Below are 254,482 nucleotides of genomic sequence, written 5' to 3' on the forward strand. Positions count from 1 at the left end.
GGGCAGAGGAGGAGCTGCTGCCCAGCGTGACCCTGCTGTGCCTGGCACCAGCAAACGTGGCCAGGGCTTCTCTTTGCAGGGCAAAAATGGCACTCAGGAAGAACGTGAGATTAATTCCTGAATCAGGGTGTATTCCTCGTGGTTTGAGGGTGATGAGGAAGGTCTTGAGGTCTTGTTCAGCTCACTTGTGGTTTCCTTGCTTTTCTCCTCCTTGCTGCAATGAACTAAACCTTACAGAAGTGGGCACTTGCCAGCTATGACTTTAGACTTTCCAGGCTTTTCTGTGGGTTAAAAAAGAAATTAGGATCCTAATTTTTGCCTGCTGTGCATTACCTTCCACAACTGTGTTATTCCCGGGATTTGATTCTGATTCTGTTCCATCTCATCTGAGATGAATGGGTTTAATCAGAATCTCTTAAACCCCCTTCATTCAATGGCAGCCCTTTATAAGATGCTGAGAAAGATACCAGAGTCTTCCCTGGCAAGGCAAGAGGCTAAATGAAGGGAAGAGTTTTAGCCTCTGACTGGATTCTAACAATGGAGCTCTGAGCGTTTATAAGATTTTCCAGTCATAGCCTCATTTGGCCTCTGTAAATGGAAGCTGGGCTAGAAAATACAATCTATCTGTTTGCTCTGAAATGTGCTTATTGATTCCAGCAGTTGGGCTGCAATTGTTCTCACAAATCAGCTAATTGAGGTCCTTAATGAAAGGTGACTTAAGCAGCAGTAAATTTTGCATTTGCCTCCCCGTGGACAGCAGCTGACCCAGGCTGGGGTTCCCTGTGAGCCAAACACCATCCCTCAAGCACATTGGAGCAGGGAGTGGAAATGGTGAGGTTTAGCAGGGTGCTGAGCTCTCCTCCTCCCCTTGCAGGGTGTTTGTGAGGCCGGGCTGGGCTCACTGTCTGTGCCAGGGAGTGCTCTACCCCCTGGCAGGGCTCAGCCCTGGGTGCCAAGCACTGCAGCCAGGGCTGTCAGCTCTCAGCCGTGTCCTTCCTCCCGTGGTGGAGCAGGGCATCCTGGAGAGGGTCTGGGGACAGGAGCACACCTGCAAGTGCTCCTTGTTCCTTCATTCCTGACCAGCCCTGCGAGTGCTCCTTGTTCCTTCATTCCTGAGCTCAGGGCTCCTGCCTTTGGCCATTGCAGAAGGACCCAGCATCTCTTCCTTCTCCAGTTCACCTGTGAGGTTTCCTGCCTTCATTTTGCAGCTTTCACTGGGAGGAGGGGACTCTAAAGTTCATCTACAGGTTCGAAAAATTAACATGCTTTCTCCTCTGAACTTTCAAAATCCAGCTAAAGCTTTTAGCTGATTATCTCAAGTCTCTTCTCTCTAATGACTTTCCAGTTTATTGATGTTGCACAAAAATCATGGATAACCCTCTCTATTAGATATAATTATCAATGACTATTGAGCTTGGGAAATGATTCTGTTAATTTTGTCTTTAGTCTTCTATTTCCTGTCAGAGATGTGAAATGGAAGCCTGCAATTCTCTCGTAATTACTGCGTCTTGTTGATTTCTCTTCCCATTTTTTAAAGATAAGCTTGTGCTTAAGTATGAGCTTTTGAAAGAGGGAAGTAAAAAGTCTCCCTTAAAGTGTGGCTGTGATTTGAATGCAAAAATGTCACTGACTAAGGGAAACCCTGATTTTTGATTGAAAATTCACCACTGATTAAGTAATTTTGTTTCTCTTGATTAGATTTTGAGATTGTCTCTGCATCTCATCCTCACAAGGATGAGCTCTTGTTCAAGTGGAGCTACACAGATCAGACTGATCATGTCCCACGCTTAGCTGCTCTGGATCCTTTGTTAACACTTCTCAGCTGATTAGAGAGAAGCCATTAATACGTGGGGACACGGAGAGACCCCGTGGGGTGTCCTGAGGCTGCCAGTGTCTCCCAGCCCTGCCAGCTGCAGCCACCATCAGCCCTGCTGCACCGCGTGGATGGAGGGGAGGAACCTCCCTGTGGCTCTTTAGGGTCCCCAAAATAGCTTTAAGGCATTTATTTTTCACAGAGAGGGTCGCTCTGTTGTGGAGGCTCTCATGGTACAGTGTTACTGGGGCAGCCACCCACTGTCTGTGCCCCAGATTTTGTCTGCTCAGAGCTGGGTATTTTGTCCTAGAAATTTGCAGTCCAGTCTGTCTTCTCCCTAACCAGTAGTTACCTACAGTTTAATTCTTTAATTTCCTAGGATCAAAGAGTAATATGGGTTGAAAGGGATCTCTGGCTTTTATTGCAGTCTGAAGAGAGCGCGTTGTTTCCTTTCATCCTCAGCACAGCACATTGTTCGTGCTCTCAAATACAAAAGTTTCAGCTCACCCAGCTGGGAAAGTAGGTCTGGATCTCCGTGCTGGGTGTGCTGCCCTGCCTGTCCTGGTGCCTCCTGCTCCCTGTTCCCAGGGACAGGGACACAGGGACAGCCCAGCCTCACTCTGATGTTTCCACCCATCCCCATTCCTCCAGAAACTCATTAAATCCAGGTAACTCTGAACCAGAGCAAAGTGATTTCTGTCTGGACTGCACCGCCAGTTTAGCAGAGGTGTGAAAGGTAAAATGATTAAATAGTTTATTGTAGAGAAATCTCTCTAACTAGAAACTTAAAAAAAAATCCAATATATGTTCACTGATTTGATCAACTTCGTAGGCATAACTTCTCCCAATCATGCACTGCATTCCTAAGAGAGAGGACATGGATTTTTTGACATCAGTTTTTTCCGTGGCTCATTATAGCTGCAATATTTTGTGTAGGTGTTTAGAACAGAGGACTGGGAGTACCATCCCTGCAGTATTTCAGACATGTACTGGCTGAACAGTGCAGCTGTAGCTCTCTGTGTGAGAGCTAAGGGAGATTGTTTCTGTATTAAAAGAACATGTATTATTTTGCATATTATTTTTGATTTTTATAGACATATTGGTGTTCCTAATGGAGGTCTGACTGCTCTTAGGACTGGGTAACCAACTTTTGGTGGCAGTGGGGGTCTTTTCACCCACTTCCTTTGACTATAATTCCTCCTGGAGTGGCAGCAGTGTCCTGTCTCTGCAGGCACAGCATCGTCCCTGGAGTGTAAATGTGCTGCTCATTGTGCTCTGCAGCCCACTGGTGTTCGAGCCACATCTCCTGTCATTTGGGTTCTTTTCTCAGAAAGGAAAATAAGGTTTTCACAGCTTTTTTCTCCATTTCAAAATACCATTTTTTAAAGCTAAAACTAGTTGCCAAATTCTATTTTGATCGCGGGGTTTATTTTTAAACTGGAGATCAGTACATTCAGGAATCACAATTACGTGAAGCTAATGCTGATAATGCTGCTCTGCAGTTTGCCCACAGCCCTTCTCCATGTGGTGTTTATGCTGTGGTGTCTGGCAGCAGTGACAGCAGCAGGGTGAGCCTGGAGGGCACGAGGGCTGCGTGTCAGGGGCTGCAGGGAGCCAGGACTGGGGGAACGCTGCCCCAGCAGCCTGGAGGGGCTGCCAGGGCCCGGGCACGCTGCAGGGTGCTGTGCCCCCTGCGTGAGAGCAGGGCCAGCAGAGGGGACACGGGGCCAGCAGCACAGCCCCTCTCCCCGGGCTGCTGGCACAGCCCAGCCCTGGGCTCCTGCTGGCACCCCTCTGGGCACAGCTCCTGGCAGCTCTTCTCTCCACCACGCACGGTGAGGCTGAAGCTTGGAGCAGGGGCTGCTGCAGGGCTCTGGCAGGGCTGGGGCTCAGGCTGTGCATGGAGCTGAGTTTTCCTTTGGCATTTCCCCCTCTCACTCCAAACAGTGACACGGGAACGGGCAAGGAGCTGCCTGCAGAGCTCTGGCAGGGCTGGGGGCTCAGGCTTTGCAGTGGGTCAGTTCTCCACTGGCATTTCCCCCTCCCACTCCAAACAGTGACACGGGAACGGGCAAGGAGCTGCCTGCAGAGCTCTGACAGGGCTGGGGGCTCAGGCTGTGCATGGAGCTGAGTTTTCCTTTGGCATTTCCCCCTCTCACTCCAAACAGTGACACGGGAACGGGCAAGGAGCTGCCTGCAGAGCTCTGGCAGGGCTGAGGGCTCAGGCTGTGCATGGAGCTGAGTTTTCCTTTGGCATTTCCCCCTCCTATTCCAAACAGTGACACAGGCGCGTGCAAGGAGCTGGCTGCAGAGCTGTGGCAGGGCTGGGGCTCAGGCTTTTCATGGAGCTGAGTTTTCCTTTGGCACTTCCCCCTCTCACTCCAAAGAGCCGCACAGGAGCGTGTGAGCAGCTGGCTGGCTGCGGGTGGCACACGGTGGCCCTGCAGGACGCAGCAGCCCTGGCTCTGGGTGTGCCTGCTCCATCTGCACAGGAGGCACTCAGCCCTGCCATTGCCAGGAGGCTGCAGGAGAGGAGTTTTTAACACGGAGCCTGGCTCATCTCCACCAGTGCAGGAGGGGCAGAGCTCCCTGTCTGTGGCAGGTCTGAGCTGTGCCCTCTGCTGCAGCCATAGCCCCTGGTTTCTGTATTAAAGGAACTGCCTGGTTCCTGCCCGGGCAGAGGAGGCAGCCCTGGCTCCAGTGCTGGCTGCAGCTGAGCCAGCACTGAGCTCTCTCTGGCACCACAGAGGGCAGCCAGGGCCGGGTCCCAGCTCCTTCATCCTGCCATACAGGAATTCCTGGAAGCAGAGAAGGCACAGGCCCGACAGAAAGCCCTGAACCCTCTGGTGCTCCAGCAGCAAGGTGAGCAGGAGCTCCTCTCTGCCCTGTCCTGTGGGTGGAGGCTCGAGGGCCCAGGATGGTCTGCAAGGGTCACACAGGGACAGCAGGACTGGAGCTGCCAGGCTCAGCTTGCAAAGTTCGACTTTCTTCAGGTTTTATTTTTGTTTGGTCTTGATTTTGGGGGTTTTCTTTTCTTTATTTTAATGCAGACTAGGTGATTCAGGAACGGTTTGGATGCATTTAATTCTAAACTCTCAAGATGCTCACCAAGGGGCTTTTCTCATGACCAGTCCCAAATCCCAAGGCTGCTCTCAATTCCCTGCTTTGCTGGGTTTTGCTGCCCTGTCCCAGGCACAATTTAGCAAAGGAACAATCCTGTTCTGATTATGTACCAAAATGCCAAAGCAAACAAAAGTGCAATCACAAAGGTGGATTATGAGTTGTTTCTCCTTAGCTGAGAGAAGAATGCTTTTTGTCCATGCATTTCAAGGCACGCTATTGTTCATGAGCAATTTAAAAGAGAAATATTTGATACTGCAGGGGAGTTGGTAATGACTTAATCAAAGGCAAAAATGCCTCTTTGCTCCAGTTGAATGTTCACATAGTTTAGTTCTTATTAGCATCGATTTTCCCCAAATATTTAGCTCTGATTTATGAAAGGCAACATAATGAATTTTGGCAATAAGCAAGAATATTGAGCAAGAAGACAGAGCATTCCACTCCCAAGCGTGGCAGTGCAGGAGTGCTCGGGCAGCTCTGGAAGGGCTCTGCCTTGGCTCTCCCTTCCTCTGCATGGCATGGAGAGCTCCCTGAGCAGTCAGGAGAAGCGAGGGGCCCCGGGGGGAGCAGACACAGACCCCTCTGCAGACCCCCGTGCCCTGGGGAGGAGCTGGGGCTGCTGGCACGGCCGGGTTTGTGGCAGGTGAGGGACGAGCTGAGCTGCCAGCAGTGATGTTTCCATCTGAACCAGCTGGGAGCCTCTGACATTCTCAATTACGGCGCGTCTGCACTCACTCTTTGCCATTGAAATGCAGTTTGCAGGCAGGGCCCCTAAGGTCTGCTCTGGGACACGCCAAAATCTCATTGCCAAAGCTGTGGGAGCAGGTGGCATTTGCAGTGCTAATAGAGAAGGATCAGGGGGAAAACAAAAAAAAAGCCTAAACTTTCTTCATCCCTTTCAAGCAGTGACTCAGTCACCAGCCCTTCCCACAGCTCTTCACTGATGTTCTAATTGCAGACCAGTACCAGCTTAGGCTGCCTAAAAATAAACACACATTTTCATTTAATTAGGTGGACTGTCTGCCTCATTGCTGTGAAAATTATACAGAAGAAAATATTTACTTACAGGGTTTTCCTAAGTATGATCTCTCAGCTGTCCCAAACAGGTAGGTAGTGAATCTGTACAGAAATATATTAAACTACAAAAGACAATGTGAGAGTGAATTTGGGGTCCATGTCTGAAGGATTTGCAAGGATAGCTCTTGACTGCACTATTTGAATGTGAACTGGGAAGTGACTTCTTATCTTTGTGGATAGTGGAATTTCAGGATGTAAATCACAGGCCAAAAATCAAAAAAAAGGAGCTATATTTGATAAGCAAACAGGTCACTGAATATTTTTCCCAGCTGAAAGGTTTTGGGCTCGGTGATGCTGGTGGGTCCCTTCCAGTTTAGGTTATTCTATATTTAATGTTGTTGGCCAAACCAGAGAAGCTCAGGTAGCTCTTATTTCAGCTTTATGATGAACTATCCCAATAATTGTGTTTGACAGTCAACAATCGATAGAGACCCCTGTAAGTCATTGATGACACAGATTGTCTGTCTGTGCTTAGTGCCAGTCCAGCTGTCTGGATCCAGCTGCTGGAGGCTGTTCAGGCAGGAGCTGTGCCTGGAGCCCAGCCTGCCCAGCAGCAGGAAATGCTGCCAGGGGACAGTGGTGCCACTGCCCCCGTCCCTGAGCCACCTCTGCTGGCTCAGGACAGGCAGCCCTGTGTGGATGGAAGCCCTGAATTCCTCTGTGGGAATTACAGACCAGAGCCTCAGGTAATGCTGCCCCTGAGTGCTCAGAAATCATGGAACTGGCTAAAAATGATGCCTTTACTTTTTAATGTGAGAAGGAAAGGCTGCTGCTCTCCTTCATCTTACTACAATTAATTCTTCTGCAGAACTTTATTAATAATAAATATTTTTATGTAAAAGAAAGAAAAAGCAGGAACATTCTTGGGGCGTATCCCTGTGTCAGGTTCTAGTGTGTAAATTGCCAAATCCTCCTGAGATTTGCATTAAAAAGCACAGGTTTGGCTATCCTAAGTGCTCGATACTGCCCGTGTGTTGCTGTGTGCAGCTCAGTCAGGCAGCAGCCACAGGGAAGCTTTGAGCGGGGGTTTCAGGGGGGGAAGGCTCTGCCCTCCCCTGCAGCACCCCGGGGCAGTGGGGTGCACCCCTCGTTGCTGACCCCGTGCTCCCTCACCTTTTGGGGTGTCCGTGCTGAGGCTGGCCCCGTGTCCTGCTCCTCTTCCCCCTCTTCTGCCCTGCCCAGGCTGTGGAGCCGGAGGGAAGGGCAGCATCCCCAAGGGAAGGAAGGGCAGCATCCCCCCGAGGGAAGGAAGGGCAGCATTCCCCCGAGGGAAGGAAGGGCAGCATTCCCCCGAGGGAAGGAAAGGCAGCATTCCCTGGAGGGAAGGAAAGGCAGCATTCCCTGGAGGGAAGGAAGGGCAGCATCCCCGAGGGAAGGAAGGGCAGCATCCCCCCGAGGGAAGGAAGGGCAGCATCCCCCCGAGGGAAGGAAGGGCAGCATCCCCCCGAGGGAAGGAAGGGCAGCATCCCCCCGAGGGAAGGAAGGGCAGCATCCCCCCGAGGGAAGGAAGGGCAGCATCCCCCGAGGGAAGGAAGGGCAGCATTCCCCCGAGGGAAGGAAGGGCAGGATCCCCGAGGGAAGGAAGGGCAGCATTCCCCCGAGGGAAGGAAGGGCAGGATCCCCGAGGGAAGGAAGGGCAGCATTCCCTGGAGGGAAGGAAGGGCAGCATCCCCGAGGGAAGGAAGGGCAGCATCCCCGAGGGAAGGAAGGGCAGAGTGCCCCGAGGGAAGGAAGGGCAGCATTCCCTGGAGGGAAGGAAGGGCAGCATCCCCGAGGGAAGGAAGGGCAGCATCCCCGAGGGAAGGAAGGGCAGAGTGCCCCGAGGGAAGGAAGGGCAGCATTCCCTGGAGGGAAGGAAGGGCAGCATTCCCTGGAGGGAAGGAAGGGCAGGATCCCCGAGGGAAGGAAGGGCAGAGTGCCCCGAGGGAAGGAAGGGCAGCATCCCCGAGGGAAGGAAGGGCAGAGTGCCCCGGGGGAAGGAAGGGCAGCATCCCCCCGAGGGAAGGAAGGGCAGCATCCCCCCGAGGGAAGGAAGGGCAGCATCCCCGAGGGAAGGGAACCCCGCCGGCCCCGGCTCCAGCCGCCCCCTGCCCTCCGGGCGCTCCCTCGGAGCCCAGGCCCGGGCGGGCCGGAGGGAGCAGCCTCCCCTCCCCTCTCCTCCTCCTCCTCCTCCCCTCCTCTCCCCTGCCGTGTCGCTGCCGGCGCGGAGCTGCTGTGTCAGCGAGCTTTGATCTCGGGCGGGTTTCCCCGCGCTATTTTTAGGTGCAGCGGGGATAACCGAGGGATGTCGGGTCTGATGCAGACGGAAAGCAGCTCCAGATGCAGATTTTCCCCGGGGGCAGAGGAGAAGAGCAGAAGGAGGCCAGCGCGGCAGTCCTCCAGCAGCATTCCCCCCCTTCTGCTCGCACAGGGATGGGTCGCCAGGCCCTGAGGCTGGGCAGGGATGCTCCCCAAACACAGAATTCACCGCGGAGCTGGTGGTTTCCTTGTCGGCTTTTGTGTAACTCACGGCTCTGCCGCAGCCCAGTCAGGACCTGCAGTTAAATTAATCTTTGCAGCACAGTGATATGTTTGTTTGCTAAAAGCCATCCTTTGATCTAAAATAATCGCAGCAGCTCTCGCTTTCCCTGCTTTAAACACGTGTGGAGGTCTCAGATTGCTCGGTTTTGGTCATACCAGCTCCTGCTTTTTGTTCCATCTCCAGAACCGAAGCAAAGCAACGAACAGACACGAGCCCGGCCTTTCCCCCCAGGGCAGGAGTGTGAGTGTCCGCAGCTTTGCACTCAGCTGCGGAACAGCAGGCGTGAAAACGTGTTTGCAGGGAAGAAGCGCTTCCGAAGGGTGTTTTCCCTTCCTCCTGCCGCCGCTGTTGCTGGGGAAACCAGCGCGGTGCCCGGAGAGAGCGAGAGAGGGAGAGAGCGGCTCCGACCCGGCGCGGCTCTCTGTGTGTCTCTGTCTCTCTCTCTGACCCCGGAGCGGCTCGCTATCTCTCTGTCTCTATATCTCTGTCTCTCTCCCTCTCTGTCTGTCTCTCCCTCTCTCTCTCCCTCCCTCTCTCTCTCTGACCTGGAACGGCTCTCTGTCTCTGTCTCTCCATCCCTCTGTCTCTCCATCCCTCTGTCTCTCTCTGTCTCTTCATCCCTCTGTCTCTCTGTCTCTGCATCCCTCTGTCTCTCTCTCTCTCCATCCCCCTCTGTCTCCATCTCTCTGTCTGTCCGTCCGTCCCTCTGTCTGACCCGGCGCTGTTCTCTCCGCAGCCGGGGCAGTGCGGGCTCAGCCCCAGCGCATCCCGGGCTCTCTGCCCCGGTCTCTCTGTCCCCCGGGCTCTCTCTGTCCCCCGGCTCTCTGTCCCCCGGCTCTCTCTGTCCCCCGGTCACTCTGTCCCCGGTCTCTCTCTGTCCCCGGGCTCTCTCTGTCCCCCGGTCTCTCTGTCCCGGCTCTCTCTGTCCCCCGGCTCTCTCTCTCCCCCGGCTCTCTCTGTCCCCCGGGCTCTCTCTGTCCCGGGGCTCTCTCTGTCCCCCGGGCTCTCTCTGTCCCCCGGGCTCTCCCGTGGCCCTGCTCCGAGCGGGCCCGGGCCGGGATTCCGGCGGTGCTGCCAGCAGCGAGGGCCGGGGGAATCCCCAGGGAACCCCCAAGCTGCAAACGTGCTGAGGCTGATGGAGAAACCCCCATCAGCTTCAGCTGGGCTTGCTAACTCCTGCTCGTCCATAAATATTCACAGGGACTAAGGAGTGCTCTTACCCTGCTCCCTCATCCCCGTTTGCATCTTCTGGAGTGGAGCTCAGTTCTGCCCAGTGTGAGCTCTGGAACCCACAACGGGCATGTGTTTATTTTTTGCTGTTGTGCCCATGGTGCCTGTAGTTAGAGGATGCTTTCCATGGCCAAATGCAGTGTTGTGTTGGCTCAAATCCAGGCACTAAGATACCCAAGCTCATAAATCACAAACCATGAGGTCAGACAAATACAACAAAAAGTCAGAAGCTTAAAAATAAGAAAACTAGGGTCTACTTATGTATTTTCATGCATTTACTAGAGTTTTGTTCAGTTTTTCTCCTCTGTTTGGAGAACCAGAATTTCAGCAGTGACTTCAGTGTTTCTGGTTTTCATGCTTTCTTTTTATCCAATTTGGGGAGGGGGGATCCAGGAATGTGGCGAGCCTGCAGGACAGCAGCGAGCACAGCAGCACTGGCAGCAGCCAGAAATCAAGCTCAGCAGGGCTGGTTTGGCTCCTGATCTTGGCAAGCCTTGGGAAAAGGAGCCCTGTCTGGAAATCTTCCCTGCTCAGGTTTGTGGGCAGCCTGTGATGCACAGATGTTTCCACATCTGCATCTGGGAGCAGAGCCCTGGTGTTACAGATGCTGAGGTTTGAGGCAGGCACTGCCAGCTGGGCACTTGCAGGTTTTCAAACTCCACCTCAGCACCTTCTCCCCCCTTTTCCTTCCCAGCACTGGGCTACCACCCACTTCTCCAGACTGTTAACCCAGCAGCTGAAACAAACAAATCCTTGGTTAGAAAAATCTCCAAACTCGGTGTCTCTTTAGCTACCAAACATGTTTTAAACATATCAACAGTTAAACATCCTTTCCTCCCTGCCCCACCCACCTCACCTGAGAAATCTTTCCAACCCTTTTTCAGAACCCGAAATGCCACTCCCTCAGCATCCCCAGAGCACTTTTCTCTCTCCAGGGATCTCTCCGTGGGCCGTGGTTAATCCCAGTGCCCCTCTGCAGTGAGACATTCCCTTTGTTCCATTCCCCTCCTGCAGGCTCTCCTTTCTGCAGGAATCCCTCTGGTTTGATGCTCTCAGCCCGTTCCTGTGAGTCCGGGCTCTCCAGGAGCACAGGGAGAGAACAGAGCTGGGGGCTGAGCACCTCATCCTCTGCCCACCCGCAGGGGCACCAGGCCTGGCACTGCCTGAGCCGTGTCTGGGAAGGTCCATGGGCTGGGGGAGCTGCCGAGCCCCTGCCTGAGCAATTCCTCTGCTGCAGCTCAGCTCCCCTGCCACACGCCAGGAGAGCCAGGGACACGGAGCCAGGGCAGAGGGGAGTGCCCTGAGCTCCAGCAGTGCAGGAGCACTTCAAGCCTGCTCCCAGCCAGCGCTGGGTTTTCACTACAGGAGCTTGGATTTAGGGGGGGACTGAATCCTGAACCCCATTTCCTGGGGAGTTCTGAATTCTGCAAGTAGGTCACCTCCTTTAGACTTGGCAAGTCTAAACAATAACTCTTATCTCTCCTCTCTTTGATGTCAGATGTCACAAAGTTGTTCCCTGCCATCCACATTTCATACCTTCAATTCCTGCCAAACTCAGCTGAGCACAGAAGCTGCTGGAGGAGGAGACATTTCCAGGTCCCACCTGTGTTTGAGGCCGAGCTCTGTCCCAGGGTGACCTGTCCCAAGGGCTGCCAGGACAGGCTGGAGGGGCCCTGGCGGCACCCAGAGCTCATCCTGGGCTGCAGCTGGAGTGCACAAAGCTCAGACCTGCCAGCCCTCTGCCTGCCAAAGAAACCACAATCCAGGGCATGCCAGGCGTGGGGACAGGCTCAGCAGGGCCAGGCCACGTCCAATGCTGGACACGAGCTGTGCCAGGCCAGGGGAGTGACCAGGGCCACCACAGAGCCAGGGCAGCCCCTGTCACCTCCTGTCAGCCCTGTGCCCCCAGGACAGTCCCTGTCCCCTCTCCCAGCCCTGTGCCCCCAGGACAGTCCCTGTCACCTCCTGTCAGCCCTGTGCCCCCAGGACAGTCCCTATTCCCTTCTCCCAGCCCTGTGCCCCCAGGACAGTCCCTGTCACCTCCTGTCAGCCCTGTGCCCTCAGGACAGTCCCTGTCCCCTGTCCCCTCTCCCAGCCCTGTGCCCCCAGGACAGTCCCTGTCACCTCCTGTCAGCCCTGTGCCCCCAGGACAGTCCCTGTCCCCTGTCCCCTCTCCCAGCCCTGTGCCCTCAGGACAGTCCCTGTCCCCTGTCCCCTCTCCCAGCCCTGTGCCCCCAGGACAGTCCCTGTCACCTCCTGTCAGCCCTGTGCCCCCAGGACAGTCCCTGTCCCCTGTCCCCTCTCCCAGCCCTGTGCCCTCAGCCAGGCTCAGGCACTGCAGTTTCACGAGGAGCCTTGCACAGACCTCGCCCTGATTACGGAGTCATCCCAGTGATGTTGTAAATTATGGGTGAGTTTTATATAATTCTTTTGCTACGTGTTGTTATAGCATGTAAAGTTTTGTCTTTGGAGTTGCAGTGAATTATGTAAGATCTTTGTTTTGCGTTTGTCAGGATAACTTGAACCAGTGCACATTTAACAAAGACTGTCAGAGGGTCTGTCCTGCCCACAGCTGTGGCAATACAGAAGAACTCCATCAGCTTTGTTAAATTCCCAGTAAGTTATAAAGGCCAACAGGCAAGTTTCTGTGACAGTGCTCAAAGCCAAGCATGCAAGGAGTAGGAAACGTCTCATCCTAGTGCAGCACCACTGCTGGGCTCCAGGGATGGCTCACTGTGGGATCGAGTGCTGCTTTTCCCATGGGCCTGTGTCCGTGTGGAGCGCTGTGCCTGATGCAGATCAGGGGGCAGCAATTCACAAATCTGTTTCTTTATGTCCTCCAGCGTGTGGCCCCAGCCCCTGCTGGCTGTATCCTGCTCGTGCTCACTGTAAAGATGAAATGTTCTTTCACTTGGTGTTTGGGGTGTTTTTCTGTGACACTCATTACTCCAGCCATGTTTGTTTATTCTGCGTGCAAACCATTAATTAATTTGTCTCTGTGCAGCCCAGCGAGGCAGGGGAGAAACATTATCACTTTATAGATAAGGAGCAGAGGCACAGACAGATTCAGTCAGGAATGTCAATTAATCTGGGGTGTTCAACCTCAGATGCTCAAGAGCTGATAGTCCCCGTGCCCCTGGGACTTGTTTGCTGCCTTTGGAGATGCCGTGGGCACTGCCAGGGCAGGACTGCAGAGGCAGCTGCTGCCTGGTCAAACAGGTGCCCCAAAGCACTTCCCAGGGCACCAGACACAGACAGCAGCCGGGGGAAGCCACAGAAGCCCAGAAGGGGCTGTAAAGATCCTGTGGCCCAGCCCTGCCCGGCAGGGACCCCTCCCCTGCCCCAGCAGGGCTGCAGGAGAGCACAGGCAGCCCCAGCTGCACAGCCCATGCTGAGCTCTCCAGCCTCTGGGCTTGCTTCAGCTTTGCATTTGCCAGCTCCCAGCCCATAAATGAGACCTGAGGATGGCTATGGAAACTTTCACTTGCCAAATTCCAAGAGTATTTATATCACTTAATCGATAATTTGCATTGATTTATTTGCACTAAGTAACTCCTTGAGGTCTGGGTAATAGATAAGGGTGTGCATGGTGCTGTACAAACACATCATAAATAAATGCAGCTTGCAAATCAATTGCAAGGTATTAATGATTAATCTTCTCATAGTAGAATAATGTGATGTCTTTCCATTATTGATCTTAAAAAAAAAATCTGACCTAAGAGGTTTCAGTCATTTATTTGAGGAAGGCTGCCCTTTAAGCCAGACCTTACACTTTTTAAAAGGTCACAGGGTTTAAATATCATGTTTCCTTACAGAGCAGCACTCCCTGAGGGGTTTGGCAGCACCTTCAGAACATATCATGGTCAGATGAGCCATGGGGCCAGGGCTGGGCTCCTGCATTTCCCTGTCCCACCCTGGCTGCAGGTAAGAATGCACAGAGCTGCGGTGGTTACCCCAGCCTGGTGCATTAACACAGCTGAGGGCAGCCTGGGCAGGGCTGGCTGTGCCAGGGCAGCCTGGGCAGGGCTGGCTGAGCAGGGACAGCCTGGGCAGGGCTGGCTGAGCAGGGACAGCCTGGGCAGGGCTGGCTGTGCCAGGACAGCTTGGGCAGGGCTGGCTGTGCCAGGGCAGCCTGGGCAGGGCTGGCTGAGCAGGGACAGCCTGGGCAGGGCTGGCTGTGCCAGGACAGCCTGGGCAGGGCTGGCTGTGCCAGGACAGCCTGGGCAGGGCTGGCTGAGCAGGGCCCAGGGGCTGCACAGCCCCCTCGTGCCCCTGCACACTGAGGGACCCTGCAGAAAGGCTCCAGGGGCTGTGGGGGCTCGGGGATCACCCAGGCAGGGAGGGCATGGGCTGGCAGGAGCAGCACCCATAACCCTGACTGCTCTGTGGTTTCCTTGGCTCTCTGCTCTGCTCAGTCCACCCCAATTATGGGAATGAGATCTGCTGATTGAAACTCCCCAGAAAAATCTCATTATGTTATCTAATGCAAAACCTTTGGGGTTAATGCAAAATAATTTCAGCAGCTCTGTGGCAGGTGGGTTCTCAAGTGTTGCCACTACTTCCAAATGCATTAATTGTTCTTTTAAATTAAGAAAGTAAAAAAAAACAACAACAAAAAACCAAAAATAAAACCCCACACCTTTAAACAACAACGAAAGTTCTGCTTTTGTTTAACAAGAAAAGAAGTTTAATTTTTAAAGATCACTCTATATTATTAACTTGCTTAATTATCAGAAGGAATGGTTGGATGAGCAGACAATTAAAACAAGGGGAAACTCAGAAGGAAAAGTGCATCACTGTATTAGAGAGACAATGGGGGAAAGTAGAACCATTTCAAGTACCATTTGAAGGAAACCATTTGGGAAGAAAACAGGATTAATTAAGTTTTGAACCAGTTGATTTTGTTATCTAAAAATATTTCCTAGATTAACACCGTTACACACTCATGCATGAGGTAATGTCTGAGTTCTCCAGCAGCAGAGTGAAATGTGGGTGCAGATAAAGGCTCTCAAAGCAGCAGGGAGCCCTGAGGCGCTGAGCTCAGACCTGGGCTCTCTCTGCTCTCCTGTCCTGCAGCTCTGGGCTGGCCTCAGTGCAGGCACTGCTCCCTTCCCTTCCCTTCCCTTCCCTTCCCTTCCCTTCCCTTCCCTTCCCTTCCCTTCCCTTCCCTTCCCTTCCCTTCCCTTCCCTTCCCTTCCCTTCCCTTCCCTTCCCTTCCCTTCCCTTCCCTTCCCTTCCCTTCCCTTCCCTTCCCTTCCCTTCCCTTCCCTTCCCTTCCCTTCCCTTCCCTTCCCTTCCCTTCCCTTCCCTTCCCTTCCCTTCCCTTCCCTTCCCTTCCCTTCCCTTCCCTTCCCTTCCCTTCCCTTCCCTTCCCTTCCCTTCCCTTCCCAGCAGTGATGGGACCCCTGAGCCTCTGCCAGGAGCAGCTGAGGTGACACCAGGCAGGGCTGAGAAACCCCGGGGCAGGGAGATTCACCCTGCCCCAGCTGCTGAATTAAGATGAGACAGGCCAAACATCACCGGGGAAAAAAAATTAGGCCTACGAGTGCTTGAAAGTAATTTTCCATACGTGGTAATAAAGAGTCTTAAATTTCAAATCATTAATAATGATCTTTGAAGGGAACCCTGTAAGTTGTCTCCTAATTCCTGATGAAATAGAATAATTTATTACATCAATTTCTCTGATTAATGTCAAATGCGTTTCAAATTTGGGTTTTCCTTTAATATTTAACTTTCCCTTGCGAGGAGCTGCAGAAGGTGACTGAGTGCCCCACAGTGAGGTGGTGTGTCCTCAAAGCAGGGTGAGATCTGCTGGAGCTGGCCAGCGATAGAAGCACGGAACAGCAGCAAAGCCAGCCTGTTTCAGGAGCTGACAGGCATGGACCAGGGCCTCAGCTCTGCTCACCCTGCCTGGGGAGAGAGTGTCTTAAACACTTATTCTGTGAAGTGGAGATTTTTTGTTGTCAAGGACATTTCCCCAAAAATTTCTGAAAAAGGCCAAAGCTGGAGTCACTCAGGATAAATTGCATGGCAGGTCTTTTCCCTAAGAAATGAATTTATTTTAAACAGGCTTTCCACTGTACATATATGTCATTTTTGCAGAGGCAAAGTCAGACAAAGCCATGGTGGTTTTAGTGCTGGTGTTACATCAGGAGGAGACCGAGCTGCAGAGTTTAGAGCAGCCATTCCCGAGCTGGGAAAACTCATCTCCCTTTGTTCCTTCTTGCAGCAAGCTGAGGCACAGGGAACTGGAGCACCCATCTCTGGGGCTGGCACCCAAGGTGCCCCTCGCTGGTTCAGGGGCACAGGGACAGGAGAGTGTGAGTCCAGAAGGGTCCCTGTGCCAGGGGAAGCTGAGCCATGCTGGGCAGACAGCCCTTCCAGTACCTGCAGTGACAAAAACCAGAGCCCAGACAGCAGAGTTTGCTTAAGAGAGAATTATTTATTGGAGGATAGGAGGTTGTTACGTACAGATTCTGTCCTGCAAAAGTCTCCTGGTCAAGGATACGTCAGGGGGACATGAACCCATGGGGCTGGCCCTGCAGAGATACTCAGACACAGCACAGCCCTGCCAGGCCTGGCTGCACGCTGGGCTCAGCTGGGAGGGCAGGGTACCTCAGCATCCCTGGGCTGGGCACAGCTCCTCATCCCTGGATTGTCACAGCTCCTCATCCCTGGATTGGCACAGCTCCTCATCCCTGGATTGTCACACCTCCTGCACCCCTGGGTTGGCACAGCTCCTCATCCCAGGACTGTCACAGCTCCTCATCCCTGGGCTGTCACAGCTCCTCATCCCAGGACTGTCACAGCTCCTCATCCCTGGATTGGCACAGCTCCTGCATGCCCAGGAGAGGGGCAGCAGGGGCCCTGCCCCTCCCTGGGCAGTCCCCAGGCTGGCAGTGATCTGGCTCCCACCGTGCCAGCAGGGCTGAGCAGGAGCCTGCAGAGACACAGCCATGCTGAGGTGGCATGGGCAAACTCCAGCTGAGCAGGGAAAGAAGTGAGAGAGGTCTGTGTGGCACAGAGAGGAGCTGTCCCCTCTCTGCTCAGCCCCAACCAGGCCAGGAGCACCCAGCTGTGCCAGGGGCTCCCAGTGCCCCAGGCTGCTGCCTGCAGGGCTGCCCTGCTCCTGCCCTGCAGCTGGAGTGCTCTGCCCAGCCCCGAGGGCTCTGCAGGTGGAGCCGGCTGTGTCAGAAGCTGCTGGGAGGGAGGCAGGGGCTGGCAGCTCCTGGCAGCCCTGCTGGAGGGGCAGGCACAGCAGCAGGGGCAGCTGAAAGGCATCCCAGCCCTGGCAGTGCCAGGGGCAGGAGCCCGTCCTGCAGGTGCTCAGAGCTCCCAGGAGCTCAGGGCTGGAGCCACAGCAGCCCCTGGGCCTCTCCTGACTGCGGCTGTGCCCTGCCTGCACTGCCCCTGCCTGGGGCACAGCACAGCAGCCTGACCAGTGCCCCCAGCTTTGACTGACAGACATCCACACTGACCTTCTCCAGCATTTGGCAGGTTTCTCAAAGGACGGGATTAGCCAGGAGAAAATCTAACTTCCTAATTTATGGGTGCTGAAATCAGTATTCTGGAGTCTGATTCCTCAGTCTGGTCCTCTGATGAAGCACACTCTTGTCTTAACTTTGCTGGCTGGGGCAGAATATTACCTTCACTCTGTGAAGTCACTGAACTCTAACTTTCTTTATTAAATCCAAATTGTGGCTCCAGAGCCTCCATGTAAAACCCACTCTGCTCATAGATACATAACCTTTTGTCTGCTACCAGCACTCCAGCAGGATTATTCCCCTTTCAGTCCTCAGTATCTGAAGGAAAAAATATTGTTGGACCCGTTTTGTCAGAAATGTAAGGTAATTGGCACAAACATCTGTTTCTGGCTCATCCATCACCACATCTCTGTCCTCTTCTCCAGCCAGGAGCAGCCTGTGTTTGCTGGGTGGACCAGAAAGCTTTGGAGCAGGAGATGTGGCAGTGAATGCTCACAGCACAGGGCTGGGTCAGACTGCGGGCTCAGAGCAGGACTGAAGAGAAGAAATTCCCTCTGACTGCAGGAGAGCTGCAGGCCTGAGGTACTGGGGATGGGGAGGAACAGGGCTGCTGGAGCCACGAAGCAAAGCAGCAGAGCTCCAGTTACCTCTAGGGTGGGAGACACCCAGAACTAGCTGGGCTGCAAATGTGCCTGTTCAAAACCAGGCTTTGTGTTCCTAAGGCTCCTTGCCTGGAACATGTGCCTGCAGGAGTTTGATGTTTGGGGATGGGAGGGGCAAGAAAATATTCCCCAATTTAGTTGAAGGGAAGAGATGATCCAGACCCACTGAGTTATCAAAACCTCTGGAGCAATCATGACCACATCTTCAGTTTTTAAAAGTTTTTTAAGGATTTCTGCAGCCCTGGATGTGCTCCCACTTTTGAAAGGGGTGAGCTGGGAAGCCTGGCCCCTCTAAGAGCAGGCCAGAGCTCTTCACTTGCTGTTTGCCATGAAACAACAAACCTGGAGGTTTGATCTGAAACAATCTCCTTCCCTCCTCTCCCAGCCCTGACCTTAAAGCTGGTTTTATTCCAGCTCGCTCAGGTGGGAGGAACACGGAGCAGACAACAGAATATCTCATTTTCATTTCAGCCTAACATTTAGGGGTAGATTTTTGCCTCCATCTCCATTATTGTCTTCCAGAACTGGTTCTTCAGCCACCCAAGATGAAAACTTGTCCCTGCTAGGACTTCTTGGAACACCTTGACGAGTGCAGCTCACCTGTCAGAGCTGCCTGGATGCTGCAGATGAGCAAAGGTTTCCTGGGAAGTTTTCTCCAGAGAGAAAAGGCAGGAGAGAGGGATCTTCTCCCTCCAGAGTAAAGGTATGAGCATCCCCAGGAGTGCTGAGCATCCCCCAGGAGTGCTGAGCCTCCCCAGGAGTGCTGAGCCTCCCCAGGAGTGCTGAGCCTCCCCAGGAGTGCTGAGCCTTCCCCAGGAGTGCTGAGCATCCCCAGGAGTGCTGAGCCATCCCCAGGAGTGCTGAGCATCCCCAGGAGTGCTGAGCCTCCCCCAGGAGTGCTGAGCCTCCCCCAGGAGTGCTGAGCATCCCCAGGAGTGCTGAGCCTCCCCAGGAGTGCTGAGCCTCCCCAGGAGTGCTGAGCCTTCCCCAGGAGTGCTGAGCATCCCCAGGAGTGCTGAGCCATCCCCAGGAGTGCTGAGCATCCCCAGGAGTGCTGAGCCTCCCCCAGGAGTGCTGAGCCTCCCCCAGGAGTGCTGAGCCTCCCCAGGAGTGCTGAGCCATCCCCAGGAGTGCTGAGCCTCCCCCAGGAGTGCTGAGCCTCCCCAGGAGTGCTGAGCATCCCCAGGAGTGCTGAGCCATCCCCAGGAGTGCTGAGCCTTCCCCAGGAGTGCTGAGCATCCCCAGGAGTGCTGAGCCTCCCCAGGAGTGCTGAGCCATCCCCAGGAGTGCTGAGCCATCCCCAGGAGTGCTGAGCATCCCCAGGAGTGCTGAGCATCCCCCAGGAGTGCTGAGCATCCCCCAGGAGTGCTGAGCATCCCCAGGAGTGCTGAGCCTCCCCAGGAGTGCTGAGCCATCCCCAGGAGTGCTGAGCATCCCCAGGAGTGCTGAGCATCCCCCAGGAGTGCTGAGCATCCCCAGGAGTGCTGAGCCTCCCCAGGAGTGCTGAGCCTCCATCCAGCAGAGCTGCCAGAGCTCAGGGGGCACACAGGGAGCAGGGGTGGCCAGGGCACAGAGGGGCAGCTCCGGGGCCAGCAGCTCAGCATGGCACAGCATGGCACAGCATGGCACAGCCCAGCTCAGCCCAGCCCAGCCCAGCTGAGCCCAGCTGAGCCCAGGGCTCACCCCAGGCCTGGGGACACCCGAGGCTGTGTTTGAGTATCTCAGCTGGGCACGCAGGACCAGCTCTGACAGTGCCCAAAAGCAAAGAAGGTTTGAATTCTGTATGAATGGCGTTACAGGGAATGACTGTCACACAGAGAGATTCTGAACATTAGTTACAAAGAATTTTGAACGTTTTGTAACTTCATAATTTAATTGCCAACCCTTTTCCCTTCAAACGAACCGTGGATGTACAGCATACAATCAAACAAGCTTTTTTAAAAAGTACATCTTAATATAAATAGTTTATTCAGTGCATGGTTGTGTATACAACAAATAATAAACAACTTTTTTGTACCAGGCAGAAAGCTGCCTGTACAGAACTAATTCAGTTTTGGAGCACAGAATCCAACGATGATTAATGCACAAAATCTGACACATCATGCAACTCTATGCCAATATTCCAACTTTCTCCCATGCAACAGACATGATGACCTAAATGGAAACCTAACTACATTTTTAAACAATTGTTTCCAATAGCATGTATAAGTATATGTTGTTTAGGGGTAACCTGTCCTAACGCTTCCTCCTACACAATATTCACGTGCCCGTTACAGTGAAAGGACTTTTACAAATAAGACGTTTCTTATAAAAAAATTAAGTCACCTTAATTCCACAGTTTCTGTCTTTAGAAAAGAAGCCACAACGATAGTTTAACATGACACACAAAATGGAATTAAGAGAAATCTACACTGGAGGATAATTTTATCCCTTTCTGTTAACTTCCACTTGGGATAACAAAACAACTCAATTCCTACAGACTGGGGTTAGCACAAGAACTTTACCAGAAACTACAAATCTATAAAAATTTATATTTCATTGTGTTTAAAACCACAAGAACACTGTTTGCTTGAGCCTGAGACACCAACTCTCAGTTCCAACCCTGAATTTTGAATTATTTTTTTAAAGACATAGCTTTAAAGACCCATTGGAGTTCAGAAATCAAAAAGTTGCACTATTCCAAATTAAAGGATACATTTTTTTATCAAGCCTTAGATATAAAACGGTAAGCCAAGGAAACAACAGAGTTTACGTATTTGTTTTTCGTTTGCCCCTATAAAACATACAAGCATTAAAATTTCCTTTGAAGAGCAAAAGTGGTCTTTTTCTGAGTTGGAAAGCAAATTCTTATCAGCAGTGAATGCTGTGAAATGTTTTAGTTTCGTTTTCCACAAAGCATAGGAGAGAGAGAGAAAAAGAGAAAGAAAAAGTGAGAGAGAGAAAGAGCTGGACATTTCTTCTCGGAGGTTTCCCGCAGCTGTGTCTGCTGCTGTCCTTGCCTTGCCTGGCTGTGCCCAAGCACACTCTACATGCCTGGGGGTTATCCTCTGCCAACAGAAGATCTAATGGCTGATAACGGGTGACCTATGGAGCTCGGTGCCTCGTCCTGGGCAACTGAAGGTTTGGATGAAAGACTGAGAGTAAGAATTCAACTGCATCCCGAGGTAAGGTTCTGTTAGAGAGCACTTGGCTGGCCTCAACCTGGCTACGTTGACTCGTTTTGGCTCATGGATTTACCCCCATTTAGCACTCCTGAAACGCTTCTGCTCTTTGTTGGGGTCCCACTTCCAGACCTGGAGAACTCTGTGAGATCGTGGAGGGAAGGCTCTTTGTACATGGCCACTGCAAGGCAAGAGAGAGCAGAACGTCAGCACGGCTGGGGCTGGGGCAGGGGCCAGCCCCGGCACTGGGACTGCTCAGCCAGCACCCTGCCATGGGAGGAGAGACCAACACCCAGGGCACGGAGCCCCCTTCCACTCCAAACACTCCCTGAGAGCCTCTCCAGTGCACTGGCATTTTACAGGAGGGGAAGACCACTCCTCCCTGTCCCAGGGCACTGACACAGCCCTGCAGGACACACCCAAGCTGACCCAAACCAGCACTTCCTAGGAACAGAGAAGAAGCCCTGGCAGGAGTTGTGATTTAACTGGTGGGACTCTGCTGAGATGAACACCACGGTACAGAACGTGACACTCCTGTTATATAAGCAGCTGGACAGGTCAAAATGTATGCACAGGAATTAAACACAACGCAGTATCAGTTCAGATAAATGGAGCAAACCCAGGCAATTACCTTTTAAGGGTTTTGGAAGAAAGTGTGCTGCAGGTTTATTCTTCTTCACGTGGTTTCCTTTCATTATTTCTCCTTCCTTGTTAAGACCCAAATACCAACCCCGGCCCGACTGCTGCTGTCTGTAGATCATTGAGGAGTATGTCACATAGTAGTTTTCAAATACTGATTCTTTGAACTTGCATTCAGGTGTAAAATGCTCCTGTAAGAAAGCAACAGATCAATACATACAGGGCCAAATCCCACATCAGTTAATGAAAAAGCATCAACATCCAGCACTTTCTGAACGGGCAGAAGTCATCCCTCTCATCCTCAACCATCCAGTTATGAAACGTGGGTCCTAAAAGCATTAACAAAGGAGTAACACAATTTGAAACCTGTGAAATGATGCTGTGAGCAGCTCTAAGTAGAATGTAATAAGATCTTTGTGAACAATGAGCAGAAAGTCAGAGGATTTATTGATTGATGCAGCCAAGGGATTCAGGCAGACCCGGAGCTGTTCACCCTGGGAGCAGCTGTGGTGCAGCCCTGCAGGCAGGAGGAGCCCACAGAGTGCTCTGTGCACTGACTGCTGCCCTCAGCTGTGCAAGGATGAGGGCAGAGCCGTGATGCCAGCAGTAAATGGTTGTCTCTCCCTAACCCTGACAGCCCTGGCTCCTTCGGCCTCGGACCCCCACAAGTCCTGCAACGTCTCACCTATGGACTCTAGAACATGCAGGAGGAAGGGTCTGGCCTGGCCATGCAGATGTTAACACCTCAGTGGTGCCTCAGTCTGCAGCACACAGCAGCCAGATGTTTGCTGGCCTTCCCCAGCTGCAGGGGAGCTGCCCTCGAGCTCACAGGACCCTGCAGAGCATGGCAGAAAGGAGGAAAAATTGTGCTTGGATAATGATTGTAATTTTGATTTTAAAATATCACAGGAAATTAAATGGCTCAGGAGCTGAAGATATTCTTATCTAGTTTCTAAAATATTCTCATGTGAGAAAAGGATGGCATTAGGAAAAAAAAGAACCCACCATTCTGCATTTTCTGCACATCTTTTGCCATTTTGTCTTTACAAGAGAAAGAAAAAAGCTCCCATTCTCTGACTGGCATTTGCTTCAACAAAGAATGTGAAGCAAGCAATTTTCTTCTTTTTTTCCTCTAAGCTAATTGGTTGTTATTTAGTTAATTGACAATTGGTTTCAATTGCTGTCAAATAGGGACAGTCATTGCATTTTTGTAAGATTTCTGCATAAAAGCCTTCCCTCACTGTTCTCTGCCCAGCACCAGCCATGGTAACAAAGACTATTGCAAGGGTATCATCCAATTAGAGCAAAATGGAAAACTACAGTGCTCCCACTGGCAGATTACGGTTTATGTACAGTAATTTGGAGCTGTTTTGGGTACAAAAGGCTCGCTTGTACACAGCAGCAGAGGGTCAGACTGCAAACAGAACCCGAGCATCTGCTCTGGAGCTCTCAGGGAGCAGCAGCCCAGAGTCCCTGACACGGACGGCACAGAAGGAAAGACCCAGAACCCCTCCGTCACTCCTGCTTTCCCCTCAGCTCTCCTGGAAGTGCTGTGCTCCTCTGAGTTTGCTGCTGAGCCCATGCCCAGCCTGGCAGTGCCCTGCAGGTGCAGCCCAGGCACCCCAGAGCCCCCCAGGGAAATCAATCCCTCCTGGAAATCCCTCCTGGAGCACCCAGGCACCCCAGGGAAATGCATCCCCCCTGGAAATCCTCCTGGAGCACCCCGGGATCCCGCAGGAGCTGCAGGGCTGGATCCTCCCCACAAACACAAAGTCACCTGTCCATACCAGGCTCAGTTAGGACACATTCCTCATTCCCTGCAGGTACTGGGCACTAAGGCAGAGCCCCTGGTCCCCTGGGCTGGCAGGGACCCGTGCCCCTTTCTGCTGGCTGCAGCTCTGCGAGGGGCACTGGCACCCCCCTGGCAAAGCTGCAGCCCCTGGGCAGCTCTGCCTGGCCCTGCACAGCCAGCAGCTGGGGCTCTGGGGGAGGACACAGCATGGGGCACTGCAGGACAGGGCAAGCAGCTGCAGGGTGGCCACTGTGTCACCTCTGCTGGCAAATTCTCCATCAATACCCTGAGCAAGAGCTCCAGTCAGCAGAGGCTGTGCCCCAGTCAGCACCAACGCTTCCCAGCTCACAGCCAATGCTATGGCAGATTTACAAGCACAAGTGTTGGTTATTCCAAGGCCAGGTTTCTCCTGTCTCTCAGCTGTCCTTCCAGTCCATCCTTGCAATGAAAACAATGCAAATGAGTTCTGGAGAGTCCAGCGTTATGGAAACATTATTACACAAAACCGATGAAAAGAATTCTTTCTGTGAAACACTATTTCCATCTCTGCTTTCCTCAAAAGTCACTGATGATGGCACCTAAATGAGAATAAACTGCAGTCACTCAAGCCCCTCACACAGGCACCCCTAACACTGACTGAATGAATGAATGAATCAATAAAAGGGAAAAGACAGTGCTGGAGTCACTGTGGTCATGACTCAGCCATGCTCAAGGAAGCAGGAAGATGAACTGTCAGGGCTGCTCCTTGGTTTGGAGCTGATCAGCTGAACTGCTGAGAGGCTCCTTCATGAACAAATCTGTAGCTGCATTGAACATGTGAAGAATAATTAAAAAATAATAATTTGGTGTATGATAATATGGTAAAAAGGCCTCATGGCATTTTTTATGCACTCAGAGTAGCTGTATTTCCAGGCAGCTGACTAGATTATCTCTAAAATAATTCAGGCTACATTACAGAATGCCAAGCCTGAAAGCTAAAACATCATAAAAGCCAATCTGGAATTCCTCCTGCTGTATGTGCAGAAGACATATCTGAAGCCAAACCCCCTGGAATTATCAGCCATCACACCCACCTAGCCTGCAGGACTGCATGTTAATTATCATTATTTAATTATTGTTCATAAAATGACTCTGAGCAGGGATTCAGGCTCCCAGAGCCGACAAGGGGAACCTGTGGGTGAGGAAGGTGCTCAGAGCCCCTGCTGGGATGGCTGATGCTCAGGGCACAGGGCAGGAGGAGTTTGCTCTCTGCCATTCACTGCATTCTGAATGGGCACTGGGGAGAGCACCAGCAGGGGCCACCACCAAATTCTTCAAGCCTCGAGGTCAGGACTGGGTTTGCTCAATGTTTCTTCTCACCACAGGTGGAATATCCTGCAGCAGGATATTAGAACAATCCCAGGTTGTTCAAATATTGTTCTGGGATTGCTCAGTCCCAGACAGAACAAACCCTACAGCAGTTTATTAGAACAATTACAGATTTTGTTCAGATGGACTTAGTGCTAGAGGCATGAGTAAACAGCAAGAAAAGAATATTTAACTTTGAAAAGTATTCAAGAAAAGTATTGTGTACTTGGGAAACTTGGAGAATGTTCTTATATATTGAGCATGTAATTATATTCCTTGTGATCAATGACTATGTCTGTGTACAGGATTTATCCTTTATTTTCTCCACTTAATGAAAATTGGATTTTTTTCCCTCCATATCCCAATTTCTTTCAGAACTATAATGTAGCCCAGGATTCCATTTTATAATCATGAATTTTTGAAGGAGCCTCGTTAAGGCTCCAGAGTAGTGATTTTCTGCACCAGTGAGCCTGCCTTTTTTTATTAACAGAGATTGATTTTCTCCATGCTGGCATGTGAGGTTCCAGGGTGTATCCTGTGCACCATCACCCTGCAATGTGCAGGGCTGTCAGCAGCACAGGATGGGAATATTTCAGCTTTCACGTTACCAGGAGTAACAGCTTTGGATCCCCCGTGCGAGGAGCCTGAAGAGCTGGGATTTCCTGAGCCCCAGGAGCCTTTTGCTGCAGCAGTGGGAAAGGACAGTTACCTCAGAGCAATGCATTTTCATCAGAGGTAGCACATTTCCAGTCCCACAGTGCTTGAGTTCCCCTGTGTGAGGAGTGCTGGTGATGTCAGGGGAGCAGCTCTGCTCCTGCACAGGTCCTGCTCTGGCCATGGCATTGCCACTGTACCAAACACAGCAAAGACACTTTTCCAGAAAGCCCTGGGGCTTTTGAGGGCTGCTGGCTCAGCTCAGGGAGCAGCACCACTTTGGCCATGCCCTTGCAGTGAGTTTTCACAGACTCTGCAGGCAGCCTCAGGAGGGCTGGGAGCTGAACTACCTGCTACAGACAAACTGCCAGCTGGACTGGGGAACAATTCCCTGGAGTTCACTTCCAGGTATGTGTACTGGCCATACAACCAGGGAAGGAAGGAAATTAGATCAAAAATTATATAGAGAACAGACACTGGATTTATTCAGGAAAACAACTTAATGACAGGAGTGAGAGGGAGGCAAAGCTTTCTGGAGAGTGATCCCAAACAGCTCCACAGAATGGATTTTCCTTATTGCTAGTGCAATGAACAGGAGTTTGTCAAGTGAAACACAAACTGTCAGTGGTGTGTAAAATTATTTAGTGCAAAGCTTGTGAAGGGTACAATGGAGCCCAAGGAAGCAGCTGGATAACCAGGATCTCCAGAGAAAGATTTCAGGTTGTCACTACGTTTTCTTTGAATCCATGAGAAAAGCACTGAAAAGAGCCCCTAATGATTCCCTTGACATCATTCCTTTGCACAGGAAACCAAATGCACAAATTCAGGGGAAAACACCCACAGTGAACCGAAGTAGAAAACATTAATTACAAAAACAGAGATTCAGAGGTGTGAATTTTGTTCATTACTCTTTTTCTACCCTTAGCAGTGACTCAGTTGAGCAAGTCTCCATCTTTGCCCAGGTTTTTAGAGGCCTTTAGGCCCATCAATAACCAGCTATTTAAAGCTGGCTGCGTCACCTCCGCGCGCTCTGCCCGTCAGGATGTGCAGCCTGGTGACCCCAGGGAAAGCACTCGGAGGCTGTAAACAAGGCTGGAATGTGACTGAGGCAGGAACTATGCATAATCATGTTACTGCTCCCCTGTCTTCTGGTGATGCTTCACTTCACAGCTGTGTTCATTAACCAAAGCGTTCCTTAACTGGGGCAGGAGAACTAAGATACAATACACAGAGAAGGGAGGCACTCTTCTGGTTACTGCAGAGGAAATGAATCCTGCTGGAAAACCACCTGCAATGGGGCTTAAAACTTCTGCAAGATGCCCAGGAGTCCAGCTCAGAGATGTCAAACACAGGTCCCTGTCCTAACCCATCCCACCAAGTTTTGACATACAATGTACTTGGGATGAAGAAGGACAGAAGACCCACTTCACCCCAAATTCTTCTCTTGGACAGAAGACCCACTTCACCCCAAATTCTTCTCTTGGACAGAAGACCCACTTCACCCCAAATTCTTCTCTTAGACAGAAGACCTGCTTTACCCCAAATTCTTCTCTTGGACAGAAGATCCACTTTACCCTAAATTCTTCTCTTCTGCATCATGCTTACCTTGATGATGCTGGAAGCACTGTAGAGGGAAACCTCTGCCACTACCTGAATGATTACCTGAATGATCAAGTCTTATTTTAACAGATGCCAGTGCTTGCACCCACCCTGTTTTAGTTTCTGCAGCTGCAGGAGGAGCGCTCAGGTCCCTGGAGCAGCGCAGGCAGCTGCAGCAGGTGCTCTGTGTGCAGGTATCAGTGTGCAACAAACAGCCCGAGCCCACTGGGGCTGAGCATCACTCCAGCAGCCTTGGGGCTGTGCCAGCTGCTGAATCGTGCTCCCTCTGAAAACTACCAGAGAGCTCCCTTTCCCTCTCAGCAGGCTCTCAGCTCTCCCCAGAGCAGCCAATCCTTTTCATAATTTTCCTAAGCTCATTATCTCTGTTCCCTGCCACAGTGGCTTCCACAGGTGAATCCAGCACTGTGGAAAACATATTTAAAATGTGTCTGCTGTTGTTTTTTATCATAAGCACACTTCTTGTCTTTTTTTTTTTAAGCTTTCTACTCTCAGCTTTTAATTTTGGAAAACAGCACATAAAAGTACTCTGTGCCATTCATTACCCCACATCTCTCCATCGTGCCTCTGCTTATTCATCTCTTGTCTTAAATAAGCAGGCCTAATCTTTTTAAATCTCTTCTCATATGAAAGTTTCTCAGTGCCTTTAATCATTTTCATTACCCTTCACTGAATTATTTCTTTTTTTCCCTCTATCATCTCCAGAACTGAAACACAACATTTAAGAAGAGGCTGCACCATTGAGTTGCATAACAGAGGTAAGGTATTTTCAGACATTTGTCTTATGACAAAGTAAAATGGACTTTGTTGCTCAACCTCACTATTGAAAAGTTCTCTGTCTTTTCAGTTGTGTCTCTGATAAATATAGTCCAATTTTATGGTATTTCTGACCCTCTGATTAGTCAGTGTACCCAAGCTTAAATATTAAAGGAAGGGAGAAAGATGCAAAAAGCAGCTTGAACAGCTTTCTTCCCCAGAACTAGAGCAGAGAGCCCCAAAGATGCTAAGCAACCTACTTTATAACAAATCCATTATTACACACAGAACCTGCCAGACACTGCAATCAGATTTCTAGCAGTTATAATTGACATCAAATCCTGGTATTGCCAAATCTCTCCAGCACAGCTGTTGAGCAGAATGTCTTCAACTTAAGGGTATCATTTAAGTGTGTGCCTTTTAAAAATAACAGACCTAAGTTGAAAAAAAATCCCTTTAAAGTGTGAGGATCATCTCCTGCTCTCAGTCACAGACAGCCCTTCATGCCCTTGTTCCAAGGGCCATGCTCTGAGCCCACTGGCACTGCCTGGACATGGCCAGTGGCACCTGAGGGAGCAGAGAGCCAGAGCCCCAGCATAGCATGGTATGGCATGGCACAGTGCAGCCCAGCCCAGCCCAGCCCAGCCCAGCCCAGCCCAGCCCAGCAGAGCCCCAGCATAGCATGGTATGGCATGGCACAGTGCAGCCCAGCCCAGCCCAGCCCAGCCCAGCCCAGCCCAGCAGAGCCCCAGCATAGCATGGTATGGCATGGCACAGTGCAGTACAGCCCAGCCCAGCCCAGCCCAGCCCAGCAGAGCCCAGCCCAGCAGAGCCCAGCCCAGCAGAGCCCCAGCATAGCATGGTATGGCATGGCACAGTGCAGTACAGCCCAGCCCAGCCCAGCCCAGCCCAGCAGAGCCCAGCCCAGCAGAGCCCAGCCCAGCAGAGCCCCAGCATAGCATGGTATGGCATGGCACAGTGCAGCCCAGCCCAGCCCAGCCCAGCCCAGCAGAGCCCCAGCATAGCATGGTATGGCATGGCACAGTGCAGTACAGCCCAGCCCAGCCCAGCCCAGCCCAGCCTGGCTGGGGAGATGGAAGAGATCTCCTCTGGACTGACACCCCTGACTTCATGCACATTCATTTCAAAGGGCTGGAAAACAATGATCTAATCAGTGTTTGCAGCAAGCTCTACATCTCTCTGTTTAATTACAAGCAGGACATGACCCCTCCTGCAGTGGAAGCTCCTAAGTTCTGTGGAAAATCAAGAAAGCACACAGGGCTTTTTCTGTTCTGGGGAGGAGCAGCTGAATGGACAGGCTCAGAGCAAGGGGCAGTGCTGCTAGCAGGGGATGCTGGCTGTGCCAGCCTGCAGTCTGGCTGTGCCCGTGCAGCTGCTCAGTCCAGGGCACAGGGATCCCCTCTGCTCCCCGAGTGCCATCCTGTGCTGCCATGGCACAGCCTGCAGCACAGCCTGCGCTCTGCCCGGCCTCCCCAGCTCCAGCAGCTCTGCTGACGCTGGACAAGGATGGGGTCTGCACCAGAGGAAGAGCTCAGCTGCTGCTGAACGAGCTCTTTTTGTGCACACCAGCAATTGCCTCTGCTCGGTGACTGCGAGAGGCTGCGAGTGGAAGATAAATGCCAGCAGGAGCTGCAGAGCAGGATAATGCCACACTGCATCACACAGGCTCCTGCTGCTGTCAGCTGCACGGGCACAGCCAGCCCTGCCCTCTGCCCGTGGTGCCATCCTGGTGCTGTGGCTCAGCACGCCTGGGTGCTCAGCACAGCTCTGTCCCTCCTGTGGCAGCCCCAGCCCTGTGCTGTCCCCACGCTGCCCTGGGCACTGCCTGTGCTGCAGCTGCTGCCTCAGAGGAGCCTCCCCTGCAGCAGCACTGCCAAACCTATTTTGGGAACCCCCTGGACAGCTTTGTAAAGAAATACGTGCAGCAGAGCTTTTGGACTGGGATTATATACTAAAACATAACACCAAACTAACAGGCCTATTAATTAATATTAGCCTATTAATATTAGGCTTTTATTCTGAAGCATTGCATTGCAAGCATAATTGTTAATACGGATAATGTCAGTGTTGGGAAACTTAAGCAGGATATCACACTCAACATAAGCAGTGACTCCTTCAGAACCTGATCCAAAAGGTATTGTAACCAAGGCAAATATTACCCGTGCCTTTCCTGCATTTTGGTTAGCTCCTAATGTTCAGGTAGCCTGCAAAGACACACAGACATCTTGCTTTAAGAAACCCAAGATATTTGCTATTTGTCACTATTAATTCAGCTCATGTAATACAAAGTGGAAATGTAAAAACTGAGCTTCATAACAATAATGTGAATGCAAGGAACTGGTTAGCTCCATCCTGACCAAAGCAGCACCTCTGTCTGACCAAATGGGAATGAGACCTTTTCAAATGAGCTTGATTTACTGAAACTGCTCCTTCATGCGTGCCATGGGTGGATGTTTTTCAAACCTCAGCAGGCTGGCAGTGCCAGGGCATTGCTGGCAGCCAAGCCCTGCTTCATGCTGCTCCTTGGAATGTGTGCCCCCTCCTTGATGCTATTGCCCACATGGTGCTAAGGGCACCTCAGAGGGATGTCTGTCCTCTGTCCAGCAGCTCACTGTGAGATCTGAGAGACTTCACATGGCAAAACCTTCAGTAACAAGGTAATAAAGGCTTATGCAGGAGAGATGAGATACAAGAGTGGCCCTTTACTTGAGAGCTGATGCTGACTGGTGGAACACATTCCCTGCAGCAGGTGAAGGCCCCACCTACAAAGGAACACAGAACACAGCCTAAATCTCTCTCTGTAAATCACATGTACATGTCTTGTAAGCAATTTAAGTTTGGGGGAAGTTTTCCAGCACTTGTGTGTCCTCTTAACACGCCTCCACTCCAGCGAGCCAGAGAAGCCAAGAAACAGCCCTGACCTTCCAAGAGACAGCTGAGCACACAGATAAGCTCACAAAGCTCTGGCTTCTTTCTGCCACAGCGACAGGCACTTTGCAAAGGCCTGTCACTTGGCTGCTTTATGACTCCCTGCTGCCCCTGGGCTGTGTAAAAGATTACTCTGGAGCCAGACTTTTGGGAGACACCATGCTGCTGTTGTCTAAGCAGCAGAGGAGAAACAGGTCCCTGGTAAAACACTTGCAAACCTAATTTGAACTTGGAAGACACCCAAATGTCTCTGGGAGGTGCAATTTAAAACCCTAACCTAAGATAGCCTGGACTGCAATCACGGATTTCTGGGAATGCTGTGACACTTGCTCCAACACTGCAGAGATCTGTATTATAACCTTTCCACAGGGGAGCTGTTCTGAGTTCTCTTACAGTGAAAAAATTAGAAAAACACCAAATTCAAACATAGGTATGACCACTAAATGACTTGGACATGTACTCCAGCAAGTCTCTCAGGCTTCCTGAGAATCTGAGTCAAAGAACCCTTTCCATCTCCATCCCCATCCCCTGATAGTGCTGCCTGTTGAAGAGACAGGGAGCTCCCTGAAAGGATTTAGGAGGGTTTGAGTGAAATCTTTGTCCCTGAATCACACAAAAAGGTGAATGATGTGAGCACTTTGATTTGAGAACTAAAGCCTGTGTCTCTGCCTCAGAAAGTTTGAAGCACAGCTGAAACAAAGAACTGGCAGGAGATTACCAGATGCTGGGTACTGTGCCACAAGGAGGAATCTGAGAGCCAGGCCCAGGTTTACATTGAAAACTACTGCTGTATTTTTCTTGAGGTATCTGAAGGGCCTGGGATCAGCTCTGCCTCTGAGCTGTGGGTCCCTGTGTGCAGTCACAGCTGCTGCAGCAGCCAGGGTGAGCAGGGTGAAACCAGCCTGCAGTACAAGGGTGTCCATCACAAAAGGTGATCATCTTTCCCCTTCCCCAGTGCCTGATCTCCCATTCCACTGCCAGGGATCACTTCACTGATCCCTGCCCAGCCACGGGTGCCCAGAGGGAGCAGCTCTCGTGTTCACAGCAACACCACCCAAAATGATCATCTTAGCAGGGGCTCCTGCACTTCCATTACAGTGCAGTGCTCTTAGAATTAGTCCTAGGTGGCTTTGCCGAGGATTAATTTGGTCTACAAACTAATTACTTTCTTTCTGCAGGTTATAACAGTTTGTCTGCTGGTCTCTTGTCTTTTTAAGCTCCTGCTGGTGAGATTCAGCTCTTCACTTCACTGTCTCCCACCACTGGATGCCTGTTACCAAAATCAGCTGCTGGCAGAGCTGCAAACACAACCAGGAAAGCCCGGAATGCAAACTGGAAAATGATGAGGAAGAAAAAGATTCATTTCTTTCCTGAGATTTTGCAAAGCCGTTACCTGTTTTTGAATGGCATTTCCAATTCAACACTGGGAACTGCTAAAGCATTTACATAAGAATGCAAAAATGCACACATTATCACTGCAGGAAGCACTTAAAATTTAAGATAATTATATAGTATGGAAACCATTTCAAAGGACTCAAACAAAATAACAACTAATTCTAGAGAGTCACCCTTTAAGATGATTATTACTCTGCATTGCCACTGATCTCCCACTAAAAAAATCCTTCTTTACAATTATATACACATTATAAATTCCTACTTTGTTCTTCCACCACCAAGCTCCTACAGCTGCCACTGACAAATCTGCATTCTCTGAGAGCTTATCTAGACAACCGAAATCTCACCCTGGGAACAGAGGTGAAACATGGCACACACAGGGTCGGGGCCACGCTCCCTTCCCGGCTGTGCAGCACAGGAGCATTCCTGGCAGGAGCCTGCCCTTCCCTGCCGTGCCATGAGCAGCAGAATCCCCCGCTGGGTCAGCAGCAAGGGGGATCCCCAAGAGCCTGGGAGCCCCTGGGCCCTCATCCCCTGGACCCGGCTGCTGCTCCTCATCTGGGCAAGGTAACAGGGAGCAGGAGGAAAGCATTCTGTCAGCTGCTGTCCCACCGAAAGATCCCATTTCAGCTGCAGAAAGCTGGCGTGGGAAGGGAGGAGCACGCCGGTGAGGTGGAGCTGCCTCTCTCCACCTCCTGCTCCCACTCCCCATGTCGCTCTGCCTCCTGCCCCACTGCTGCCGTTCTCTTGTCTTTTCCACAAGTGTCCCAGGGAAAAAAAAATAAAACAGTCTGCCTAGCTCTATTGCTCAAAGCAAACGCATCTGGGGAAAAACTTATCTGCCAAAGCCTAATATGTTTTTATTGGATATCTGCTAAGAGAGATTTACAGAAGCTCATGCCAAAGTCAAACTACTTTTTTTTTCCCCACAGCAAGGGCAAAAGTACAAACTGAACTCAGAGCAAATGAAATTTTCTTGTCTCAGCTATTATGGAGACTTAACAAAGTCCCACACCAAGTCTCAGACTTAATGGACAAGAGAAAGTGTTTTCTGAGTCTAATTATTGGAAATAACTGCAGTGAAAATAGCTGGAACTTTCCCACAAACTTCAGCCTGAGAAAGAAAACACATACATTTAAAATCTTGTATTTGGACAAAGTCCAGAGTAAATTAAGACAGTATCTGGTAATGGGAGGTACAGGCAGCCCATGAATAGGTGTGTGCTGCTGCAGGTTTTCCACACAACTGTCTCAAACCAACCAAAGCACTGGAGCTCACTGCTGTCACCTCTCAGTGTTGCAAAAAGACAGAAGAGCTGTGCCCAGGGATGGTGTGGGTGTGATCTGTGGTCAGCACCTGCTGACCTTTCAGGGCTCAGGGACAGCCTGGGAGCTGAGCACTCCAGAAGCAGCAGAGCACTCACTGCAACACCCAGCTCTGCACTCAGCAGTGACTGCACCTGGGGAAGCCATGAATGGCTGCACTCATTGTGACAACGAGCACTACTAAATAATAATCACATTTCCACATTGAAGTGTGCATCCAGAAAACAGTTTTGAAGAGATTCACCTTCCCTGCTCCCAGCAGCTGCAGCCAGTGTGATGCAAGAATCCCAAGGATTGAATTATTTCTGCAGACAGGAAAATGATTTATATATTTTTAAATAAATAATGTGATTTATGTAAAAAAGGCTTATAACCTAAGAATTGAATTATGTATAGAGTAGTTCATCATTGGGGTTTTAATATGACACCTCTAAAATATGCATACAGGTCAGTGATTTACTAATAACCTACTCTTACAACACAGGCACACAGAGATGCAAAGCACAACAGGCTTAAACTCCTTAAACCCCCAATTTCCATTCTCACTGCTATATAAAAATAAAGAAGTATTTAAATTAAGTTGGTTTTATTATCCCTTTTTAAGTCTTAATCCATCACTGGGCTACCTTCTACCACAGCACATAAATAAATCAGCCTTTCATTGCCAGAGACCTTTACAATACTGTTGTTGTTCATTTACTTTTAGTTTTCTAGGTATGCTGGTCATATCCCAAGCATGCAAAAAGGATCTACTTGCCCTAAGAAACTGCCCTAAGATCAAAAAATAAATATGATAAAGATGAAAAAACATTCATCAGAGGCAGCAGGAAATGAGGGCAGCAGTGATGTCATGCTCAGAGTGAGTTTGAGAAGGAAATCCCTGGAGCTGGAGTGCACCCCAGAGCCAGAGCAGCTCGGCCCTGGGAGTGAGCTCCTGGCAGTGTGCAGTGCTCCAGGAACGTCCTGCTGCCTCCTCAGCACGCCTGGCTGCCCGTGTCTGTCCTGGCTGCCTGTGTCTGTCCTGGCTGCCAGCAGCACCTCCCAGCGCTCAGATGTTGTTCCCTCACGAGCACTTTCACCAGGAAGGAAATGAAAACCCAGCTCTTCCACGTCCTGCCCAAGGCCAACGAGGAATTTATTGCCCAGCATGGATGAAAACCCCAGAACACCTCTTGCACCACTGGTGGTTTTAGTACAGATTTTGCTGTCTCTGCTGACTCCACTGAGCTCTCAGCAATTGAGGGCAGGGTGAGTCTGGAGGCTCCTGACCTGTTTGTTCTTAAACCTGTAAAGTGCCCTGAGACAGCCCCAGTACCTGCACTCTCCTTACCCCTCGTGCTACTTTGCCAAAGCTGTATCTTGTCTCTTTCTGCACAGCAGAAGGGAGCTGGGTGCACCAGCAGCAAGGTGCTCCCCGGGCTCAGAAACCAGTGAGGCACCCTGCACGAGGAAGCTCCTCCATGGCCTGGAAAGGAGTCCTGGAGTGCTGGGGGGAAAGCAGAGGGAGGAGCTGCTGCTGAGCACTGCTCCAGTAAAACACGGCATCACCAGTTGCCCGCTGCACCAGTTACAGGCTGTAGCTACAAGTAAGTCAAGTACTTTATTTGTGTAATTACAAGGAACTGATCCCTGGGGGTCATACAAATAATTCAGTATACTAGCTAAAAATGAGCTTTCTGAGAACATTTACACTACTATAATCTGATGGGATGCAGAATTCTGGAAAATAAATGCCAAAGGGGATGAAAAAACAGCTAAAGCTCATTTATTTTTTAAATCAGATTAATATTAGCTCTTTTTTTGGTGTGTATTTGCTCAGCTTTAAGGAATAGCCTCTCTGCTTCTTTGTTGCTATTTGTTTTTCTTGGGCAATGTATCCCAACCTGAGGAACTGTAAGGGAGGCTCAGCACCAGTGCCAAGGAGTGAAAGGCAGGTATAATAAAGCCACACTGCACGCTACATGTGGGAGGCTCCTCTGTCCATCAGCCCTTCCAGGAGCTTCTGAAAAATAACCCCTGATATTAAACTGATCACCTTGTGTCAAATGGCAGAGTGACAGCAGAGAAAATTTACCTGGGTAATAACTCAGCCATAGAGGTACGTACAGGAGGAGGAAATGAGGCTGCTGCAGACACAGCAATAACACCGTGAGGCAAAATCCAATATTGGAAGAGATAAAAGTTTTCCATCCCAATATTCCTCTGTGACAAGTAAGAAAGAGTATGCATAAGAACAAGGGGAAAAGATGAAAGATAGCAGCAGAACAGGCCTTTGAGAGGGGAGCTACAGGTAATGAATGTCTGCACAGAGAGCAGGTGAGGAGAGGGGCAGGGCTGGGGGCTCAGTACCCTGCTCAGCCCTGTTCAGCCCTACTTAGCTCAGCTTGGCTCAGCTCAGCTCAGCTCAGCTCAGCTCGGCCCGGCTCAGCTCAGCCCTGCTCAGCTCAGCTCAGCTCAGCCCAGCCCAGCCCAGCCCAGCCCAGCTCAGCTCAGCTCAGCCCTGCCCAGCTCAGCTCAGCCCTGCCCAGCTCAGCTCAGCCCAGCCCAGCTCGGCTCAGCCCAGCCCAGCTCGGCTCAGCCCAGCTCAGCCCAGCTCAGCCCTGCCCAGCCCTGCCCAGCTCGGCTCGGCTCAGCCCTGCAGGGACCCCTTCCCAGGGCTGCTCCCACCCCACCCCACCCCAGCAGGCTGGCAGGGCCAGGCAGGGCTGGGCTGGCAGGGCTGGCAGGCGAGCCAGGAACAGAATGCGTGCCACTGGCATGTTTCCTAACAGCCCTGACAGATCTTAATAAGCAAGCTATTCTCCAGCTTTGATTTGAGGTGTATATAATTAGGTAATGTGGGTGTTGAGTGATAAAACCCACAAGAAATACACAAATTAGAAGCACAGATTTTTTTGAAACCATGGCCTGTTTCAGACTAAGTGGCATGACCTATTTTTTATTGTATTATTATATTTGGAAAATAAAAGGAAAACTTTTCTGTTTCATCTCTTCTTCAGCATAGGAAAGATTGGGGACAAATGATACTGCTCTTTCAAGTTCTCCTCTTTCAAAACTTAAGAACCTTTATTTGTCATTTGATTTCTTTTACTTTCTTTTACTTTTTTATTTTCTTTTTCTTTTTCTGGCTTCTTCCTAGAAGATATGAGATCTATCTAGATTTTCCAGTAATCACTTTCAGTTAAGTATTTCTCTATTCCAGACTTGAGTAAGACCAGGGAAAGCCAGAAATATTCCAGGACTGTTGACCAAAAGCAAGAACTGACAATGGATTTCAAGAATGTCCTTTTGAAGGGAACACAGCTGCTCAAAACAAAAGGACCCTCTCTGAATTTTTGGGCAGGATCTTTCCATGGGTCTGAAGGTGAAGTATCCAGTACAACTTTCTGCACAGCCTCAGGAATTCCTGCTCCTCACTGTCACCACTAATGGGCTGAGCAGGGGATCAATACAGCAACTGCACAAAATACATATTTCTGTCTATCTCAGGAACTGAATCAATTCCTTTTAAAATAAGGTAGATTATCTTAATTAAATTTATAACTTGAAGGCCTTTGGTGTGCAGGACAATGTCTTGTTCCAGTATCTTCACCATCTTTCATGCAGACCTCCAGTGGGCACCAACTCATGAATTGCCTTTTTTAGAGCACGTTATCATCCCTCCATCATGGGAATGTTATGTAATGGCCCATCCTTATCTCTGCTGCCTGCTGTGGACAAAGCCCAGCGTTATTATTTCCCCAAAATCCACCCAGCAGGGCTGAGCAGGGCTGTTCCTGAGCCACTATCAAACACACATCTCCCATAGCTCCTGTCCTGCAGTCCCAGAGCTCTGGGCAGCCCCTCCTGCCCTGCCCCTCTGTGCCATCCCCAGCTGGGCACAGCCTGCCCTGAGCCCTCCTCAGGCTTCTCCCCAAAACTCACTCACCTCTTTCTGCATCATGGCAAGCTACAGCCGATAAAAACAAACTTATCCCATAGGAAACACCAGACTACAAAACCTGTCCTTATTTCACATCAGGATGAAACACACCAAAACCCTGTATCTTTTCACAACACAAAATATTAGAAATCATCTTCTGATACTCTTTAAATGCTACATTTAGGCTATTATACAACTAAAGACTGAAATTGCCATTTTGAAATGGGATTTTTTTAGTCATAATAGTAGTATTTTCATGGACTTTTCTCAGAAATTTTAGAAATGAAAACTTGTAGCTTTTCTTCTGGATCCACCCATCTATCTCCCAGCTTTCTCTCCTGAAACCTACCTTCCTGAAGTCTTTGTTTATCCTTATGCATGAACAGCCCTGTTCTGCAGATGGCTTCATACAGCACCTCACCCAGAGCATCCCTGATCCTGGCTCCCCAAAGATCTCAGAGCTGTCATCCATTCAAATTCATAATAGCAGTGATTAATAGGAATAAGAATATAAAGCCAGCAGCAACAGGAGCTTAGTGGGAATGCTATACTTTTAAATGAAAGCTGATTAGACTCAGCTGTTCCTTCTGCCTAACACTGAGCTGTAATACTTCTTGATTCCATCTGCTTTACTGCCTGGCCTCTTGTAGGGAAAAGATCATTTTTATTTTTATGACTGGGAAGACAAAGGATCAGCATTTTTAGTGACCCTCGAAGCTGTAAGGACTCAGGAACAGGCATCGTTACCAAGAATCTGCCCAAAATTTCCCTTTATATTTCACTGCCTTTTGACTTAACATGCAATTGCAGGTGTGGAGAAGCTGGTGAGTCCCCATGTCCCTCTGCTGACTCATCTCCAGACCCAGAATTGAAACCTGCACAGCATCTGCCCAGGTGAGCTCTGCCCTGGCCGTGCCTTCTCCTGGTCCCACCCAGAAGGTTGCAAATGTGCCCAGAGGCTCAGTGTGAGAACTGCAGCCCCTTCTGGCTGTCACCAGGGTAAACAAGGACAGATTCCCAGAGTGACTTCTGAAGAGGCTGACCTGGAAGTGCACAGGCTTTGTCTGAGACACAGGAGAACGTTCCTCACAGGAAAGCACTTTGAAAGAGGTCGTAACTTAGCCCTTATCACTTCTTGATGGAAAAAAGAAAATGCTTTTACCAGTTAATGGCTCAGAAAAGTGCATGACTGGTTACTGTAACCACAACAACATATTCAAACGCAGTGAGACAGAAAAGGAAGTGCTCGATAAGCATATGTTGTTTTTAATAAAGAATGACTTAGTGCTAAGTGGACCACACGGTTTCCAAGGCTGCTCAGCAAAAGCAGAACATGGGGGGACCCAACACCCTCGGGATGCCTCCCTGTGCCCCACCCAGGCACCTCCTCAGCATCACCCTGCCCTTCTCTCTGCTGGGCATCCCAGCCCAGCCTGCAGAGCAGGGCTGGTACCCCCATCCACCCTCCCCATCCACAGCACCCACCCAGCCCCAGCCCCAGGCTGCACCAAACTCCGGGCTGGATGAACTCCCTGCGTCCTCAGGACTAAGGCAATTTGGTCAGAACTGAGGCCTGGAAAGCTGATTTTGTTCTGGCCTTGCATTAACTGATCATTTATTACACGTGCTGTCAATATTCAGAGCTCTGAGAGCTCCAAGTGCAGATGGACTGGCAGGAATTTACTGTGTGCAGCGGCTCAGATGAGACTGGAGGAGAAGTGCCACCATCCAGGTGGCTTTCTGAGAACAAGCACCATGAATCAGCCAGCAGCACTGAGATATCCTTCCTGTGAAACCCAAAAGGGAGGGAGGCTGGCCCTCGCTGCACACGCTGCTTCCCCTGCTCGCCGTGAGCCAGGCAGCAGCATGTCCATGACACACACCACAATACCTGCCTGCCACGAGGGCCACCCTGAGCAGGGCCTAAAACTACCTGCTTGCCAGCTGAAACAACCAAAATGCCCCTTGTTTCCACAGCAAAACCTTCCCAGAGCCTGCTCACCGCCCCTCGCTCTGCCACCACAGAGAAGCGTCCATCAGGCAGCCCTGAGCACCCCCAGGCTGGCTGCCATGTGCAAGGACCTTCCTCCAGCTGCATTTCAGCCTCCCACCTTGAAAACCTGGGGAAGGTTACCCCCAGCTGCACAGCATAGGCAGGAAGCAACATCTAGAGTCAAAATCAGCTGCCATGGCAGGTGAAACCAAACAAAACTGAGCCAAGGAACCACCGAGCCAGGGCAAGGCTGCTGGCTCTGCTTCAGCAACCTGGCTACACTCGTCCCTGCAGGGAAACCTGGCTACACTCGTCCCTGCAGGGAAACCTGGCTGCACTCGTCCCTGCAGGGAAACCTGGCTGCATTCATCCCTGCAGGGAAACCTGGCTACACTCGTCCCTGCAGGGAAACCTGGCTACACTCGTCCCTGCAGGGAAACCTGGCTACACTCGTCCCTGCAGGGAAACCTGGCTACACTCGTCCCTGCAGGGAAACCTGGCTACACTCGTCCCTGCAGGGAAACCTGGCTACACTCGTCCCTGCAGGGAAACCTGGCTGCACTCGTCCCTGCAGGGGAAATGCATTTTGCTCCTTCCTGGGAGCGGCTGGGAGAAACAGAAAGCTCAGGCAAAGGTTTGAGTGGGAATGGGATTGCAGTTCCAGTGATGGTTACTACGGAGCAAACGGGCTGAAAATGAACTGCAGAACTCAATCAGCAACAAACAGGAGTGGGATGAAATTCACAGAGAAAATACGCTGCCCCATTTAAACAAGCAAATTAGCATTATTAAATTACCACCTTCCTTAGCTGGGCTGGTGTAACATCCACCAGTGCCAACCCCAAACGGGTGCCCCAGCAGGGAAGTAGGCATGTGGTGAAGGCTGAGCATCCCTGAGCACTCATCCCACTGAGAAATGCTAATGCAATGTTTCCACTTAACCCCAGTACTTGGACCCCAATTCTGGGAAGGCACAAAGGCAACTGCTGCTTTCACAAAATCGAGCCTCTGATAAGATGCTGCAGGTTCCACACCATTTCCTGAAAGGGAGATAAGGACAGACTTGGGACAACTCACATCCTGAGCAATGGTGACTCGGAAAATCAGCTCTGGGTACAAAAAGCACTTTCAGGTAAACTCATCTGCTGATATGGAAAAGTAATTCTAGCACAGAGATGAAAACTATTTGAAAGTCTCATAAAAACAATCTGCCCAAAATGCCCTTAGAACTTCACATTGAGTGTAGCATCTCTGTCGTCCCTGCTCTCAGGGCTGGACTTGCACAGCTCAATAGGCCAGAGCAAAGGCAGACAGGGGCACTCTGGGCTCTGAGAACACCACTGCTTCTGCAGGCTGCAGGAACATCACTTCTGTGGCCATCCAAGGAGCAGGGAGATGTCCCCCAGGCCGGCAGCACTGGGGCTGGCTCTGCTGGCCCAGGGTGCAGCACAGGCTGGCTCTGACATCCTGACATGCTCTGACTGCTCATCCCCACTTGCCTCCTTCCATCCCTCTGCCTCACCCAGCCCAGGGCTGTGCAGAGCTCTGGAACAGGGCAGCCCTGGAGACACAGAGCTCCTCCAGGGCAAGCTTCAGCCAGGAGAAGCTGGTCCTGGGCACTCTGGGGCACCTCGAGCTGGCCTGGCTCTGCGGCTGCTCCTTCCCAACAGAGAAAAATAAGAGGAACTTTCCTTAAGGCTTTAAAACTTTTTTATCACAAGCTGCAAGTGTTGAGATAAAAATCACCAAAGAAACCCAAATGCTCAGCTGCCATGAGCTAGCCCTTGGTAAAACTGCTCTAAATGGGTCGTTTCCATCAAGTGTGACTCGGCTCAGGGGGAAGGTCTGACTGAGTACCTAATTTAGGCTGGAGGAAACAGCCTCTGTGCTAACCCTCTACTCTCATATTTCACACCACTTGACAATCTCAGATATTTTTCACTCATGCTAATGCTTTTCTTCTCGATGTAAAAAAATTTCAGGACAATTTTAACACGTACCTTGAAATCCTCTTCAAGCTGAAACAAATCTGAGAGGTGTGCATTTCCCCACAAAACAGCCCCAAAATGTCTGCTGTTACTTCTACAGCTGAGGTGAACTTAGAAACTTCAGGGAACGTCTTTGTTAAGCTTGGCAGGAAAAAGAAATCAAGCAGGATGAACTATGGTGAAAATCATCTGCCACCAGCAGCTCCCAGAGACAGCAGAGAACGAGAAACCCCACAGGGGGTCAAACACAAACCCACAACACCCCACAGAGGGTCAAACGTGACCCCACAAACCCCACAGGGGGTCAAACATGACCCCACAAACCCCACAGGGGGCCAAACACAAACCCACAAAACCCCACAGAGGGTCAGATGTGACCCCACAAAACCCCACAGAGGGTCAAACGTGACCCCACAAAACCCCACAGAGGGTCAAACACAACCCCACGAAGCCCCACAGAGGGTCAGATGTGACCCCACAAAGCCCCACAGAGGGTCAAACGTGACCCCACAAACCCCACAGGGGGTCAAACACTCCCTCTTGGCTCTGCCACGCAGCTGCAGAGGATTCTGCCACTGACCTCGAGCCCCGGGGTGCTGTGTTGGAAAGGAGAACTCTCACTCAAAATGAACCACTCAGCTTCAGGTAAAGGAATGAATTCATTACTGAAAGTCAGCTAAAAGGTTTGCAAGGGGATTTTTCTTTTGGTGGGAGAAAACAATACAATGGCCGTGCTGACACAGATTGGTATAAATGGTGGTGTAAAATTTCCTGTGCAAAACTGTATTCCAGACCAGAAGGAAAAGGATACACATGTACACAGGAGAAAACACACAGCTGTGGAGAAAATTTACTTCCTCAGAGGGAAATTATTGCATGTTCTAAGAAGATGAAGACAGAAGATGCAGCCCAGCTGAATCCTCATGAGGAATGTCTGCATTCGCCTGGCTCAGCCCTGCACAGCTCTGTGTGCCAGGGGTCCAGCACTCACACCTTCCTCAGCATTCATCAATGCTTTCCCAACACTTCTCTTTTTGAGTCATTTTCTACATGAAGAAAGATTTAAATTAATACCTTGCCCATGTGTACTTAATTAAGAATAATCCACTCAGATGTGATGGATGGCTGTCTGATCTGGAATATACTTGCTCTACCATATTTCATACTATCCTGCTTGCTTTCTTTCCCTATTTCTGTTCTTTATTAATTCATTCTCTCTCTCTGACTTTCCCCTTTAGTAATTCTCTGCTTGGTTTCCAGCCTTATTTTTATCAGTGGATTTTTCCATGACTGCATTCTTGGCCCCTTGAAGAGAATAACAAAAGCTGTGTCCCACCCCAGTCAGGCTCAGACCTTGCACACCCTCCCTAGCAAGCAGCACACTTTTTGCCCACTTTCTCATATTTTTTTAACAAGCTGGCTTTCAGATGAACACCACAGTGCTTAAATGCTACAGCTCCTCGTTGGCAGAGATGATCACATTCCTGAGCAGTTCATCCAAAGGCTTTGCAAAGGCAATTCAAGCACATCCTTTTACCTGGGACTGTTATTTCCCAGAGGCAAACACTGCTGCTAATTTAAACAGAGCTCATGTACCCATGTGCTCTGCTGTGAATGGCTAAGGATCACTGGGGCTTACACTACACAGACTGCCTACTTATGGAAATGTTAAATTACCCAAAATGCATATGAGTTGAGTTGAATATGTATGCCCACCACCCCCACTTCAGATTGAAAATTGCTTTTTTTGTAACCAATGCCTATTTCGAGCAGAGTGTTTGGAAAAGAAAAGCCCTCCCAAGCCAGGGTGTCCTCTGAAGCAAGTGGGAGAAGAAACAGGTTTTAAACCCACTCCTTTTGTTCCAAACTGTGGAATTTGTTTTGTTACTTTTATAGCCACACACTTGCCATTGGCTCCAGAGGCTTGGAAGCAGGCTTGTAGGGATGCTGGGAGCAGGAGGGAGGGGCTGAGGGAGGTAAATCTGTCCTTTCTGCTGGCAAGAGAGGGATGGAATCATTCTAGAGAGGGGGGGAAAGGAGAATGGAATAAATAAACCACTGAGAAGAGTGCATTGAAAGAGGGGAAGTGACAAGCAGAAGGGAAACGAGAAGTCAGCTGCAGTGAGGACCAGCAGGCTGGTCCTGAAATGCAAGCAGTGAGGGAAAGAGGGGAGCACCAAGTGCAGCCTCTGGTGTCCCCCTGGCAGGGCAGGCAGCTCTTTGGGAGGCAGAACTCTGCCCTGCTTGGGAACTCTGCCCTGTTTGGGGAACCCTGACCTGTTTGGGAGGCAGAACTCTGCCCCCTTTGGGGAACTCTGCCCTGTTTGGGGAACCCAGCCCTGCCAGAGAAGAGTTGGGGTGGGCCCAAAGGTCACCCAGCCCCACTGCTGGCAGGGCAGAGTGCCTCCAGAAACCCAGGGGTGTCCAAGGAAGGTGCAGGCAAGGGCCAGGAGCAGCCCCTGGGATGTGCCCCTGGGCCAGGCCAGGGTCCTGCCCTGGGGCAGCAGCAGAGCCCAGCTCACCTCTGGTGCCCCTGCAGGGCTCCACCTGCTCTCCCAGCCTTAACAGGACCCCACAGCTTGGCACACTTAGTGTCTCCTTTAAACTGGCTTCAGGCTTCCTCCTGAGCTAATGAGGAACCATTCTGAGCTGCTCCTTTAGGAGAGGGCCCTTCTTCAAAGCCCCTCCAGGTGCCATGTGCCAACGGCAGCACACCCAGGTTCCCTCCTCAGATCTCACTTCTCTGCACCAGGGACTGCTCCTGGGAGCTGCTTCAAAGTCTGAAGTGTCAGCATCAGAAAGAAAAGAGGTGTGTGGGTGTGAAGTTACTAAATGCAAAACCGTCAACCTCCTTTCATTTACAACCCTGAATATGCATGCATGCAAAAATGTAGGGCTTATATTAAAGTTTTTACTCTGGAGCAGAAAATATCAAGAAGAAAAGAGACTAAAATATAAGGCTGTGCAGGTCAGAATTGTTTCTCAGCTAGTCTTTTCTTTTTCATCACTAATGGTTTCTGTTAATAAACCCTGCCCTACCTTAAGTGAGATTGTCTTTGACCATCTCAGGGAAGGGCACTGGCAGCAGACAGACACCTTTTGTTGGTGACTGGTCAACGATAGCAGATAGATTTTTTTGGTCTCTGACCCAAATAAAAGCTGTGTGGAGAATTGTCTAGGGACAGCCTGAGCACCTGCAAGGCCCAGGGAATTTCCCCTTCCAGGTTACCCAACAGGTGTTTTGGGTAAGAGTAGAGATGTTTGGAGTTGGCCTCACAGTAGCAAATGGCTCCAGAGGCATCAGCCTAATGACAGCCTCATTTTACCAACATTGCTTGAGTCAGTAAAACCCTACAGAGTGAATAATTGCTGTATCTAAAAGGAAAGGCCACAACTATCACAAGTACCCACATTAACTCCAGTTGTTTCATAAGAGAAGCAACTGTTGTTTAGAAGACTGTCAGAGGAAAAAGAAACTTGTCTTCTTTTACTGTCAGTGCTGTGATAACAAAATGAAGGGCTGCAAGTGCAGAGGGTTTGCTTTGGGTGGCAAATGAAGCTTCATCAGATGATTCATGGCCCAGCCAGGATGACTGTACTCATCTTCTTCTCCCCTAAGAGCACAAAAGGAGGTTGATTTCCTTAGTACAGATATTCCCAAGCCACTGGCAGATCAAGACTGCCTCCCTCTCAGGAAATTCCAGATGCTCAGGAGTTCCTCATGGGGAAATGGCCCCTAAAGACAGCCCTGGAGGACTTGGTGTAGAGCTGGAGCACAATCAGGGCCTTCCTCTGCCTCAGAGCAGTGCTGCTCAGCCAGAGAAATCACCAGTGCCTCATGGATCAGGAATGTTCTCTGCCTGCCATGGCTGCTGGACAGAATTTTGTGAAGAAAAGATTTTGTTTAGTTTTAAGAGCTACAGGTTGTCTATAGTAAATGCTTGCCCTTCTGGTACTGTTCCTACAAGTATAATTAAAGGAAATATAAACAGTTAGTGCATCACTTAGTACAGGTGTTTTCTGGCATCTCACAGATTAGAAATGCAAATCTGGGAAACAATTAACTAATGTGGTAGGAATCGACAATTTGCATAAAGCTCTTCCAGGGCTTTCCTACCCAGCTGCAATAATTTCCCCAAGAGGAAGCCCAGGAAGCCTGTGCTGAGCTCTGCAGCCGTGGTGCCAGCTAGGCCAGTGCCCAGAGCACCCAGCAAGGCTGGCTTCACACGGGGCCACCCCGGCTTAGCTCAAGCAGGACTTTGGGAGTGACTGAACTCTGGGGAGTGCTGCTGGCACAGCCACGGCTCTGCCCTGCCCGTGCCCGGGTGTGCAGAGCCTGCCTGCCGGGCTGGGCCTGGCTAAGCCGAGCCTGGCCGAGCTGAGCCTGGCTGAGCCGAGCCTGGCTGAGCCGAGCCTGGCCGAGCTGAGCCTGGCCCTGCTGAGCCTGGCTGAGCCGAGCCTGGCTGAGCCGAGCCTGGCTGAGCTGAGCCTGGCCCTGCTGAGCCTGGCTGAGCCGAGCCTGGCCGAGCCGAGCCTGGCCGAGCCCTGCTGCAGCCTCTGCCCCCCTGCAGCACCAGGGGTCCCGCAGAGCCCCAGCAGGTGCAGCTCCAAGGGCAGGGTTTGTGAGCAGAAGCACTCCTGGCACACCTGGGCTGCTCCACATCAGCCCAGCTCCTGCCTGGGGCTGCAGCCAGGCAAGGCTCCAAGCCCGGGGCTCCAGGCTGGCCCAGGCAGAGCCAGCCCTGGGCACCAGGCTCGGGCACCAGGCTCGGGCACCAGGGCTCTGCTGCCCCGCCTGCTCCTGCGGCTGCTCCAGGCCCTGCCGCCTGACTCCAGGCTCTTTTTTGGTCATGAAGTTTCTCAGGTCTCTCAAACGTTCTGTTCATTTCTTAATGACACAGAAATCTCATATCGTAAATCAATGACTGTCTTGTCCAGATCCTGAAAATTTTACTCCGATAAATTAATTCTCCCTCTGGCTGGCAGTCAAAGAAACTGCATGAGTAAGAATTACTTACATGAGAAAGGGTTTGCAATATCAAGCCCATTAAACTCTTAGTTTATCAGGTGAAGGGAACAGATCTGCACTTCAAACTGTGTCTATTTCACGTATTAGAATTTCTTATGGTTTTTGTTCTGTTTCAGATCATTCACTTATTTACTCTGAGCTTACTGAGCCTTCTGTCAGTGTCAATATGGCTCAGCTGGCAGCAGATGCTCTGCTAGCTCTGAGCACACTGGTGTGAAGCAACAAGAACAGAATGAGAATTGATGGGAACTTCTGCCTGAAACCCGAGCTGAAACCTTTGTATTTATGAAACTCTGCTTCCAATTCATGTACCAGCTCCACCAGCCATCCTCACTTTAAAAATCCTGTATTCCAGTTTAGCTGGAGGACACGAGCACTGGCAGGGTGAGGAGCAGCCCACTCTTTGCAGCTCCCTAAACCCATTTTGCTAAAACAGCAGCTCCTGGAGCTGCCATTCGAGGAGACGTGCTCACAAATCTTTAGAAGTTTGCCCACTCACAGTCAGCTCAACTGCAACGTCCCACCAATAGCTGGGCTCAAGAGGAACACTGCTATCTCATGACAGGATTTTTTAACATCTGAAAGTGCTCTGGGGATGAGGATGGAGGGTCTAAATTGATCCCTTATTTCTGTGCACTCAAAGTAATCAGTGTAAGGCAAGGGGGAGACTGCTTGCTAAAGCAGACAGCGGCTTGTGCTGTGATTCTGAACCCAGCTCTCTGATTTTTAGATACCTCCTGAGGCTTTAAATAAACAGAACTGCACTTCACCAATTATCATGCCTGTTTTGCTTAGCTCCCCAGAGGATTCCATTTTAGAAGAACCACACTGCTCAATATTCAGAGCTGTTTGGGTAGAATTACAGAAATGAAAAACAATGTGATGGCACCTGTAGCATCAGCAGAATGTAAAATATGAAAGGCCTTATCAGCTCAACTATTCAGACCGTCCCATTTGCTGGTAAAAGCTATTATGTAGGCATTATATCCAAAGACTCCCTAATCCATTTGTACTTTTGGATTCCTTTGTCAATCCTAGATTGCCTAATGAAAGCAGTTCAGTATAGAAATTCAAGTTTCTTAATACCATTCTTATTCAAGAGACTTTTTCCTTTCCCAGACCCTTTTTATATTTCCCATCCAGGAGCCCAGCAGGTCAAACTCCAAGAACGACCTTATGGAAAAGTTACTTTCTGAAAGCAAGGCTTCAAGGGCATAATGTCAATATAACAACTTTTCCATTTCCTTTGCTCCTGAGGAGGTACACAGAAGGTTTCTCCTGCTTTCCAGGACTCGAACAGGGAGCTCTGGTTCCAGCACACAGGAGTCATGCCAAGAGGATGGAATTCAGACTGGGACTGAAGTGACAGAGTTTCCTTTGGAAACCTCCTCCAGTTGTGCTGCAGCTCTCAAAAGCAACCACAGAACTCTGAATCTTGGGCTTAAGGGCTCCTTTTCCTCCCCCACTGACTCCCCATCACTATTTCTCAGTAGTCTTTTCAAAAGAAGCCTTTTGGCTGACAATGTGAGCCAAAACTCTTCATAGTTGAGCTGGATTCTCACTTTTTGCACCTCACCCCTTGCAATAAAAGTTCTGCAAGGAAAAGATGCTTTTAGTAGGCTTGCTAAAAGATGTAAACGGCCAGGAGCAGTAAACATTTCTCTGGAGGCTGCCAAGTAGAACAGAAGTGAATGCAGCTCCTCTTAGCACTGCTGTGACTGCAGGGCAACAGAAAGATAAAAAGACACAAAGTGTTTAATAAATCTGCTCCCAATACCCCCACATGGCAGATCAGTTGCTGATGACAGCCTGGATTGATGGACAGCCCTTCTGGGGAGCTGGGCTGCCCTTTACCTCCTTTTAGCACAAGAACTGCTGAATTTCGTTTGTCCTGGCACTGCTGGACACCAGAGCTCCGAGGGCTGTCCTGCAGCACAGGCACTCCAGGAGCAGCACATCCCCACCTCCTCACACAGCTTTTCCTGCCATTCTCACCCTGCTCCCCCTCTGCACCCTCCCCATCCAACTGTGAGCACGTTGAACACTCTGGGGACTTCTCATCGGAGCAGGACCAGCCTCCTGAAAAGCAGCCCCCAACCCCAACATCAGCAGCAGCACTGAGCAGCCAGGACACCTTTCTCAGCTCCCTGGCTAGCTGCAGGTGTCCCTGGGAGAGCAGGGAAAGGGATCCTGCCTCCCTCTGCACCCTGCCCTGGCCTCTGCTGGGGGGGCACCCCAGGTACCAACACAACACCACTGCACTTGACAGCATCCTCCCTTCAGGAATTTACCTACGTGGGGCTGGGAGCCACACGATGATGGGATCCCATGGCAAGGAACAACGAGCTGCGTGGAGAACACTTCTGTCAGTTTAATAACTGTGATGAGCCTGCCATTGCAGTGCCATCCTGGGTTAGCTCCTACTCTACTCTGAGTTTGTTTTCCAGTGCCAGCCCACTCCTGCTGGTTTGGGAGCCCTGGGAGCCTGTCTGACTGCTGCACCCTGGTTAGATGTTCACCCTCAGCAGGCTGAGCCACGGTGCCGGCAGCTCCAGGCAGGGGCTCTGCTGAGTCACTGTGACAAGAGCTGCTCATTAGCTCAGCCTGCAGCACCAGAGGGAGGGGAAGCCCTTCTGGGCTTCCCAGAGCAGGCAGACAGCTTTTTAGAAGGAAAGGCAGGTGCAGGAAAGAAACCAAGGTTTCATAATAGTGTTTTCTCTTAATTAAGTCACATTCTAAAGAAACAGAGTCAGTTTGGAATGTGATCTTGCTTCTGAACTTGACGCAGATCAGGAAAAATAATCAACACCTCAAAAATCCACACAAATACTAGCACAGCTATTTTCCCAGCGAACTGAGCCCAGCCCTCCAAGAAGCAGGCTCACATGCCTGGTGTGCATGGACCCCTACACCCCTCAGGTACCTACACTGCTGGTCCTGAGGTGCGGCACCTCCAGCACTGGGGAGAGAACAGCAGCACTCTTCTCCTTGGCTCTGCTGGGTCCCAGCAAGCTGAGCTGTCCTCTGGTGATCTGAGCACACAAACCCAGTGGATCCAGGGCTGGCAGTGCTCCCCTCCACTCTGCAGCTCCAGCCCTTGTCTGCTCACCACTCTGCCTGCCCCACCTGCTTTGTGAGTGACAGTGAGGAGCTGGGAATAGCCTGGGAGCCCTGGAGCTCAGGATTCCTTGTTTGCTGGTCCAGGGCCAAAACCCCTTGTTCAAAGAGATCAGTGTGATCCAAGGTGCAAAGCTCTCAGACTTGAGTCCAACTCCAAATTCTGCCAAGAGTTTTTTTTTGTCATCATGGCAGTTTTGTGTCACTGTGACCTCAGTGAGCAGTGCAATGGACTGAAAAACTGGGTGTTAGGAGCCACATCGCCATTTCAGCCCCATTTCTGAGCTTGCTGAGTCCCAAACTTCTGCTCTGAGCAGTATCCAATGTCTGAGCTTATAAAACCTTTCTGCTTTTTCACCCAAGGACTTTGGCACTGATTAGCAAATGACCAGCAAAGGAAGAGGATGCACTTTTAGTCTCCTATCTACTCTGCATGTGTATTATTTATCTCACAGGACATTAGACTCCTCTTGCACAAACAGCAGCTTCACTGTTGGCTTTTAGCAGCAGCTCTGCTGGGGAAGCATTGCCCAGGTGTGCCAGGACCAGAGCAGAGCCCTGGAGCAGCCCTGCCATGCCTGGGCTCCTCAGGGAGCCCCCAGCCCCTGCAGCGAGGGCTGCAGGCACAGCAGCACCTCGAGCTTTCAGATGCCTGGGGGATGACTTGTAGAGAAAAGCAGCATAATAGTTTCAAGACCTGCAGCTTGATGAATCTCCTAATAATCCTCCCGTGGGAGGATGATGCCATCTGCACTTCCCTGCTGCAGACAGGCTGTCTGTCCCCAGAAATCTGGCTCACACTGGTGCCACCAGAGACAAGCACCTGAAGGAACAGCACCATCCCTCCAGCCCACACCGCTGGCACCAGCACAGCTCTCCTGCTGCTGCAGGAACCTCTGCCTCCCCAGGAGTGTCCCACACCTCCGAGCAGGGCCACACAGGCTGGGGGCTCAGGGCTGCAGGTCCCTCCAGCAGCTGGGACACGTCTGTGAGCAGCGCCCCAGCTGCACTGCAGGCAGCTCAGCTCACACCCACCCAAAAGCTGCCAGGCACACACCCTGCGTGGGGGCTGAGGCTGGCAGCAGCACCAGCAGCCTGTGGTGCCCCTGAGACCCGGCAGGCTTCCCTGTGCCAGGCAGCAGCAGCAGCCAGCCCCGTGCTGCAGCACTGCTGCAGGGCTGGACCCAAGCGTGCAGCAAGGCTGCAGGCACCACCTGGGGGCTCAGAGAACTTCCATCAGCTCAGGCTGCTGCTCAGGGCCTGGCACCTCCTCAGGGCAGGCTCTGTCCCTGCTGCCCTGAGCTGCTCCCGGCGCCGTGGGGCAGAGCAGCAGGCAGGGCTGGCAGCACAGCAGGGCACGGGGGCACAGAGCATCCTCTGGGCTCTGAGCCTGCTGAGCTGCACAGGGCAAGGCGCTGGCAGGGACAGGAACCATGGACCTGCACCTCACACCCTGGCACTGAAGAGAATCAGCTGTATTCAGGCGTAGTCTGCATTCGTGGTAAAAAATGATTTATACTGACGTGCAAATTTAACCAGATGAAGCTTTTGATTATTTCCCCTATCTCTTGGTTTGTGCTATTTCCCTGAGGTGGAAAAATGCTCTTTGCCAGTAATTCATTATAAATGCCCCAGCCATTCCCATTAGCTACAGCAGGTCTCCACTGCACTGCTCAGTATTAAAATATGCACAAACTTCTCTTCTCTCCAACTCACCAAAACCAATTTTTGAATCACTCTGAGAATTTAATCACATTTCAGCTCTCTTGGCTATCATCAACGTGCATGCTTCACACAATATTTACTTTCAGTGCAGGTACCAAATGTAGATATGAGAGTTTATTTTACATACAGAGGACAATGTTGGCTGAATGCTCTCTTAGGGTAAATTGTACACACAGCTCTGCCCAGGGTTTTATACCAAAGTGCTCCCTAAACCCCTGCTAGCTCTGCACCAAGTGACATCAGATGAGAAATGGCAAAAGGAAGCCACGCCCAGCAGCAATATTAAATCAAAAGTACTCAGCCCAGAATAATTAACAAAGGCAGCAGAAGCACCTCTTCCTAGCAGCTGAGTGCCCGACCTCCCACAGCAGGGCTGCAGGGCTGGGTGAGGCAGGGCACGCTGCTCCTGTCACTCGTGGGCACAGGGCTCTCTTAGGGAAGGGCTCTCTCCAGCCTGGGAGAAGCTGAGAGGAGCTGCCCACGACACTGGGAAATGAAATGCCTTGGCAGAACACAGGAACCCAGAGCAAGACAGGAGGGAAATGAACCCTCTCTCCACGCTGAGCTGCACTGCTCTGAGACTGGCCAGCACTGTGCAAGGAGCAGCACGTATTTAATTCTACTGTTTCTGACAATGCACCCAGGAGAAGCAAGCACAAAATCACCCGTGTTGAAATGTTCCTTAGGAAAAATATGCATTTCACTGACAGTCATGACATGGTTTGAAAAACTCTCCCATGATGGTTCATGGAAAATGCATGGCTGGAGGCTCACAGGCTGCTTTTAAACTCGGTGTATTTTGGGCTGTTTCAGCCTCTGCAGAACACCCAATTCCTGCACCTCCATCCACCCTCCCCTGAGGAGCCTCACCCACTGCTGCTCTGCATCGCTGGGAGCCTCCTCTGCCACGTCTCCACCACTTAATGAGAAAGCAACAGCTCCAGCACTGCGTGTCTGCCAAACAGAGCCTTCACATGTCCCAGACACGCCAACAACACGGGATTCACAGGATATGAAACCAGAAAAACTCCAGCGGGGCATATATGGTGGTCATGTGAAAGATGTGGTCATTCATAGAAAGAAAAATAAGATGAAATAAAAGCCACCCTAAACCACAAAATGATTCACGGTGGTTACGTAAGGCAGCAGGCCATAACACTGTTTAAGTCATCTTGCAGCAGCACCACGCTGGTGTGAGAGGCATGAATCAAACGCCGTGCTTTCACAGGGAAAGGATGCTCAAGCACCAGGAGCTGTGCCTCCCAACAGCACCTAAAAAGGTCCCTCCAAATAAAACTCTGAGGGTGGGCTCAGCTTGGGAGGAGCAGTGACACAACAGCCATGGACTTGGAGGACACTGCAGGAAAGAAACCATTTCAGATGGGGATTCTGTGGTCTGGAGATGGGACATGGTCCCCTCCCGTCCCTGCAGGCCAGGACCTCCATGTGCCCCTGTACCACATGTAGGGAACTTCATATTTGGTTTCATAGTTTACCTTTCTTTTGCTGAGCTGAATGGCTGCCTTGTCCCCGAGGAGCTTGTATCATTACCCTACAGATCTTACTTTTGCTCTGACAGATGCTGCAAACTATCCATAACCACTGGCAGCCAACTCCAGATATCTGTTCTCTGCAGATTTATACACACACTGATCCTCCCATGGAGAAAATTCACCTCCTTGCCCAGCACAGTCACGGGGCTGAGGCAAAGCACAGCCGGGCTGCCTCCGAGGGCAGCTCTGGGTGCCCTGTGCACAGACACAAGGCTCCCAACAGAACCAAGACCAAGTGATCGTGGCAGAGGCCACAGCGATCCCTCTCCTTATTCAACTGCTTCACCAATGCCAGTTTAATTTCTCTCTGGGAATGGTGCAACTATCTGCCATAGCTATCTGCAGTTTACGTGCCCTTCTATTTCCCCTGTTCTCCTGCCTCAGGAGCTTGACAGTGTTTTGTGGGGCTTTTGCACTTGATCAATCCCATGTTGCCATCTGTCTGCTCCTGACAAATCCCATTCAGGAACACATCCCTGCAGGGGCTTTGAAACCCTCAGGATGTGTAGATGGATGTCACTTACTTGAGCTGATCTGTTCCCCAGGCTCCCTGGTGGCTTTCCTTGAACAGGTGAGTGTTCAGCTGGTATAAATCAGCCGAGCTCTCCTGGGACTCATTTATATCAACCAAGAATACAGCCCAAAATATAGAGTTCATTTCCCATGCATCAGGCTGTCAGACTGCATCCCTTGCTGAAAGGACCATTATCAGCAAAAGAAATGCTAGAAACACTTGAAAAATGGTGCTGGAACTGGATTTCTGGCAGCCTGCAGCAGGGGCAGATGCTTCTCAGCAGCCCTTGTCCATTCCCTGGATTCATTGACAGGGACAAGAGCTGGTTTTTCCCCCTGAGAGTTTCTTGTGATTATTGCAAAGAACAGAACAACCAAACCAGAAGGCAGCAGGGGCTACACCCAGGATTATTGAGAACTTGGATGACAATTTTCCTTAGAAAAGTAGATAAAAATTAAGTGGACACCTGTCTTTGTGAAGAGAATTTAAGAGTACGAATTTGGGGAACCACACAACAAAATTCTGTTTAAAGCCTTGCCAAGCCCATCAAGTTCAAGAAGACAAAAAAATACATGTAAGAAAATGTAGTTGTCTAATAAGGAAACAAAAATGAGCACTGCTACCAAGGGGTAAATAGAGAGATGTCGCCAGTTAATTTTATAATGACATCAACTATGGAATTCAAAGATATTAAAGGGCTCAAGGCAGACACGATTCAAGGGAACACAACCACGTGAAGAACCACCCTAATCAATGCAAAGAATAAAGAACACAACCAAAGTGAATCTCAGAGCTCTCCTAAGATGCATATCAAGCTGACAGCTGCACTCAGTGGAAATCAGGGTCACGTTGTGCCCCTTCCCCTCCCAGCAGTGCAGCTGGAAGGGATGCTCCTCATCTCAGAGGGGCCCGTGGGCTCAGGGCTGGGTCTGAGAGCAGGACTGCACTGCAGGTAAAGCCCCTGCCCCGACAGAGGTGAACGCTGCAGGAAAGCACAAACACCACCAGAAAGCAGAGATTTCTGCACTGAGAGCACAAGCCCAGCGCTCTCTGGAACGTTCCAGGCCTGATCTGCTCCTGCTCTGGCAGAAAAAATATGCAAAGCTGCCCCGGCTCCCAGCTGTCAGGATTGCAAAATAAATGAGAGATTTGAATAAGTTTGCTTAATTTTTATCTGGATTAAGGGAATCTTTTACAGAAGAGAATCTTTTGTAGTAGATAATAGAATACATCTTCCTCTATTTTCCTCCTTGGGAAAAAATCTATTAAAACTGTATAATTAAAACTCCCGAAGATAGTTCAGCTAAATGTTTTTAATTGAAAAGTGGTCTATTTAAAAAAAATCTTTTTTAAAAAAATTAAAACCACTGTCTGCTCTCATGAGAAATGTCACAGAAAATTATTAATGGACATTCTTCATCAAAAATACTAATAAAGCTGTTCTTTACTCACTCACCTACTTGAAGCCATACAATTTCTATTTGAAAATCCTGGCCAGACAAAAAAATATAATTACATTCTCTAATTCCTTTTACTTAGAGTAACACAGATCCTGTAGGCAGACACAAACCATGCTGAGGCACATGGGGCACACAGCAAGTTGTCCCTTCCCCTCAGTGCCCCTCTCTGATCAGCCCAGTCACCCACAGGGACTGAGAGAGGATCCCTTCTGTTCGGGATTTTGGTTCTGGGGCTGGTTTATATTTCACACTTCAGGATCATTCAAAGGCACCACAGTTTGATTCCATACATCCCCAGGTGTTCCTGATGGACAAAGCAGAAGCAGACTGTCACCACCACACTGACTCTGCTGCCAAACTAACATTTATAGGCTAGTAGCAGATCCCATGCAGCAGTAATTTATTCATTTACCACAATTCCACTGAGAACAGAATTAAAAACGTTTACTTACTGATGTGTATAGGTATCCTTCACTGTTCATTGCCAGATATAATTTTGTTTGAACCCCCTGAATCGCCACCACTCGTAAACCCACAGGTATGAGGTTAAACAAAGCTAGGAGAGAAAGGAGATGGAGAGCAAAATTAATCCTCTGGAGTATGCAGATCAGATAGAAAACGAAACCAGAATTACCAGAACCAAGTAAAAATCTCTATTCATGCATATATTCGTTTCTGTGGGGCTACAGAGCAATACTTCTACCACCATGTCCTGTGACAGCAATTTCACCAGGAGCTCAGAAATGATCTGAGGGATCAGTGCAGCTCCCTCCTTCTGAAGATGAGGAATTGCTGACAGCTGGAAGAACTTACCTGCCTGGTGAGCAGAAGCCAGGCTCTGCTGGGTGCACTTGACAGTTTGGGTTTTGTTAGGGTGCTTTTCTTGTGTGCCATTAAGTGCAAGAAGGAATCCAGAAGCAAACAAACAACATTTTCAAGACAATCAAAACTTGTTTTCAAAGTCAGTAAACATTTTGACCAAAAGGAAGGAAGAAGATGAAATGCACAAAAGTTGAAAACCATCATTAGCATCTCAAAATGTTTCCACTTATAACTCATTGGGGTTTAATTTTCCCTCTTTTTAGAGGAGAATAGGTTTGAAAAAACAGAGTTAAATAACTTCAAAATGAAATGAAAGGGCAGCATATTCTTTAGATCAACCCCTAAATCTGTGCTTTCAAAATTGAGCTGCTTTGAATGTTCTGCTTGCGTTTCTGCTTGTACACATGCTAATAGTGGCAGTATTTATAAGCACAGAAACAACTCTTCAAAAAATGAAGATTCCGGTTTGCAAAGTGGCAAAGAAAAAAAAAAAAGAAAAAAAAAGAAGGAAAAAAAGCAAAGCTCTGCCATAGCTTAGATTCATGGATATGGTAAAATTGAACACAAGAAATCATGAGTTGAATACAGTACTCTGTGTTCAATACGTAAGATTAAAAATAAAGGGGAGTTAAGAAAATTATCATAACCCAAAGCATCTCCTTCCACCCTGTGGCAGAAATGCAGAGATAGGATAAAGCGATGCCAAACTACTCCCCATTTCCAGTGATTTATTACTTGGCTGAAAAACTCTGGTCTGCTTCAGGCTGAAGTTTGATGTTTATGGTCACTGTCCAAAGCCAATTTAAAATCAAATTATGAATTTGAAATATTTTTACTATTTTCAAAATTACAGCTAAGAATTATGACCCATTATAATTTTTTTTCAGCCTGAAAACCCCCAAATGGTCATATTTCAGTAAAAAAAATTAATTTCAGCTTGACAACATCTAACACAGATCCTAAATTCTGTGTTTGGGGCTGTCATGAGCACACCGAGTGCCCTGAGGCCAGGGCACCTTTGAGCACTGCACTTCCTACAATGCTCAAGCATAGCAGGAAAGGGGAATATCCAGAACTAACAAATAAATGCAGGCAAATATAAAATCTGTGTTTTTCTTCCTCTTTCATAGCCATGAGTGTACAGACACTGTTTGTGCAGACACAAACCACACATGCACACCCTCCTCACGCTCACCTCCAGCTCAAAATCAACACCCATTTCTTTCCCTTCACTCAAAGAAAATTCTACAGTTCTGCTCAGCTTTTGGCAAAAGAAACTTCGATTTTCAGTATGGGAAAAGGATTTTTCATTCATTCTATCAAATGCTCGAGTTTATTTGGGGCAGAAAATATTCCTTTGGACAGGGGTCCTTTGCAGTTCAGCCAAAAGCAGCAGCTGATCTCTGTGTAGGCTGGAGAGGAGGATTCAAAGCTCAGCACCCAGGCAGAACCTGCAGGTCTCTTTTGGAAGGTGAATTCTTAAATGCACAAGGTTAAAGGTTTACAAGTAGGGCAGGTGTTGGGGTACATTCAGCACGAGGGTCTGAGTGTGGGCTCCACTGCAAGCAGAGCTGCAGGGCTGTCAGCAAGAGCTGAGGAGAGGGCAGGGATGGGCCAGCAGGGACAGAGGTGCCACCGAGCTGGGACAGAGGGACAGAGCGGCCACCGAGCTGGGACAGAGGGACAGAGCTGCCACTGAGCTGGGACAGCAGGGACAGAGCGGCCACCGAGCTGGGACAGAGGGACAGAGCTGCCACTGAGCTGGGACAGAGGGACAGAGCGGCCACCGAGCTGGGACAGAGGGACAGAGCTGCCACTGAGCTGGGACAGCAGGGACAGAGCTGCCACTGAGCTGGGACACAGGGACAGAGCGGCCACCGAGCTGGGACAGAGGGACAGAGCTGCCACCGAGCTGGGACAGAGGGACAGAGGTGCCACCGAGCTGGGACAGAGGGACAGAGGTGCCACTGAGCTGGGCCAGCAGGGACAGAGCTGCCACTGAGCTGGGACAGAGGGACAGAGCTGCCACCGAGCTGAGCCAGCAGGGACAGAGCTGCCACCGAGCTGGGACAGAGGGACAGAGCTGCCACCGAGCTGAGCCAGCAGGGACAGAGCTGCCACCGAACTGGGACAGAGGGACAGAGCTGCCACCGAGCTGGGCCAGCAGGGACAGAGCTGCCACCGAGCTGGGACAGAGGGACAGAGCTGCCACCGAGCTGGGCCAGCAGGGACAGAGCTGCCACCGAGCTGGGACAGAGGGACAGAGGTGCCACTGAGCTGGGACAGAGGGACAGAGGTGCCACCGAGCTGGGCCAGCAGGGACAGAGCTGCCACCGAGCTGGGACAGAGGGACAGAGGTGCCACTGAGCTGGGACAGAGGGACAGAGGTGCCACCGAGCTGGGCCAGCAGGGACAGAGCTGCCACCGAGCTGGGACAGAGGGACAGAGCTGCCACCGAGCTGGGCCAGCAGGGACAGAGCTGCCACCGAGCTGGGACAGAGGGACAGAGGTGCCACCGAGCTGGGACAGAGGGACAGAGCTGCCACTGAGCTGGGACAGAGGGACAGAGGTGCCACCGAGCTGGGACAGAGGGACAGAGCTGCCACTGAGCTGGGACAGAGGGACAGAGCTGCCACTGAGCTGGGCCAGCAGGGACAGAGCTGCCACCGAGCTGGGACAGAGGGACAGAGGTGCCACCGAGCTGGGACAGTGGGACAGAGCTGCCACTGAGCTGGGACAGAGGGACAGAGCTGCCACTGAGCTGGGCCAGCAGGGACAGAGCTGCCACGGGCCACTGGCATGGGCTGTATGAGGAATTCCTGGCTGTGCTTTGCTGGCCAGTGGCAGAGCCAAGGCTGAGCCCTCCTGCCCGAGCAGGCTGGCACCTGAGCCACGGGTGGGTGCTGTGGCACCTGAGCCACGGGTGGGTGCTGTGGCACTGGAGCCATGGGTGGGTGCTGTGACAGCTGAGCCACACGTGGGTGCTGTGGCACTGGAGCCACGGGTGGGTGCTGTGGCACTGGAGCCACGGGTGGGTGCTGTGGCACCTGAGCCACGGGTGGGTGCTGTGGCACTGGAGCCATGGGTGGGTGCTGTGACACCTGAGCCACGGGTGGGTGCTGTGACACCGAGCCATGGGTGGGTGCTGTGGCACCGGAGCCATGGGTGGGTGCTGTGGCACTGGAGCCACGGGTGGGTGCTGTGGCACCTGAGCCATGGGTGGGTGCTGTGACACCTGAGCCATGGGTGGGTGCTGTGACACCTGAGCCATGGGTGGGTGCTGTGGCACCGGAGCCATGGGTGGGTGCTGTGACACCGAGCCATGGGTGGGTGCTGTGGCACCGGAGCCATGGGTGGGTGCTGTGGCACCTGAGCCACCGTGCGGCTGCTGCTCCCAGCACTGGGACACATCTCCCTGGCAGTCACGTCCAGGCTCAGTTTCGAGGCAGGATGAGGCTGAGGAACCCTGGAAGCTGTTCCCAGCCCAGTGGGATGAGCAGTGGCTGTGGCACAGGCTGCTGGAATTTGGGAACCTGTCGGAGCGGTGCCCACTCTGCCCTGTGCCAGCACAGCCACACATCCTGCCCCTTGGAGCTGCTGCCTCTAAGGACAGGGGCGCTGGCACCGCAGCAAAATGGGACTGTCCCTGTCAGCAGCAGCTGAGAGTGCCTGTCCCTGTCAGCAGCACGCCCAGCTCTGCTCCTGGAACATGGGTGACCTGTCCCCAGCCGTGAGCGCTGCCAGGACCCACAGCAGAGGCACAGAGAGCACAGCAGGATGGAGGGGTTACCTCACTTCTAGGGGACGCCCCTCATGTGGACAGATATGACAGAAGGGGTGGCAAAGAAGCTACAGCAAAATAAATTGCTTCCTATTGTGATCAGCTGGTGTCAGCACAAAAAAATCCAAAGCAATTTGCATCCCACTCTTTCCCTATTACATTTGCATTGTTTTAAATAAGGATATAAGGATAAGGATATCCTCCTAATGAACAGCTAAGCGATGCCTAAGGGAGAGATGATCTCTGCCAAGGCCTCTGTGCAGTACGAGCTGACAGAGAAATGAAGCTGCACAGGATGAGGCAGCAGGCCACAGCTGGATTTATGAACATAAACATTTCTCTGAGGTCTGCCAGTCTTGGCCACTTGCACCTTCGTACACTTTCTGCAGGGCATTGTTCCCTACACTGCTTTATTTGATCAGTCTTCAAATCTTTTTGTCTAGCTGTGTGAGACCCTTAAGCATTTTTCACACCCCAAATCAATGCTGTAGTCATCTTCTCCCATTTTCTATTAATCCTCAAAGTTGTAAAAAAACCCAGTCAAAAAGAACAAGTAAAAATGCCCAGAGTTTTTTCACAGAAAACCTGAGGGAAAGCTGGTTGGAAGTTGATGGTACAATTTATAAATGGTAACAAATAATAACAATAGGGAAATGTGAAGTTGAAAATGCTGCTAAGTCCCAGTTTGTGCAATACCACGGCGCTGTTTGAATGAGCCCCTGTGTGAGAGTGGAGATAGCGTTATTCTATTTCAGGCTCTGAGTAGGCGAGCAAATTTTCCCTGCCGAAAAAAAAAAATCTAATAAAATCCAAAGGACAGCAATGAACTTCTCTGGATTACCATGGAGATAACATTTGCTTTGTTTGTCACATGTGTCATCGTTACCTCCTCTGGTTCATTATTTCTCTAAGTGATTTCCATCTCTACTTCTCTCAGACCCAGTAAGTCTGAAGCACCTGTGCTGGCAGCACGGCGTCAGTGCTGCTGCCACTCACTCAGCCACCCCAGGACAGCAGCTCTGAGGGACCTGCAGGGGAGGGAGGGACACCACAATCACAAACACACCATTTATGCTCGTGTCACTTACTATAACTACTGTCTTCCTCTTTTGTTCCATCAATTGTTCCATCTGCTTGCAACTGCAAGTGGTATCCTTGCCTGCTGTACAGCTTTGTTACTATACCTTTAAGCTGAGGCTCTGCAAAAAAACAACAGTGAGATTAACGTGGGAAATCCTGATGTGCCACTCCAAGCGAGCAGGACGGGAAAAACAAATCTTCAGGTTTCTTCTCAAGGCTGATGGAAGAAAAAGACCCAAAACAAAAGCAGGGCTACCAGCTTTGCAACACTTTCCATTTAGGCTGAGATCAAATTTATGTCTATGAAATCAATTGCCAGAATGATTAAATGCCACTTTCGATTACAACGTGAGTAGCACAGTAAAATCTACTTCCAGTGAATACGGATTCCAGCAGCACTCTTGGCTCCAGGAGCACAGCCCTATCTCATTTAAGATTAAAAATGAGCTGGCAAAGAGTACATTCAGTCTTTTAAAAAGGTGTGAGTTCTTAGATGGAGAGGAAAAAGAAGACTATTACAATCGCATTAATAAAAGCCACAGTGACAGCTGAGAGCCCAAATATACAGCAGCAAAGGTTTAGCACAGGAACTGCTGCAGCTCTAATAAACAAACCCCCATTCCTCGCTGCTCCAGAGAGTACAGAGCATCCAAAGAGATAAACTACTCAATGAACATATGGAAAATGGAGAGGGAAACCCTGAAACCCAGCAATGTGTGGAACTGCAAAATAAATATTACCATAAGGGCTGAGGTAATTACTTCATCAGCTAGAAGAAGAAAGATCAAAACAACGCATAGTTTGCAAAGATTTCTTTTTTCCATAGCCATCCTCAGATTCACAGCTAGAAAGAGAGATCTCTCACAGGGTTTCATATCATTCTAGACCAAAAAGTACACAACAGCAGGAGATGCTGTCAAGTGTGCCATTCAAGGTATCTGGCTAAAGCATCAGGAGTAATTGCAAAAAAAGGTCTACGCCCACTGCATCCCAATGACATCTGCATTGTAGTCATTTCACACAGTTAGTTCGTCAGGAGCTCATGCAGCCCTGCAGCTCGCTCCACAACATCTCGCTCTCCTCAGAGACAAACACTGTGAAGATGTGGTGTGTCATTTCCAGCACTGCGTCTGGAAAAGACTCCTCATCTTTGTAACCAAGGCACTGGGGCTCTGCTGCTGCACTTCATGATAGCAGGGGCTGAAGGCAAAAGCTTGTCACAGTTTGCATAAGTGTATTAGATCTTATTAGCAACTTTGGTAAGAGTCCTGATGGACACACAACTCTTATCCACCAACTTTTCTGACCAGAAATTATTCTATCACTGTGGCTCGCTAGCCGCAATCCATCCCAAAGCTGCTGGCAAACTGTGAGCAAGGCAGACAGGTGGAGTGGCACAAGCATCAATGCTCCAGCACAGCAAAGCCCCGGCAACACTGCCAGAGAGCTTTGCTCCTCCCACGTACAAAACAATCCACTCAGATCAGGGACCCAGTCCTCACGCCTGATCTTTGGCACCTGTGACCCAGAGAGCCTCGTGTCCACAGGGCAGCTGCAGGTATGGCATTCCTAGAAAGGCACAGGGCGCTGAAGCAAAACTCTGGAAGGTGCCAGCAAAAGCTCAAAACCTTGTCTGCAATCAGCAGATAAAGCGTGGCACGGGCATTCTGTGAAGCAGGACACCAAAACCAGATCTCCAGACCACGAAGTTGTTTCATACACAACTATACATTAAAGAGAGAGATGTGTGTGTGGGAACGTCCCCGCTAGCGTGTCTCCCACAAGTACACCCGTGTGTTTGCATGTGTGTGACAGAGGGACAGACAGCTGACTCACAGGTACCCGGGTGCACACAGGTGTGCAGGTGAGGCACAGACAGCAGTGCCTGCTATCCAAATAAACCAGATGAACACGACAGGGGAAAGGACCAGCCTGGGGTACCCAGGTCCTGCACATCCATTGTACAAGCCGTGAAATGCCTTTCCCCCTTTCCCCGCAACTGACACAGGTCCCAGCTTCCATGGCATCAAACCAACCAACCCCCCAAAGACATAACCCTTGCCAACCTGGTCGCCTTCTTCGCCTTTTCTTGGAGCCAAAGAGTTTGACCCTGGAAAACACATTCAACTTGTTCTTGTCGCAGCTTCCCTTGCTCTTGCTGGGGCTGTTGACACACTTACAGGCATTGGACTTCTCCCGCTCCCTGGCTTGTCTCTTCTGGCGGATCAGGGAGCTGGCGATGGCTGCGGCCATGGCCGCCACCGCCCCGGCTGCCCGGCGGGCTCAGGCACGCGGGGGTCGCCGCCCGGCCGCGGCCAGCATGCTGCTCGGCCGTCCCCAAGGCCGGGGACGCTGCCGGGCAGCCCGGCCAGCGGCACCCACGCCGGCCGGCCGGCAGCCCAGGACACAGCGGCGGGACGAGCACCGAGCCCGGCGCGGCGCGCAACAGTTTAGCTCGAGCGATTTTGTCCTCTGGGATCTTCCCCTTTCGACTTTCTGGTGCTTTTTTATTCCTCCCAACTTCTAGCAGGGGCAAGTTTGCAGGCAGAGGTGAGCGTTTCTACGGAGATCACGCCGATCACTCTCAAGACATCCATCCAAGCTTCTCCAGACGCGCTATCTGCGTGCAGCCATGGCACATCCACTTGGTGCAAGATCATCGCATCTCTCCTAGCCCCGATTTCTGCAGTTAACTTTTCTTCCCACCCGTCCCCTCCCCATTCAAATCCCAGCAAACACCTGTTAGACTCCAGCAGGGGCTGTCTGGTTGCAGGGGTTTCTGGATCCTTTTCCTCTTCTGGCTCAGAGGAGGCCCGGAGCAGTGGGTGCTGGCGGCACTGGGCTGAGGCGCGGGTGCCCCGGCGCTGCCGATGCCTCGCTGAGCCTCTTCCGCGGCGCTCCTGACAGGTGAGCGCAGCCTCCCCGCCCGGCACGCTCGGCTCTGGCACCGCAGCTCTTCCCAGCCGGTAAACAAGCAGCTCCCGAGCCGGGACTGCAGCAGCAGCAGCAGGAGCAGGAACAGCAGCAGCAGCAGCAGCAGCGGCAGGATCCCTCCGGCAGCGATGCGGGCACCGCGCACTCCCCACGAGCCGTGCGCTGGGTACAGAAATGAGGCGACGCAGCAAACCCCTTATCACCACCTCCCTCCTCCTCCGCCCGTGCCTCCTCCTCCTCCTCCTCCCGCTCCTCTCCGGCGCGGCGGCGAGCGGAGAGCCCTGCCCGGCGCTGCGGGGCGGCCGCGGCGGGGAGGGGGCTGGGGCGGGCAGGGGAGGGGTACCGGGGCGGGGGTACCGGGGAGGGGGTGCCACGGGACGGGGTGCCAGGGGAAGGGATGCCAGGGGAGGGGGAACCACGGGATGGGGTGCCAGGGGAGAGGGTACCGGGGAGGGGTTACTGGGGAGAGGGTGCCAGGGGTGCCACGGAAGGGGGTGCTACGGGAGGGGGTACCAGGGGCAGGGGTACCTGCGCCGCTCGGAGCCGCCTCCCGGAGGCGCAGACACCCAAACAGACGTGACTGCGGTGAGCAAACAGCCCCGGAGCCAGCGCACCTGGCTGGCAGCGGCGCCGGGCTCGGGGCAGGGCGCAGCTCCAGCCACAGCTGTCCCCTGCCTTCCCCTCATCCTTACAGCGTGTCCCCTCTCTGCAGCACGGATTTACTGGGGCCTTTTTGCGCCTCTCGCCGTTCCTTTCCACCGCCCGCTCTCAGCGGCACTTTGGTAGCAGACGAGGAAATCCTCGGGAAGAGCAATTTCCTTGCCGTTGCCATGTTCTCCCGTCTCTGTGTCCCCGCACGGAGCCCGCGTGTCCCGAGGCCGGGCTCTCCCGCAGCCCGGTTCGTTGACGCCGAGCTGCGGTGGCGGCGGGCCGGGCCGGGCCGGGCCGGGCCGGGCCGGGAGGAAGGGCCGGGGCCGGGGCCGGGAGGCCGGGCACAGCCGGGCCCCGCTGGGGTCAGTGCCCACAGCCCCCTGCCCAGGACAGGAGCGGGAGGTCCTGGAGATCCCCCGCAGCCCACTCCCTGCTCTCCAGCCTGCCTGAACCAAAGCCACTTCAGGCTGGAAATGAAGCCGAGATCTGCAGCCCCGCAGGCAAACAGCTACTGAGAGAATTTGTCCCGAGGCAGAGGGATTCACAGGCGCCGAGGCAGGGTGGGATGTCCCCGAGAGCAGGGTCAGGCAGGAGCAGAGCCCGGTGCGGACAGCGATGGCAACAGGCTGCTGTCACCCACGGCGGGCAGCCGTGTCCCTTGTGCCCGGGCCGGGGGCTACAGAGACCCCAGGGACGGCTGGGCTGGAGTGACAGCACCAGGCTCCCGATGTGCTTCCAGACCCGGCCAGCTGCTGAGGGTGTCTGCCCTTCCTGCTGTGCTCCGCGTGCCCTCACAGAACCAGGCGCTCCCGTCCCTGCCCGGGTCACAGGCTGGCACGAGGCCTGGCAGGAGCCGCTGCCCAGCATGTCCCACAGCTCGGCTCCAGAGGTCTGCGGGACCCCTGCAGCCACTGCAGCCCTTGCCTCGGCCAGAGCAGCCACAGCAGCTCCTCACTCTCCTCCAGCGATTTGGGAACCCCGGCCCCACTGCCCGCTGGGCAGGCCAGGCCCTGTGCCAGTACACGGGCACCCTGCAGCTGTGAGTGCCACCCTCAGGGACACGGGCACCCTGCAGCTGTGAGTGCCACCCTCAGGGACACGGGCACCCCTGCAGCTGTGGGTGTCACCCTCAGGGACATGGGCACCCCTGCAGCTGTGGGTGTCACCCTCAGGGACATGGGCACCCCTGCAGCTGTGGGTGTCACCCTCAGGGACACGGGCACCCTGCAGCTGTGTCACCCTCAGGGACACGGGCACCCTGCAGCTGAGAGTGCCACCCTCAGGGACACGGGCACCCTGCAGCTGTGAGTGCCACCCTCAGGGACACGGGCACCCCTGCAGCTGTGTCACCCTCAGGGACACGGGCACCCCTGCAGCTGTGGGTGCCACCCTCAGGGACACGGGCACCCCTCCAGCTGGGATGTTACCCTCAGGGACATGGTCCCTCCGAGCCTGCTGTGCTGGGCCTGGCACAGGGCTCACAGTGCCCGCACTGTCCCCCGGTGCAGGAGCTGCCTGTGTACACACACACACACCCACCCACACGTTTGTTTATGAGGCAGCCCATGCACTCAGGCTTATTAAACAAACACTCCTGATTTCTTATTTAAGTTTAAGGGGAGGGTAAAAATAGCTGCAATTCACAAGTTCCACCACTACCCTCATCTGCCAGTCCACATAAGACATGTGAAATCCAACACAGGAGACAGCCAGTTGGATATTATTAGCAATAACTCATCCTACTCAACTCACCGGTGACATACTATGAATTCTGCCATCTTTCCGCTTCCATTACACTCATGAGTGAGGCTTGTTTTCTTTCCTGAGACTCACCCTTACTTTATAAATATTCCCAGTTTGGAAAGCAGTGTTTGATCTTCAGATCAAAGTGAAGCTGCCTCGTTGTGATCTGTCCTACAAGGTCACAACACACTGCGTTTTCACAGAGACTAACCAGAACTCAGAATTCAGCTAACCTTGAAAATCCTGGGGAAAAGCTGTATATAAAAGCCGTATTTGGGATATCTTTCTGCCAGCATTCCAGCCTGCATGCTTAAAATCCATAATGAAAATTCATTTGCACAAATGTTCCTTGACAGATAACTAAAGAGAGAACAAAAATAGCCTATATGCATAATCAGATTTAAGTTTCAAAAAACAGTCCTCCAGTTTTTTTTGCGTGAGCAACCTCTTCATCTATCGGTACTCCTACAAACATGTCTTCATTTACTATAAATGGCACACGAAAATGAAGATCTTGTTGGGAAAACGTCTTTGGTACAGGACCAGCCTTTGGACTACTTCAGTGTTCCAGATATAAAAATCTCAAGGAACAGCTTTATTTTCTTTGAAAAACAAGAGCTGTTCATTCCCCACCACACTAAAATAAAATAAAATTACATTCCAAGTGACTTTTTGAACGTAGAAGACAACCAGAGATTCCTTGAGCACACATTCTGTCTATGATTATTGCAGTGGGGCACATTCAAAGCTAAGGAGTCAACTGCCAGTGCCATTTCAATGAAAGAGAAATCAGCATGGGACAGACTTGTCCAGTTGCTGTCACAGACAGTGCCATCATCTCCCTGGAGCTGCCATCTGACCAGCTCAATTCCACTGTTTTGAAGTAGACAAAGATGTCACCCACTTTTGATTTACAATTTTTCCTCCCAGTCATCTGTTGAGTGTTTGCTGATGATTATTTCCATGATTCTGATCACTAAAATATGCTTGAACCTTCCGAAGCTGCCTGGACTGGGCAGAAGCAAAGCCTGCAATTTGGCACCCAGGCCAGGAGTGGCTCCAGGAGTGAGGCAGGACATGGTTTTCAGGCAGCCCTTGCTGTCTGGCTGCTGCACAGGAAGGCATCAAATCCCCATCACTGGCCCAAGCTGCAAGCAGTGCTGGCTCTCCCACCCAGTTAGAGCAAAGTGCCAAAGTTCTGTTTTTCCGTTCCTCCTCTGAACCATCTGTGCTGTGGCAGGTCCCAGACCACTGCTGTTTGCTCTGACTTTGAATCTATCCCGAGCACAAAAGATTCACAGTCGGTCCTGTCTCATGCTGAACAAAAAAATTGAGACCAGGTGAAAAATACCAAGCCAGCTCAGAGCTGACTGCCATGGCAGCAGCTGCAAGGACAGCCCGAGCCCATCGTGCAGTGTGTGTGTGTCCAGAGCAGCCCTGAGCAGAGAATTCCTTCCCCCACTGCTCCTCACTGCCCACAGGCCCAGCGTGTGACCCTCCAGGGGCCCAAGGCTCCTCTGTGCCCTGTGAAGCATCAGCAATTCTCATGACACACTGCCATAAAGCAGGAACTGACTTCCAGCACCTTGGGTCAAAATATCCCATCCTCGGACTGAACTGCATTCTCAGTTATCTCCTGTTCCCCTACACATAAAGTAGTAAAAGATCTCTAGTAGGTCCTATATAAACTAATAGTGTTTAGGCAAAACAAATGCTGCATCAAAATCAGACAAGAAGGAAAAAATCCCAAGCCAGCTCCAAGCCTCACTCAGTCCATCTTAAACCCCAAACCACTCCTCTACAGTTACAGGCTTGAAGCTGCTTTGGTGTGACAAAAAAAAATCAGCCTGCCATTGGGTGTCAGGAGTTCCTTCTGAGGCTCTTTTGTTCTTGCTTTACAGGAAAAGTAGGAAAAAAAAGCTTCAAACATCAAATCTATGGACTATTTTCACTGCCTACACTCTCCAAAAGTAGAGCATTATTTTCTGAAAAGCACCAGCAGAATCTCGTCCCTCTCTTGTCAGGATGAGATAAACAAGACTTTCTCCAGTCAGGGATGACACAGCAGCACTGAGGCCCCGGTGGTTTTTGCTCTCCCAAGTAAACAGAATTACTATTCACCAGGAAGCAGAGCTGCTCAGAGCCCAGTCCTGCATCACTGAGCTCCTGTGTGAAATATCCCCTGGACATGACTCAGCCTCTGCTCTGCAGCCAGCGCCAGGCTGGACACAGGCTGCAGCACAGCAGGGCTGAGCACACTGTGCTGGCCCTCAGCACCCCGGAGCTTGGGCTGCACCCACACAGGAACAGCAGCCTGGCCTCTACTGCTGAGGGCCAGAGAAAAAGGGGTCAGTGGCAGCTGAGCTTCCAAGCAGCTCCAGCCCAAGAGCTCAAACTTGAGGGTATTTTGTAACAAACCAACCTGAAAATTAATAGTAAAGAATGGCTACAATAAGCAGCTGCAAACAGAAGTATTTTTATGTTGAGAGCATAAGGGACTTGTAAATTGTGATGTGGATGTTCCTTTGTGTGTGTCTGTGCCGTGGTTTTTTTGCAGAAGTGCACTGGGCAGCCTTGCTCAGAAACAGGAAAAAAATCAAAATAGATTCCTGTGACGCCATGGTAGACATGGCACCTAGACACATTTTATCTAAACACTCACTTCTTCCTCAAAGGATGAGTGATTGGTTCATTTGTATCTTCTCAGGGTACAGAATCACAAATCCCAACAGCAGAAGAGACCCCAGCACAACTGGTGCACAGGACTGGATGTGCCAAAACTGGCACCCATCCAGCAAAGCACAGAAACACCCCTGACTTCAACACGTGAGACATCTCACTAGTGCTGCTGAGATATTTAAAAAGTAATTGTGTAGCTGATGCATCACAAAAGGTTCTCACAGTCTAAGGCCATTCTCTTCTCATATCTACACAAGTTTGCCAGGGCAAGGTCTTCTGACTGACAAGAATTTGGGTCTCTTCTTCAAGACTTACATGAACTGCTAAATGCCCAGGATGGCCAAGACACCTCATAGAAAGAACACCAGCTTCCTCTCAGATTCTCACAGAAAATACTAATGAGAGAAAACCCAGTTCTGCCTTTTCCCGGCTGTGAATTCCAATTCCTTTCTACTGTATCTGTAAAAACTGGATTTGATCTGACCTGGTAGTGCAGCCATTTTTGGAAAAGGAGGGCATTGTTTGAAGATAGAAAAATAGAAATATTTTTACCTAGGCTAATTCATATTCAGTCATCCCAAAATGTCAACCACAAAAGCTCGTCTATCCGGGGCATAAAAGATCAGTGCCAATCAGCTGGGAAAGGTCACAGAACAAACACAGGGATAACTCCCCAGCTCTGCAGGCTCCCGAAATGGGAACGTGTGATTCCGGTGCCCGGGGGGCTGAGCCAGGAACCCGAGCAGTGCCCAAGTGACTTCTCTGCCCACCACACAGCCAAGCAACACTCCCACCTCAGTATGCACAGAGGGATCTGCTCCCTCCCCTCCCAGCACGGTGGCTCTTGGAAACATCAGTGTAAATGACAGCTTATCGCCCCTGACTCATTTACATCTCAGCATGGGACACGCCAGAAGTGTGGGCTGTGTGCCACTGTCCAACTTAACATAAGGCCACTTTACACATGACAGAACACTGCAAATAGACCTTCACAGAGCCAAGGCAAGTTGCCTGGAAATTGCCACATTACTCAAATAAGATCTTTTCCCACCTTTTCACAGATCTGATGGTTCATCCTTTGTCAACAGCTTGACAAAAACAGACTCGGTGAATACCCAGGGAGTTGGAGCCTCTGAGAGCTCTTCTCCTTTCCCCTGCATGCAAGCATTTCACCAGCTTCTCACAGAGCCCAGCCTGTTGTGATCCTGTGATGGATGCCACCCCTGGCAATTCCCACTGCTGTTAATGCTGCAAGACTCAGCTGGTTCCTAATGCTGCAAACAAATTACCCAGACTGGGGTCAGAAGAGCCTGGCACTGGTTTTCTGTGACTTTTACCCAAAGGCCAAGATCATGGCACCACATTCACACAGACAAATGAGAAGGTGAGCAGAGCTGGTCACAAATGAAGGGGGCTTTGAGGAAGAAGTGTTGTGTCTTGGATGGAAGCAGAGCTCTCCAGAAACTGGAGTTAGACCCTGCACCAGTCAATGACGCTTCTGGAAATGTGGAAGTGGAGCCTGGCTCACTCACTGGCATGGAACTGGAACCAGTTTACCCAAACAGAATGCTGGTCTCAGTCTCTGTAAGCAGAAGTGAAGTCTGTCCTTGAGGATGAGGAAAAGAGCCATGAGCCTGAGCTTCCTTTGGGTCCACCAAAGAATAATCATGGTATGAACAGAGGTGCGACAAGACTTATCTGACTTAAGTGATGGAAAAAGGAGGTTGAGCTAAGCTCGTCTGACAGGTATCTGGGCTGAATACTCAAGAAACAAACAGGAACATGAACCACAAGCCAGCATCTGCTCTGTGGGATTTAAATAGGTCTGGAGACTAGAAAAAATGTGTATGCAAATTTCACAGAAGCAAATTAAAAGAAATTCAGAGAAGTCAATTCAGAGAAGGAAGCTAATGGCAGAACATCTGCTGCTGCTCCCAATATTCGCATTAGAGGCTGGGAACATTTCTGGGGACTCAGACCTCATCAGAAAGCTCAAAAAGGTTCTGTTGCTATGCAGAGAAACATTGCTCAGAAATCAGAGAAAGAGACAGGAAGCTGTCCGAGCTCAGCACTGTTATTCCTTGCTCAGGTCCACCTGAGCTCCAGCAGGGCCTCTCTGCTGGTACAGCCTGGATAACTGTCCCAGCCGTGGCACATCTCTACCCAAACCCACCACAACAGGAGCAGGCTAAGCTGCACAAGTAGACATGAAGATAATGCCACGATTTTAATCCAATTCCCAGTCCATACGCATGGCCTTTGCAACACCCAGTCCTACAGCTAAAAGGTGCTGAGCTGAACTCACAGCAGGCAGACACACTGTTACACAGGGGATGGCAAATCCAGGATTTCTGGCCTCTCCCTTCAGCCCCTTGTTTATCACTCTCCTTTTCCACCTCTCCCACCACATCTTCTTTCCTTGTTTCACTAAAAACTACAACATGCTTCTGATGAGAAGTAGTCACAAAACCCATCAGTATCTCCATGTCCTTACCCTTCAGCTGAGGTCAACTTAACCTTGTTTACAAACAAATAAGCTTTAGCTTTTCCTACAACATTCCAAGGCTTGGGACCTTTTGCTGGGAAGGGACAAGGAGCAGACTGAGATTGCCAAGCACAGAAATAAGCCTGCTGGATTGTAAGAAGTTCTCTGGGCATATATTCATACAACATTTTTTCTGCCTTTTTTCTTCCTGATTCACAAATATGAGAAAACCCAAAATGTTACAAAAAGGCTGAGATGCACAAACACTAGGGAATCAAAGGGGAGCTGTCAATGATGGAAGAAACTTTCAACTCCCTCAGTCCTTTTCCCCCCCCCCCAATTCTGCAATATATGAAACATCTTATTCAGTGACTATATTTTTAAACCTTTACTGCCATAAATTTTAGCCTACTTAAAAATTTCTGATGTAGTCTTTTCAGGAAGCTTTCAGCAAAATATAGAGTTTCCTGTACAGGAAGTATGCAGTAAAACATGAATTTGTAAACAGCTACGGACCAAACAAACGGAGCAGATTTCCAGTACTGAAAGTACTGGAAACGAATAAAACGACGGAAACGAGAAGCAAGAGGGACACCTGCAGTCAGCCCGGGGGAGCGCCCCGGCAGGGTCCCCGCTGCTGGCACTCGGGGTGTGCCGCTGCTGCTGCGTGACCACAGCGAGCCCGGCCGGGAGCTCCGCGGGCTGGGCAGGGCCGGGGGGGCTCGGATCGGGGGCTCGGAGCTGCGGGACCCCGGGACAGGGACCCCCGGGCAGGGCCCCGCTGCGGGCACGGGGCACCGCGGGACACCCAGGGCAGCGACACAGGGCACCCCGGGACAGCGACACAGGGCACCCCGGGGCAGCGACACAGGGCACCCCGGGGCACCGACACAGGGCACCCCGGGGCACCGCGGGACAGCGACACAGGGCACCCCGGGGCACCGACACAGGGCACCCCGGGGCGTCAGCATAGGGCACCCCGGGGCAGCGACACAGGGCACCCCGGGACAGCGACACAGGGCACCCCGGGGCACCGACACAGGGCACCCCGGGGCACCGACACAGGGCACCCCGGGGCACCGCGGGACAGCGACACAGGGCACCCCGGGACAGCGACACAGGGCACCCCGGGACACCCCGGGGCAGCGACACAGGGCACCCCGGGACAGCGACACAGGGCACCCCGGGGCACCGCGGGACAGCGACACAGGGCACCCCGGGACAGCAACACAGGGCATCCCGGGGAACCCCGGGACACCGGCACAGGGCACCCCAGGGCAGCGACACAGGGCACCGCGGGGCGTCAGCATAGGGCACCGCGGGACAGCGACACAGGACACCCCGGGACACCGGCGCAGGGCAGCGCCCCGAGCGCTCCTGAGCAGCCCCGCTGGCGGAACCCGGCGCTGTCCGCGGTGCTGCCGCTCCGTGCCCAGCCCGCATCTCGCACCCCTCAGCCCTCATCCCGATCTCCCATCCCGCACCCCTCACCCCGGATCCCCCATCCCGCATCCCGATCTCCCACCCCGCACCCCGCCCGCTGCGGCCCCCAGCAGCTCCCAGCTCGGGCACGACACCCGGCCCCCCACACCACGGGCACGTCCCCACTGCACGGCGACAGATCCCCACACCATGGACGTGTCCCCACACCATGGGCACGTCCCCACACTATGGACACGTCCCCACAGCACGGTCACGTCCCCACAGCACGGTCACGTCCCCACAGCACAGTGACATGTCCCCACAGCACGGTGACACGTCCCCACCCCAGGGTCCGTACCAGCTGCACACTGGGGCTCCACAACAGACACCCCAAAACCCAACCCACAGCAAAGGCTCCCGACTGCTGCAGACCCACTTGAGCCTCAGTGCCCAGCCACAAACCTTCCTGCTGCAGCACAGAAAGGCATTCCAGTTAATAATAGTTCATTTAGCAGTTAATAATAGTTATACCCAGAGTGATACCTGCTCCATGCCAAAACCAACGCAGAGTGCACACTTGGCACTGCCACTTTACTGTGCTCAGATTTGCTATATTAATCTTAAGAGAAAAAGAAAAATGGATGCCACACACAATTCATATAGGTTGATGATTATTCTGTTATTTCTGATACAGAATGACACACAGCCCAGCTGATATCTAAGGCTCCCAGTTAATGAATGCTCTGTACACACTGCTGATCTGATTATTGTTTGATATTGGGGTATTTTCCAAAAGTCCCTGGATTTGCTCTTCCCTTCTAGCCACAGGGCGTTGGTTCTTAGAGTAATCTGATAATTTCACATACCCCATGCAGAGAACACACTTTTTCGTTATTGAAGAAAACGAAATTACACCATCATAAGCCTTCAGCTAAAACACAGACAAAAGACTAGAGAAATTAAGAAGATTTTGTATTGAAAATGTTTTTACATTATTAACAAGACTGCCTTCAGTTAAGGTTAAGCACAGTACTCTGATTAAAGGCAATCAGAAAAGAAATGGTTTGTTTTTTCTCTAAAGCAATTCTTATACCTGACAAAAGCTTAGGTACAAAATTAACTAAATATGTGGCACAGATGTTTAAAATCAACCGGTTTGACATGTGAAACATATATTTGATCAGGACAAATGTGCCAGCTCAGCAGCATATTCAGTCTATTTACAGTCCCAGTCAGTAGGAATGAACAGTAACAACTGCCTTTTCCTTCTTAAATGACATTTTTTCAGTTACCACAGAAAACTCATGGAGTCTAAGGACAACCATATTCTTAGTATTAAAGAAATATTAACCTCTGATTTCTTTATATAGTTTATAATCTCTACAGAGGATTAGTTGCCAGAAATACCTTCTCATTTTTTCCTGTAAAAAAACATTGCTTAAATACATCTTACCTGAATAAGACTTCCTTATCCCCAAAGCCATGCTGCCTTACAAGCTGCTCCTGCCCGGGCAATTGCAGTCTACATTTGGAGCCGACACACAGGGAGTAGATCAGAGAAAGTTTAAGGCACATTTAAAGTATTCTCTAAGGTACTGGCCAGAAGCATCAAGCCCATACTCGTGGTATAGAGAGATCATTAATGGGCATTAGTGACAGACCATTATGACTTTCAGAATCATTAAAGATTCATAATGTAGCTGCATTGTTCTGGCAACATCTCACCACTTCTTGGACATAAATGTACGTTTCTCCTACATGATTTACTTAAACTTATTATTTTTCAGTGTCAGATTTTGTTTTCTGCCTCCTAGAATTACAAAGAGAGGCTGTAACAGGATCCTGCAGTGCACCACACCAGCCAGAGGAGCCTGGTGCTGGTTTATTTGGTGCCCTTTCTGTAAGGCAATTTGCAACAGGAATAGCACAACATTAACGAGGCTGAATATGTACCATTTCTTTCTGCTTTAAATAGGCTGAATTACTGATGTATCACACATGTTACAAGCATAAAAACACTTGCAAGAATTAAATTTGCTAACAATTCTGAAATAATTACCTTTTGAAACTGTTAAGCTTTGTCACTGTCTTTCAGGAGAGTTCATCATTTGGTACTTGGATATACTGAAAAATTCCAGATATGCTAGTTGGGGCCAACCAAACCTGCAACTCCCAATGCAATTTGGACAAGTGAGGAAAACCCTGAGGGTTGCCTTTAAAGACGTACAATACTGCAAACAGTGTGCTCCAAAATGTGGCTACAGTTATACTTCAGTGGTGTTAACCAAGGGCTGCATTTACCTTTCCTCCTGCTGAACTGGACTGAGCCCTTGTTTAACCCATTTTCCTCAGTACAGTAAATTAAGCCCATGCTCATACATTATGTAAATAATGAGATTTAGGCACTTTAGAAGCAGCATCAGATTTTGAAGTCAAATATTGTCTCCACGTGTGATTGGTTCACTGTGAAACCTTTTCCAAAACCAGTATTTTAGTGTTTACTAATACACCTGACTGTTTATATATTTGGAATTCACAACATGAAGTATGCAGAAACATACCACGCTGTGCACTGCACAATTTTACATATTCCCTGTTTCTTATGCCTCGATTGCTCAAAATCAAGCTGTGAATAATCCTGATATCCACCTACCTTGTACAATTAAAAACATCCTTAAGTACTGTTGCCAGAAGTGAACAGTACCTCACAAGGAAAACTGCACTGGGGCAATAAAATGAAGTTGATTTTGAGACCTCTCCACTTAGAAATGGCACTGTTTTCACCAGAGGAGTAAAACAGCCACGTGGAAGAACAGAGACAAGTCCATTTCTAATGGCCTGCTGAGTTCTGTTGGTGCCAGGACTGACCTTGAGCCAACGGGTTTTCTGTCACCCGTGTCAACTACTGAAGGCAGTCCAAAGCCCAGAGTGGCTTTGCTTACTGCCAGGCAATTACAAACAAGGTTAATCCCTTGTAAATGTAGTTCTTCTACTGGCAACAGGAGACTCCCAAAGCCTACATCACCTTGTGGTGATACCTCCCAAAAACTGGCATGGATCTTATTAAAATGTCATCGTTCTCTACTCTTCAGCCTACCTCAAAAATGGTTTAAGCAGTTCAGAATAATTCCTAAGGTTTTACAATATAAGTGGAGTCATGTATTGAAAACACAGCCTGGTTCAGCTAACCCTTATCACCAGCCAGTTAGTCACAGCATATTGACTTGGTTTGGTTTTTATGAATGAGAGGAAAATGCAGCTCCTGTCTGATCTCTGGTTTGTTCTGATCCCTTTATGTCCACTGTGTCCCCCAGGCCAGGCTGGAGCCACCTGGCAGGATGGAACCCAGCTCCTCTGAGACCTGCCTGCAGCCCCACTGCCCCCACCCTGCTGCAGCACCAGCTGCCTGGGGGAGTCAGCCTGAAACAACCTCTTTGCAGTGCAGCCAAGGACTACGGGTGGAATTTGCAACAAACCCAGCCGTTTTTCATTCTTCTCCAATGTATCAATAAAAATCAAGCTGCTGTTTGCTATGAACTGTCCCCAGGGACTGCCAGGGTACAAAAGCTGTCCCCAGACACTGACAGGGCACAGAGCTGTCCCCAGAGCTCAGAGCTGTCCCAGACCCTGCCAGGGTACAAAAGCTGTCCCAGACCCTGGCAGGCTCAGAGCTGTCCCAGACCCTGCCAGGCTCAGAGCTGTCCCCAGAGCACAGAGCTGTCCCCAGACCCTAGACCCTGCCAAGCTCAGAGCTGTCCCCAGAGCTCAGAGCTGTCCCAGACACTGCCAGAGCACAGAGCTGTCCCCAGACCCTAGACCCTGCCAGGCTCAGAGCTGTCCCCAGAGCTCAGAGCTGTCCCAGACCCTGCCAGGGTACAAAAGCTGTCCCAGACCCTGGCAGGCTCAGAGCTGTCCCAGACCCTGCCAGGGTACAAAAGCTGTCCCAGACCCTGGCAGGCTCAGAGCTGTCCCAGACCCTGCCAGGGTACAAAAGCTGTCCCAGACCCTGCCAGGCTCAGAGCTGCTGAGCACGAGCTGTCTGGCCCTGCCGGGACTGAAGCATTCTCCCCACGGTGGCAGCTCCAGCTGTGCTGGGGTTTGTGCTGGGCCCTGCTGGGAGCTCAGGGATGGCTCTGCTGGCCCGGGCAGTGCTCACACAGAGCCAAGGCCTTGTGTGCTGCTCAGCCCAGAGAGGCTGGGGTGCCCAGGGAGGGGACAGGGACACCCCAGGGCCTGTGGCCTCGTGGCCACGTGTACCACGTCACTGTGGCTGTGCTGGGAGGGGACACAGCCAGCCCAGCTGGGACAGGGACCCGAGGGATGCTCCAGCCCACACAGCCTCGTGGGCAGTGGGAAAAGCTGGGGAAGAAGAAGGACGGGCTGGACATTTGGAGCCATGGCGTTTGCCTTCCCAAGTGACCATGACACGGGATGGAGCCCCAGCCAAAACCAACACGGAGGGAGGGGAAGGGATGGCTTGGAAGGGGCATTTATGTTTCTAACCACCTAAAGAGAAAAGCTCATATTAGCCTTCCAAAAGCATCCCTTTAAGGCAAAAATGGATCAGTTTACCCATGGTATTACGTGCCAGAACAGGTCATTTGGCAGATCCCAGGGGGATTTATGCCCCCACGTTGCCTTGCTGGCTGTTTTGGGAACAGTGCAGCCAGAACATTACCATCACTCTCCTCTCAGAGAGCACAGCCACACATCAGCACAGTGCTCCACCCTCTGTGTGTGCTCTCCACAAGACACAAACTCTGTCTCTTTTGCATCTGGGCAATGATGCAATTACTATTTTGCATTATCATGCTGGCTGAAATATGGGCCAGGCACTGCCAGAGAAGCTAGCACAGGCAATCCTATTTCACAGAATCCTGCTTTGTGCTTTGGAATATGTCTTGTCCAGAAAAAACCAACAATCAGGCCTGACCTTACTGCCTGGAATCCAACAAGAAAATCCCAATGAGCCTGTCTGGCAGGAAGAGGCCAGCTGCTCAGGCCCCACTTCTGCTGCTGCTGCTGTGACCAAGGGATCTCAAATGCAACCTGAGGCTGAGCAAGCCCAGCACTGCTGCCTCAGCAGCCCCCTGCAACACTGAGCACAGCTGCAACAGGAACCTGCCAGAAAACAGATTGAAGGGCTGCTGCCTCCTTGAGGAGAAGGAACAAGGAGAGCAGAGAGCTCTGAACTGCTGCCCAGACAGACACAACACCCCTCTGGGCTCTGGGCCTGCTGCCCTGCACAGACTGCTGCTGTGCTAGCCATCACCAGACTCCTTAAAGCCATGCAGAAATATGAATTTCAGCTCCAGAGAAAAGCGACTCCATCCAATTTTATAATTTTTTGTGTTTCAGATTAGTGAAAATATCATATATTTGTATGGGAAAATACGTTTTCCCCTCTGTTTCTGACCTGTTTGCACGACCCTGTCATGCAATCTGAGTGAAACTATTTAATGTTTTGATGCAGGGAATGTTTCAGTTTCTACTTTCTGAGGGAAGCTGAGTGAAATCAGCGCAGCAATTTCGTTCCTCGGCTCCATCTGCCGCCTGGTGGAACGCGCCGGGCTGGCAGGAGCAGCATCTCGGGCTGCTCCAGCAGGCACTGGGGCTGCCGAGGCAGGGAGCAGCGCTGCAGCTGCCCGCAGCTGGGCATTCCTGTCCGAAAAGCGCTCTGCAGCTAAAGCAACGCTTTAAACACAGCAAACGGTGAGCTCTGATGTTTTAGCCTATGAAACGAAACAGCTGCAAGCTCCCAAACGTCAGAGACTGTCCCAACAATTTATAACATTCATGAAAACCTCCTGAGCCCGAGAGAGGCAGACACAGGATTCCAAACAGAGAAGCAAAAGGGACACTTTGGTACCTGCCTGCAAACAGCTGGAGATGCCCTGCTGCTATGCCATAAAAACAAAGCAGGAAAGACAGAATTGGTACAAGCCCCAGCTTCTGAAGCTACTGCACTCTGCTCGGAACAGATGTTTATTTTACATTCTATTCAGAGCATTTTAGCAAAGCTGCCAAAGCAGCTACACCCAGAAGTAACTCCTGTTTCCTCAGGGTGAAGTCAGCAGCCCTGGCTGTGTGTGCCACACACTGCACACGGGCAGGGTGGCACTGCTGGGGTCACCAGGGTGGCACTGCTGGGGTCACCACGGTGTGACTGCTGGGGCCACCAGGGTGTGACTGCTGGGGTCACCAGGGTGTGACTGCTGGGGTCACCAGGGTGTGACTGCTGGGGCCACCACGGTGTCACTGCTGGGGTCACCAGGGTGTGACTGCTGGGGTCACCACGGTGTGACTGCTGGGGTCACCAGGGTGGCACTGCTGGGGCCACCAGAGTGGCACTGCTGGGGTCACCACGGTGGCACTGCTGGGGTCACCAGGGTGTGACTGCTGGGGTCACCAGGGTGTGACTGCTGGGGCCACCGGAGTGGCACTGCTGGGGCCACCACGGTGTGACTGCTGGGGCCACCAGAGTGGCACTGCTGGGGTCACCACAGTGTGACTGCTGGGGTCACCACAGTGTGACTGCTGGGGCCACCATGGTGGCACTGCTGGGGCCACCACGGTGTGACTGCTGGGGCCACCAGGGTGGCACTGCTGGGGTCACCAGGGTGGCACTGCTGGGGCCACCACGGTGTGACTGCTGGGGTCACCACAGTGTCACCCAGCAGCTGGCAGGGGGAGCTCCCCGTTCCCTGCCAGGCTGCTGAGCCTGAGCCCCAGTGAGGCTGTGCAGGTGCTCAGGTGCCCTGGCCAGCAGCAGCACTGCTCAGAGCTGGCACCAGGGACAGGGGAGCACTGCCACAGCCCAGGACAGGCACCCCAAACCACCTCCCCCTCTCGTGAGTGGGGAAATGAGGCAGACTGAGAGCAGCCCTACAGCTGTGCCACACAGCAGGGCAGCAGCAGCATCTCAGAGCTCTCGGCAGGAGCAGCAGCTCAGGGCAAAGCCCTCTCCTGGCCTGGCCTGCCCACAGCCCAGGGGTAACAGCACAACGTGGGCAGTGCTGATGGACACAGAGCCAACGCTGGAAACACCCCAGAGCAGCCACCAGCACTGCCACTGTCACCTGTGTGCTGCCATGGGCCCTGTGACATCCTGCTGACAGCTGGAAAGCAAATTTCAGTCACTGGCAAACTTCTAGTCAAACAGAGCTTTATTTACTCACCGAAGATGGAAAAGGTGAGTTAAATAAAGCAACTGCCTGAGCCGTGGGAGCATGGCCCCACCCCTGTGTGGCACACCAGGTGCTGCAGATCAGCTCTTCAGGCCACAGGGAACATATTCCCCTCTTTCCATTACACACCAAAATATAATAACAACACCCCTTTCCAAGCCTGCCTGGTGAAGGAAAAGAGCTGGGTGCTGTGCATACGTTTGTGATGGGACTGGCAAAAACCCTTCAGAGAACTGGGAACAGAAAACCCACCACATTCCCCTGGCAGGCATTCACTGAGCTCCCTGAAGCTCAGGAAAACCCCCCTGAAAATCCCCCTGAGAGGACTGCACTGGGCAGGTCAGGGAGGAGAGGAGCAGAGAGCCCAGGGATGGTGTGGATGGCAGTGCCCACTGCCAGGTGCCACTGTCACCACCAGCCACGTGCCAACCCTGCAAACACAGCTCTGCTCTCTGCAGCCTGCCACTGCCAAAATCAATACACACATCAGTGCTCCTCAAAGTCATTTCAGTTATGATCATTACATAAATTAGCTCCAAAAAATAATGATTTATCTATTTACCAAAGGAAAGTAATGGGCTGAAAATAATTCAATTTGACACCAATTTGGGGAAGGGTTTAATCCTTCAGATTTTATTCTTAATTTCTCCTGATATTTTATAATCATTGTTACTTTACTTTCCTGTGATAACACATGAAAATAAACTATTGAAAATGTGGCCTAAGCCCTGTACAGAAAAGGAGGAGCAGACTTCCCTGGAGTTTTGATGAAGAAGACCCTGCACTATTTGGAAAGTCAGCCTCAAGTTCTCTGTATACATTCCAGGAAAAGCAAAACTGTGCAAGTGGATTGAGACCACATTTACACCTGGGAGCTCCTGATGTGGAGACCCAGAACTGGAATTCCGTTTGCTGGGTAGAAATGAAAAGGATTTCATCCCTGCCCCAGTATCCAGACTCTCATCACCAGCCACAGACGTTAATGCCTTGAAGTTTCATCCAAGCACAACATGCAGTGTTTCTGTCCCCAGGTTCCCTTCCACTGACACGATGCTGCAGGGAACACTGCTGGAGGAGTGGGGGTGAAGATGATGGCAGAGTAAACGGGTTTATGTGCCAGTCCCACCCACCAGGCCTTCACCCTGCCACGGAATGCACCCCAGCACCGTGCTCACATCCTGGCTGGTGCTGCTCACCGAGCACACAGGACACTGCTGGGTACTGGGACACTCAGTGTGTCCACCAGAAGCAGAAACATAAACTCTAGCAGACATCAGAACCATCACCACTTCTTTTGCAGACATTATTTTGGCCTACTTTCCTCATTAGGTAAAACACTCCCACGATCCAAGAACTCAGAAAAATCTCAATAAAGCATTTGCCACTAGAGGAGGCCATTCCATAATTTTTTTCCCAGTGCCATACCTGTACCACTGAAATCTTAGTGGAGTTTCTACAAAATCACCACTACTGTTCTCCAGCTATTCCTACTGTGCATTCCTTTGAAATCAGGAAATTCCTCAATACCTGTACGTGTACTTATTCTTGAACCAAAGAAAAAATAAGTTCACAAAACCCATAGAGTTCCCAACGTGGATAATTCCTGTCTCTGTTAGCATGATGGTGTTTTTGCAGCTCTACAGGCAGTGAGAGGGAAAATGCAGGTGATTAAGCTGGGGGCTTTCAGGGACTCTGAAAATCTGTAAATACAATAATCCTAGGTAGAGAAGCTCGAATGAATTACCAGTGTGGGCCTACTATCAACAAGTACATCAATCTTCTTCACTACTTCCTATATTTTCAAAAAGTGTTTTGAGCACTGATCCTCCTTTTCAGCCCATCAGGCTCCAGGTGACCAGATTTAGGATCCATCCCCTTGAAGAACCATGTGGTCTTGCATTATTGCTCCACGTCTGAATAGGACCAAATTTTAGAACATCCCAATTTCCTAAGGAACAGATTTGCCCTTTCCAGTCTGGCCTCGGTATAAACTGATATTAAGGGAAACAGGCCAGGTCACTCTGTGGACAAATCTTGAGCTCATAAAACACCTGTGGTTGATGGTCCCAGAAATAGCTGCCCTTTCTCCATCCCCAGAACAAGCACATCCCAGAGGAGATCAGGGAGAAAGGTTTGTCCAACAATCCCATTTTTTGCTGCATCCATCACAGGTTCCTGCACTCAGTGGAATCTTCTGTGCTGTTCATCTGGATCCCAAATCATAAACTCCAAATCTGACTCTGTATCTTTAAACATTCCCACCTCCGCTTCCTGTGCAAAGAAGCAGTTGTTAAAAAAAAAGTAATTTAATTTAATTACAAATTTTTAATTAAGGAGCTGTGTAGCTACATTCTCAATTACAGTGGTGAGAGCTCTAACTCCACATCTCAGCATCAGAGGGAGTCCTACTCCTGTTTAATTCTCTCTGCAAAGTCAAGGAGGAAAGTTGGAAGCACAGCTTTAGTGAACAGCATCCCAGCATTCAGTCAGCAGCACCAGAGAAAGGAGCAAGGAAAAACCCCAAGGACACAGTCATGCTCTGCAGTGACCCCACAGCAGCACCAAAGTCGGGTCCCTGTGCTCCTGCCAGGCACCAGCACCCCTGCTCTGCCCAGCCTGCCCCCAGAAAGCACTGGCAGGTGGCACAGGGACACTGCCCCCAGTGCCACAGGGACACCGCCCCCAGTGCCACAGGGACACACTACGCCCTGTGCCACAGGGACACTGTCCCCAGTGCCACAGGGACACTGTGCCCCCAGTGCCACTCTGCCCCCAGTGCCACAGGGACACTGCCCCCAGTGCCACAGGGACACTGTGCCCCCAGTGCCACAGGGCCACTGCCCCCAGTGCCACAGGGACACTGCCCCCAGTGCCACAGGGACACACTGTCCCCAGTGCCACAGGGACACTGTCCCCAGTGTCATGCTGCTCCCAGATGGCCCCAGTGCCACGCTGTCCCCAGTGCCACAGGACACTCTTCCCCCAGTGCCACGCTGTCCCCAGTGGCACAGGGACACTGTCCCCAGTGCCACGCTGTCCCCAGTGGCACAGGGACACTGCCCCCAGTGGCACAGGGACACTGTCCCCAGTGGCACAGGACACTCTTCCCCCAGTGCCACGCTGTCCCCAGTGGCACAGGGACACTGTCCCCAGTGCCACGCTGTCCCCAGTGGCACAGCAGCAGGCCCAGCCCAGCCTGGGCTCCAGGGCTGGCCCAGCCCAGCTTGCCCAGCAGGTCTGGGCTGTACCCGGGCAGGCTGAGGGGCAGCAGCCCAGCCAAGGCTGGCTTTGGCAGCAGCAGTGGCTTTACTGGGCTGTTACTCTGCTTCAGCTCCAGCACAGGAGGGATTCATCTCTGTCTGTCACCAGGGGAAAGGCGCTCACTCAGGTGACACTGCTGAGGTTGCTCTGTGCCTGCAAGCAAGAAGGGGATGGGGTAAATGGTAACTGACTACTGATGGACATTAAGTGCCAGCACAGATGCCCACTGAGTTCTAAACCAGTCATTCTGCAGCTCTCGTGCTTTTGCATCAGTCACTTCCCTGTGTATATTTGACTCAACACACAGTGCTGACACGTTTTCCCAACTCTATTCAACTTTAAGCCAGAGAACTGATGAAAATAAAGGTGAAAGGCAGATTACTATTTAGCTCTTGTTATGTCAATCTTAACAGTCTTCTAATAAATGAATGTCACAAAAATACTTATTACCGATTTTTCAACAGCGGGCTGTGCCTGCAGGAAAGCCAGGCTGCGTTCAACTCGACAGAGGAAGAAATCCTGGGATGGAGCAGGAAGAGCTGGCTCACCCTGGACTGCCCGTGGGGCACACGTGAGGCTGTGAGAGCTGCAGCCCAGGGGGACAGGGACACCCATGGGGACAGCCAGAGGGGACAGGGACACCACAAAGGGACAGGGACAGCCACAGGGACAGCCCATGGGGACAGGGACACAAACAGGGACACCCATGGGGACAAGGACACCCACGGGGATGGGGACAGGGACACTGACAGGGACACCCACAGGGACAAGGACACCCACGGGGATGGGGACAAGGACACTGACAGGGACACCCATGGGGACAAGGACACCCACGGGGATGGGGACAGGGACACTGACGGGGACACCCACAGGGACAGGGACACACACGGGGACAGACACAGCCATGGGGACAGGGACACTGACGGGGACAGGGACACCCCACAGGGCCAGGGCCAGGGCCCCCCAGGCAGGCAGGCAGGACCCCTCTCAGCCCTCAGCTGGGGGACCCTGCAGCCTCAGCAGGGTGATCCCAGTGCTGCTCCAAGGGGACACCAGCTCTGCTTTCCCACCTGAGATGAGATTTTAACGAGCAGGCTACAGCTGTCCAATGGAACTCGAGACACAGGACAGAACAACACCTTTTTTATGCTCCACTCCGTGCTTTGCTGTGTTCTTGCAATCAATCTATGAAGCACCAGTGTTTGTTTTCATCCCTGGCTGCAATTCAACCTCCAGGAAAGGGACAAACACAACCTTCCCACAGGGATTACTACTCTGCAAGCCACTGGCTAACCACCAGATAAAACACCCAACTGACACCAGGATGCATTTTTCAAAAAGCAAGGCTAGGATGAACGTCTTACAGTAATGATGTTAATTACACTGGGTGGATAAAATCAGAAAAACACTCAGAGGATTCAGTAAGGGCTGCTGAGATGTGTAATGCTTAAATAGCCAAATGCAATTAGGAGACTCACTCTTTAGTCATCAGCAATTGTGCAGCTCCACTGTAGGGCAGGAACACTGGACCAGTGCACTGTGACAAGGGAACAGATTTCTGCTGTGCTCTACAGCTGACAGGCCTTTATCCGTGGGATGTGTGACATTTCATGTGGTTTTTAAAAACAGACTTGGCACAACCGGACAGATGACTGTAACAATCAGCAGCCATTTCCTAAAGCAGTTATTTATGCCAGCAGATTGATGGTTTTTAGATGTGACCAAGAGAACTGAAATGCCAGGAGACAAGAGGGGTGTCCAGGAGCAGGGGGCTGTGTTTGTGTGGGGCTCTGGGGGGCCCTGGGTCTGCCCAGCCCCACAGCCAGCAGCCCTGAGCAGAGATCCTGCCTCGGAACACTCCAGGTACCAGCCAAGCCCAGGGCTTCAGGCTGATTGCAAGGACCCCTGGCAGCGAGAGCAGGCTGGCACGGAGGGGAGGACAGCAAGCCCTGTGTCCAGGACAGGGCCAGCTGTGGGATGTGTGGACATCCCAGGACATCCAGTGCCCTGCAGGGCAGGGAACACTCTCCTGAGCCCAGGACATCATTTCCTACTGCACTGCTGCTTTCCCAGCCCTGCAGCTCCAGCCTGCAGGGAGGACAGAGGCAAACACCCGCCTCTCACAGCTGGGAAAGGGCCTGGCACTCACCTGTGCCACTGCCTGCCACACACAGGACCAGGAACACTCAAATACACGTTCAGAGACTGTTAACAGTGGATCCTGTGGCCCCAGAGATGAGCCAGAGGGGTGAACTGCTTCACCTCCAGGGTCTCTGCTCCTTTCACTCAGCAAGTGGTGGCATGGAAGGGAAGGACTGGAAGTTTTACAAAATAAATACTCCTACAGCTGTCACCAGCTTCTAGGCACCCAGCTAAAAGGAGGCATTTGTTTTCAAATTGCACATTCTGGCTTGGAAGGGATGAAATGATCATCTTCATCATCAAATACTTCAATATTGGTAATATGGCAACATCAAGGAGCCACAGTCGGGTCCACAGACTGAGTCTGCAAAGGGATGGAGGCAGACATCCTGCTCCGAGCAGATAATTAGCATTACACTGACCAATTACTGCTTCTGCCATCAGTAACCTGATTTAAATTGTGGATGGAAACACAAATAACAAGAGACAAAGCCCTGGATCATTCTGCCCTGCTCTGCCTTTGCCTGCTGGAGTCTCACAATAAATGAATTCGCTGCACTGGAAGAAATGCAAATGCTCTCGGCTGAAGGAGGAAGGGTTTTGTAGTTTTGCTGTTTCCCTGTATCCTGCCTCTTTTTAGCCTCTGGAGCACCCAGACTGGCAGAGGTGTGATGGGCCAGTTCATAAAACATGTCAAAACATGGACAGACTAAAGAATTTAATGCAATAAAATACACTTTTTTTTTTCTTTTGGCAAATTGAAGTATCTGCTAATTTAATTTTGGCTGAAATTCGGCTCTTTGTAAAGGTTGATTTTTTTTTTTTTTTTTTTTTTTTTTTGAGCAGCTGCAAATGGTGTTCAGTGGGTAAATCTGAATGAAACGTTTCAATTTACAGGCATTTCCCTCCAAGATTTCTTCTCAAATTAACATTTGACCAAAATCAGGAGGAAGTAATTAAATGTTTCAGATTCATCCAGCCGTGTGTCTAGGTGCCCTGAATGACACAATGAACACAAATGAAGAGTTTTACTACCATTGACATGCCCCTGGTAAGGGAGGGGCTGGGGCAGGACTGACTGCCAGGCTCGTGGGGGTGAGAAATCCTGAAAATGCAGCAGCCACAAGGAGCCCCTGTCACTGCCGAGGGTGGGGGCACTGGGGACTCAGGGAAAACCCACCCGAGATGGAAAATCCTGGACCCACCTGAGATGGAAAATCCTGGACCCACCCGAGGTGGAAAATCCTGAACCCACCCGAGGTGGAAAATCCTGAACCCACCTGGGATGGAAATTCTTGAACCCACCCAAGGTGGAAAATCCTGAACCCAACTGGGATGGAAAATCCTGGACCCACCCGAGATGGAAAATCCTGGACCCAGCCGGGATGGAAAATCCTGAACCCACCTGGGATGGAAAATCCTGGACCCAGCTGGGATGGAAAATCCTGGACCCACCTGAGGTGGAAAATCTGCCAACAGACCTGCACAGGGAAACCGATGCTGTTCCAAGAACTGCTGGTTTTGAGCTGTGTCCCGTTCGTTCCCGATTTCCTGCTCTCCCAGGAGCACACACTGACATGGCACAGCTATCCTGGGCTGTTTGATGTCCCCTAACCCGAGCATGAACTGGGCTGCCAGCCCTGCACGTGTCCTCAAAACCAAACCAAACGATGTTTTGCTGTTCAGCCAAAGGACTCCTGCCACAAGGGAACTGCAGGGAAAGCTCCCAAGCCTGCCATGGTTTGCATCTGCAAGCCTGAAACTGCCCACAGTAATGCCTTTGACACAACAGATGGAGGTTTATAGCCAGAACAACTCCATCTCCATCACAGTGTCCCTGACAGTCACGGGAAAAACTCAAAGCTGAGCTTACAAACGAGTCATGGCACAGTAACAAGTTCCCATTAGCTGATAGATGCAAGGTTCCTAGAAAATAAGGAGCAATCTCTGAATTGTTTCCTTTGAATTCAAATAAATTGGATACCATCCTTTTACCTAAAAATTCCTCTGCTTCAATAACATTTATGCAAGAATATATGATGCATATTTACTATTATTTTCTTGGTTCAGGTTTTCTTCTCACAGCACTTAGCACAGGTCACAGATTTAACTCCAGCAGAGCAAAGGGGACATCTCTGTCTACAAAGCTGGTAATGGTGGAATAATTCAGCAAAACAGCTTAGACACGTGTAAGAACTTGGGTATTACCTGAAGGGCTCCACCTGCATTTGCTGCGATGACTCTTAGCTGGCTGCCAACAACAGAAATTAATTTATTCCTTATTTCAAACACTGAACACACAACAGGTCTGAGCTCTTCCCTCAGCTCTGACCTGCACTGCACCCAGCACCTCAGCACCAGAACCATATTCAAAACAATCAGGACTTTAATTTCAAACACAGCCTTCTTCTACCTGCACAGGACAACGAGTACAGCATCCAACAGCCATGTGTCAGGGAACTTTCTGCAAGGTTTATTTCCATCAAGAATAACAGGAAAATAAAGGAATTACTACACCAGGTAGAAATGGAAGCCCACTTACCCTAAATACCAAAAAGGAAAGTATATGCATTTTTCACTAGATACCTCCTCTTCTTTTCTCTGCCAACTCTATCTGATACTATGAGAGTGGTTGAAATACTAAAACATCTGAATGTGAATCCCTGCCAACAGCTAGCTGCAATTAATCTACAACTAGATATTTTGATCACTGGCACTTCCATGGAGACACAGATAGCAGAAGCCCAAGTACATCTCCAGCTATCCCCACGTGAACTTCAGTTTCTAGCAGACCCAGCTCAAATTCACTATATTTAACTGTGTGTTTACAGAAAAAAATGAACTCTGCATAAAAGTTTAGAAAACCAACACCCAGCCTCAGACTGAGCAGCCTTAAAATAGAGTGCCAGGGTTGGAGTCTGAGAGGAACTGAATTAACAACTCCATCATCATTTCTGATCTCAGACCCATTCATGTGCCAGCACCAGGAGCACAGACAGAACCTCAGCAGCCCCAGAACCCCCTGTGCACCCCCAGAGCAGGCCAGCAGCACTGCTGCAGGCAGGCAGAATCCTGGGCCACGGTTCAAAGCATGGCCCATGCTGGGATGTTCTGAGCTCAGCTGGGAGCCAGCTCTGCTCTCACAGGAGATGCTGAACCAAACCCCTCCTGAGGACAGCTGGCTTGACTTTGCTGCATGGTCTGCATCAGCAAGCAGCTAGAGAGTTTCCTTACTGAAAATCCTACATATTCGAAGTGCCAGGAAGGTACCCTTGAGTCATGTTGATAAATCCTTGTTTAACAGCTGCCAAGGGAAGCTGACAGATTAGCCAGAGGGGGCTCTCTGGGCACGCAGCATCCCGGGCAGATCATGCACAGGGAAATGCAGATGGAAGGGATGATCACTCACAGTGCCAGCAGCATCCTGTCTGCCCCAGCAGATGGAGATCAGCCTGCCCAGGCCAGCCCCAAGGGCCCAGAGGGGCAGTGTGACCCGGAGGGGCCAGGAGCACACAGCAGTGCCCAGCTGCCTCCCCAAACAGCCACAGCCCCTGCAGAGCCCAGAGCCAGCCCAGGCTCTGCTGCCTCCTCACCTGACCTGACCTGACCTGACCTGACGCCTCCAGGGCTGCCCCAGGGCACCCAGCACTCCATCCCAAACATAAGGCTGGCTCTCACACCCAGCAGCACATCCCCAGTTCTCCCCTCTCTGCTGCTGCTGTCCTGCTGCACCTCCAAGGCCAGAGCAGTGACCCAGAGTGGCTCCGTGAACAACACTGGGACAGCTCCTCCTGTGCTGCACCTCTGTCACACTGAGCTCGTGGGCTGCAGCAGAAGGACCGAGGCCACATGTGAAATCTGCAGATAAAATCTTTACAAACACACAAATTCACAGCGGGTCATGCCAAAAACCTCTGACGTATAGCAAGCCTAATCTTCCTGAATAATTGTTTTCCTTCCCATCCCACACTGCTGTATTTTTCTCTATTTTAATTTATTTTAATAAAACATACGTTTGTTTGGAAACAACATATATTATTGAGCTGTTTCTGGTTTAGAAAACAGAATCATTAACATGATATAGCACACAAGTGCATCTCTAGTTCGTGTTATTTTCTGCTTTGTCAGTTTGACTCAGTCTGTTCTAAATTGCACAAGCTATTTTAATGCCTTTTTTGCAATTCAAATCTGCATTCTGTAAGTATAACTGAAAAGATAACAGTTCATTTTCAGTCTTGCACTCAAATGTGTTGAAGGAAGCTTTAGCTGAATATTCTGTTATTTAAACTCTCTTTTTGATTGTATTGTTTTTAAAACAAATTTGTTTTAAAAAGTTAGTCAATGAAAAAAGGCGAGGCTTGATTTGAAGGTTTTTCGTGGCCTGGAGGCAGCAGGTTCCAGGAGGGGCAGGAGGTGGAAGCCCCAGAACAGGGGATGTGCACTGGGGTGAGTGGAGCTGTCCCAGCCTGGCGAGCCAGAGGAACAGGGGCACCGAGACTGCAGCAGAGCAGACCCTGAAAAACCACCCTTGGCAGTCTCTTCAGCTCTGCCTCCTGCCTCGGCCCCACCAGGCTGCAGAGGAGCCTACCTGTGCTTTGGGAACCCCTGTCTCACTGTTTTCACTGATGTCCCTCAGCCATCCCACAGCCCCACCAGGCTGCAGAGGAGCCTACCTGTGCTTTGGGAACACCTGTCTCACTGTTTTCACTGATGTCCCTCAGCCATCCCACAGAGCTGCAGGGAGGTGCAAGGCACCGAGCAGAATAAAACCAGCTCCTCCCTGCCCACACTTCTGCTCCTCTGGCTGAAGCCTTGGATCTACTCGTGAATCACAGAGCATTTTGTCCTAATTTAAAGCGATAACTGTAAAAGAAATTTGTAATTTATATAAAACTGCCTTGGGTAATAATAATTTTCCTGACTCTGCATAATGCAACGTTAGAAAATGACTCCATGCAGGGCCAAGGGAGAGACGGAGTGGGAATGATGCTGAGGAAGGGCAGAGCCCAGAGCTAGGGCAGGGTATGACAGCAGTGCCACCAGCAGTGCTGGTCACTCCTGGCTGGGCAGTGCTGGTCACTCCCTGCTGGTCACTCCTGGCTGGGCAGTGCTGGTCACTCCCTGCTGGTCACTCGTGCCCGGGCAGTGCTGGTCACTTCCTGCTGGTCACTCGTGCCCGGGCAGTGCTGGTCACTCCCTGCTGGTCACTCCCTGCTGGTCACTCGTGCCCGGGCAGTGCTGGTCACTCCCTGCTGGTCACTCGTGCCCGGGCAGTGCTGGTCACTCCCTGCTGGTCACTCCTGGCTGGGCAGTGCTGGTCACTCCCTGCTGGTCACTTCCTGCTGGTCACTCGTGCCCGGGCAGTGCTGGTCACTCCCTGCTGGTCACTCCCTGCTGGTCACTCGTGCCCGGGCAGTGCTGGTCACTCCCTGCTGGTCACTCCCTGCTGGTCACTCGTGCCCAGGCAGTGCTGGTCACTCCCTGCTGGTCACTCCCTGCTGGTCACTCCCTGCTGGTCACTCGTGCCCGGGCAGTGCTGGTCACTCGTGCCCATCCCTGGCCAGGGCAGTGAGCAGTGCCCAGGGCTCAGCCCCCTGAGCAGGCTCTGCCCCAGCCCCAGTTCAGTGCCATTCCCCTGTGCCAGGGTTTCTGTGGGCAGACTCTACAGAGTCCTGTTCTGTAGTTTGCCCACAGAAAGCTGTATGGTAACAGCAGAGGAAGAGAACAAGTGCTGAATTGTTGATTTTTAATTGATGCTCGTTTTTAAATTACTTGTCTTTTTAGTTAAATTGCTACATTGGAATACTGGAGCATCCCTAGAGGTTAGTATGTTGTGCCTTCTACCTTGAATGTTTTATTCTTAAAGATGAGTTGCACATGTTTAGAACACCTGTAGGAGTCCAGAATGTAACCCAGATTGTGGTGGGTGTACTCTGCAGGAAAATGCAGGATCATTACTGCAACATCACAGCTTGGAAGTCTCTTTCTGACACTGCAACAAGAGCTGCTGCGAGAACAGACAGAAAATCATGTTCTAACTGACCCTCGTGTGAGTTTACTACTTGACAGAGAAATAGCATCTGTGATGATCTACTGAGATTGTTGTGTTTTGGGTGGGAATATTATATGAGACAACAGTATTCCATGCATAGATACTGCCATAATCCTATTACAGAACAGACACCACGAGCCCTTTGCTTCCCTGTCTAGCTCAGAATATATTCAGTTTTACCTGGCAGCAGCCATTCTTCCTGCTCTCAGCTGTGGAGCCACCTGAGCTCACCTTTCCAGAGCCTCTCCCTGGTTCCACACAGGGTACCAGCCTGAGAGCTGTGCCATTTCTTTCTGCCACAAGTAAACACAGAATGATCCTCACCTGAGTCTGCAAACAGAACCAAGTGATGTCAGGAAAGGAGTCAGAAGGGGAGGAAATACCAAAAAAGGGGGCATTTATTGCATTCCTTAGGGATGAAATGGGCAATGACTTTAGGAGAAGCAGTGAGTTAAAAATGCTTCTTCTTCCTGCAAACCATGTCTGACCTCTTACCATAGGTGTTACAACAGCATTAACACAATGCTATAAATGTACTGAAAAACTGAAATCCCATAAAGTCATCATAGTGGGACATTTGAAAACAACAGGAAAAGTAAAGCAGCTGAAGACTAAAGGAGAGGAGGCAGAAGAGCTTTTTCCTGAAGCAAGAATGGCCCAGGCTCTCTGCAGCAGGACTGCCTCTCTCTGCCCTGCACCCTGCCTCTCTCTGCCCTGCACCCTGCCTCTCTCAGACCCTGCACCCTGCCTCTCTCAGACCCTGCACCCTGCCTCTCTCTGCCCTGCACCCTGCCTCTCTCTGCCCTGCACCCTGCCTCTCTCTGAGCCTGCACCCTGCCTGTCTCTGAGCCTGCACCCTGCCTCTCTCTGAGCCTGCACCCTGCCTCTCTCTGAGCCTGCACCCTGCCTCTCTCTGAGCCTGCACCCTGCCTCTCTCTGAGCCTGCACCCTGCCTCTCTCTGAGCCTGCACCCTGCCTCTCTCTGCCCTGCACCCTGCCTCTCTCACACTGCTGGAGGATCTTTCTCTGCTGCACAGGCTGTCCCAGTTTGAGTTTCATCACAACTCAAATTCCCACCTGGTACCAGTGGGAAAAAAAATCTGCCTGTCTTGTGCAGTGGGCTCCAAACCCAGCAACTCCTGCTTCTCTGCAGCAGCAGATTTTGGGTTTCTTCAGAGATTTCTGCCCCTCAGGGGCCATTTCTGTCCAGGAGAGGTGCATCCCCCTGGAGCCTGCCCTTGGCCTCCCCATGCCCAGCACTAGGGCGAGCCCTGACCGTGGGGCTGGGAGTGCTCTGCTCTCCCGTTTCTCCCTGGTTTTTCTGCTGAATGGGCCATTTTTCTCCACTAACTTCTCATTTCTTTTCCCCTGACTCAGCCTGCTGCAGCATCTGAGCACTCACTGACTATGGAGTTCTTTACCCCTGAGCTTATTATCTTCCATTTATCTGCATTGAGCTCTGCTGCCCCATTACAACCCAGGTACTCCAAATGAATCCCCATCATGTATCAGATTAAATTGTTTCTCATTATCTGCTTGACTCTCAATTCAGTACCATTTGTAAAACTAAAACCTACTTCTCTATACTATTAATCAAGACTTTTTTGTGACAAAAAGCCACTGCATTGCAATCTGAATAACCTAAATTATTACAAGCTGGAGAAATCAGATGTCCACTCTCCCAGATTCTTAACACTGTTGCCACTGGATTTTTAAAGACCATAAATAAGCCCAAAACTACTTGTGAATTTGCTCTGCAAATCAGCTGCAAGAAGTGTTCTGTTTTGATCCTTCCCTGGAGTCCCATCCTAAATCAAAGTATTACAACTTAATCTTTTAACAAGTTTCCTTTCTAATGAACCTGCAGCCCTACAAGTCTCTTGAGAAATCTGATGTGTGAGTTTAGGTTTGCATGTTTTTCCTATAAACCTTGATTTATATATTATTTTAAAAAATCCCAAGGATTTGTACCCTCAAAAGTAAGCGTTATCAACTCCAGGAGACTGGAAAGGTGCCAGGATCTCACTGGGCTTCCCTCCCCTGCTTCCCTGCCTCCCAGGCAGAATGCTTTCTCCAGAGCTAAACAGAAATGGACTGAGAGCCTGAGCCCAGACATCCCCCCAGAGGGAGAGAGAACGGCTGCTGAAACAGGGGTTACACAGGGAGGCTGCCAGAAATAAACCAGGGAGTGAAGGTGCAGAGCTTGGCAGTGAGAAACAGCTCCTGCAGGAGAGCAGAGACGAGCACAGAGCTGCTCTGCAGCAGCAGCTGAAGGCACCAGTGCCTTCCCAGGGATGTGAGGGAACTCTGGGGCTGTGCCACAGCTCAGAGCAAACTGGCCCGAGCCAGCCCTGCCAGGCACACAGCTCAGGGGTGCACTCCAGTAAATACAATCTGGCCAAGGACTCACAAAGAAAAATGCTGGCAAGTGTCCATCTCAACACCATCCTGCTGGGAACGAGCTGACTTTAAAGGCTGGCAATGAAACCATGAAAAAAACCCAAATCCAAACCACACCACCAAAAAAACCTGGCAGGAGTGTTGGGCTTGGGTTTTTTACTATGTCCTTTTGAGACATTAGCTTTTAAAAGGCACCTTTTCAATTCTGTTGAGACAGAACAAATTCTGCTGCAGCAGAGACTGCATCAGTAACATACTCACAGTGCTGCCCTGTGATGTTCCTCAGTCTCCTGGACTACACCCATGCTTCCATTTGCATGTGCACATTAAAGAATCTGCCATAAATACACCTGGACCCAACATCAACTGGCAGCACCTACAGAAGTCAATGTACTCCATTAAATACACACAAGATATGAAAACCTGGCTGGAATGCACTGTCTGACATTACACAATGCCATGCATGGAACGTGCAGAGCTGTGACTGGGCTTGGAGCAGCAGCTGGAGCTCAGTTCAGGGCTCTGGCCCTCAGGGGAGAGGCAGAAGCACCCCCAGGAACACCCCACCTTCCTGGAGCAAGGTGATGCTGCCCAGGGCTCAGCTGGGCAACCTGCCTGCTTTTCTCTGGAGATCTCCTGTCCTCTCGGGTAACTTCTCCCACTGTGAGGGGCCATCCAGGCTTCCAGCGCCCTCCTGGAGAGTCCTAATGCAGCTCAGGGACCTCTGTGCTTCAGCTCTGCATCTCGCTGCAGCCAGCAAGTTCATCCCAAAGCAGGACCCCTCCTGTCCACACCACCACCCTCCCCATCCTCCTTGCAGACTTTCCTCCCCAGCACCAGACTCACCTTCTCCACCTGAACCTCTCCTTCTGGGTACCCTGATGTTTTAGACCCTGCCCTCTCCTCCTTGGAGCTCTCCATACCTGTTCTGCTGTCACTTTCTGTCACTCTGTTCAACTCATCTTCCCCCCGATGATCAGCCTGGATCCTACTGGCTGATTTTTCACTGCACATACCATGAAATGCACTACATCTAGTTCTTTTCAGTCAAAACAGCAATTTCCTAAACATGCTCCTTTGTTATTAGTAGGAAGGTCAGCAAAATTTCTCACTATTTTTACATTTATCTAATTTAATATCCAATTGATTAAAGAAACCACCTACTTGCACTTGGCAGCTCAAGTCCCATTTAATTTTTTGCTTACTACTGCTTTTACAGCATATTTAATCTAAATTTATCATAAAAAAGCCAGCCCCATGAACTGCACTGGATTAATGCTGACAGCTCATTGTTAGAAAGGAAGATCTTATGTGAAGTTTAAACATTTTCTACTAACAACATCTGAGAAACACTAGCAATATTTGAGGGCAGTCTTGCCACTTGTCTGAAATGAGAAAACGATTGCACTCACCAGAGAGAAGAGCAACTAGAAAGCAAAACTTGGTTGTTAATTACTGACTCTACCAAGCTGAATCTGTAGAGGAGGAGAAACAGGGGCAGGCACCAATTAAGCAAAGGTGCACAACTGAAATTCACTCTGCATTTTTAACAACTCCTGTAATTAAGTGTTAATTTGATGTCACCTGTTGCAGAAAGGAAAAATCCTGGGCCTGTTCAGAGGAAACAGAGCAGAGTTGTCTTTAGAGCAGAGAGCCAGGCACCGCAGAGGTGGTGTGTGCTGTGAAACCTTCCTCACCAGGTGGTGTGTGCTGTGAAACCTTCCTCACCAGGTGGTGTGTGCTGTGAAACCTTCCTCACCAGGTGGTGTGTGCTGTGAAACCTTCCTCACCAGGTGGTGTGTGCTGTGAAACCTTCCTCACCAGGTGGTGTGTGCTAACCTTCCTCACCAGGTGGTGTGTGCTGTGAAACCTTCCTCACAAGGTGGTGTGTGCTGTGAAACCTTCCTCACCAGGTGGTGTGTGCTAACCTTCCTCACCAGGTGGTGTGTGCTGCCAAACCTCCTTCACCAGGTGGTGTGTGCTGTGAAACCTTCCTCACCAGGTGGTGTGTGCTGTGAAACCTTCCTCACCAGGTGGTGTGTGCTAACCTTCCTCACCAGGTGGTGTGTGCTGTGAAACCTTCCTCACAAGGTGGTGTGTGCTGTGAAACCTTCCTCACCAGGTGGTGTGTGCTAACCTTCCTCACCAGGTGGTGTGTGCTGTCTAACCCTCTTCACCAGGTGGTGTGTGCTGTCTAACCTTCCTCACCAGGTGGTGTGTGCTGTGAAACCTTCCTCACCAGGTGGTGTGTGCTGTCTAACCTTCCTCACCAGGTGGTGTGTGCTGTCTAACCTTCCTCACCAGGTGGTGTGTGCTGTCTAACCCTCTTCCCAAGGTGGGAGCTCACCTGGTCCCTGCAGCCCTGTCCTGCAGAGGCTCCTCCTGGCTGCTCTCCTGCAGCTCTGAAGGAAGCTGGGAAAGCCTCCAGAGCAGGGTGGCCAGGAGGGCAGGCAGGGGACAGCAGTGCCACCCCCTCGCTCCCGGGGCCCAGGGCTGCTGGCACTGGGTGGCAGAGGGGCCCATCCTCAGGGCAGCTGTGGGGTGAGTGCTGTTCCTGGGGCACTGACACCTTCCCACCCCAGAGAAACCTCCCGTGCCACCCTGAACCACGGCAGGCCCAGCTAAGCCTCCAGGCTGCCCAGAAAGGCTGCAGGGACACAGCTGAGGAATGAGGTGACCTCTGCCACAAGCACCAAGACCCGAGACAAGAGAATTGTAACAAGAAGAAAAACCAAGGATAAGGAGAAAGATTTAGCTGTTACCTGGAAAATCACTGGGAAGAAAGCGAAACCTCCATCAGAGCAATTAAGGCAAAGCCATCCTGGGCCACTTGCTTTGTGTCCTGCGTGGGGCTCAGAACAGTCAGGGTGCTGGCAAGTCTAACTGCTCCTGGGCTGCAGACTCAGCCTAACCAGGACCCCATGGCAGACCTGTCGTGGTCCCAGCCCAAAGGCACTCTGTGTCTGTGTGCTACAGACATGACCACTGATAAAATCTGTGCAGAAATTATGATGGGCCGTGGAGCTGAGTAAGGCACAGAGAAAAACCTTCACTGTTCATAAAGAACTACGTCTCCTGATCTAAAACGAGGACAGGTTGAAGAACGAAGTCTGATGCTTTCTCAGGAGAGTCATGGGATGGAAAAGTAGCAAGACAAAGGCCTTTCTGCACACAAGGAACACTCTTTGAAGATCTCAGAGTCCTTTAAAGATGAGATGAGAAAAGAACACCAGGGTGACTCATTTGGTCTAAATGTCCTACTTCAGCTATGCTAAGTGCCAGATACTGTCTCCATAGTGAATATTTACTTTGAGATTAGAACAAAATAGTAGAAGGCACAGATAAAAGGCTTCTCTCAAAGGGTACACAGGTAAGGTAAGAGACAGCACTTCTTTTTGGGTTGCTATGACCTCTTCAGGGGTAAGGCCAGGTCCAGTTTGAGAATTAAAAATCATTTATCTTTAAATAAACGTTCTACAACTGCTCCTAATGCCATTACTTACTCAGACTCAAGTAAATATTGAGTAAATCTTGGATTTCAGCGAATTACTCTGGATTTGCACTGGCTGAGCCCATACCTGAGTCAGGCCCAGCCTGTGTTCAGGTAAGCTCACTAAATACCTCCCAAGCCCTGTGACTCTGCTGGGAGCACTCGTGTTTAAAGTTAATCTCGTGCTTAAAGGCTCTGGAGGATCAGGGCAGGGGGGCTCAGCCAGGCACAGGACTGAGCTGCTCTGCTGGATGCACTGTCCTGCAGCAGCCAGCACTGCTCCCAGCCCTGAACAGGAGCTGAACAGGTCACCACTCAGCCCAGAGGGGTTTCTCTTTGGGGAAAAGCCACTACACTGGTGCAGCTGCAGACCTTTGCCTTTTGGCCTCTGTCCCCCCTTCAGATCACCCTTCACTGCAGACAGGGTCCCACAGCTGCACGTGGACCCAGATGGGCAGGATTTAGGAGTTTGCTGTCATTTAGTGCTGCAGAAGGCTCAGGCATTGCTCAGCTGCTTGCTGCCAGAGCCAGAACAGCACTTGTGAAATGTGCTCAGGTCAGAAGCACAGGGCCGTCCCTGGAGGGAGCTCCAGTCAGATGCTCCAGGATGCTCCAGGAAGCACCTCCAGGGGCTTGGGGGGAACTGGGGCTCAGGCAGCCAGCACAGATGCTGACCCTGCTGTCCCTCCCTGTCCTGGCCCTTGTGCCTGCTCCACGTGGCTCATCTTTGTCATTCCCCACTGGAACACAAAGTCATTTGTAGTTCTGAGCAATATGTAAAGCTCGAACACCTCTCACAACTCTGATTTCAGTTCTGCTCACCCTTCTTCGTTCCCTTTCTCCTCTGAAATGCAGAAATGCACATGCACTAACACAATGCAATGGGCCAGCAGGGCTGACAGGGCTGATCTGGTCTCGAAGAAAAGGATGTAACTGGAGTGCCAGGTGCCAGTGCTCTCAGTGTGACACCACGCTCGAGCACCCAAGGGACATTCTGTATCCCAGCACAAAGGCTGCACATCCTGCAGGTGACACAGGTGGGACAGCAGCCTGCACTCCCTGTGCTTCAGCACCCTCCCTCTGCCTCAGCCAGGACTGCCTCTGCCACTCTCCCCACTGCTGGGGATGAAGAGAACAAGCCATTGTCAAGGGCAACCACAGAGCTGCTTGCTCCACGTTAGCATCCTTAACATTTTCTATCTAATCAGATTTCCTGTTGGTTCAGGAAAGCTGCCTTTCCTCGTTACCAGCTGCTGTCCCAGACTTCCCTCTGCCCATCCCCAATACGTATTTTGCTATGCTTGTCTGCTTTTCTGTGTAAAAAGGTTATGTACGCCTGGAGGGAGAATAAATGTTACCACAAAAAAAAAAAAGGGAAAAAAAAATAAAAAGAAAAAAAAAACCCCAACCACATGAAACCAGAACTATGGGCGAGTGTCCAAGACTCCTGACTGTGTGACTGTGACTAACCAATGGGTGTTTTTAAAAAACATTTCTCTCATTTTATTCCCTTCCCTGGATGCAATAATACAACTCAAATTAGTTTTCCAGGAGCTGACTCCTTTTTATGTAACCATGTTTTATACAGATAGCAGCAGCAGCTTATGTTTAAACTATTTAAGAGAACAAATAGCTGCAAAATGTACTTCAGATGGCCCTTCTCCTGCTAGCAGTGCCTTCCTGGCTTGAGGGAAGCTGCAAAGCCACTCTGTATTCTGCTGTGGATGCAACTGTAAACAATGCCCAGCACCCAGAGGAGCAGCATCCAGGTAAGGATGTCAGCCCTGCTGGTTTTGCTGCCCTTCAGAGGCCCAGGACACTGCAAGCTGTGCAATGGCTTTGGCAGAACAAGCAGCAGCTCAGCTCTTAGCAGAGCCCCAGGCTCCCCGGGGCACAGGGAGGGCAGCACCCACCTGGGCTGGCTGGGCTCCTTCCTCCCAGTCCTAGCACTGGCTGCAGCCACTGGGCCAAGCCTCCTGTGTCCTCAGGCTGGAAGCAGGCACTGCCCTGGGGCTGTTTCCTCGGGTGCCCGTGGGGCACCAGTGGTGAACAGAGATGATGCTGCAAGCAGGCAAGGAGGTGTGGGGAAAACCATGTCCCACGGAGACTCTGGAGAGAAAAGGCCCAGCCCTGCTCTGCTTTCCTGGCTCCTCCTGGATCCTGGGGTGTGAGCTGGTGGTTTATTCCCGGAGAGGATCAGCCCAGCCAGGAGCAGGGCTCTGCAGGAATCCAGCTCCCAGAGCAGGCTGCATGAAACAAGCCCAAGCTTCTGCTGGGGTTCCAGGGCAGCACAGGCAGGATCCACACACAGCCTGTCAGCCAGGGATGGAGCTCAGGGCCAGCTCCCTTTCGTGCCTCGTGGCTGTGGGATCTTCTGCTCTCCAAGTGCAGTGCTGAGCACTGGGGAAGCTCAGCTGCCATCGCCTTCCTGGAGGAGCTTGTCAGAACAGCTCTGGGCTCCGAATTTGCTCATTAACAACACAAACCCTGACACAGGACAAGAAATCCACGACGTCTGCTAACCAGGAGAGTGCCACAGGATTCACCTGCCCTTCATCTTTACTGAGCCATGAAATCACAACTTCTATCAGGTCACCCCAGCACTGAGAGGACAACTGGACTTTCTTCAAACCCCGACTTCAACATCCAGTTACATCATCACTGAAACAAGAAACCTCTCCCCGAGCCTTAAACCAGAATGTGTATCACAGTTAATATTTCTGGTGAGATGATAAATGCTATTTTAATAAAGTATTTTATTTTAAAAGACACCAATCTCACAGAGGTGGTACAAAGAACATTCATGCAAAATTTGGAGAACGTAACAGAAGAAAGCAACCGACTGAAATATTTTGGGCTAATAGTGACAGCTCAGGAATGATGCCCATCATCACAGAGAGAATAATGCAAGTGATTTGTAATAAGAACTCCAACCTGCTCACTCTGCTGCTCCTGCAGACTCGACTGTGGCAAAATCCAGCCCTGAATATTTCATCTTAAAACACTTCTATGTATGCAGTAGCATTATTTGTCTTGGCAGATACTGGAGCTTATGCAAAAAGTACAGGGCTTACCACGTGGAATATGAAGCAGTAATGCAAAACACATATGGAACAATAAGAGAAAGTATTAAAAAATAAAATAAAATGGCAAAAGATAAAATAGCTTAATCTTAGGCACACTAGACAAAGGAGATATACCTCATTGGCAATTTCACATCAGTAAACACAGCATGAGGAGAGACCATACCTTTGCTTCATCTGAAAAGGAAAACAATCTACTTTTTTTTTTTCTGCTCTGCATGCATTTAATTTCCCAAAATGCAACCAGGCGTGCATTCCACACAAAGTTCATCCTGCTTCACCCAGAACAGCTGCCATGAGCATTCTCTAGCACTGTGCAGAAGCCTTATGGAGTGCAAGGTGCTGGGGACAAGCCGAACCCGGGGCTGGTGCCAGACTCAGAGCAGAGTGCAGCTTCAGGAATTACTGCAAAGAACCGCCTGCGGACTGAGGCCGTTGGAGCAGCAAGCAGCTTTTGGCAGCCAAAAAAAAGGGCGGTGTGTGATGATGAGAGCTGAAACAAACAAACTTTCTGAGAGGAGAAGCAGCGTCCTGCTGTCCGGAAGGGAGCCCGAGCAGCTCGGGGTGCGGTGCCTGTGGGGGCACCGACACTGGCAGCAAGCAGGGGACAGAGGGCAGGGCTCCCGGCCCACGCAGCGGGGACACACAGCACGCCCGGGACACACGGGGAGAGGGGACCAACAAACAGAACATGGACCCGCAGTGCCACAAACCTTCCGGCTCTGTGTTCTCTTTGAGGTGCACTTGCTTCAGTGGGCAGCAGAAGATTTCGTGACACTTAGCACGAAAAGGGGACTCTTTTTTCTTTAATTCCGCAGATTGGATGGAATCTTGCCGTAACATAATGTACTCCTGAGTGCCAGGGGGAGCGTCATCCATAACTGTGGTCACCACATAACAAAATGAACTCAGGTTAGAGCCCCAGGAAAGCAATCCACAATCAAATCACTACAGAACAGGGTGGGGAAAGACAGAGGGGAAGAAAGGTTCATAGGAAGGAAAATAAACTTTAAAGTGTATAGTATCTTAGTTGTGGTGGGAGAAGGGTGGGAAAAAACATTTACTTTTATAAACAATGCTCATAAACCTCAGCACTCCATCCCGTTTCATGCAGCTTTGATAAACAGCAGAGTGACACCCCGCTCTGAGAAGCAGCACAGCTCCCTCCTGTACCTGCTCTGTCCTCCCCTAGCACCCCTACCCACCCTGCATGCAGACGAGGAGAAGGGCAAAAATCCAAACTTTGTGCTTTCTGGCCTGGCCACGGGCAATGTCTGCACATCAGGGAACAACCCCTCCCCACCTGCAGGTACTGCTCCCAGAGCTTTACCAGGACATGGAACCAGCCCTTCCCCAGAGCAGGGATAACCCACAGCCACCATCATTTCCAACAGATACAAGTGCAGATGTACAGAGAGAAAGCACATTGATCCTCCTGATGGTTTTCTTGTAAAACAGCAAGTCGTTTCTAAAGTTGATCTTATAAATCAATACTGCCATTAATAACATAAAGGATACACAGTCTGAAATGTTTCTGAATGGGGTCAGACTATTAAATGGCAAAAGATAAAATACATAGCATAAAGAAAGTTCCAGCTACCTCCAAGTATTACATTACCAGAATGAATTGAAACGCTTTTCCACTATCTAAAAAATGAAGCCTTAATAATAGAGATAGTGAGATTCCTCAGCTCACAGCTTTAGGCACAGATCATCTCACATGAACAAAAATTAGCTGCTTTTTCACAAGACAGCTTCCAACCACCAACCGTTATTTATAGTAACACAGAGATATAAAACCATACCCAAAACCAAACTTGGATTCCCAAACTGTATGTGAAAAAAACAAAAATTAAAAAAAAATCCAAGAATTTCAGTAATTCTGAAAACTACTGACAGGCTAGTCTAAAACATGCACTAGCATGCACTAGGTAAGTTTATTTGGTTCTCAAAGTGATGGCCATTGATTCTAACAATTTAACTGCTCCCTAAATATCTGCCAACACATGGACATCTTAAAAACCACCAGATTTAAACACGGACCCCCTCAAACAAATATTACCCCACTGCATTCTCAGGCACTGGATTTTTCTCCGGCAGGAGTCATATCTGGGTGATAAATTCAGACTGACAGCTGTTCTGCTCTCAGTGGGAAGTCACCTTCTCAGGACCTCATTAATCCACCAGAGAAACCTTGCACCTTGGCTGCTGCAGCTTCATTAGGAGACACCCAGCAGCAGAAACACCCACTAATAATCCATGTAAAGTGTCATTAAAGGGGATGCACGGCCGAGGAGGAAAGCACCAGTGGTTCAAAAAGGAGCAGCAGGTCAGTGGAGCACGAGGCCTGGCTGCAAATTTCACCCCACCTCACAGTGCCAGGTGCTCTGGAAGGGTGGGCTGTGCCCAGGGAGCACACTGAGAGCCCCAGGGCAGCTGCTGGCACCAAGTACCAGGAGCCAGCGCCCGAGGTCAGCCAGGGACCAACAGGTCCTGACGGGTCACTGCTCAAACAGGGCCTGAAGGGTCACTGCTCAAACAGGGCCTGACGGGTCACTCCTCAAACAGCTCCTGAAGGGTCACTGCTCAAACAGGGCCTGAAGGGTCACTGCTCAAACAGCTCCTGAAGGGTCACTGCTCAAACAGCTCCTGAAGGGTCACTCCTCAAACAGGCCCTGAAGGGTCACTGCTCAAACAGCTCCTGAAGGGTCACTGCTCAAACAGGTCCTGAAGGGTCACTGCTCAAACAGCTCCTGAAGGGTCACTGCTCAAACAGGGCCTGAAGGGTCACTGCTCAAACAGGGCCTGAAGGGTCACTGCTCAAACAGCTCCTGAAGGGTCACTGCTCAAACAGCTCCTGAAGGGTCACTGCTCAAACAGGTCCTGAAGGGTCACTCCTCAAACAGGGCCTGAAGGGTCACTGCTCAAACAGCTCCTGAAGGGTCACTGCTCAAACAGCTCCTGAAGGGTCACTCCTCAAACAGGCCCTGAAGGGTCACTGCTCAAACAGGTCCTGAAGGGTCACTCCTCAAACAGGGCCTGAAGGGTCACTGCTCAAACAGGGCCTGAAGGGTCACTCCTCAAACAGCTCCTGAAGGGTCACTGCTCAAACAGCTCCTGAAGGGTCACTGCTCAAACAGGGCCTGAAGGGTCACTGCTCAAACAGGGCCTGAAGGGTCACTCCTCAAACAGGGCCTGAAGGGTCACTGCTCAAACAGGTCCTGAAGGGTCACTGCTCAAACAGCTCCTGAAGGGTCACTCCTCAAACAGCTCCTGAAGGGTCACTGCTCAAACAGGTCCTGAAGGGTCACTGCTCAAACAGGGCCTGAAGGGTCACTCCTCAAACAGGGCCTGACGGGTCACTCCTCAAACAGGGCCTGAAGGGTCACTGCTCAAACAGGGCCTGAAGGGTCACTGCTCAAACAGCACCTGACGGGTCACTCCTCAAACAGGGCCTGAAGGGTCACTGCTCAAACAGGGCCTGAAGGGTCACTGCTCAAACAGCTCCTGAAGGGTCACTGCTCAAACAGGGCCTGAAGGGTCACTGCTCAAACAGGGCCTGAAGGGTCACTGCTCAAACAGCTCCTGAAGGGTCACTGCTCAAACAGCTCCTGACGGGTCACTCCTCAAACAGGGCCTGAAGGGTCACTGCTCAAACAGGGCCTGAAGGGTCACTCCTCAAACAGGGCCTGAAGGGTCACTGCTCAAACAGCTCCTGACGGGTCACTCCTCAAACAGCTCCTGAAGGGTCACTGCTCAAACAGGGCCTGAAGGGTCACTGCTCAAACAGCTCCTGAAGGGTCACTGCTCAAACAGCTCCTGAAGGGTCACTGCTCAAACAGGGCCTGACGGGTCACTCCTCAAGCACGTCCAAGCTCAGAGCATGCAGCACCTGCACACCAGGGCCAAGGACAGATCCCAGCCGTCAGTGTGTGGCAGACAGCTGCCTGGCACCATTGCCAGGCCCCTGTGCCCCCCAGGCAGGCTGAGGAGCAAAGGACAGAGCCAGACCCAGAGTGCCCTGCCCAGCCCAGCCCTGCTGCTGCCCCAGGCACACAGCAAACCCCCTGGGCACACAGCAAACCCCCCTGGGCACACACAGCCCCAGCCCAGCCCTGCTGCTGCCCCAGGCACACAGCAAACCCCCCTGGGCACACAGCAAACCCCCCTGGGCACACATCAAACCCCCCTGGGCACACACAGCCCCAGCCCAGCACTACTGCTGCCCCAGGCACACAGCAAACCCCCCTGGGCACACAGCAAACCCCCCTGGGCACAGCTGCCCTGCCCTGGCACCTGCCCTGGCACGGGTGGGACCCTCGTGCCAGCCTCCAGCATCAGCCCTGGCTCTGCTGCTGTATTTCAGCTCTCATTTCAGTTTCATCCCCTTGCACTCCCCATGCTCATGGGCAGAACATGCTGGTGCTCCACGTTCCCATGCTCCCAAATAAAACAGGGACAAGACTGTGTGCCATGGACACAGGTCACTATACACTGCCAAAGTACCTGCACATTCTCAGGTGAAAGTGATAAATAACGACTACATGGCTTTAATAAATGAATCCCTTTTCCTTCCCCTGCAATGTGACGGAGACCAAAGCACAGCAACTGAGAGGAGTTTGCTTAGCAGCGAGTATAAAACAACTGCAGTGACTATTATGTTTCCTAATCAAAACATTCAGCTTGCTAAATATCACCCTGTAGCACATTCTTCAGCTCAAATAAAATAGTAATAATTACATTAATAAAAACTTGCTGTCAACAAGCCACTAGGAAAAAGATTTCTTCTTCCTGTAAGCTTTACTGAGAGAAAGCAATCTTTAGCATGGCTGCTGGCACCAGGATATTTTTCAAGATAAATTCAAACATGTTTACTTTATATAAACACACCAGCTAAACAGTCTGCTGGTTTGTGTCTTTCTTTTATGTCCAACTGCATTTCAGTCCCATCCAGAATTGCCAGAAACCATAACATCAACCCTGTCCATAGGCCTTGGCTCGGGTTCCAACTGCATTATCTTTGATGTAATTCAGAGTTTAATAAAGCTGGAAGGAAATATCCTTCCCCCTGGTTTTACATAGAGAGGCTTCTGCTCTGCTAGCTACAGGCTACTGCAACCACAGGGTAAATCAAATCCAGGCAAAACACGTCCTCCTGCTCCTGCTGGACTATTGTTCTTGTATGTATGACACAATTTAAACAAAAAAATATACTTCCATGGATCCACTCACTCCTGAATGAACCTTCCAGGTCATTACCTGAAACATGAACTTTCCTCAGTTCCCTAACTTCACAGCCTGCTCAGTTTTACATGTTGTGAGCCCCAGGACACTCACACTTGCAATAATTCATTTTTCTGCCATTGTGGAAGGACTGAAGACTCTACACACAAGGTGTCCAAGCCACAGAGAGCATCAGAGCCCCTCTGAGACCCTGCACCCACAAAGTGAAGGAATCCTTCTCTGGCACAGGGCAGGAAAAACCCATTCCCCCAGCATGGCTTTGTGGAATAACGAGGGCAGCCGCCAATGCTCCCCCAGTGTCACCCCCCAGTGTCACTGTCATCCCCAGTGTCACCTCCCCAGTGTCACTGTCACCCCCCAGTGTCACCCCCTCAGTGTCACCCCTCCAGTGTCACTGTCATCCCCAGTGTCACCTCCCCAGTGTCACCCCCCAGTGTCACTGTCATCCCCAGTGTCACCCCCCAGTGTCACTGTCACCCCCCCAGTGTCACTGTCATCCCCAGTGTCACCCCAGTGCCACCCCCAGGGCACAGAGCAGCCAGGCTCCCTGGGCACCCCCCTGGTCCTGCGCCTCCCTGGCCCCCACAGAGGACATGAAGGTCACAAATGAGGTTACCAGGCCCTGGGGCTGTTTGGAGCTGTGCAGGAATTATTCTTTTTCTCCTTTTAGGGGAAAACATTAGGCTATCAAGTTGCTTTCAGCTCCTTACAGGAACAAGTCTAAAAAAATTCCTCTCTAAAATAACTTGCTTCAAGTGACTGCCTGTAGGACAGGGCAGGGGAGGGAACTGGGGTCTTTTGCTGCAATAACATTTCCCTAGTTGACACAGCTGATGAAAATCCCTCAGGTCTATGGGCAGTAAAAATTCTCTTTGCTTCTTTCCATCACTGCTTTGTTTCCCTCCTAATTTCTCCCAGTCGAAGGTGAGATTTTTTTTTTGTCAGCCACCTGCACAACACAATAAACTCAGAGCACAACAATACTTGCAAGCTAATTGAAAAAAAATTCTATTCTGGGGTTGTAAAACACTCAGAACCTCTTAATGACAACACGGACTATCCAAACCATTTCCATTAAGCTTTGCCAAATCTTGATGAAGTATTCTTACCAAACAGCCCTGGCACTTCTGCATCCCCCAGAAATCTTATTTTCAGCTTGCAGCTGTGTGCTCCCAACTTTGGAGTCTGGTTGACTCTGACTTGCAGTTTTCACAATGAACACAGATATTACAGGAAGCACAAGCAGCCAAATCTCTAATTTTTATTCACAGCAAGCCATTTCTGGAGTCCCTCATTCTGCACCATTCCTTCCTCCCAACACACCCCCAAACCAGGCACCACACCAGCTTATTTCAAACTGAAAGAAACAAACCAGCAAAAATACCCTGTGAAAGACACAACTTTCTTTAGAAGAGTTTTCAGAATCAAGAGTAGGCTCAGAATGGGCTCTCATTACATCTGGAAGCTGCCACGGATGGGTTTGTGACAGTGAGGGCTGCCAGGCACAGCCCAGCTCCTTCACTCTCCCAGGAACAGCGCCTGCTCTTTGTTCTCAAACCCATTCCATAAATTTCCTCTATGGCAACTGCTTCCTGGGCTTATTCTGAGCTGCTGTTAAAGGACAGCTTCATGGCATGCATGACTAGAACATCATTTTGAGATGGGCACTAACTGTCTCCAAGATTCAGCCACTCAGGGAAGCAAACCCCCTGCCCAGTAAGGGACTTTCAGTAGTTAACTAATGAGTTCTCAAACTGCTGATCTCCATCAGACTGCAGCCACTATCAGAGGCTTTGGGGATTCAGCAGAACACAGCTGGGAGTGCCCCTCTGTGCCTGTGGGAAAGGGAGGGTAACCTCCTACTTACAGCATAAATACCACAGGAATATTTCAATTCACCACTGATTCTAAGGAAGGGCAAGGGCAAGGTCCCAGCTCCTGCTGTGAGACAGTCACAAACACTTCACAGGCAGCCTGGAGCCCAGCATTGCCCCATCCCACACAGATCCTGGGTGTCTCCGTGGCCCAGCAGCACCCAGGGGAGCCCCAGAGCCTGCAGCACCCCCAGGATTGCTGCCAGCTCCTCAACCTGCCCCGGGCTCCTTCCTCAGGCAGCAACAGAGCTGCCCTGCACAGTGTGCACGGGCGTGCAGTGTCCCAGTGCTGAGCCCAGCGCCGGGCCAGGCCCCTGGAGCAGGGCAGGGTCACCGTGGAGGGTCACCGTGGCCTGTCCAGGGTCACCATGGCATTGTCACCATGGAGAGCCACCATGGATGGTCACCAAGGAGGGTCACCATGGCCTGTTCAGTGTCACCACAGCAGAGACACCATGGCAGGGTCACCAGCACTGCAGGGTCACCATGGCCTGTCCAGGGTCATTCTGTCCCACGCAGGGTCACCATGGCACATCAGTGCAGGGTCACCCTGTCCCACACAGGGTCACCCTGCTCCGTGCAGGGTCACTCTGTCCTGTTTAGTGTCACCCTGTCCTGTTTAGTGTCACCTGTCCCTGCAGGGTCACCACCCAGCGCCACCCCTGCACCCAGGGCACAGAGCCCACTGAGGGCTGCTGCAGCCCCCACTGCTGGGCTCCATCTCCCCAGAAGAGCTCTCCTGCTCCGGGGATCACTCTCAGCTCCTGCACTGTCCCTGCTGAGACACTCTTACTGGAGAACCAGGAACCAAGAGAGCCAAAAGGATACAGCTGAAACCTTCTTCAGGCAACACATTTCACTGCTGTATGAATTCCTAAGGTTTGCACAGCTCCATCCTCATTCCCACAGCAAAGAACTTCTCTGATGCTTTAGACGGTGATTTATTTTCCGATTTGAAACTACTTTCAATTGTGAATTATTTTTATATTTCAAGTAAGTGACTGCCTTGTGATCAAAACTGAAAGCTGACCGCTCTTTCCACCATGTTTCCTCCAACACATGTAGACATTTCTTAACCTTTTGATCTGCTCAAAAATTCTGAAATATGCTCTCTTTGGGTCAACACATAGAATAACTTTTTTCAGATCTTCCAAAAATATTTGCACAGAACACTCCCCCTTGACCTAAAAGAGTAATTGGATTAACTGCCAGCAGTAATAGGCTGTTATCCTCTGAAAAGACGAGCCCAGATAATGCTGCTTGTAGATCCTTGTGGATAATGAAGACAAAGGCACACAACATCAAAACTGTGTTGATAAACGCTGCTCGGAATGCATCTCCTGTTTCCCGTGGAAGTGGCAGCAGGTTCTGCAGAGAGCCTCGTCTCCAGCTGTGCCAGGAGCACGGGCAGTGCTCTGCTCCAGGGAGCAGAAAGGGAAGAGCAGGAGAGGCAGCACGTCAGTGCCTTGTCCCAGGGCTGGGTCACCAGCACAGCGCTGCTCCCGTGGGGCTTTGGGCTGGAATTAGGAAACAGCTTCAGCAGAAGGGCCAGTGCCACGGTGGAGGCACAGCCCTGAGGGACTGGAGCATGTGAAGCACAGATGGGGCTCCTGGGACACGCTCCAGGGCTGAACAGGAGCTGTGAGCAGGGCTGGGGGATGGCTCCATGCTCTGAGCCTCCTCCTCCTCCCTGGGCAGGGGGACTGAGAGCTGCCCCGGGAGAGTGCAGCCTGCAGGCCGGGCTGTCACCTCCTGCACCAGAGCTGAGAGGGACAGCCCCGGCCCTGCTCTCCTGGATGAGGAACAGCCCCGGCCCTGCTCACCTGGATGAGGAACAGCCCCGGCCCTGCTCACCTGGATGAGGAACAGCCCCGGCCCTGCTCACCTGGATGAGGAACAGCCCTGGCCCTGCTCACCTGGATGAGGAACAGCCCCGGCCCTGCTCACCTGGATGAGGAACAGCCCCGGCCCTGCTCACCTGGATGAGGAACAGCCCCGGCCCTGTTCACCTGGATGAGGAACAGCCCCGGCCCTGCTCACCTGGATGAGGAACAGCCCCGGCCCTGCTCACCTGGGTGAGGAACAGCCCCGGCCCTGCTCACCTGGATGAGGAACAGCCCTGGCCCTGCTCACCTGGATGAGGAACAGCCCCGGCCCTGCTCACCTGGATGAGGAACAGCCCTGGCCCTGCTCACCTGGATGAGGAACAGCCCTGGCCCTGTTCACCTGGATGAGGAACAGCCCCGGCCCTGCTCACCTGGATGAGGAACAGCCCTGGCCCTGCTCACCTGGGTGAGGAACAGCCCCGGCCCTGCTCACCTGGGTGAGGAACAGCCCCTGCCCTGCTCACCTGGGTGAGGAACAGCCCCTGCCTGCCAAGGACCAGCCCACGGGCAGACCCAGCACCAGGAGCTGTGGGTCTGCAGGGCCACACGTGCCCACTCTCCTCTGCGCTCTGCAGCTCAGCCCACTGCTCTGCTCTGCTTGCCCCTGCATGAAGGAATGAACAAATGAAGGAAGGAATGAGGGAATGAAGGAATGAATAAATGAAGGAAGGAAGGAAGGAATAAATGAAAGAAGAAATTAATGAAGGAATAAATGAATGAAGGAATGAATAAATGAAGGAATGAATGAAGGAATGAACAAATGAATAAATGAATGAAGGAATGAATAAATGAATAAATGAATGAAGGAATGAATAAATGAATGAACAAATGAAGGAATGAAGGAATGAACATTTCTTCTCGCCTGTTCCGAGTGCTCTCCTGCTTTTCCCATCTGCTGAAACAAATGCAAGCTGGCAGCTTTCCAAACAGGTGGGCTGGGGCATGCAGCACAGCAGACAGGACAGGACAGTAACTCACAGGGTGCTGCTCCTTTTTGTGGAGTTGTGTTTGGGGAGCACTGGGAGCACTGGAGCACGCCAGTGGAACTGGGGACACTGCATGGCACCAGGGGCTGGCTCAGGGGAGGGCACTGGGCAGCAGGACCTGCCTGGCCAGCTGCAGAAGACAAAGCACCCAAAGTGCACAGCCTGCTAGGATCTGCCCTTAGGATGAAGCCTCTCCAGCTGCTGGAGCAGACGTTTCTCCTGCTGCTCCAACAACACAGGACACCACGGAACACAGGAGGAGATGGACAGCAACTCCGATGGAAATATGAGCCTCAGTCACCCCTGTCTACCACAAACCCCACTCTGACCAGCCCACAGTGAATTTAAAAATCGCTGTGACAATCTGGGTCACAACAGAGAACTTACGTTCTTCCCTGACAAAGTCTGGGAGGAAAAGCAAGGAACATCACTTTTGTAAGAGAATATCCTGGAGGCGTGGTGAGAACAGGCACACAGAGAAGGTGCCAGGAGACCTGCCAGAAAGGTCTGGGATGAGTGGGAAGCAATTTTTGAGAGCTTTGGACACCTTTAGTTTGCTGCTTATGAAATATTAGCAAACTCTTGTGTATCATAACTTTAATGAGAATTTAATTATTAATGTAGCCTTATTTGGAGCTAGGAGAATGGTTTCCAATTATAAGGGAAGTAGAGAGAAGTGCCTTTTTTCTTCCTATTTATGGAGCATTATTGTCAACAGCTGGGCTACAAAAAGAGACAAACTTCCTTAGTGTTGGGAAGAAAAAAAACCCCAGAACAACAGAAACACAAAGAAAGAGCCAAAAAAGATCAGAATCCTCTAGGAAAAGTAGCCTAAAAATGGTAACAAAATCATCAAAGAATAGAGTGCATCCCTCCTGGAAGTCTGGAAGGATGAGCCCTGCCTCTGGGGAGCAGGAGATGAGCACCAGCCTGGAGTCTGCTCACAGACTGGCACTGAAGCTGTAGCTCTGGGCATTTCTCTTGCAAGGAGCAGACAAGAACAGAAGCACCATTCATAAAGGGACAGGTGACACCTCCCAATTATTTGCCCCATTTACTGAGGATTAACAAAAGGAAGGATGCAAGAAATCGAGTGCTTTAAAATTCACACTCATTACAGAAAGAGCTGTTCAGAGGAATGGCCTCAGAGGAAATTTTTCAAAGCGAAGCACAGAAAACTCATCAGCAGAAGCCAAAAGCCTGGGTGTGCCAGGGAGAGGTGCAGAGAGTTCTCCCAGCCCTGGGAAGCAGCAGAACCCTGGACCCTGCTGTGCCTCAGCACCACCCAAAGGGGCAAAGAGCTCTGACCAGGGCTGTGCACACAGAGGCTGAACAGCAGAGAAGTCCTTTCAGAAAATAAAATGTACAATTTAACCTGCAATTAACATTACTCTTCATTTTAAGGTTGGAAGCTATTTTTAACAGGTTGAAGATCAGGCTCATGCAGACAGGGTCCCTATACACAGGCACAGGTACACAAACCAGTTCAGGTGTAAAACAGTCAAATGAAAGGCTGCAGTATTTTCCCACATTGTTTCCTTAGACTAAGCTTTAGTTGAGCCGAATTCCCACCACAGGTGATCTTGCACCAATCACTCGATGCACACCCCAAAAACTTACCCAGAGAGTTACACCACCTTGAAAAACACCACTCAGCTGTATGCTCAGGGCATCATTCACTCAGCCAGGAGCTCCTGTGCCCGCTGCTCTGCCAGCCTGCCCAGCACCGCGCTCGGGTCACCGCGGGGGGACCAGGGGGACATGGGGGACATGCAGGGGGACAGGGGGACATGGGGGAGCAGGGGGACATGGGGGAGCAGGGGGACATGGGGGACAGGGGGACATGGGGGACATGCAGGGGGACAGGGGGACATGGGGGAGCAGGGGGACATGGGGGACATGGGGAGCTGGCACTGGTGCACTCAGAGCACCTGACAGTGCTGCCTCTGGGCACAGAGATGGCTGTGCTCACACCTGGACCCCACGCTGCTGGCACTCTGATCCAAGGCTGTGGGTTTGCAGAAAGGGTTAAAACCCCAGCCTGTGCTCAGTCAAAGCAGAACAGCTCAGCCGGGGGACTCTGGCCCGGCACATCCCTGGTCTGCTCACCCAGCCCAGCCAAGGCCAGTGCTGGGCAGTCACTCCTGACTGACACGCTGCCACCGAGGGGAAGGACACAGTGACAAGGTCACAGACAGAAATGGAACGCAGATCCTTTACAAACCAGCACACATTTCCACACAACTTGCCATGAAATTCAGATGCTGGCACAGGTGACCTCCACGCCCGGGTGGCTGCCACCCTCGGAGCTGGCACCCAGTGCCAGCCACGGCAGACACCTGGAGCCCTGCCCCAGGAGCTCCTGCTGCTGCCCAGACACGCACACAAACACCCCAGATGCAATACACCACTTGCAATTAGCTTCTCCAGAAACCAAAAGGCAAAGCGATCAGATGAGGTTGTTCTGTTAGAGCAGGAACAACAGGGGAGGTTACTGCCTTTGTGTATTTTTATACTACATTGCATAATGTGCTCGCATTGATGTTCAGCACCGTAAATGACATAAAAAACAACCCAAGGCAGCAAGCACAGCAGAGCTCTAAGAAAAAAACCATCACATTTCACATTCCAGTGCATGAAGCCAATGCTGCAGTCCTCTAGCTTACAACAGTCTATCAAAGTTAGCAGAGACAAATGTGTGTCCTAGAAAACAGACATTGTTTCAACACTGAGCTATAAATTAGCTGCTGGTTTTCAGGAGGTACTAAGTGGTCTTTATTCTGCTACAAGAAAAAGCCACTCTGTTCAAACTGAGGACATTGCATGCTGCATACTGTAGTTGGGGAGCTGCCTTGGGATACCACACTCGATTTGAAATCATCCATATCAGAGAAAAGTCCCTATTTTCTGTCATTACCGTATTTATGCCTACTGGGACTCTACATACCTCCAAAGAAATTAAACAATTTATTCTGAAAGTTAATTGAAAAACTTTAAAACATTGGAAGGACGCTGCTGTAAATGTCGGAAATGTATGGATTCACACCAACTCCAGTTAAACAAAGAAATATCAAAAACAGCTTCAGAGCAGTTTGCAGCAGCTGAATACTTGGCCCAAAGAACTGTCAAAACAAGTTCTGGTGCACAGGGCCTGTAAGCCCTGGCTCCTGAGCCCTGCACTGCTGGGGTTTTGCAGTTTGCAATCTGTGCTCTCAGCACCACTTGCACCGTTCCCCATCACCAGTGCAGAGCCCTTCCACTGCTCCTGTACACCACATAAGCACTCACAGCATTTTCAATACTAGCCCCCACACCCCACCTGTGCCTGAAGTGACTGCAGGAAAACTACAAATGAATTTTTAACAGCTCCTCAAAGAACTCATTTAGGGAAGGAGGTCTTTGCAGGTTGCAAACAAACCCTCCTTTCCTCTTACCTTTAAATTTACAAATCTGTAACTTCCATTCTACCCAAGCGCTCCGCTCCTGAGCTGAAATTCTAAAGAGCATTTAGTAACATTCCATTAGCATTTGAGCCTTTATCTATTCATGTCACAAGAGACACAGAGCTGACAGGGTCCTGTGCTGGCTGCCCCGGCCATGGAGAAGGGGAGCAGCTGCAGAGCCAGGTGTGCCCCAGCCCCAGAGCAGTCCTACCTGTGCCGTGCTCCGTGCCCAGCCCGAGCGAAGCCAGCAGCGCCTCCGAGCTGCTCTCTGTCCTGGGCTGTCCTGCAGATGTGCCGTGGAGGCTGTCCCCACTGCCCGTGCATCCCCGGGCTCAGCACAGCCACCAGGGATGACTCACTGTCACTCACACACATCAAAGGATTCTCTGCTGGGCTGCTGGACTGTTGTGTCTCACAGCTGGGGCTGCCAGCGCTTGGCTCAGCCCTGCCAGCTCGGGCTGCCCGTGTGCTGGGGCTCACACCTTGCCCCTGCCCAGCAGAACTTCCCTCTCCACCAGGTGGGACAGCAGAAGGGAGCTTCCCTGGGCCACATCTGACATGTCAGCTCCGCGGCTTCTCTCCAGGAATGCTTTGCATATCACAGATTAACAGATTGTGACTAACAGCTTTAGCTTCACATCATGTCTAGACAAAGTGCCCTGCTGTGGGCAGCGGCCTGGAAGGGCACTGGGAACAGCTGTGGGTGAACACAGCACAAACTGTGCTGTGACAGGTTGGATGCATACTGTGCCTCACCAGTTATTCTCCAGGAGGTGAGAATGTGGCAATTTCACTGACAATTTAGGCAGAAAGAGGCCAAAGCTCAGGTTGGCCAGAGAACCAGGAATAACTCAAGTTGTCCCCAGGCTGCACATCAGGAGGAATTTCTTCCCTGAAGAGTGGTGAGGAATTGGAAGGGGATGCCCAGGCTGGTGATGGAGGCACTGTCCTTGGAGGTGCTCAAGAGGCAGCTGGGCATGGCACGCAGTGATCTGGGCACCCAGCAGGGTGGTGGTGGGACTCCATCCTCCTGGAGGTCCCTTCCAATCCTAATGACTCCATCACTGCACGAGAAGCTGTGCCTGCCCCTGGATCCCTGGCAGTGCCCACGGCCAGGCTGGACAGGGCTGGGAGCAGCCTGGGGTAGGGGAGGCTGTCCCTGCCATGGACACGAGGTGACCTTTAAGGTTCCTTTCAACCCAAACCACTCTGATTTATGTGCATCACTCAATCAATACTCAGACAAAATGAAACAGTCAGAAGGCTAGAGGGGAAGTAGACAGTAGAGGGGAAGTAGACAGACTAGGAACAGTAGAAGTTCCACAGAAGATGCTGATGGCAAAATGTGCACAGGCTCTCTGCAGAGCCCGGGTGTGCTCAGCAGTGCCCACCCCACCCTGGCTGCACCCTGACTGCACAGCTGCACCCGAAGTGAGCACCACTGCCTCACACCAAGATCCCTGCACAGAAGTGACAGCACAAAGCACCACGGCTGCACGGCCACGGTAAGCTGGTGCTGGAAGCTGAGAGTGGGTGGTGAAGGGTTTACAGCCCACAGAGAGCCTCCACCACTCCTCAGCAGCCACCAGAGTTTGCCTGCCCCGGGTGGTACCTGTGAGGTGAGCCTGCACCTCGACAAGGACCTGCAGCACTGTGAATCCACTGAGAGCCCCTGAGTGAGAGCACTTCACTCCCTCTCAGTGCCTTCGTCACGCTCCAGCACAGCTTTCAATATTTACCTGACATTATCCTGCATCTGGCAAATGTATTCTGATACCCCCCAACAAGTCCCATGCAGGATTAAGTTCTCCACTGGTCTTTGCACAGTAACAGATCCCATTTGATTTCACCACTGCACTTCTCTCCAAATCAGGTCTGCAAAGTCCAAGAAGTTTTCCAACCATTCTGTTAAGACAGATGAGATTTGCAGGCACCAGACTGATTTCTAAGTTCCCACAGCAGTTTGGACTCTTCCTGCCTCCACTGGGCTGCTCAGACCCACACAAAGACTGCCTGCTGCTCTGACAGTGCTGCCAATCCCTAGGCACCTCCTCCCTTTATTCTCTTATTGTTAATTAACTATTTCATGTTGCAAATTCCCATATTTCAGATAAGGTGCTGTTGTCACAATAGCCCTGTAAGTGAATTATTATAACTATAATGCATTCATAAATAACACATTAAAGCTTAAAATACATATTTTTTTACAGCTGCTGTAATCCAGTTGGCCTACATGTAATGGAAATTGTGCACCCATGAAATTAAACTGAGTAAAAAAACTAGTTTTCAAAGGCTTAGTTCTCTGGAAAAGTTATTGCCTCGAATTCTTTTTGGTCAAATGCTATTTTCTTTCCGATGCTAAATTAGAATACTAAAATAAATAATAATGACAGCCTCTGGGTAGGGAACTGAAGTAATGAACAACCAAATTCCAAATTCCACTGAAGGCCAGGCAATCAGGGGGGTGGGAAGGAGGGGGCAGAAGAACAAACACAGCAATATTTTCTGATGAACCTGGGGCAGGATAACAGCACAGGTCTGCAGTGAAGCACTACAGAGTGAACCCTGCTGTGCCCTGTGCTGGGCACAGGTGTGCCCTGGGCAGGTGACACAGCCAGGGCCCTTCCTGCAAAGCACCCCCAGCCCTGGCCGTGGGAGCATGGGACAAACAAAAAACCCAGCCTCATCCTGGGGACAAACAAAAAACCCTGCCTCATCCTGGGGACAAACCAAACCAAACCAAACCAAACCAAACCAAACCAAACCAAACCAAACCACACCAAACCTGCCTCATCCCAGGGACAAAGCAAACCCAGCCCTGGCCATGGGAGCATGGGACAAACAAAAAAACCCAGCCTCATCCTGGGGACAAACCAAAAAAACCCAGCCCTGCCTCATCCCCAGGACAAACCAAACCAAACCAAACCAAACCAACCCAGCCTCACCACGAGGACAAACCAAACCAAACCCAGCCCTGGCCATGGGAGCAACAGGACAAACAAAAAAACCCAGCTTCATCCTGGGGACAAACTAAACCTGCCCTGCTTCATCCCAGGACAAACCAAACCCAACCTTCCCTGCCTCATCCTGGGGACAAACCAAACCAAACCAAACCCAGCCCTGGCCATGGGAGCAACGGGACAAATAAACCCAAACCTGCCCTGCCTCATCCCAGTGACAAACCAAAAAAACCCCAGCACTGCCTCATCCCAGGACAAACCAAACCAAACCAAACCAAACCAAACCAAACCAAACCAAACCAAACCAAACCAAACCAAACCAAACCAAACCAAACCAAACCAAACCAAACCAAACCTGCCTCATCCCAGGACAAACCAAACAAAACCAAACCCAGCCCTGCCTCATCGCAGGCTTTGGCTGGGTCTGCACGGCCCCAGGAGAGCAGCAGGGCTTCATGCTGATCTCAGAGCCCCTGCCAGGAGCCCTGTCTGTCACAAAGGGACCAGCTGACCGGCACAAAGGGCTGCACAACCTCCCCCCTCACACAGACGCTCCAGCACAAAGTCCAGGGAACATTCTGAGCACTTCTGTCACCTTGCTGTGCCCCTGAGGCTCAGGCTGCTGTGCCCACACTCTACAGCACTGCACAAACTGCACTACAGTGCAACTTCTCCCATTTATTTCCCATGGAGACACCCAGCCAACAACAAAATGGGGAGTGGGAGTGGGAATAATTCTGTTTCTAGAGAAGTGCAGACTCCAAAGAACGCCTTTTCTCTCAGCAGTAAGTAGGCAAGGCCACGGTTTCTGACAGTGAACACCAGGGAAAGGCAAACCCCATTTCCCCCGAGGGGCTCAGGGGAGCTGCCCACAGCACACGGAGCACAGAGCCCATCTCTGCTGGCCACCCTGCCCTGGGCACAGCACACGGGAGCTGTCCCCAGCCCCGACTGCAGGACATTCACAGCTCTTCACACCCAAACCAGCCAGGCTTCAGCTTCCTTCCTGGCTCACTCTTCCTCACAGGGCTATGAACACCTGGTAGATAAGGCCTTTGCAGCCTGTCCAAGGCTCAATCACCTCAATGCACACCTCCAGCTCACAGCATTTTATTGCTGCAGCTGCTGGCATACAGAGAGCTCAGATGAAAACAAGCAAATACTGGGTAAAAACATTGCAGAAAAAGCTGAATATTTATGGCTTGTACACAGAAACCTGAGTGGCAAGTGAATGCTTCAGGTAGAGATAAAAGGAGTGACAGAAGAGTAACTTTTATCTATGCAGTCCACATTTAATGACTGCATGAACATTTGCAGATGATTAGGGCCAACCCAAGTGCTTTGTTGTTCCTTTGTTCCATTTCTGAAGGGTTCGGACTTTATTTATTATTTTTCTTCTTTTTCTTTTTCCTTCCTCCCCCCCATAACTGCAACTAAATATAATTTTTGGCTTTTAAAGACCTCTTGCCATTTATAGAATCCAGCTGACAGGCTGGGGATGATGTTTCCTCGCTGATCTGCCTCCTTGACAGAGGGAGAGAGAATCACGTTGGGTGCAGCAGGCTCAGCATCCCTGACAGGCTGAGGTGTCAGAGCTCAGAGCAGCCTGTCTGGCCCCTCTCCTGTGGGCTCTGGGGGAGTTCAGCCCCAGCTGCTGTGGAAGGCAGCCAGCCTGCAGTGCTGCTGTGCAGGGGACAGGGACAGGCGATGTGGTTGTACTTTCCAAACTTATTCAATAACAGCAATCATAACCAACAATTGATAGGTAATTGTTCTAGTGTACACAAATTAATCTTTGCTAGTTTGACCTTAAATTACCAGAGTGTCATGATTCATTTTCCCATAAAAGTTGCAGGTTGGTTTGGTTTCTTGCTCACATTACTCGTCCCCTGCATCTTGTCCTTTGACTACTAAACTCTCTGCTCATATCTCATTCTTTCAAACTTTACTCCCTTTGTGTATTTGGTAGAAATGCAGACTTGCCTGCTCCATTTTTACCTGTGTCTTTGAGCTCTGATTCCCCTGCAAATTCCCCAGCACATCCTTCTGTGTGACATCTGCACATCCAAAGCTGACATCCTGCTCACAGAACAACTTCACACTGCCAGTCCAGAGCGGACAGGCAGCCCCTCTCCTAAAGAAACAATTCCCACCCTTTGCCTGTGCCTGGCCCTGGAGGTTTCTGCTCCCAGCTCCACCTCAGCTCTCCCAGCCTGAGGGCAACTGTCCCAACCTTGTCCCATGCCCAGACAAAGAGTGACTGCCCTGAAGCTCCTGTCCCGGTGGTTCCAGGTGTGGAACACAAACCATGGCTCTGCCCTGGTGATCCAGGTGTGGAACACAAACCGTGGCAGTTTCCCCTGCTGGTTCCAGGTGTGGAACACAAACCATGGCTCTGCCCTGCTGGTTCCAGGTGTGGAACACAATCCATGGCTCTGCTGTGGAACACAATCCATGGCAGTTTCCCCAGCTGGTTCCAGGTGTGGAACACAATCCATGGCAGTTTCCCCTGAGGACAGGCTGCTTCCAGCCCACAGGACCCTGAGCAGGCTCCTGACACACAGAGGAGGGGCAGGACCATGGCACGACTGGGGCAGGGTGGGTTCACCCAGGGGCTCATTCGCTGTCATTGCAATTAAAATAAATCCTTGATGGGAAGGGCCACCTGTGGCTGCATGTGCAGAGCCAGCACCCTACCAGGGGATTGTTATTTCAACACCTGTCTGCTGTACGTGGCTGTTTTATTAATAGCAAGGATCACACACAGCCTGAGGTAAATTAAAATTCCAGTTCTGCTATTCCGTGTCATTGAAGAATATGCCAGGCTGTTGTTTGATTTGGTTTCTAGCAAAGCAGGCTAACAAACTTCCTTCCAAGCCATTAATTCAGATATGCAATAAGCCTAGCACAACTGCACTGGCTCATTAAAGCAATTTGAGGTAACCTGCACTCATTAGAGCAGCCACCATCTATCCCCTGTGACTGCAGCCTTGTTTTCAGGCAGCATCAGAGATGACCTGCTGTGCCAAATGCCTCTTCTGTCTCAGGAAAACTTCAGGGAAATAGCAAAATGGAAACCTTGATTTGCTCAGGCTTTGAAATTCATTCAAATGCAAGACTATTATAACATTTTGAGTATCTTTTTTCATCCAGAAAAGGATTATTTAACTAGACAAAGAGAAATTCTTCACTAAAGACCGTTCCACGATGATAGCCATGCAGGACACAAGTTTACAGATAAAACTGAAAAGTCCCCTGCTATATCTGTTGGAAAGGACACTTTAACCATTCAGGAAAGCAAATACAGGAAGGACAAATTATGAGTGTGCCACAGTTGAAATAACAAGAACCAACCTGTGACCTTGGGACACAGCCCAGGCTGCTGTCAGTGTACCAAGCAGCTGCACAGAGCTGCTGCCCACACCTGGGGAAAAACCATAAAATCCTCCTGTGCTTAATAAAGAAAGGACACCAGAAGGAAGGTACAAAGACAACTGAGGCAGCACTTAGCCTTTAAGCAGGGACAATTACAGGTGTACCAGGCATCAAGCTCAGGATAATTAAGCCCGGCCCTTGAACTACACCAACCCATTTAATAGTTGGAGGTGAAGCACAAAATCCTTGAGTGAGACTAATTTGGAGTCCTCCAGCAGAGGAATTAAGCAGCTTAATACAAAGCACCTTCTATGGACTTAAAGAAAGACTTGTTCACCTAATGAAGGGAGACAGGCACACAGCAGATTTTGACCCTCTGCTACCCAGTAAAATCAACCACCCAACAACAACAACAAAATCATCTCTGTACCTGTTTGCTGTTTCCTGAACAAAAGCCTGTTTCTCCAAAGTCAGGCTCACGGCCAGCACTGATGATGGAGCTGCACTGGCAGCACTCACAGCAGGCTGCAGCCCCCGACAGCCCTGCTCCGAGAGCACACCAACAGTTTGTTAAACTGCACTGGAACAGTTTGTTAAACTGCGCTGGAACAGTTTGTTAAACTGCACACGAACAGTTTGTTAAACTGCACACGAACAGTTTGTTAAACTGCACTGGAACAGTTTGTTAAACTGCGCTGGAACAGTTTGTTAAACTGCGCTGGAACAGTTTGCTAAACTGCACTGATTTCATTTCAAGCCACTATCTCCCACATACCCAAGCCACCAGAGCTGGGTCGAGCCCCTGGAATGTGCAAGGAGGGTTCTGGGACTAGAAGCAGAGGTTTCCTACCCTCAGTGTCTCTCACTTGAGCCACAAAAACTCACTTTGTCTGGAAGGGACAACACACCCTCAGTCCTCCCTGAGGGCTGGCCTAGCTCAGGCTCATCTCTGTTTCATTTTCCTTCCACTTTCCCTCTGCCCAAAAAAATCCACATAATTTAAGTTTGTTAACATTTCCTGTTTTCCTTCTGTATACAGAAAGATTTGAGGCACTAAAACATGGAAATGAATAAATCAAGAGAAGGACAGTGAAGACACACAATTACACAGTATTTTAGTTAACCTTCAGCCTTATTTCAGTGAAACAAATGAAGAAACTCCTCCAGTCTCTGCAGAAATTAAGGAAAGAGCAAGCAGAATAAGAGCTGGGGGTATTTTAGTGCTCCAGGGTTGGAATTTGGTCAGTAAGTTACCTCTAGGAGTGTCCCAGGAGCCCCAAAGCCCGGATTTACCCTCACTCTGTGGGGATGGATGGGTCTGCTCTGCCCTGGGTTTTCCAGGAGCCCTGCTGCAGGAGCCAGCCTGATGGGGGGAATGTGCATTTCCCATCTCTGCTGCCCTTTCTCTCTCTCTCTCACCTGTCTATTTTGCCTTCAAGGAAGAGGGACAGGCCTGTAAGAGCAGCTCTCAAACACTTTAGCTCCCCCAGGATGCTCCTTCTCCCTCCCCACACCACCGAACACGGAGCTGAAGCTCAGTGTGGATGATGTTCCTCCCATGAACACTGGAGCTCCTCTCCCAGCTTCCTCTCTCATTTTCAATCCCCATCTCAACACCATCAGCACTGCCTGAGCATTCACAGAGGATCAGCACAATGAAGCACAAAGCTGACAGTCATGGAGAAGGACTGACAGCAGGTGGGATGTTTTTAAAAAGACAGGTTACAATCAAGCCAATCAGTCTCCCAACCACTCCAGAGAGAAGCATTCCATTTCTGACATCAGCAGGAACTTTCCCCACCTACGCTGTCATCCCCAAGGGTGAAGGAGACTCTTGGAAAAATGGAACAGAGTGTTCAAAACCCCAGCAGATCACATGCAGTACAACCATGCCTTCAAATTCATCAGAAGGTCACCAAGCCTGCTCACTAAGAGCCAGGACCTGTTTAAATACTGTCACTGCGGAGTGGATGTATCTCCATTTTGTCCAAAGGGCACTTCCAACACGGCAGCCTTACACATGGAATGTGCTCCAGCCCCACTCCTCAGTGAGGATGGAGGAATCAGCACTGCTCTGAACCACTCAGCACAGACAGGGTCCCACTGGACTCCTCAGAGGCTGATTACACTCATTAGGTCAGAAGGAAACACATTTTGTTGGAATCTAGGATTCTCTGCAATTGAGAAGCCCTCAAAGAAACAGAACAGATCAATTTATATGTTTGAAAAGTGAAATAAAGGCCTGGAATCATCAGGTTTCTAATGACTATCAAATTTCTGTCTCACAGCCATAGGGGGGCTAAAGGATCAGCACCTCAGTGCTCCAGCACACCCTGGGGGGGCAGAGCAGGGGCTGAGGGGTCCCAGGGCAGGAGGGGAATAAGGGAATAGCTGGGAGTCAGGGAGAGCTGCTGGCAGAGCCCTGTGGGCACAAGGCAAAGAGCTGCAGGCAGGAAGGGCAGAAAGCCTGTCCAACAGCCACGCCACCTGCTCTGGGGGCTAGCCCCTGCCCAGCAGGAGGAGAACAAAAGGCACCACACACATCTCCTACCTTGAGCTACGGCCTTCCACCTTGTCCCCGTGCCATCTCTGCTGGGCTGGCTGCATCCACGGCAGGGCAGGCACTGCCCAGCCTGCCCCCAAACCCCGCTCCAGCAAACACAGAGGAGCACTCAAGCAGCAGCTGGAGAGTCCCGGAGCAGGAATGGCCAGGATTGTGCTCCAGCTCTCATCCCTCGTGTCCTGACTCGCGTGGGCAGCAGCAGGAGGGGCTGCAGGGCTGCACCCCACGCTGCTGCCGGGAGCCGAGCCCGGGCAGATGGAGAGGAGCTCAGCAGGGTGTGATGGAGAGCTGCCCGGGCTGCCTCGGCTCCCTCTGTGAGCACAAGGCTGCAAACACCCTCCTGGGAATTAGCATTTACGTGCTATTTGTGCCTTCTTGGCTTGGGGTTTTTTCAGGCTGCTCCAGGCAACATATTTGTACTTCACTGGACACAGCCTTCCTAATAACCATCACTGCTCCTGGTAATTTTTAATGAGTTGATGCAAGGCAATTTCACTTCCTTCCCCCTTCAGAAAGAATTTATTAAAAAGATTTGTATAGGAATAATAGACTCATAATCAGAGAAGCCACATGCCACGATCAGAATTAAAGGAGCCATCTGTTTCTTTACAGTCATGCACATCTCAAACAAAAAGTACACACATGACATATGTCATTACTTCCACTTTCCTGAGAGAAAATATTTGCCATGATTGCCTCCCACAGGAGCGCAGGAAGCTCCACCACCAGCCTGCAGTGCTGGAGGAACCCTCCAAGCAGTGGGTTCAGGCTGCATCTCTGCCTCAGCCAACCCAGGCCTCTGTGAATCCTCTGCAAACTTCTTTTCCACAAGATCTGCATCCAGGGCCTGGCTTGCTGCTCCCCACCACAAGAGGAGCTGCCCTGCTGAGCTCCACGCACACACTCGTGTCTTACATCTAAAAGTCAATTTGGGAAATCACACTGCTCACTGGATGATATATTTTCACGTCAGTATGGTGTAATATGCAATTTTTAGCCCTTCCATCTAATGTGACAATGCAGTGACGGAAGCAGTGATAAGTGCCCAGACACAGCAGACACTCTCCCCAGCTCCAGCTGCCCTCAGCCCGCAGGGCAGGGAGCACTGCCCTCAGAGGCAGCAGCAGCTCCGTGCCCTCTGCCCTCTGCCCCTGGCCCTGGCCCAGAGCCGGCCAGCTGGGCCACGGGCTGCAGGGGACCCTGCAGGGGACACCTGACCACCAGCACAGGGTGTGCCCCTGCTCGTGCCACCTCAGCCAGGCTGCAGGCCAGACACTGTTCACAGAGCACCACAGCATCCCTGTGCCCACACACCCGAGCGCTGGCTGGGCACAGGGCAGGGCAGCGCGGGCAGCACGGCTCCTGGGGCTCCTGCTGCTGCCAGTGCTGGCACAGAGCTGGCTGTGCCAGCGTGCTCCTTGGTGCAGCACGGCTCCTGGGGCTCCTGCTGCAGGTGACACAGGTGACACGGGCACAGAGCTGGCTGTGCCAGCGTGCTCCTTGGTGCAGCACAGCTCCCTGGGGCTCCTGCTGCAGGTGACACAGGCTGTGCCAAGGCTGACACAGAGGTGGCAGTGCCAATGCTGGCTCAGGGGTGGCAGTGCCAATGCTGGCACAGAGGTGGCAGTGCCAATGCTGGCACAGAGCTGGCTGTGCCAATGCTGGCTCAGGGGTGGCAGTGCCAGTGCTGGCACAGAGATGGCAGTGCCAATGCTGGCTCAGGGGTGGCAGTGCCAGCGTGCTCCTGGTGCAGCTCAGCTCCCTGGGGCTCCTGCTGCTGGCAGTGCTGGCACAGCCACCTCTGTGCCCGGCTCCCTGCACACTCGTGGGTGCACCCCCTCAGCCAAGAAGGAAATGGCTCCAGTACCTGCCTGCCCTGCCCCCAGAAGCCCCTCAGCTCTGTGTTCAGATGGCACGCAGTCAGAAGGCAAGCAGGATTGCAGGGCAGTGAAAGAACCAGGAGCTCTTTAACCCACGCAGTGTCCAAAGCCCTGAGCCCTCGCTGTGCAGGTCCAGGATGCCAGCTGTGCCCAGAGCAGCAGCGAGGGCACAGCTGCCCTGGCAGGGCTGCTCTGAGCCCTGCACTGCCCTGGCACAGCAAATGTCACCCTGGCCCTGGGACACAGCTGGCAGAGTCCTCCTCCCCCTGCCCAGCCCTGCCAAACACACCAGCCCTGACCCCCAGGGAACACACCGGTGACAAACGTTCTGGAAAACGCCTCTCCTGAAATGTGGTAAAATTCTTCCATCTCAAACATCTCCTCCTCTTTTCCCTGCCTTGCCTCAGCTCGAACACTGAGGAGTTCAAGGCTCCTACTGTGCCCTGAGACACCGTGAAAGGATTTCTTCAGAAAAATCAAAGAGTGGCTTAATTTAAGTTTGTCTGACCTGGGTTGTTACCCTTGCTTTCAGTTATGGAAAACCTTTAAATAGGAACACAAAAAAAAAAAAAAAAAAAAGGAAAGTAAAAGTTGTCTCTGGTTCTTCAGCTTCTCTCTGCAGGCCTGAATGTTTTTGCTCTAAGGGGCTCATGAGAGGCCAGGGAAAAGCTCTGAGGTTCAAACACGGAACTCTGCAGGGGGATGCTCCCTCTCCCATCTCTCTCCCTGCAGATCACCATGTGCACAGACTGATTCCATTACTGCCCCTGAGATGTTCTGTGTTCCCCGTGCCAGCTCGGTGCAGAGCACTGTCCCACCCCTGTCCATCCATGTTCTGCTTCTGTCACATCTTGCATTGTCATGCAGGACTGCCCACCCATGGCAATCACTTCTCTGCTTTCATCACCTACAGAAAGCATCATGATGAAAGATGTTCCGATGGGAAGAACAAAACAAAGCACTTCATATCCTTCATCCAAACACTGCATTAACCCTGCACATTTTTTAAAGTACATTTTTAAGTCCTGCAAACATAGACACACACACAGTGCATCTATTTTTCATCTAGCATTCTAAACACAAACTTGTAACCAAAGATGTGCCCTGGGGCTACGATCAACACCAGATTTGTGTTTCAGGGGCACAAAGTCAGGACAGACTGCACAATTCCCACCCTCTTCCTCTCCACATCCACATTCCTAAAGAGCTAAGTACACTGACACCTTACTTAAAAAATAACTGAGCTAAGCCTCTGCTGAAGAAGAGGGCAAGGTGCAATCAAGATTTATTGGTGTTTCAGCTGTCCTTCTGCACCTTCACATCATTCTGCCTCCTAACAGTTGCACTCAGGGTACGCAGGCAAACATCCACCTGAAAATGCCCCAGGCAGCCGGCTGTGGGTGCCAGCTGCGTGCCCTGCACTGTCACCCCCGTGCCACCTGGCAGCACTGGCTCCTCCTGGGGCACAGCAGGCATTGCCACCCTGCCAGCACGCCCGGCCTGTCCTGCTGGCTGCCCTGCTCCACTCGGATTGCCTCCCTGACCAGGCAGCTCCACCACAGCAGCTACCCACTGCTCCAGCTAATGAACGCCATAGATCATTTCTTTGTATTTAACTTCTTCTAGCAATAGAGGAGGCTATTTCGAGACCTGGAAGGAAGAAAGCAATCATCAGAGGAGTGTCAGTAAACTGAGCTCAGCCAAGGAAACCAGCCGTATTTCAGAAGGCTCTTTCTGGATCCTTCCATGGCTTCTTGCCTAACAAAGCCTGGCTAGAGGAGGCACAGCACACAGGCACGGAGGCACTGCCACTCGCTGCTTACACAAGTCTGGAAATTCTGCTTTAACAGGGGAAGAGCCATCCAACAAGCCCAGATTCTCATCACAAACCTGAAGCACCCAGAGCCCAAAGCCGAGCAGCCTGGCTGGCAAGGGACGAGGGTCTGGCAGGGGACAGTGAGGGCACAGATTGTCCCTGCTGCCTCAGCTGGGACACAGCACAGGCAGAGCGGCATCCCAGGGACACGCACACAGCTGAGCCCAGCAGCCAGAGGGCTGGGCAGGAGATGCCTGGCAGGGCAGGCTCTGCTCCGCTCCGTGCTGCAGCCCCTGGCTCCGGCTCACCTTGAGGGGAATACTCCATCAGGGGCATCTGTTCATCTTAAAGACATCAAACCACCAGCCCGTTTTATAAACAAAAAGCCTTCTGAATGGAGAGGACTTCAGGCTAACCAACGCGCTGCAAGGTTTCTTTTGGATAATTAAAAAAGTTCTTTATAAATGCTTCTCCCTTTGCAGGTCTAATCTGGCTTCAGGTCTTAAAGCAGTATTTCAAAACAAGAAAGGCAGCTAGGAGATGCACAACAAGTTTTGGCAAAAATAAAAACTTTTATGCAGAATTGACCTGATTCTGGAAGAAGCAAAATGTGAACACAGCATGGCATAATTGCATGAATTTGTTATTACAGTCATTCCAGCGACATCTGCTTCTTTCCTTGCCTCACTGATTTGCACATTACACAAAGCAGACGGCACTGGATGCTGGTCACTCAGGAAGGTCACCCCCTGGCTGTGAGACATGCTTCCACCTTAATTATTTTAGGCTTAATTCTGACATAACAGGAATTTATTGCTATACAGAAAATAACCATATTAAAAAAAGTATCAATAGCAAAGCTGAAACACTTCTAAAATGGGACTGAAAGAATAAAGTGAAAACAAATATTAGAAGAAGGGTTACTTTTCGGTCCCAACATTCCCAGGATTTCCACTGGGAGTTCTTTTTCACTGTGATTTATCAATTTTATTTTCTTGTTTCTATCTCATCTCATTTTCATGTATCACTGTATCACATTCAAGGTTTGATTGCCTGCTCCTGCTGGAAGGGTGTTTCAGAAATCCAAGCACTACACAGAGAATACAGAAATCACCAGAGAGTATCATTAGCAGAAGGGTCATTAGTACTTTCTCATGAATTTGCTCTTTTACTCATAATTAGACTGCAGTTAGGCAGGCAATAGTCAAACCTAATCAATAAGTCTGTACAAAAAGTAACTGAATTGGGCCAAATGCAACAACAAAGTGTAAAAAAAATGGCATGAAATAGGTGCTATCATGATTAAAGAGTGAAAGACACAATGGCAAAATTCTCCTCTCTGACCTGTGCTGTGGTGAAGGCACAGGGTGTACCTGTAATTTCTGAATTGAGGATATAAATGGACTGCCAGTGACTTTCATGGATCTCCCTGTGCAAACAAAACCCAGAAAACCAAAATGGCACTGACAGAGCTGCAAAGGAAGAGAAAATTTTCACTGCAGCTTGAAGAGCAGTGCAGTGTAAGACATAAATAAAATAATGAATGAAGCTACATGGCTCAGATAGAAACCAGAAGTGCCACAGAGACCATCACTGTGTGGGATGTGGGATGTGCTGCAGGAGGGGCTGCCCAGTCCAGCTGGGCTCTCTGTGGGGCTGGGCAGCCCAGCCCTGCTGCTGCACACTGTTCTCACTCTGAGAACCCAGCAAAGCTCCTGCCCCAAACAGAAAACCCAGCAAAGCTCCTGCCCCAAACCCAGCAAAGCTCCTGCCCCAAACCCAGCAAAGCTCCTGCCCCAAACCCAGCAAAGCTCCTGCCCCAAACAGAAAACCCAGCAAAGCTCCTGCCCCAAACCCAGCAAAGCTCCTGCCCCAAACAGAAAACCCAACAAAGCTCCTGCCCCAAAACCCAAACCCCAGCAAAGCTCCTGCCCCAAAACCCAAACCCCAGCAAAGCTCCTGCCCAAAACAGAAAACCCAACAAAGCTCCTGCCCCAAAACCCAAACCCCAGCAAAGCTCCTGCCCCAAAACCCAAACCCCAGCAAAGCTCCTGCCCCAAAACCCAAACCCCAGCAAAGCTCCTGCCCCAAAACCCAAACCCAGCAAAGCTCCTGCCCAAAACAGAAAACCCAACAAAGCTCCTGCCCCAAACCCAGCAAAGCTCCTGCCCCAAAACCCAACAAAGCTCCTGCCCCAAACCCGACAAAGCTCCTGCCCAAAACAGAAAACCCAACAAAGCTCCTGCCCCAAAACCCAACAAAGCTCCTGCCCCAAACCCAACAAAGCTCCTGCCCCAAACCCAACAAAGCTCCTGCCCCAAACCCAACAAAGCTCCTGCCCAAAACAGAAAACCCAACAAAGCTCCTGCCCCAAAACCCAATAAAGCTCCTGCCCCAAACCCAAACCCAACAAAGCTCCTGCCCCAAACCCAAACCCAACAAAGCTCCTGCCCCAAACCCAAACCCAACAAAGCTCCTGCCCCAAACCCAACAAAGCTCCTGCCCCAAACCCAAACCCAACAAAGCTCCTGCCCCAAACCCAAACCCAACAAAGCTCCTGCCCCAAACCCAAACCCAACAAAGCTCCTGCCCCAAACCCAACAAAGCTCCTGCCCCAAACCCCTGGGATGCCTCAGCACTGCACAGCCCACCCCAGACCTGCCCCTCCTGCACACACCATCAGGAAGCAGAAAATGATTCCGGTTCCACAATAAAAGAAAGCACTATTAATTGATTCTGAAGAGACACAGTATGGAAATTGCAATTACACATCTCCAGCTGCTGAGACAGATGTGAACAGCAGCCATGGACTCCCAACTGCACTTGAACAGCACTTCCCAGAATTCCCAAGAAGACTGACAAACATAGACAGTCCTGCTGTGAGACTGAAGTGTGTTTTCCTAAAAATATCTTCTTGTTTTCATTTTTTAAAGCCTTTTCTAGACTTTTTTTACACTCCATGCATTAATTGGAATAATCCAAAGTATAAATATGGCATGTGCCTGCCACAGCAATTACAGCGCTGAGACCCACAGTAAATCTTTAATGCAAATGCATTTATTGCAATATCTGAAAGTATCAAAAGATATGCAGTAAGTTAAAAATGTCATATGGGACAGTCATAAAACCACAGAATGGTTTGGGTGGGAAGGGACCTTTAAAGACCATCCACACCAGCCCCCAAAAGCCCTAAAGCTGCTTCAGTCTTGAAATCTGATAAGAGGAAGGTGGAAGAGGAGAATGTCCTTTTCAATAAGAATTAAAAGGGATTACACTGTTTGGAATGATTTTCCACTTCCACTGAAACATCAATCACAGCTCCCACTGCAAACTCTCTCATCACTGTTGATGCACTGTTTACAAAACAGCCAAAAGCAGAAGGTTTCTTCTCTTTTCCAAGTGTATGACTCCTGCAGTTCTGTTGGGATTCCCCCCACAAAGATGGACATAAAATGAACAATATATTTTATCATTGGATACAAACCCAAGTCTCACACATTTATTGCTTTCTTTTAAGAGCCATTGGGTAAAACTCATAGAACAGGAAAGAAGCCCCAGCTGAAGTTCCATCACAGTGAACTCACACCTCAGTCAGTTAATTAAATAATCTGTGCCATCCTGAGGGCTCTCAACACTGTCACAACAACCATGAGCAGTGATGGGGATAAAATACTAGTTCTGAACTGCTCTCATTAATATTAAGCTGAACCAAACCACAGAGTTCCAACTTTGCTTAACTGGCATTGAAAAGAAGTGTGGGCATCTTTAAACTGCACAGGCATTGATCTCTGTGTTCAATACTTCTTTTATTTAAGGATATTTAAAAGTGTAAGGCAACAGAAGCCTTTCCAGTGAGAAAGGCAGGCTGTTAGCACAGAACCCAGAGAAAACCTGTCTGGTTTTCTCTCTTCACTGAGAAAGTGCCAGAGGTAATGAAGACCCGTTGCACAACCCCAGCTGCCACGGCGAGAGAGGCAGCTTTGAAAGGGATCTATTTTTAGAGGGATGCTAAAGGTCAGCTAGCTGGGGCCTTTCGTCATGCAATGTCATCCCCACGCTAAGCCTGAAGATGCTTTGGAACAAGGTGTTTGCTCTACAGTAAATGGCAGATTTTTTTCCAAGACATTACTGATCTGCAAGTTCACCTTCAGCAAACAGTGCCAAAAGTGCTCTCAGGAAAAAGAAATGGCACAATTACAACTCGAGCAGGAGACAGAAAATCTCTGTAAAAATATAATGAGAGCTTTTGGAATGCTGCTATGATCCTGCTCCCATGAGAACAGCAAGAATCAGAGGATCATATTTTTAGGGAAATACACAACATTTCAAGTTCCTGAAGAGCCACTGGAATGTCATGTGGTCTACAGGAGGCCACAGAACAAAAACCCACCTTGTGTGAGCAGGCCTGCTGAAGCCTGACTGCACACGTGTACCTCCACATCCCCCTCCTGCACTGGGGGACCCGAATGCCCCAGGAGCTGCCCTGCCCTGGGGACACTCAGCCAAGCCCCCGGCTCTCCCAGCCCAGGAATCCAGCCCTGCACGGCCGGGGCTGGCTGCGAGCCCTGGGGAGAAGGGCTGGCAGCAGGGCATGGCCTGGGCCAAGCCCAGCCCAGCAGAAGGGCACAGGGACCCCCAGGACCCAGCTGGGGCTGGGCTGAGCCCCCCAGGGCTGAGCCCAGGCACAGAGACAGGGGCACTGCAGCTCCAGAGCACCCAGGAGAGCAGCCGGCAGGGCAGGGCAGTGCCAGGGGCCAGGGCAGTGCCAGGGCAGCCCAGGGCTGAGCCCAGGCACCGAGACAGGGGCACTGCAGCTCCAGAGCACCCAAGAGAGCAGCCGGCAGGGCAGGGCAGTGCCAGGGGCCCGGGCAGGGACAGGGCAGCCCAGGGCTGAGCCCAGGCACGGGGACAGGGGCACTGCAGCTCCAGAGCACCCAGGAGAGCAGCCGGCAGGGCAGGGCAGTGCCAGGGACCCGGGCAGGGACAGTGCCAGGGCAGCCCAGGGCTGAGCCCAGGCACAGAGACAGGGGCACTGCAGCTCCAGAGCACCCAGGAGAGCAGCTGGCAGGGCAGGGCAGGGACAGGGCAGTGCCAGGGCTGAGCCCAGGCACGGAGACAGGGGCACTGCAGCTCCAGAGCACCCAGGAGAGCAGCCGGCAGGGCAGGGCAGGGCAGGGACAGTGCCCGGGGCCACGGCAGGGACAGTGCCAGGGACAGTGCCAAGGGCCACGCAGGGCAGTGCCAGGGGCCAGGCAGGGCAGTGCCAAGGCCAAGGGACAGATGTGACCAGTGCCAGGGGCCAGGCAGGGCAGGGACAGTGCCAGGGGCCAGGCAGGGCCGGCAGATGTGCAGCCACAGCTGGGCAGCAGGCAGCAGTCTGTGCAAACCACATCTCCCCTGTCTGCCCAGCCTGACCCCCCACAGCTGGGCACAGCTGCTCCTCCCTGGACACAGGAGCCAGGCCCCAAGGTTTCCATGCATTATTTAACCCCTCTGCACTTGCCAACAAAAGCTCTTCCCTTCTGTGAAGTCCCACTTTGGCTCTTCTGTCTGAGGATTCACCTGGGATGTCTGAGTTGAAATGGAGCCACTCCTCACCTCCCCCAAATGGGATTGCTTGGCAGCTCACAGGATCACACAAAAAGAACCCTCTCCCTCTCCTCTCAGCACTGAGTGTGAACCCTCTCTGCCGCCCTCAGGCACCACCCTGCCTCTGCTCTGGATGCAGTCTGCCACACAAAGCAGGAACAATCTCAGGTATTACCGGCCAGGACCTGCCTGTGCCTGAGCAGGGAATGGTGGCAGTGCTGCCAGGACTGAGATGGACAGCAGCACAGGGTCACTCTGACACTCTCCTCTGGACTCTGAGAAGATCACTGCCTGGGCACTTCCACAGATCCTTGCACACAAACAGCACCAAAGAACGGCGGGGAAGGAATTCATGTTTCAATTTGCAAACTACACTTGTACAGCAAACTTGCAGAGAATCAGAACATCATGAATTCTGACAGCTTTGTCAAAAGGAAGATAAAAAACAATAGGAAAAAAGACTGGAAGGAAGAACACGAGAAGGAAAGGCTGACCCTGCTGGTCCAGGAGCATTCCAGCTGGAACACCACCAGCACTCCTGGCACCAGGCAGAGCAGGGTCCAACCAATTCTTGCTGCTTTCAGAGTCCACGCACCTGACAGGATAAAAACTGCAGTCCTTGAGGATGCCAGATGTGACTTTGAATGGCAGGGGAAAAGAGGCAGCCTGATCTGTCTGTGTGGGGCAGGAACACAAACAGCACACACAGCAGATCTACTGCACCTTCTGCCTTCTGCTCTGCTTTCCAAACCCTCTCTGCCCAAGAACACAACCCTCAATCTACTCAGGAACTGCTCTCACAAATTGTTCCAGCTCTACAATGCAGAAAGCAGGGCCAGTGAACTGCAGAGAATCTGAAATGCTTTCAGTGACACTGGAAAGGAAGAGCAGTGCTTTGCCTGTACTCACTTCTTAGCAAGAGAGGGAAAGGAAAAAACTAAAGAGCTGCCTTGTTGTACAGCACTTCGTGCTTCAATGTTATTTTTATTATTTGTTATTGCCTAGGGCATGAGTTTACACGAAGTGAAGAAGTGGAAGAACAAGGTACCATTTTTATTTTTTATCTCCTACGCTCCCATAAGTCACAGTCACTGATGTTGCACAACTTTTGTCCCCATTATTTTCAGGATGGACTTTCCTGCTTCTCTATCACACCATGTTCTGCTTCATCAGAAGCTGCGCAGCAATTTCCTTCATAGCTCAGATCACAGACATAAAAATGTGCACCACTATCAGGATGATTTACAAAGGCACTGCTCCTCTGCACCCTCCACACAGACACTGGCCTCCTTGTCTCCTCTTTTATGACAGGTAGCAAATGAAGTAATGAAGTAGAAACAAAGTAATAAAATAAAGATAAATCATTCATCTTGGGAAGGTCTGCATCAGACCAATTAAAACAATGCCTCAGACACAGTGCCATAACGCATCGTACCTATGGGAAGAAGGCACTAGCATGAGCAAGCCCTGCAATTACTGCTTTCTCCAATTATATCCTTGGAGATTTCTAGCTCCAGCATAATAAAAGATTAACAAATTGAAATATATTTAAAAACTGAATCTCTCTGTTTTTTCCAGTAAGCTATTAAAGGCACTGCTAGTGACACATCTCTGCCTGGAGAGGAAACCAGCACACGTCAAGACCAAGAGCAGCTGCAGCCAGAATCACTGAGGATGAGGAGGGTCTGCAGGGCTGAGCACTGCACACCAGCATCCCAGCATGGAGAAGCAATACAGCAAAAAGGATGGAAACAGCCAGCCCTCCCCAGTGTGAAACCTCCACCCAGATCACATTGGCACCCAGGGCTCATCACGGCACACCAGCATCCCAGCATGGAGAAGCAAATACAGCAAAAAGGATGGAAAAGCCAGCCCTCCCCAGGTGAGAGCTCCACCCTGCTCTGCTCTCTCTCTCTGTGTTCCCAGCAGCAGTTTCCCCTGCAGTGAGTCCCAGGCACAGAACCATTCCCTGCCAGGGTGGTTCCTGAGGCCCCTCTGCTGCACGGGAGCACCTCCACTGCACACAGGGCATGGTGCCAGGCAAGCCAAACCCGCAGGTTTCACTCAGCCCTGCACCCAGAGTGCCCTGCCAGGCCTGGGAATGTTCTGGCTGCATCTCAGAGCCCCATCTACCCCAGCACAGGGGTCTGGGCACCTGCCAGCAGACCTGCCTCTGGGCACTCGGTCCCATGCTCCCTGGTCTGTGGAGCCTCCCATGGGTCTACAAATCAACCCAAATCTGGTCTAGAATTTTGTTCTCTCATCTAGAGTCCTAGTCTAAGAGTAGCACCCATTCCCTCCCCATCTGTTGAGTTCCCAACGATTTTATAGCACTGGTATCTAATTAGAGTATATCACTGCCTGTTACAATCACAAGTCATTTACGGACTGCATGACCCGTGGAGCCCTTTTCATACTCCAGAGAAAATCTCCGTCAATACTACACTCAACATTTCAAAGATCTAGCAGAAAGACTGAAGAAAATAGGTTTGGGGTTTTTTAGCTTATCATTCCTGACCACTTCAAAGGTTTACAACAAAATTTGGCGTCAAAAACAATGAACATGAGTTGAACATTGGTGAGACTGCAAAGCACAGAAAATGCGCTGTGACAGAGTGAACTGAAGCATGATCACACAGGCTATCAGACAAATGTGGATCACTTGAACGGACTGGCGCGGCTTAGAGGGGTTTTTCTTTCATTTATAATTAACCAAGGCTGTCACATCCCTGCCTCGCACGCTGGCAGTGTGTACACTGTGCAGGACACAGCCCGTGAGCCAGGCAAGGCAAGCTGGGTGTGCTCAGAGGGATGCTCAGCCCAACACCACGAGCAGAGGGGAATGGTTCACCTCAAGCAGGGGCAGCAGCTCCAGCTGCTCCCCCGGTGCCTCCACCTGCTGCAGAAACCTCCCCTGGCTTCTGGAGCACGGGCAGCCTGGGCTGTGCACCCTGCCTCCTACACAGACAGCTGCTGCTAGCAAGAGCCACTGGACAGAGTCAGGAAGGGCCCTAAAAAGCAACAGGTGTTGCAGACAGAGGACGCTTTCCCAGAAAGTTCTCAAGGAGGAGAAGCTTGTCATGCTGGCAGCAATGCTCAAATGGAAACTGCATTAGGAATCACAACAATAAAGTGTGGAACTCCAGTTTAAACAAGGAACAAACCCATTTAAGCAAATTAAATATTGCCCACTGTACTGTAAAAATATCTGCTTCTGCTAGTAAATAAAATCAGAGTGATTTTAGGGAATCCAGGGTAAGTGTGGCTGCTGCAGTGCCACTCTGTGGGCCTGTCCCTGCAGCCCTGGCAGGAGGGCACACTGCCCCAGAGCCCAGGGCAGCCCCACTGCAGCTCCCGGGCACTGCCAACCCTGTGCCAGCCCCAGCAGAGCCCAGCCAGTGGTGCCAGCCCTGCACAGGTGCCAGCCCTGCACACCCCAGCCTGTGGTGCCAGCCCTGCACACCCCAGCCTGTGGTGCCAGCCCTGCACAGGTGCCAGCCCTGCACACCCCAGCCAGTGGTGCCAGCCCTGCACACCCCAGCCACTGGGCTGAACATTTGACTGCAATAAATGGATCTGGAGAAAGGCTTTCTTTACTGACAACCTGCTTTATTTTTGCCAGCAGGCGTGAATCCAAACAGGATCACGGTACCCCAGCCTGACTTCAAAGGGTTTGAACATTTAATTTCTTGCAGCTTTAGCTTCCCTGTCCATGGTACTGCAAACACACCCGCAGGCCCCAGATCTCCTGCGTGGCTAATTCAACGCTCCTGTTTGAAGATGCCAACGTGAGAGGGTGAGCTGCATTGCCAGGCCAGGCTGGCACGCCTGGGCGCTCTGCAGGGCACGTGGCACACGGAGCTGCAGGCTGGGACCCTCTCCACACACAGCCTGGCTCCAGAGCTCAGGTGGGCCAGCACTGGGCAGCACACAATACCCCTCACTCTGTGCCACAGCACAGGACCAGAGACCAGATCTGAAATGCAGTGCAACGAGGCAAGTGAGGCCATCAGCAATGGCTCTGCATCTGCAGGGCAGCAGGCCCCCAAGAACCAGCGAAGCACATTAACCTGGTGAAGATCACGGATTTCCCCCTCAAACTGACTGTGTGTAACCCCTGCAACATCCCACTGCAGCCTGGCCAGCCCTGCCAGGTGCCAGTGTCCCTGCCCCGCTGACATCCCGGGAAGCAGCACGGCCCAGCCCTCCCCAAAGAGCATCCTCAGCTCAGGATCTCCAGTCCTGAGGGAAGGGGGGAAGGGTTTCACTCGTGAATGGCCTGACAGGCTCTAACTAGCACTGCCTGTGCTGCTCTCAGTCCCAGCTGATCTCTGCTCTGTGCCTGTGCCACAGCCAGCAGCGCCCAGCCACTGCTGGCACCAACCCTTCCTCGGCTCTGCTGCTTCTCTGGGGCTCCACCAGGCACAACCAGCTTCAGCTAAGCTCAGGACAAACACCAAGGAAATGATCAAAAACCTCTTGTCTTCCTGCCCCAGCATCTGAAAGTTAACACAGAAGATCAGGCGTTTCTATCACAAAGTTCTTGGAATTTTTATTCCAGTCAAAAAGGTGTCCCTTTCTGTCTTGGGATGAAAAGCTACATCTCTACATCCATCACCAGTCTGAAAAGCATGAACCCAAATTTAGTTCAGGTCCAACAAAGATATAATTTAATTCTGACCCTATTGAAAACAAAAACCAAAACATTTTTTAAAAACCCTGCAGGGCTGTTTTGTTTGCTTTAAGCAGACCCGAGATGCAAAGGCAGTTACACTCGCCTCTCTCTCATTTAAATGTCATGTGCATTGTTAGTCTCACCTGTTTTCCCACACGTCCCAGGGTGCACTCAGCAGCTGAAGGCTCCTTTCCCCAGCGCCAGGTGAGGTGGGGACACCTCCACCCTGCAGGTGAGACGTGGAGCCCAGCACCAGAGCAGGGCAGAGCCTCGCCCAGCCTGCAGGTCCAGCTCGTGCCCCACACTTGCACACTGAACAGAGAGACATCTCTTCACAGCTTTTCAAATTTCCCGTGAATGCTGACAGAGCCAAGAAACTCCCTGAGCACTTCACTTCTAGCACAGAACGTTTCAAGATGTGTTTTCCCTAATCTAAAGCTCGCCTCTGCCAAGCAGTAACACACCCCAAAATCAGAGCTGCCGAGTCTGAATGAATTCTTGATTGAGTTGTACAAGACTGCTTTGCTCTCAACTTCCTACACCTAACCTCAGGAAATTCCCAGCTTAACAATGAACTGCCTTCTTTGTCACACATAATGAAAGAACAGCCACGGAGTTAATTCTGCTTCTCAGCCAGTGCTGAGCACAGAGAACTGGGGGGCATCAGCACTCAGGCTGCTTTCCACACTTAGGTCTGAGCAGAAGCAGCTCAGAGGTTTGATAAAAACTGATCACCCGACTGAATGCAGAGAGGTTCAGAGCTCCTGACATCTCCAGAGAGCTCAAGGAAGGAGTTACACAACCCCTGCCCCTGAAGGGCTTGAGGAGGTGGAACAGGAATGAAACAGGGCAGGAAGACTCAACAAGACAACTCCACAGCTGCCTCTGGAGTGGCAGCATCAGCCACTGAGCACCAGGTGCTGCTCAGCAACCTGCAGGGCCCCAACACCACAAAAATCCCTGTTCCAGAAAAAAATCCCAGAGCCTGGAGAGGCACACACCGACCTGTGCTGGAAATACAACATTCCCAACACAGCAAAAGCGAGCAGGCGATGGCACAATGTCAGATCTGCAAGAACAAAACAAGGTTTGGAAAAACCTGCAGCAGGAGGTAGCACTTTAAACAACCAAGCAGCAAAGTATGTGAAAAGCCCTAATCCATTTGCTTGGTGGAAATATTACTCACTGGATGGCTCATCTCAAAGCACAGGCTTTGCAGTTTATCCTCCTCAAATGACTGCCAGAAAAAATTAGTCAGGTGATTTGCAGGATATATTGATTAGAGAGGATTTAGCTAAGGATCAGAAGAAACATCCAGCTTTATCATTCAGGGAGAAGGAAAGAGAAGAAAGAAAGCCTGCAAGCTGTTATCACTGTGTATAAATTGGGCTTTATTAATGAATTAACTGACTACACAGAAAATGCTAGATAACTGTTAAAATAATGGCATTTCCCTCTGAAAAAAACGGAGTAGATCTCAGAAAAAAGTGATACAAATAAAATAAGTCTTCACTGTTTGCTTGGTTTTTTCTAGTGTCTATAACAAGCTGAATTTTCACCTGAACATTCCTGAAAAACCCTGAGATGCTCAGTTTTCTCTTCCAGCTCACAACTTTTTCCACCTTTACATAAAAACATCCTCAGCTTGCCTCTGTTAAATCCCAGCTGACATGAACTACCAAACTCTCCCCAGTGAGCACTGCTTTTCCTCAGGGTTAACTCTGAAGTGCTCAAAGTACAAAACACCCTGACTGTGCTATGTACACACTGAAAAACCTGGGATTCTTCTGCACCAACCTGCACCACGCCATGGGTGAGAGCAGCACAGCTCCCCGGGGTCAGGCTCAGACCCCACGCCCACAGAATGCCCTGTGGAGCTGCCCTGCAGGAAAAGGAGCAGCGCCCTGGGTGTTCAATAACCCCAACACGGGCTCGTGGCACTGCCAGCAAGATCCAGGGCAGCTCACAGCCTGAGCCTGGCAGCCTCGAGGGCATCACTTTGTGTGCAATGCCTGCGTCCTCCTGACACTGCCCTGGGAGGGCTGGGACACTCACCTGTCCTTGCCTGGGACGCTGACACTCACCTGTGCCCTGCCTGGCACACTCACCTGTCCCTGCCTGGCACACTCACCTGTCCCCTGCCTGGCACACTGACACTCACCTGTCCCTGCCTGGCACACCCCACTCACCTGTCCCTGCCTGGCACACTCACCTGTCCCTGCCTGGCACACTGACACTCACCTGTCCCTGCCTGGCACACTCACCTGTCCCTGCCTGGCACACTCACCTGTCCCTGCCTGGCACACCCCACTCACCTGTCCCTGCCTGGCACACTCACCTGTCCCTGCCTGGCACACTCACCTGTCCCTGCCTGGCACACCCCACTCACCTGTCCCTGCCTGGCACACTCACCTGTCCCTGCCTGGGACACTCACCTGTGCCCTGCCTGGCACACCCCACTCACCTGTCCCTGCCTGGCACACTCACCTGTCCCTGCCTGGCACACTGACACTCACCTGTCCCTGCCTGGCACACCCCACTCACCTACCCTGAGCTCTGCCCCAGCCCTCGTGCCCAGGATGGTGCCAGGGCTCCCGAGGGGCATTTCCAGCCCTCCCCTGGCACTCTCTGTTTCCTTGGGTAATCAGCTGAGCCCACTCTGGCTGCAGTGCTCAGCAGCAGACACTTTCCAGGGATGCAGAAGTGCGTTTAAATTCCCTCAGGCTGAGAAGGGAAATGAGTTCAAATCCACAATCCGAGGTTCATCAGCTCATCCAGGAACCTCTGGGAAAAGTGCTATGTCCCAGATGTGTTCTTGTTTTATGAATCATGATTCTCTAGCAATTAACTCATTTAACTCATTTCAAGAGGAAAAAGATGCTTCAAAGGTTTTTTATTTTTATTTTTGGCTTGAGTTAAAAATATATATTCTTGTCAGTAAGACATGCTGATAAATTTTCTTTTAGTTTCAGAGCATATCTATTTTGTTTTTATGTGCTATTTTAGATCAAGCACAGAGCCAAAAACATAAATGCAATTATGTATTCAGCTCGATGTTAAAGTTTCATTTAAAGTCAAACTAGAAAGTATTAACAGACAGTGACAGGGTAGAGCAGTGAAGTGGCAGATTAAAAGATCCAGGAATTCTGCTTACTGGGCACATTTCGATGTTTTCTCATTGTCTTTACGGCCCTTCCTAAAATCCTCATTATTGGCAAGACAATTCTCGTGAGAACGAGCCCCTTTCTCACTGTTGTGCTGCATTTCTGGGAAGACAAAGACCCAGCTTGGTTTGGTGATGTGAAGCACCAGAAATGAAGGGGAGGCACAGGCAGCTCCCAACCAGTGACCCTGCCAGCTCTGCCAGGGGACAGCGACCCTGCCAGGGGACAGTGACCCTGCCAGCCCTGCCAGGGGACAGTGACCCTGCCAGGGGACAGTGACCCTGCCAGCCCTGCCAGGGGACAGCGACCCTGCCAGGGGACAGTGACCTTGCCAGCCCTGCTGTGCCACGGGACAGTGACCCTGCCAGGGGACAGTGACCCTGCCAGCCCTGCCAGGGGACAGTGACCCTGCCAGCCCTGCTGTGCCAGGGGACAGGGCCAGGAGCCACCACCTTGCAGGACAGCACCTGTGAAAAGGTGCCAGCCTGCCGTTTTGCACAGAGGATGGCTCACTGGTTCTAACAGTGCAATCCTGTTGCCTTTCCTCGGTTTGGATTTTGTGGCACCTCAGAGCAGGAACAAAGTGTAACCCTCGGGTTGTACCCCGATGTAAAATTGTTTCCCATGGAAATTAGTTAAGGTTCTAAGTCTTCCTGTCAAATTCGGCAGAAAAAAACCCCAGTATTTTTCCTTAAACTTAAAGCCAGTGGCATTCCATACTCTGGGAGTCTGTGGAAAGGCCCAAACTCTAACACCTGTACAGGAAAAAGTTCTTGTGGCACTGAGAATGTGCAAGCGAAGCAAGCAAGATGTGTGACCCACCAGAACATCCTCCTTCACCAAAATGACCCCATTTCTCTTGGTTTATGTCCAAAGCAGGCTTTCACTGGTTTACCAAAAGAAATGTTCCAGCCTTCAAAAAACAAAAAAACCTCACACATCCCTTGATCCCCACACCAAGAGCACTGAAATGAAAATCTCTCTCTCATTCTGTGCAATTGCTGTTCGTTAAGATTTCATTAATTTAAGTCAGTCAGTTGCTTGTAAAAAGGCGAAGCTCGTTGCAGACTTTCTGCATGTTCAGCAATTGGACGTCCATGGCAGCTGGGAGCTCACCTTGCCCTCAGAGAGCAGACCTGGCTTTGGGAGAGCACAGCATGTGGGGTGCAATCACCCCCGAGAGGGCAGCTAAAGCAGCTGGTCTCCTTTACAGTCCAGTAATTTTCAACACTAAAATCACTTTCAAGAAACACTTTAAATGAAATTAAAGAACCAAATTGAGCTTCCATTACTTGAATTGTTTTTAATTGCTCTGGATGCTGAAAAGGAACCTGTGCTCCTTTCATGGTGGCTCCTGAGGCTGGAAGCAGCACCAAAAGCAGAGCAGTGCATTAACTCACAGCCCTGCGGCACTGAAGTCATCATCCTCCTCGCACGAGGGCAACAAGACACTCGATTTCAGCAGCAGTTCAGGACTGCAGCCACCTTTGCCCACGGGGCAGCTGCCCACCGGGCTGGTGCAGAAGCAGAGCTCGTGTCCTTGGCTCTGGAATGAACTGCTCTGCTGGACACAAAGCTCTGGAGGAAGTGTTTCACAAGCAGGGCACAGCAAGCACCTCTGAGAGAGCATTCCCACACACCCCTAATGCTCCCAGGAAAGATTTAATCACTGGAAGAGCCAGTGGAGCACTCCAGCACTGCTGGCTGTGATGGTCCCACACAGCCCAAACAGTTTCTTTACACAAACTCTCTTCAAGACACCTCATTTCTTTCTTTCTCTCCCCCAAAGTCCCTTGACTCGCTCACATGAGCACACTTCTGCCCTCTCCTTGCCTGTCCAAAACAAAAAGTAAATCCTAAAGCTAAGGCACTCACTCATGGGAGCTCCATGATGTATTGGGGCAACTCAGTCCATCATTAATATCCAGAGATCACCAACTGCTCCACACATCCACGTTACCCCAGCAGCTGCTCTGGAGTCCCACTGCCCTCTGCTCCCATCCACTGCAATCCCACTGCTCCCTTCCCCTTTACCAGGCACAGTTATTTACTGCACCCACACACAGCGTGCCAAACCCACACTGGGCTCCCTCACCCCTCAGGAGAACAAACCCCTTCTTGGCCTCAGACAAGCTGGAAAAGTGTAACACCAAAAATACAGTCAGTCACAGCAAATGGAGTGAGAACAGCGAGCTCCTTACATCACAACTCTTATCTCAGTGAGTTTATCTTTAATCCTACAGAGAGCTCCATGAAACTGAGCAACATTTCAGTAGATCAGAAATGGAATTCATTATGTGAGAAGATCAGAGACACCACACGGCTGAAAATTATTCAGACAAATCCTGGGAAAAGGCTTCAGTGGAAATTGAACATGATCCAGCCCCACACGGTGAACCCAGCAGAGCTGTCCCAGACCCAGCACGGCGTGAGCAAAGGCAGGACACGCAGGGACTAAGGGCTGGTTTGGCAGATGCTGGGACTGCCAGGGCACAAAAACTGCCCCCAGACACTGCCAGGGCACAAAAACTGCCCCAGGGACTGCCTGTGGCTGTGCTGGGAGGGGACACAGCCAGGACAGGGACACCCCAGGGCCTGTGGCCTTGTGGCCAGCATGCACCACGTCACTGTGGCTGTGCTGGGGATGCTGAACCTGCTGAACCTGCCCACCCACGGGACCTGAAAAGGATTTCCTTGCTTTGCTTTGGCTTCTGCTTTGCCTTTCAAGCTGCCTTTATCTCAACCCCAAACTTTCCTCACTTTTGCCCTCAGTTCTCTTCCTCATGCCATGGCAGGGAGTGAGGCTCAGTTGCTGCTGGGGTTAAAGACCAGCCACAGCCAGTGAGGATCAACTGATCTCAGATGCCTCAAAAGCTCATGCAAGTTTGTTCTCGAGATAAAATATGAGCAGCAATGACATGGTGAGTTAGCTCTGGGTATTATCAGCATTCACCCACTTGAAATATATTAACAGCTCTTTTATTATTTATATATTATGAGGACGTCAATCCATATTATGAATTATGAACCCAATTCTGCTCCCAGTAATATTAATGGCAGACAAATGTGTCTCTACACTTAATATATTCTTTTCAATGTCATTAACTTATTAGCGAATATCAAGTTCTGCTGTCACTACAAAACACTTCAAGTTATTCTACAAAATGATCTAGTATCTCAGAGACGAAAAAATGCCTTCTAGAAGAATAGTCATCTCTCTTCTTAAGAGCCCAAGACAGAACATCCCTCTGATGTCACTACTTTCAACATTAATTTAATTTTAATAATCCATATTTCACTCCAGCCCAAGTGGTTCAAGTAACAAAAAAGGGCAGAATATTGCGTGGAATGTCTCAGAAGTTGACACCACTTCCTGCAAAATGAACTACAATAAACCATCAAAAACCAAAACCAAACTAACACCACAGGAGAAAAAAACTAAAACCACAAACCAACAAAACCAAGCCAAACCCCTTACTGCTCTTTAAAAACTAATTCTGGATGGGCCCATCTATTTGCCTGGATCAGCATTTCCTCTCCTAATCACAAACTTCACCAAGCACACCCACAAATTTAGAAAAAATAAAAACAAACGCAGACCACTCAGAAGCATAGATCAAGGGAAATAATCCTGTCACAGCAAGAAAAACCACAAAGCACCCAGGGATTTGATGAGCGCGAGAAATCAATCGTGCATCAAGTCGACTGATGCCGTTTATTTTAAGTCCTTCTTTTCTGATTTATTGCCATCATTGCTGCCAATTTGCATAGATAATAGAACAAGACATCCTCTTAACGTCGTAATCAGGAATTAAAACGTAACACTGGTGCATCTCTGTCTGCTCGCCAGCGAGGCACCCCATGAATGTTTGATGCCATTTTGTTCTGGGGTGCTGCTGGACTGGGAGGAGGCACCCTGGGCTGCTGCACCAGGTGCAAGAGCTGCAGAGCAGGAGCAGTGAGGCAGGCTGTGGCCAGGACTGTGACAAGCACGAGGCTGAGCTGTGTTTCTGAGAGCAGCTCCATTCTCCTCCCAGCACAGCTGCAGCTGCAGTGTCTGCCCGGCGCCTTTCCAAACTCTGCCAGCTCCTCCTGAGGAGCCGGGTGATTTGTTCCCACTCCAGTGTCCTGGAGAGGAGTGGGAAGGCTGCTGCTCAGCAAAGTGATTGTTCTGACAGGTACCTGCATCATTCACAAAAGCACCACAGCTATGCACAGCAGTTTAGCAACAGTGCAGAAACAAGGAGAGCCTCACCTCCAAGGGGCAGAGAAGGGCGTGCTCCAGGAGCAGCAGCTGTGACACAAAGTGTGCGAGTGGCAGCGTGCAGAGCAGCCCTGAGCGCTGCCTCTGAGCAGCAGGTTCTGCACAGAAACCGAGGAAGCTCAAAGTGCACACTGCCTCCAGGAGCTGTGCTGGGAGAACGTGCTCGCAGGAGCCTGGCAAGGCAGCAGAAGGCACTCTGTGTGTCACGGAGAGCAACAACGGGCAGTGGAACACAACCGCAGGCAGGCCTGGTGCTGGCCGTGCCTGCAGGACAGTGCTGGCTCAGTCCGCACAGGAGTCCACGGAGGTCAGGAGCACACAGCCTAACAGGAGTCAGTTCTCACTGAATGAGAACATGAACCCCCCCAGGCAGCGCGAGGGAGCCGGGGTCACTGCTGACCCCAGCTCCCAGGGACACACACCAGCTCTCTGTGCTTCCCCTGCAGGGCAGCCTCTGCAGTCCTGCTGGCAGGAGCTGCTCGGGGCTCAGCACCACACCTGCCTCTCACCCTGCTCACCTGGCCAAGGGCAGCAGCAGGGACAAAGAAATGCTCCACGACCAAATGCTGAAGCCTCCCAAGTGCTCTCCCCAAAACTTCCCAAGGATTGTAGGTTGATTTTGGGGCTTTTTTTGGCCGTGTCAGAGGTCTGTGGATCTCTGACTAACAGACCCAGTTCTTGGGTTGCACCAGGCTCTCAGAGGCTCAGAGATGGGGACAGTGAGAGCACTTGCTAAACAAGGAAAACATGATGGTGGCTCTGACATTAAACACCTTTACAGGTGTTGCTTCCTTTAACTCTGCGAAAATAATGAAGAATTAGGTTTGCTGAGAAGCTTCTCCTGCAAAAAGAGCCTATATTTAGATGAAAGATGAAATATGCTACATATCTCCGTGTTAAAAATAACTGCAGTATTAAAAATTAAAATTATCCTACAAAGAACTGTCATTATTAGCAGTTCTAATGCCAGGTTAAAAATTAAATCCAATCACCACAGAAAAACATTTGGAAACCCTTTTAAAAATGAAAGGGACAAAGATTTGATACTGTATTTTATAGTACCTATGGTATGAAGAGGAAATTTGCTTCCCAGTAAAAAAAATCCCTTGCTGTTCCTGATGTGGAGCCAAAGCTGGAGCTGAAGCAGGAGTGTGGCAAGGATCTTTACCATCAAATCAGCCTCAAGCCAGCTCCCAAGGAAACATCCTTTCAGCAGAGTCGAGGAAGCAGGATTGCTCAGCACGGTTACTGATGGACGTGGGTAGAACACAACCCCCGAAATATTCCAGGAAACGCCACTGAGCAGCCAGGGATGCTCCCCTCCCAGCCCCAGAAGCAGCTGCAGGAGCAGCCCAGGTGTCTGGCTCCAGCTCTCTGCCACAGGCTGCTCCTAACACCTCACTGCAGGGGATTTCTCCAGTTCTCACAGACAGTCTCTCCTGAAATTCATTGCACAGAGAGCAATCTAAACTGCACTCTGCTTCAAATAGAACACCTCAGAACAACGTACTCCGGGTGTAGAGGAGAGAAAGAACTAATAAATGAGAATGAAGATAAAAAGGGCAACATTTCAGTGGAGAACGAAGCACTTAGCAAAGATAATTGTGCCCATTCACCACAAAATGAGAACTCGAGGAGAGCACCGCAAGTCACAAAACATTTGAAGTGTTAAAAATGTAAAGCATCTGAGGATCTGTCAGCTGTACCAGTGGTGCTCTCTGTTCCCTTCACAGGTAACCTGTTTCACAGGCAGAGCTGTGAAATTCACGTTTTTACAGACCTGAGCCTTGTTCAGGCTCCTCCTGGGCAGGACTGGCCTTGGAGCAGCACCACAGAACAAGCATCACACTGAACAAGGAACCCAGAGATAAGAAGACACCCAGGACTTTTAATTACTGTAAATTGTATAAATTAAAGGAAGTATCTTGAGCTCACCCTCTGCTGGGCTGGGGGTAGCAAGGCAAACATCACCTCCCATTTAACCTTTTTATCCTGAGATGGCCAAAACTGCTTCAGGAAAGAGAATTATGTTTATGTGTTGCCATAGTAGTTTTGACACCTTTTCAAGCTCAAAAGCAAAGGCAGTTGAGTAGGTTGAAGATTTGGGCTTTTTAAAAAATTTTATACACCCAGGAAGGTTTTTTTTAATCTTTTATACACAAGAGGTATTGGCATGCTTTGTGTGGTCCCTTCTCACAGAAAGTGTGAGACTTATTCCTGTCAATGGAAAAGAGAATTCAGCTTTTGGACTAGCTCCTGTATCTTTTCCTTCCTCAATAATAATAAGATCTTGAGATGCTTTGGGGTTTACTTTATTATGCCAAGGATATCTAAATTGTATCTCCTCAGTTACATGCCAGATAAAAATTGCCCAGGATGGTTTTCTTTGCCTGGCTTCACGGTGCTTCTATTCCGAGATGTCTTTATCTTCAGGATACTACAGTTGGTAAAAAATTCTTTTAGCTGTGAAACTGGGTTATTACTTCATTATTGAATTCTGAGTTTTGTGTGAAGGCTACTGTGCAACTCCTCCAATAGTCTAACAAAAAAACCAAAAAAAAAACAAAAAAACCAAACCCCCCAAAAAAAAAAAAAAAAAACAAAACAAAAGTGGTGGGAGGAAGGAGAGCAGAGCTTCCAGGCAAAAGCATTTCTCCAGGAGTTAATGAAATTTGCAAGTATAATTATTTTTCATCTGGGTGCCAAGTTCTCTCTCCATTCCATGAAATCCTGGTGCTGTGACGCTACGAAAGGAACACATGAGCCCTCAACTCTCATTACAGCATCATTATATAATTCACAAATACCAGTCTCAAATTAAACCTCCTGAAAGGGGGTTACAGCAGCCAGAGAGTACTAAGGAGCAGAGTATCCACAGAACTCAGAGCCCACAGCAGCTCCACATCTGCCCTGCAACAAGCCAGGAAGGTGAAGAAATCCAAGTTTGCTTTCCCAGGGAAATTTGAGCTCAGTTTTGCCAAACTGAACTCCAGAGGGGCTGCAAGGAGCCCCAGCAGCCAGGGGAGCACAGCCAAGGGCACCCTGGGGCTGACCCACACCCCCAGGCACCACTGCTGTCCCTGGGCAGGAGCAGGACAGGACACATGGCTCTGAAACATCTCCCAGGGCAGCACTTGCTTCTCCCCCAGCGCCCCTCCCTGCCCAGAGCAGCAGATGCTGCTGGACCCACCCGGCACACCCCAGGAAAGGACCACACTCCTGGGGGCACAAACCCCAAAATGCTCAATGCCCCCTCACCCAAGCTCTGGCTGTGACAGAGATGAAGCACATGAGATGCAGGAGGAAATGCATCCCTGCAGCGTGCCCTGCCCTCACTGCACAGCACGGCAGCTCTGCATCCAGCAGAGCTCCCCGTTCTCTGTTCTGGGAGCCCCCCGTGTGGCTGCCCTGAGGAGCCCAGAATGTGCCCCTGTGTGCCAGCTCTGAGCCCCGTGTGAGTGCCCAGCGCAGCTGCTGCTCCCCAGGGCAGCCGGGGAGCCTGCACACACAGACAGACAGACAGACAGACAGACAGTCCTGGCTGACGAGCCTGCTGTGGGCACTGCAGCCCGGCCAGAAGCATTCATTAAAACCTGCTGGAACAGCAAACACACATGGATTGAGGTTCTGCTCCAGCCTCCTCCTTTGTCTGCCAGGCACGTGGGCTGTTAGTGCTGCATCACCCACAGGGGACACCCAGCAACCCCAGCACAACTGCAGGGGATATTTCATTCCAGCTTCCACATTTCCAAGAACTTAAAGAAATTCCTATCAACTTCCTTGCAATACAATTTTGTGATCACAAACAAAAGGCAAATTTAACACAAGAACAAACATACTGGCTAAATAAAGAACTCACCAACCCCCAATTCAGTCTCTTGACACTGCCTATGGTGGCTACTCAGGAAAAAGTCTAAGGACAAGGCAAATGTACCCACAGCATCTGAGTCTCATCCCATCTTAACACAATTCTCAAGACAAGTTTCTCCTTCCACAGTTTCCACAGCAGCATAAAATGAATGTATCTGTATGAAAATGAAAGCAGAGCTGCCTAACAAGCACCCTTGTTTAGACCAGGGTCTCCAGCCAGTACCAGTGCTGACTTTGGATGAGAATTCAGTGAACTGAAGCCTGCTGTGTCAGCCTCCCACCCAGGGACAGGCACACACTTTCTGTCTCCTCCCCAGCGTGGACGCTGACTTCAGAGATTCTGGAGGAAAAGTACCTTAGGCTTCTGCCCAGTGGCCAGCAGGCAGCACTCTCAGGTGTACCAGGCTGACAGCAAGGGCCTGCCACTCAGCTGGAGTAGCTACAACATCTTGAAAGAGGTATTTAGAACTGCAGAGAAATTAATTTGAGCAATTTACCCAAAAAACCCGCCATTGCCAAAAAGCAGCGGTTTCCAAAATCTCTGGCAGCAGATGCCACGGTTGTAAGATTTCCCCACAAACAAACATCTGTAATACAAAAAGGAAAAACAAGAGAAAGGCTTCTGGAGAAGGAAACTCTTAAAATACAATTTATATTCCAAGGCTTCTGTGATCATGTCTTCGATCAAAGGTTAGACTTTAACCCAGACATCCGGGGCTGGATTTATCCTAGTGGAAGACAACCTAAAAACAATTGTTCCCCATCCCAAAATCAGAAGCTGATAGGCCCTTTCCATTGTTTTGCATAACAATACTGTGGAAATGAGCTTCAAGTAACATTTTCACTCAAGCTTTTGTTGAAGAAGAATGCTAATCATTCCCATCCTGCATCCCAATTACTCACTGCTTCTCAACTTCATTAACAGCTCAAGAATGAGCGCAGAAACGCGAGTCCTGCAGACTGAGAAGACAGCAGAAATAAATACACCAAGCCCGTTGTGCAGGCTGCTCTCCCTGCCAGGTAACAGCTCTGGAGAGATGAGCCCTGGCACACCAGGCCGTGTGCAGGTGGCACTGAGTGGCTCAGACCACAGCCCCAAGGGCCACCAGGCTCCTGGGGTCACCTCGGGCACGTGGTGCCAGCCAGCTCTGGAAGTGATGGATTCCCCATCACTCACTGCACAAGAAGGAAGGGCCTGAAAGGAGCCTGAAGCCTCTGAGACCCCAGCAGGGTGGGCTGGGCACAGCACACACCAGGATGCACTGGGGGCTCCTGAGATCCCACCAGGATGCACTGAACCTCCTGAGATCCCACCAGGATGCACTGGGGGCTCCTGAGATCCCAGCAGGGTGGGCTGGGGCACAGCACACACCAGGATGCACTGAACCTCCTGAGATCCCAGCAGGATGCACTGAAACCTCTGAGATCCCAGCAGGGTGGGCTGGGCACAGCACACACCAGGATGCACTGAACCTCCTGAGATCCCACCAGGATGCACTGAAGCCTCTGAGATCCCAGCAGGGTGGGCTGGGCACAGCACACACCAGGATGCACTGGGGGGCTCCTCAGAGCTCTGGAGCAGACTCATCTCTGGCGGGAGGGGGAAACTACACCACAAACCCATCACTGGCAAGCCTGGCAAAGCTAAATCTGATCTGCCCTCCTTCTCTGAAAGCCCCTGAGCACACTGTGATTCATAGCCGGGCTCCACTGGCACTGTCCCATCATGTGAAGCAATCCCAATTGTGCCTCAGGGATGATCTCAGGTATCTCATCTTTACACAGCTGAGCCAGGCTATTTTTAAACCCAGTTATCTGCAGGCAAGATATTGGAATAAAGCTCATTAAACACCATTTCATATACAGAAAGGCAAAGGATGGATCTGCTAGAGAAACAAGTCGATACAATGAGTGCACACATGACAGCAGAACAGAGAATACCAGCAGAGTGCTCACTTAAGAGCAGCCTTTAAATGTGACCTTCACAATATGCAAGAGAGGTAGTGTACACACACAACATGGCTCTAGAGAAAGAATATTTATCCATCAAGTTCAACTGAGCTTCTATAAATAATGCAGAAGCAAAACACTAATTGGCCTGTTGCAGAAAAATTTTGCATTTCACAACTCACTGCTTTCCCTGTATATTATCTGGGGGTTTATCCTGACTAATCCAAGAATGCAGACATCTGTCCAAGGAGCCAGTACACAGCTCCAGAAGAAGTACCAGCTCTTTCTTTTCTAACCTCATTTCCTGTGAAAAAGAGATCAGACACTTGCACTGTCCAGCTATCCATCCCTCTATCACTTCATTTCTCCTATGAAGGTTTTTTTTTTTGGCAAATTTCAACAATGTCTTAAGATAGGAACATGCTTCAAAAATACTGCTTGTAAAAATACAACCCAAGCCAAAATCCAGGCAAAGAGAGACCCAAAAGGGTGGTTTAAAAAGCAGTTTTAAAGCCCTCCCAAGAAGCAGGGGACTCTGCTCTCCCCTGGAAGAGCACAGCAGCACAGACAGGCAGCACTGAACTGCTGCCCGTGGAGAAAGCCTCCAGCAGGCACCTCTGGCTCTGCCCATGGACACCCAGCTGCCCCAGCCTCTGAGACATCCATTCCACCTGCCTGCCTTCCAGGGGAATGATGCACTCCCCATCACTTACTGCACAAGTCATTGTACAAAGCCTTCAATAAAAATCTCCAACGGATTCTTTATGGAGAGATAAAATGAAATGTTTCTGCTTGCTTAGTTTGTTTCTTGTTGGATCTCACTGGATAATTTTAGGTACCATTTCTGGAAGAGGTTCTCTCTGACTGGGCCAATAATATCTTCTCGATATGAAGACAAATGTTATCTTTAAAGAGAAATTCACCCAAAGTCTCTAATACGGGCTCCTGAAAAAGCTGGCATTTAGGAGAGATCAGTGGGAAAGGCATTAGGAAGCAGAGTGAAGTTATTTCACTGATTCCTTTCAGCAGCTTGAGCAGACTGGTTCCCAAACTTCAACTGAGAAGAATTCATATCAAAGCACTGCTGCTTCTTCAGCCTGCTTTCCACAAGAGGAAGGATCACAGAGAACAGTCCTGGAGGGAGTCCAGGGGAAAGTTTATGTTTACAAACAGGATCCTGCCTCAGGGTTTTGTTACTCAAGAACCTCTACAAAGTGTGACTTTGGACAACATTCATAAACCTTGAAATCGTAAGAAATTGATGACACAAATGGCCCTCTTACTTCTAGCATAAACTGCTCGAGGTACTGACACGAGTGTCACTCCCAGCCCTGCCTGTTCACCCTGTTCCTCTTGTCACACACTGAGAACCCACCTGCCTGCCCAGCACCTCTCTGGACCGAGAGCAGGGGTGAGCTGGGGGCTGTCCTGCCTCGTCCCGGGTTAAACAAGGCACAGATGTGCCTGGCCCAGCAGCGAGCTGCTGCTCAGCACCCAGCAGAGCTCTGGGGGCAGGCGGCACCCACACAGCACACCAGCATCAGGCTCCAGTGACCAGCACCAGGAATTTGTGCCACAAGCTTGTTTCACTCAGGCTAAGCAGCAGCAAAGCAAGCAGATCATTCTGCTGCTGATGTAAGGGGGCAATGCTATTTACAGCCATTTGTTCGACTTCACCCGAGGCAAAGAATGAAACTCCGCAGAACAAAGCCTGGCACCGGGCTGGCAGGACGGAGGGGCAGCAGAGAGTGGACACAGACAGAGCCCAGGTGCCCCGGAGGATGCCCAGCCTGCCCGGGGCACAGACACCAAGGGCCAAGCTGGCCAGGGTCTCCTAAAGCACCCCAACGTGCTGCTCTGCAGAGCTGCCTCAGACGAGATAAATCAGCGTCCTGGCACTCCCCAAACTGCCAGCAACCTCTCCGTGCCTTTGCATGCGAGTGGACACAGGACTGACAAAGAAACAGGAGAAACGAGCACCATGTGTTGTCAGGAAGGTTACATCATCCCCCCTGCACTTCTGCTTTTTGCTGAAGCACGAAATGGTCTGTGAGAGGTTACTCATGGAGCACAGAGTGTCTGCCATATCAGATGGCTGAAGCTGCTGGGTGATTTACTGTCTTTGTGCTAATTACCTCCTACCAATTACTGCACACTCGTGATCAAAGCCCTGAACAATAAGCAGAATTCACGTTTAGCCCAACTGCAAAAGATTAATTCAAGAAACTCCCATAAAAGCACACCAACAAATTTACCCTTATTCAGTGCCTCCCTCTGTCCATCACTTGATGCGATCCTGCAGCTCAGAAAGGCCCGGGGGAGCAGGAGCTGAGCAGGGCCAGCTGGGGCTCAGCAAACCACTATTTCCAGGGTGCAACGGGGAGAACACTTCACCCCCCAGCTCTGCCCAGCTTCCAGAAGCAGGGTGGGAGACCCCCGGGGCTGGAGGCCAGCCCAGCGGGACCCCTGGCAGGAGCAGGAGGTGACACCCACAGCACCGCTGCCCCAGCCTGGGGACACGGGGACAGGTCACAAACCAGAGGGGAGGGCAGCCATCCAAGGCAGGGTCTTCCAAATCCCAGTCACCACCACAGCCCTGCAGTGCTGCAGGGTGATTGTGGGAACTATTCACTGGCGTTGTTTCCTTGCTCAGGGCTAGCAAGAGAGCATGTGCCATCATCCTGAGGACAGATTGGGAATGCAAACCTAACATATTCTTCTCTTCCCTTTCAAAATCAGATGATCAGCTGTGGCTTTAGTCCTGCCAAACTCTGTCAAATATAGCACAAAATTATACAGAACCATAGTAACTGCACTCCCACTATTGTTCTGATTTAAAGAGGAGTTTGATTACATTAGGTAAATATTTGTCCTTATGTAATAGCTCCCTCCAACATTCTAAAAATTTTCCGTCTCCTAGAATTTAACTGAAGAGGATGCTTTTATATGTCACTGCTCTGCCCCAGAATCAAGTATACTCTATAATACCATGAGTATTAAACTGTGAGTAATGTTATTACAAGCAATAATAGTTATCCAGACAATTATGTAGTTGCAACTGCAGTTTTCCTATTAAATCTAGAAGCTTTAAGCAAATTTAGAGTCAGTAAGAATTGCAACGCCATCTCTGATGAGCTAAGTAGCAGTTATTTATTCACAGATTGTTAAATTCTTATGGCCCTGGGACTTCCAGGAAGAAAGCAACAAAGAACTGACTCCACATCTAAATACTGGCTCGTTCTTCATGTTGATATAATTATGAAGTTTCAGTCATTGCAAAGCTGTTCACACTGCTCTACATGCATTACAAAATCTATGCTAACTGCAGTTTTTCCATTATAAAACTCGCTGGTGAAGTCACTGTTCTATTTCCAGCTCAGCTCTGGCACTGTGCGGATGCTTGCTGCTTAGTAAATAGAAATATTTTTTTTAGGGAAAAGAGAACATACTGAATCAAAGAGCTAGAGGCTTTTGATACCCTTTCTTCCAAGTCATTTCAAAAAACGTAATGAAATAAATGAATAATAAAGAGCAAACAGAAGCTCGTGTGATGACTCAACACACCAGGAGTCATGAGGAAAATGCTGAATTCCTGACTACACGTTCCAATATAATAACACAGGAGTGCACACACTGAAAAACTTTCACCTTTTGAAATAGGTGTTATCAACAGCCTGGCAGCATTAATCAATGTTCTTATCACTTCGGTAATTACATTCCTCCTGGCACACTCATGCAAAGGAGGGAATTGAAGATCTTGACTTGAGGCTTGGAAAAGAAAGAACAAAGCAAGAAAGCTCTTCTCCCTTATGTCCTTCCTGCCCAGCTCCAGCTGGGGTCTTGAATTCTTTGGTCAGCCTCCGAGATGAAAAACATTTTAACCCCATGTAAACACATCAGCTCATTTTCCTAAGAACATCTGCTCCAATAAATTATTTCACTTGCTCTGGCTGCACTCATGTGTATGTTCTGTGCATCTTGGAGGTGAGGTGATTGTCACAAACACTTGCTCACACAAAGGAATTAAAACAAGCCTGTTGACAGCTGTCTTCTGAAACAATGGTTATTTCTACCCGAAACACGGTTATGGAAAGAGTCCAGATCAAACAACCCCAAAACCTGCCAGCCCCTACTGTATCACGAGTCTCGAGAGAAATAACTGCACACAACTTTCTGCATGTACTGCACACAACTTTCTGCAGGTGTTTCAAGCAGGAGAGGTGTCAGCACGGAGCACCGGGGAGCCCACGGTCGGTGCAGACCTCAGCCAGCACCTGAGTGCCACAGAGATTCCCAGCCCAGTTTGTCCCAGGGCTGGCCAGCCCAGCCCAGCCCAGCAGCACAACCCAGATCTGCAGGGACAGCCCCATGCTCTGCCTGCCCTGCCAGAGCACACACAGCTCCCAGGCACAGCCAGCCCTGCTCCTGCTGCCCCAAACCCCGTGCCCTGCTCCTGCTGCCCCAAACCCCGTGCCCAGCCAGCGCTGCTCCTGCTGCCCCAAACCCCGTGCCCAGCCAGCCCTGCTCCTGCTGCCCCAAACCCTGTGCCCAGCCAGAGCTGCTCCTGCTGCCCCAAACCCTGTGCCCAGCCAGCCCTGCCCCTGCTGCCCCAAACCCCGTGCCCAGCCAGCCCTGCTCCTGCTGCCCCAAACCCCGTGCCCTGCTCCTGCTGCCCCAAACCCCGTGCCCAGCCAGAGCTGGGTCCCAGCTGAGAGCACGGCAGCCACGGGATGCACGCACGGGATGCACGCAGACATGTCAGGAAAAGGACTTGAAGAGGCGCATCTGGAAGGTAAGAATAGACTACTGCAGTGACAAAAGTACTTTTTAAAATAGAGCACACTTGTTCTCTGCCTTTTGCTGCCAAGAGGAATCAGCAGCAGGGACAGGTGTTTTGTCTAAAAGGAGAATTGGTTCTTTTGGCCACCTCTGCAGCACGTTTGGCCAGCGGTTCAAATCCAAGGGTGGGATCCTTCCATCGGCAGCATTCAGTCACTGGCAAGCTCTGCTGGAGCTCTGCTGCTGCCTTGCACATGATCAGATGAAAAGCTACTTTCTGAGCTTCTGTTTGCCATTTCTTTTTTCTTCTAAACCATGTATTATTTAAAATTATCTGGAAGAGTTACAAAAATTATTCTAACCAATTCTTTTAGCATGCAAGAGTGTATGACTGTAAGGAGATTATAAATGTATTTTCTTACAGCTGAGCAGTTCAAGCCCAACATTTAAATGTTGGTATAAAAATATGTGAAACCAAATTGTATGACAGAGCTTGCTTTGTCAAAACACAAATGTCTCATAAAATATGCTGTCTGGCATCACAAGTAGTAGGTGATATTTTTCAGACAAAACTTTTCAAGGAAAAATATCAATTAAAATTAAAAAAATGACATTCAAAATTAGGATTTGGTATTTTATCTTTTGATTTCAAATGGCAACAATTCTGAAGTTTATTAGATTTGTTTAAAGGTCAGCCCCAAAATAAAAAAAATTAGCTATGTGAAATATTTTGTTCAACCCTTCAAAACTTCTTAAAGTACTTTTCCTTAGTGGAAACCTGCTCAAAACACTCTTGTATTTCTGCAGTTCTGCCATCTTTGTCTCCAGTATTTCTCTACAGTCCACAAGCCAAAACACACCATTTGTTTGGCTCTAATCCAAAGGACCTTCACCCATACAACTTATCAAAAGGTTTTTTGGATTTTAAGTCTTCCCAGCAGCTGTGATCTTTTGGCAGCTCGTGTGGGGAGAAGGAAAATTGAATTTCCTGGAAAAGAAAGCGCTGTGAACATTTGGCCTCAGCAGCACTGAGCAGCAAGCAGCGCAGCCTGGCAGGGGCAGCAGGGCAAGGGGCAGGGGGGACATGCTGTAACTGCCTGCAGAGCTGGGCTGGGAGCAGGGGAGGGCACGGGACAGCTCCGGGCTGTGCTGAGCCACAAAACGGGCCCTAGCAAGGAGCAGGACAAAGCCAGGGCACTGCCAGGACGGAGTGGCACAGCCTGGCACAGCCTGCCCTGCCAGGACGGAGTGGCACAGCCTGCCCTGCCAGGAGAGAGTGGCACTGCCTGCCCTGCCAGGACGGAGTGGCACAGCCTGCCCTGTCAGGAGAGAGATGGCACTGCCTGCCCTGCCAGGATGGAGGTGGCACAGCCTGCCCTGCCAGGACAGAGTGGCACAGCCTGGCACAGCCTGCCCTGCCAGGACGGAGTGGCACAGCCTGCCCTGCCAGGAGAGAGTGGCACTGCCTGCCCTGCCAGGACGGAGTGGCACAGCCTGCCCTGTCAGGAGAGAGATGGCACTGCCTGCCCTGCCAGGATGGAGGTGGCACAGCCTGCCCTGCCAGGACAGAGTGGCACAGCCTGGCACAGCCTGCCCTGCCAGGACGGAGTGGCACAGCCTGGCACAGCCTGCCCTGCCAGGAGAGAGTGCACTGCCTGCCCTGCCAGGACGGAGTGGCACAGCCTGGCACAGCCTGCCCTGCCAGGACAGAGTGCACTGCCTGCCCTGCCAGGACGGAGTGGCACAGCCTGGCACAGCCTGCCCTGCCAGGAGAGAGTGGCACTGCCTGCCCTGCCAGGAGAGAGTGGCACAGCCTGCCCTGTCAGGACAGAGTGGCACAGCCTGGCACAGCCTGCCCTGCCAGGAGAGAGTGCACTGCCTGCCCTGCCAGGACGGAGTGGCACAGCCTGGCACAGCCTGCCCTGCCAGGACGGAGTGGCACAGCCTGGCACAGCCTGCCCTGCCAGGACGGAGTGGCACAGCCTGGCACAGCCTGCCCTGCCAGGAGAGAGTGGCACAGCCTGCCCTGCCAGGACAGAGTGCACTGCCTGCCCTGCCAGGAGAGAGTGGCACAGCCTGCCCTGTCAGGACAGAGGTGGCACAGCCTGCCCTGCCAGGACGGAGTGGCACTGCCTGCCCTGCCAGGACGGAGTGGCACTGCCTGGCACTGCCTCCCCTGCCAGGAGAGAGATGGCACTGCCTGCCCTGCCAGGACAGAGTGGCACTGCCTGCCCTGCCAGGACGGAGTGGCACAGCCTGCCCTGCCAGGACGGAGTGGCACAGCCTGGCACTGCCTGCCCTGCCAGGAGAGAGATGGCACTGCCTGCCCTGCCAGGACAGAGTGGCACTGCCTGCCCTGCCAGGACGGAGTGGCACAGCCTGCCCTGCCAGGAGAGAGATGGCACTGCCTGCCCTGCCAGGACGGAGTGGCACAGCCTGCCCTGCCAGGAGAGAGATGGCACTGCCTGCCCTGCCAGGACGGAGTGGCACAGCCTGGCACAGCCTGCCCTGCCAGGACAGAGTGGCACTGCCTGCCCTGCCAGGAGAGAGATGGCACTGCCTGCCCTGCCAGGACGGAGTGGCACAGCCTGCCCTGCCAGGACAGAGTGGCACTGCCTGCCCTGCCAGGACAGAGTGGCACAGCCTGGCACAGCCTGCCCTGCCAGGACAGAGGTGGCACAGCCTGCCCTGCCAGGATGGAGTGGCACTGCCTGCCCTGCCAGGATGGAGTGGCACAGCCTGCCCTGCCAGGACACAGCCCCAGCCCCAGGAGCAGCTGCTGCAGGGCTCTGCTGAGGGGACAGGCCCCACAGGGATGTTCTGCTCTGGGTGAAGGCTCTGGGGTCTCAGGGGGCAGGACCCTGACCTGCAGCAGCCCTGTGCCCTGCCCTCCTCCACTACAGCTCAGAGCCACTACAGCTCATCCTGCAGAGGCTGCCTTGATGGTTCCAGAGAAATCAAAGCACCCAATAACAAAATCTGGACATTCACTCCAAGTAAAGCAAAGAGCATTAGGCTGCAATTGTATCAAATTATGATCTGTTTTATCCCTCTAGAAAAGGCTTCACAAATAACCAAAAGATCTGTGAGTACAGATTTTCCAACTCAAGTAGACTGTACACTGTAGTTTCTTTGATAGTGTGGAGGGTTTGATCTGCTCTTGCTTTGTCAAGGCAAGATGCAAAGCCTGGATCTATTTGGTTCCATTGTGGTCACCCACAATAACATGTTTTTGTCAACAGAGCAGACACGAGGTGACACAGTCTAGTTCTGCACCAGCCTCAAAAGGCTGCTATACTACACACGGCCCTGAAAGGAAGATAAAAAAGGGAAAAAGGAAAAAATAGAGCTTAAGCTGAGATACAGCTGAGCTTCCTAAAAACCCTTACTATAATCTATTTACACGCTTCCTGCAGAGGCTCTTTGGGTGGACAACTGTTTCATTTACACGCTGCTTTACACGTCAAATTCCAGCAATCTACCTGAGCAAGTAAAAACTTCTATGCAGATAAAACCAGAAGAGATCAGAAATCCTCAGCCAGACAATTCCAAATGAAAAGCATGCTAGTGAGAGATTTTGTGTTGTCCCAGGCAAAAATGAGCAGCTGTTGTGGACACTGCACTTCAAACGGGCTGGTGTTAAATATCTCACTGGACTAAGTCATACTCACATCACCCATGACATGAGCAGTGGCAAAACCTGACAAGGATGACATCTGACTTAGCGACGCCCATCCTGCAAATAAACACAAATATTCTCTCCTGATAGAGATGGCAGATTTTGTTTGACAGGGCCAATGACTACGACAACCAGGTGAGCTGTGGGCCATGCCCAGAGTCAGTCAGAGCTCAGAGGCTGCAGAGCTGCTCAGCATCCTCAGTGCACTTTGCACTGCAGAGGAATCAGCACTTCCCTGACTCAGGCCCCACAGCAGAGGAAAACTGCTGCTTGCAAGGAGATGAGCTAAAGCACAGCGGCCACCCCACACAGGACGACTCCCTTTTCACACTAAGCCCTTTGGCAATTACAGCAACACCCACAGGCCCAGCTGCATCCCCTGTCCAGGGCAGAAGTGCAGCTTTGTCCCCAGCTGCTTTCTCACACCAGGGACAGGAAGAGGAACACGCTGCAGGACAAAGTCCTGCCTGCAGGTAGGTAGGACAGCAGCAATGGCGCTGGTGGCCAAAGCACCCTTCCTGCTCCATTAGAACACCCTCCTTTGGGCGAGTCTGTTCCTCTGGAGACACAGCCCCACCCTGGCACAGAGCTCAGACCTTTCCCACACAAACAGGGCAGATATTCCTCATCAGCTGCCAGCCTCCACACGGGCACAGCCCATCTCTGCTGGCTGCTCAAGCTCCTCTTCAATCCCCTGGCTTGTCCATCCAAGAACCACAGCAGCAGGTTACCCTCCAACCATGAGCTCATTCTGATGTTCAAATCCAGCTAAAATGATTTACTAAACTACTGAAATAAAATTAAATAAAACTTACACAGCCAGATTTCTTGCTGGCCCTACAGGCTGCACTCTGTCTTCCATTACACAAGCCCATCAAATATTTAAAATGACCATGTCTACACAAGTACACGTAATTCAGCAGAGAGGAACACACTGCTGAATGATAGAAATCAAGCAGGCATTTGTGTCCATGCAGGACTAAAACTAAATATAATTAAAATACTTCTGTTTTCTTCTAAGAGACACCATCAGGCTGCCATCTCTTCCCAAAGAGTGCAAGGTGCCGAGCCCAGAGATGTGACAGCTGTGGTGTCCCCTGGCAGGGGCAGGGTGACACAAGTGTTCAGGCCATGGCAGGGGAGCATGCCCACCTGCAGTGGCACCTGCAAACCCTGCCAGCCTCACAGGGGACAGCCTGCAGTGCCACCCAGCTCTGTGGGCATCCAGTGGCACCTGCAAACCCTGCCAGCCTCACAGGGGACAGCCCACACAGGGGACAGCCCGCAGTGGCAGCAGGCTCTGCGGCAGCACGGCTTGGCCAGCAGCACGCTGGCACCTCCAGATGGCTTCAGAGCAGGCACAGCACGGGGACAGAGCTGCACTCAGCAGAAACAGCGCCCTGCCTTTGTGCCCTGGAGGAAACAGCCCACGGCTCTGGGGCTCCCGAGCCAGAACAGACACCTGGGGCACACCTGGGCACACCTGGACACACCTCAGAGCCAAGCAGAGCACAGGAACAGTCCTGGGCCCTCTGGGTGCCCCCTGACCCTACAGAGCTGCTCACCCCCAGGTTTCTGCAGACACCCCAGCGAGAGCAGAAGCCTTGCCCAGAGCTGCCCCAAAGCTGGCTGAGCCCAGGCCACCCACCAGCCCCTGAGCCAACATTCCCGTGCCTCAGCAGCATTCTGTGCCCTCCCACCTTGGCTAACAGACCAGAGAGCAATTCACCAAAGAGAAAAAAAAAAAAATTTGCCTCATAATAGATTAAATAAGGAGCAAGTGAAAGCCACTGTCCTGCAGACCAGGGAAGAGCTGTGTGCTCTGGATTTTTCTGCATCTTTGCCCTGCCTTTTAGCTGCCTGGTTGTTTCAAATAACCTCAGGGGTTTCTGGTTTATTATGTTTAAAGGAAGTATTTTCCTTTCTGCTGAGATTCTTTCACATTTAAGGCTATCATCAGTCATATTGATTTTTCATGGACTAACTAGATTGAGGAAAGGAGTAATGTGTTATTCCTTCCACACAATTTTTCCAAATGGCTTCTCTGCCCTGGGCATGACGTGGCAGAGGCTGTGCCGCACTTGTTGCTGATGACACAAATGCCTGCTCAGTCCCACACAGCATCCTTTGCACGCTGGCTCTGCAGAAATGCAGGTGGCTGCAGTGCCCCAGCACCTCCTGCATCAGAGGCAACACAGCAGGAAAGAGAAGTGGCCAGACAGAGCTTCCATCCCACGTGAGCCACGCAGCACTGCTCTCCATGCCCCAGCCAAGGGTAGTTTTGGTACATGCCATCTGTGAGAATTGGAGGTTTTTCCCCAGTAAAATTCCAGCCAGAAACACAATACTGGAAATTCCTTGATCTAGAGCATGAAATGGTGTCAAAGCCATGGCACAGAGCAGCCTGTGACTGGAGGAAAGGAGGAATCATTTCCCAGTCCAGCACGACTCCAGCTGCCGGGCCAACAACAGCAAATGGCACAGAGAGGCAACGGCTGCACTGAGGTGGGGCAGCAGCTGAAGGGGATGTGCTGAGCACTGAGAACAGCATGCTGCAGGGCAGCAAGGAAAGCAGGCTGCAGGCAGCACTGGGGGCACCAGGAAACGGCTGGGACTGACCAGGGAGGAGCACAGACACAGCCAGGCTGGCTCCCCACTGCACTGAGCAGGGAGGAGCACAGGCACAGCCAGGCTGGCTCCCCACTGCACTGAGCAGGCACGAGCACAGACACAGCCAGGCTGGCTCCCCACTGCACTGAGCAGGCACCAGCACAGACACAGCCAGGCTGGCTCCCCACTGCACTGACCAGGCACGAGCACAGACACAGCCAGGCTGGCTCCCCACTGCACTGAGCAGGCACGAGCACAGGCACAGCCAGGCTGGCTCCCCACTGCACTGAGCAGGCACGAGCACAGACACAGCCAGGCTGGCTCCCCACTGCACTGAGCAGGCACCAGCACAGACACAGCCAGGCTGGCTCCCCACTGCACTGACCAGGCACGAGCACAGACACAGCCAGGCTGGCTCCCCACTGCACTGAGCAGGGAGGAGCACAGACACAGCCAGGCTGGCTCCCCACTGCACTGAGCAGGCACGAGCACAGACACAGCCAGGCTGGCTCCCCACTGCACTGAGCAGGCACGAGCACAGACACAGCCAGGCTGGCTCCCCACTGCACTGACCAGGCACGAGCACAGACACAGCCAGGCTGGCTCCCCACTGCACTGAGCAGGCACGAGCACAGACACTGCCAGGCTGGCTCCCCACTGCACTGAGCAGGGAGGAGCACAGACACAGCCAGGCTGGCTCCCCACTGCACTGAGCAGGGAGGAGCACAGGCACAGCCAGGCTGGCTCCCCACTGCACTGAGCAGGCACGAGCACAGACACAGCCAGGCTGGCTCCCCACTGCACTGAGCAGGGAGGAGCACAGACACAGCCAGGCTGGCTCCCCACTGCACTGAGCAGGGAGGAGCACAGACACAGCCAGGCTGGCTCCCCACTGCACTGACCAGGCACGAGCACAGACACAGCCAGGCTGGCTCCCCACTGCACTGAGCAGGGAGGAGCACAGACACAGCCAGGCTGGCTCCCCACTGCACTGAGCAGGCACGAGCACAGACACAGCCAGGCTGGCTCCCCACTGCACTGACCAGGCACGAGCACAGACACAGCCAGGCTGGCTCCCCACTGCACTGAGCAGGGAGGAGCACAGACACAGCCAGGCTGGCTCCCCACTGCACTGAGCAGGGAGGAGCACAGACACAGCCAGGCTGGCTCCCCACTGCACTGAGCAGGGAGGAGCACAGACACAGCCAGGCTGGCTCCCCACTGCACTGAGCAGGCACCAGCACAGACACAGCCAGGCTGGCTCCCCACTGCACTGAGCAGGCACGAGCACAGACACAGCCAGGCTGGCTCCCCACTGCACTGACCAGGCACGAGCACAGACACAGCCAGGCTGGCTCCCCACTGCACTGAGCAGGCACGAGCACAGACACAGCCAGGCTGGCTCCCCACTGCACTGAGCAGGCACGAGCACAGACACAGCCAGGCTGGCTCCCCACTGCACTGAGCAGGGAGGAGCACAGACACAGCCAGGCTGGCTCCCCACTGCACTGAGCAGGCACCAGCACAGACACAGCCAGGCTGGCTCCCCACTGCACTGAGCAGGCACGAGCACAGACACAGCCAGGCTGGCTCCCCACTGCACTGAGCAGGGAGGAGCACAGACACAGCCAGGCTGGCTCCCCACTGCACTGAGCAGGGAGGAGCACAGACACAGCCAGGCTGGCTCCCCACTGCACTGAGCAGGCACGAGCACAGACACAGCCAGGCTGGCTCCCCACTGCACTGAGCAGGCACGAGCACAGACACAGCCAGGCTGGCTCCCCACTGCACTGAGCAGGCACGAGCACAGACACAGCCAGGCTGGCTCCCCACTGCACTGACCAGGCACGAGCACAGACACAGCCAGGCTGGCTCCCCACTGCACTGAGCAGGGAGGAGCACAGACACAGCCAGGCTGGCTCCCCACTGCACTGAGCAGGCACCAGCACAGACACAGCCAGGCTGGCTCCCCACTGCACTGAGCAGGCACCAGCACAGACACAGCCAGGCTGGCTCCCCACTGCACTGAGCAGGCACGAGCACAGACACAGCCAGGCTGGCTCCCCACTGCACTGAGCAGGGAGGAGCACAGACACAGCCAGGCTGGCTCCCCACTGCACTGAGCAGGCACGAGCACAGACACAGCCAGGCTGGCTCCCCACTGCACTGAGCAGGCACGAGCACAGACACAGCCAGGCTGGCTCCCCACTGCACTGACCAGGCACGAGCACAGACACAGCCAGGCTGGCTCCCCACTGCACTGAGCAGGGAGGAGCACAGGCACAGCCAGGCTGGCTCCCCACTGCACTGAGCAGGGAGGAGCACAGACACAGCCAGGCTGGCTCCCCACTGCACTGAGCAGGCACGAGCACAGACACAGCCAGGCTGGCTCCCCACTGCCTGCAGCCCCCAAGGCTGCCTGCAGCAGCACGAGCACAAGGAGTACAGAGCCCTCAGCGGAAGGGAAGCTCTCCATACCATTCACTTCCATCTCCTGAAGCTGCCATCAAATCCACACTGCAAAGCAAGGATGCTTCAGCGCTGGGTTGGGTTGACAGAAGGATGGGGGACAAGGCAAAACCCCTTCAGTGCAATTGCCTGTGGAGCTTGCCCTTTTACTAAAACTGGGAGGATATTTATAGAATAAAGTTTCACTTCAAGCCCTGTCACATACTGTATTACTCAGGAAATGTCAAAAGTGCAGCAGCAAAACTGAAATGAATTAAAATCATCTTTTGAACCATTTGATGCCTGGCAAAATAGGACACGACAAGCAATGACACCCTTTGGAACCAAAGCAAGGAGAAGAGAACGTTAATCCATCTCTTCAGAGCTTATCTTCCACTCTGAGTATTTTGGGAAGAAGTTGGTACACCTGACTAACACACAGACGGCTCAGCCACTGACAGAATGTGCAGCTTCCAACCCAAAAATGGTGCTCTGCTTCCCAGCAGCCTGCATCAGCAGCAGCCAGGTCTGTGACTCACACCAGGCACTGCTCAAGGGCACTCCACAGTACTCCCACCCTCACTGCCCCACGAGCTCTTCCACTGCACTGCAACGCTGGAACGCGTTTTTCAGTCACAAAAGAAGATGAAAGAAATGTAAGAGTGAGAAGAAGAAGGGACAGTTAGAATGTCTTGGAAACAGAATGACAGTTCTGTGTGCACGGCACACACACGGCAGCGAGTGACCAGAGCACGCTGAGCAGCGCGCTCAGCAGCAGTGATCCTCCCAGCAGCAAACACACAGACTGAACTGGCAGCAGGAAATCTCCAGTATTTCACTGCGAGAGCTACATAAAAATTCCAGCAGTCCTCAAGCTCCTTGATCCTGATACAAACAGGACGAGGAAATAAACGTGTTTCTTTTACACCCCTTCTGGGGGTTGCCCCGAGCTATACCACATGCCAGTCACTCAAGAGTAACAAGTCCTTCAGGAATCAGAGCAGAAGGCATGGCCAGAAGACAATTTCTAGAAATGAAAGGGAAATTTTAAGTATCTACACACTGGAATCTGCAAGTCTTGTCAAATAAAAGGCTGGGGACGAATAACTGTGATTTTTGTGAAAGAAAACAGAAATCTAACTTCTCAGCTATGAACATTTCCTCAGATTTTACTGTTCAGGGAAGGCAATTAAGTGAGTTATCACCTGCTACACTGGAATAGTCTTCCACAAGTGCAGGACATGTGGGTTGAAACAATTCCCCCTTTATCACACTGCTTTCTCACTGCCATCAAGGTATTGCTGCATGAGCAGCTCAAGGCACAGCATCCCGGCTGTCCCAGTGCACACACCTCTGCCTTCACCAAACCACACAGATCTACCAGATCAGAGCATTACAGAAATCACAAACTGCCCTTCCAACTCTTCAAGCCCTTAATTTCCTGAACTGCAGCAAAGGAAACTACCCTGCAGTAGGAAACAGTTCAACATCAAACTGATCTGTGGGAATGTTTCTGTTTGCTCCAAGTACTGAAACAAAACAATTCAGTTTCAGAACTGCCGAGGTATTTGGTTGTTTCATTTGTTTTTAAATAAAAATAGCTAAATCAGACATTATAAATTTTTTAATGACCTCAGAACCTTTGTTTTCTACTGAAAGGAATTTCGTCCTTTTTCTCAGCTTGCCGTGGGTGAAGGAAGCTCAGGCCACCACCGCCCAGGGCAAGGGAAAGAGATGCTGCAGAGCTGTGTGCACAAGGCAGCACGGAGCCCTCCGAGCAGACATGGAACGGGGCTCTGAACGATGGCCCAAACCCTGCCCCTGCAAGCCCGAGTGCTGCCCTGCACTGTAACACCTCTGCCGAAATGGCTGAACACGTTGGCATCGCTTACGCATTACCTGGGACAGTAAATTCCATCCATCTCCCAGCCACAAGAGGTGGGACCCCCCGCCTCTATCTTGTTTTCTTAGTTTTATTTTGAGATCTGTTATGCAGAGTTCAAAAAGGAACATAATTAAAAATTTACTCTTCAGAACCAAGTTTTTATCTTTTTTCCCCACAGATCCAGTGGAGAGAAGAGGAGAGAGGGAAGATGAACAACAAAAATAAAAAAGTAAGACTTCCTGTCACATAAATAATGAAAAAGATGCTCAAAGAGTGAAATTTTCACATGCAGCTTTTGAAGTTATTTTTTACTTCTTTGTATTTTGTTGCATGCTCTACCTGCTGTTTTTTTCCCTTGGTAGCTTGACAAGTTCCTTTTAAAAAATGATTTTTAAAAGGCAATTCAAGAAGTTTTCACTGATCCTGTCCAAATAAAAGGAAGATTCTTTTCGTTGAGTATGCAAACTGCAATCCTTTGAACAAAAGGCACTTGCACACATGATGCCAAATCCTCCCTGTCTGAGAGCTTCCACAGTGCAGGCTCCATCCACAGCAACACCCGTGCAACAGGGAGGAACAACTCCGTTTAAACCAACCTCCCGCTCTGGCCAGGCACAGCCCCCAGAAATGAGCTCTGTGCGCCAGAGGCACGAGGAGTGGGATGTTTTCTGTAGCACTGCTCCGTGCAGGAGACTCCAGCATTTCACCCTGCCCAGGCACTCAGGCGACAACGTGGTGCCCGTGGGTGACACCGACGGGCAGCTCTGCCAGCCTGTGCCCAGGCACTGAGGGGACAATGTGGTGCCTGTGTGTGACACGGACGGGCAGCTCTGCCAGCCTGTGCCCAGGCACTGAGGGGACAATGTGGTACCCATGTGTGACACGGATGGGCAGCTCTGCCAGCCTGTGCCCAGGCACTGAGGGGACAATGTGGTACCCATGTGTGACACGGATGGGCAGCTCTGCCAGCCTGTGCCCAGGCACTGAGGGGACAATGTGGTACCTGTGTGTGACACGGACGGGCAGCTCTGCCAGCCTGTGCCCACCAGTGCCCAGGCACTGAGGGGACAATGTGGTACCCATGTGTGACACGGATGGGCAGCTCTGCCAGCCTGTGCCCGGGCCCTGAGGTGACAATGTGGTACCTGTGTGTGACATGGACGGGCAGCTCTGCCAGCCTGTCCACCCTGTGCCCAAGCACTGAGGGGACAATGTGGTACCTGTGTGTGACACGGATGGACAGCTCTGCCAGCCTGTCCTCCCTGTGCCCAGGCACTGAGGGGACAATGTGGTACCCGTGTGTGACACGGACGGGCAGCTCTGCCAGCCTGTGCCCACCAGTGCCCAGGCACTGAGGTGACAATGTGGTACCTGTGTGTGACACGGATGGGCAGCCTGTCCTCCCTGTGCCCACCAGTGCCCAGGCACTGAGGGGGCAATGTGGTACCCGTGTGTGACACGGATGGACAGCTCTGCCAGCCTGTGCCCAGGCACTGAGGGGACAATGTGGTACCTGTGTGTGACACGGACGGGCAGCTCTGCCAGCCTGTGCTCCCTGTGCCCAAGCTCATTTCCTCAGAGCTTGCTGAGCCATCCTCAAAGTGGTTACAAAACAAGAGCAAATCTCCGGAAAACCACTCAAGTGTGATCCCTGCACATTTCCAGCAGCAGCCAGCCAAGAGGCAGGGCTGGCCTCTCTCCCGAGCTTGCCCTGGCTCCTCTCTCCTTGCCGTGCCCGCTGCTGGGCTCCCCCAGCCTCACACAACACCCTGTTTGTCCCTCGTCACACAGGGACACCCCAAACTGACCCCTGAGCCCCCTGCCCTGTGCCAGGCAGGGCACAGCCCATCGTCCTGGCACTGCCCAGCCCGGACAAGGCACACGGACTGAAGAGCCCAGTGGGTGTGCAGTGACGGGCTGTGAGCCTCGGGCTCAGTGAACGCCCCACGCCGCCGTGGCTGCAGCAGGGGCAGAGTGCCAGTGCCAGGCAGTGCCGCCCCTGGCACCCAGACCCCTCCTGCCGCCCCTGGCACCCAGGCTCTCCCTGCTGCCCCTGGCACCCAGGCTCTCCCTGCTGCCCCTGGCACCCAGGCCCTCCCTGCCGCCCCTGGCACCCAGGCTCTCCCTGCTGCCCCTGGCACCCAGATCCCTCCTGCTGCCCCTGGCACCCAGACCCCTCCTGCCGCCCCTGGCACCCAGGCTCTCCCTGCTGCCCCTGGCACCCAGGCCACTCTTGCCGCCCTGATCTGCCCTGACTCCTGGGGAGAACCCTGAGAGCCAGTTCTGACCTCCACAGACCTCATTACTGTCTGCCCCATTAAATCTGAATTAACCATGAAATCCAAATGAACCACGGCACGGCACCCCGAGGTGCTGAGCGGCCCCTCAGCAGCAGCCCTGCAGCAGGAACAGGAGAGGCCCCTCAGCAGCAGCCCTGCAGCAGGAACAGGAGAGGCCCCTCAGCAGCAGCCCCTCAGCAGCAGCCCTGCAGCTGGCACACACTGCCAGCAGAGCAGGGGGAAGGTGAAGCTGCGTCTGCTGCTGTGGCACACGCCTGCAGCTCTCCGGATCTCTGACAGGCAGCTGCTGTCCCCAGAGCAGCCTCTCCCGGAGCCCCGCAGCCTCTCCCGGAGCCCCGCAGCCTCTCCCCGGGCTCCGCAGCCTCTCCCCGGCCCCGCAGCCTCTCCCGGAGCCCCGCAGCCTCTCCCGGGCCCCGCAGCCTCTCCCCGGGCTCCGCAGCCTCTCCCGGGCCCCGCAGCCTCTCCAAGCCCCGCAGCCTCTCCCGGGCCCCGCAGCCTCTCCCGGAGCCCCGCAGCCTCTCCCGGAGCCCCGCAGCCTCTCCCCGAGCCCCGCAGCCTCTCCAAGCCCCGCAGCCTCTCCCGGGCCCCGCAGCCTCTCCCGGGCCCCGCAGCCTCTCCCGGGCCCCGCAGCCTCTCCAAGCCCCGCAGCCTCGTGGCTTTCCAGACACACTGCATAAATCTCCAGTAACGCCTCCCGCTAGCAGCCACAACTGTGAGGGCAGCCTCTTTTTTCAGTTTCTGGTTTACACCACAGCGTCGCTGTAAAACGCCTTCCACGCTTTTGGGACGCATGAGAACAGGCTTTTTTTCCTTTTCATTACACACCAGACAGCAGCACCAGAGACACGTTACACACACACAAGCACCCCTCCTCACCCCAGGAGGCCCCCTGACCTAAACCACTGAGATTTGAAGAATGCATTCAATTACCAGCTACTGACGCTTGATCACTGCATTTTAAGCAGGTCCCACAAGTAATAAGCAGTATTATAACAGAGTCTCTGGCATCCCCATCGTTCATTCTTCCCTCTTTATGCTGGTATCACTATCATTATCATGATGAAAGCTTTGAGCTCAGTTTATCACCTGGATGTGTGAAAGGCTGCACACGGAAGGATTAACACACATTTGTAAGGTAACAGTAAATGCAATTTCAGCTTGTAGGCGTGCATCTGCTGCCTTTCTTTCTTTCAACAAGAATAACGAGCATCATTCAGAAGAACATTTCGGTTTCATTCTGCTCCCACTGCCAGATCTCCCACATCACACGTGCACCCTCAGAGGGCAAGACCAAGTCCTACCATAAAAGCTCAATCCTATTTGCCCTTAAAGATACTTCCTACCCCTGATGAGAACACAGAACTTGGGGGAACAGCAGGATCTGCAGATCCACTCTGACACACATAGCTGCAAACCAGGCAGGGCCTCACTGAGCCATTTCAGCTTTCCAGCCTGGTTCTCCCCTGACCCATTGCAGCTTTTTAGACTGGTTCTCCCCCTGACCCATTCCATCTCTCCAGCCTGGTTCTCTCCTGAGCCATTCCATCTCTCCAGCCTGGCTCTCCCCAGACCCATTCCATCTCTCCAGCCTGGCTCTCCCCTGAGCCATTCCATCTCTCCAGCCTGGTTCTCCCCAGACCCATTCCACCTCTCCAGCCTGGTTCTCTCCAGCCTGGTTTTCCCCAGACCCATTCCATCTCTCCAGCCTGGCTCTCCCCTGAGCCATTCCATCTCTCCAGCCTGGTTCTCCCCAGACCCATTCCATCTCTCCAGCCTGGTTCTCTCCTGAGCCATTCCATCTCTCCAGCCTGGTTCTCTCCAGCCTGGTTCTCTCCTGACCCATTCCATCTCTCCAGCCTGGCTCTCCCCTGACCCATTCCATCTCTCCAGCCTGGTTCTCCCCATACCAATTCCATCTTTCCAGCCTGGTTCTCTCCAGCCTGGCTCTCCCCAGACCCATTGCATCTCTCCAGCCTGGCTCTCCCCAGACCCATTCCATCTCTCCAGCCTGGCTCTCCCCTGAGCATTCACCCTCGCAGAGCTCTGGGCTCTCCCGAGCAGGTTCCCCTGGAGCCCTGTGTCTCCCAGGTGGGGCAGAGCTCCGTGTCCCAGCCAGGGCTCAGAAGCCAAGTGCCCTTTGCTGGGAAGGCACATGACGTGTGGCACAGGCAGGGAGGGTCACAAGCACCTGCTGGCTCAGTCTGAGCTCGGAGCAGGGCCCCTCACAGCACCCTCTAAGGACCATGATGCTGACAGCTATCCAAAGAGAGGCAGAAAGCAAAATGGCACAATGCAAAACGTCCCTAATTCACCAACTGCTCCACTGTCACAGAGGCACTGATTTATCCCAGCAGTGGAGCCGTCCTGGTCCTCAGAGGGAAGCAACAGCTTTCACATTCCTGTCGATAACGATGGAAAATTTCTAGGGTGTAAGGGAGGAAAAGAGCTATTTTGTCTTTTCTGACTCTCAGAGGTGGGGAAATGCATCAGACTCCATCTGAGAATTCCGCTGGAGCTCATGTGGGCTGGGAGGAGGAGGAAGAGAAGGAAGACAGCTACAACCTGTGTTGTTTCTTCCCACAGTTTTGCCGGGTACAAAGCAAACCAGCACGAATTTAAATTTATTCTTTCAATCAAACGATGCTCTGAGACAGGTATTCATGAGCTTCCCACATTCGAGGTGCCTGAATGACCCACAGAGAATTCACGTTTGTCAGGTTTGAATTCCAGCTGCCTCTGAGTGCAGCCTGGAGCGTGTGAGCTCAGGAGCTGCGCTGAGTGCCCCAGGCTGAGCTCCCTGCAGGAGCACTGCCACTGCACCTCCACACCACCAAAATCCTGCACCCTGTGCCGGGGCAGAGCACCCAGCGGGGCTCAGGCACCAGAGAGACCAGAAATAGTTCTGTAACCTGCCTGAGCAATGCAAAGTCAGTCCAAACTCGCTGATCACCAGGAGAGCCTTCACAAGGTTAAAATGCTTTCCACACTTAGTTCAGGCACTGGACCCACTTCTCCTTTTAACTTCAGCTTCCACTCCCTTTTAATGCAGAAAACTCAACAGTTCATTCACAGGACTAAACATTTAAACACATTGATGCAGCCTCGTGCATTGGCAAGAATGGCATTCAAAATTCTAACAGTATCAAACGCAAAAAATTCAAATAAATGTGGAATGCGTTCAGTCCTTGGGTTTCCACTGAAACAGGCTGATGAATTCAATCTCAATTAATTGTCAGTTCTCAAGATTAAAGCAGTACAATCAATTTGATTCCTCTTTTCTGATTTCCAGACCAAAAGTCAGCACTCGCTCGAGCTCATGGCAGCAGGCACCGCTCACGAGTGCATCCCAACCGCTGCTGGGAGCAGGATCCAGCAGCAGCAATCCTGCTCAGCTGCTCGGGGAGGCTCCCCTGCTTGGCTCAGCTCTGCTGGGTCCCTCCAGCAATGCCTCCTGCTGTCCCAGCTAACACCAGTGCCCCAGAGTCCCCGGGGTGCTGGGACAGTGCCGGGGACAGCGGGGTGGGCAGGGGACAGTGCTGGGCAGGGGACAGTGCCTGGAGAGCAGCCTGCCCTGCAGGGAGGACACAGCACCATGGCAGAGGGGCTGCAGCAGGACAAAGAGAGAATTAAACCAGGGCACCATGGCAGAGGGGCTGCAGCAGGACAAAGAGAATTAAACCAGGGCACCATGGCAGAGGGGCTGCAGGAGGACAAAGAGAATTAAACCAGGGCACCATGGCAGAGGGGCTGCAGCAGGACAAAGAGAATTAAACCAGGGCACCATGGCAGAGGGGCTGCAGGAGGACAAAGAGAATTAAACCAGGGCACCATGGCAGAGGGGCTGCAGCAGGACAAAGAGAGAATTAAACCAGGGCACCATGGCAGAGGGGCTGCAGGAGGACAAAGAGAATTAAACCAGGGCACCATGGCAGAGGGGCTGCAGGAGGACAAAGAGAATTAAACCAGGGCACCATGGCAGAGGGGCTGCAGCAGGACAAAGAGAGAATTAAACCAGGGCACCATGGCAGAGGGGCTGCAGGAGGACAAAGAGAATTAAACCAGGGCACCATGGCAGAGGGGCTGCAGGAGGACAAAGAGAATTAAACCAGGGCACCATGGCAGAGGGGCTGCAGGAGGACAAAGAGAATTAAACCAGGGCACCATGGCAGAGGGGCTGCAGCAGGACAAAGAGAATTAAACCAGGGCACCATGGCAGAGGGGCTGCAGCAGGACAAAGAGAGAATTAAACCAGGGCACCATGGCAGAGGGGCTGCAGGAGGACAGAGAGAGGATTAAACTGCTCTGGCTGGAGGTGCAGCACCTGACACCAGGACAGGAACTGCTGCTGAGGATCCTTGCCCACTAACCAATTCCTTGGGAAGCACAGCAGAAGATGAGACAAGAGCAGGAATTAGCAGGCAGCTCTGAAGGCAGATGTTTATTCTAGGCTGCCTCTGCGAACATAAACCAGGCACAAAAGGAAAGGCTTTTATTCGGTTAACGCACTAAAAGCAAATGCTTGCATTATTTGTGATTTCACAATGTTAATCCTGCAAGAATAGCTGGACTGGAGCTATTTATCATCTGGCACCCTAGACTTTGTTTCCACAGAAGGAAATGAAAAAGGCCAGGAAGGTTCAGCCAATTTGTCTTTTAATACTCTTTATTGGTTCATTAATGATTAATTCTTTTTAACACTCTGCCCTAGATCCTAAATTCACAATGGCTCAATTGAGATGAAAGATTTCAAATCCCCATCTCTCCTCCCTCTTCTCTTCTGTTTCCTGAGCCTATGCAAAACAATAACAACAAAAACCACACCCAAACAAACAAACAAAAACCCCACCATGCTCAGCACAGTGCTCTCAAAGGAAATCATCCCGGACAGAAAAACCTCTCTGGAAGATTAAGTGGTGCAAAAGATGCAACAAGCAAAGAACACAGCCCAACCCAGCTCTGAAGAGCCACAAGCAGTGAAAGACCCACTCAATAATGATGACATCTGCCCCCACTTAGCCACCAAGCCTACAATTATTTATGCCCAGCACTGCACTACTGCAGCACTGCAGCATTCAGCTCTGCTCAGTTACTGATTCTCCCCTTGGAAGGAACATGGATTTATTTCTTCAGCAAATCACTGAGAACAGAAAATGCTGTTGTTCCACAAACAGAAATCAGAGAGCTCTTGGAAATGTCATCTAACCAGAACATCTGAACATTTCCTTAGGATCACAGGCAGATTCACCCTGGTCACCTGGTCTTTACAAGCTCCACGAGAATTTGCTACCAATGCATTTGTCACTGCCCTGTCCCACATGCTGGAACATGCATAAGAGCACTCTGTCTACACCAAGTTTCCTCCAGGATTTCAGTCCAACCCTTCAGTGTTTCCTGGAGCTGGAAAAGAATCAGATGAGCAGTAGAGGTGTCTCAGATCCTACTCTTACCACAACTATCAGTACAACAGAATTTTGCATCTCACTCCTGTTTAGATAAGGAAGCAGTGAAATAACCACCTGTCTCAATGTGCTCTGAGATCTCTGGAGGAATTCTGCCCTTTCTGTTCAGTATTTTTATTAATCTGCTTACATACTGTTCCTAGCTGTTGCAGTTCAAATACATATTTACCTGTTGCAGTTCAAATACATATTTACCTCAAAGTACACTTGACAAGACTGTAGCTCCCCATTCATCTCAAATGAAGAGAAACACGCAAACACGTGCATTTCCACACAAAGCAATTAACCAGGTGACGCATTTATCTGAATCACAGCAGCTTTCTTTCACATTTCAAAGGAAGGGAAAAACACAAACCCACAACAAAAAAAAAAAAAAACAACCCAACAACAGCATCTAAAAAATCACTCCAAAGTACTTCAGTTCCCTAGACAGAACAGCATTTTTGGCCTCAGGACACTGACAGCATCATTCTGCAGCTCACCCAGCAGGCTGAAAGCCTGGGTACCACAGCCAGGACTGCTACTCCGAGCTCAAAGGCACTGGGGAGAACTCAAAGTTCATCCTGAAAGGATTTAACACCTGAGAAGCTGCTTGGTCTCTAGCCAGGTGTCCGAATGGCAGGAACTGGAACATTACCTGGTCAGTGTTGCTAAAAATACCTCTGCCACAATGACATGCTGAGCACTCTGCACTTCAGACAGACTCCCACTGCCATTAACCATGAGCAGTCTGTGCAAGAACAAAACAACGCTGCCCAAATCTTTTTGGAACTCTCATCACACAGACAATCAACACTGCTGGAAATGCCTCTAGAGCTTATAGCCCCCAATAACTCATCATTAATTCTGCTTTTTCATCCCTTCCTCCTAATATCTTGTGATTCTCATCACTATTGAACTGGAGAGACTGGGAACTATTATCAAAATTCTGAGTTTAGCAACCCGTTTTTTTCAATACAGCATTATGTAATTTCTTCCTGTATAAAAAGGATTTTCAAGATCACCCATTTCTGTGTTACTGAGCATTCCAAGGCCATGAAAGTTCAGCTTCACTTGAGCCTTTCTACTCAAGAGTTCACAGCCTGCCTTGGCAATCCTGGGGGCAGGAAAACCCTCCGGGAGAGATCCCCTGGGAGCAGGTTCACTGCTGGCTCTTGTTCACTGTGGGTGCTGGGAAAAGCAGAAGGTCCCCAGGGACGCCCAGCACTGGGATCTGCTCCACACACAGCCTACAGCACATCCAGACACCCTGCAGCTCCTGCTCATGGCCATCTTCCCATCCAACTTCTCCCAACTTGTGGCCAGCAGTCCCTGGGAAGAGCCAGCTTCAGGAGCTTAAAGCTGCCAGATTTGTTTTGCCATTAGTGGCACCACGTGCCCCAGGAAAGCAATGCCAGCAGCAGCTCCTGACTGCAGGCAAAGCTTCAAACCACTCTGAAGTGGTGCGAGTGCCACAGCTGTATTTCTGCCTGCCCTGCTCCTGATTACACACACAAGCCCCAGAGGTTGCAGCTCCACGTGGAAAAAAACTAAAAAAAAGAAAAAGAAGTCTGCCCTCTTATGTTATTTTAAGCAACAGCACAGTCCAATTGCCTTCAGAGGACCTCGCACTTGCCAAGCTGGACATATGTTTAAATACCTCCCTGAGATAATGCCAGACCCTCCCTCACCACCCCCCTGCCATCCCCTCTCCCTCACTCTCCTCCTGGTGCTTCCAGCCTGCCCTGAAGGCCAGCCCTGCCTGTGGGAACAAGGGCGTCCCCAGGGATGATGCTCAGGAGTGCTGTGAGATCAGGCCCAGGTGCACACTCAGCCTGAAGCCCCCTGAGCCTGAGCTCATGGCTCCAGCCTGTTTTGTCTGCATTTCCAGGTGGAAGGAAGATCAGAATCTCCTCTCCTGCTTGCCAAACATGGCATTTCCCCACCCAGCATCTTTTCCCCTGAAAGCCAACCCCTGAATTTTAGTGTGGCACACACACAGCTACTAGAACCCTTTCATGTAGGTCAGCTCAAGAAACACTCCGTTAACTCCCACTTGGCTGGAGCAGCACGAGCACAGGAGCGAGCTGCATCAGCCCTGCTCTCACTCACAGGAGTCCAGGAGCACTGCGATCATCTGCTGCAGAGATGGGGGCAGGTTTCAGGATTACACTGCTGTATTCATGCCAGCTGCACAGAAAGATGCACTCCCCCAGCCCCCAGTTTGGTACCAAGTCAGTAAAGCACAAGCTTCACAGACCCTCTGAAGCGCAGAGCCAAGCGTATGCCTGCTTGTGTTTGGATTCATTATGCACTTTCCTGATGGATTCTGAAGAGCTGAGAAGGCACCCAAGAGAAACAGCTTGCAATCATCTGATATCTCCATGTGACCTCCCCTCTGCAATTTGCATTGGCTTTGAGTTTCCAGATGAAGACGTCGGACGAAATAGTGCTAGGATTAATTTTAGCCTCCTCCTCAAGATGAGTCGCTGATACCAAAATAAGGTTATAATAGTTGACAGAGCAGAATATTCTCCTTGCCAACATCATCTGTTTCAGGCTTCTCAGGACTGAAATAAAGTGTGGAAAAACAATTCCAAGCAAAGAGGTGCTGTGAGCTTTGAGAGCAGAGAAAGAACTAAAATAGCTTCATTCTTGCCAGTTTGCAAATCACTCTCCACGGCGGGCATGGGCCTGAACATAACAACATCTCCTTGAAACGAGACAGCCACTCAAACTCATCAAAAGATGGCACAAACACAGTTTTGGTACGCTGACAGAACAAGTTTCTCCAGTATTTAATTTCCAAGTACCTGCAGTAATGGACTGTGGAAGGTTTAGAGCCACGAGGGGCAAAGGCATTTTTGCAGCGATGGCCTGGCACCACAGAGCACCACAGCAGAAATGCCCACCAGTCCCTCACCCTGGGCATGTACTCAGAGCTGACACAGCTCCCAGGCTGTATTACACCCTTTTCCAACCATGTTTGTTGAGAATGGCTCTAGAGAAAGCCATCGAGCCCTTCTGAATGCCACCGTGGAGGAGAAGAGCCCTCTCTGCCCTGGTTGCAGTGCCAGCCTGCCTGAGCAGGCACGCTGAATCACAGTCACGCACCTTGCACAAGTGAGCTCAGGCCCCGTGCCCCCCAGTGCCCCCGGCAGCCAAAGCCTCACCAGGTGTGCCTGCAAAGAGATGCTTTTTGGGCAATCTTCAGAGGCAAACCCCCCTCCTGCCTCCTGCGGGAGCACAGTGTGCCTTCCTGCCAGGGCAGTGCCAGCCTGCAGGGGTGGCACTGCTGCGTGCCAGGAGCTGAGAGAGGAGCTGGGTGCTTCCGAGAGCACCCCGAGCACTGCGAGAAGGGCAGCCTGAAAAGTGAGCTCTGTAGGTGCCCCGGAGCTGAGGCTGGGGGTCTGCCCCGTGCAGGGTCAGTGCCTGCTCCGGGGGGCAATGCTGCTGTGGTGGCACCAGGACACTGGCACGGGGACACTGGCACCAGGACACTGGTACTGGGGACACTGCTCCTCCTGCCCGGCAGCCCGACCTGCCCTGTGCCCAGTGCCCAGCAAAGCTCCTGTGCCCAGTGCCCCAGAGGGAGGCACAGCTCCTGTGCCCTGTGCCCCAGAGGGAGGCACAGCTCCTGTGCCCTGTGCCCCAGAGAGAAGCACAGCTCCTGTGCCCTGTGCCCAGCAAAGCTGCTGTCCCCTGTGCCCCAGAGGGAGGCACAGCTCCTGTGCCCTGTGCCCCAGAGAGAGGCACAGCTCCTGTCCCCCGTGCCCCATCTGCACGGGCACCTGCCCTGCCCAGGATTTCTGGGGCAGGGGCAGCACTCTGCTCGCTCCTGGGGCATCTCTGAGTGTTCCACACATCCTCGCTCTGCACACCGCAGGGCACACGGACAGCAAGCCAACTCAACGGTGGGTACATATTTCTGTCCAGGAAGCACAGGAAAAATTCTAACAAGACGGAGTGGTGTCTAAAAACAAACCTGATCCTGCTCTGATACTTTGATTATTAATAAACTACACTGATATATTTCACATGAACTACACCATAAGTGAGTTACAGGGGAAGTCAAAGCAGACCATGACTATTCTATTTGTCACATTAACTTTCTCTTGCTGTGAATAATTGCTTGACTCTACCAGGACATGGCTGCTGGCTCGTGAGGGGACTTCAGGGATTATTTTTTGAAAACTTAGGCTCAAATGAAACCTCCCCACAGAGCCTGTGCTTTCAGCACTTCAGTGAACAGGACTGAAACCTGGGGCAAACAGATATGGGAGGAGAAAAATACCCCAGTTCAACACACAGAGCACAAAATGCTGCGTTACCAACATCCGAGCAGGGAGGGAGAGCAGCTGATGAAACCACGACATTCACTTCCTATTATTATTCTTTCCAACTATTTAATCTCTCCTAAAGTTACTTCTGCATGGAAGAACTAAAATTAAAAGAACCTGTCAGACCCATAAATCATGCCTTGCTTACATACCCCCTCATCTGAAGTTACAAGTCTACTATTTCATTTCCAATTAATTAATTACTAGTAAAATCCATTATGACAAAGTTTTCACAGAATAAATGTGAAAAGTAAAATCTGACAAAAAAATTGAGTAAGAGCTGTCACCCAAGTCTGAGATTGGTTTGAATTTTCTTTCAAATTGGTAGAAATATTGTAATTTAAGTTTTATTTTTACCAAAACGATCAGCCATATTTCCTTGTTATGCTCAGCAATTCCACAATTTTGAAAAAAAAAAATTAACATTTCCAAAGTCATAAAACTACGTAATGTAAAGTAGGTAATTAATCTATGCAAAAATTTCAAGACTCTTCTACTCTACATCTCCTGTCTTTTAAGATAATCTGCAGGTAAGCATGTACAGAATTCCACCATAAACAAACACTAGAGAAGGGAAAAAACCTATATGAATGTATTGTAATACTGACAGAATATATATGCACAGACATCCAGAATGAGACTGATTCAGTTACAGAATAAAAACTTATTGGAAATGGCCAATTCATCTAAAGTTTTATTTACTGAATGTTTGGAAACATCTTGTCATGAGCAATACACAGAACAAGAATTCATCATGCAAATTCAATTAAATTAATAACTTTAAACGCAGTACACTTTTTCCCTCGAGCGGTTTATTTTCTCAGTGGAAAAATAAAACCTACTTTTATCAAGCATGCAATTATTTGATCAGTTTTTGTCTCATCTCTGAATAAAGGCTCCCAAGGAAGAGAGGAAGTTCCAGTACCAAACCGAACTGTGCCTGCAGCCAGGGCAGAAACATCTGAGAATCTCAGAGAACTTTACACATCACCTAATCAGACCTACAACTAAAGGATCAGGTTTAAGTGCATCCCTCAGAGCACCCCCCTGAAACGCTTTCTCATCGATGTTTGCGTGCTCTGAAACAAGGGGAAGGAGGATGCTGTCTTTGTTATCGGGTAATTAAATTAAACCATCTGTGATCAAGCGCTCTGTAATTAACACACGTTTACAGCCACGGTGGCATCTAAACTGCCCAGGCTGCAGTCTCCCCAGAAGTGAGATCAGCTCTGATCCACTGACTCACCCAGGAGCACTTCTCCAGGTCCTGACAGAGCTCCTGGGTCAGCAGGGGAGCCTGGCCCTGGCACTGGGCACTGCGCTGGCCCTGGCACTGCGCTGGCCCTGGCACACGGGCACCTGCCCCAGCCCAGCTCCAGCCTGGAGGACAGCAGAAGGAAGAAGGGCACAGGCACTGCCCGTGCAGACAGCTTCACAGGAGATGAACTCTGGCCCTGAACAGCTTCCTGCAGTGTCTGTGCGCTGGGCAAGCTTCCTGCCAGAGACACGGGCCAGGACAAACCTTACTGCCACCTCAGGGGGCACCTCACACAGGGCAGAGACTGCAGGTGACTGTGCCACCCATGTACCTGGGCAGGACAAGGTGCCCCACACAGGGCAGGTGACTGTGCCACCCATGTACCTGGGCACGGCAAGGTGCCCCACACAGGGCAGGTGACTGTGCCACCCTGATTACCTGGGCAGGACAAGGTGCCCCACACAGGGCAGGTGTCTGTGCCACCCCACACACCTGGGCATGGCAAGGTGCCCCACACAGGGCAGGTGACTGTGCCACCCCACACACCTGGCAGCACAAGGTGCCCCACACAGGGCAGGTGACTGTGCCACCCACACACCTGGGCATGGCAAGGTGCCCCACACAGGGCAGGTGACTGTGCCACCCCACACACCTGGGCAGGACAAGGTGCCCCACACAGGGCAGGTGACTGTGCCACCCCAGGTACCTGGGCATGGCAAGGTGCCCCACACAGGGCAGGTGTCTGTGCCACCCCACACACCTGGGCAGGACAAGGTGCCCCACACAGGGCAGGTGACTGTGCCACCCCAGGTACCTGGGCATGGCAAGGTGCCCCACACAGGGCAGGTGACTGTGCCACCCACACACCTGGGCAGGACAAGGTGCCCCACACAGGGCAGGTGACTGTGCCACCCCAGGTACCTGGGCATGGCAAGGTGCCCCACACAGGGCAGGTGACTGTGCCACCCTGATTACCTGGGCACGGCAAGGTGCCCCACACAGGGCAGGTGTCTGTGCCACCCACACACCTGGGCACGGCAAGGTGCCCACACAGGGCAGGTGACTGTGCCACCCACACACCTGGGCATGGCAAGGTGCCCACACAGGGCAGGTGTCTGTGCCACCCATGTACCTGGGCAGGACAAGGTGCCCCACACAGGGCAGGTGTCTGTGCCACCCACACACCTGGGCATGGCAAGGTGCCCCACACAGGGCAGGTGTCTGTGCCACCCATGTACCTGGGCAGGACAAGGTGCCCCACACAGGGCAGGTGTCTGTGCCACCCACACACCTGGGCAGCACCAGGTGCCCCGCAGGGTGCCAGCCTGTGCACACAGGCCCACGCTGCTGTGACACGCCGGGCTGTGCTGGACTGACACACGGACACTGTCCCTCCACGCAGCAGCTGAGCAGCCCTGGCTGCACAGAGGGCTGCAGGGAATGGACAAACCCATCCACTGGGAGGGTGTTTCAAAAAGAAAGGGGCAAAGAAAGGAAAAAGCAATTTCACACTGAGCACCACCAGCCTCCAGCACTAAGGAAAAAGCTTTCCCAGCACTCCTCCCTGTTTCCCAGCTAAAGCTGCTGTGAGAACAAGAGCCAGATCTCTCCTTGCGAGACTCTTCTGTTGCTTTACTGCAGTCTCTAGACTCTGTAAAAACCAGACATTTTAATTTAATTTTCAATGTCAAATAACTGATTTCAAGTGCATTTCCCACAGCAATCCATACATTCTCTGCCTTTCCACTTTTAAATGTGTGATAGCTTGCAGCTCTCTGAGGCTGCAGTATATATTATACTGCAAAATTACCATGTCGACAAATAACTTTTCTTCACTTGTAAACAGATCCTTTCTGTGAGCTGGCAGATGTCTGCCAAATTACGCTTTTACTCATTGAGGTGTTCATTGGGAAAAATATTAGTAAGATACAGCCCTCTTGTGCAGTGAGCAGCAACAAAAGCCTTGATGGAAAACGACTCCACCAAAACACTCATCTCAGCAGCGAGGGGCAGCTCTGAGCACCGGTGTGCCACCAGGGCACCTCAGGCCCTGGGCAGAGCAGCTCCTGGTGAATTCCTCACCCAGGGGATGTGTCTCAGAACCAGTCAGTGGGCAGGTCCCAAATCTGCAGAGCACTGTCCTGGAGGGGTGGCTGGGTGCTGTCACACCCGCACAGCCTGCAGACATGAATCCAGGTGAATCCACACCTTTGCAGGTCCCCAGAGGCCCAAGGGTGCCAGTGCCAGGCTGGCACCCCTGCCAAGAGCAGCTCGGTTCCAGGCTGAGCCCAGCAGCACGGGGGGCTCAGCTGGCTCCCCAGACATGCTGCAAACCCTCAGCACCACCGTGCCCCCTGGCACCAGCCCAGAGCCTCCCCGCGCCCCGGGCACCCCGAGGGTCACAGCAGAGCCAGGTGGGGATGCTATGCCCAGGACTGCCCTGGCTGTGCCCTGCAGGATCGCCACCAGCGTGGGTGCAGCTCTGGCACAAGGCAGCACAGGAAAGGGGGAGGACTCGAGGCTTCCCCCAGGTAAAATCCATCGGACAACACCTGGTTCATTCCAGCACCACCTGAGGAGTCACTGGCCACCGGTGTGTCAGCTTGCTCTCAGTGCTTTAAAAGCTGTGCTTTCTAAAACACATGAACAGAACTTAAAAAATGAGTAAGCAGGTGCACATACACAACTTCAATCCTCAGAATCTGAGGAAAGGATCAAACCCACAAACTTCCCAAGGAAGAGGGCACCACATCACTCCTGAAATGGCAACAGATGTGCCCAGGGGCAGCTCACAAGAACTTCTGCTGGGACAGACCAGCACCAGCACCCAGGAGGTCAGGAGGCTGGTGCTTGCTGGAAAAGGACAAGGAGGGCAGCGGGGCCACGGGCATGGAGGAGAAGCTGTAGCTACTGCTGGCACAGCCAACGAAAACTGTATGGCCTTTTTATTTTTAAACGCACGGAGTGCAATGCCAGATTAATGAAAAGGATCCATTTCCATCATAGGCAGGATCTGTTTACTGCTGTGCTGTCAGGGCTGAACGCAGCACACGTCTGCAGCACAGGGAGAACACATGAACTGCAGGAAAAGCAGCACACAATTCTCACAGAAGGAAATGTGAGTCAATGGCTAAGCTGTACAGCTTTAACAACACGACTGACAACCCAGACCAGGCACTTGGCCATAGAGACCAATTCAGAAAAGAAGCCAGTCTGTGGTAAAAAATAAATCAGTCTCTCTGTGGACACTTAATTTCTTCATGTACTCAACAGCAGCCATGCAAACGTAGCACTAAAACAGAGAGGAGAGAGGAGTTCAGGAACAAAAGCACAAAAAAGGCATTGTTCCATCAGAATTCTCCTAAAAACAGAAACCACTACACACAGGGAAGCTGAAGAAGGCTTTTCATGCCACAGGAACCCAAACCTTGCAACATACAGCAAAATTTAATATCCTACAAATATCCTTCTGTGAAAGCCAGGTCTTGCAACAAGCAGCCCAATCCAACAACCTTCTGTTGAAGCAGCAAATGAAATCCCCTCGTAGCAGGGCAGCCCGAGCAGCTTTCTGCACTGAGCAGAGCCACCCTCCATGTGCAGCTCCCCAGGGCAGGTGAGATGTGAGTGCTGCAGGAACCCCAGCTCGGGCACTCTGCTGGCTCTCCCAGGCGAGCAGGGAGAGCACACACAGGAGAGGGATGCCACCTTCAGCCAACGCTGGCTGAGCTCCTCAGGCCTCGTGTCAGCTCCTGCACGAGTGCCAGCAGGCTTCCCCACACCTCCAGGGTCTGTGCACTCCAGAGGAGCTCCCTGGCACGCCAGGATAACGCCAACACCAAGGAAACGTGACAGGATCTGGTTCAGAGCTGCAAATGCCTTTCCCCAAAATGTGTTTGAGGATCTCAGAGGGTAACTCCAAACCCCACGTTTGTCACTGGTAGTGAAGTGCTGCACCAAGAAAACACCTTTTCTTAAAGACCACGTGCTCATTCAGTTATTTCTTTACGAGTCACACCCTCTCCCTCTCTTTAAAAACAAGATTTCTCCAAGTTGCCAACAGTTGTTTCAAATATGCTCCTTTGCTGAATAAGCCTCCCAGTTTCTATATTCAGAGCACAACCGATGCAGAAGTCTCAACACCCACTAAACTTGAATAATTTATACTGTTACAGTCTTGTATGGCAAGATACAAAGTGACTTAATCATCAGGTATTCATAGCATTCTCCTCCACAGAAGTATGAAACTCAGTGAAAAATATCATTCCAATGCAAGTCCTCAGGCAGCGTGTTCCACATAGGAGACAGAGTCGTTTCCATTAAAAATTCAGAGCCACAGACAAATAAAATACTTTTGGTTCTGTGCGACTGCTTGCCTGGGCAGTTGGACAATTCATTATTAAGCACATTCCATTTCCAGAATAAGCTGAGAAAACAGGACAGATTGCTTTGATATTAATTCACGTGTCTGCACGGTGCCTCTTGCCTCTCATGAAGCTTTTTAAGCCTAATTCAAAGGTAGAATGGCTTTCACTGCCTCAGTGTTTGCAGCGAGCACACCTACATCCTGGCTAAGCACCCCTGCACAGATACTTTCTCAAAAGGAAAACACGGCCTGGTAGCAGGAGCTGTGCGTTCCCTTGCCTCATCTTCCTCCTGCTTGTATTTGTATAAACATATAAACAAAGAAAGCAAATGCTTCCCTTCTCAAATGAAAGCTGCTCGAACAGTTTCACGTGAGAGCCACAAAACGATTCTGTTTTGGGCTCTGTCGCTTTGGTTTAGGACACAGCGAGGTGCTGTTACTGAAACCACTGCTCTTCAGAGTCCTGGAATTGTTTAGGTTGGAAAAAACCTTCAAGGCCACCAAGTGCCACCTACCATCACCCTAACAGCACCAAGCACTAAACCCTGTCCCTAGGTGCCACCACCGCACACCTCTGCCTTCTCCATCTCTGCCCTTCTCCTCCACTCTGCTCTGCCGTTCTCCCTCACCCATCATCCCCATCCCCTCCACTCTGTTCTGCCCTCATCCATCATCCCCTTCTCCTCCACTCTGCTCTGCCCGCCCGTCCTGTCCTTCTTCAGCCTTCTCTGCTCTTCCCCAGAGCTGTGTCTGCAGCACAGCTCACACACACACAAGCTTCTCTGTGGAGGCTGGATGCTGAGCTGTCTTTGGGGAAAAAACCCCTACAAGAGATGTTTTCCTCCTTTAAACACTTTAAAGGTTTATAAAAGTGAAAGGAGATTAAAAACATGTATGTGATTGCCTGTTCCATAAGTAGTTTTTGAAAGCACGCTGAGTTTAATGATATCTCAGTGGAACAAAATGAAGCAAATCACTAATCACAGTTACAAAAAAAATTCTTACAGCAAAGCACTTTCTCATTAGTTCCTGGTGTAAAGTGGTTCCACCTGCCTTATGAACATGTGCATTTCATCAATGCCTTTAAATAAGGATCCCGATATCAAAGTGCCCCAAAGCAAACAAAAACCCAGCACACCACCAGCCCACCAGGCCAGTGAGCAGCAGCCATGGCCAGGGGACAGGGCACACAGAGGCTGTCCTGTGGCTGGGCAGTGCCAGGGGACACGGGCACACAGACTGTCCTGTGGGAGGGCAGTGCCAGGGGACAGGGCACACACACTGCCCTGTGGCAGTGCCAGGGGACACGGGCACACGGACTGCCCTGTGGCAGTGCCAGGGGACATGGCACACAGACTGTCCTGTGGGAGGGCAGTGCCAGAGGACACGGGCACACGGACTGCCCTGTGGCAGTGCCAGGGTTCATGGACAGGGCACACAGACTGCCCTGTGGCAGTGCCAGGGGACACGGGCACACGGACTGCCCTGTGGCAGTGCCAGGGGACACGGGCACACAGACTGCCCTGTGGCTGGGCAGTGCCAGGGGACACGGTCACACACACTGCCCTGTGGCAGGGCAGTGCCAGGGGACACGGGCACACACACTGCCCTGTGGCAGGGCAGTGCCAGGGGACACGGGCACACACACTGCCCTGTGGCAGGGCAGTGCCAGGGGACACGGTCACACACACTGCCCTGTGGCAGGGCAGTGCCAGGGGACACGGTCACACACACTGCCCTGTGGCTGGGCAGTGCCAGGGGACATGGACATGGCACACAGACTGCCCTGTGGCAGTGCCAGGGGACACGGGCACACACACTGCCCTGTGGCAGTGCCAGGGGACACGGTCACACACACTGCCCTGTGGCAGGGCAGTGCCAGGGGACACGGGCACATGGACTGCCCTGTGGCAGTGCCAGGGGACACGGGCACACACGCTGCCCTGTGGCAGTGCCAGGGGACACGGGCACACAGAGGCTGTCCTGTGGCAGGGCAGTGCCAGGGGACACGGGCACACGGACTGCCCTGTGGCAGTGCCAGGGGACAGGGCACACAGAGGCTGTCCTGTGGCAGGGCAGTGCCAGGGGACACGGGCACATGGACTGCCCTGTGGCAGTGCCAGGGGACACGGGCACACACGCTGCCCTGTGGCAGTGCCAGGGGACACGGGCACACACGCTGCCCTGTGGCAGTGCCAGGGGACAGGGGCACACGGACTGCCCTGTGGCTGGGCAGTGCCAGGGGACACGGGCACACGGACTGCCCTGTGGCAGTGCCAGGGGACACGGGCACACAGACTGCCCTGTGGCAGTGCCAGGGGACACGGGCACACGGACTGCCCTGTGGCAGTGCCAGGGGACACGGGCACACACACTGCCCTGTGGCAGTGCCAGGGGACACGGGCACACGGACTGCCCTGTGGCTGGGCAGTGCCAGGGGACACGGGCACACAGACTGCCCTGTGGCAGTGCCAGGGGACATGGACATGGCACACAGACTGCCCTGTGGCAGTGCCAGGGGACACGGGCACACGGACTGCCCTGTGGCAGTGCCAGGGGACAGGGGCACACAGAGGCTGTCCTGTGGCAGGGCAGTGCCAGGGGACACGGGCACACGGACTGCCCTGTGGCAGTGCCAGGGGACACGGGCACACAGAGGCTGTCCTGTGGCTGGGCAGTGCCAGGGGACAGGGGCACACACACTGCCCTGTGGGAGGGCAGTGCCAGGGGCTCACTCCAGCCCGTTCCAGGCAGCAGCAGTGCCAGGGGAGCAGCAATGTGAGGGTGCAGGAGCTGATCCCCTCGCAGTGCCCAGCTCAGCATCTCCTCAGAGCTGCACACTCCACATCAGCAGCCTGTGGCAGTGCTGGCACCAGCTTGGCCTGCTCTCATCCCCTCCCCTGCCCAGCCCATCCTTTCTCCTGTGCTCCCTATTTAAACGCACCTTGGCAGGGCAGGGAGCCTCTCTGCCATGCCTGCACTCACCCACCACCCTCCAGCGCTGTCCTGAGCCCAGCAGAGCCTCTGGAGGCAGCACGTGCAGTGAGGACAGCCATGGCCTGGTGCACGTTGTGATTTCCTGACACCCAGCAGGCACCCGGCTTGACAGAAAAGCCACCAGTGCAGGGGAGTTAACTCTCTTTTATGAACTGCAGGCTCATTGATATTTCAGTTCTCAGTTCGTGGCGTGGCTCTGTGGTTTCCCAAAGCCTGTCTTAGCATTTCTCTTCTGCTGTGACATCTGGCAGCACAGCTTCAATGCTCCCTGGGAGCAGAGAGGCTGCCAGCACTCAGCTCAGTACCTGCACCACAATCACACTGACCAGACCTTCAGTCTGCAAGGGGCTCCAGTTGCCTTGAAACTATTTCCACAAAGGAAGGGAAGAGCAATAGAATTTGGCTTCAAACACATGAGTCCTTGCCAGGTAGGAATTTTAAGGCCTGACACCTAAAGGAATGAAATCACTCATGTGACAATAACCCACTGAAAGCAGTGTCATCAAGGCTTTTATAAATGAAAAAGCTTTTAAGAAATCAGCTCTAATTAGCTGAACTCAGTTTTGCTACTCAATACCATGGAATAAAGTAAATCTCAGTGTTTTATTTTTAGCATCTGCTGCATTACAAAATAGTGTCTGACAAAAACCTGCTCTCCCCATCATCCAAAAGGCCCTTCTCCTTTCCTCTGGCTAAAGCCCCTAGCAACCTGCTGTTATCCGTGCTGAGCCCCTGCCAGCACACCAGTAATGTCAGATCCAACAGCTACAGGCCAGTGCAACCCTGCTTTTCCACAGCTGGCAACAGAAGGGTGCAGTGTGGCCCCTCCAGGCTTGGCGGATCAGGGGGCTACATGGGAACGGACCAGCTCAGCTTTTAGAGAGGCTGAAAAGAGCACAAAGTCAATGCCAGGATCATGGAAGGATCATGAACAGCTGCCCACAGAGCAACAGCACTTCTGTGGGATCCAGGTGCACACAGGCCAGCCATGCATCTGCTAATTAAGTGGCAATACAAACACAGGAATTATAGCTATCACATCATCACATGTTCTCCCCTCATTATTCCTAGTTATAATATTTACACCTTTGAGTGCAACAACAAAGGTACAGGCCTTTCTTGCTGCTGTTCTTGCTGATTTTGCCCAGGAGAGTGTTCCCAGTTCACAGGACCCCAGTGGGAGTGAGCCAGGCTGAACCCTGTTACATAAACAGGACCTTGAAGGCTCCGAGCCAGAAGGGTCCATTCTCTCATTTTACTGGGACATGTGTTTATTTGAGGACGTGAATATCACAAATATTCATCCCAGCTCGCTAGACTGGCAAAGAGCTGTCAGACAAAATCCATCAGGGAGGAACTGTATTTAAAGTGGGGCCCCTGCCTGCCCTCCATGCAGCTCCTTCAGAGCACGCACCAGGCTGAGCCCAGGCAGCAGCACTGCCACTTTCTGCAGGCTGTCCTTGTCCCGTGTTTCTGCCACAGTGGAAAACACAGTTCAAACTTCCGGGACACCTGAAGATGAACCACACACACAAAGAAACTCCTCCCCAAAAGCTACAGAGGCAGCATATCCAGGAAATGGCAATTTACTCTGTTAAGGGTAAAAAGACAGTGAAGTCTTGAGAACCCCAAGCAACCAAAGCATTCACAAAATGAGACATACAGATTCCTGTTTCTACTAAAAGAAATTATCAGCTAAGCATGTGAGGGGCTGAGCCAGCTGAGTGATCCACGTTTGCTCAATTGAACCAGGTTTTATCCTACAGCAGCCAACAGAAGACTGATTCCTAGCTACACCCAAATAGGTGGATACGCCTGCCAGCCTCAGAGCTGCACCCTTGGTCACACCAGCACTGCTGAGTGAGGACAGCCCCTCCATCACACAGCCCACGCTGGCTCAGCTGCCCTGGCCCCACTTCAGCAGCCCTTCTGAAGAGCAAGGACACCCCTTGTTCAGCTCATCTCTTTTTTTCCCCCCCTCTCTTCTTTTTCCTTTCTAATTGAACTACTTTGGACAAAGGTAGCTCTTCCTGCAGCGGAAACCAATAATGAAATAAATCTAATATTCAGATCAGACTGTATTAGAAGGGACTACTCATCATATATATGATATTTCCAGATTACATCTTAGCATGGCTCACTGAGTCATCACTTCAGCATTCTCACTAAATCAAAAATTAAACAAAGCGAATCAGTCAATTAATGGGGCTGCTCCTTGCTCTGTGCACAAATAATCCTTTCAAGTCCAACCCTTAACTCAATTTGGAGCAGGGAGTGCTCAGTATCTGGGAAGGAGCAGTGACAGTGCAGGGCTGGCTGCTCTGGTACAGCCAGGACAGCCAGCCCAGGGTCTGAGCCTGGGCCACACCAAGGCCACCCTGGCCACAGCGCCAGCCTGAGCCCCTCACTCTGAGAGACACCCAGCACTGCCCAGGAACAAAACCCCAAACCCACCCTGAGCCCCTCACTCTGTGAGAGACACCCAGCACTGCCCAGGAACAAAACCCCAAACCCACCCTGAGCCCCTCACTCTGTGAGAGACACCCAGCACTGCCCAGGAACAAAACCCCAAACCCACCCTGAGCCCCTCACTCTGTGAGAGAAACCCAGCACTGCCCAGGAACAAAACCCCAAACCCACCCCGAGCCCCTCACTCTGTGAGAGACACCCAGCACTGCCCAGGAACAAAGCCTCAAACCCACCCTGAGTGAAACCCAGCACTGCCCAGGAACAAAACCCCAAACCCACCCGGAGATAAACCCAGCACTGCCCAGGAACAAAACCCCAAACTCACCCCGAGCCCCTCATTCCCCAGCACTGCCCAGGAACAAAACCCCAAGAAGCAGAGTGCATAATCCCCTCTACTCCTTCCACGCACCAAAGCCGTTCTCTCCCCAAACCTGTGCCAAGCATGGAAGGCACACTGGCAGTCTGCTCATTTCTTCATCTATCTGATAACCTGGCTGCACCCACAGCCAGTTTGGATATGGTCAGTACTTTGAGAGAGAAGGAGAGAGAAGATGCAAAGTGCTCTGCTCCTCAGCAGACAGTCACTTGCTGATGATACACACAGCATTTTCAGCACGTACACTTTAGGTAAAAGGAAGGATGGGTTCAGTGCACAAGAAAATATTTTGCCCTTAAGAAATGCTTCCTAGGTCTGAAATATTTGTCTGCACCAGTACAGAGACAGACCCAGTGCCACCAAATGTGATCTGTGCAGCCTCTCTCCAGTCACAGAAGAGTTAGGTGCCTGGGTTTTAAAGCAAAACAATGGTCTGTATAAGCTGCTTTTAGCACAAAAGCTACAGTTCCTAAGTCACCGTCCATGAGCCGTGCCAGTGCTCATAGCAGAGAGAGCAGCCCTAGCACAGGTAACATTCTCTCCTTCCAAGCTAACCCCACACTGGTCAGAACAAAGCTGCTCTCAGTATCCAGCTCCTGAAGAAACAGCCACATTCAAATCTTCTCTCAGCTGGGATGCAGGCACAGTGAGAGGATAAATGCTCCTTTGCAGCAGCAAAGACGAGATTGTTGCTCCCTCTTACACACAAGTGTTTGTGTACTTACTCTCCAATTCAAAACACACCCTCCTTTAATTCTCCATTCACTCCTCACATGCACATGGCTCCAAGAAAAGAAATTCTGAGCAAGTGATGAAAAGAGTTCTAGCCTCACTGAAGTCTGCAGAGGAGCTTTGCAATGGATTTAGATGGGATTAGAGCCTTTATCTAGATTAAAAGTGTTTAATAGCCCAGCTAACAAACAAGCTGCTCTGCATAAGGAGACATTAGGATTGTGTTTTTCTTGACTGGTGACTTTTCCCCCCACATCCCCCCCTCAGCAGCATCTGCAATGTCTGTGCACATTCTAGCTCACAGTATTTTCCCACCTTTCCCCAGTTTCTGGCCTGCCTGGCTGGACATGTGGCTGACTCGAGGATGCAGTCACATCAGCATCTGGCCAGTTCCCTGGACATAAGAGAGGAGGTGTGAGTCCCTCTGCCTCACCAGAGGTGCTGCTTTGGGTCCTTCTCCTTCACAAAACAGCACTTTCCATAAAACTGCAGAAACTCAACGTTTTTGAAGTCAAACTGACTTTGCTGAGTTCAAGCTTCACACAGATGAAAATATTTGACAGACCATGTAATCATGCACAGCACTGTCCCTAAGAAACCAAACTGGGATGTCATATTTTCAACAAACCTAGGGGTTGAGTATAATTTGTTGTAAGTACGAAACTAAAAGCCTAAGGACTTACACTTCACCTTGCATTTGCCAGGAATTGCTGCTATGGTGAACTGGATCAGCAGTGCAAGCTAACAAGGGAGACAATCTCAGCTACAAAGGCAGAGGGCTACTCAGATATATTTGCATCGTTTCTCTTGTCCTTCATGTTGTTGAGATAAATCCAAATAATTTAACTTCACAGCTATTTCTGCACCTTGAAAAACGACTGCAGACATCCATCACCAAGCACACACTCCTGGACCAAGGACTGGGAACAAGACCTGCTGCTCAGGTGCTTGCACTGGGGAACATCTGCCAATGGGTTTGTCCTGCTTGTTCTTTTATTGTGGTAAACTCCCAGGAAATGGTTTTTAATCCTAATCATCAGCTTCAAACCCACTACCATTGCAAAGTCAGGCATGCACAGCATCCTGTGCTTCAATGCTTTCCAACAAAGTACTGACCATACCAAAACTGGCTTTTCCTCTCACTGCACATGTTCCAGCACCTCATCTCAAAGTCCTCTATCTACAGCTCTGTCAGAGCAGCTCCAGAAGAGCTGCCTGCTAAGCTCCATAATTATGCTAAGTAGCAGGATCTAATAATCCATGGGCATGTAGGAAAGCTGTCGGAATTACCCTTGCTCAGGTCTCAGTGCAAAGCAGAACTGGGGTGTGTGTACAGAACTGGCATTACTTTTACATCATGGTGTGAGAACAACAAAGTCACTTGGGCACTGCCCCAAGGAGCCATCCCCAAAGCCAGGCCAGGTGAGCCCTGAGAGGGAGCTCCAGCACACAGCTCCAGCAGCCAGGGAACCCCTGGAGCAGCACTGGCTCTGTGTCACAGCCTTGCACACATCCTCCCGTTTTTACACAGGCAGTATTGCACTTTTCTGATATGCATTGTTTTGACTGCAGCTACCAGCTGTGACACTGCCATCCCAACTGCTTTTCCCTTCTCCCCCTGCTCCAGCTCTTTGCAAACCATCTTCTCTCTGGCAAATGTTTCTGAGAGTCTTCGCCTGCTTTTGAACACGAATACATTATGGCAATGAATTGATTTTATTATCTTTAAGACATCTTCTACCTCTGATTACTTTGCGCTTAATGCACAAAGAACATTCACATGTAATCTAGACATGCAGGGCATACAGACTAATAATTATATAGTAAAGAGCTCCCATTTAAATATATGTCATTTACATTTAAAATCCTGTTCATTTTTTCTTAACATTCTATATTAAAGCTGATTTAAATTATATCCTAATGCTGCCTTGTAATTGCAAGAGTAAAATTTAGTATTTATTCCAAAGTTAATGAGTATCTATAACTTACATTAACTGGGAAGCAATAAATTACAGTAAAATATTATTTGCTGCACTAAAACCTAGCAGAAATTCTATTGCAGCATAACAGGTAGTTCCAATTCTGGGATTTACAAGTTAGTGCCACACACAGGGGACAACAGTCAGCTCAGGCCCAGAGATGGCTCCAGCTGATCTTTTAATCCCTCTGATGGCAAGAAGTCCCATCTGAACATCATTTCCACACTGTCTTGGAGACATTCCACACCCATAAGCAGGGCACAAGAAATGCAAGGGTTTTGTTTCGGTTTTTTTTTTTTTTTTTTTTTTTTTGGTTGGTTTTTTTTTTTTTTTAAATCAAGAGATGAAATGCAAGCCCCCCAAGAAACACAGTGCCTTTTTACAAAGACAGCCAGCTCCCACTGTGGGGCAGCAGAAGGGGCCAGGATGAGGCAAACAGAGCTCCTGCCCGTGGAACAGCCCTGCTCTCCTGAAGGCAGCTGAGCTCACCCAGCCAGGTTCCAGCTGCCCTGTGTCTGCACTAACGTTTTAACTGAGGCACCGTTTCAGAAGCTCTGAAGGAAAGCAGAACAAGAGCGCTGCCCTGCAGGCTCGGACACAGCCTCCCAGCTGCTGGCCACAGTCACAGCTGTGCACACATTAACACAGGGCTCGGATGCCAAATAAGCCTGCTCGAGCAAACCACAAGTGATGGGGGAGAGCAGAGAACAGAGGATTTGTCTGATGCCAGCCCAAAGCCAGCGTGGTGCTCCGAACACCAGGAACACCCATTTGCATTTAGGAACGACTCCGCACCACCGCTGCAAGGAGAATGAGCCTCCCCAACGTCTTCAGAAGGAACACACCTGGACTGCTAAAGTAGTGAGATTTGTTTGTTCTGCACAGATGTAATTAACATCTTCAGAGTGGATAATGTACTTCACATCTGCTTCTGGTTACTAATTTAGCCAGTCTCTGAAAACGGAGGCATGCACACGGGAAAGCCAGACTCATTACCTGACAGCAAAGACCACCAGTTGATTCCCACCAGGACCTGGCCTTATTAACCTTAGTTTTAAATTACAAAGTCACAGATGTACTCATCAGTTGCTTGATGAAGATTCATTTGCCAATCTCATCTCACAAAAGGAGTAATTAATGTGAAGACATTACAGGCTGATGATTGGAATTGTTATAACGCAGGACTGCAGACAAATAGCAAGGCACCTGCATATCTGTAACAACTAGAAGCTCTCTCAAATGATCCAATTTACCAGCATAATTGTAAGAAATTAAGCAAAAAGCACTGAATTGCATCAGTCCTGGGCCTGTTCTGCACACAGTCAGACAAATGAATTGATGTCTCCAAGTGTAGCACTGTTATAGCTGTGCTGGTTTGAGGACAGGAAGAAAGATCTCTGTCATTTATTTGGCCATTTTTGTAGGAAAGAGTGAACAAGTCTTTGGCACATAATCCCTCCAGCAGATCTGGCACAAGCAGAAGCAAAGCCCAGCCCTTTGGGGTACACCTGCAGTGCCCCCTCAGCAGGCAGCTGCCAGCTCCCCTCCCTACACCGGAGCTGTGCCACTGCAAACAGGAGGGACAGCAGGGACAGCAGGGACAGCAGGGACAGCAGCCAGGGGGGCTTGGCAGGGGACAGCAGGGACAGCAGCCAGGGGGGCTCAGAGGGGACAGCAGCCAGGGGGGGCTCAGAGGGGACAGCAGGGACAGCAGGGACAGCAGGGACAGCAGCCAGGGGGGGCTCAGAGGGGACAGCAGCCAGGGGGGGCTCAGAGGGGACAGCAGCCAGGGGGGCTCAGAGGGGACAGCGGGGACAGCAGCCAGGGGGGCTCAGAGGGGACAGCAGGGACAGCAGCCAGGGGGGGCTCAGAGGGGACAGCAGGGACAGCAGCCAGGGGGGCTCAGAGGGGACAGCAGGGACAGCAGCCAGGGGGGCTCAGAGGGGACAGCAGCCAGGGGGGGCTCAGAGGGGACAGCAGGGACAGCAGGGACAGCAGGGACAGCAGCCAGGGGGGGCTCAGAGGGGACAGCAGCCAGGGGGGGCTCAGAGGGGACAGCAGCCAGGGGGGCTCAGAGGGGACAGCGGGGACAGCAGCCAGGGGGGCTCAGAGGGGACAGCAGGGACAGCAGCCAGGGGGGGCTCAGAGGGGACAGCAGGGACAGCAGCCAGGGGGGCTCAGAGGGGACAGCAGGGACAGCAGCCAGGGGGGCTCAGCAGGGACAGCAGCCAGGGGGGCTCAGAGGGGACAGCAGCCAGGGGGGCTCAGCAGGGGACAGCAGGGACAGCAGCCAGGGGGGCTCAGAGGGGACAGCAGCCAGGGGGGCTCAGCAGGGGACAGCAGGGACAGCAGCCAGGGGGGCTCAGAGGGGACAGCAGGGACAGCAGCCAGGGGGGCTCAGAGGGGACAGCAGCTGACAGACCCCAGGCACTGGCTGCAGAGTGTGTTTGCTGTGCAGATGTGCCAGCCCCACCACAGATGGAGGCACAACGAGCAGCCTGGGGTGCCCTGCTGATGTCTCCTCTCCCTTGTCACCTCAGCATCCCCTGGCATGGACAGGTCCTGGACCTTTGCAGGCTTTTCCCAGCATGATCATTCCTCAAAATCCAAATTCAGTGGTAAAAAGCAACAAAACCCACTGAAGTATTGATTCTCTAGTCAGAACAAAGTTACTTAGGAAAGGAAAGTGAAAGCTGTGCACTTACAGGGGTCTCTTGTCAAACACAACAGTTTTTACATCTCCAGATTCTTGGTCTTCAATTCTGTCTTACCACTGTCATTAAAGAACTCACAGGCATTTGCTGAGGATTAGCTCAGCTCCAGACACTCTCCTTCCCCTCTGCTTTGCTTCAACCACCTAACACTCACAAGGACTACAAACACACAAGAAACATTCCACAATTCCAAAACATTCCAGGTACACAAACCACAGCCAGGTATTCACAGAGCAGCTCCAGCCCAGCACCACTGAGGACGTGTGGCTTTAGCCCAAGCTTATTTACCATGAACAGAAAAACAGAAACTTGGACACGTAAATGCAGTAGATGACAACAGCCTGAGGACAAAGCCAGCCCAGAACCATTGTAGAAACTTCAGAGGGAGAATGGTTTCCCAGAAAAGGACACAGTGAATATGTGAGAGTACTGGAAAATATGTGAGTGCCCTTGTAAGGTGTACTGAATAATCTCTTCCCTTCAATGAAGAGCACTGTGATTTCATGCTAAGATTCTTCAGCAGCTAAGCTTTTCTAAACATGTTCAGGGACAGAGAGATGCTGTTTTGAAAGATGCCCAGAAGGGTTTTCAGGAGACAAAGACAGAAAATAAAGTCAGTGATGAGCAGTAACTGTATAATCCTGAGTCTGTGCTGCCCATCTGAATGTCAGCTGTTTCATGTACAATTCTCTGACATTTTGCTTTCAAGGCTGCCTGCTTGCTGCTCAAGCCACACATTTTCCAGATAATCCTGATCTGTGGAAAAGTTTTATCAGTAGCTATTTAACAGCAATGCTGCTACTAAAACCACAACAGGAAATGAACAGCTGGAGTGTCACGTAGATAGATTTCCTTGCATAAAGCAATAAAGACAGTCTGAGGGTGCATATGGCCATTGAAAAGTTTCTCCTCTGAAACCAGGAGCACCAGGTTGTGCAGACCTTATTAGTAATGAAAAGAACTTACTCAGCTAAGCAGCCTGGAAAATCTCATCTTTTGGGGATCTGCTTTCTGTGTGGAAGCACTGCAGTGGAGCCTGGACACATGAAGCAAAGAAGAAAACCCTGAAGTATTAAATATTAACTAGATACGATTCAATTAAGGAAAGCTTTCACACAATCCATGATTCACACTGAAAAAGGACTTGACCATTGTGAAGACAACTCTCAGCTCCAGTGGCTCCACAAGTGCAGGAATACAGCCCACCATCCCTTCTGCTCCAAACCAAAACACAAAGTATTTGATCATTTAACATATGACCTAGAGAACACCCTGACCACTGTGTCCCCAGTTAAAAAACCTATAACAAAGCCACAGCAACCTTCAGAGGTACAGGCATTGCATTTTGCTAGCAATTTAAAAGCTGGGAACTTAGGATGCCAGTCAACCACAACACCCAGCTCTCCACCTTCATAAAGACCAAAAGGCTGAAAGATAAGTCTGATCAAAATGGTTTTCATTACAAGACAGCTGATTTTTTCTCAGGCAGAGGACTCTGTGTGCCATAATCTTTTGGGCTTTGATAAGTATTTTCTAAAATGTCATTTCTGACAGGTCATGTAGAGTTTAGTAGAGGGGGGTTATTTTTTCAGACCAGAGCAATTTATAAATCATCTCTCCATAAGCAGGGTGCAGCACTGCCTGTTCAGCAGCTCCCCCTCAGCACGCCCAAGAACCTGGAGTGAGGATGGACCTCAGACAGTGCTGGAGCCCCTGGCCAGACACTCTGGGCACCACCTTGGGCAGAGCAGGGCAGGACAGCTCGAACTGGAGCAGCTGTGGCCACAGAGAGCCCTTCACTGTCACCCACTGTCCTTCTTCTGACAGCTCCCAAACCCCTGGTGACTGGGGATAAAATTACCCAGCACACACGACACCCACAGAGGAGCCACAGCCATGGATCTGTGAAGTGCCCTGAACACCACATTCATACCCTAATTTTATCCTCTCCCCCATCTCCCAGAAATACCCAGAACCCTAAAACTGGGTCACTGCTGCCTGGAGGGTGGCAGGGGAAAATTCATAAATATTGATGCAGCAAAAAGAAATAAACTTTTCTTCGAGAAGTGGGTTCTGCCTACCATGCCCCAGGAGCCTCAGCACCATCAGCATTTTGTGGTGCCAAACCATCATTTAAAGGCTGAATTTTCTGCCAATTCACAGGCCCTGTCAAGGCTTCCCGTTTTCCATTTCAGCCCATTAATATCATGAGAAGTCAAGAGCCTTCTTTGGCCTCGGCACCACTTCTGGAAAGGACTTGTACTCCCTCCAAAAGCTGCCTTTCCTGATGAGGCTGGGAGAGAAGATGCTCCTCACATGCCAGCAAAGCACAAACTCCTCCAGCTCCAGCGTCCAGCAGCAGTCAGCAGGATTTGTGTTTCAAAGTCACATATCTTCCAGAAACATGGTTTTCTGATTCAGAAGAGCCTTCTAATAATGAACTGCACAGCCCATAGCTATTTCAGTTCGCTGGTTTTTAAATAGCACCAAAAATTTCATGATAAATTATGTTATTTAAAGAACTTAGGGTAGGGAAAAAATAAGCACAACCAACTCATCTCTTCACAAGGAAAAGCCTTCCAGTAAACACCTGCATCATAAAGGAGAGAACAGACAGGAAAGTTCTCCTCTACCACTAAAATTAGGTTTTGCCACAGAGGCAAAGAGCAGAGGGCATGAGTGAGCTCAGGACGTCACTAACTGATCATCTGCTCAGGAGAACAATGCAGCTTTCACACCAAGAACACACAGTTACAGCTCTCTGCAAGAAATTGCTCAGAAACACAATTAGCAGGTAATGTAATTGAACAAATATGTCTCATGGAAAGGACATAAACTTCAGATTAACCAGAGCCTGAACTTTGTTGTTGGTCACATTTCATAGACGCTGAAACCACCGCAGCTCAACAAGCCCAGCCTCACACTCAAGGGGCACTCAAACCATCAGTCATGCTGAGCCAAACCTGCACCCAACAGGAGCTTATCAACAGAAAGAAAAAGCTGCTTGCATATTTTTAATTCAACGTATTCTCTTCAGGGTGTCGTTGTTATTTTGATATTCAAACAATTCGCACTGGCATTCGAGTTATCCGTAATTTCTTTTACGGCCAGGAGAGCAGAGAGCTGCAGCTGGGGAGCAGGAGGTGGTAGGAGGCTGCAGGAAGCTGCATGGACCCTCAGAGAAGGTTCTCTGTCCTTTCTGGGCAGGGATGTGTGTGCAGAAGGAGTGCACACGTGCCTGGGGCACCCCCATGGAAACGCCTTCAGACACCAAACCTGTGCGTGCATCGCTCACTGTCTGCACCAGGGAGTGGTTTCCACACCTCTGCTGTCTGCCAAAGAGCCAAAGCATTCACAGAGAGGTAAACTGGCTGCTGCTGTCCCGGCAGAGCAGCACAAACACGTGTCACCACTCATCTCTGCGCTTACGGGCGCTGAGTTATCCTCCCTCGGCTCTGAGAGCGAGGGCCGGCAGTCCAAGGAGAAAAACATCACAGCTAGAACAGAACAACTGAAACCCGAGGAAAAAACTGGCATTGGAATGGCTCCACTCCTACAGGGACAACACACCAATAGGTGCCATGTCCCCTCAGTGGCAGCCACAGCACAGCACCGGTGCCTGCTACAACCCAAGCCCACCAGTGCCGCAGGGCAGCTCCCCTGCCAGCCCCCAGCCCTCCTGCGGGCCTCGGGTTTGTACTGCCACAGACGGGTTAACACAACTGACCGAGGACGAAGGAGGACTAAAATAGCTCGCCTTCTTCCTAAAGCCACTGGCAAAAATCAAACCAATTAAAATCATGATCCGAGTCAGTTTTAGTCGATCGTTGGCACCTCGGGCAAAACGCCGCCAGAGCAGAGCTGCTGTTGGCTTCCAATTCAGCTGTCAGTGCGACAAGGGAAGGGGCTCGAGGAGAGGAAAGAAGGCATTACTAATAACAGAGGCAAAGATGAGAGCTCGGTCCACACCACGGGCACAGGATTTGCATCAACTTCCCGCGCCTGTCTGACAGCAAGCCTGGCCCAGGGCACAAATAAAACCAGGAAGCAAAGAGGAAAACTTGAAAGGAAGCAAAAAAAACCCAAAAAATTGTGTACAGACGCATAAAGAATAAAGAATATTTTTACAGAACTGTTAAAACCAAACATTCCCCAAAAAAATGTTTTCAACGAGCAAGTGACAAAGGCACCTTGCAGATCACCATGGACATTTCATGGACAGCAAGTCCTGTCACCTGAGCAAGCAGAGAGGGAAGGCTGGGACCCTCAACACCAAACCCAACAGAAATAAGGCACTGCATTGGTCACTGCACACCAAACCATGGGACGAGGACTGTTGCTATCTTATTGCAAAAGTTCCATACCTTCTTGGAGATCTCGGGGGCAGCTCCTCACAGTACTGACTCCTTCACAGCACAGCCAACAAACTCTAATTTCCTCCTCAGCACAGCCAACCACTCTCTTGTAGCACCCTTCTTGGTTACATCTGTGGCTTGTCCTTAATCTTTGGTAGTTGGTACAGCTGCAGCTCCTCAGCGGTGAGATTACCTTCTATTCTATCCCCCTGCAGTGGACACCCTGTACCTGTACGGGCTCTGCACCAGAGTCACCTCAGCTGGCCTCGTCCAGGACCACAGGGAGCAGTGACAGCAGCAGTGCTGGCAAGAGGCTGGAGGGCACACTGTAAGAACCTACAGAATACCTCGGTACTGATGGTGGCTGTGCCCAAGCAGCACCAGCACGCAATGATGGCAACAGCACTGAGAAACCAGCCAAGGACTGAGGCTGGGCTCTGGTTACTGATGGGTTTGTGGGACAGGACACTGAGGGGCTCCTGGGACAGGACACTGACAGGTTTGTGGGACAGGACACTGCTGGGCACACCTGGAGGTGCTGTGTGCAGCCACAGTGATGGGTTTGTGGGACAGGACACTGCTGGGTTTGTGGGACAGGACACTGCTGGGCACACCTGGAGGTGCTGTGTGCAGCCACAGTGATGGGTTTGTGGGACAGGACACTGCTGGGTTTGTGGGACAGGACACTGCTGGGCACACCTGGAGGTGCTGTGTACACCCCCACACTGATGGGTTTGTGGGACAGGACACTGCTGGGCACACCTGGAGGTGCTGTGTACACCCCCACACGAGCACCGAGGCTGCTGGAGGGGCAGGCCAGCCAAGCCCAGCTGCAGAGGTGAGGCCATCACCCAGCCCTGGGGAGGGCTGAAGGACAGTGGCCTGTCCTGGTGCCTGCACAGCTCCTGGAGGGGGCCAGTGCCCTGTGGGGCGGCTGCAGCAGCTGGCACAGCTGGTGAACGCAGGGCACGGCTGCACAGGAGCACACAGCTCTCTGAAGGGGTGCCATCCACAGCTGCAGGCATTCGTGTGCCCAAGGCAGCGTGGGTAGCCTGGCAGGACCTTGCAGCAGCAGCTCAGTGCCATCACACCAGCAGCACGTCAGGGCACAGCAGCCACGGGCACCGAGGCAGGGCTGGGCCACCAAGCAACACCAACAGCATAAACACACAACAAAGCTGCTCTGACACACCGTGACCCCTGACACAGGCAGGCCAATCTAAAAAAACCCCAAATGATCAAACAACAACAACAAAAACAGCACCACAGGACAGAAGCTAAAAATAAGGTTCAGTAACGCTGCTTTTCATCAGGTTTCCTCTGTGCCTGGAAGGGGAGAGCTTGCAGGGAGCAACACCTGCCCTCGCTCTGGACTCAGGCTCACAAACAACTCATCAATTCCCAATAGTTCACACCGGCTTGAGCCAAGGTATGGGGAGGAAAAACAAGAGCAAGAAATTGTCACAACTCTAAAAACACCATGCAGAGCTGAGCTGCAGGGCTGGGTCCCTGGCACACGCTGACTCTCCTGCCTGTCCACACACTGGGCAGCTGTGCCCACACACCACTGCCCCTTCTGGGGTAAGGGAGGACCCTGTCCTTGCAGGAAAGCCTGGCAAGGTGCTCACAGCCTTCAGCTGCACCCTCCCATGCTTCAGGTGACCTACAGTCAGTCCTCATGGTTCATGTGGCACTTGGAGCAGCACAGGAAGGATTCACGTTTGTCATCCCAGCTTGTGGGGACAGCACCCCACAGAGGCAGAGGAACTGAAAAGGGACCAGTTTCCAGGGGTAGCCAAGGTGCAGGAAGTAATTAATTAGTGAGCTATATTGGCCTGCTGAAGTGTCTTTGCATTGTGAGAGTCCCATCCTTAACCTCCCTCGCAGACAAAGTGAAAAGGATGGAGACATGACGTGTTTCCAAAAGGACAAGCTGAGAAAAGATTAACCTGGATATGTGCAAAGAGGAGTGTTTAACACCACAGCACCCAGAGAAAAGCCTGTTACTACTCAAGATGGGAATTTAGCTACCACCACACCACACCACAGGAAACTTCACCACCACGTTTCTGTCTTCTCCTTTAAAATCTGTCCCACGCCTTCCTCATATGTCTGCACGTCCTGATCAATTACCTTATGTCAAAGCCTGGTTACACACACACACATACAAGTTTTAATTGATTTACTCACGTCAGTGAGCAAGGAATAAATGAAATTACATCTTGAGAAATAAAGCTGGGCACACTGTGGCAGCCGGCTTCACTGCTGCGAGGTCTGAGAGCTCAGGAACAAGGACACATGTGGTCTGTGGCCACAGTTTGATGTGAAGCCTCCCAGTGCTCTGAGAGCTGTGCTAGCTGATGCCCAGCCAGCCCACGGTGGTTTCTGTAGGGCAGCCAGGGGCCGAGCCCACAGTCATGCTCCACAGAAAGAACCTGCTCACTGGCCACAGCAGTGTCAGCGAGAATTACACAGCACCAGCAGCTCCCTCCACACAGCAACACAGCCAGCACACTGCAGCTCTGAGTGCTGAAGAGAAAATGCACATAAAACGAACATTTCCGTGCTTTGTGCTGGTATTTTGACTGGGTCAAAAATTGATGCCACCACCTTTTAAAGACTCTTCATTCTCACCACATTTACCAAGGTGTTCGTGATCCTTCCAGACCTTTGAGTCAATAATCCCATGCTTGTGAATAAAGGTAAAACATAAATAAGAAGCAGATAAAGATGAAGATAATGCAAGAGACTGAACTGTACAGCATAATTCCCAAAGCCAAATTTTGAAGCAGCAACAACCAAAATATAGCAGAACTGGAGAGGCAGCAGCTGCCTTCAAGGACATCCAGCACAGGACAGGGTAAAACTTCAAACCACACACAGTTTCAGCTCACAGCATCTCAGGCAATCTCTGAGGATGCAAACTAAACAGGATTCTGCTCCCTTCTATTCACCAGCACAGTTTCTGCTGCTGCAAGATCAGACTTCAGGAACCAAATCTGTTCCTCTTACATACTTCAGTAATCCCATACTGCAGAATCAAGCCTCTAAATTGCAGTTCATTCTAGCAATCTTCAGGCTTATCTTATAACACTGATCCAATACAACCCCCCCACACTTTTTATAAAGAAAAAAACTGGGGAAAAAAGGAGTATTTAAAATATTCATCACAAGAGCGGCCAGCACCGTGAAGTGCAACGCCTGTCACACTTCCACTGAGGATCTGGTTCAGCAAGGCTGGTTCTGAGCAGCACAAGCCATGTTTCAGTCTAACCTGACAGGACAGTCCTGGCTCAGGCTCTGCTCCTCAGACAGTGCCACCCACATAAACACCGATGACCTACCAAAGTCTCCTACCAGCAGTTATTCAAACCCATCGCATGCACAGGACAGTTTAAAATGCTTGCAGCAGCAGTAAGAACAGTAATCACAGATCTGACTGAGGAGGCAAGAGCACTTTGAGAAAAGCCCTATGAAAGAGCAGGGTTTCCCAGTGAGTGCAAGCACTGTGGAGGAATAACAGCAAAGCTCTCCCCAGCCCTCTGAAGGAAGGGCAATGTGCTATCCCCTGGCAGTGACAGAGGCACTGCCTGACAAACAGCTCGCTCACACTGAGCCTCCCCAAAGCCTGCTAGGTGTTCTCCATTTCTCTCACTCAGACTGCCTCACACACACTCAATGCCTCCCGAAAGGCACTGAACTAAGAATCTGTGATAGTGGGAACACGGCGCGACAGGAATATCCAACACTCACTGAGAGGGGCCCAAAGCAGAGCGCTAACAGGTTCTGGGGAAATGGAAAGTAGAGATGTTTGGCACCTTGCAGGACAGATTGTCAAGTCTTTTCTGCACCATTTCAGGCTGTGAAACCGGGGTGCTTTCCTGCAGTCTGATATTACTACGAGTTACACCCACAGTATCTCCTCTTCCATTCCATTCTTCAGCTGCCTTGTGCTCTCCAGAGGCTTTTCAAAGCTAATTTTCCATTGTTCAAAGTCTCCCAGAATTTGCTTTCTCCCCCTTCCATTCTCAGCCTGGCACCTCGTATTCATTCCACAAAGCAATTTAAAGTCCATCCTTCATGATCAGATGTGGAGTGAAACAAGAACACTTCCAGACCCAAAGGCACAGCCTCGCTACTGAGCTCCCAGCCATCCTCACAGCACTGACTCCAAACCCTGCTTTTTTCAGCTGTTATGGATTTCAAAATCTCTTCCAAACATTGTTCAGAAGGGCCTAACTAATTTTTCTGATCATACTCAAAAGTCTTGCAAAAACATCTCAGCTTTGACGGGAGGTCTTTTCAGACCAAGGGTGGAACAAGGACAGGGATGGAAAACCTGACAGGTCTTTTTCCTTAAAATAGCTCCAGTGTGACTGTTTTTTCCTGAGAAGCCTCAAAGAAGTTTTGCTTATGTCCTAGTGGGGAAACAAGTTCAAATTTTTAAACTCTGAAAGTTGCCATGAAAAGAACTGACAGCTTTCACAGCTCTGCCTGATCCTTTCCTCCTCTACGGCCATTAACTGCTGCCACTTAAATTAAGCATCCCTAAACAAGAGCATCTACTGTTCTTAAATGAACTGCTAGGAGAAAGTGCAAGTCCATCTTTCCCCTGCCTTCCATGCTGCTCTCTCCTTGTGCAGGAGTTACTGGGTCACTGCCTACAAAGCTTTCACTCCTCTCCATCACCTACCAAGGGGATACCCCTCATGAAGGGACTGTCATTTACACTGATCCCCATCATCCCAGAAATCATGGCATAGAAATTCCCCCCAAGGACACAATTATACAAACAGAACTGGAAAACTGGGGTTTGCCCTGATAATCTGAAAAGAAAAACAAAAACCAAAGCAAACAAACAACGTGAAACCCAACCCCACAAGAAACACCCCAACCCTCCTCCAGCCAAGGAAACATTCGTGCTGCTCTCCAGGGCCAGGCAGCACAGCTCTGCGTGGCCAGCAGCCAGAGCAGACGTTCCTCGTCCAGCCTCCCTGGCCGGGCAGCACGCTGACCTTGGAGTGCCTCTGGAACAGGTCACACCTCACCCCAAAAACCTCTCTGCAGCTGGAGCCTGACTCCTGGCTTTCTGCTGCCGTAGCCTCCCCCCGAGGTGGTCAAGAAGAGCCTTGCCATTTGTTCCCTCTTGACTTACTTCACTTTTAGCACCTTTTATTGAGTTCCGCCAAAACAAACGAAAACCCAATATCCTCTGCTCAGAAAGCAAACACGGGGCAGAGCGGGAAGGGGAGAGGAGCAGCAGATGAAAGTGACTCCAGCTCTCCTTGCCCAATCACTTGAAAGCAGCCAGCTATTTTTGGCAGTCTCTGGACGTTCAGTCACCGCTATGCAAGATGAGAAGGCAGCGTAAAGCAGAGCACATGACGAGGCTGCGCTGGGCACAGCAGCAGGGACTCCTCAGCAGGAGCAGCGACAGCCTGGCCAGGCAGGAGCACCCCCTGCCCCACGGCCTCTCACAGCTACAGATCATTGCCCTCAGGAAAGGCACGCACCTGCAATCCCCCCACTGCTGCAGCTCCCAGAAATGCCCCCACATCTTTATTTCACTGGGGGAGACTCGCAGGGATCAGGCACTCCAGCTCTGCACCCCACAAGAAGTGACAATGGCTTGCAGTGACAACTGGGTCCGTCCTGGCTTCTCATTCTCCTGCAGCACTCGGAGGAACAAAGTGTGAGTGACAGCACTGTGTATAATTACAATTAAAACATCTATCATTTTCCAGGCAGTACTGGGTAACTTGGGCAAACTGAGATGTAAGAGCAACATAAGAATTTCATGTGTGTACTGAACACACAAGATAGCTGCCCAGAACTCCACAGCAGACGTAAAAGCCAAAGGAAGAATGTTCCTGTGTAAGCAGTCTGACAGCACCCTGACAATGTGTGGAATTAAATCAGCCCCAGCTACTTGAGCACTGTGGCCAGTAGCAGTGAGCCGCGTAAGAGACACAAGGGAAGAGAAGGGCACCTACATCTTCTTGGAAACTGCTGGAAGATGGCTGAAAGAACAAACTCAGGAGGAATCTCTGTCCGGCCGTGTGTCTGTGGGCAGGTGAGTGTGAGCCAGGTGTGAGCAGAGCTGGGCATCCCTGCAGCTCAGCTGCACTGCTCCCTGCTGCTGCTGGCTCTCTCCCTGCCCCACCTCCAGGCTTTCCTCTCAGTTCTTCCGTACTTTCTGTTGTATCTTTGCATTTCATGCAATGAAAAATGCCCTCTGCTTTATCCCTTCATTTAAAGAAAACCAGGAATTTCTAAAATTTGAGCAAGAAGTCACTTCTAAGAGAAGAGGAAAAACTCTGAAAACTCCTGGTTCCCCCTTGCTGGAGGTCGTCAAAAGCTGCTGGACACAGCCCTGAGTGATGTGTCAGGAGATCCCACTTCAGCAGCAGGATGAACTACAGGAGCTCCAGTGCTCCCTTCCAGTGAGGGCCATTCTGTGACTCCACACACAAAATGAACAGAAAAATAAAACAATTAGATGAGTACTAATTACCCCTGGATTTGAATGAACAGGCTAGGGGGGCAGGGGAAAGTGGCTCAGAACTCCTAAACCCGAGTGAAGGTCCTGGAAGGTGATGGTTGTCACCTCTGCTGTGCAGTCCCTGGGACGCCACCAGCACATGGGAATGGTCCCCTGTGGCCAGGAGAGAGGGAACTGCCCAGCTCCTGCCTGTGAGAAGGGGAAGTCACCCGTCACCTTGGTCAGCAGAGGGCTGAGCCACCAGCCCCCGCTGTCCCCACGCTGAGCTGTGTGTCCCTGCCAGGGCTCAGCCCCAGGGGCTCTGGGAGGTGACAGCAGGGCTGCCCCAGAGGCTTCCACAAGGTTCCACAGGGTTCCACAAAGGCTCAGGAGCCCTGGCAGCAGCACTGGTGCCACCTCGGTATGTTTTCTGGGGAGGGACAATCAGACAGGACTGGACTGCTCTGTGACATGCCACCTCTGGGACAGCAGTCCCGGCTGCCAAAGCCCACGGGGACAGGACAGAGCACCCAGAGCAGGGCAGCAGGGCTGCTGCACGCCCAGGGACAGGGACAGGACACAGAGCAGGGCAGCAGGGCTGCTGCACCCCCAGGGACAGGGACAGGACACAGAGCAGGGCAGCAGGGCTGCTGCACCCCCAGGGACAGGGACAGGACACAGAGCAGGGCAGCAGGGCTGCTGCACCCCCAGGGACAGGACAGAGCAGGGCAGCAGTGCTGCTGCACCCCCAGGGACAGAGCAGGGCTGCTGCACCCCCAGGGACAGGGACAGGGACAGGACAGAGCAGGGCAGCAGGGCTGCTGCACCCCCAGGGACAGAGCAGGGCTGCTGCACCCCCAGGGACAGGGACAGGGACAGGACAGAGCAGGGCAGCAGGGCTGCTGCACCCCCAGGGACAGAGCAGGGCTGCTGCACCCCCAGGGACAGGGACAGGGACAGGACAGAGCAGGGCAGCAGGGCTGCTGCACCCCCAGGGACAGAGCAGGGCTGCTGCACCCCCAGGGACAGGGACAGGGACAGGACAGAGCAGGGCAGCAGGGCTGCTGCACCCCCAGGGACAGAGCAGGGCTGCTGCACCCCCCGTGCCGGCCTGAGGCGAAGCTGTCCCTTCACCCAGTGACACCCAGAGCACACAGCTCAGAGGGGGATTACACAACGCCCACCTCTGATGTGATCCCACTGACACAGCAGAAATTCATCCTAAACGGGGTGGTATCTAAATGCACATGCATCAACGATCTCAAGCACTGGTTAAAGAATTTATTCTCAAAGCAACCCAGAGAGCCTTGTATCAATTATGTCAAACCCCAGCCTCTGAAAAGCATCTAGAGATTCCCTGGGCCACAGAACAGAGTATCCCTGTAAATGTACCTTGATTTCAGCTGCCAGCACAACCAGTGTCACAGGTAACAAAGCACCACCAGCTCAGATTTGGTCACTCTTGAACAGTGTACATGCAATGCAGCCCAGATCAATGGCAATTCGATTGCTGCTTCAGGAATATCTCTTCTTCCCACTTCATTTCTGCGCTCTGCTCCCTCCCACCTCACAGTGATGCTCTAATTATTCAAACAACGTAAGCAGTGTTCAATCCATGCCAGCCCTTTCTTCCTTTAGCACTGACCTTGCCTTATACATCACTCTCACAAAACTAATTAAGTGGAGAACAGTCTCACTTTACACTCTCTTCATGAAAAGAACTGAATTGTTACCTGCCTGAGGGTGCAATTCAAATTATTTTCGCCTTCATTTCACTCAGCAACACAATACAAATATCAAGCACGAAACCAGGCAATTCACAAAACCCTTTACCCAGGTTACCACACACAAAAATAAAAGGATTATTGTAAATAACATATATACCATAGCTGTCTCATTTTGGTTTTTAACACGCATTTTCATGTAAGCCTGACCAAGACATGTTTTGGGAAGAGGAGGGGGTTTTTCCAGGTCAGATGTACTTGGGCTACACAAGCCCTAGAGCCAGGCTCAGCTAAGGGGGACAGGAGTGGCTCAGAAACCTTCAGTCCCACAGAGGAGATCTGAGACCACGGAACCTGTGAGAGCATCCAGCTACCAACAGGGCAGCTCCTCTCCAATATTCATAACACAAAAATCCTGGCCTGAAAGTGCTCAGCTAGAGGTTGCCCAGGGTGTGAGGCTTGTCCTCTTGGAGTTACAAATGTTTTGTTTGTACCCAGGACACCTCCAGATTTACAGAGGATTTTATACATGGATTTAAGCATGGATTCAGTGCTTGTAGGAGACTGAAGAGCAGGACTCGCCCTGTGCTCACTCCTGAGGAGGTTTTTCACACAACTCTGGAGTTGTGTCTTCTTCAAGACACCTCAGCACTAACAGGCAATGAGGAAGAGAAGCAGAAAATGAACATTCATTGACCCAAGGCTACCCTCAGCACTCCGTTCCCGAAGCACAGGGGTAAGAGCAGTGCCTTGCAGGAATCTCAGGAGATGGCACACAGTTAATGACAAGTCTCCAGCATCCCGTGGGTGGCCACAGACCAGAGATGGCAGAAGCCTAAGCCATGCAAATTCTCATGCAGCTGCTGGGGCTGCTGTGCTCCCCTCTGCAGGGCTCTGTGGGGCTGCTCGAGCTCCAGGCTGCATCTGCCCCGGAGCTTCTCCTTTGAAGATGAGATTTGGCATCTGCCAAGAAGCTACTATTATTAAGTTTTCCTCTAGAAGCAAAAAAAAGGAGGAGTTTCACTACCTTCTGTACAGGATGAGTTCTTGGCATGGGCAGCAGCCACACGAGAACCAGCACTAACACACCCAGAGTGTGGAGCTTGTCCCTGGAAATCCTGCCTTGCTGTGCATTTCCTCAACACTGAGAACCATTCAGGAGCATCAGCACAAATGTGCTGGCATTTTCATCTCAAGACTGCTTCCACTTTTTAGTTGCTGACGTTTTACCAACATATGTGAGGGTCACTGTCTTGGGATTGAGAGGGAAGGATGTTTCTTTTATAGGGAGTTACTGTCGTTTGTGGAAGCAAAGCCAGCCCAGATAATGAGTCAGAACAGGAGGTAGTTACTGTAAATATTCCAAGCATGGGCACATTAACAACCACCCACTAATCAGAGGCAATGGCACAGGCAGACAGAACTCTCAGCGGTGTCAGAGGCAGTTCTGAATGGCTCAGGGCCCCAGCCAGCCCCGAGCAGCTATTGTGACCTGCAGATCACACCCAGGGTGGGAAGGGTCACGGCCCCGACTGTGGCTGTCCCCTGGCTCTGGGCGATGCAGGCACCTGCTCAAAGTGAAACCTGGAATCCCAGACAGGAGGCTCTGAGATTTCAGTGCGAACCAAACAAAAGCTTTGTGGATAACCTCACTGTGGTGCCATTCAGTGTTTACAGCACAAACACACGTTCTGATGTAAGTCAGCAGCACCAAATGACCACAAAAACACCCAACCTGCTGCTGGCAAGCACCTGCCTGAACAGATCCTCAAGTTCATGCCCTAAGCTGCAGCTGCTGCTGAGGTTTGGAGGGGCTTCTGGTCTGAAATGAAAAGAACTGGCACCCAAATTTCTGACAAAAAGACAAAGAAATGGCCTGGCTGTGAGCTGAGCTGGCCAAGCACCCTTGAGGCAGTTGGCACCGTGCTCCCTTCCCCCTTCTCACCAGGGCTGCACTTGCTGCTAATTTTGATTCCGTGGCCTCAGACCAAGACGTGGTCAGCTTACAGGCTGCCCCTCTTCAGTCCCTGAAGTAAGTTACTTTCTCATGAATCAGTACTATAGAAATATAACTGTTGAGATCAGCTTCTTTATTTTTGTCAGCTTTTCTCCAGACCTTTCAATCATAAGCTGCATTATCCTATATTCCCATAAAGCCAGGAAAAGCAGTAATAGACACCTCAAAATTCTGACTTCTATTTTTCCTGCCAAGTGATTTCTCTAAGTGCTTTGTTTTCTGCTGTCACTGAATTAGAATAGTACCTGTACTTCCAGAGTCTTCACTGTTACTGTCACTATTTCAATACACTCTTCTCAGATTAGAAGCTTTCAGCTTCAAAAATGCTCCTATTTTGCTTTCTGCAGAAGAAAATACACTCTGCATTTTCTCACTGCTTACGGCTGAGGTTATCAGACTTTTGGACAAAGCTATCCCAGTTCCTTGTGTGACAGGATGGTGACAGGAAAAGATCCCCTGCATCTGCTTTGATGGGGACGCCAATAATCCCCTTAGTAAAAAGGAACACAAATGCAGATTAATCCATTCCCCAGATTCCGTTTGAGACTCTGCTCCAGAGCTTGGCTTTGCTCAGAGGAGCCACACAGACTGCACAGCAGCCTGGAGAGCCTGGCTGCACCAGCAGAGCTCTCTGAGGCCAGTCCAGAGCACAGGGCTGTCAGCACGCCCAGCTCCCTCTGCAACGCCCAGTGCCCTCCTCCTGCCCACGGCTCTCCCCAAACAGAAGATAAAAAATATGGAACTCAAAGCAGGTGATGTCGGTACAGCCCCAAGGACCGATGGGGACACTCGATGCACTGTGCCCAAGTGCGAGGCAAACACTTCTGGGGAGTGTTCTGGGGGACTGGAGTGTGCCCTGCCCTGGCACAGCCGGGGTCTGGGCACAGCAGCTCCATGGCAGGACAGGAGCCTGCCTGGTGGGAACTGCTCTGGGAGAGCTGCTCCCAAAATCAGCGACCACTGCTGTGCTGGGAATGCACCCAGAGCATCTCCTGAGCACTGAGCTGCTCCCAAAACCAGTGAGTGCCCACTGCTGTGCTGGGAATGCACCCAGAGCACCCCCTGAGCACTGAGCTGCTCCCAAAATCAGTGACCACTGCTGTGCTGGGAGTGCACCCAGAGCACCCCCTGAGCACTGAGCTGCTCCCAAAACCAGTGAGTGCCCACTGCTGTGCTGGGAGTGCACCCAGAGCATCCCCTGAGCACTGAGCTGCTCCCAAAACCAGTGAGTGAACCATGACTGTGCTGGGAATGCACCCAGAGCACCCCCTGAGCACTGAGCTGCTCCCAAAACCAGTGAGTGAACCATGGCTGTGCTGGGAGCACACCCAGAGCATCTCCTGAGCACTGAGCTGCTCCCAAAATCAGTGAGTGAACCGTGACTGTGCTGGGAATGCACCCAGAGCACCCCCTGAGGACTGAGCTGCTCCCAAAACCAGTGAGTGCCCACTGCTGTGCTGGGAGCACACCCAGAGCACCCCCTGAGCACTGAACTGCTCCTAAAACCAGTGAGTGAACCGTGACTGTGCTGGGAATGCACCCAGAGCACCCCCTGAGCACTGAGCTGCTCCCAAAACCAGTGAGTGAACCATGGCTGTGCTGGGAGCACACCCAGAGCATCTCCTGAGGACTGAGCTGCTCCCAAAACCAGTGAGTGAACCATGGCTGTGCTGGGAGCACACCCAGAGCATCTCCTGAGCACTGAGCTGCTCCCAAAACCAGTGAGTGAACCGTGACTGTGCTGGGAATGCACCCAGAGCACCCCCTGAGCACTGAGCTGCTCCCAAAGCAGTGCCCACTGCAGGATGCTGAGCTGTTCTCCAGAGCCTCAGTTTCCTGCCCCCTGGCACAGTGAGGAGAGGCAGGGACACCTGGCCCAGGAGGAGCCCAGCCCAGAGGGGACAGGCTGCTCTCTGGAAGCAGCTGCTGGCTGCCCAAACAGCCTCACCCCAGAGCAGCAGCAGTGCCAGCTGCCCTGGGAAGCAGCTGGGAGGACAGCTGGGCTCACTGCACCCTGCACCTGCCCAACTCCCACACACCTGAAATATACAGCGGGATGGAAACCAGGGCCATGATCTGCCACAATCTCACAGGTACACACTCACAGCTAACGCAGCATCCTGCAGAAAGTAAAGGTGCACATCCCTGACTTCATCCTGTTAATTCATGAGCTTTAAGATTAGGAGACAGAATTCTAAATGCCCACAGCCACTTTTAAAAGCAACCAGATATTGAGCAAAACACAGCCATCACTGGGTTTTCCAGGCAGGACTTACAAGTGGGACCAACACACTCTTAAGCAAGCAGTTACCTTCCTCTTTGGCTTCAAGAAAGATGTAAAAACCCCCACTATTTTAATTAAAAATAGATTTTTATACTTCTGTAACACCTGCAGAACTCCACTGACATCACCACAGACTTTACAAAAGCATAACTTAACTGCAAACAAGCACTGCAAGGCAGTTAAGTATTTGCTCTGGACTGTGCTTATTCCCAGCAAAACCCATGGCCTTTCAAGGTTCTGTATAAATCAGATTTTTCTAAAAAGAGTCACCCCAAACCTGATGGAAGAAAGTGTCTTTTAACAACGTACACAGCACAGCTCCTACACTTGGGCTGAACACGGCCCTCCCCAAATTCTGTGGAGAACTACAGCAAGGTCTCACCTCATGCATGGCCCTGCAATGCCTACGACAGCTTCGGGAGGGAGAAAGGCTGGCACTGCTCTCACTGAGCAGCACTGCACGTTTGTGAGGCACACATACCCCTGGGACACCCGCATTTACAGCAGGTATTCAAACTGCACCACCCGACCTTGCAGAGTGGGGTACAGGAGCACCACCACAACAAGCTGTTTGTACATAAAACATGATCATGTGGGTCTTTGAAAGAGCTTAACTAACTCAAAAGCACAGAGCCTTCTCTCAGGACTCCAGTGCCACTCTACACCTGCAGGAAAACACAGGAAATGGTATCCCCACCCTTTCCAGGAAAATTACTGGTTTATTGTATTAAAAACCCATCCAAACAAAAAAAATCTTATTAAAAAAACCCCACCCATCACTGCCTGGGTTTACTATGGCTGAGCCAAATTAAACAATTCCATTAAGGGTATTAACACTTGCAATCACCAAGAGAATTCAGGTGATTCAGAATAGCACAAACACTTCCTATTCTCGTGTACAGCTCAGGAGGCTGAAGAGGACCACGCAGCCCATACAGGAGCTAGCAAATATTAACTCCTTGTCAGCATCCCGAGCCTCTCAGAGCTGCTCACAGGTGCTCAGCATGACTCACAAACCACCCCACACCCGGCTCCTCCCGCCGTGCCAGCTCTGCGGTGGCAACACACAAAGTTTTGATGCGAGCCCAGGGAGCGTGGCAGCACCAACTGCTTTTCCTGGGAGCCTCAGAATGTTCACCTTCTGCTAGCCTGTCAGCACTGACATCACAGCCTCGCACGTCTCAGGCACCACTGACTCACTAACACACACACAAATGCCTTTGTCCCACTGTCTGAAATGTGCCAAAGCATTTCTGACATCAGGTGTGTCATTAAAACCTGTAATCGTAGCACAAAATGAATATGTGAGCTTGATTTTTAAAATAAGCGTTCAGGCAAGCATAGCACAAGTATGGCAATTCTTTATGTTTATACCACAGTTCTAAACCGTGCAAAATAATTCCTCAGAAAGGCGGGAATCTTTTGTTCTGCACTGCTTAATAAATTATTTAAAGCGCAATATAGCGAATAAGGCCACCATGAAAGAAAATCAAAACCAACTCAACTTCAAAGGATATAATGTAAAAGCAAAACATATTTATCTAAAAAAGTAATGTTTTGCAATGCATCTAAGTAGTGAAGTTGATTGTGTTGCTGAGAAAAAAAAATGTCATGCAAACGCTAAGGATTTGGACATGAGACAACATAGTAAGATGGGGAAAGACAGAGTTGGGGAAAAACTCACATAAAAACAATATTTTAAAAAGCTTTTCAAACTCTTAAACTTAAATTTTCAAAATCACGAAACCACAAAGCTTTTTATCAGGAATAGAAAGGCTGTATTGTTTTGATTCGGCCTCTCTGGCTGTGAGAAAGTAAACGGCGGGGAAGTGTCCCACTCCGTTTTACAGAACTAGGGAAAAAGGAGCAGGTTTTGGTCCTCCGGGGAGGCCGGGCCCAAAACCCCTCCGGGTGTCCCCAGCCGGGACTCCGAGACCTCGCTCGGCTGTGCGGGGAGCGGCGGGGTCAGCGAGCCCCGCAGCCGGGCATGGGCACGGGGACACGGCGGGCCGCGACCCCCGAGGGACCCCGGAGGGAACCGGGCAGGGAACCCCCACACCCCGGCAGGGAACCGGGCAGGGAACCCCCACACCCCGGCAGGGAACCCCCACACCCCGGCAGGGAACCCCTGTAACCCGGCAGAGACCCCGGCAGGGATCCCCGCACCCGGCCATGCCCCGGCGCGGGCAGCTCGTCCCCTCACGCCCCAGCGCCGCGGGGCCCGGGGCTCAGCGGGCCGGGGGAACTCCCGTGCCCGGCCCCGGCCGGGTCTCCCCGTGCCCGCGCCCGGCCCCGGCGGTGCCCCGGCCCCGCGTCTCCATGGCGATGTCTCCCCTCCGCGCCCCGCTGGCCGCCGCAGCGCCGAGCACCCCCGGCCCCGGCCGGCAGCCGCCCCCTCCCCGGCCGGCGGGGAACGGGGGGGCCCCGCTGCCGCCGGTGCCGCATTGAGCGGGCCCCGCAGCCGTGCCGGGGTGCCGGGCAGTGCCGGGCAGCCCCGGGCTCCCTCCCTCCGAGCCGGGGTCCCCCCGCCGGGGCCGCCCCCGGAGCCGTGCCCCCCTCCCGGCCCGCCGAGCCCGCGGTCGGGCCGGGGAGCGAGCCGCTTATCGGGGCGGCTGCGCCTGCCTTACCCTTGGAAGCATCTTTCTCTTCTTTGGGCTTGATCACCTTCCCGCTCATAGACCCCAGCTTGGGTGGGAAAATCCCCGCGAGCGTCGCGAATTCCGGCCGGACCAAAGAAACCTCGGGCGGGGGGCAGCGTGCGTGCGTGTGGGGGATCCTCTACGCCGAAAAGGCTGAAATAACACCAGGAGCAGGGGAAGGGGGGGAGATGAGGAGCCGGCGAGCTGCCCGCTCCCCGGAGCGGAGCCTCGGAGCCCGGCGGCGCCGGCGCGGTGCCTGCGGGAGCGGAGCGGGGAGCGGGGGGCTCCGGCAGCCGCAGCACCGAGCCCCTGCGCCGCTCGCCGTGCCGGAGACAAAAGCGATATTCCCTGTGTCTGCCCGGCCCCGGCCCCCTCCTTCCCCCGCCTCCCCGGCTCTGCCTCCCCTCCCCAGGGCCAGGGAAGCGCAGCTGGTCCTGCAAGTCCCACCGACCGGGGGGAGGGGGTGCCGTGACTCGGGGGGGGCTGTCGGCTTGGGCGTGTTGGGTTTGGGTTTTTCTCTTTTCGCATCCTCCCCTAATAATAATGGGATGGAGCAGCTGAGCTGCAGCCGCGGATAGGAGGAGGAGGAGGAGGACGCGAGTCCCCGTCACTGCAGAAGAGGCGGCAGGTTTACGCTGGCGGCAGCGAGCGGGGCTGGAGGGGGCAGCCCCCGGCTCCGCGCACCCCGCTCCGCATCAGCCGCGCCGGGGCTCCATTAAACGGTGCGGGAGGGAGGGAGGGCGGGGGCAGCGCGCCTCCCGCTGCCCCGCGCTGCCCCCGGCCCGACCCAGAGACGGCCCCGGCCCGGGGAGCGCTCCAGCCCCGCCGCCGCGGCGGCTCCGGGCGCTCCCCCGCCTGTTGCTGCCGTCGCGGGAGCGCAGGGCGCGGGCCGGGGGCACGGGGGGCAAAGCGGGATCGGGTTCCCGTTAACGGCGGGCAAAGCGGGATCGGGTTCCCCCGCAGGGAACGCGCACAGCCCCGCCGCTCTCCCCGGGCCGTGGGACGGCGCTCACCCTCCCTGCCCCTGCCCCAGCCCCTCGGGGAGCAGCGAGGGACCCCGCGGGCAGCCGGCGCCCCTCACCTGTGCCGGAGCGGCGTGTGCCGCCCCCTGTCCCGCTCTCCTCGCTGGGGCAAAACTTCCTCTGCGGGGCCGCCGTCGGGGGAGGGCCCAAGGCGATGCACCCCGCGGAGCCCGGCCCCGCTCGGCAGCGCCCAAAATAACCTCGGGGAAGGGCGAGCCGGGCCGGGCCGGGCCGGGGCAGCCCCTGGGGCCGGGCTGCTCCTGCCCGCTCTCCCCGGCGAGGGGCCTGGCCGGGCCGGGGGACACCAGGGATTTGCACAGCACCGGGACGGAGCGGGGCAGGGCTGGCACCAGGGAAGCGCTGTGCCCTGTGCCCCGCTGCCCGCCGGGGGTCCCGGCTCGGCAGCACCCCGGGGCCGCTATTTTTAGTGGGGAGGAATTGCAGCCCGGGACAGCTGGGGACAGCTCGGCTTTCCGCGGGCAGCCCTGGCCGGGCAGCTCTGGGGTAGCGGGTGATGAAACACGGCGTGGGATGGGGGCTCGTCCCGCCGCACACAGGCGGCTGCAGATCCACTGCGGTTAGGGATGTTCGGGATGTTCAAGCCGGGCTCCAGCAGCCAGCACGGTGCTGCCATCCCGGCCCCGGGCTCGGCTCTGCTCTGCAGGGACACGGATCGCTGGGGCAGGGCTGAAGTCACCGACACCGCAGGTATTTCACACCACAGAGCCTGGCACGTCGGGACATGGCTTCGCCGCGAGCAGGGACTGCGGGTTGACAGATCTGATGATCTCAGAGGCCTTTCCCAATCAGAATGACTCCAGGATTCAGTAAGCCCTCTGATGATGGTGGAGTTGAGTGCTCTCCATGTAAGTCTATTTCACACGAGCCTCTTCAGTTGTTTGTTTTTTTAACACATCCGAGACTCTCCAGGGGGTTAAAAGCCTGGTCTTTTTCTTGCCTGTTTCTCTCCAAACAGGGACCGCTGAGTCCGGGGGGCTGGAAGTGGAATGGGGAAGGAGAGATTCTCTGGTTCAGCTGAGCCAGCACTGTCAGAAGCAGCTGATGAGCCCCAGCAAGGAGATCTCAGCTGTCCAATACAGCTTAGACCTGATTTTCAAAGGCACTTGCAGCATCTTTGCTGAGAGTCAGTGACAATTCATTCACACTTCTGGTCTGAGGTCTTTCCAACACCAAATGTCACTGGCAGATGCTGTGTCAGTGCTGACAGTGAACCTGCCTTACCCGAGCCATTCTCGTCTTTGCAGGAGACCTGTTCAGTTTTGCAGGAGTAGTTATTACATTGACCAAACGAGGCCCGTACACTCACATTTACTGCCCTGGAAGGAGGCAGCAGCTCAGCAGGTTCTGGAAGAATTGTACTAACTGGTGGGCAGAGGGAGCTTACCCTGCTGTTTTAAAATGACTTAGCTTCTCCCCTTACTAGTTTTCAGGGCTTAGAAATGTCAGTTAAAACAGTCATAAAATATCGAGTTATGCATGCGAAATCTGAGGGGATTTGCATGAAGGCTTATGGCAATCCAGCTGCAGTTTGCACAGCCTTTAATTTGAAAGCTGCCTTGATGGCTGGGGTATCCTAGTGGAGATGGTATCTGTGGCCTTAATGTCTTCAGATTCCCTCATCACTTCCTCGCTTTGAAGTGAGCATCTCTGGATTTTAGGGAAATCACTTCAGGTCTGGCTTTAAAACAGAATTTCTTTAACCCAAGTATTTAAACATGAATCTGAACCTCAGTGTCTTCGTACATCACTGCCCAGCTACAGTAGGGGAAATTGTCACCTCATTGCTCTGCAGCTGCTGCCCTGGAAGCTGAGAAGCTCTCGGATGCTGTGCTGACAGAAGGGACACACAACAAGCTGCACAGCACAGCCAGGCTCAGGCAGAAACTTACCTATACATGGCCCTGACATGGATCCTCTGCTCTCACTGACAGCATTCTCTGAGTCTCTGACTTTACAGCAATTTCTGCACCTCCAGATCAATCAGGTACCCAGAGGAAAGAGATTTAGTGACGTTTAATACAAAGAAATCGGATGTGTCTGTGTAAATGCTGTTTAGGTGCCCCCTGTGTGCCGTGGGAGGGTTTAAATTCACGACAGTCTTTGTTGGGGGAGCACGATTTAAAGCCAGACATCAGTAAATTGTTGTACTTACACACCTCTGTGCACCTCCAAGATTGCAACAGAGTCATTTCAACTGAGTGGCAACAAGCCAGGCAGCACAAATGGCTGGAGCATCATCTGTACCCTTGTATGGTTTGTGAATCTCCTTCCCAGAGGGACAAACAGGGTTGGCCCAGGCACAGCAAGGGCTCACGAGCTCCGTGTGAAGTGAAACATGAGGCTTTTCCAGCACAGACACACACAGCAGATCATATTTGGGCTCTCGGGCTCGGGGTGGCTCTCGGGAGCAGGCAGAGCAGAGCTGACGTGCTGCACGGAGCTGTGCCTCTGCTGAGGGTGTTCATTCCCCCAGAAGCCTCTCCCAGAAGGTTCTGACTTGGCACAGGCTTGGCTAAGTCAAGTATCACTTAACAATCTGAAACTGTAAACTGCAAGTGCTTTTATACAGCCAAGCTCGGCTGCTTAATGTGCAGTAGCTGTAGGGTCTGTCCATAAAACACACACTCAAGCCATGAGCGTGCTTTTCCTGCCCTCATAAAGTACCTACAGAGACATATATCCCCCGAGGAATTTTGGAACCCACACAGATACAGTAGTGACATTGCTCCTCAATGTACTTTTTCCTTGGTTCTTTGGCTGATTCTCAAGCTGAAATTTTCTCTTTTCAGTAGGCAGGGGTTTGTAAAAGGTCCAGATTCTACTCTTTTATATAGCAGGAATCTTACATTGTGCCTTTAAAGCTTTGTCATGATGGCTCCTGGTATGTTCCCAGTTAAATCTGAAGTAAAACTCTCCCTACATTCAGGCAGAGCAGGATTAGGCCTTACATTTAAGATTCCAGACATGATAAAGTCTCACTAATACAAGTACTTAATCCTCATTTCAATTTATATTTCAATATTCATACTGGCATCTAGAGGTATCTATTCAATGTGGATAAAATAAATCAGGCATGTGCCTGGTTTAGTTGCCACTGTTTTGCAGTGGTGCCAGAAAAATCAGCCCAGAGAAATCCACTGCACATCTCCTTATTTCCTGGCCTGCCACTGCTGCAACTGGAATGCCAGGGTGAATTTCTGTACTGCCAGCTGTGTGCCACAACAAAACCCAGGAAGATTTTCAGGTGAGGTAAATGCTGAACACAGGGCCAAAGCACAGCCTGTCCCCGAGCAGGCACATCCCTGTTCAATGGATGTTTCATTTGGCCCCCAAATTATTTTTACCATTTTTATTTTTATTATTTTTATCTCCTATTCCTACGCAGTCTAAAGCACTACACAGAAGATCTTTTTTGGGCAGACAGCTTGCTGTGCACAAGCTTCTTCCTTTGATTGCCAAAGCCCAACTGCTGCACGCAAATAGAGTTCCAGCTAATGGATGGGGCAGAGATTGCAGTTTAATTTCTCTAAGTAATTCAGGCTGATCAACAGAGACGCCCTAGAAGATCCAAGTGGGCAGGGATAATGATCACACATCCATGGAATGCTGTACCTGGAGGTCAGAGTTTAGAAAGGGAAAGGATTTTAAACTGTTTCCAAAGCTCCATATGAACTGTGCTGATATAATTTAATTTTTTTGATGTTTTCCTCGTTCCTCATAGCCAAGCAGTGTGCTCAGATCAGAGATGCTGTGTGCAGTAACCTGTGTGTACCAACACTCAACATTTTGTGTGAGGCAGGAGTGCTCCCTGAGTGCTCCCTTGGCTGTCCCTGCTTTGTGTCCCGTTTTGCTGTTCCTGTAGGGAATATGCCAGCAGGGACGGGGCTGAAATCCTGCTGGAGCAGGAGCAGAGACCAGTGCTGCTCTGTTTGTAAACACTCCCAGGCTAAAATTACCGGGAGTCAGGAGAATCATTTATGAACGTCAGGCTCCCCCAGCCGTCCTGAGGAACGCCTCAGGCGTGTGCCCACGTGTGCCAGGCTCAAATGGTGCCCGTGTCACCCTCCTGCCAGCTGCCACCTCCTCGTGCCCAGCCCCTGCCTGGCTGCACAGCCCTGGCCTGGCAGCAGCACCAATGCTGAGCACATTTCCAGCTCCAGGGGCTCTCCAGGGGCTGCACAACCCCTGGCAGAGAAGCCTTGGCCAGCTGGAATGCTGTCCAGCAGAAGGGGAGGGGTTTGGGGTCTGGGCAAACATCACCAGGCAGGAAACCCTGGCAGTGTGAGCATCTCTGAGCAGCCCTGTGCTGTGCCCTTTCAGGGGAAAACTGAGCCACGCTGCCTGCAGCTGACCACGGACATGAACCAGGGGGTGAGCCCCACGTGTCCCCTCCTGCAGCAGGTCATAAAAACTGCCTTGGCTGTGTCTGCAGGAAAACACAGCCACAGGAGCTGTGCCATGCCCAGAAAACGTGCTCAATGCTGTCCGTGCTCCTCAGAAGAGGCCAAACCACCTGAATATACCATGGCAACTACACCCGAGTCTTTGCACACCCTGGAGCATCAGCTGGGCTCCTCCAGTCCTGGAGGCACGCACTCTGACTGAGCTGGCCCCTCAGAGATGGAGATGGGAGCTGGGACAGGTGTGCCAGCATCCCTCGGGCAGGCACACCTGGGCACGGGACAAGGGCAGGCCCCTCAGACCACCCCAGGGAGAGTGGCAAGAGCCCAGCAGCCCAGCTCACCAGACCCCACAGATCCTGTCAGTCCAGCTTTCCCCCAGCCCAGAAAGCATCAGCAGCTCCCTGAAGAAGCAGTGAGAGGCAGTGTGACACGGGGCACTTTGGCAAGAGCCACATCTTTCGTTTGCAGTGTGCTGCTTGTCAGCATTTGCACTCCTGTGCCCTTGGCAGAGCTCCACACGTGCACCGTGCCATGCCCACCAAATACTCAGCTGCAGTTCCTGTCCCCACACCCTCTCCTGAATGCAGAATATCCCATCCATTTAAACGGCAGGATTACAGGAGTAGGAGGAAGCTTAGCACAAACAATAGCTGTGATCGAGCCCTGCTGCACCAGTGATTTGTGGGACGCGCCAGACGGATCAAGGGTGGCAGGTGCTGCTCTGCTTGAGAGCTATTTATGCTCACAAACTCACTCCACAAACCCTTCCTGCTCTAGGATGCCTGTAGGATTCCTTTCAAAGGGACAGAGAGGTCTGGAGTACGAAAGCATGGGCCAAGCCTGTAATTTTAAAGATAAGGGAATTAAGTATTGCATAAAAACCCCACTATAATACACAGAGAGGAGTAGCCTGACATGAGCAGTTTCAAAGTAGGGAATCACAACAAACAAGGAAATATGTAACAGGGAGAAGAAACAAAAAGAGTGGAGGGGGAACAAATAAAACATTTTTGTCTTGGAAAATACAAACCTTAGAGATCCAGGCTCAGACAGGATTTTGTCTTTTATATTTTTCACGCACTCCCTGCCTCCCACAATAAATAAAGATATTGGGTAAACAAGGCTTGGCTGCTCACTTCTGAGGGCTGAGTGATGGACATGCCCAGCAGGTGCACGTGGGGCTCTGGCCCAGGGTGGGACCCTGGGGCTCCAGCAGGCTCAGAGTGCTGGGAGTGCTCCTTGGCACCAGGGTGGCTGTGGGGCATGGCCAGGCTGGGCCAGGGCCGTCCTGCACAGGGCACTGCTCTCACACTGCCCAAACCAGCACAGCACCCAGGAGGCTTCGAATTCCACTGGAAATAGAAGCGGAAAAGCACAGAGCACAGGCCATTGTCAGAACCAGCCCCAGCACCCTCAGCGCCGTGAGACCTTGCAAAGCCCGGGATTAATCCCTGAGGAGTGGGGAGGAGCAGGGATGCCAGCACAGCCTGAGCCCAGCCCGGGACACGCAGGGAGCTGCAGCAGGGTGCCCTTCCAGAGGGAGCACCCACTGCCCCCACCCTGTGCCCTGCGACAGAAAGGTCAGCACCCACCAAGGCCAGCACCCACCAAGGCCAGCACCCACAAAGAGGCCAGCACCCACAAAGAGGCCAGCACCCACAAAGAGGCCAGCACCCACAAAGAGGCCAGCACCCACCTGACCTTTCAGGCCAGCACCCACCAAGGCCAGCACCCACCTGACCTTTCAGGCCAGCACCCACCAAGGCCAGCACCCACCTGACCTTTCAGGCCAGCACCCACCAAGGCCAGCACCCACACTGTTTTCCCTCAGCTCACAGGCACCCACAAAGGGCAGGCAAAGCAAGGCGAGGAACGTCACCTATTCCTCTTAAGGAAAATCTGGCACACCCTCGTCAAAATGAGTGAGAACTTGTGTGCTAGAGCTGGCAAATTCTCCAAAACTCATCCTCCTCGTGCTTTGTTGTTACAGCCGTGTAGGTTTCAATTGCTCCTCAGACACAGCTCTTGTAGGCACAGATTGCATCACTACCAAGTCTTTTTCTCGAAGCACCAGGCATCACTGCCACTGTGTCATAACTAAGGCAGTAACACAACTCTCAGAAGTGATTTAGGGAAATACAGCAGCTCTGATTAGCAAGCATCTTCCTTAAAGCAAACTACCACAAGTCATTAATCACAAAAGTTTCTAATTTCAGAAATGAGTTAACTGAACTTTAATGAGACAAACAGCTTTTAAAAGCTGCCACCACGAGACTGCCTGCATTAAACTGGGAGAGTGCTGTGAAATGACTGATTTCATTACAGGGAAGCACTGCCAGCAGCAGCTTCAGGAGTCTCAAAAACCTCCACATTCCTTTAAATTCTACTTTCTCCTGGTCTCTTCAGACAGTGTCTGTGTGGTGACTGAGCCCAGGACACAGCGTGGTCCGTGCACCCGTTCCCAAACAAAGCAGAAAGCCCCAAAGAGCAGGGAACAGCAGGGACAGCAGCTCTGCTCTGCTCTGCAGCAATCCAGCCTTGGAGTGCCAGACCTGCAGAGGGACTGGGATCACAACCCAAGGGACTTCATCCCTCTGTATTTAAATGAAGCTGACAATAAGCTCTTTAAGAAGCTTTTTACTGTGTTAATCAGTACAACATAGTGTCATATTTGGTTTTTTCATTAAAAGATAATTAAGGGGAAGAGTGGCAGCCAATAACTTGAAAAAAGGGAATTGAATCAACTAAAAACTCCCTTCCTTGAGCAAAAGTTAGCTACACCTGTATTTACTGACATCTAGTGTGGCAAGATAATGCTTCCCAAGAAACAATTCAACTGCTGCTCCTGACAGTGAGGCACTAGGAACAATTTCCATTAAGAATACCTAGAAGAGCTCCTTCTTCTGAAGGAGGGATGAGTGAGAGCCCTTCACTAATGCCTTGTGATTCATCTCCTCAGCGCCGCCGGTAACGGAGCACTGTGTGCTCTCCTCCACAGTGAAGCACCTACTCCTCACCTCCAGGGCTCTGCCCAGCACACCAGCTCACGTTTCTCCCTTTCCTTACTTAGTCAGAGCTGTGAAATGCCATCACACCATCTGGGCAGCTTTGGTCCCCAGGAAAAAACAGGTTATTTCTAGGAGAAGTGTTTGCCCTCCAGACTCCCTGTTTCAACTGTACTGGGAATTCAGGATGATCATCAAGGATGCTGGACCAGCAAGAAACCCTCCAAATTTAACACAGAGGCACGTGAGAAATGAGTCAAGGTGGTGTTTTGTGCGAGGAACTGTTTTGTCTGAACAAAACAGGAAGACAGTAGCTAACAGGCTATGGAGCTTTAGAGTTGTGCGCTGAAGAGGTGCAGGATCTGGAAAGTATAGAAGCTAAAACCCTAAGGCATCCCTAGAACAAGCAGGGCTGGGCCCGTGCTGGGTCTAAACCACACGAGGCTTTCAGTTTTAACAAAGTGCCATGTGCAGAGCAAGAAGATGCTCTCGAAGGGCCGTGAGGTGCTCAGGGGTGCTGGGCAGGTCAGAGGAGCACGGGCTGTGCCCCAGATGTCACAAGCTGCCTGTTCCCCTCCTCCAGCTGATCTGCTGGAGCTCAGCAGCCACAATTAGCACCAGATTAGGGTTTTTAATGGGCTAACTACCTGCCACATAGGCTGGGCCAGACTTCCAGGTACCCTAATCACGGAGATGAAAGGGGGTTTTTTGTCCATCTGTGTCTAAGGGAGTTCTGGATCCATTAGCAATTATGATAATGGATCTCTTTCCAGAGAATTAATTGCTCCTTTGCCCAAATCATAGACAAGTTTGCTGTAAAAATTAATTACTTGGCATATACAATACGTTTAACAGTCGAGTAATAAGCTAATTTTCAGAGAATCCACTGAGGGCCCCCCAGTGTTCCAGCTTCTCAGAGTACTTTCTGAACATCCAGTGAAAAGTCAGACAGCTGCTCTTGTCCTGCAATTCCATTCCCATGATGTCTGACAGCCCCAAAACACCTGACCTGGCACCTGGCAGCTCAAGACCCCAGAGAGCCCAGGAAAGTGGAGCTCAAATAAACCACATTTCCCAGCAGGCACCCAGTGAGACAATTCCTGCTCCCAAAAACGCTGCGGCTGTCCCAGCCGGGTGTCTGAAACTGGTGAGGGGGCTGCCAGCAGGCACAGGGCAGCAGGACGGGCACAGCTCCCTGGGCTCTGTCCTGCCTGCTCCCGGCTGGGTCTGCTGTCCCCGGGACGTGCCCAGTGAGGACAGGACAGCTGGCTGTCACAGGGTCACCAGGGGGCCACCCAGCACCACAGCTGGCTGTCCCAGTGTCACCCAGCACCACACCTGGCTGTCCCAGGGTCACCACGGGGTCACCCAGCACCACACCTGGCTGTCCCAGTGTCACCCAGCTCCACACCTGGCTGTCCCAGGGTCACCATGGGGCCACCCAGCACAACACCTGGCTGTCCCAGTGTCACCCAGCACCATGGCTGGCTGTCCCAGTGTCACCCAGCACCACAGCTGGCTGTCCCAGGGTCACCACGGGGTCACCCAGCACCACACCTGGCTGTCCCAGGGTCACCCAGCTCCACACCTGGCTGTCCCAGGGTCACCATGGGGTCACCCAGCTCCACACCTGGCTGTCCCAGTGTCACCCAGCTCCACACCTGGCTGTCCCAGGGTCACCATGGTGTCACCCAGCTCCACACCTGGCTGTCCCATTGTCACCCAGCTCCACACCTGGCTGTCCCAGGGTCACCATGGTGTCACCCAGCTCCACACCTGGCTGTCCCATTGTCACCCAGCTCCACACCTGGCTGTCCCAGGGTCACCATGGTGTCACCCAGCTCCACACCTGGCTGTCCCAGTGTCACCCAGCTCCACACCTGGCTGTCCCAGGGTCACCATGGGGTCACCCAGCTCCACACCTGGCTGTCCCAGTGTCACCCAGCTCCACACCTGGCTGTCCCAGGGTCACCATGGGGTCACCCAGCTCCACACCTGGCTGTCCCAGTGTCACCCAGCTCCACACCTGGCTGTCCCAGGGTCACCACGGGGTCACCCAGCACCACACCTGGCTGTCCCAGTGTCACCATGGGGTCACCCAGCTCCACACCTGGCTGTCCCAGTGTCACCCAGCTCCATGGATGGCTGTCCCAGGGTCACCATGGGGTCACCCAGCTCCACACCTGGCTGTCCCAGTGTCACCATGGGGTCACCCAGCTCCACACCTGGCTGTCCCAGTGTCACCCAGCTCCACAGCCCTCCCTGCTCCATGGCCTTGGGGCTGCCTCTCCCCATGCCAGGGGAGCTGGCCCTGGCCCGAGGGGCTCTCTGAGCGCTGCCCAGGGTGCCCTGAGCTGCCACCACCACTCTGCTCTCTGCCCACCCTGCCGGGTTTCTTTCAGGCACCTGGAGCCAGCCAACGTTTTGCAACCTCTGCTGTTTTCCCCAAATTGTTCAGCAGCAAAGGACAGCAGGTTCACAACACGACGTTCCTCCTTAGGAAAGCAGACTGAAAATTTACACGGAATGTTTGCAAGCAGCCTAATTAGCTCTCCTGAACAAGCTGCCAGAATCAGGCAGCCCACAGTGGTTGGTGCCGTGTGCTCCTCCTGCCTGCCCCAAGAGCAGAGCGAAGCAGTTTCACTGATTTAGCACAAAGGCGTTGCTTTTGCCCAAGACCCGAATCCCTTTGCCAAATGCCCACACAGAGTTAAACACTGTCCGTGCAGGTGTGACCACAGGACAGTTAATCTCCTCGGGTCTGTAACAGGAGCACACTGGGAAGGGGATGCTTGGCTGGTTTTGGGAGTGTTTGGTGCAGCTAGCTGCAGCCCCTGCAGATTGCTCACAGTAGCTTTAATATTAAATGTCTTTTTGCAGCCCTCACGAACATGTGTAGCACTTTGTGTGAACCCATACAAACATGCAAAGGGACTGTGCTTTAGAGCTGGGTGGGGATGGAGATGAGAGGAGACGGCTGGCAGGGATAGCGGGGACAGGGACAGCAGGGACAGGGACAGCAGGGCAGCAGGGACAGCAGGGACAGCTGCCCCAGCCGACCTGCCCAGAGCCCCCAGGGGCTGGCCAAGCTGCACTGCTGCTCATCCAGCGGGAGCTGAGCCCCAAAGCCCAGCCAGGGCAGCCCAGGCACAGCACAGGGGCTGCTGTCCTGCCCCAGGGGTGGAAACTGCACAGCAGCAGCAGTGCTCAGCTTCCATGGCTGTCACTGGGAATACCCTGAACTAATGCTAGGCATATTTGGAGGGGGAAAATGAAGCCAGCAAACCCCCCAAAACAGAAAAACAGCACTTTGCTAATAGTAAAAATGACAATTTTTGACATAAAACTTCTCTTTGCTGGTGGGTCTCATGGCTGCTTCACCAGATGCAGGTGGTTTTAGCAACAAGACAATCCACAACAAATCAACAACCAATCTAAATGTTAATCTAACCTCCCTTAAGGAAATTAATCTGTTGTAAAAGTACAGAACACTCCTGGCTCAGTTATTTTCCTAACCTTCCTGGTGCCCTTGAGTGTGCACAATTCATACAAGGAAACAGCATTTTCAATTTCTTGTGGACATATGTTATACAAGCTCAGAGAAGAATGCTGGAAATGATCATCTCTGAAGAGCATGGGGCTTCCATCTGGCACCGCTTTGATTTGAGACTGACAAAAACATCTAGCAGAACTGCACAGGAAACACTGGGAGTGCTAATGGCCCGAGTGGTGTCTTCTGGGGAGGAAGGGGGGAAGAAAAAGAATAAAGATAATGAAAATCAGACAATCTGCCAAGAGATGTGCCAAATAGAAAAGGGAGATTTGTGGTCTGGGTTCTCTCTTTTCCCCCTGGGTGCACTGGCTCCTGCTGCAGGGAGCCACACAAATCTTTTCCTCAAGTTTTATTCACAGGAGGTGGGGAAATCACAATTGCCAAAGAAAGACAGGTCAGGATTAAAAGCAAGAAATATGTTGGTTTGGTACAGAAAATGCAGCAGCAAAGAACCCCATCAGAAACATTCAGCTCTGCTTTGGCTCGTGTCAAATGCAATTGAAATTTTCATCCATTTGAAATAAAACCATAAACAGTATCAGTTTAATAGAGAATTAACAATTAAATAATAATAACTAAAAGGCAGTGAAAGAGAGATCAGGTGGGAAATCACCACACAGTGCTACTGCCCAGAGACAACTGCTGGAAGGGGATCCTGAGCCTGGAACCATTGAGAACAAACAAATATGGCCATTTAGCTCTTAACCCTCCCAGGAGAAGGTTTACCTCAAGACAGAGAAGGATTTTGGAGAAGTTTTCACAGCACTCTGCTCTTGCTGCTGTCCAGCCAACTGCAGTTTGATGTGCCAGGAAATTGATGAATGGGCTGAAGATCTCACATAACAGAGGAAAAGATTCTGCAAAAAATAACTTCTTGCAGTGAAAGGCAGAGTGTGGGCTGCACCATCAAACTTTTACAGACTTCCAAATGTCAGCCAGACTGGCAGACCTTTTACTGTAACCCAGGCTATTTATCTCTGAGGAAACTCAGATTTATTTCACAGTGGGGCTTTGAGAGGAAGAACGAGCTGCTTTCCTGGGACTGCAGATAGCCTGTTATGGCCTGTGGCTCCCACCCTGCACCTGGCTGCAGTGATGGGAATTTTTTATAGCTTTTGAGTGATTTATTAAGCTAAGATTCCACCCTCCAGGCAGGAAACATGTGAGAGAGCAAGCCTGGGCCCTGAGCTGCTGGTGGGAAGGAAGGAAGGAGCTCTCCTCACCTGGTGCTGTCCTGGCATCCCCTGGCTGTGCCTGGCACCTCCACCCCCCGGGAGAGACCTTCCTTCCCCTCCTGCTGCTCCCTGGGGCACTGCCAGGCTCCATCCTCACACCGGGCTTAAACCAGGCAGCTCAAGCCTCAGCAGTCACACCTGGGAGCAGCATCCCCTGCCAGCTGTGTCTGCCCTGCCCTCCCTGCCCTCCCTGCCCCTTCACACACCATGTGTGCCCCGTTCCTGCTCGGGGGCTCAGCACGGGACCCCCAGTGCCTCCAGCAGCTGAAAATGGCCAAGTCCTCATTGAACTGGGAGGTGCTGCCTGGCTCCCAGCTGTGGGATCAGCTGTGCTTCCCTGCCGAGGCTGCCCATCATCATCCTCATCATCATCATCATCATTGTCATCATCATCATCCTCATCATCTCATCCTCATCATCCTCATCATCACATCCTCCTCCTCGTCCCCCACCCCTGTCCCCAGGCAGACTGCCTGCACATTTTCTGTGTGTGGGGACACAGAACACACTTTGCCAGCACAGCAAATCCCCTCAGCATTCCCAGGAGTGGCTCAGAGAGGAGTTTGAGGGTTTCTGTGCTGCTGTCCCCACGCAGCCCCAGGCAGGGCCTCTGGCTGTGCCTTATCACAGCTGGGCAGTGGGCAGTGCCTCACCAGCCAGGCCAAAGCACCCCCAGAGAGCTGACCTGGAGCAGCTTTGGAGCTTTATGGGCTTTAGAAGTTCCCAGCGCCGTCTCAGAGCCTCAGCTGCTCTGCCCAGAGATATCTCCCAGGCTGCAGGTGCTGCTTCAGAGCAGCCACGGAATGTAGACAAGCTTTAGGCATTATGTTTAAAGGAAATATTCAGCTCTCAATGCCTCAGCTGTCTACCTCTCTGCAGAGAAGGATGCAAATTTCTGAGTCTAGGCAGTTTCCAAAAAAAGGCAAATTTCCGTCTGGCACTGTTACTGTCGAGTTCTAAGAAATATTTCTCTTTCTCTGAGATCTGGTAAACTCAATCCAGGAGAGAATTTGATCTTACACTAATTTTTCAGTTGGCTCAGCTTGACAGACCATGCACCTCTGCCTTTCAGCCACCTAGGAGCTCTTACTTACAGACATACCCATGTCACAGAAGTGTGGGGGAAAGCTCTAAATCAGGCATGGCACTGAGGGGACGGGGCCTGGCTTTCCACAACCCTGGGAAAGCTCTAAATCAGGCATGGCACTGAGGGGACGGGGCCTGGCTTTCCATAACACTGGGAAAGCTCTGGCCAAGCAGAGCAGCACTGCAGGTGTGCTGGTGGGGCTGCCACGCTGCTGTGGAGGGCAGCCAAAAAGGCAGGACCAGAGCAGTCTGGTGCCACTTCAGGCTGCAGGGCACCCCCAGCTCTGCTGCCCTCACACCCCTGCCAGCCTGTGCCACTTGCTCCTGCTGCACAGCTGTGCAACAACAGCAAGGGATTCTCACGTCAGGCAGAGCAGTTCCTGATCCTACAGAGCTCCAGGTTAGGTTTAGATGCACTAAATGCTGCTGGATCCTGTGTAGCTGCCAGTGTTCCTCGAGGAGAACAAATGCCACTGAGATCCTTGAATGAACTCTTGTAGGACCAAAGTCATGAGGCTGCAGAGATCATCGAGGTGAGATCTCAGAGGAAAACATCCTCCAAACTGTGGGAAAACAAACTTCTTAACTGGTGAAAACCACAGTTGGGAAACATCCCAGGCAGCTGTTCTTCAGCTGAGCCCTGCCAAGTCTTACATCTCTATCAGCTTTGAGCTGAGAACAAGTGTGATGAATTCCTGCCAAGAAGGTAATGCTTTTGAGCCATAGGCACCTAAAAATAGTCCTATGTAATGAAACTGCCTCCTCAGCCATAACTGCTGTAAGGGTACAGTGCACCGTGTCCCCCAGAGCTGCTGGGGGCCTGCATCCCACGGGGACAGGGCACCACTGCCCCGGGTCTCCTCTCAGCTGGGCTCATGAGAACCAACCCAGGGCAGGGCACCACTGCAGCCAGGGCACACAGCAACCCAGCAGGGCACACAGCAACACAGCCAGGGCACCCAGCAACACAGCCAGGGCACCACTGCAGCCAGGGCACCCAGCAACCCAGCAGGGCACACAGCAACACAGCCAGGGCACACAGCAACACAGCCAGGGCACCACTGCAGCCAGGGCACCCAGCAACCCAGCAGGGGCACACAGCAACCCAGCCAGGGCACCCAGCAACCCAGCAGGGGCACACAGCAACCCAGCCAGGGCACCCAGCAACCCAGCAGGGGCACACAGCAACACAGCCAGGGCACCCAGCAACCCAGCAGGGGCACACAGCAACACAGCCAGGGCACCACTGCAGCCAGGGCACCACTGCAGCCAGGGCACACAGCAACCCAGCAGGGCACCCAGCAACACAGCCAGGGCACACAGCAACACAGCCAGGGCACCACTGCAGCCAGGGCACCACTGCAGCCAGGGCACACAGCAACCCAGCCAGGGCACCACTGCAGCCAGGGCACACAGCAACCCAGCCAGGGCACCACTGCAACCAGGGCACCCAGCAACACAGCAGGGCACACAGCAACCCAGCCAGGGCACCACTGCAGCCAGGGCACACAGCAACCCAGCAGGGCACACAGCAACACAGCCAGGGCACCCAGCAACCCAGCAGGGCACACAGCAACCCAGCAGGGGCACACAGCAACACAGCCAGGGCACCACTGCAGCCAGGGCACACAGCAACCCAGCAGGGGCACCCAGCAACCCAGCCAGGGCACACAGCAACACAGCCAGGGCACCACTGCAGCCAGGGCACACAGCAACACAGCCAGGGCACCACTGCAACCAGGGCACCCAGCAACACAGCCAGGGCACCCAGCAACCCAGCAGGGCACCACTGCAGCCAGGGCACACAGCAACACAGCCAGGGCACCCAGCAACACAGCCAGGGCACCACTGCAGCCAGGGCACCCAGCAACACAGCCAGGGCACCCAGCAACCCAGCAGGGCACCACTGCAGCCAGGGCACACAGCAACACAGCCAGGGCACCCAGCAACACAGCCAGGGCACCACTGCAGCCAGGGCACCACTGCAGCCAGGGCACCCAGCAACCCAGCAGGGCACACAGCAACACAGCCAGGGCACCCAGCAACACAGCCAGGGCACCCAGCAGCCCAGCCAGGGCACCCAGCAACCCAGCAGGGCACCACTGCAGCCAGGGCACCACTGCAGCCAGGGCACACAGCAGCACAGCCAGGGCACCCAGCAACCCACCAGGGCACACACCAGCCCAGCCAGGGCACCACTGCAGGCAGGGCACCCAGCAACCCAGCAGGGGCACACAGCAACACAGCCAGGGCACACAGCAACACAGCCAGGGCTCAGCAGGGCACCCAGCAACCCAACCAGGGCACACAGCAGCCCAGGCAGGGCTCAGCAGGGTCCCACTGCAGCCAGGGGCACACACCAGCCCAGGCAGGGCACACACCAGCTCGGGCAGGGCACACAGCAGCCCAGGCAGGGCTCAGCAGGGCACCCAGCCCCTGCAGGCAGGGCAGCAGCCTTTGCAGCACCAGCTCCACTGGGATAGCACAGGATGATCATTTCTAAGCATTACCCTTTCAGCACATACAGAAAGCTCAGTCTTAATCTCATAACATTTGCAAGGAAATCTTTTTAATCAGTAATGAAAGCCAAACATTATCCAGCCTTTATTGACCTGCAATAACAGAACACTGCTGCTACATTTCCCCCGTGCCTCTGCACAGGTTCATTTGACTCGATCTGTGCTTGGTGTTTATTCTTAGCTCACAGAGCTCAAAGAGTTTATAATATTGATTTGCTGTATTTCAGGCTCAATCCCCTGGCGCCCCTCGCCCTGAATGAATGAAGTCAGAAAGAGTTAACACCTTTACTTCCAGACACAAACACCATGGGGGTTATACAGCCCCACATCCCTCTGCCAGAGCTCATTAACTGGGAAGTGCCAAACGCTGCAGCAATCCCGATATTTGCAACTGCAAAGGGACTCACAACTGCAAAGGGACTCACAACTGCAAAGGGACTCACAAAGGGATTCACAACTGCAAAGGGATTCCCAAACTGCAAAGGGACTCACAACTGCAAAGGGATTCACAAAGGGATTCACAACTGCAAAGGGATTCACAACTGCAAAGGGATTCCCAAACTGCAAAGGGACTCACAACTGCAAAGGGATTCACAAAGGGATTCACAAACTGCAAAGGGACTCACAAACTGCAAAGGGACTCACAACTGCAAAGGGATTCACAACTGCAAAGGGACTCACAAAGGGATTCACAACTGCAAAGGGACTCACAACTGCAAAGGGATTCACAACTGCAAAGGGATTCCCAAACTGCAAAGGGATTCACAAACTGCAAAGGGACTCACAACTGCAAAGGGACTCACAACTGCAAAGGGACTCACAAACTGCAAAGGGACTCACAAAGGGATTCACAACTGCAAAGGGATTCACAAACTGCAAAGGGATTCACAACTGCAAAGGGACTCACAACTGCAAAGGGACTCACAACTGCAAAGGGACTCACAACTGCAAAGGGATTCCCAAACTGCAAAGGGATTCCCAAACTGCAAAGGGATTCACAACTGCAAAGGGATTCACAACTGCAAAGGCATTCCCAAAGGGGACTTTGCTCCCAGCAAAGGAAAAGGTGGTGGGTTCAGCAGAGTGGAAAGGCCCAGCAAGAGTGTTATGAATAGAAAGTTGTAATTTTTTTTAAGTTTCAGAGTTAAAAAAACCAAGCCAGACCGAGTCAGACTTCTTTAGGTTCCCTGCGAAGAAAAGCCCTTAATCACTCGTTGATGGTGGGTGATTAACCGATTGTTTCCCTGATGCTGGCTGCATACCAAGAAGATACCAAGAGAAACCCTCCAGGGTAAAGAGACAACCCTCCAGTGACACCAGAGACAACATGCAAATGAGAAACGCAGTGCACCCTGGATTGTTACAGTTTTACAGTTTTTATAAGAAAAACCCCTAAAATCACGAGCCATAAGTGACTTAAAGTGACGTCTAAGGATGGGAGCATTGTCCCGTACCTGCTTAAACCTTTTTATTTCTCACTCTAACTTGAAAAGAAACTGATTAAAGAGACCCCCCGGGTTTCTAAACCAACAAAAAAAGGACTCAACGACTCTCCCGTGAGGACAGAGTCCCCAGTTCTGCCTGCAGACCAGCGGACAGAACTGCATCATCCTCCTGCTTCGTGCCACGCCTGGGAGCAGCGGCGGCGAGGGCGCAACCCGTCGATTTCTTCCCACCTGAGCTGATTCTTCTTAATAAAGGCATTAAAAAGGAGAAAGATCTCCTGCCCATTTATTTCAGCTTGGGGGCTCGTCCGGGATAGCCACGCCTGAAGAGGACACCAGGACTGGGACGGCCGCCCACCCTGGACCTGCAGGACAGCTGGCTATCAGGACCAGAGAAGATCGGCTTGGGACAGTGACACGGAGCAGCGTCGGATAGGTGAGAATATCCGGCGGCGGGAGAGGGAGGGAGGCGAGCGAGTGTGTGTGAGTGAGACGAGGGCCGGCAGCTCGGCCCCTCGAAGCGAGTGGGGACCCCTCAGTACCGCGGTTCCGCACCCCCGCGAGGGGGCCGGCCGGGAACAGGGGGAAGCGAGTGGAACTGGTGATTGAGGCGCCTCCAAAGGGGTAAAGAAGACCCCCCTCCGGGCGTGCGGAGGAAAAAAATTGTGTGAGTGGCACGCACCCCACAGGACCCCCCTCCGGGCGTGCGGAGGAAATAGCTGTGTGAGTGGCACGCACCCCTCCGGGCGTGCGGAGGGAATAGCTGTGTGAGTGGCACGCACCCCAAAGGCCCTGATACAGGTCCTAACGAAAGAAGTTAGGGTATCAGGCAGTTTGGCCCAGACAAAGGGCGCCTCAGAAGCCAGGGTTTCGAGGTTTGACTGTTTGAGCCTTGGCAAGGGAAGGCCAAGGTCTCTCTAAGTCCTGACGAAGGAGGTCAGGCGAACCTCAGAGGTCAAGACCTCGAGGATGTTTTTTTTGTATTTTGGTTGTTTGTTGAGTCTTGGCAAGAAAGCCAAGGTCTTAACAAAGTCCTGACGAAAAGGGTCAGTGAAATTGGAGTTTTGGCAGGAGGTCGAGACTTCTTAAATAAGATATATTTCCTTTAGAGAAAAAAGACATCTTTGTGATTTGTTTAGAGGCAGAAAATAATGGGAGGGTGTGGTAGTAAGAAAAGTGGCCAAAGATTGAAGAATATACCTCCCCACAGTCCCCTAGGTGAACTATTAGAGAGATGGGACTTTATAGAAGGCACAGAAGGATTAGATAAAGTTAAGATGGTACATTACTGTTCAGAAGTGTGGCCAGAATTAGAAGTGCAAGGAGGATGGCCATGGTGTGAGATGAAAGACAAGTGGATGTGTCAGCAGCTGAGTAACTATCTGATGGCCCGAGAAAATAGAGAAGAAGAAAAAGCAAAGGCCAAAGCCAAGATCATGCTTGCTATAGCCAGAGAAAGTGTGGGAGCAAACAACTCTTTCCTACAGTACGAGGCCACAAAAGAGTGGGGGGGTCCACCACCAGGAGCAGGCAAGGATAGGCCTGTCCTGTCAGGGGCAGGAGGCATGGAGAGGCCTCGAGTCCCTTTGAGTGAAAGCTGCTGCTATTACTGTGGAGCAACTGGACCCCCCCCCCCAAGACTGTTTAGCCTAAAGTTGTGAAATCTTTGCTAGCTGATCAAGATAGCAAAGGAAGCAGCTTTAAGACCAGAAGATCTGGTAAAAGGTTTTTTTTAAGCAGAAACCACACCCGAGTAGGGAAAAAGAAAAAAAAAAAAAGAACTCATATTTTGTGAAATTTAAAGTTACATCAAGGGATATGGGGGAGTGGTTAATATCTGACGGACGGGTGTTGCTAAACAAAGCACTTGCTGGGATAGTGCTAACAGAACTACAGAAACTAACCTACTGGGGAGTCCAAGGACTATGTGATTATTTCCTAAGAAATAACCTGTGCATAGGTGTATATAATCTAGCAAAAACAATTATAAAAAAGTGTTTAACTTGCCAAAAAGGTGAACCAGAATGAAATAGTGAATACCTTAGACTCAGACTGAGGTCCAAATTTGTGGCCCAAACATTGCAAATTATAATTGAAGCTTCAGGAATAAAGTAGAGATTGCATACTCTGTGGCACCCCAGAGTTCTGGGAGGGTGGAACAAATGAACAAAATTCTCAAAAATGAATTGGCTAAAGTGTTTACCCCTAGCGCTCTTGCGCATCAAAACAAGACCCCAGTCTGATATAAGGATTTCACCTTATAAAATGATTTTCGGATTGCCATTCTTGTTAACACCCTATAGCACAGGAGACTACCTGGAAGGAAAAATTTGAAGGCCCCTTTCAGGTACTCCTCATCGCTAATTCGGCCGTGCGAACCAGAGAAAAAAGGTTGGACTCACATTACGAGAATTAAAGGACCAGTCCCACCCCCGGGCATTGGACAAGATTCTTCAGTGTCTCCCTCTGGTATTGGACCAGATTCCACACCACCCTCACACTCTAACTCAGGACAAGATTCAACTGCATCAGGAGTTAATTCAGCTGAGTATACTATTATAAAAGGACCAAATGACTTAAAATTGACATTCAAAAAGACTGATGAACTGCATAAGAAAAAAGTTTAGAATCATAACATGTCTTGAAGTGTTTTAAGAAATTTGTAAAAGTTAAAAATTGTTAATAAGTAATTCTGGTTAAGTCGTCCCAACTTGGTACCAAAGACCCCAGGTTAATCTTCTCCAGAGTGCTCCCCTAGGAGGGACCAAAGTAGCAGGGACAGATCAAGAGAGGTTTAACCAGAGGAGCAAGAGACTCTAAAGAACTTGGAGACTTCTTCTCAGTAAAATCCTCAAGAGGCAAGGCCGGGTGGGCAGGCTGTGCAGGATGACCCATACCGGACTCTTGGGAAGGGTAGTAGTGCTGGCTCTGATTGCTGGTGGTGCTCTGGAGAGCCCAGGAGAGCTGTGCAATGAGTACTACCAATCTTTCTATGAGAAAGAAGTAAGCTCCTTGCTGAGAGTCCACAACAATTGTGTTAACCTCTACCAATTGATCTGTTATCAAGAAAATAAGAAAATATATTGGATGACCCGGAACACCGCCACCTTTAGGCAGCCACTCCTGGGAGAGCACCCTGTAGGAGAAACCTGGTGGTGCTTTGAACGTGATGCTACTGAAGCAAACCTGGTAAATCTGGTAAAAGGAAAAAGTATTTCTAAATATTGGGAGGGCACGACAAAAATTAATCTCTTTCAGGAAACCCCTAAACGCCTGTTTTGGGTCAATGGTACCACAACATCCACTGAATTGCCAAGAAGCTGGTCTAGTGGTAGCATCATTAGAATTATAAAACAAACTGTCTGTATAATACACAAAGAATCTGGATCAAGTTTAAGAGTTCCTATATATGAGGATTTGAGAAAAACAAAACTGAAGGAACAATATATGTTAAACAAAATTTTGAAACTACAATCAGAATTAGAAGTAATATCTAATCAAACCGCATTGGCTCTTAATCATATTAATGACCAACTCAACCAAACCAAAACAGTAGTTTATCAAATCAAATTAATTGTGGCAGTCATTAGAAATACTTTAAACGAAATAAAAGAACTAGCATATTTACAAAATCAAAAGACTCCTACACTTGATTCCAGTTGGTGGGATAATCTATGGATTTTCAAAAAAAGTTGGAAAACTATAACCTTCACTGTGGGTACACTTGTTAGTCTGTTCTTATTTCCATGTTTAACAAAAATAGTGACATCTGCTGTACAGAATAACCTAAGAATCTCTAAAGAAATTAACCTGAAAAAACCAAAAAAGGTAATGAAGCTTAGTAAATATGATCACCCAAGTGCTGAGGAAATGTATGATCAATACAAAAAATACAGGAAATTCTATGTTAATGAGCCAAAAATTATAAGTTGATGCAAGCTTAAGCTTGATCAAAGAAAAATAGGGGGGAACTGTTATGAATAGAAAGTTGTAATTTTTTTTAAGTTTCAGAGTTAAAAAAACCAAGCCAGACCGAGTCAGACTTCTTTAGGTTCCCTGCGAAGAAAAGCCCTTAATCACTCGTTGATGGTGGGTGATTAACCGATTGTTTCCCTGATGCTGGCTGCATACCAAGAAGATACCAAGAGAAACCCTCCAGGGTAAAGAGACAACCCTCCAGTGACACCAGAGACAACATGCAAATGAGAAACGCAGTGCACCCTGGATTGTTACAGTTTTACAGTTTTTATAAGAAAAACCCCTAAAATCACGAGCCATAAGTGACTTAAAGTGACGTCTAAGGATGGGAGCATTGTCCCGTACCTGCTTAAACCTTTTTATTTCTCACTCTAACTTGAAAAGAAACTGATTAAAGAGACCCCCCGGGTTTCTAAACCAACAAAAAAAGGACTCAACGACTCTCCCGTGAGGACAGAGTCCCCAGTTCTGCCTGCAGACCAGCGGACAGAACTGCATCATCCTCCTGCTTCGTGCCACGCCTGGGAGCAGCGGCGGCGAGGGCGCAACCCGTCGATTTCTTCCCACCTGAGCTGATTCTTCTTAATAAAGGCATTAAAAAGGAGAAAGATCTCCTGCCCATTTATTTCAAGAGCTCCAGGCTGGGAGCAGCCCTTCCCCACTGCAGCCACGCTCTGCTCTCAGCCTGGCTGCAGGTGCAGCCTCTCTCGCTGGGCTCCTGCCTTCCAAACCCTTTCCCCCACCTCTTTATGGCAGGAACTCTGGGCCCAGCAGCTGGGAGTGCCCGGGGCAGGGGCTGTCACCTCCCTGGGGGCTCTGTGGCACTCAGCATCCCTCAGCAGGGATGAGCAGCACCGGCAGCAGTGGGAGGGTGACAGCCAGGCAGAGCAGCAGGGCAGTGAGCAGCCAGCACGCCCTGAGAGCTGCAGGGCATAAGCCATGGGCTCTGCCCTGCCTGAGCCTTCCCAGGAGCTTCCCCCTCCTCCTCAGGAGTGGCTCACCCTGTGTCTATCTCCAGCTTCGAGGGACCCAAGGCCACAGTCAATGCTGTACGATTTCCACGTTATTTTTGTCTCAGTGTGTTGCATCCCTGAGGCCATGACAAGAGGAGCCTCAAGAAGATTTAATAAGTGGCACAGGGAGGGTAGGAACACACTGGACCACATCCTTGTCTGGAGAAGCTGTGGAACAATTTTCCCAGGTATGTCAGCATGGAAATGCTCCTTCTCTCACTCCTCAGAGCATCAAGCCCCAGCTTGGGCCAGAGCTGCCTGTGGCAGAAGCATCTGAAAACTGCCCTGACCTGAGCTGGGAGAGCGCAAAGAGAGGTGCCACAACCACCTTTATTTTCCCTTCCTTGGGAGCTTTTCCAAGGAATTTGAGCTAAAAGCTTGCCAGAGTGTGACTGCAGCCAGAGCAGGCACTGCTGTGCACCCTGGGTGGCACCAGCCTTCCTGCACCCCAGCACCAGGGCTCTGTGCCACAGCCACCTCTGGAATCAGACCAGCTGCAGCCTTTCAAGGGCATTCTGGTGTAAAATACACCTAAACAGGAAAACACAGCAGAAAAAGCAAACCATTGTACTAAAATATGGAGGCAGGAATAGAAGAAATGCTGGCTAGAGTGCAGCCAGGAGAGCCTGGCTGCAACAGCAGGAATCTTGAAATAACCACTCTGTGTACTGCTGATGTCAACCCTTAACCCCTTCCTTCCGTGCTGAAAGCTCCAGCAGAGTTGTGAGTGTCTGCTGGCTCCATAATCCAGTGTCACCCCTCAGTGCTGCTGCCCCGGGGCACTCCACACACCGGGCTCAGCCCTTTGCAGCTTCTCCAGCCCAGAGGGGATGGGTGCAAGCATGAGCAACCAGCCCCTGCACTCATACACCTGCCTGGGTAAGGGTTTTTCAGAAAGGTTTCTGAAAAAAACCTGCTGGGGCTGCGTGCCCAGCCACAGCACATTTACAGTGACCACAGCGTGACAGAGCACTGAAATATTCAAGTCTTTGTGTTGTGATTGCACTTGGGGATTGCTCAGCTGGCTCTGCAAAGTAGCTGGGACTCTATAAATAGTAAGTACTTTATCATTTCTTGCCCACTTTAAACAAGCTGCTGTATTTCAGTCGTGATTCAGAGTAAATCAAATTCCCCGGGAGGTGTGGCAGAAGTGTGTGTGCCAGGGGTGCCCCCTGAGCTGGCATAAATCAGCACAGCCCCACTGATGCCTGAGCAAGGGATGCCAGTGTCTGCCAGCTGAGCCCTGCAGGGCAGTGTTAGTGCCACCCGTGCAGGACTGAGACACAAATAACAAACATCAAACACCAGAATATTCACTGTGGGGCTCACTGTGCTGCTGAGAGCCACCCAAGCAGCTCTGTCAGAGTGCTTGTCCCCTGTGGTGGCATGCACTCCTGTACAAGGATTAGAGGCGTTGTTCAGAGCTACTTAATATTTGCTATACACCTCCGTGCTCTGTAACAGTACATTCTGTTTAGGAATATTGCCTGGAAATTACAAACCCAGCGAGCCATTGATTTTTAAAATGCCATGGGTCTGGAATTCCTTCACAACAGGATGCAAATAAACTCAAAGTAAATTAGTGCTTACCAGAGGGGAAAAGAGAACAGGATCTATATCCTGGGTAACATAGAAAACAAAAGATTAATGAAATCCTCACTTCAAAACTCTAACGGCCAAGGAACTAAAAAATGTACCAAAAAAGGTAATATTAATGGGGGAGCTGTGGGGAATACACAGCTGGGACAGCAGGAATAGATTTCCCTGCTCTGAGCAGCACCAGAGCTTGCTGTGCACCCTTCTGTGTGCCTCTGAGCTGGACTGGAGCTGCTTTAATTGCACACACTCACCTCCACCCTGCACACACTCATCCCCCCTGCACACACTCACCCACCCTCACCCACCCCCTGACACTGCAATACTGCTTTGGCTCGGCCTCAGACAAAAGCTCCTGTGCTCAGGCAGAGCGTTCTGTGCTTCCTCTGAGGATGACTGCTCGGTGTCTCAGAACAAGTGCAAACACTTCTGTGTAGCTGCCTGCACAGGATGTGAGGTGCCAGAGAGGCAGAGGCAGACATCCACGCCATCCCGTACTGCCCAGCCCTGGATTTCTCTGCTGGTGGCATCAAGGCATGCAGGTCTGCTCCTGCTCTCACAGGAGAGTGCAACAGGCACAGGCAGCACACAGCTTCCCACACGTCCTGAAAGGGTTAAACCACCACCACGGCAAAGCAGGCTGCAGTGCTAAAAATAGAAAACAGTCAAAAACCAAAAAATAAAAAGAAAAAAACCCCTTCAACTCATCTGAAATAAATCCATTTATTCCAGGGTTTCATAGAAACCATATAGCTGAAATTGCTACAGGATAATTCCTTATAAGCCTTATAAGAAATGTTGCTGTCCCAGAGCCCCACTACAAATCCTGGCAAGAGTATTGGAGATAACAGATTGGATGCCATGGAAACCGAGACAGACCTAATTTGAGCAGCAACCATTGCTGTTATTTATTTAATTCTGATAAGCCATCTAAATGTAGAATGACTAAAGGTTCCACTGTGCTAAAAATAGCAGCCTTGTCATATTTTAATTCGCAAATCGCTGGTGTTTAACAATATTTTGGGCACCTGACATTAACATTTCTCGTGCACTTTTGGAAGCTGATGGTGAGCCCCGTTCTGTTTCGTTGTGTGAGGAGCAGAGGGTGCCCTGTCCCCTCCTCCTGCCATGCATTCCCACCTGCAGGATGCCTTCCCCAGGCTCTGGTGGGGCCCCGGGAGCTTGGGGGTCCTGCTGCCCTCCTGCCTCCCCCAAGCACGCTTGAAAGAAGGCAGAACTGGGCCATGGGAACCAATTTCCCCTTCTCTAGAGGGTGCCAAGGATCTTTTGTGATTGCTGGGTCCCAGCAGCTCTGCAGATAAAGCACCTCCTGAGGCACATCTCTCTGAGCAGGCTGAGGGCTCCCATCTGCTCCTGAGCCCTGCCTCCCTTTCCTGAGCTGCACATGCACAAACCTCCAGCTGGAAATTTGCAGTTTCTGTGGCTTTGGGATTTTACAGTGCTTCCGAAATGTCTGGAAACAGAAGAGAAACTGCCTTTGGGATGCCAGGATCATAGACAGACCAAACTGAATTTCCTCCTGTGTTTTCCCCTTGTTCCCACAGCAGGAATAACACCTCCCTTTCTCCACCGGTCTGGATTCTAACCCTGAAGTGTGAATGCAGCTGTATTCCCTGGGAGGTTGTACACAGCATGTACAACAAATAAAATCCTAGATGTGTTTTTGTTCTCAGGCATTCTCTGCTTCCCAGAGGGATGGTGGGAGCCCTGGCTCCTCAGGGCACTCCCCTCTTGTCAGGAAGGTCCAGCTGCCCGAGCACCAGGCAGTATCCACATCACACCTTCCCCAGAAACTCCCCTGCTCTCTGACAGCTGCCTCAGTTTACCTTTTCCACCTTTGGAGCTGGGGGAGGCCTGGATGGAGCAGAGCTGGCAGCACTGCACAGCCCAAAGCATCCCCTGAGGTGATGAAGCCATGAGGAGCCTCATCCAGAGCAGTCCCAGGCATCCCCTGGCTGATGAAGCCATGAGCCTCACCCAGAGCATCCCCTGAGGTGATGAAGCCATGAGCCTGGATCCAGAGCAGTCCCAGGCATCCCCTGAGCTGATGAAGCCATGAGGAGCCTCACCCAGAGCATCCCCTGGCTGATGAAGCCATGAGCCTGGATCCTGTTGCCCATGGAACCAGAGTGCTGATGGCATCAAGGCAGCAGTGCCAGGGGAAGGCAGGTGAAGGTCCTGGGCCTGGCACCTCAGGGATTTGGTAGAGAAAGGAGGGAAGTGACCAGTGCTGTGTTTCACCGTGCAGTGGGCTGTGCAGGGCCTCTCCTCTCTCCTCCAGGGCTGAAGGGTGAGCTGTCAGTGCTGTTTTCTTCAACGGTTCAGAAGCAGGACTGCAAGGAGGATATTCTGGGCAAGAATCAAAACGAATAAGAATCGCTTTCAGGATCTGTCACAACCAGAGTCAGCCTATATTTAGCTTCCATTGCTCTGATTTAGAAGCAGGGAGCAATGCTGGGATATTTAGAGCCTTCAAAGACCTTTCTCAATGGAGTGCAGCTCCAGAGGCTCCTGCTGGGGTGGACGGGCACTGATACTCTGTATTAGTGTGCAGTGGCACACCAGCAGTCTGTATGGGGCACAATAAGACTGGAATTATTTTGGAGGAGCACAGGTTGCAATTACAGCTTTTTACCATTTCCCTGGCTGTGCTGCAGGACTGTTGCCAGTTGAAGGCTTTAATGGTTAGCAATTACTCACAGGAGTGAAGGGTTCATTCATCAGCCAGGGTTTAATCTCAAGCACGATATGACTGCACCGTGAGCACGGCTCAACAAGCTGCCCGTGTTATCTGGGGAAATGAGATCTTGATGGGCAGGCTCAGGATGGAGGATCTGATATGGCACTTCCCTCCAAAAACCTGTGCAAGGCTTTGAAGAGCCAGGCTGTAGCTGTTCAGAAACGCTCCCAGCAGTCCAGCCTTCCCAAAAGCAGCTCCTGTGATCTCACACCCTGGTCCCCTCTCTTTCCTGGTCACAGTCTGCAGGGATGTTCATCTTCTGAAGAGTACCCAAAGGCTGCTTTTCATGAGGAAAGCTCTCCTGAGTTATCCAACTGAAGCAAGAAGTAGCTGCTGAAAGGATTTTTGTTCAGACCGTCTCACAGCGCGATAAAACACTGATTATTCATAGATAATAGGAAGATGTTGAATAATTTCAAACTGAGATTTCACATAATAGGTATCTCAGACTGTCTATATTTAGCCTCCCAAATCTATACTTAAACTCCCACACAAAAATGGCCAAAAGGAAATCAGCCATTTGGAGCTGGGTGTTACAGCTCACATTATTATCAGCAGGAATTTGTTGGTACCATTTAATTTTCCCATTCTCTTTCTAATCCTCCTCCTCTCTGATCCTAAGCTTCTTCCCCACTGTCTTCTGTGCCTTTTAATAGGGACACGTGACAAGTTCATCAAGTTCATTTGGCTTGGAAGGCACTTGGACAGCAGCACCTCTGAGAGACTTCAAACAATGCTCAAATGCTCAAACAAACTCAATGCTTCAGTGACCCTAAAAGCTGATGTGGCCCCACTGCTGCTGTGCAGCTCCTTCCTCCTCTGAGAGCCCCTCCATCCATTGGCCTCTTCACCAATTCATTGAATTAAACATAATATTGTTCCAAATTGAAACAGATCTGTGGCGCCGTGGCCTTCGAGGGATGTGTCTGTACACGAGTGCACACAGGATGAGATCAGTCACCAGCACTCTGCTTTCAGCACCAGAACCTCTGGCCACCCATTCCCTGCTTCAGAGCTGCCCCCCCTGCCCCACCTGCCCCCTCTGCCCCACCTGCCCCCCCAGCTCTGGCACAGCTGAGGTCTCTAAGAACTGTTTGGTGCTGTTTACACACAGCCTTAATCAGCTCTCTGCTCCCACCCTTCTCTTTATTTTCCCCCAAGGAGAAGGGTTTATCCTCTTGGCTCTCATGCAGTTTCTAACTCTCCTGAGTTTCCACATTTTGCTCACTTATTTCGTGTGTGCTCTCCTGCCTCCTGAAGTGCCTCCTTCCCCCAGGGCTGCTCCCTTTCCTCCCGTGCTCCATCCTCTCTTACCTTCCGTGACATCCACATGGAAGTGCCCTGCTGCAGGCTAATCAACACTCACAACATAACTAAAACAACTGGCCAGTCTTCAGAGACTGGATTTGGTTGGTTTTTGTGTTAAAGAAACTGAAGAGAAACAATAAAATGTCAGACCTCAGAATATGTTCAGGTAAATGGTGCACATGTAATTTTGATGAGAAAACACCTCCCAGAAACACTTTATGTGAATGCTGAGTGTGCCTCAGTGAGAAATGTAATTCTTCTTTTCTCCGGTTTTTCTAGCTAGAACTAAATATTGCCATTGGGATATTTTGTGTTACATGGAAGAATGAATTCAAGTCTCAATGGGAGGCTTCAACACAGCAAAATGCTTAAGCCCTTGTGTAACTTTAAAAGGACATGAATAGTCCCACTGAAGTCAATGGGATTTAATGCACATACTCAGAGCCAAGCTGAATCCCAGCCTGAACAAATGCTGGTTTCATCTTGCAGAAAGCAGTGACCTGATACCCTACTTCCAGCCAGAGCCCAGCCCTGCTGAGCACAAACCCAAACCCTGCCTCGCCTGCAGCTCAGCAGAACTCCCTCTAAAAATCCCATTCCAGGCATCTTATCCTTTAACCTCCTCCATCAGAAGTAGCACTCGGTGTGGCTGTTACAAAACCAGGCCCCAGGGAGCACTATTTACCATTTCATCCATTTAATTGATGGCTTTGTTAATCGTTAATGTGTCACACTGCCATTGCAGGGTGGGCTCCCTCTGCCACGGGCTGCTCCTGTCACCAGCAGCTCCCTGACAGCAGCAGGGCACACACAGGGCACTGCCAGGATGGCAGCACACACAGGGCACTGCCAGGGATGGCAGCAGCACACACAGGGCACTGCCAGGATGGCAGCACACACAGGGCACTGCCAGGGATGGCAGCACACACAGGGCACTGCCAGGGATGGCAGCAGCACACACAGGGCACTGCCAGGATGGCAGCACACACAGGGCACTGCCAGGGATGGCAGCACACACAGGGCACTGCCAGGATGGCAGCACACACAGGGCACTGCCAGGGATGGCAGCAGCACACACAGGGCACTGCCAGGATGGCAGCACACACAGGGCACTGCCAGGATGGCAGCACACACAGGGCACTGCCAGGGATGGCAGCAGCACACACAGGGCACTGCCAGGATGGCAGCACACACAGGGCACTGCCAGGGATGGCAGCACACACAGGGCACTGCCAGGATGGCAGCACACACAGGGCACTGCCAGGGATGGCAGCACACACAGGGCACTGCCAGGATGGCAGCACACACAGGGCACTGCCAGGGATGGCAGCAGCACACACAGGGCACTGCCAGGATGGCAGCACACACAGGGCACTGCCAGGATGGCAGCACACACAGGGCACTGCCAGGGATGGCAGCACACACAGGGCACTGCCAGGATGGCAGCACACACAGGGCACAGCAAGGACGGCAGCACACACAGGGCACTGCCAGGATGGCAGCACACACAGGGCACAGCCAGGGACAGCAGCACACACAGGGCACAGCAAGGACGGCAGCACACACAGGGCACTGCCAGGATGGCAGCACACACAGGGCACTGCCAGGATGGCAGCACACACAGGGCACTGCCAGGGCAGCAGCACACACAGGGCACAGCAAGGATGGCAGCACACACAGGGCACTGCCAAGGATGGCAGCACACACAGGGCACACACAGGGCAGCACACACAGGGCACTGCCAGGATGGCAGCACACACAGGGCACTGCCAGGATGGCAGCACACACAGGGCACTGCCAGGGATGGCAGCACACACAGGGCACACACAGGGCAGCACACACAGGGCACTGCCAGGATGGCAGCACACACAGGGCATTGCCAGGGATGGCAGCACACACAGGGCACTGCCAGGGATGGCAGCAGCACACACAGGGCACTGCCAGGGCAGCAGCACACACAGGGCACTGCCAGGGATGGCAGCACACACAGGGCACTGCCAGGGCGGCAGCACACACAGGGCACTGCCAGGGCAGCAGCACACACAGGGCACTGCCAGGGCAGCAGCACACACAGGGCACTGCCAGGATGGCAGCACACACAGGGCACTGCCAGGGCAGCAGCACACACAGGGCACAGCAAGGATGGCAGCACACACAGGGCACTGCCAGGGAGCACACACAGGGCACAGCAAGGGCAGCAGCACACACAGGGCACACACACGACAGCAGCTCTGGGAGCTCTGTCTGCAGGGACACACCTGTCCCATTCATCTGGGGGCTGTCACTGGTCATACTGGGAGCCTGACACCGGGCTGGGAGCTGCTGAGGGGAGGGGGCAAGGACAGGACACAGGCAGGCTCCTGGCACTGCAACCCCTGTGCCCCGTGGTGTTCCCTGTGCCCAATGCCCCTCCCTGTGCCCCGTGTCCCTCCCTGTGCCCCGTGTCCCTCCCTGTGTCCCTGTGTCCCTCCCTTTGTCCCCCTGTGTCCCAGCCCGGGGGACAGCGGGCAGGGCGGGTGCTGGCTCAGGGGGGCTGCAGCACCCCACAGCCCTCAGGGGTACCCTGCCCCCTGTGTGAGCACAGGGACACGACCCTGCTCCCTGCAGTGGGGCCAAGCCGAGCCGAGTTCTGTCACCCAAGCCACAGCTGAGCCTTGCATTGCAGCAGGCTGGGTCCAAGGGCTGGAAACCCCTCTGGAAACACCTCTGGAAATGGCGAGGAGGGGATGAGCGCCCTCCCAGGGAGAGCAGAGAGGATGGGATTTAAATCCTTCACTCTCCTTGTCTTGGAAAGGGCTGCATCAACCTACAGAGGGATTTTTTTCTATTGGTGGAGTTTCTCTGTACCCTTGAAATCAGCAGCATCAGGGAGAGGTTTAACCATGGGCAGCAGAACCCCCCAGCTGGGTCAGGGCAGAGGCTTCATCCTTGCCCTGTACAGGAGATTTTCCAAGTTTCTGTTACCAAAAAGGGAACAGGCAAGCTGAGCAAACCTGTGTGCTTGCCAATTTAAGGATTACAATTCAACTGAATGCTATGGCTCTGTGCACCAAAGCAACTGAAATATTGACAAGGCTACTTCCAGGACTGATAGCATTGCTAAAAAAAACCTGCAGTAAATAGGGCAATTGACTGGAAGCTAAAATGGGGAATGCTTTCTGGGCTAAAAATTCCTTCAGATATATTTATTAATTCATTATTCAATGATGACGTGCATAGTGCTGCGTACATTTAAACATGAGACACTGCTCTAACTGCTTCTTGAAATTCTGATTTGCTTAAAATATTTAGTCCATTTTCATGTTAATTAAGGAGAAGTCAAGAAGGGAAGCAGTATATCTGTGAGAGGAAAAACAGGTTTCTCATTGAAAGGAGACTTGCCCCTTTCACCTTGCTCCTTAGCCAAAATCTTACACGACCTCTTAAACTCTCGTGGATTTTAGCTATTTGAAGTAATCCCAGCTCCAGGACAGCACAGCCAGCAAAGGTCGAGGGCTGAGGATGTCAGCCGTGCTCAGGAATCAGAGGTGAGCTACAAAATGGAGCGCTACAGCTGTCCAAAGGAAATCAAGCTGCTTGGAGCCTGCTGAGTTCCAAGCTGGAGCCTTTTGCTACCTCAGTAGTGATAATTGTACATCTGGCAGCGAGGATTTGGGAGCAGAAGCAGCTCTGTCATTTCTCTGTTGCCATTGTGACTGGAGGATGCCAGAGCTGGCTGACCAGCTGGGGAACAGCAGGTTTTGCCAACAGGATCAGAAGCCTCATCTTTCTGAGCACTGTGATATTATTAGTTTGGAGTTCCAGGTTTTGGGGGCTCCGGATTTTCATCTCTCTGTTTCAGTTCTCCATCTGTTTGCCAGCCCACCCATCCTCTTCCTCAGGCAACAAACAAAGCCATCCACAAAAAAACCCACAAACAACACTCAGGGAAGAATGAGGGGCTGGCAGCTGCAACCCAAATCCCAAATTTAGTTGTTACAATTGGTTTTGGAGCCGTTCCAGTAACTAAAGTGGCGTTTGTTCAGACAGGGCCATCCTTTGGGTTGCAAGGCTCCAGCAGTGCCCCTCCCGGGCTGGCAGGAGCATGGGGCACAGGTCTGCCTGGAGCCTGCAAAGTGGAACTCAACCCAAAGGGACCAGGCAGATCCCACTGCATCTCACCCACCAGGCTGAAAGCCATTTGCAAATGTTGCCCAGAAATGCTGCTGAGGGAAAGAAGTGGAACAGGTAAAGCAGAAGAGAATGATGACACGGAAAGCAGCTGCTGCCTTGGAGAGAACATTGCCCTAAGAAAATCTCTCTTTGCAAATACATCTTCCAGCATTTCACAGTTCAACAGAAAGTACAAGCAGAGCTACCTCAAGAGATTTTGCTGCAGTGAACAAGTACAAAGAGACTCCAGAGAATAGACAGGCACTTGCATCTTCCTAGATTACTGCGTTTCCAGGGCAGTTTGCAAGGAATGGGAAATGGATCTGGGCGGCTTTTCCCACCTGCACAAGTTTCATGAGCAATCTCATTGCTTTGTCCTGCTCTACTGTTCTGTTTTCAGTGACAACACTTCACTGATACCTAGTCAAACACAAAGCACCACGGGCAGAAAGGAGCTCACCTTCTAGAAGACGCCTGACTCATCCTGGTGAGTCAGGCTATCATTCATTTCAGTGTGTCTGATGGCTTTGGATCTCCAGCTTTGGATGGGGGCACAGATCTTTTCATGTCAAGGGCCAGAAGCTAACCTTCTACCCCCCCATTAAGAACTGCAACGACCTCCTCCAGGCAGTGTGCACCAGGAGCTGCCTCTGCCTTTGGCAGCTGTGACTGCTCCTCGTCCTCGCTGTGGTCTGCAGCTCTGCAAGTGCCTCTGTTTGTGTGGGTCTCCAGAAGTATTTAATACCCACCACTCACCCTTGCAGCCCTGTTCTGCTCTGCAGCCTCCAAACAGCCATCACAGATCCCCAGAAATGTGCCTGACTGCCACCCCCCAACACCAACCCCACTGTGAACACGGGGCTGCTCTGCCCTGCTGGGGCTGCTCTGCCCTCCCAGCCCTGCTGGGGCTGCTCTGCCCTGCCCTGCTGGGGCTGCACTGCCTGCTGGGGCTGTTCTGCCCTGCCCTGCTGGGGCTGCTCTGCCCTGCTGGGGCTGCACTGCCCAGCCCTGCTGGGGCTGCTCTGCCCTGCTGGGGCTGCTCTGCCCAGCCCTGCTGGGGCTGCTCTGCCTGCTGGGGCTGCCCTGCCCTGCTGGGGCTGCTCTGCCCTCCCAGCCCTGCTGGGGCTGCACTGCCAGCTGGAATTTCCCACTGCAAACTGCATTTGAGAGGATGTGCAAATACTTTTAGGTGTGCAATGAACACGCCGTAGATGAAAAATTGCGAAGTGGAAGAGGAATAGCTGGCTATAAAGCATGGATTCAATGTTGAATTAAAAAGTCTAATAAAGTGACAGCTACCATCATGAGACACAGACATCTGATTCACTCTGCCAGCAGCTGCATTATTGCACAGAAATATTTATATGGTCTTTATCTTCCCCTATTCATCAGCTCCCATCAAACCAAGAGTGTCCCTGCACTACAGACTCTCTATGCTTAAAATAAAGCTGTGAAAATGGAAAGGCTAAAGAGATGAAAGTTACATTATGGATAATGTAGAAATATATGTTAATTACCCATGTAAGCAGACCTTCAGGGCAGTTTTGCAAGCCGTGGTCTGCAGTCAGCCAGCAGTGACTGACACGAGCAATGCTGCAATGTGGGGACAGCACTTGGCAATGCTTTAATAAATAATTTCCTATCAAAGTATGATCCTGGTTTTTAAAATGACCTGACTAGTGCAATGACTCACGTGCAGAGAACCAGTCTGTGCTCACTCTCCTGGTGCTGCCGGGGTGCCTGGGCCAAGGCAGGGTGCTGGGGCTTGGCAGAGCCTCCCCAGCTCCTTCCCACGCTGGAAAGGCAGCGATGCTCCCACTCTGCTCCCTGAGCTGGGCTGATGGAGGTGCCACAGCTGCAGCTCTCAGGTGTTTTTCAGTGCCCCGAGGGGTCTGTGCAGCTGCAGCTGAGTGCCTGAGGTGGAGGCACCAGCAGAGCCCTTCTCTGCAGCCCTGGCCCAGGGAGATGGGGCTTGCCCAGAGAGCAGCACCCAGAGCACCCCCTCTGCCTGCTCCCACAGCAGCCCTTGCTGGCAGCCCTGGCCTGGCTTGTCACAGAATTATGGAAAGATGTAAGGATTCACCTTTCCCAAGGTATGAAATGCACGACTCCAAGTCTTTGCCTACAGATTCAAACCTGCCCAGCCAGGTGTCAGCTGGCTCCTCACAGCTCAAGGGTTGATGTTTCCAATGCCCTGGAACAGGGAAGGGAGAAGGGTGGAGAAGAGCTGAAGGATGCAGGATGCACTCTGAGCCTGCGAGAGCCTGAGAGGGCTTCAGGAGCCTGACCAGAGCACCCCACTTCACAGAGCCCCCAGGGACAGCGGCAAAGGGTCCCGAGCTCAGGACAGCCCAGGGCTGTGTGACACCAAAGGCACAAGGCAGAAGGCTCCAGCCATTCCACCAGCTGCAATCAGAGCTCTCTGGGACGTGTGCCCTTCCAGCTTGATATCTGCACCACTCTAGGAAGAAGGAAATTGGGGATTTTTGCCTAGAGAATTTTTCCCAAAATCAGTCTAACTGTAGTAGCTCATCCCTAGAATTTCCTCCTCCTCCTCCTCCTCAGGCTTGGTTTTGGACTAGGACCACCCAAGTCTGATGTCTTGGAGGAATTTCCATGCATTTTTCTGACAGACATGAGCTGAGCCTGGCATTTCCTTCTCCTGTCTGGCTGGAGGAGCCAAGGGCTCAGTCTGTGGCCATCCCTACATGATTTTTACATCTGGAAGCACTGAGCTCAACAACCACGTTCAGAGGTGTTGAAATGAGATGCACAGAGATATCTGCTTAATGAGTTTGATGGAGCAAGCATGAGACAGGCAGATGGGTTTTGAAGCCTGCTCCTCTAATGGACACAAAGGTGCTGGAATCTGGTTGGTTTGAATCGCAGAGAATAAAACAGACCATAAAAACGAGTGTGAATGAGTGATTGGCCTGTTTCTTTCCTACATAAAAACACCATTAGCTCGTTTCATGTGCCACACGTTATTTACCGAGCAGCTCGCTGCAGAGCCTGTGTTCCCCACCCAAAATGCTGCTGCTAATGCACAACTGCCTTTTCCCAGAGGGTGGGTTGAGGCAGGAGTGGCTCCCCCAGCATGGCTAACGCTGCTGTGGGGCAAACATCCGTTTCATCTGCAGGGGCAGCAGCCGTGCCCACCAGCCCTGCAGAGCTGCACAGGGATGCTGTGTGCAGGGAGAGCAGGCAGGGTGATTCAGAGCTGCTCGTGAGCTGCAGGCTCCTCAAAGTGCCAGCCATCTGCAGCCACCCGGGCTGCACACCAGTGCCCAGGGGAGCCCACTCAGTTTCTCTGCCAAATGAAGTGGAAGAGGCACCTTACTCACTCTCACCCGCTCTAATTGCTGCTGTTTGCATCAGCTCTCAGGCCTGAATGTTGAATAAGAAATAGAGTTCCTGTTTCAAGAGCAGCCGTGGCTCTGCACTCTGTGCAAACACAACATGGCACAGGAAACATCCCCAGCTTTGGTGGGGCAGGCTGCTGAGATGCTGACTGCCTTTCACAGCCACGGGCAGGAGGGGATTCTGTCCCCGGGCACTGCTGGGAGCTCACAGTTCCCCAGACTCACACTGCAGGTGTTCTCACGGATCAGGGAGGCTCGTTCAGAGGGGTCAGATTCTGTCCCAGGGCACTGCTGGGAGCTCACAGTTCCCCAGACTCACACTGCAGGTGTTCTCACGGATCAGGGGGGCTCGTTCAGAGGGGTCAGATTCTGTCCCAGGGCACTGCTGGGAGCTCACAGTTCCCCAGACTCACACTGCAGGTGTTCTCACGGATCAGGGGGGCTCGTTCAGAGGGCTCCTGGGGCTCTTCCCCTGGCACAATTGCTGTGACAGAATTGCCTTGAAACCCTGCCCTAAACGGCTCAGCAGGAGCCACAGGGCATCCCAAAGCATCATTTATAAATTCCACATCAATGCTAACTGCATCTGGAATTCTGCAGCAATGGTACTTGGCCATGACCCCGTTACTGTCCCAGTGACCATCACTTGGATTTCTCGAGGACAGAGGCTTTTTTCCATTCCAGGGTGTGATTAGAGCTCTGTCTGCTCTAGTGAGAGGGCTCCCCCTACAACCTTTTGTTCCAGATGTGGAGAGCCCAGACTCGCCTTGGTGAACACAAAACTGTTATTGTAATGGCTAAGCAAATTGCTCAGGTTTCTCACAACACGGCATGGTAATCAATCCTGCTATTATTGTGTAAACCTTCTTAGAGGGGACCGTGAGTGACCCCAGACCTTTCTGAGCTGCTGGCCCAGGCACACTCTCCATAGAGCAGTTATTGCAGGGGGCTGTTCCCTCTCCAGAGGATCTGGGCTGGGGACCACACTCTCATTTTGCCTGCTCACAGTCAGGGTTTTCCCAGGGCCATGCCCTCTGCCCCTGGGCACTGCCCTGCTGGGTGTGCTGCAGTCTCTGGCAGTGCTGTTTGCATCGTGCAGGGCAGAAAGGTGAGCTTGGAGAGCACCACTGCCCAGCAGCTGGCCATGGTCATTTGAGGGCCATTAGACAGTCTTAAATCCCTCTAACACACACTTGATTCATTTTTGTGCTCTCTAGTTGCTTAATATGGAGGGCTCTGAGATACAACATTATCTGTTTTGCTGTAGCCTGTGTATATATTCTGCTGTATCAACCCAAGTGTTTTCATTTATTGAACTTGTAAATTCACCTCAAAATTCTACACTGAGCTCCTTCACATAGATTACATTTCCCTTAACCCACAATGGTAGGAAGGAAGGAAAAATTTCCTTCTATAATTCACTACTCAATCTAATTCTTTGCCATTTCTTTCAGATAACATAAACAATCCATAAAATTTGTGATTCTCTGCATACATTCAAAACCCAGCAGGTTTAGTCACTGTTCTATTTGCATTAGCTTGAAGCATAAACACCAAAGACTTAAAAGAATCTCTATTCGGAGCAGGTAAAAAAAAAGGCAGAAAAAGAAAACAGCAACAAAAATAACTCCTTCCTCTGCATCCTAATGCAAACCTAAATTCATTTTTATTTTAAGGCACTGGTTGTTTTCTGCTGTTAATGCACCACAGAGGCTACAGGACAGAAGATTACAGAGATCTGCCATATTCCATGCAATGGAAAGAGAGAAATGTTCAAGGCTCTTGACAGATTATTCACACATTCAAGCACCAGCAGAATCAAGATGCATCAAATTTGCATGGGAAAAACAATGGCTCCTTCTCAGAAGGGCTTGTTTCAGTTCAAAGTTTCCTCTCATTTGCAATAATTAACCAGCAATGAGGCTGATCATGTCATTCAGAACACCTTCATCTCCTCAAGAGTGTGGAGGAAGCCCCTGCTAGAATCAATCCTTCAGCAGCTCTGAGATTACAGCAGGCTAAGGGAAAGACAGGACCTGACAGAACAATAAACCCCAAAGGCCCCACATCTCCAAAGGAGGAGCAGGAGGCTCACGAGGAGCTCAGTGTGGGGGATCTGCCCCGAAATGCCAGCACTGCTCCAACAGGCAGCCACGAGAAAGAGAAACCTGAAAGCAAGGGGGTTTAAAGGAGAAAACAAACCCAGGCCTCTCCTGGCTGTGCTACACGGGAGACAGAAGCGCTGATCATTTCCCCAAACACTGTAATCTGAAGTGGCATTTTCTGTTCCTTTTTAATCACATGGATTGTTTCCCTCCTTAGGATGGTGCTGAGCCTTTTAACATCGCTGCAGAGCCAAGGCACTGCTAATAAATATTGAAAGTCTCAGAGCTTTAAGTGAAAGGAAGGATTTGTTGGATAATATTTCATTTCCCTTAAACTGTTTATTCACCATTAAAATTGAAAATTTTAATTTTATGGGGATTGCTCAGAAAGCTGATGCTCAGACATTTCCACAAAAAACCCAAGAATCAGGAAGGCAGTCTATAAATAACCACCTTGGAAAGAAACTTCTGTGAATTGGACACAACCCAGATGAGATTTTCAAGTCTGCTGTAAATTACCCTCAGCCAGGGCAGAGGTCAAAAGTATTTACTAGCTTCATTCCTCACAGTCACCTGGCAGCAGTTCCACACCTGGAGCAGGGAGCCCTGAGGGCCAGTTTTGCTCACCTCCACCCCTGGGGGGGTATTTATTTTATTTATTATTTTATTTATTTTATTTATTGCTGTGCTGCCAGAGCAGCTGTGTCTCCTGGCCTTGCACCAGTGCACATGGTGAAATGCAGGAGGGTGAGCCCAAACTTTGGTGCCTGCTTTGCCCAGGGAGTGGAGCCTGCCCCAAAGGCTCCTGACAATCCTCAGGCCAGCACTCCCCTCCGAGGGCAGGGTGCCTGCCCTGCACCCCAGTGAGCCCCTCTGCAGCTGCCTGGCAGAGCTGCCATCCCTGCTGAGCTGCAGAGCACAGCCCAGGCGTGCAGGGCTTGGCTGCCTCTCCTGGCCACTTTGGCTGCCTCGGCCCCGAGAGCAGAGCTGGGCTGGCTCTGAGAGCATCCCTGGGGAGCACTGCTGGCAGGAGAGGCTCTGCAGGGCACTGGGTCAGCAGCAGGGGAGGAAGCACAAGTAGGTCACTAAAACAGCAGCTCCTGGTGAATGTCCATGGCCTGACACCCTCTGACAGGCTGGGATTGCAGCAGGGCAGGGGCTGCAGCAGGGCAGGGGCTGCAGCAGGGCAGGGCAGGGTGTGCAGCAGGGCAGGGCAGGGGCTGCAGCAGGGCAGGGCAGGGTGTGCAGCAGGGCAGGGCAGGGTGTGCAGCAGGGCAGGGCAGGGGCTGCAGCAGGGCAGGGCAGGGGCTGCAGCAGGGCAGGGGCTGCAGCAGGGCAGGGGCTGCAGCAGGGCAGGGCAGGGTGTGCAGCAGGGCAGGGTGTGCAGCAGGGCAGGGGCTGCAGCAGGGCAGGACAGGGGCTGCAGCAGGGCAGGGTGTGCAGCAGGGCAGGGGCTGCAGCAGGGCAGGGCAGGGGCTGCAGCAGGGCAGGGGCTGCAGCAGGGCAGGGCAGGGGCTGCAGCAGGGCAGGGCTCGCTCCCAGGAGGGCTGGGGTGAGTGGCCAGGGCAGCCTGTGCAGTGCCTCTCTCTGAATTTCACTCTCACTGCCCTTGCAGCAGGTCCCAGAGCCCTGGGGAGGCTCTCAGTGTCCCCAGCTGCCTCTGCAGCCTCCAGCTGGAAGGGGTGCTCCAAAAGCTTTGAGTGCCACTGCTGCAGGGACCTGGGACTCAGGGGGACTGGTGGTGTCAGTCAGGGATGCACAGCTCAGAAACATCCCTCTCTCCTCTCTGCACACCCTCCCCTTGGGTTGTAGTGTGGGCACCACAGACAGTTTTGTTCCTAAAGGCAAGAAGGCAAACTATAAAGAGCAGCAAGAAAGGGAGGTGGGAAAAGTGAATAGGACACAAGGATGGCCTGAGACAAGGAGAGGATGAAAACTACGGATGAAATGTGATGAAGGCAATGAAAAGGAGCAAGGGAATAGCCACAAGTGGTGCCGTGGAAAATGGGCAGAAAGGAACACTGAGTGCTGCTCCTGTGAGCTCAGTGTTGGGTGCAGGAGCTTTGGCTGTGTGGTTTGGCTGTGCTGGCTGGGGCTCATTCCACCCCAGTTTGAGCTATCCAAGAACAAAGTTTGGTGTAAATGTGACCTGTCAACCCAGGCTGCTTTTCCAGGGAACAGAAAAGGACAGAAAGAGAGACACCCCCCTCCCGAGCAGGCACCAGAGCAGGGCACAGGGAATGCTGCCCTGGCAGTGAAGAGGGAGCCAAGCTGAGCTGGCCCCAGCCTGGGGCAGGACAAGGCTCTGTCTCACACAGAGCCCTGACAGGGCTCGTGTCACCTCACGCCAAGGCAGCAGCAAGCCAGATTTTCACCTCATATTCCATTTAGCTCTTGCTCTGTACTCTGATGTTTGAGCCTGCCCTGTCCAAACCTGCAAGGGCTGAGCTCTCTCT

At 51.7% G+C, this 254,482-nt stretch overlaps 1 protein-coding gene and 3 long non-coding RNA genes across 8 annotated transcripts; 2 read left to right on the forward strand and 2 right to left on the reverse strand.

The window, feature by feature from the left end:
* Positions 1-17,195: 17,195 nt before the first annotated feature.
* On the forward strand, positions 17,196-34,214 carry LOC135304209 (uncharacterized). The gene is made up of 3 exons (XR_010365627.1): positions 17,196-18,610; positions 27,823-27,875; positions 32,040-34,214. It is a non-coding gene; the product is annotated as an uncharacterized LOC135304209 (long non-coding RNA).
* On the reverse strand, positions 19,853-213,837 carry FGF13 (fibroblast growth factor 13). Of its 4 annotated transcripts, none has more exons than XM_064426424.1 (6): positions 213,451-213,837; positions 100,770-100,937; positions 60,536-60,646; positions 55,297-55,400; positions 21,700-21,898; positions 19,853-21,249 (listed from the first exon to the last, which is right to left on the reverse strand). In XM_064426424.1, exons 1-6 carry the CDS (start codon positions 213,497-213,499, stop codon positions 21,113-21,115), a joined length of 768 nt encoding a protein of 255 aa, XP_064282494.1. In that variant the 5' UTR covers positions 213,500-213,837; the 3' UTR covers positions 19,853-21,112. The 4 variants fall into 4 exon arrangements, with proteins under 4 accessions (XP_064282494.1, XP_064282496.1, XP_064282497.1 ...); XM_064426426.1 differs by lacking the exon at positions 213,451-213,837 and adding an exon at positions 122,376-122,515; XM_064426427.1 differs by lacking the exon at positions 100,770-100,937 and having other exon boundaries at positions 213,451-213,836.
* Positions 213,838-215,097: 1,260 nt separating this feature from the next.
* On the forward strand, positions 215,098-218,308 carry LOC135304211 (uncharacterized). The gene is made up of 2 exons (XR_010365630.1): positions 215,098-215,350; positions 215,461-218,308. It is a non-coding gene; the product is annotated as an uncharacterized LOC135304211 (long non-coding RNA).
* A 463-nt stretch (positions 218,309-218,771) lies between these two features.
* LOC135304210 (uncharacterized) lies at positions 218,772-226,777 on the reverse strand. 2 transcript variants are annotated; one of them, XR_010365628.1, is made up of 3 exons: positions 226,690-226,777; positions 226,193-226,323; positions 218,772-219,748 (listed from the first exon to the last, which is right to left on the reverse strand). It is a non-coding gene; the product is annotated as an uncharacterized LOC135304210 (long non-coding RNA). The 2 variants fall into 2 exon arrangements; XR_010365629.1 differs by lacking the exon at positions 218,772-219,748 and adding an exon at positions 225,231-225,649.
* Positions 226,778-254,482: the final 27,705 nt, after the last annotated feature.

The sequence above is a fragment of the Passer domesticus genome, chromosome 7 (assembly GCF_036417665.1).
Source record: "Passer domesticus isolate bPasDom1 chromosome 7, bPasDom1.hap1, whole genome shotgun sequence".
Classification (NCBI taxonomy): domain Eukaryota; kingdom Metazoa; phylum Chordata; class Aves; order Passeriformes; family Passeridae; genus Passer; species Passer domesticus.

Bases quoted from the DNA above. Each gene is read 5' to 3' on its own strand.
- FGF13 (XM_064426424.1), bottom strand. From the start codon at position 213,499: ATGAGCGGGAAGGTGATCAAGCCCAAAGAAGAGAAAGATGCTTCCAAG. The intron at 100,938-213,450 runs GTAAGGCAGGCG...TGGTGACCACAG, and splicing joins AGAGAAAGATGCTTCCAAGG to TTATGGATGACGCTCCCCCT. The intron at 21,250-21,699 runs GTAATTGCCTGG...CTTGCCTTGCAG, and splicing joins TCTTCCAAAACCCTTAAAAG to TGGCCATGTACAAAGAGCCT.